Source organism: Xiphias gladius, chromosome 8 (assembly GCF_016859285.1).
Source record: "Xiphias gladius isolate SHS-SW01 ecotype Sanya breed wild chromosome 8, ASM1685928v1, whole genome shotgun sequence".
NCBI classification, from domain to species: domain Eukaryota; kingdom Metazoa; phylum Chordata; class Actinopteri; order Istiophoriformes; family Xiphiidae; genus Xiphias; species Xiphias gladius.
Window position 1 is genome coordinate 14,646,309 of NC_053407.1, and position 246,323 is coordinate 14,892,631.

Consider the following 246,323-nt stretch of genomic DNA (forward strand, 5'->3'; position numbering starts at 1 on the left):
ACTAACAAAAATTATTTTGTGAAACAGTTTTCAAATGACATTATTGTTACTTCAGTGTGTCACTGATAAAAATTAATGAACACCTCATATGTTATGCTGCTCACTTCTCAGATTCAGGTTGTAATGGAGAGATTCTGAACATTATTTACCATTCAAAATTAAAATTGTATTTCTGCTTTCTCATATAACAAAAACTGACAGATCCCAGGAGAGTGGGAGATACACCAAGAATTGCTTTAAAGTGAGCAGTAAAAGAAACACCCATTTTCCTATAACTTGACAAAATAAATAATCATTTATTTTTCAAAGTTGCTTGGTGTCTTGTCATATCAACAAGATTGTATAGAAATGTCCCAATCAATTGTTTTGGCCTTGATGCCAGCCCAAGTCCTTGCCTGTTACTGAGTTTTACAAGATACTTATATTTTGCTGTTAAATACAGCTGAACAGTGCACATGTAATCTAAGGAGTCAGTCCAGTTCTGACAAGAAACTGTACTGTAGGTTTGATAGCTGAGTATCTCTTCAATAAGAAAATATGCTTTGCATCACAGCTTTCCTTTAAGGGTTTCTTATAATATTTTGTAGTGTCACACAGTAATTTGGAAAAATGTTGGTGGATTAAGTTTCATTGTGGTACTGTTGTAGCAGGAGGGTTTAGACAGCATTTTGACAGCCTCCTTTCATCTCCAACTAGTTGATGAAATGGGTGACCTGACACGCAAAGCACGCAACTCTCCTGAGTTCAAATCTCAACAGAAAACCCCCTCACCCCATGTTTCTTGTCACTTCACTGTCAACTATTCAGTAAAGGCCAAATGCCAAAAACATCTTTTAAAAAAGTCCACTGAAATAGGAACAAGTAGCCATTGTTTTAAACTGTTGCGGCTCCACTTGCATCACTTGTTATCACTTGCTGTTAGCATGGATCTGCTGGTGGATATTTATTTGTTTGTGATGCTCCTTGGTTTACTTGCTATGCAATGCATTGCTGGTGTCTGGAATAGGTTCCAGTGTTTCAGCGGGGCGTTTCTGAGAGCTGTAATACCTGGAGCACCGTGGCACTGTTTGCCTTTGCTGCAACAAGGAAAGTATCATAAAGGAATGGGGCTTTGAACAGTTTAAAAAGGCCTTGACTGAACTAGTCAAGGCCTTTATTGTAAGGCCTGGTGTCTGAGACACCAGACTATATATGTTCACAAATTTTCAAAAATTTTCTCATTTTCTAAAACACACTCTGCAAAACATTTTGATGAGAAGTGTAAGTAAGAGGGTCACAACACTTCCTGTGGGCAGAGGACACTTTTTGGGAAAGAGGCCTCCCCCCAAACTGGTCATTGTGTTTGGATCAGCAAATATAAAAGCCTAAGAACATCACTGAGTCACTACTGTGAAGAATCCTTGGCAATAGAAAGTAGTAAATTGCACATTTATTTATGTGAAAAAGTTAGATAAAGTGCTCCAAAAAGACTGTGGTTGTTGCGTTAAACCATTAAATCATTAAATTAACGGGGGTTCAAAATGTCCCCGAAATTCCTTTAGAACAAGACATAACCATTTGTTTTCCTTTGGTTGCATGAGCACACTAAATTGTCTTTGTAGTAGGGACAGAATTAGTAAATCAACAGAATTAGCTGTTGAGGTGTTATTTATAGCCTGTGCAGCGTGTTGGGATGAGGCCAGATGGACAGCCATGATCCTATTACCTCTGTTACTTCTCACGCTCATGTGACTGCTTCCAGATCCTGCATTCCCACAGAAGACAGCACACATGGACAGCTTTGGTTCTTCTATTCGTTGACACTGAACGGACCTCTGAGTTCCCTGCCTATCCATTCAGAAAACTGGCCTGAACACGGTTCATGGTATGTGTCTCTAAAGAAGGATTTTGTTGATCTTGGGTGTTGTGATTACATGCTTGCATCAGTGTAGCCAGTGATGGAGAGCTCTTTGGATCATTATCAAAGCCCAGAGTAGTTATTTTGTATCTGTAAGGTTTGAAATGAAAAGAAAACAAGTGCACAAGAAGTGGTCAAACATATGAGACAGTGCTGATCAATGATCAGCTGTTGGTCACACTTGATGGCTCACGTGCAGCTCATTCTAGTTTTTAGACAGTGCAGTGCAGTTGAACATGGCACTTGTACTTTTAAAATACGCAGCATTTGTACTTCTTTACTTTATTAAGTGAACAGTAAGGTAAAGGGAATTGGTAAAATAGAGAGTGAGAGCATAAATGTAGTTCATCTCATAAAGTGAATCTGAATTGTTACTAGGCTTTTTATTTTGAAATTGAGAGACCAAATGAGTCTGCAAGGTTGCCATATTTATTGGAAAAGTCACAGAGTTGGCGGTAAAAAAAGAAAAATAGGATAACCAAGAAAAAAGCCTGAGGTAAATATCACTGTACTGTATATGAGTTAAGATTGTTATACACCAGATGTTCTGACAGTGTTTTTATATTGATTACAATAACATGGTTTCAAAACACAAACAGGCAACATAATATAGCAGCACCCCAGACTAAAGCCTCAAAAAATATGATTTAAACAAGACAATTTTGACAAAAACCTAAACATCATTTCCAGATGGTACCTATACATGTGCTAATATGAGATTTAAATTTTGCCTTAATGTCAGATCTACCCATCTGTAATGGAAAATGGCACAGAAAGAAGAGTTTAAAGATGATGAGGAAAGATGAAAACATTTAATTGTTGTTAACTCTTTAAATGGCTAACTACAAAATGGAAGTGATAGTTATCAGGATGCTTTCACATTTTAAACATCTTTATCATCTCTCTGTTAAATATGTATGATGACTTAATTTTCTTTTTGCCTAAATCTGTTTCATGTTGCTTATCTATTTTTGGTTGGTAGATAGGGGGACATGTCGAGATGGAGGATAAAAGATGTGCAGATCTTATCTTTATTTCCTTTACAGGCAGCCTGACTGGGATTAGGGAAATGGAGGGTCTTGCAAAATGTACAGAAAATATTGGAACATATTTGATATGGATTGGTTTTTCCAGCATTTGCTCACAAGTAAAATGGTGCATTCATGTTCATGGTGGTATACATTTCAGTAGAGACATATAATAGTCTTTTTTCTGTTTGTATCATTTAACATGAATGTAGCATTTATATTTTTTTCTAGTTTTATTTCAGTTTATTATGTGATAATTTCTGTGGTAGATTTGATTCAATAATCTAGAGGCCCTAGGAAGATGTTTACGTATAAAGTCAAAACAACTTGTATGCAGTGCACCTTTGGAGACATATACCTGCCGACACTGCTCCACTAGTATAGGATGGCAGTTTAGTTTGTTTAATCTTATATTTATGAAAATTCCTCCAAAAAAAATATAACTACGGACATGGTCAAGATCTTTCCTCAGATCTTTCCTCAAATTCAACCAACCACATAGACACACACACTTTTTTTGGGTCCCACTGAACCCTAACTGTCTCACATATTCTCCCATTTTTGGCACATTTTGCAGCCTATGAACCCAAGCCTAAAATTGGTCCAACACTTTCAGTGTAAAGTGACTGCCACACAACACCAGCTGTATTCTCTGTTCTGGTGTACTGACAGGCATTGCTGAATTAGTGAGGCAATGAGAAACAAGTGTTGTGTGTCTCTCAGCAAGTGTGCTTGTTCTGTATGCAACAACAAGTTTGTTGCTCTTTGTCACTTTGATCTTGAAAGTGTATAATCAACAGACATTAATGTGATAAGACATCTGTGACAGCAATAATTCAGCAATGGTGTCATGATGGTTTTGTAGGGGCGATTTTGAGCATACTGCTTGCCAAGACGTGTTCATTTAAATCAGCATGAAAGAATAGTGTCTTAGCTGATTAATTTATATTTTAAAGGAGAGTTTGAGTATCTTGACCTACTGATTTGGACTTAACATGTAAGCGAGCACAACCCTTTTTAGTCAGTTCTTAATAGCTAAAACATCTCTTTGCTCATTTTTTAGCAGCTAACAGTCCCAGTCCAGAGTATTCAGTATTGGCTTAATGGAGATCAGACCTAAAAGTGGGATATATGCTTGTTGATGAGGTGCATTACCTGAGGCAACACCACTTACCTCCTCCCAAGGCAGATAAAATGATGAAAATGAGGCGTGATGGGTCATTAACACAACTGAATACCACTCAGACCTTGAGAATGGAGAGGCATTTTACTGACTAAAGGCACACTTAGAGCGCATTAATCTGCATTGTCATGGGAAATAATAATTTACACACAATAACTATATCTCTATCCACTTGTCGCACAGCCTTGATTGAGTATTTGAAATTTTATGAATCACTTGCATAGTAAGTATGGTTAGAAATTGATTTCGAGCAGTAATTATTCTTTTCCCTTCAATTATGTTGGCTGTATTTCTGAAGCACATTTTAAATGTGCTTTTTTATATTATTAAATCAGAATTTAATTTAAGTTTTCAAACTCAAGCAAATATTAAAATATTTTAGAAAAATGTGTTTTGATTCATATTCATGATAATCATGAAATACTTATATTTGGATTTCAGGATCTTAAACAGAGAGAGGGCAAATGTTGAAACACATCAGCATGTACTGTGACAGCCATTGCCCCAAGGCATCAACCAGAACATTGTTAGCTTCATCAGACTCACCATCAGCTCTCTCAATGTTATTCAGCTTCCAACCATTGGCTGGCAGTTACACTCAGTAATTATGCAAACTCACTTCAGTTGTTGGATGCAGAGATGGAGGAGATGAGAGTGAGGAGATAGCAAGTGCAAGTACAGATAAGATTTAATGCAAAGTAGAGGCTCAGAGAGTGACAAAAAGAGAGGAAGGATAATAGCTGTTACGTATTTTAATGGACTGTTAACTAGTTATTTCATTTGTTGGTGTTCCAGGCTTAGTTTTAAGTTAAGAATTGCAGGGCTTAAATGTTTGTTTGCACACTTGTCTGTCCTTCTGCCTGCCTGCCTTTTATCATTTGCCTTAGTCACTATCTTCCAGAACATGCAAATTGAATCATAATTATGCAGATATCTTAGAAAGTAGTATGGAAGGGCTGTTTTCCATCTTGACTGGTTCACCATTTTCCAGCACCTCTGCTTAAGAGTCTGGCTGCTTCCCCAGATTCACAATCCCTTTTTGTGACTGGCCAGCTGGTTTCAAAGTAATGTGCTGAGGTTTGATGTTAAACAGCCACTTCTTTTCCCATGCTGGTGTAAAATCGCCATCTGTCTCGGTGTCTGCTCTGATTTGAATGGTCTCTCTTCCAGACTGGCCTGCAGATGCACCCCCATGAGTCCAGCATCACACACTGTTGGATGAACAAGTTCATACAACATACATTCAGTATAGGGATACGATATTTTTTTCTTATGCTATAGCTTCATCTTAAAATAGAAATACGTAGCTATTTAGCCAATACAATTCATGGCCATTTATGTTTGTTCCACTACACCCCATTTTGTGTGTAGTTATTGTCAGGCCTATATGTGTTTAGTAGTTTTTAATCCAACAGGACCAACTGGTTGTGGTAATTGTGTTGTCTTTGTATGGATATCACTACAATTCAGTGAATTAATCTTGAACTGTACCTTTAATGATTTTCTTTGTATCAAAGGCTGGCTTTATGCCCCACAGATCTTTACTTGCTTACAAAAAGAGGTCATCAACACATGGATACAACAAGTATTTTGAATAATTATGAAAAATCTGATTTAGAGCCCTTGCCTTGCAAGTTGTTCCAAAAGCAGTCTTTGAGAAAAGTGATTAGCACCATTTGCATTAGCATATCAGTAAAAGACAGGAAAGAGCTGCCTTTACACTGGTGGTTGATTGACTCAATTTCAAGTGCTTGTCTCTCTCTCTCTCTCTCTCTTTGCTCTCTCTCTCTCTCGCTCTCTCTTTCACTCTCTCTCTCTCTCTCCCTCCCTCCCTCCCTTTGTTTACCTCCCTTTCTCCACCTCCCTTTCTCCTTGTCATCCTCTGGGCTGAATTAATGAGAGATCAGTAAAAGGATGTTTACAAGATTAACAAACGCCTCGACACTTACAACACTTAGTCTGTGTATATGAGTGTCAGTGGGGGTCTGTGTTGTCCCAAAGGGGCTGTGAGGATTACACCAACGTAGCCCTGAATAGCACCAAACTAATCTTTAACTATTATACCTGTACAATCTGAAATGAAATGTATATTATGTAATGGAATTACTTTCCTGACTGCCAACAAAATAACACATAGTCCATGATGTAATATTTTTCCATTCTCTGTTTCTCTGGCCAGCAGACCTAATACTGGCCCTAAATTCCTTAATGTTCTGTGCTCAGGTGTAGCTTATTATCATTAAGTTTTGTGTTCTTTCTAAAACCACACCTTAATTACATTATATTGGGCAAACATATCCAGTTTTTGGGATATGCTGCTTGATTGATTTTTCTGCTTCTTTTTTTCCCTGTTTTTCATCACTGATTCTTCTCTCGCTCTTTCTCTCTATTTCTCCCTCTAAGGTTTTATAGGCATAGAAATGATTCTACTAAAGAACATTTTTATACAAAATCTGCTATCTCAATCTGAGACTATTCCTTGTATGTAAATGTGAGTTAACCTTATAGGAGATATTTTATTCTCTTTTCTAGGTTTTATGTATCATAATTAGGCTCATGGTTAAATATTCATATCTAAAAGAATGCCCATAAAGCCAAGAAAATGCAAATACAAAGCAATATGTTGATATGAAGCCCATTTCAGGAAGAACCGGATCTTGACCAACTTTCCATATCAGAACATTACCTGCTTCTGCTGCAATCAGCTGAGCAGTTTTGTGACTGAAGACGTGGACTGAAAAGATTCTCAAAACAAGATACTGGTCTTTTTTGTGAGTAATTGTAAAGGGGTTTAGGTTCAAGACAACAACAATTGAAGTTTCAATGCAACTACAATAAGTTGTTTTATTAAAGGGCTGTATGTGCATACTCACACAAAAATATTTACTCACACACAGTAAATGTCCCCTCAAGTTTAAGAGAGTGACAGGTAATTACCTTTTGCTAAGGGTAGTGACACCACCAAGGGATAGATGAGAGGAGATGCTCCACTGAATTATTCCCACTAATTACTTTCTCTCATACATCAATTGGAGCTGTGTGAGTGGCTCCAGTGTGGTTTACATGTGCATGTGTATTTGGCTGTAGAATTTGAATTTGTGTGTGTGTGTGAAGGAGAGATGCATGTGTTTTTTGCCTCCCATTGCCAAAGGTAAAGCTATTGCAGCTGCCTGTGTCTGGCAGAAAGGCATCTTCAAAAGCCTTTAGCAAAATGAAGGCACATATTTTTCCCCAACAGCTACACTATAAACCAATTTTAGCTTCTTTGAAACATTGAATGACTCCAATTATCCGTAAATCTGGCAAACATTTTTGTGACTGTACTATTTGTTTGGTTTAATTGTTTTTTTTTTTTTTCAGCTTTGGGACCAACTCTTGTATGAATCAGCATTTTGTTGGTGTTGGTATGATAACAGGTTTAGGTATGAATTAACTGAACCTACTTGATTTACTTGAACTTAGGTTCTTGATGTATCACTGCTTTGCAGACAGTACTGGATCCCAACATTTAACCATTATTGGTCCATCTGGAAAAAATTTTTAACATAGGATAAACTGCATATTAAACACGTGTGTGTGTCTGTCCATGGACCTTTCTGTTTCTACTTATGTCTGTGCTTCTGCATGTTCCTCTTCTCAGGGCCCAAGGAAGGTGACCCCATACTACAGGAGGTCTGTTAATTATCCCGAGAGAGGAATCAAACCTGCATGCATTATGATGTACTATATATAAGGTTAAACCCAAGACTGGCAAGGCCACTCGTTACACACTATTCATCCAAATAAACCTCTTAAGATAGTGGAGTCAAGCCCAACTGTGAAACAGAAGCTCTTAACCTCTGGGACTGTGTCTCCATAACAACCCCTCTGACTTGCATATTAATTTTCCAAAGACTATAGTGTGATGGAAAGTAGAATAAATGGTGTGTGTATGGTTATATGAGACAGTAGAGGAGACTGAAAAAACGGAGGAGAGAGGTATGCAGATGTAAAAGTGTGTGTATGTGGGAAGGATGGGCACTGGGTAATGATGCTGAGCACGCTCCAAAAAAATGTCAATGCTTCGGATCAAAAATGCAGGCACTATCCCATTAGCTCATACAAGCTTAGTGAGAGGCATTTTAGTGAACAACAAGCCAGTTAATTTAGGACATAAACAACTGTTCAAGTCTAAAATACAAATTACTTAAAATTTCAAGATCTCAAAGGCATACAAAGTAGAAATATCATACATTTAATATCAAACTTTAGGTATTTATGCTTGAGTAAAAGAAATAGAACTGTGAAACATAGTTAAGATAAAGAAAAAAGGATCTTTTAAGTACTCCCAGACACAGTCATCAGATTTTGCAAATATAACAATGATGTATGAATTCATGTAGATAGATTGATTATGTGGATGATATCTCTCCCATGCAAATCAGACTGGAACAATAAGCCACCAGCCTTCAATAAGCTACTTCAGAAAAACTAAACTAAGTGAAAATAAAATTAAAATTTCCAAATATATGAAGACTGCTCATAAAGTACAAGCCAAATCCAGTGCTGGGGCATTTTAACAGACAAATCAGTAAAGTGCAGGGACGGTAATATCTAAATGAATGCAATGAATATTGAAATTTATTTATTCAATGTTTATTTGGTACTTTTTGCAAGTCAAAATATATGTATAAGTTAATACATTTTTATACCACAATAAGTCTGCAGTTTTAAATGTTAAGAAGCAGTTTCTAAAAGGATTTTGGTCCAGATTTCCTGCAGCCCTTTTCCAGAAGATATGTGGTCAAACAGTCCACTGAAGAGGTCTCCTAATGAATTCAAAACCTTAACCTAAACCTAAAAAGATAAGAAAAGTGTTGTGCTGGAGGGGGATTTTCCACACCTTTCAACCCTAAAGTTTTTCTCTAATGACTTATAACTGATCTATAAAGACTTGGTGAATGATCTATTAACCATTAATAAAGCCATTAGTTACAGTTTATCAACCCTTTATAAATGGTGCCCTATCAGAAAATGGCACCAAATAAACATTGAAGATGATATATGTGGGTTTGGTATTGCTACACAGTCAAAGTTAGCATTAACAGCTGTTTACTGACCAGTCTAGAAGAAATCTTGCAAGTTCAGCATCAAACTTCATTCCTTTACCCGCCAAGAGTCTTCTCCCGCGGTGGAAAGCAACGCCAGTGTTAACCCTTGTTTTGCTTCTATTTCTCTCACTTCTTTTCTTGCCCCGAAGAAGTAGAACTAGTGATGCTCAGGGGGTGTATTATAACCTCTTAACCTGTTGTAAATGCAATGAGGGCTGAAGCTCTTGGGAAGCAACGGTCACCACCACCTGCTCCTGGCAAGAAGCCATGTTTGGCTGCAGAGACTTACATATAGCCCCTTTAATATGCACTACAAAATTTTATATTGTGTTTCTTTTTTTAATGCACTCATAAATTCATTGAATATTTTCTGTCATCAGTTATTTCTTTTTTTTCTGTCATCATTAACTTTCAGTATTCATTTAATAAATTTGCCCCTGCACTTTGCTAAAATGTCCCAGTGCTGGGTATGGCTTGTACTATTGAGCAGACTTTTTTCATATACTGTATAGAGGTGACCATTTCAGTTTCCTTTTACTTATACCTGTTTTACTGAAATAGCTTATCATAGGCTAAGATATTATGTGCTTTAAATGGCTGCTGTTTTTGCAAACATAAATAAAATGGACAGTCATAAAACAGACAGTTGCCAAAGAAGAAAACCATGCTTGTTTATTCATTAATTTCTACTTCAAAAAGAAAAAGATAAGATAAGATACTTCTACTTTTATATGCTTTTGATGCTGTAAGATTGTCAGCTACTTGTAGTTGTGATATTGAGGCTTATTTTTTAAATAATAGTAATTATTATCGTAGGATTTACATGGTAATTTTATCCAAAATTAGACAAGTTGTAGATGCTTTTCTACTTGGATATAGGCTTCATTATTTAATTAAATATTTAATTTACCAAAGAGAGAGTGCAGTTGGTGTAGGACTCCTTAACTGTTTGTTGCCTGCAGTAGTGTCTTTGGCCTTTGGTGTCGCTCTGGCCCAATGTGGCTCTCCGAAATGCCACGGAAAAAAATGGCATGATCCGGAAAAGGCACACAATGGCCATGGTCAATAAGCTTTCATAATATAAGAGATTCTTTACCAGACATGGGTGTCCTGACATTTTCCTTTAGCTAGCAAAAAATATCTGTCAATCATTTTTGCACTGTGTGGAGGAGAAGGTAACTGGCTAGCATGTTAGGTAACCACAGAGCGAGATTACCTGACGTGTTAATGTTATTATGTTTAAAGTTTAAGAGCTGTTTGTCTTCGAAATACATGCTGTTTCTGAACACACTCAGTAACGTGTCTTTCCGACAATTAATGCCGCAGTGACGGTGACTTTAAGTGCTTTGAAGGTTTTGGTTCGTCACAAATTAGTTAACAAAAACAACGGAAGATTGTGGACTTCTCAGTGTAAACTAGAATGGTACTCAGTGGAACGCATACCTCTGCGAAGGTCAGTGTCAAACAACATACACCAGATTTTAGAGAAAAATATTCAAATTCACAGTAAATAATTCTGATCCCACCCAAAATTTAATAGGAGTTCCCTGTGCCACGACCCATCCTTCCACCAAGTTTGGTGCAAATCAGTTCAGTACTTTTTGCGTAATCCTACTGAAAAATGAACCAACAAACAAACCTACAATCAGACACGGGTGAAAACATAACCTCCCTGGCAGAGGTAATAACTACATTTTTTGTGATCATGTGACTGGAAATTGATGTTTATAGTGAAGCGTGCACTCACAACATAAATAGAACCAACACTGTAGAAATGTCATATTTCTTGGCTACTCTGATATAGATTGGACACAGTATTCACCTCATCTACATTATATAGAATGTTGTAAGTGTTCAGTATGGAGTACACTGATGTCTCCATGGCTGATGTTCAGACTCATGTTTCAACCTGTTGGAATTCACTGCACGAGTACATGATCATAAATGCACGAAACTGCTAAATCTTTCCTGATATGTATGTTTATAATGTATGAGTGCATTTGTGCAAGCACACACACACACACACACACACACACACACACACACACACACACACACACAGAGGCACACTTTGCTGCCCTCATTACATCACCCCCAGAACATGCTTGGACGTTTTTGTGGGAAACCTAGGGTTCAGTGTAGGGGCCAACTACACAGCGAGGTCAGTGTTTTAATGTAGCCCTCAACCAAGTGATTTGGGTATGATAGTGCAGTGAGCTGTGCTTTGCTTTTTCTTGCACTACACATTCACTGTTTATCTACAATCATACCTTTCCATAGTTTTTTTCCTGTTCCAAGTGGTGGGTGTGCTTTGTGAAGCAGGAAAAGGCATTGCACGCAACAGCTCTTAATTCACTGCCCTTGAGAAAGAGGGGAATCATTTTTCTCTGCTGGCTATTGGGTTGAAGGACTGCAATTTCACATGCAGGTACACGCGCACACATACACATTCTGATACATTCAGAGGGACTCATACACTCATTATTGTAGCTTTAAAGAAGTGAACACTTCATCTCCAACCCCTCTCCAGAGGTTATTGATTAGTGTTAATTTTGTGAATGAAAACTTTGACTAAATATGGTCATCAACAGCCTTTTTTAAACACTAACACACTGTGACTATATCTACATGCAATATTGTTGACAAAAAAAGGCGAGACTAAAATGAAGTTTAAAAAATAAAACTTCACCAAAATCCCTAATTTTTCTTAAGAGGAGACACAATTAGTATTTTTTCAAACAATGACATAAACTAAATGTCCTTCTTTGAATGGCTGACTCAAAATGGGTTGAGATTTGGTCCCACTTCAAATATAATGCCACCGAGAGAAAGTGAGAGTGTAGTATTGCCCTGTGGCTACAAAATCACTGGGAAGAAAACCAGAAACCTCATGAGCAAGCTCACGGAGCATCACACAGAAACTGAGGTAACCTAACATAAAGATGTTAAATAATGTTACTTTACTTTTAAAGCCATATTAAGCCAACTACTAAAGGCAGTGGTGTAACTTTATCTATTATTCTCTCACAACAATGTGAAATTGCTACATTGCTTGCAGATGGGGATTTAGCCTCACTGAAAGTCAGTAGCCCAGTCAACTAAGTTGGCTAACCTTTCACTCAAGACAAGCTGCTCGTTTTGGTGTATTAAACATGCTTTCCATGTTAAAGCACAAACAACTTAATTACCAAACACATTTCAGGTTTCTGCGAATTTGAACGGGTCCGTGATAGCTAAATGTAGTCTGAGACCTCTGCTGGTTGTTAAAATGCACAGCATATAATGTAGAGGATTGTTTTGTGCTTGAATAAAGTCTGTTGGGCAGTAGTCTGCTGTCTAGTACTTAGCCTGCTTTGTGTGCAAAGAGGTTACAAATATTTTCTTTATAAATTGATTTAAATTGTTGTGTATAACCTATTATAAACGCTGACTGTCTAACACAATCTAGTACAACACTACCACTGAGGCCTACAAAATTACAGAATAAAATCGACTCTGGCACAGTCATGACAAAACATTATAAGGATTTATTGCAGAGCTGTCGTACAGGGTTCTTTTTATTGTGAAGGGTTTTCTTTTGTCTGGTTACTTTCTGATTGACTCATATTGCAAGAGTTAGATTGCATTGGGTTTGCTAATTCTGCAATTTTTCAAGACTTAATTGTGATAGCTGGATGAAATGTAATTTGAAAGCAGTTTACTGAAGTTTGACTAAAATGCTCATTCTTGGTCTTGACTAAAACTAGATTAAAATGTTTCGAGTTTTCGTCGACTAAAAATTTACTACAAATAAAAAGGGTGAGGTTGACTAAATATGTCTAAAACTAACATGGACTATTTTATCTGAGACTAAGAATAAATCTAAAAATAGCTGACAAAATTAACACTACTATTAATTAGTTTTCCCCCTATGGAGTTGTGTATGTGTTGTTTTTTCACTTTCAGGGCATAGTGCATCCTAGGGAAATGTCAGATATTAATGAAGAATGGGAATATGAGTCTTTACCCAGCCTCAATATTTTAATGTTGTTGCACCTACAGTCACTACATGTGTCTACCTCCCTTACCTTGATTTTTAACTTAGTACAGTCAGACCGCTTAAGTGTTTACAGCTTCAGAGAGTTGTAGTTGGTTGTGCATGATAAAATAATGCCCATTAGCAAAACCCTCTCATTCCTGCCCTTTTGTCAGCCACTGGCAAGGATCCCTGCCCAGTGATAACTCCCTTTGGTTATTCTGGCACTATGTAGCCACGGGGCAGCCAATGAAGGACCACCCATTTGTGAGTGACCATCAGAATAGCGAGTAAATGACCATCCTTCCTAATATTCATGAGAGACTTACTGCATTTTAAGGCTAGTCGGCAACAGTGGCAGACCTATAGTGTGTAGTACAATACTAAGATTAATGTACTTATATTGGATTATGTAGGTTTTCTTGTGGAACATTTCGGCATGATGCTGCAAAGAATGCAACCACCACTGTTACAATATAGTGTCCTCCTCTCAGTATTTTAGATGACATCTTTATTGTCGGTGTTTCCTCCCTTTAATTTTAGTGACAGTTACAGTTAAATGTCTGGCTAATCTGTGACTGTATTACGTTGTAACCCCTCCCACACCAGCCAACGCTGTCTGAGTATCTCTCTTTCATCTCTTGTCAGAGATTCTTCCCCCTTTGCCTACGTCACTATTGTCTCTGAGATGCATTCGATAATAAGGTTATTTTTAACCGCGCGTATTATTCCCAACATCATAAACTATCCACTGCTCTGGGACCTCTGCCAGTACATTCATAGCGGTGTAATCGGCAATACATCAACAACCGTGTGTGTATGTATGTGGGTGTGTGTATATTTGTGAGTGAGTTTGTCTGAGTCAATGTGTGAGATCTCAGCATTTTTAGACATAAAGTGGGCACATAGGTGTCTGAAATCACAAGGAGTCCCAAAGTACTCATCTTTTCATCAATTGACAGCATCTAATAGATGTGCATTGGGAAATGTGTGAAAGTGGGCTTGTCAGAGATTAAACCTGTAACTCATTTTATACAATATACAGTATGTATAACCACCAGTAGTATAACCACTTTCTATGACTGTATTCTATTACTAAACTAAGTAAATAGATAAGGAGAAAATGAAGATGGTAATTGTTGTTGGTCTGGTGCTTTGTGGCATGCAGCAGTTCATAGTTCTGAGAATGAGTTTTTACACTAGTTGCCCTGTGCAGTCATGTTTGATATGCAGCTTTTCTCTCTACTGTTCAGTTCCTACTGCTGTACTGTAATTACTGCACTTGGCAGACAGTCACGACGCATCGACATCAGACGAATTTGGGTTTAGGGAGGGGATGAGCAACAGAAAAGAGAGATGTGGTGGTGGGGATGCTTATGAGGGGAAAACAGTACAGAGTAACACAGATTTTTTTCCCCACAGACTTTTACTGAAAAATTATAGTATTATAAAAACTGTAGTTTGTGAGTAAGCGATGCAAGCAGAGGCAGGTGGGCATATGCTTGTAGCTGAGTGTGTCTGGGCTTGTCTGTGTGTCAGATGGGACATGGTACAGTGGGTTTTCTTTGTCATAATTAGGAAACCTAAGTGCAAGTGTTTACCATATATCTGATTAGTCCCTAAGACCTTCTACACATAATCACCAGCACAAGTGCTTTGTAAGGCCGTTGTTTTCCTATGGAGAGAGAGATGACACCAAACCTCAACACTGTGAGACCTTTGACTTGGGCGGTGAGACAAGCTCAAATTATTTAAACTAACTTATTTGCCATGTATTTTCAAAGAAAGGCCAATCAGCTCATAACTCACCAAGAAGCTCAAGCAACGTTTTGGAGTATTTAAGCACGTATATATCTCTGAATTAAAAATGATGTATTGGTTATCTTCAGTATATATTGTGTAATTTTTGTATACAACGCAGATGAATAATAATAATAATAAAAATCATAACAATAATAATAATATTATTGTGTGTATTATTGTGTGTGTATATATAATATATATATATATATATATATATATATATATATATATATATATATATATATATATATATATATATATATTTATATGTATATATATATATATGTATGTGTGTATATATGTATATGTATATATATATGTATGTGTGTATATATGTATATATATATGTATATGTATATATATATGTATGTGTATATATGTATATATATGTATATGTATATATATATATGTATGTGTGTATATATGTATATATATGTATATGTATATATATGTGTGTATATATGTATATATATGTATGTGTATATATGTATATATGTATGTATATGTATATATGTGTGTGTATATATATGTGTATATATATGTGTATATATGTATATGTATATGTATGTGTGTATATATGTATATGTATGTGTGTATATATGTATATGTATGTATATGTATATATATGTATATGTATATATATATGTTTATATATATGTATATGTATATGTATATGTATATATATATGTATATGTATATGTATATATACATATATACATATATGTATATATATATATATGTATATGTATATATACATATATACATATATGTATATGTGTATATATATGGAGGGCCCTCATATTTTTTTTGAGTTTATATACCTCAAAAGGAATATGATTGTTTTACCAGCATGGTATGAGTGGCTCATCTAAATATTCCTAACTCAAAATGTATTTTATAACTGTAATCGTAACCTTGCAAATTTTGTTGATGAGAAAGTAGTAAAATGGAAGCAAATTATTGTGGACATTTGAGTCTCAATAAAGAAATAATATGAAAGGCATAGAGAAGCACTGGAGAGCTAACAGATGTGAAAAGGCTCTGTGAGTTAACGTGCAGTTACGCCCTTTAATATACTCCCTGCACCAGGTAATAATGGTGTGCAATGGCATAAGAGGGAAATTGCTTTTCGGAATCAATGATGCCTCTCAGAACAGAGTTTTGCTAATGCATTAACTGGGAATGCGGGTTCAGGACACATTTTCTTAATGCTTGATGAAGCTGGAAATGGATAAAGACTTTTAACAGATCAACAAGGAGTTACAGGATGGAAGAACTGAATATAGTGGTCAAAAATATATATGCCTTGACATTATATGCCTCAAAAAATGAAAATATTGATTCTGGAGTCATTATAACAATGCAAAAACTGTGCTATAAAAAATTGCAGTTTGCAACTATAATACAACATACAGTACAGCAGGGACAAACCAAACTGATGTTTACTAGTAGTGATGCACAGTAGAGATGAGTAATATGCTTGTCAATCCCGAAAATTAATAGTGTGAGCTCTTGTACTATTCATTGTGAGCATGATAAACATTGGAAGCATTTAAGTGTACAAAAGACACTGAACAAAAGCATACACTGAAAATGTATTTGGCTAGTGCCCCTTCCTGTTCAAAGTATCTGGACAACAAATGCGAAGGCCAACATGAAGCAAGGGATTAGAATAAGTGACAGAAAATATCCTGTTGGTAAAGAATGAAAAAAATATGATAGAGGGACTTATTCAAGGCAGTATGTAATCTAAATTTATATAATGTAGGGATCCTTCAGTCAAGCTTTTTGGCCGAACCGCGACAGCGAGGTCAGCCTTGCAAACACAAATGTCTCTGGCTGACTGAGTGATGAATTTAGACCTTTGTTCGGCAGGCAGAGTGTTGGAGTTTCCCCATTGCCTGTAGCTCTTTCAAAATGAATTGGCACTAACAGTTTGTATTACATCATCAGGGGGGCACTTTGCAGGTGGTGTTGCCAACTTAGCACCTTTGTTGTTAGATTTGAAGACTTTTCAGACCCCTTTAGCAACTTTTTTTTTTTTTTTTTTTTTTTGGACAAACCTTAGCTACTTCCCATAGAAGAGAGTTGTTAGTGTTGCCCTGCGAGGGTGAGGTCGGGCTTTCACTCCACAGACACACCTCTTTATGCATCTCAATTGACCGCATGGCAGCTGACATAGACGTGAATGAGAATCTAACTTTCTCTTTGAGTGATTTTCATTTTACGAATAAATATAGCCAAAATCACAGCACAGTTCTTTAACTTATGTGTTTGGTGATTTTGTCAGACGACATTGTGGTTGTAAAATCAGGATTTTAGCAGTGCAGAGCAGCAGCGTGGAAATGGCTTGGCAGTGACTGATGGTTAGCATGTAGTCTTGATGGGCTGCGTTTCAGTCACAGCTTCATTGGGAATTCAGCTATATTGAATTACTATATATGTTAGAACAGACAGTAGGAGAGAAGCAAACAGATAAATTGCTGAAACCGGCAGACACTAGGCAGAATGCAAATACAACGCAATGAATGAATATGCTATTTAGTGTATTACGTCATCTAGTGTCTCAGGGTTTAGCTACGTTACATTGAAAGTAGTTGTTTACAGAAGGTCCACAACAGTTTTCAAATACGTCCTCAATTTCCCACATCGATCATATGCGGTCCAGCCATATACTAGGTTTTGAAATAGTCTCATTAAGACTGGTACCAGCCCCAGTTTTAATGTCATTATTCTGCTGAACAGGGTGCACGGAAATATTTAGATATCTTTGCTTCATGTTATCCAGCGAAATGCGTATTGGCAGCAAGCAGGCATATCAAACAGTGTTTACTGTATACTGGCAAGTCATTGACAAAAAAAGGCACATAATTAAAGAGAGACGGCAGCCCTATCCCTGAACAAACTCCAGATGCACTGAAGGGCTGTCACTTTCAAATGATGTCTCGATAACATCTGTGCAACATGTTTTGCCATCTCCTTTAATGAGGCCTTAAAATCTTGAGCATATAAATGCCACATCTTGTTTGTATAACTGTGAAAAGGCTCACATTGAATACTATTCCAGTTTTTCATACACCAATCAACACAGCATTGCACAGTGAATTTCACTTCCTTACGGTTTTGGTGATTCAATATTTTACAACCTTTTGATGTCAGTGGCATCTATTTGTATGCAAATTAATTGTGTTACAGCAGGCAACTGATGGAAACACTAGAAACATTGCAGGGTTTTAGGCATGTTGGGTTATGAATGTGAAGTTCATCATATTCATCACTCCAGTTGTGCATCTTTTTGGAAGGTATTCACCATGGGTAAATCCAGAGTTAAAATCAGATAAGAGAGATGCCACACACAAAAGAAGCAACATTTTAGGCAGGACTGCACAGCGATAACATCAAGCTCTACATGTTGCTCGTGCATGAGGCAGCACAGTGAAAATCAAATATGGATCAATCAACATGAGACTGGCGCACTGTCGTGTTAAGCAGTTCTCTTTGTCTGATATTGCTGTGCTAAAGCGACACTGTGGTTTTAGCATGTTGAGTTTTCAAAGTCAATATAGTCTTGTTTCCAATGATGGCACCAACTTGGCACCTACACGCCATCTCATACTATTGTTTTCTACAGTATCTCATAACAGGACGCAATCTAGCAAATCATTATGCTTCATTCACAAATATTTTGAAATGGTGGGAGTGGTAGAAATGATGGGGAAAAAAACTTTCTGAAGATGTCAAGTAAACTGTAAAATAACGTGGAGTTGCATAAATAATAATAATTGCATATCCTATATCAGTTCAATCAGGTTTTAGTGCAGAGCCACAGCTCACCTGATATTCGCCTCATGCTCTAGACATCTCTCCAGCCACGGTCTCATTGAAATTTTGCTTTTTTAGCTCCATGTCATTTCCTTTTTGGTTCAAATTGCAGATGAAGATTAAGATGTGTGTTTCTTTTTGATATAGTCCCAGACAAGATTTTGTGTTCTTGAGGGACTGAGGGGTTGCCTAGCGACACATTAATCATAGTATGTTGTTCTCTGTATTTACTCTGTCATTCAAAATGTGCTTCTTTTTAACTGCCAGGACTAAACAAATTGTTTATGTGGGTGGAAATAGTCATTATGTGTGGGCTATCTAGTATTTGTAGATTTCAATAACCTTAGTGTCTTTTCCCATCTTTGGTGTTTCAACACACACACACACACACACACACACACACACACACACACACACACACACACACACACACACACACACACACACACACACACACACACACACACACACACAGTGATGTTTCTATGCTTGACATCCCAGATCAGAGCTCCACTCTGATGTGTCAAACTGCCACAGGACTGGATTGTGACCTACATAGAGTATGTTTCTCTCACAAATAACACATGTAGATCAATAGTCATAAAAGCTCAGGAATAGATGGCTTAGTAATGGTTTGTATCCCTGGTTGAGAGGGATCAAATGGTTTTATCTTATGACTAGTGGCTTACCTACAGTCTGTTTATCATTCTTTTCCTATATGTACTCATAAATTAGAAGGACCTGGGGATGAAAAATTTAAACCTTAATTTCCTTGATCGATAGTCGGCCACATTAACAATCAATAGTTGGGTACTTAACAATTTATGAAATCAAATGTTTTCTTTCCATAATAAAACTGTTTTTTTTAACCACTTACATGACCTGTTTGCTACATAATAACAGTAAATTAAAATTTAAAGAACAAATTAAGTAAACACCAAGTTACTTGACTTAGAAATGAAATAACACAAAATAATGACTTAATTTAAAATTGTGGAGCCCATTCCCGCCTGTCTCTATACAACAATCGACCAAACAAAACTAAACTTTTAAACATGGCAAACAATGCTGCACAACTTCCAGGTTTTATCGGAGAACAAATATTAGATCAGACTAAACATGTTATATACTAAGTAAAAGCCTGACCCATTTTTCCTTTATCAAAAGAGCTGTGGCCTTCAAAAGCAGATAAAGATAATATGCATACCTTATCTACACAATGGGACTAAGTGCGTTTTTCACTGAAACATTAACATTGGTACAGCCGCTGGAAACACCTACTCAGCTGGGACAGATTTCCCAGGGATGCACAAATACTGAAAATTGCATTTATACGCAAAGCAAGGGGGTGTTGCTTATAGAGTTAATCACTTTTGTGGTGATTATGTTCGAAGCATGTTTAATTAGTACTGCTTGTCCTGAATGTTAGCACCGCAGCTACAGCGGTTCTCTCTGCTGTCTGAAACTCAGCTCCTGGCCTGCATTAACTGAACAGCTGCTTGCTGCTTCTGTTGAGGTGGTGCTAATTTTGTTAATGAAAACTGTGAGACATTGACGTGATGAAACTGATGTCATTAAACAATAACTGTCTAAATGTCATACAATGTCCTCGATGAAGAAGGATTGAATAAAATATAGTTTGAAAATGAAAAAGAAACGAAATCTCTATTTATTTTTGTTAATGAAAAAAGAGAGACAAAATTACACAGTCCGTGTGTTGTTGTTTTTTTTTAAATTCCAAACAATGACATAATCCAAACGACAATGAATGGCTGCGCTGGGCATTTCTCCTCCTGCATGCCTGCATCATTTTCCGGATGACTCTGTACACGAGCAGCGCACCGATGAACTCACTGCCAACAGTGCTAGCCTGGACCTAGCCTGGTTGGAAAAAACGGGTTGACATTTAGACGCCCAAATATAATTCCACCGAGAGAAAAAGTGAGTATGAAGTAGAAGAGAAGCCGTGCAGCTACAGAAATGCTGAGAAGAATACCACAAACCCGAACAGACATCTCAAGGCATATCACACAGAGAGTAACAAGGCAGCATATTTCTGTTAAAATGCACTGCATATTATGTAGAAGATTGCTTTTTGGTTTTGAATAAAATCTGTTGGGTAGCTTGTTTAGTAGTTAGCTTGTGTTGTATGCAAAGAGATTCCGAAAATGTTCTTTACAAATTTGCTTAGGTGGTAGAGTACAACCTACTATAAACACTTACTGTATGAGTATAACACAATCTAGAACAACAGTACGACTAAGGCCTACAAAATTACAGACTAAAATCAATACCTCTCTGGCACAGTTCTGACAGAACTGAACATTATAAGGGTAGGATTTATTGCAGTGCTGTCCACGGTTCTTTTCGTTTGTGTGTCGTTTTTTCTTTGGATACTCAGGTCTTTCTTGCTTAAATTATCAGAACAGACCCCCTCTCTCCAAAGCTGCATTCTTAAACATAAAACCTGTCTTTTTTTACCTTATTTTCATTTTGAATTTTCTTTTAGAAAATTAGTTCAGTTTAAAAAAAAACATGTGGTTGAACTCTACTTTGAAAGCAGTTTGCTGAATTTTGACTGAAATCTTCTGATGATGACTGGTTCAGTTGACTAGAAATTTACTAAAATCAAAAAGCATTACGTTGACTAAATATGACTAAAACTAACGTGGACTTTTGATCTCATGACTAAGACCAACAATGAGTCTAAAAATAACTTACAAAATTACCACTAGTTGAAGGTAGTTTGGCGTTAGCATGAGCCTTAGAAAGCTAGCTAAACTGGACAGCTGCCAGACATTTCCATGGTATTTTCACAACTTTATGCTGCAGTGTTCTTCAACACGACTGCCACAGTGAGCACAGAAAGTCATGGTGCAACTTACCTCTACCTTGGATGGCAAGGAGATGCGTTCATTTTATTATCTGTGCAGCCTTACGGGTGGTAAGGGCTGCACACGTGTGACTCCATCTCATTAAACAGTAAGAGGCACCACGTAATGGCACAACCGGATACTGCAGAAAACTACAGTGAATTTTCTGACAGTTACACCGCACAGCCTCATCTTCTGCACTGTTGGTTCATATATTTTGAATCGATTTAACTAATGACATTTAATCGATAAATGATAAATCACTGACATCCCCAGAAGGAACAGTTTTCTTGATTCCATCCATCTCATCACCATATTATAACCTCATTTAATTTCTTTCTCATTTTTGAATACAAGAACACACAAAGATAGAATGGTGGGGTTATAGGGCAGCAATGGAGTAAATGAGGTGAAATATTTATGACTGTAAGGAGGGCGGATGCCAGGCCATAGCTCCACATTGTAGTTTGAGGCAAATATTATGAGTTGCAAAATATTAACTGTCCTCCATTATTATTCCATCATGATTACTGCTGCTTCAGGAAGGATGTCTCACATGCAACTGATACAGTATATGCACTCCTTGTGCATTGGGTTATCCACCTGGTTGTGTAATTGTAGGCCATAATTTGATCTACTAGAAAAATGTATATCACTTCAGTTAGGTATTTCTTTTCCGACTCACTGGATTGCAGAGTTTCTGTTATGACTATGTCTCTTTACTGTATATTTTTATATCACAGTGACCACTGCATCACTTCAGGGACTCATTGGAATTTCCCCACAGTCCTCCTGTTGAATCAGAGGCAACATTCTCTGACATGGTGTATATGAAAATAACAGAAGGGAGAAAGCTTTGGGAGTTTTGATGAAATGTACTGGCAATACCCAGACATACATTCATAAACAGTGGTATTGCTTTTTACCTACATATTACACTTTCTCTGCGAGAATGGACATTTTATCTACACTATGTAACTTATAGAAAATCTATCTTTTGTAACAAAAATGTATCTCATTCCATGAGTAAAGAACAAGAAAAACAAAGGTTCAGGGAAGGTTTGTATTTATCATGATTGCTGCTCTACTTAAAACAGTGAACAATTTGTAGATTACCTACAATAGCTACCACTAACATGAGCTCATGAGCAGCAGAGCCATGCAATTTACTACAAGGCACCTTTAGCATTTTTGTATGATTGATTACTCTTTAATTTTCCCCCATATGTCCATCTTATTGTTTGCACATACACATCCCTGTTGTAGTGTGTTCATGGTCTCTTTATCTGTGACCCATAGAAGACATTTTGTTAGACAGTTTACTTACTCCATGGATTAGATGTCTCTTTGGTGACATAAACCAGACATCTGTTTGGTGGTGACTACTTGCCTCATGAATTTTTGTTTTTCAGTACTTGGATGCATACTGTGTGCATGCCATCTTAATTTAAGGTGAAAGCTCCTTACCAGATTGGGATGGTTCCCAGAATTGATAGAAAATGGCAGTTGTATCACATAATCAAAAATATGCGGCCACTGCCTGATTCCTTTTCAGCCACATGTACTGGTAGTTAGCCTAGCAAGAGGCTGCTGTGAGACAGCTTGTCTCATTTGCATTGGCCAAATGAGATGTTTGATTGGGAAATATGATAATGTCTATATGTACAGCATACAGCAGCCCTAGTCTAGATTATGCTCTCAATAATAATCCCAGTTTGATTGCTCATTTTATTGCATTTTTCATAACATTTTATATTATTTCATGTTTAAACTACACTTTAATAATGCCACAAAATGCTGACTGAGCAGTTCAGACTCTTGTTCTTCCAATTCCAGTAGTGTATACAAGTAAATATACACTAAAAATACTGAATGAATATCAATATATGAACATGTATAGCAAGGATAAATGCAAAAGGGTTTAATTTTTTGCACATTTTTACCCAGGGGTTTGCAGACCTAGGCATGTTTTAGCCCTGAGTATATGCATTAACATACTTGACACCTGGCTTGATCATACAAAATCGATAGCACAAAATTTTTGTCACCCTTTGTACATAGCCAAATGGAAAAATAAAACTGCCATGCCACTGCATGCAGAAGTATTGTGTGCTAATAGGCACAACCCCTGATTCCCCCAGTGTAGCAAATATTTGATAGTATTAATTTAAAGATGGCACAGTGACATTTGACCTCCCTAGCATCCCCAAACTGTCTCTTAAGAGCTGTGTTGTTGTGTGGAGAGGTAATGCAGTGCATGGTATGAAACAGGTCTTAATTGGCTGGCAGGCTTTATGATGTTCTCTCTGGGGAGCCCCATTGATTATTAATAGGCAGGCTGCATCAAAGAGCCAGCTGACATTCGAGCAGCAACACTGGAAAACACAGAGATCAGCAGATACTGTACATCCACAACTTTCTGTGGTCATAGAGAGAGAATTTATGAATCAACAGGCAGATAGTGAAAGAAAGAATAGTGTGTGAACAAGAGGAAGCAATAACAGCAAAGACAGTAGAAAAATCAGTGAGGATGCAGTGTGGAAATGGATTTTGGTACACAGAGTTTTGTTCTGTAGAAAGTGTTTGTGCCTTTTAGCCATATACCTTGTACACAACTTGATTAAAAAACCTGTCTTCTTTGACAGAAACACTTTTTGTCGAAAGTAATCTAGAATGTCCAGCAACATCGTTTACCTCAGAGTCACCTCACATAGATTTGTTTTTTCACCATTGTTTGCGTGTTAATAGCATTGTATGCACTGCATGTCTGTTGTTGTGTGTAAAAGAATGTGGTACCACAATCCAGTGTCACATCAGCTCCAGTGATGCATTGTCCAGACTCACTGCAACATCTTTTCTGACAGAGTGTAGAAATCGCCATGTCCTTAAATGTACCCTTTGCAGTATAGGCAAAAAAGAGATGCAATTCGGTTTTCCACAACATTAAAATGTTTCTCTTTCACATTTCCAGTTCTGTCGGCAGGGGTGACGGATTGAAAAGCAATAGTGAAGGAGCTTGCCAAGCAGGATTTCTACCCTGCCAACCAAATCAAGACAAATATTTATGAGTTATATTATAACTCATAAATGGCATAACATTCTGATTACCCTGCTGTAAGCCTAGGAATATCACTGTACTTTTCATGTATGTCAGCTGTGTGTGTCTATATGTGAGGGAGAAAGTAGGAGGGGCACATCTGTTTGCTGTGTCAGCCCATGCGAACTGGATAGAGACAGTGGCTTTGGGATGTGGTGCAGTTACTGTAGAGTATTGATTCCAAACGCTTTTAGCGCATGGCTAATTTTCCATATGGGACCTCTGCTTGTGGCCCCGGGGCTCTGGATGGGTCAGGCACTGTTTTGTTTACAGTGAGTGGTTAATCCGTGTGAGCTGGCTGTGTGTGCGTGTGCGTGTGCGTCTGTGTCTGTGTGTGTGTACGTGTCAGAGAGAGAGTTGAGAATGTGCATATGTGTCTGTTGACACTTTGATTTTGATGGAGGCTACTGTCATGAAGCATCTACTAATGTATGCACGCACACACAATCTTATTTGCAGTTCTATATGCTTTATATTTATAGAAAATAACTGTAATTTTAGACTCAGTCACAATGTTGGTGAACATATTTCCCAAATCACTCAGCATGCAGTATCCCCTTCAATCAATTCTTTTTGCCACCAGCATTCAGTAATGTACTTCAAGAACCTGAGTTTCTTGACTTAAAGTGATGCTATATGCTGGGCTTCTTCAAAAATCCTCTGCACAGCAGCATCAGCAAAGTTTCCCAGCATGGTAATGTCTACTCTCATAAATTCCTGCTTTTAGGGTGTCAAAACATTTCCACTTTTGATTAACAAACAAACATTATGTTCTATACAGTGTACACCGTAGTCCTTTCTAGAAGATGTTAATCCTGTTGATTTCCTTGTCAATCAATTTCAACCTGCCGGTGGGCTTGTAGAGGAGACCTACAGTCATCAGGCATTAATGTCCAGACCAAAGTGAATCCATCAGCTTCCTCTCAGTATCCATCAGAGCACTGTTAGGAGTTGTTAGCATAGCCAGGTGATGCCAAAGGCACTGAGCCATCTATTTAAAAATCAGCATCTGCCACTTCAGTTTTGACAACCTTGCTTCTAATACCTCAGCTACACCCTTGGAGTTCCTACAGAGTCATCCAACTCAACTCAGGTGTACCCTAAACAGTCCTTTCTGCTGTCCTTGGAGTCCACTCAGTTATTGTGGAAGGGAACCTTAGGCCAAGTCCCACACTGCAGTGCTTTCCCCTGATGGTTCATTGGTGGCCCAACCCAGTCCCTGGTAGCACTTTGAAAAGAGATGCTGCTTTTCAAAAGTCGTCACCTGATTCAGGGAAATGGCACCACTGCTCCTGCACATCCTGACAGAGAGTGAAAGTGGGGAGAAAGACATACACACAGAAACAAAAACAAAATTTAAAAATCAATACAAATTACAATTATAATTCTCACTCAGTAATATCATCTTCTTCATACTTACTCAAGTCTAGTATGGAGTGTACATCTGAAAAATTGATATTCATAATATTTATCTTAAAGTGAAAAATTGATATCTGCTCTCATCTGAGGTCAGCCCTATTGAAAGAAAAATCAGCCTATTATACCTGGTGGCCTAAAATAAAAATACTGCGGAACAGCAAAAACGACCTAAAATCACCTTCTCTCCCTTTGTTTGATGCTTCTCAGCCTTACCAATCAATTACCTTCATTCAAATCATTATGAGAGAGAGGAAGGTAGCAAGAGGATGTAAGATAGAATAAATAAAAATGTTTTCAGGGACAGAGAGAGGAAGTGTGTATGTGTATCTGAATGTTGAATAAATGTGGTCCTGCGTGACTTCAGTCCGTGAGTGGTCGTGACATTTCCTTTACTAGGTGTAGAGGAGCGTGAAGCAGACTCTGATGTGAACAGTTATCACATTTACTCCAGGCCACAGCCTATGTGGCTGGTTTGTCAAAACGGACTATGTAATGCTCTCCCTCCCTCTCTCCCACCCTCTTGCTTGCTCCACCACCTTCCTTTTCTGTCATCACGTTGCCACCCTCCCTTTTTCTTCCACGCTCCCTTTCTCTCTACTTTTTTCTTGGCCCACTGACTGTCTCTGCCACATCCTCTTTGACCCTCTCTCCTTCATGCTACCTCAGCCACCCTTCTTACCTTTTTTATTTCTCCCTCCCTCTGCTCCAGCCTCCTTTCTTCTGGTGTGGGTGTCTTAGAAGGGAGCAGGTAGGGCTGGCTGATGGCTTGCAGTGGATTTCAGTTGTGCTTGTGAAGGTCCTCATGTACAGTACAGCTCTATGGCAGGGACTTTAAAAGCCTAGCGAATGTTTCAGATACACGCATACATTGCACTGGATCCATGCACCCACTGCTATGTTCATGAATTATTCACTTTGTTTTTACTGGGCTGGAGCGCAAGAGATGGGGTGAGAGGGGGTGGGGTGAAAGAGATCTGAGCTGAAGAGAGAAGAAGCAGTAGCTGTTAGCTGAGGCATGAGAGATAGCCTCCTTATAATTTTAGTCCATTCTCTTAATGTTCCCAAGCCATGGGAGTTAAACAGAGAATCTGGAGTGAAATGTTAACCTATAGGTACACTCATAGATCCTATATGTTTTTAAGTGAGCCCTGTTGCAAACCAAGTCTCTTAAAAGGTATAAGATATGAGACATTACACTGTACGGATTTTGAGATGTGAAGTTGAATGTTGTCATTATACAATTATAGAGAAAGATGACAAATGACAATACTGAATCATCTACACCTGGGTGTGCTGATGTCACTTTTTTCCCCGTCAGATTTATGGTCCAGCTATTTCATTAAGTACTTGAACCATCCCCAAGTACTGCTCATTTATTCAATTTATGTAGTTTACAATGGCATAGCATGGAATTAAACATATATATGAAACTGGGTTTCTGTAAAGATTACTGTTACGTCCCCTAAAAATGTCCAGGGGATAAAGGTAGTTATTATTATATATAATAGTTACTTAGTTATAATTATGGTCGGTGTACACAGTGACCGATATGGAACCCACGTACACTTCAAAATGCTGCAAGGCGAGCACCATCGCCAGGGTGTCTTTCCCAATGGTTGAGTAGTTCAGCTTATGGCGATTGAAGTTAGCAGAGAAAAAACGCACCAGGTGAGGTACGCAGTCCGCATCATCCTGCAGTAACATGGCACCGGCTCCACAGGCACTGGCGTCAACCTCCAACTTAAAAGGAAGGGAATAGTTAGGGGTGGCTAGGACAGGGGCACTACAAAGGAAAGACTTGGCAGCTTCAAAAGAGTGCTGGCACTCAGCAGTCCACACAAAGGGAACCTTAGGGCCACACAAATTGGTGAGGGGTGCAGCTACCACTGAGAAGTTTTTGCAAAAACACCGATAGTAACCCATCATGCCCAGAAAACTGTGAAGTTCATGCCTAGTGGCAGGAACGGGGTAGGTCAACACAGCGGTGATTTTGGCCTCAGATGCACTGGACGGACTTGCCCATGACCAACTTGTTTACCCAAATAAGTAACAGTTGCCCTGCCAAACTCGCACTTGGTTAGATTAAGAGGCATGTTTGCACTGCAAGCTGCTGGAACACTGTCCTCAGACAAGAAACATGGTCTGACCAATCACTACAGTACACAGTTACATCATCAAGATATACACTGCTACATCATCAAGATATACACTGCAGTGGGGAACATCACCCAACACCTTGTGCATCAAACGCTGGAATGTAGCAGGAGCATTTTTCAAGCCAAGGGGCATCACTGTGTATTGCATGAAGTGATTGAGGGTCACAAGCACTGAAATGTCTGATGCTCTGGGGGTCAGTGGAACCTGACTTAGGCTCTTAGGAGATCTAGTTTTGTGATGAAGGTAGTAGGACCGATGCTATCCACACAGTCTTCAATATGGGGCAATGGGAAAGAATCGAATACTGTAACTATTTACTTTCCTGAGGTAGGTGCAGAAACAGGGTGTCCCATCAGCTTTACGAGCCAACAGACACAGGGAACTCCAGGGGCTGTGACTAGGCATAGGTAATCTGTTTTTCACCAGATAGTCAACTTCAGCTTTCATGACTTGACATTTCTAAACGGAGCAGCGGTAGGCATGCTGTTTGATAGGAGCAGCACAACCCGCATCAATGTCGTGCTGAAAGACATTAGTTTGTACTAATGTCTGGCACATCATCAAACAAAGTGGGAAACAAGTGAAGCAGATTGTTCGTTATCGAGGTACGACAGACAGCAGTCAACGTCCGACAGAAACTAACAGTTGGTTAACCTACCACTCTATTGGACACCAGAGGGCAAGTTGAGTCCATCATCAGCTGCACTATCTGCACACACCAAGGAAGCACACATCTCAAAACTTTTCTGTGTCACCAGAGACGTGTCTCTGGGGAAGTAAGGCTTAAGCATGTTAACATGACATAATTGTTTCTTCGTTCTACGCTCTGGATTGAGGATGATATAATCTGTATCAGAAACCTGCCGTTCCACCATATATGGGCCCAGAAATCAAGTTGTGAGGGCAGACCTAGGCACTGGCAACAACACAAGCACTTGATCACTGGGATGAAACTGATGCACCACTGCTTTACAATCAAACCACTTCATCATGCTCCCGTGGGAGGAGGAGAGAGCCTCCCTTACCAGGGAAGTTGCATTATGCAACTACGCTCTGCACTGTGAAACAAAGTCAACACATTAGTTTCAGAGGAGGCACCAGACATAAACTATTCCTGTAACATCTTCAACAGGCCAGTTCAGCTGCTTCCCCTTGACTCAGGACTGTAAGCAGTACTCACTGAGTGTCAAATGCCTAGGGGCTGCAGAGTCTGTTGAAAGGTTTTAGACAGGAAGTTTGTTCCCTGATCAGTTTGTACCACACATGGTAACCCAAAAGTAGTTAAGAACTTTATTATTGCTTTACCAACAACTGATGCAGTAACTTTCCTTATGGTATTGCCTCAGGAGACTGAGTTGAAACCTAACAGTCAGCAGTAACTGGTTACTAAACCTAGTTTTGGGCAGAGGACCGACACAGTCCACAATAACATGTTCAAATGGAGCACCGATAGTTGGAATGGGACACAGAGAGGCTGGGGGGACCTTTTGATTTGGCTTACCTGCAGTTTGGCAGGTGTGACATGGTTTGCAGAAACGTGCCATGTCGGCTTTCATTCCTAGCTAAAAGAAATGTTTTGAGATATTTTTTTTTGTTTTACCAACATGACCAGACCTTAAATGCTCATGTACCAATGCTAACACAAGCTGCCTACAACCAGCTGGAACAACTATGCAGTGAACTGACCTCCAGTCCTCACCTATGTCACTGACTGTAGCTCCCACTCGTGGAACCCACAATAAATCATTATCCAGTAAGTATTACTGCTTCCGACTACACTTATTAATGCCATCAACAACAGCAGCAAAGCATTTGGCCAGAGATGGGTCATTTTTTTGAGCCTGGATGATTGCATCATGAGTCATCAGCAGTGTCACATCATGAACAGCAACAGTCTCTTTGGAAGGACAATTCTCTGACTCACCAGTAGGGGGCAGCCTGTCCTTGGTCGAGGCTGACGCAAACAGGGAATCAGACATGTCGTTACCAATAATGAAGTCAATACCATCGATTGGAAAGGAAGAACGATCAGCTACGGACCCCTCCCCCCAAAAAAAAAAAAAACGAAAACTAGCTTTGACTGCACATGGACATGGTGAAGAGGTGCAGGTACAAAACTCAGTCCAATCCCCCTGACTACTGTGATCACATTACAGGCAGACTCCTTACCCAGAGACAAGGCACTAGAAAGAATGAATGACTGGGAACCACCAATATCTCACAATAGGGTGACTGGACACTGATCTTCGGTCCTCCCCGTAAGAGATACAAACCCTTGGGAAATGAAAGGTTTGAAGCATTCATCTGGCCCTTTTGTAACTGGAGGATGGGTAACTGGGGATGGAGACAGTTTCTATCAGTCCTTCCCCTTTTGGCCTGGTTTGAGACTGCTGCTTATGTTTTAATGTCTCAAAGTCAGCAACTAAATGACCAGGCTTGTGACAGAAGAAACACCATCTCCCCACCCTAGGACTTGACAAAGGTGTACTGACACGTAAAGCCTGTGTAACATGCCAGTCACTAGTCTTTGGAGAGGAATCTTGGAGGGAAAAAACATCACGATGCACAAAGATATTTTTATGAGTAAGAGCAAACTCATCTGCTAACACAGCAGCCTGCTGCAGAGTGGATACTGTTTGTTTGTTTGTTTAAATAAGTCACAAAATGATCAACCACACAGTTTTTAAATTCCTCCAAAAACAGTAGCTCCTGTATTGAAACCAAATCATTAGCCTTACTGGCAGAACACCAGTTATCAAAAAAAAAAAAAAAAAAAAGCATATGTCTGACTGGGGGTTTTCTTAAAACCCCTGAAACACTGTCGATATGCTTCTGGCACCAACTCATATCCTCGCAGAAAAGAACCCTTAAGTTTGTCATACACCATGCTATCAGCGGCTGAAAACGTAGTGCACGTTTCCTGAGCTTTACCAGTTCGTTTTCACTATAGCAAAATGGCCCACACATCCGGCGGCCAGCTTAACGCATTGGCTATGCGTTCAAACGCAGTGAAACAAATCTCAACCTCAGATTCGCGAAACACAGGGACTAAAGGAAGTTTTACTACCATCAAATGCAACTGCAGAGCCAGATGACGGCAAGTTACCAGCTCCAGCAAAACCTGAGTCCAACTGCAGCTCCAACTGTCGCATTTTAATTGCTGTCTCTGCCTCTAACCTCTTCAACTGTAACTTCCTGCGAAGCTGAAATTCCCTCTCCCGCTCCGCTTTTTCAAACTGGAGGCAAACAAGACGAACTTTCAACTGTGTATCCACCTTAGAACTAAGAGTGGACTCAACAGAAAAAGGATCAAACTGTGGCAGCATACTGGTTTTTCCCTCCGCCACCCCAGTTAAACCATGAGTGAAGCTAACCGGCAGTTGCTCAGCTGGCTCCTCCACCAGAGAAGCAGAGTGGCTCTCAGCCAAAGACATTACGGCCACACCACCAGCAGGTTCAGCAGACAGTGGTAAAATAAGAGCCCCTTCATTAACTAAGCCCTCCAGGAGAACAGCTTTCAGTTCCTTTTTAGGGATTGCGGGAAACAGGGACATCATAATAATGGGCGATTTCACACATATCAGCTTTTCTACACTTATCAAACTGAGTCACAGTGGGATTGACCACGAACTCAGCCAACACAAACTAAGCCATACCATCTATGAAGCAAACAAAAGAGCAACACCTGCAGCAGGCAGCGACGGCCCTAGGCCAGGCTAACGCAGTACCCCATTCACAAAAAAAAAAAAAAAGCGCCTACCAGTCTTCTGAGGCTTCTCGGGCTCGAGATGACTTGAAAAGCTGAACTTCAGTGGCCCGAGCCCTGAAATGCATACCTCCTCCAGGGAAATTTATCCCCGCCCAGGGTTAACCCCAAAAATAAAAAAGGCAAAATAATAAACGAGTGCCCGATGGAAAGGCCGATACAGCTCAGCTGGACACTCACCTGGATAGCTGAGGAAGCTGCTATGCAGCTAAACAGTGGACACCCCAACACCGGTACTCACCGCGACTGCCACCGGAGAGAACACACAAAAATCTCAGGTCTAATCAACAAAACAACCAATCTCCCTTCGAGATCCCAGATGAGCCCCCAATGTGTTATGTCCCCAAAACATGTCCAGGGGTTAAAGGGAGTAACAAATGTATAAATGAACCCGGGAAGAAGAAAGAACAGGGACATGGACGATTTCTTGGGAGCAAAAAAGATTTATTTACAGCATAACGCAACAATAAAAGACAGAAACTCAAATGAACCTCCTCGTCAACATGAAAAGAGAAAAGGGGGAATGGAGGACAGCACCGAGCTCGGTATCGAAACCGAAACCACAGCACCCAAACTGCTACATGGCCCGCTGGCCCAGACTGGTCTCCCTTTCTCCCCATTTATGCACCTGTGGATGAGTGATGGGAGTCAGCTGCGGGTGATTAACGTGCTCCACAGGACGAGGGGCGGTACTTGAGGCACAGGAGAGAGAGGAGGGCAACACAAAAACAAACAATCCACAGCAATAGGGCCATAACAATTACTCACACAGTTCACTGTGCCAAACAAAAAATGGTAAGATCAGCTGCAAGTTTTCATTACTGATTAATCTATTAATGTTTTTTTTTTTATTCATAGATTTATCAAATGGTGAAAAATAGTAATGGCAATTTCTGAGAGACCAAGTCGATGTTTTCAAATTGCTTTTTTAATATCACAAATGGTTCAAAACCTCAAACCATTCAATTTTCATTGATCATTAAGAAGAGATTGATTTAAAGATACAAACAAGGATGCGCTGGGACACATCCTCAATTATGTTCCTGAGGTCATCGGGTGTTTTGGATCTGCTAATATCATACAGCCTCACTCAGGCTATCCACCCAGGGTTGATCTGACCCTGGCTTGTGTACCAGCAGCAGTGGCTTACAGCCATACCGACCTGGATATATCCGATCTTGTCAGATCTTGTAAGCTAAGCAAAGTCGGGCCTGGTTAGTACTTGGATGGGAGACAGCCTGTGAATACCAGGTGTTGGGGAGGTAGAGCAGGTCGTCCACTAACCAGAAGGTTTGGGGTTCGATCCCCGACATGTCGAAGTGTCCTTGGACAAGATACTGAACCCCAAATTGCCTACGATGTATCATCGGTGTGTGAATGTGTGTGGGTGTGTGTGTGTACAGAAAAGCGCTGTTTGTATAGAAAAAGCACTGTATGAATGTGGTTATGAATAGGTGAATTTGGCAGTAGTGTAAAGTGCTTTGAGTGATCAATAAGACTAGAAAAGCACTCTATAAGTGCAGACCATTTGCCATTGGCCCATGGATCACTCCTAATCCAAAGCCATCTGGAGGCCCTCTTTGCAGCCTGCATGGTGGACTTGATGGCTTTCCTCCTTGCAGCCCCAGTGATACCAATTACAGTCACTCATTTGGCAAACGTTTTTATCCAAAGCGACTTACAAGTGAAGCAACTTAGGGTCATTGTCTTGCCCAAGGGCACTTCAGCACAGGGACGGAAGGAGACAGGGACCCTCAGTGCACAACCCACTGAGCAACACTATAGAAAAATGTAGACCTTGAACAGTGAGTGGCCAGGAAAGCCTCTACACTCCACTTCAGTGTGCTCACAGCACACCTCCCAGCCTCTCTTCTGGCTCTATAAGGAGCACCTGCTTGGAAGAGGCTGATGATAGCACCACATCTGGTCTCAACAAAGTTATCATGACATGGTCTGGGAAGTTGAGCTGCCTCTCCAAGTCGACTTGCAGCTCTCAGTGTGACACAGGGGTGAGCAGATTGGCTGCTGACCTGGGCTTTGGCTGAGACAGCTCACCAGCCCTGACAGAGGCGATGTTTCTCTGGCCGTGGACATGCTTGTTGTTGGCAACAGCGTTGGCCAAAACTGCAACTGCAGCTGTCTTCAGCACCTGGTCATGTCACCAGTGATAGCGGCCCTCCCCCAGGACTGTTGGGTAGCTGCTGAGGATTAGCTCAAGTGAATCTTTCCCGGGACACAGAAGAAATGCTTGAGAATTACTCTTGCTACAGATGTGGAGATTTTCTGGGCTAGGTAGGACTTCATACACAACTTGGACCATGAACTTAATCCCCTGGGGTTCTGCCTGCCAGATCAGCCCAGAATAAAAAAGAACAGATATGGATCCTCACATATGAGGAGCTGGAAAAAGTGGCTATTCAATATTTTTGCTTGATAATGACTGAAGCAATTAATTGATGATCAAACTTGTTAGATATATTTTCTGTCCCATTAATCCTTTTAGTTGGCCAATCATTTCAGCTCTAGTTGTAGAATTACACAGAACTACACACTTATACTCATCCATACCCCAGAGTTCTATCTCAGTCTGAAATATTGTAGATCTTTTAGAATAGACTGTAGAAGCCTGTGAACTACACTCATGAAAATTAAGGTGGATAAAAAAGTGTACTGCATATTAACCCCAAATCTTTGTTCACTGACTTATTTATTGCCATTTCTCTAGCCAGATAACTCATTCCCTGTATGTAGATCTCTTCAAATGCTGTTGCCCGCACAGTTTATCCTTGTATGATGCAAGTAGGATGAAATCTCTCCCTGGCCCTGCTCCAGCTATCTAGGGGAATCATTATTGCTTATTGGCAAGTCATCTTAGGTCCCTTTGATACATTCCCAGAACTTAATCCTTCCAATTGCGTAATCTGTTGTCATTTATCATGCACTTCATGTACTCAGATAATTCTAAATATCATCATTTTGAAAAATTAAAAGTGTTGCATTCTGGCTGCTGATATTAACTTGTACACAGCTTAAAATTGTTAATTAAACTAGTTACAAACACTGTAGTTTCATTGTAATCCATTGTGCCATTTTTAAAGTACACAGAGACCCATTTGGCCAGTACTGTAAGGGCACAGAATCACTCTATAAAATTTGAATATTGAGGTATAATACGAGGTTTTGGGGAAGAGTTTTCCTTGCTCTAAAGACCTGGCAAGCCAAACATACAGGTAGAGTGAACTGCTATCCTCTAATGTATTAGGGCTACCTGCCATGCTCTTTCTCCAATGCTAATGGGATTAGATACTGTAGAATGTCCAGTATTGGCAGGGCACTCACATGCAAGCCTCCGTAGTGCATCATTTTCAGTGAGAGTTGAAAATGTGTGACCCAGAGGGATTTAAGTCCATATATTCTTTTAACCTTGCGATGGGGTTATTTGGCCCAATACCTTTCAGAATAATTTGTGTTTACCTCAGCTGAAAGCAAAAGTGTGCCACCAAATTAGCGCTTTGGTATCTGCTCTGAGACTCTCCAGTCAGTTAAGTCTTTCCACAAGGTCGTTAGCATATAGGATAGCAGCAAGATTTGCTTTTAAAATCTTCTCTTGAAGAAGCTGTCTGCAGGAATCAGAGGCTTTTCTGATATAATGAGGTGACATTTTGGCTAAAGTAACTTCACAGGAAATCCAACGAGACACATGGAAACTGTACAAGAGAAAGGACCACTGGCAGAAACTCTACCCTCACACTTTTTCTCTGTCTCACTTGTTGCTCCCTTCAGTCACATTATACGATTTGTTAACTCATAGCATGTAACCAGAACAGCTATTCTTTGTTTGTGTTTCTGGTTCTTGATATCAGCAGCTTCCATGTCTTCTCTTGGCCAACTTCTCCAATACTATTCAGGTGTCTGATGTTTAGTGCTGTGCTCTCTTGTGTAACCTGATACTTAAGTTTATAAAATACAAATATGTATGTGAATCTTCATAAATCACCCATGCAGAGGACACAGAGCAGAAGAATGTCGAATGTTGATTAATGTGTGTAAATATTCCTGAAGCTTGTATTTTTGTGGATATCCCTTTGCATGTGCATTTGTGTGCATATATTGTATATCTGCATGTGTGTGTCAGCTCAGGTGCCCACATTATGTTGTGTAACAGCAGCGTCAGAGCTTTGATCTCTTGTGTCTCCTGAGGTGCATGCTTTAAATTCCACCCTATAAGAAAGTACTGTCTTGGTCAACTTGAACAGTGATGGCTCTGAGAACATAATGGAGCACAGCACTAACTTAAGCTCACAATTAATAATTAACAGACCTGCCACAAATGTTTCATTGTACATTTTCCTTGCATGAGAAGCTTGCTTGTTCAAATGGTGGGCTGTGTAACTGGCGATATTCAAGCCCTGGAGTATTTGTTTTACACACCACACAGAGGTCGTGTACTGAACTCCTCTGATAAGCATTTCTACTGTCATCTTGAGTTCTGAGTTCAATTGAATATGACAGCATGAACTGAATAGGCCAGTACATTAAGCATGTTGGTTTGTCAACATGAAAACTACACATCTCTTTTCATAAAACATGACAGTCACAGACTATGAAATTGTTTTTCGGATGCCTGATTTACAACACACTTAGATCGAAATCAAGGTCGGATTGACATTTTCTGCATAGCTGCTAACCACAGTACCAGTCTTAAGGTTTCACAGAGCACACAAACCTCTTGTTTATGGCAGTTTGCTCTCAGCTTACCATTTGATCAGTGACCCCTCGCCACCCCCACCAGATCCAGATAGATAAAGTGAAGCACGAAGGCCAAATCCTACCCAACATTGATCTGAACGAACAATGCCCCCCCCCTCCATGCTGTTCTGACGTCACCACACTGTCAGTAAACTACAGCAAAAGTGTGACAGCAGCAGTGTCACACTACAAACATTGTAACATCAACATGGGCAGAGTTCATTTTCATGTGTTACTGGGGAAGTTCCTTCACATTTGGTGAATTGAGCATCTTAAAAAATATGAATATCAAACCAGAGTGAAAATTTTGAAAGATTTATGTCAGCAGTTGCATTTATTAGTTAATTATGCTTCTATTAACACAACACAATTCAAACCCACAGTTAATACTAAGGATCAAAATATTGATCCTTACCTTACAAATGTTGATTAATCCTCTATCTCAATTCTGCTATTTGTCTCAAGTTTCTCTTTTATCTGTTTTGTTCTATTTAAAGACTGGTTGTGCCTCTTTTTTTGGTAATTGCATTAGGATGATCTTTTGTGCAAATCACAGATTAGAGTTAAATAATTCTACACCATTCTATGAATGCGACTCCTTCAATCTTGCTTTATCTCTGCATCTCTTCACAGTTTTAATTCCTAAGTTCCCTTGGTACTTATTTTCTCTTTGTGTTTTTGCCCCTCCATCTTTCTGTAATCTCCTGTTACCTCCTCCTCTCTGCCCATTCCCTCTCTGCCACCCTCCTTCCCTGCCTCCCTCTCCCTCCCTCTTCTCTCTCCCAGGCGAATAATTCACGCTGCAAGCTGTGTGTGCGTGTAGTTTGAGTGAGAGTCATCGGTGTGTGTGTGTGTGTGTATGCTTGTTTATGTGTGGAGAGAGAGAGAGCAACATAGACCGAGCCCCTAACACGGAGCATGCCTCTGCGTCCGGCAGCCGGCAAACATGAGCCACCCAGCCCTCCACGGCAGGACCAGCAGCAGCGGCAGCACACACACACACACTCATACACACTCACACATCCTTACACACACGCAGCAAACGGCAGCCAGGGGGCCAGCACTGACAGCGGCAGCTCCCGGGAAGAGGACAGCGGCGTTCCTGTTCCTGTCCGTGTTCCGGCTTTCTGTCCCGGTGCAGAGCGGAGCCAGAGTGCAAGAGCACCCATGGAGGAGCCGACAGGCAATACTGTGGTCATCCGCATTGGTATCCCAGACCTACAACAGACGGTAAGAGCTCAATCTGTAGTCACTGCTAGATAGAGGATAAAAGAGAGGGAAGCTGTGTCTCCCCCTGCCTCTGTGACTGGGTGCTTTCTACTGCTCTTCTGTCTGCTTTGTGAATTTTGTTTTATTTCTTTTGAACATATTCAGTTTTCCTCTCCTTTTTCTCCTTCTTTACCATCCCTTTTTTATCTCATCCATCATCTTTCTCTTTTCCCTCTTTTTTTTGTTGTTGTTATGCATACTTAGTGGCTGTATTTGCTTGCTGGCTTCTAGGGGTTCCACTCCCCTCCGCCTGTTCCACTGATGTCTCGCTAATAAATCTACCTCTTCATTAACTGGGCTTCAGCTGACTTTGACAACTGGCCACTTAGGGTGAGAGCAGGGGAAGGAGGGAGGGAGGGGAGAGGGAGAGAAAAGGCATCAGTGATAAAGAAGGCTATGAGAGGCATTGCAAATCCACAGGAAGATACAAAGTAGAGAATCAAGATAGTTATACCTGAACTGTGAAACTTTATCTCATCCTCTTTGTCTCTGTCTCTGCTGTTGCTCTGTGTCAAGACAAAGACCCAATCCTACATTTTTCTTAAAAAAAGAAGCTTTACAAAGCTGTCTCCCTGAAAATGTAGCCAGTGTCTTTTAGTATGGCATTCACTGAAAAAATGGTGAGCCATTAGACTGTGACATTGATCCTTTCTTCCTTTTATTTTCCCCACTCTTCAAAAAATCACTGTGACCACGCTGAAGTGTGTCTGCCTATATTTGTTAGCTGCAGAAGGTGGTATGCAACCGGGCAAAGGTCCATATCCTAAGCTTCATTTCATTCATTTTTCGGGTTCTGCTATTGTACTTCATATCGATTGAGCAACAGCTATCCTGTCGTGTTTCAGTAATTGTTTGGGGAATATAGCAGCAGCCATTCTTAATGAATGGCTCTAGTTCTGTTTATTTTCGCTATACCTGTTTTTTGAATCCTTCATTCTTTACTGTTAAGTAAGGACCGTATCGCCATTAAAATGACATTTCCAAGTCACAGGTTAAAATTATCTTACAGAAAGTGATGGCCTGGAACTGCACATAAACGCAGAGAGAAGAAACATTTTACCCATCACTGGCTGGAGAAAGAAATTAATTCAGCTCAATTCAACACATCTCTAACCCCATGTATGTTCTGTCTATTTATTCCTGCTATCACTCTCCCTGACAGTAGCACATATAAGATTACACTATTAGAGATACCATGTGACATTTTCTACATAAACACACTATTAAGCTTTTTTTTACTAATGTGCCTCTGTGTCACCTCACCCCTCCTCTTCTACTCTAACATTTCCACTAGAGACATCCTCTGCTAATAGTATAGCAAAATGCAGATCAAAACTTTACAGCCAGTCACTGTGGTAAGGTCCTCTGTTGGCTTTCTGTAGGTGGCTTAGTTTGAGTGTACTTTTGATTCTTTCTCCAGACTGATAATGAAGGCAGTAGGCTGTTCTTGTGTTTGTTATTGTTGATTACCTCACTGTTGGCTACTTGGCTGAAATGACCCATTGTATCTTAGTGAGGCTCCAGCACTGCATGCCAGGAATAAAGACAGGAAATAAAAGGAGAGCAGTTGAAAAGAAAGCACAGAATTCCCCAAAAGGTGCTGCACAATCACTGTCTGTGAACAATAATGGTTTTCAGTCAAACTTGCGCACACACACACACACACACACACACACACACACACACACACACACACACACACACACACACACACACACACACACAGACACATACACACAAACATTCAGACCTGCACATACAGTGCATTCAGAAAGTATTCAGACCCCTTCACTTTTTTCACATTTTTTTATGTTGCAGCCTTATGCCAAAATCATTTAAATTATTTTTTCCCCCCATGAATCTACAGTTACTACCTCATAATGACAAAGCTAAAATGATATTTTAGAAATTTTAAAAAAATTATTAAAGGAAAATATGACAGAAGTATTCAGACCCTTTGCTATGACACCAGAAATTTAGCTCAAGTGCCTCCCATTTCTCTTGATCATCTTTGAGATTTTTCTACACCTTAATTGGAGTCCATTTTTGGTAAATTCAATTGATTGGACATGATTTGGAAAGGAACACACCTGTCTATATAAGGTGTCAAAGCTGACTGCATATTAGAGCAAAAACCCAGCCAGGAACTGCTTGCAGAGCTCAGAGAAAGGATTGTGTCGAGGCACAGATATGGGGAAGGCTACAAAACAATTTTTGCTGCATTGAAGGTTCCAAAGAGAACAGTGCCCTCCATAATTCTTCAGTTGAAGAAGTCTAGAACAACCAGGACTCTTCCTAGAGCTGGCCGCCTGGCCAAACTGAACAATCGAGGGAGAAGGGCCTGGGTAAGAGAGGTGACTAAGAATCCCATGGTCACTCTGGCTGAGATCCAGAGATCCTGTGTGGAGCTGGGACAAACTCCCAGAAAGACAACCATCACTGCAGCCCTTCACCGTTCTGGGCGTTATGGCAGAGTGGCCAGATGGAAGCTTCTCCTTAGTGAAAGACACATGCAAGCCGTTTGGAGTGTGCATAAAAGCACCTAAAGGACTCACAGACTGTGGGAAAGGAAAATTCTCTAGTCTGAAGAAACCAAAATTGAACTGTTTGACCTCAATCCTAAGCGTCATGTCTAAGCGCCATCTTAAACACCAGGCACCACTAAGTACCTGCCCATTCCAATGATGAAGCATGGCAGGATCATTCTATGGGAGTGATTTTCCATGGCAGGGACTGAGAGAGACTGGTCAGGGTTTAGGGAAAGTTAAATGGACTAAAGTACAAAGAAAACCTTCATGAAAACCTAGTCCAGAACGCTCAGGACCTCAGGCTTTGCCAAACGTTCACCTTCCACCAGAGCAATGACCCTAAGCCGCAGCCAAGACAATGCAGTAACGGCTTAGGGACAAATCTGTGAATGTCCTTGAGTAGCCCAGCCGGAGCCCTGACTTGGACCCCGTCAAACAACTCTTGAGAGACCTTAAAATGGCTGTCCACCGACGGTCCCCATCCAAATGGACAGAGCTTGAGGGGATCTGCAGAGAAGAATGGCAGAAAATCTCCAACTCCAGGTTTGCAAAGCTTGTTGTGTCATACCCAAGATATTCAAGGGTGTAATCTCTGCCAAAGGTGCTTCAACTAAGTACTGAGTGAAGGGTCTGAATATTTATGTAAATGTGACATTTCAGTTTTTCCTTTTTAAGAAATTAGCAAAAATGTCTAAAATTTCAGTTTTTACTTTGTCATTTTGGGGTTTTGAATATAGATTGATGAAGGAAAAGTAAATTTAAACGAGGAAGAAGCGATCCAAAGCCTGGCTTCATTTCACGAAGAAAGATGACAAGAGTGCTAGTTGTAATGCAGCGTTTCCCATACATAGGCTCTACTCGGGTGGCCTGCCCAGGTAGATTAAGAGCTGTTCAGGAAGATAAAATCACTCACTTTAAGCCTAATTCCTTATTTCACTCTTTTCAGACAAATTTTTTGCGATACACTTGTCTAAGTTGCGTGTGCTGCAGTAACTGAGTAGGAACTAGAGGTTTCTCCATGCACTACTGCCTAGCTAGCGTCTACCGATAGCCTGCATGTGAGGCATTTAGGGGATATCTGCAAATTGTAGCTACAGAAAATCACATCGGTAACACTTTCCCCCTCTAAACTGCATGAGTCTCTGTATGCGCATTAATTACACATTGCTCCACCCACCACCACAAGTAAATTCTCAACCCATTGGAAACACTGTAATGTCTGTAAAATGGTAATTGCAAGCAACAGCGGAAACAGCAATATGATGAAACATCTTTCTGCAAAACATGCCATGTCATTGACACTACGCACAAGTGCAACTGCTCCCCAGCCGAGCAGTACGTCCGTTACCAAGGGTAAATAGCCTATGTTATAATAACATAAGCACTTTGCAGGCAGGCTTAGCAGGTTTTTTCTTTGACAGAAAAACCTAAATGAAACAAATGCTGTACATATATTTTCACATTTCATGCATTTTAGATGAAGACAGACAGGCTGTTGCTACAGTTAGCTCTCAGGCTACAATCTATGTTCAGACTCAGAGATAATAACAGTTGCATTGAAGCTGAAAACCTGCCTACGCCTGTTTTTATTTTTTTCCCACACAGAACATTGGTCAGGAATTGTTAAGGGATTCGATGAAGAATCGGACCGATAAGCAGAATCGATAATGGCATTGGTATAAATAAAATCAATTCGATTCACATCCCTACATATATATCATGTAGACACGCACAAAGTTGTACTGTATACTTGCGCACACAAGCAAACCTAATCATGCTCTTACATGCATGCACATTTGTCCATAAATCCGAATCCCATTACCACGGGACTTCCCTTAATGTGCTTATGTAATGTAAAGATGCTCAAGAGATCATTAGTTTCAATTTCAAGGAGTCACATTCAGTCCTATATACGGACAAACAGACAAGAACACATACAGTGTGTGGTAGTGATTGATGGAAAGACAAATAGAGAGAGAATGGCTTGAAAGTCTGACAGACAAACAGAAGCAGATGACAGATGGCCAGACTCTGACAGTTTGAATCTTTTATGGAGCAGTCAAAAGTGACTTGTGTGTACTCTGAGTGAGCAAGAGATTACACTAGAATAGTCTGCCTAAAGTAGGATTACACTCTCCTGCTGTGTTTCGAGCCTGGATAAGGAGAATGAAGCACCATGCAAAGATCACACCAGGCAACACTTTTCCTTTTCAGCAGGAGAGAAGGGAGGAGCGTTGGCTCATGTAGGGTAAAGCCAAAGTCTAAAATGGCTTAATCCTCACACTTTCTTTTTCAGTGCCTGGCTGGTTATGTTGAATTGCTGGTATTTTTGGCTAGCTAATTAGTCTGAAGTATTTGTGTTATATTTTTATACAGAATTTCTATTCTTGGAGATAACTTGATCTGCTAGATGTTTTTAGTAGAATTTTATGATATCAATGTAAAGGAGATCTCAAAGAAAAAAACCCAGCCTTTGTTAAACATATTCTTCTTAGTGTTTGGTGAGGTGGTGAAGTGGAATAAACCATGGTGGTTGAAAGGGACTTGGCATTGAGAAAGTTCTGACTTTTGGTCCGTTAAGCTTTGTCAATTCCACTTTGTTAAGAAGACCTCCTGTGAGTAGGCATATCCTAAATTCATAATGGGGAAATAGGATGGACTTGGTGGTGATTTTGCCTTTAGACTAAGCAAAGCCCAATATTACATAAAAGTGTTGCTCAGTCCTCGGTGCAACTTTAACTAAGCACTGTGTCTTGGGTGTTGGAGACAGTAAAGTTGCATTAACAGCTGATACTATAATTTGGTCAGTTAGACTGTTGGGCAGATTATTTGCAAAGATTATGGATATCATTTGTCATTTATTATATCCAAGTCCACCAAAACTCCTTTTCTATGACTGGAGCAAAAAGAGACAGCTTCCCAATACTGCTAGTGGGTGTCATTCATCTCTCAAGAGGAGAGGGAGACACTGACATCGATAGTCTGCCCCACTACTATCTACCTGCATTCATCCTTATTCTCCATTTGCTTCTCTTGTTCTCTCCTTCAGTTCATTCTCCCTTTATTCATTCATAGAAGATATTTTGTTGTGAGAACTATAACAGTGTGATGATGGTTATTCTACAAAATGAAAAAAAAACTAACAATGGAATCCCTATTCAGGTCAGTATGTGCCTTCTTCAAGTCTGGGTACTCTACCATAGACCTATGAGTTTGAGGGTTCTCTGATATTCTCTCAGCAGGTTACTTTCAGGAGCCACTTTACGAATGTACTCATGGAAGTTAAATGTTTCATTAAGGACGCTGGCCTTGACGCTTACTAAGCCCTTCTCTCTCTAGCTGGCAGAGAGTCTCTGGATGCTGGAATTTGGATAAAATTCTTTGTGTATTGTGATGAGTTGCCTGTAGTAATGAGAAGATTTTTAATGTTATTGATGTTTAATTGACCTTCATGTAATCAACTACCCAACTAGTCTTACTGTGATTTCAGAATTTTTTCTGGGCTTTCTGACTGAATGCACAGTTGCAGGGTGAGAGTGCGAGACCCTAAAAGCAAGAGAAACTAAACTTAAATTAAAACGTAACTTAATTTTGTACTGATTTCATTGTTAAAAAAAATAAATACTGCAGAAGCAGCCAGGTTGCAACATGAACAATGAGCCAACTACCATAGCCTTAGAACTTGTTTGAGAAGTTCTAAAACTACACAAGGCATTTTAGTTTAAATGACTGCTGTTTTAGATGGGGTCAAGGAAGACAATTGTGTTTAAGTAACTGGACGGTTAAAAATTTCCATACTTGGTTTCTTAGTCCTAATATTATCAACTTCCAGGTCCTGTCTTCTTCTGCCCACACTGTCAGTCTGAATAACATTACAATGCCATTGTTGTTGTTCCATGTAAGGTGGATCAGTTTGCCAGTTGTAGGCTTTCATGTAATCAATCCATGTTCAGCGTTTTTCCACCATAGCAAGTAGAGTGGTAGCTTGCTCTTATTAACTAGTTCATCTGTGCTGTTGGTAGGGGCTGACCCTGTTTGGTCAATAGATAGATTGGTTGGTTGATATGGATGTGCACAACCAAGAATTCAGTGTCTGAGAAAATTTATATTTCTAGGAACTACATGTTTGATTCTGCACCTTTTTACCTAAATGCATTGTATACAGGATTGCCACTGTAGAATGTTGAGGTGAGATAAGAAATTGTAAAATTAGCATGTTTTCTTTAAATGTTTAAAAGCAAAAGGCTTTGCATTTTGCGAAAGTGTGTGTCATATTAGCAATGTACTGTATACTGTATCACAATGGAATAAATTTTCTGGAAATTCAATTGAGAAGCTCTTTAGATAAAATAACAATATAAGAATGGAAATGTCTGTTCTTGGCTAATTTAATAAAATGAATATCTGAAAAACCTAGGAATGTTAATATTGTATTGTAATAAATATTGTAAATAGCCCCGCCCATCGCTTCACAACACTCCCCATGATGATCCAATTCAAACCGAGATACTAAAGGGGTAGGTTTCTCATTAGAAACAGTATAGCAAAATCTCTACCAGCAGACCAATTTCTATCATCACAGTATATACTGCCATATTGCCCATGGCTAGTTATTCCATTGAAAATGTAACCATGCGGGCACAGTGTAATGATCCAGCCATCAAAGAGCTGGAAGAAGTATTCTCATATTGTATTCTCATATAAGGCCTATTATCATGTAAGTATACAGTAAATATGATATTTATATTTTTGATTTGCTAATTACTTTTTTTCCTACCTTTCCCCATTTCTTGAGTGGTAACAGACACTGTGGCTGCCAGGTCCGTTCGTGGCAGCAGTCACTCATCTGTCACTAAATGGTTTTTATTATAGTGTAGGAAATTTTCGTAAGACTGACTAAAATACTTAGTTGAATCAATTTGGTCTATTTATTGCTTATTGACAATTAATCAAGGGTTTGGTTAATCAAATAAGCTAAAGTTTTTAAAGTTGACGTATGGACATAATAAACCTGCAATAACTTTTTTCGGTCAGTGGAGACAAGTTGTGAACATTGAGATATTGACAACTTTTTGGCAATGATTGCTTATTTATACATCCAGTAGTTATGGAGCTATATTATCATTAATTTGGAGTCATGTTTATGGCCACCTTGCATATGTAAGTCCAATATTCGCACTCTCTTAGCTCTGTTTTTGGTCTCTACCATCTCCTGAGGGAAATGTGTGACTCTTTAGTTGCTAAATGCTCCACTTTGTCCACCACCTGGTTGCCAAATGTGTCTGACTATGAACCAAAACAGTAACTGAGTGGCCGACAGCCAAACAATTATCAGAAATATGCTAAAGCTGCAGATTCAGATAATTCCCTGTAGGTTCATCACTGAAACCACCCCCTTTGACATTTTCACATTGTTATCACATTTCAATCAACAAATTATTAACAAATATCAAATATGTATTTTTTCAAATTAGACCTAAAACATGACAGAAACAAATAGCAATCAAACTTCGATAAAATGGGCTTTTAATCGAATGATCAGCTGTCTGAAATGTATTTATTTATTAATATCAAACTGCTATCTTGTATTTTATTGCATAGCTTTTAAACTGTGATGGATAATAATGAACGTATTTAGGAATTGTCATGGACTGGAAAAATTGAAATAGAATTGCACAGGAAAATCAAAATGTCACTGCTGTGTTAATTTATCAGGCAGACTGACTGGGGCTTCTTAGTTTAATTATGTATCCAGATATTTGATTTAATAATATTTTCCTTGGTAGAGGATAATCCTAGATAGTAGGCACTGTCCAGTGTTTTTAGTTTCTTTAAGGGCCAGGTGTGAATCTACTCAGTCCCTCATGGTATCAAATTCTTCACGTACCTGTTGAATGTCTGCTGCTGTGATGGTGACTGACTCCTGCTCTGGGAGATTGTAGTGGTCTGCTTTCAGATCTGTTACTCACTGAGCACTGGTGGTATGTGATGATTGTTTGTTCCATATGAGCCTCCAGTACTGTTCAGTTTCAGCTATTGCTGAGTCTTGCCATAGTACTGCACTGCAGCTGGTTTTGCACAGTAGATTGTTGTTTTGAGAGTAGAGCATTTATCGTTTATTGTTTTGGCTTGTGCTTTTTGGTGTGTTTCGTCAGTCACGCTGCCAGCATTGTGAAGCTTTGTTTAGCAGTCTCCAAGGGCCTCAATTATAGGCATCACATTGTATGTCTTCAGTAGCCAAGACCTGTTCTTGATTTTTACACCTTCAGTTTTCCAAGGAGGACACTGTTTATATCTAAGCTACCTGTGCTTGTTGCTGACAACCAAACTATTCTCATCTATAATGGTCGTGATGATTGTGACATCTCTTAACCCATCGTTTTTCACTTGTGATAGCACCTTTGTTATTCACATTTTAGAATATTCAGTCATTCATGTTGAGTTTGATAAGTACATAGATAATGATCTATCCATATCCCCTGTCACTGCGCTTTCTATCGTAGTAGCATATGAGAGGATTTTGGTTTTCTCCTGTTGTCTGTTTAATTTTTTTCTAGAAAATTCTTATATCAGACTGTCCTGGTTCCCTCACATCTGATAATGACCTTGAGTGTTTGTTAATAGGTCTGTCCATGGACCTTCTTTATTTTTTATCTGCGTGACTGTGAATGTTCCTATAAATGTATATGTACAGTATTTACTTTATGTTTGTATGTATGTTCTGTTATTTTCTCTTTACCCATTGTTTCATGTCTCATTATGTCTCACTTTGATTAATTTGATTACATTGCTTTCTTTTTGTCTTTCTGACTGCTTCCTCTGTTTTGCCTCCCTTTCCAGTGTCTTTCACACTTCATGTCTTTTTCCCTGCTTCTGACTTGAGTATTACATGTAACAGTCATTTGACAGTTCCTCCAAATACACTCAAACAAACAGACTGATATATTTACCGTTGTATCTGTGATTGGTGGACTGCTCTCTGGAAAGCCTCTCACGTCCCAGCCTTGCTATTTTTAACCTCATTCACAGTGGCACCATGGGCATGAGACGTGGCTAGCATATTCCCACCTCCATCTGCCCACAACACCCATCAAGGGAGAGAGAGAGAGAGATGGAGAGAAATTTGACGCGGTGTAACACTCCTTCCCTACTCTCATCACACCTCCCATTCATCCCTCTTTCTCCCTAGCTCTCCCTCCATCTGTCCATGAGGTCCTGCCCAAAGAGAGGTGAAGTAGAGAGGGGGGAAAGGGTGTAATCGAGCAGTGTAATTTTATGGCTTTTCTAAAAGCATGCCAGGCAAAGCAGGAGTGTGTCTTTATTCCTAACTCCACATGCTGGTACAAGCTTGTACTTTCTTTAGTACATGGATTAATAGTCTTATATTGGGGAACTGGGAAAATAGTCTTGATTGTGATGTAACAAGAAAATAAATGCTGTTTTTGGGACAGTGCATTTGGATACTAATCAATGAATGATAACAGTTAATGTTAGCTAGAGGATAGGCAATTCTCATTTAACTCTGTGATTGGTTTATTGATCCACTCACCTTTTGGGTTAACTCTATTGTATTGCTTCTACTTTTTTTCTTTTTTTCTTTTCCTCTCCATTATTTCCATCTTATCTGTTGTTTTTCTGTCTTTGTTTTTTTTTCCATGTCTTTCTCTCTGAGTCTAGTCTGAGAGAAGCCTAGGAATAGACGGACACATTAATATTAGCCAAGCGAGACTGAGCTTTTGTTACAAGTCTGGTCTAGATATTCATTGTGTTTGTGCAGGGGGAAGACCTCTCTCCATTGTAATATTATATCTATCAGCAGAAAGGGAAGGACACAAGATTTTAATTTGTGATTTCTTTTTTAAGCATTGGATGGCTTGTGTGGCCCCCACGAAGGGATGAAATCATCTAATTGAGCAATATTATTATGGACTGTGGCTGTTGCTCTGTGTCTATACAGTTGAACTGCATAGACCGCACTCTCGAAGAGCCTTTGAATACAATCCTTGCACTAACACTACACTCTCTACCTTGCTACCAATGGGGAAAGGAGACCCCCTGGCAATTTACACACTTCCAATTAACTGCACTACAAATGTGCTCTTCTACATTCTTGTTGACAACAGGGAAGATCAATCTCTATTGTTATATTCGTATTGAAAGGAGCCATTTATCAGTAGTTGAGAGGTAAGCTACAAAGGTAGAATGGCTTTGTTTTTCACTCCTGCTGTCTTATTATGGTGAAATATAAAAATAATTACAACTTAACTGCTTTTGGTTGCAGCTACAACCCTACAGCAAGCTTTACAAATAACCTAATTTCACCTGGTTGTCATCATTGGGTTTTAAATTAGGGTGATTCACATTTATGATCTTAAACTTATTCTTGTTCAGTCTTGAGAGTAATGTTCTCCTCCCTAAAGGTGGGTTGGGACATCAGTTTAGCCTACAATTTTCCTGAGATGATGTACATAATCTTTCATTCCCACTGGAGCTGCCTTTTTATCCATCCTAACTTGATTTGGTGACATGGATGCATATTGTGCACTCAGAGGTTGTAATTAGTCATGTGTAATGGAAAAGCATGGTAAACCACACTACGATTTTTTTTGGAAAATATAAGATACATTTTACTGTTACTTAATTTACATAATTTTTAATCGTGAAAGTATGACATTGTTCATTCTAAATATCTCACACTATTAATGCATTCCAAGATGTCAAAATAACTAGTTTTAGCTATGTTTTTTAAACTTCCTAAATTGTTGAAAAGTTGACTCTTAGCAGGAGTAATAATAAACATGCACTTTATTTCTTTGCAAATCTGTGTGTGTGTGTGTATGTGTGTGGTTATGTGTGTCTATATGTTGGTGTCTGTGTCTTTATGAGAATTCATATTTCCCTGGTGACTGGCATAACTGTAGATCTTGTTGGCATATTCAGTCTCGCCCGTCAACATTAATGGAGAGGAGGACTTTAATCGATATTTCTTGTGTGGGCTAGTGTGCATGTTTATGCATGCGTAAAAACACAGTGTCTGTGTGAGGCAGACTGTAAGCAGAGGAGAACTTGCCTTTTGACTTCTGACAAATGTTAAATATATTTAATCGAGCTGTGTGTATGTTTGTGTGTCACTACTGTATCTGCACACATTCATGTATGCCTCTTTGATATTGTAGCTTCTCTAGAATTTTCCTTGCGATTCCGACTCACAGCTGGAGTCACTCCTGTAGTAAATCCTTAGGAGCAGCAGGAGAGCAGCTTGCCGCTTACTGTCCTACCTCTTATTGTAGTTGACTCCAGTCTGTTTCCCCTTTTATCATGTTGTTGACAGTCAGCTTATAGGATATTGTATGTGTGTGCATATCTGCATGAAGAATCGTGTGTGCAATTGTTCAGTAATTATAGGTGAGATTGATTATTCAATTGGTTCCTGTGTGGGTAACAGCTGAGTAATCACACCTGTGTGTGTGTGATATGTGTGAATGTGTCATGATTTTGTACCGCATGGGTGAACATTTCATCGTAACTCAACAATGTGAGTTTGTGTGTTACACAGTGAGATGAATTTAAATGCATCCATCCATCCATCCATTAGCTATGCCGCTTATCCTTGAGGGTCAGCTGGAGCTAATCCCCGTTGACATTGGGCGAGAGGCGGGGTACACCCTGGACAGGTCGCGAGTCTATCACAGGAATTAAATTGAATGTTCGCTAAAATGCAAAATGCTTAGTAACAGCATAACCCAAGCTATACACTCAGTTGCCAGTTTATTAGATCCAGCTAAAGCTAAAGCAGTCTATTAAATGTACTGTGCAATAACTCCTGCCCTCCTGTTCAGTTTTTGTTGACACTGTTTCAAAGAGGTGGTGCTTCAACTTTACAATCATTTTGAAGCCTGTAGGTTGTGGTACTGTTCTCTTATACAGAAAAATGTTTGTAATGTTTGGTCAAGCCTAATTGATATAAACGGGGTGGACAAAATATGAATGTAGGATTTGTTACAAGGCTGCTGTATTGGTACATCATGTATTAGTTTTAGCTATGTTTACCTTATAAGCTGGCAACTGAGTGTACATAAGATATTACAGTCTTAGTACAAATGTAAATCTGTGTACGATGTTGTAAAATTTGTATATTGTGTGTAAAGCACTAACCAGGAGAGCTTTGACATGCAAAATAATGCAAAGATACCCATTCAATTGTACACATTGATGATACAGATCCATTATTAAGTACAGTTATGCTTCTCTTTTACTCTAGCAGTGATAGATTTTTGGCATGTTAAGCAGTTGTGTAAAACAAGCTTTCTGGTGTGCGTCAATAGCGCGTATGAAATATGTCAAACATGTGCATTAACAAATGCAAACAAATGCATTAACTATTTATACCGAATATGCAGATTTTTAGAAGTGCCAGGGTGAAGGGTCATTTAAATTAGTAACCCTTTTTCACTCCCATGAAATCATGTCCTTTCACTTTCTTGTTTTGCATTTGAATTTTGAATTCCATCTTATGTTATTACCAATACAATTTACAGTATGATGAGTTTGACCTTTGATTCTTTTATGGTTGTTTTACATCAGTGACACGCAATTATCCAATGTGGGCTAGACACATATATGTCTGACTCCTCCATGGTGTGGTCACATACCCTTTTCGTCTAATTCACTGTAAGACTGGGGAGATGCAATCTTGTCCGCCTCACACTGTGAAATCTGCCAGTTACTGTTTCATGATCATTTTGTTTATAACTGTGTACCAAAAGGAGGGATGCTCTGTGACTGGCAGTGAGTGCCAAAACAGGGTCAGAAGATAAAGAAAAAGTATGTAAAGAAAAAAAAAAAGAAAAAAGTGCTAATAATAGCTAGCTAATTACAGCACTTGATTGCTGTCCTTCTCATATGAAAATCAGTTCAGTAGTTTCACCTGTATCACCTGTTCAAAGCAAAACAAGAAAAACTGAGTTGAATTTTTCATTTTAAAGAAAAGAGAGACTATTACGAGCAGATTATAGTGGAAATGCTATGCAAAGACAACGCATACATCATCTGATGTACCTGATGTGTGGGAAAGACAGGTTGGCAGTGACATTTAAGAAAAAGCTTGAAGGTCCTATATTTAAGTCTTCTTTGGCGCCAAACAGGGATTCATGCTGGGAGTTGGTGGTGGTGGTGATAATGGACGGTTGCCAAGAGCTTCAGCCATTGTTGCTATCACGATCACAAGGTGGTATTACAAGACAGGATGGGCCAGGGCTAGCTGGTAATCATGCTAACTTAGGTAGAAGAAAACAAGTGATAGAAATAGAAGCAAAGCAAGAGTAAACATTGGCGTTGGTTTCCAGCGCTGGAGACAGCTCTTGATACAGTCTGAGCTTTTTCTGCCTCGTGACAGGACATCAAATTGTTAGTCAATGGCAATCTTCATGTACAAAAAAAAAAGAAGTTAAAATTGTAGAAAAAAATCTCGGTTTTAATCAGTCAATAATATACATTTTGAACATCAATCCAAATTAGATGAAAGATGAAACAGGAGGGGATAGAAACATGATGAAAAAAACCATAAACAAAAAAACTACACAGGAAATAATTAGTGTTAGACAATATATACAGGTTAAAGATGCTGTACCCTAGAGGCAAATGTGGCAAAGGAGAAAAGGCAAACAATAGTAGAAATTCGTAATAATTATTTGATGTCTTCCACTTTGCCTTAAATCCAGACCCTTTTTCAAACATTGTTTAAATGTCCTAAAGAAAAGAAAATCTGAATTCACAATTTTTTAGGCACTTATTTTGTATCTTATTTATTTACATCTGTTACCATTCCTCATTGTGTTTTGGAAGTATAGATTTTAATTGACTAATACGTTTAACTCAGAAAATGGAACGTTTGAACAAATAATGATTTTGCCTTTGAAAATTGAAGTGGCATTATCAGTCAAATGAACTGTGGCATTGCTACACAAACGGGCAGATATAGTGACAAGCGAGTTGTCATACTCAGTAGTGCTTGAAAAAATTGATATGCTCTAAAAGCTTTAATTTCAGTAAGTTTCCTTGGCAACCAGCTAAGGTGCACAACTCCTTGGCACACCCTGAGAGTAACTGGCCGATGATATGCAAATGTAAGGAGACAGAAACTAAAGGCTCAGAGGCAAGATAAACCTGTCCTGTGAAACAAAAATGTTTCTTTCTTGAAAGTCTGTATAAAATGTATATTGTAAGTTTACAGTGTGTTTACTGACTGCAGACAGTATTGTGCTGCACCTGTCTGATGTGGTTGTTTTAAAATGCAGGATAGTTCTGTTTCGTGCTGCTGTGGTCCTACACGGGAGGGTGCAGTGAAATAAAGTCTATGTTTAAAATGCAGTGTGTGTAAGATGCACTGAGGCAGACAGAAAGTTTGGCACAAAGAAAGCGGCAGACAGAGCTGCTGAAAAATATCTCTGTAGAAACACCTGTTTCTAAGTACTATACGTGTGTTGTTGTTTATGTTGTGTACTGTACAGTATGTGTGCATTTTGGTAGTCATGGAATTCTCTCATTCTTCACTTACTCTCCATTAGTGTCTCAAGTCCTATTTAAACAATTTCCATTAGGGGATAGAGCACTTTCTTACCAGTGCCACTGCAAGCACCCTTTTAGCTCCATGTATGGTTGTGGTTCTGTGTGTAACAAGTCAACAGATTTTAGTCGCAACACCACATTCACATGTAGAAATGCCAGATTCAGAAAGGAGAGTTCAAGAAACTTTTGTTTTCACCCTGTGATAGTGTGCAGTACAAAGGAGGCCAAATGCTGAATTTGAAGTGGCTGCCAGTGGCCACTGACTAGCGATTACTGCCTGCTAGCTCTTTACACATTCAGGTCCAGGGTTCTCTGCAGATGAAAGATAAGGTTCCTCTGAGTCTCAGCATTTAAAGTTGCTCAATTTGAAGCTGTTAGAATTACACATCTATAATCTCTCCCTCTCTCAAACTCTCACTAATACACTCCTTCTGCTCTTTCTGGTCTCCTATACACATACACACTGCCACTCTTTTACAGCAGTACTCTCTCTATCTCTCTCTATCTATCTATCTATCTCTCTCCCCCATCTCTTCTCCCCAATGAACCAGAGAAAGTCCATAAAATCTTTTCATTTTCTGTCACCACTTACAGCTGTTGAGTTGCACACCTGTAATTTTTGTATCTATAAAATTTGACACATTGCATTATGGGGTTGTTAGCAGAAAGTAGTGTACATGCCATAGACACGACGTTTTCAGTTCCATTGTGGAATTTTTGAGGACACTTTATAGTGGATAAATTCACACACAGAATTCAGACAAAAAAAATGGCAGACAATAAATATAGTACTCAGACACAACCATTTTTTTCCTGGAATCTTTACCATGATAACAGGACAGTTAACTTTGGTTTGAAGAAAATACTGTAAATTCTAGTCTGTAACTAGGTCTGACATAATGGCTGTCCCTTGGCCCTGGCTGGTGCCATGAGCCATCAGAAGAACTCCTGGTAAATTGTTTAGAACTGGAACTAACCTGCTTTATAATTATATGCAACATTTGCCAGCAGACAGAGAACATGAAGAGGTGCAACTCTTATACGGAATTTAAAACATGTCATTCACGATATTTGTCAATCAAATTTTTAATTATTATTGAAAATATCTGGTATCAGCAGGCTGCGAAATGGTACCAGGCTAACCTTGGCCATATGACCAACCTTGTCATACATTTTTGTGAAGTTACAGCAGTTTTTGCTGTCTTTGTAGACAGTAATTTCTTTTACAGTCATTGTGCACTATCTTGTAGCTTAAAATAGGCATTAACAACGCTTTTTTTAATTGAGATTTATGTTTTACTGCTGCTATAGCATCAAGCATAGATTACATACACACATTTTTGCTTTCTGCTCTGCTTTTTTTTAACAACATGCCACTCAACACAAAATTAAACTCAACTATTTGTATCAAATGGACAGCATGAATTATGCACCATTGTCCATAAGTAGGGAAAGTCCAGCCTCAGCATTTTCTGTTTGAATAGAGTGTGTAGTGTGTGTTCACACGGTGTCTTTCAAGGTGTCTGAATCTTGATGGTAGCCCATTAATCCGAGTTAATTAAATCAGTGCTGTTTTCCCCTCCTTGTCTCAGGGGTGTAGGATGGTAATAGTTCAGATGTAAACCCCTGGGTGGTGTGTTAATTTTATGGTATGGAATTTAGAGATGGACTAGAAGGTGCATCGTGTATAGACCCACATTTAGTTTCCTATAGCCAGTGGGGCTCAAGATTAAAGAGAGAAACTTGTTCATGGTATTTCATTGATAATACCCCATATCAAACAAATTGTGTTAAAAGTGAGCTCAGCTGTAGTATGTGATTACTAAAAGGGTTCACATTGTCTCATTCTTATCTGTGGATGTTGACTGTGATAGACACATATGGAAACATGCTGTGTTTATATTAGTTTGTCCATAGCCAGATGTGTCCTCATGAAATGTTCACTTGTAACAGCAGTGATTGATGGTTGGCTTGCTGCATGCAGTGATGGGAGGATGAAAAAAAGATGGCTGTTGTTTGTTAGCATCATAGGTGTTTGAATATATTTCAATGATGGAAGAAGGATGCTAATTGGGAAATTTTATTTTAAATTGATAAGTTGATTTCAAGATACTAAATTAAATGTTCTTTGACGTTAATGTTGGATTAATTTCAAAGTCTGAATGAAAGGTCATGCGTTAAATCTATATGACATATGTGACATATAGTCTACCTAAAAACTGCCAAAACTGTGTCTGAGAAAAAGTTATTCTTTCCTTTTCAGCACTTGGCTTCAAAAAATTAGATTGAAAGATTTGGCTATGAGCCATCGCTCAGCCTTGTATCATACAGCTAACAAGATTAAACAGAGAGGAAAGAACTTACGTAAGGTATTGGCACATTGCACTTGAGTGACTGTGTCTGCACTCTGCACACCAGTGAACACCTAACAAACTTGAGTTTGGGGCGGTGTAACTCTCAATTACACCGCCCCAAACTGTGACTGTTTTCCATTCCCCATTCTAATTTGTCACTTTATATGAGAAACTCAGTTTGTACGACGGTGACTTTTTTTCCCCACTTCACACACTTGTGACTAATTTAATCAGCATAATCTCAAGATTAAGGAAGTTGTTCTCTGCCCAACAAACTAATGGCCAAGTTGATTCCACTTAAACACTTATATTGTTGAAGAAAAAGGTAGTGCATCTACTTTAACAAGATTCAGCTGAAATTCTGTAAGTCATATTAAAAATGCCATTCACTTTGCGAATAAAAGTTTTAGTCACAGTACAAAATATTGTGAAACACTCCCCTGATGAGGCAGAATGATAGCTTGCACATTGATTACTGCTGTTACTGATGAATATGCTTCTCAATTCTTTGTTTTTGTGTGCATCGCAGTGACATATCTTTTTGATGTGAAGTTGTGTGCCGACCAGATCCCATATATTAGAGTGAATGTAATGTGTAGCTTGATGCCACTGATGTCATGTTTAATATCATATGGTGTTTGTCTTCTGCTACGCCATGGTACTCTTTTGACAAGACTAAGATGAGCTCTCTCTGGCTTAAAGTTTCTAAAATGTCATCAAATTGATTGCTGACAGCTAACATTGATTATAGCTGTAGCACAGGTAGTGTAGTTGGAAACAGGCCAGAGTTGTGGGTACAGAGGGTTATATTTGGATGCTTTTTGAAAATCCTGTTTATCTAACATCTTGTATAGTAGCATACTGAGATACAGTAAGCATACTGTAGGCAGAAAAAGACAGAGCAGCAGAGATAAACAGGCTCAGTAAGGGGGAGGTAAAAAGAGACAGAGAGCAAGTCATTCACGCGTCACACACTAACATGTGCTACCTCTTTCTGCTCATCTATTATAAATTGCTGCTTTAACTGTGCTACGAAATATGGAGGGCTGAAAGATGAAACAGTATTAGTTTATATCCCAGTGCTGAGTCTACTCCTACAGATCCTCAGATTGAGACAGACAAACATATGCATCTGTTATCACTCTGGAGTCCGGCCAAACAGAAGGATACCCAAAGAGCAGAAAAGCCAGAGGAGAAGACAGAGGCAGTTCATTTAGTCTGTCAAATAAACCCAAGCTTGTCCATAGTTGACTGCACGCACAATGAGCACATGCACTGTATACAGTAGATTTATCTTGTTAAACTTATCCAATTTATGATCCTGTTCACAAAGGAACAGACACATGTTAGCTATACTAGTGATCTGTCTTATCCCTTAGGGGCATTGGCTAGGACTCTTAGCTCTCCGTACGTCCAGTACTGAGGCTCAGTACTGTTAATTAGTGCATATGTCATCTGGGCAGCAACAGCCAGAGGTCTTGGGAGATGGAAGCAGGGCTGTGTGAGAGTCATTACACTCCATCATCTCAGCACTCCTCTCTTCTTTCACTTCACTTCACCACTACATTTCACTCTCCTTTCTCTTCTCTGTCGATGCATCACGTCTTGCTAAAAGGCAACAACAATGTCCTGTCTCTTTCTATTGTGACTGGATGCCATCTGTGCCTTTAGAGATACTATGGTGATGTCCTGCCCCATGCATCATCCTTGCTTGCATAATCGCGAACAAACACACACAAACAATACATCTTAATTAGTAAGGCACTTTTGGGACGTGTTTTGAATTTAGATGTGGAATGACGTAATGCGTGTTTGTTTCCACTTAGTCGACCTGTTTAACCTCCTTGAACTTGTGTTCGCACTGGCTTGTATTTTCATTTACCACTCAGACAAAACAACCCATAGCCTTTACCTCTTGGTCTAAAATTCTCTCTGAGTATAATGCTTTTTGCCCAATTTCTGTTGCATTACAAAACAGAATATTGCATACTAATTGTGTGCATTAATGTTCATGCGGAGCTTCAGGCCGGACTTGTTGATGAGTTAGTGCAATTAGTCAAGAACTAATAAATCTTAGCCCCATAATTTGCATTACTGTAGTTCACATTCCATTTAAAGTGCAGTTTTCTTGTTTTGACAAACTGTAGAATTGTAAGAACTGAAGAATGTATTTGTAAGAAGCATTGAGACAGACTAACATCTGGTTAACGTTACCATCTATATGCCCAGTGATCCATGTTTAGCTTTAAGTCGTCAAATCCAGTAATTAATTGGAATCGCGCTGCCTTTTCTGTCTCCCATCACGCATCCTCTGTTCATTGTCCTACCACGCTCCACAAGTGTGACCTACTGTTTTCTCTCATCTCCTCCCTCAAGCCCCTACTCTCCCATCCAATCATCCTTCACTTATGTATCTAATTTAAGCAGACAAAAGATCAAGGCTTGGCCTTTGATGTAAAAGTGTGAGACAGGAGTGAGACTGAAGAGAGGAATGTTATACCCCAGGGTGTCTGATCTAAGCCAGTGTGTGAATGATTTTGACATGGAGGGACATTGATAAACACACAACGCCACACTGGCTGCACATGTAAACAAACATGAACACAATCAGCACATGCACTTTGGCAGAAGAATGTGATTCAGCACTTCTCCTGAAAAGCTGCAGCTTAAATGTCGTGACCAGCCACGTCTCTGCAGGGTAATGAAACACCTCACACTAGTGTGTCTCCACTGAATCATACTATATGCCTGCTGCTGTATCTTATTCTTCTACTTTAATATACTCTTATCTCAAAGTAAAAAAGCCCTTCTAGCTTCATTATAATCTTCTCTGCATTAAAAACTGCTACATTTTCAAATGTAAAAAGTACATTTAACCATAGCAAAACACTAATGTACCTACTGTATATGGTCAGATTATTTATAATCTGTCCATAGTATGTGTACATACATGCTGTAATATGTGTAATTTTTCTTTTTTTTCTTGGGGCTTGTTACCATCTGTAAACCAATGGTCAAGATCATAGCTTTATAGTAGGAGAATGTAGTTACACATGGTTGAGCATGGCACGCTAGAGAGGACGATCATTCATTGGCCCTTTCAGTGGGGATTTACCCAGTTTGACACACGTGCACATGTACCTACTCACGTGCACTTTATGTCTTTTCAGGCAGCAAGCTGCTACCACTGCATCTGTCACCAAGCGATGTTCTGCAATTTGGCAGCAGAATGGAATTCACTCATCACATGTTTATATTTAGATAAATGATATCGTAAACATTGTTTATTGGTCCAAACCAGATAATCAAACACTGAAGCTCATTATTGATTACTGATTGATATTTTGCCATGGCAATATCTTTTTAACTTGATTTGTGCGTACACTGCTGGTGGATAGGTGTATACAGTAATTTCATTATGCTAGCTCCTGTGAAAAAGTTCAGCCATTGTTACCAAATAACCATGTGCATCACAAGAGCAGCTGCTGCTCGATCATTCTTTGATGCCTCTCCTGCCGCCTACCTCATCTGCTGTCGTGCTTACAATGGAAACAATGTAAGCAGTAAATGTTGACTGTCTGAAACTTAACTTAAACAACCTCTCAGGCAATGACATATAAACTCTTAATTCTTAGCGTTGCAAAATCTGAAACATGCAACTCTACAATGCATTGGTATTCTCTTGACCTTGAAATAGCCTTTGTCAGTTTGTTTGGTGTTTTGAAGTAGCCTGTGTATCTACTGTAGCACCAGACTACTTCAAGATTCAAGTGTTCTTAGTGGTTTCCCAGTTAATGTGTTCCAAAGCTTCAGGTGTAAGAGATGTTACACACACAGTTTGCACCGAACACACAGAAGTCTGGTCACTATAAAAACCTCTGTTTTTTTATCATTTAACATGCTCAGGACCAGTCTCAGGTCTGCCTAATCCTCATCATCACAGAACAACTGGAAATTGGGTTGGGTTTAGAGCTGCATAATCTATCTTCTTCTTTCCAGCAGGACTGGGAACAATTGCAGCAGTTAACAACAACTGACTGCTGTTTTAGTTATCTTTTAAAGGAAATGGTCACTTAAACACCCACATATCAAGATCTGGCTGATATGTATAAGAATGACGGGGAAAGTGAAAGCCTACTAGTGGCCCACACAGCTGTCCTGCTGTCATTCCTCATGGCATGCTGCATATGCCATGAGGAATGATGATATGCCATATCTGGTGGAGGTAGTATGGAAATTATTTAAATAAAAACCAACCTATACTAAGAGAAGCTATAAATGTTATGACTCTTGTTTTTTTAAGTTTAAGTCCCCAAAGGTTCTTAGAGCTAGAAGAGTGGTGTCTTATTTTGTGGAAATTTCAATCACAGTACATCTTATATTTGCTACAATCGAATTCTTTGCAAAGGTTTCTTGAGTGCTACAAAAACAGAGACGTTTGATCAACACACACACACACACACACACACACACACACACACACACACACACACACACACACACAAACACAAACACAAACACACACACACACACACACACACACACACACACACACACACACACACACACTCCTTCTCCCTCTCTCTGACTCAGTTAGTCCATTTGTTTGTCTTTCTTTCTGCTGAACTCAGACTCTCTTTCTCTGTCATGCTCTGAATGTTATATCCAGTCTGGCTGGCTCTGCATTGCAGTTCAAAGGCATGACTGGGGAGAAGGGGAGATTCATTCATAGCCTTTATTTAGACCTCTAGGACACTTTGAGGGAAGACCCTTGTTTTCAATAGCAATAAGGAACAACAACAAAACAGTAAAAGACTTGTCCATTTATTCAAAGAGAATGTGTGGAGCACAGCAGCAAAATAAAAGGAAAAGAAAGAGAGAAGCAGAGCAGAGACAAGAGACTTCAATTACCTTTGGCAGGTATTCCACAATAACAATCACTATAAAGCCTTAAAAACTTTAGTCTTAATTTTGGTTTCATTGGTTTATGAACGCAGTCGGTATGCCAGTCATACATAATGTTCAAATTTTGACGATATAGACTCATTTGACATTGAGATATAAGGAGAAAGGAGAAAGCAGTCAGCAACCACAACAGCTCACGTACTGCCGCTGTAAAGGGGGCTACAGTGTTTTTGAAATCATGCAAATCATTTCCAGAACCCTCCTCAACAACAAGCATACAGTTTACACATGGAAGCTCAAGTAAAATCATAGTATTATATCCTGGACTATTGTAAGTGGTATTTTCTGTTGGAGACAGGAATATTGTGGCATTTAACTGCCCGATTTTTTTCAGTCTATTTGGGAATTAGTATTGTCAAATTGCAGCCAGGAAAAACTGTATCGCTTTCTAACCTCATTTGTGTTGTTACATAAATACTAAATTATGTACTTGTCCTTAATGTTCTGAAATCTTTTAAATTAGTAAAGATTATGAGACACGATCTAGCAAATCTCCTCTAGCCATCTTATTTACTACACTGATGTGCATTCGATTTATTCCTTCCACTGTCTGTGGCCACTGGAGTGAGTTTCAGACTATATGCTGTGATTTCATGAAATGTTTTGTGTTTCTCTCCCAGCTTATAAATAATATAGTAATGCTGTTAGCATAAATCAGGTTAAAAGATGAGTCTGTGATAGAGTACATTGGTATCTGAACCTTTACTTCACAAATTATGTGTCAGTCACTACCATTACATGTTGTAAGAAATTGGTATAGTTGGATCCCATGACTTTGAGGTAATTTGTGAAGTAATGAAAAACCAGTATGGAGCAGCCTTACTGTTCATTCATGAGCTAAAGGAATTTTGTTTGAGTCCAGCTTGCACTGGCTTTTGTTGTGTGGAGTGACAACTTTAATCACATTTTTACTAAGATGACAATACAATGACTAGACGAAGTGTCCTAATTATGCGTAGAACTGGTTGTATTGGCTTGAAGATTTAATGACTCATGACTCCTCAAATGAGTCATGAGCATTTGTATTGAAAGTAAACTTTACTTAAGCACCGTTTTTGAACCAGAAATGAACAAAATAACAAAACAACAAAATAAGAGATTAGCAATATGAACACGGTGCGTGTGTACGTGTGTCTGTGAGTCTCCACAGCACACAATATGTCTCACAGTTGCAAAGAAACAAATAGTATTTGACGCTTCTGACCCCTTTTAGCCTCCACTTTGACTGCCGCGTCAAATTGACCCGAACAGTATCAATGTAATATAAACATGCAGGGGGGGATTGCAAATATGTGAAATGAACCATTTTCATTTTATATGTTTATTACACTTATTAAGCCAAGCAGAAAAAGTTTCATACCGAAAAAATACTTTTAACTATTCTTTTTTAGATTTTTTTAACTTTAAAATGGGTCAATTTTACCCGCAACATAACAGGAGGGTTAAACCCCATACAGACCAATCAAATATCTGATTTACTCTAAAGTAGGCCAAAGACAAAATTGGTGCAAATGTCATGTATAGTACAAATCAAACAATATTGACAGTAACAATACTGACACAACACAGAAAGAAGGTGCAAAAGAGATATTTATCATTTGTGTCTTACATCTCCACTGACAAATGGACCATTAACAATTACTCACTGAGTAAACTTGTGATATGTCAAGGTAATACTGCGATAGACTCACACAGAAAAAACATAGTAGTTGTAGACCTGAATCTCCTGAAACAGTCGGTTTAAGATAGGCAATATCTAAGAGGTGTGGGACAGGATAAATTGACAGTTACATGTTAATTATACAGCTGGCTTTTGTGTAAATGAAGGTCTGTGGGGATTTGTGGTCTGAAGAACAGTTGGTTTGATTGTGCCAGTGTGCCTGCTATGACGTTCAGCTGGTTAGCCTGACATTGTTTGTGCAGTTATAAATGTTCCAGTACAATGCAGCAATTACTCCTTTGGCCAGAGAGCCCTACGTGGCTTGGAACACGCAGCGTGAGAGGCTGTAGATTTATCAGTGGAAATCCAGACGGTGATTTTAAATGTACCCTTGGTCCAGTTTGGTCTTGAAAGGATAGGAAAGATGACAGGTTGTGGGCCTCTCATATCCCACAAATCAGTGAGCTTTGAACATGCTGACAAGCCTTGTCCCTCTGTTGTACTACATTCAGTGGTAGCAGAGTCTAGGGGTTCTGCTACTGTGTATTGAATGAATTAAATATATTAAGTAATTGCACAAATGTATTGATTTGAATTTTTATTGAACATTATTATGATATTATTATGACAATTTTATACATGGTTTTTTACTGTTGGAATGTTGCAGATGGTGACTGGTGATGGGGAGTGGGAAAGGCTACTTGTGTAAAAAGAATACTTAATACTTACAGAATAAGCACTTGTGTGTGCTGAAAATGAAATATAAAGTCTATCATTTGTTCTGCGCTTTCAGAAATACAGTGAACATAATTGTAGAGTAAGACGTAAAGTGGTTGTACAGACTCTTCCTTCCCATTGTGATCCCAGAAGGGTGTTGGGGCAAGCGTCCCTGCCAAAATACCCTGCACACCCACACAGGTGTTTTGACTTATTCTGGCTGATGACAGTTTGATTTAGTCGCCAAACTCCATATACGAATTATCAAGGTGTAAGATTTTCTCCCCCTACCAGGTGCAATAAATGCACAGTCAGGGAGATGTCAGTGATGTCCTGATAAGAGGTCAATCAGCCAAAATAAGTGAAAATGCCTGTGTATGGTCTTTAAGAGCTCCAAGAGCTAAGCATTTTAATGATGGAGGGGGGTTAGAGGGTGCAGAGATAACACTGATTTGTGTAATGACATTGGTTAGTGTGTGCTACTTAATTAAATGAGGTTCATTTAGATTATTTTTTTAATCGGATCACCCATGTTTGATGGTTGTCAGTCAGTCAATCTGCCTTTTAAACCTTTAAAGTATGAAAGGTGATAAATACCACAGTTGGTGAATTGTATTTTAACTCAGTTTTACACTAATTTAATATTAGATTTGAGAAGTACATGAAGAATTTCGGCACTGGATGACTTTATACCTTGTACCTTTTTTATCCAGATGAAGTAGTAACATACAAATTACAGTACATTTAATAACTAGGTGTTAAGAAGTCTAAGAAAATCTGGCACACATGTTGAATCAATCAGGTCTAAGTGTGCAATGTAACTCCCTACTCTTGATTTTAGAATTATAGATGAGCTGGTCCTAAATATGGTACTTACAGTCATCGGTTTTAGTATTAACCACCAAAGTAGTCCTGTGAATCAGTAATTAGGTTTATGTCCTTAAATGAAAGTTTTACTGTTGATGCTTCATTGAAACCATGTGTTGAAAATAGAGGCATGGCTCAGAGGCCGTAGGTCAAAGGTCCTCAGAAGGGGCCTTGCAGTTTGAAAAGGAAGGTAATGCTTTGTGACTGAAACCATATGTGAGTGACAGTTTTTAGGAAAACAACTGTCCTATTTGAGAGTCGGTGACCAAGGCTGATTTTCAGAGTGGTTCATCGGCTTCACACCCTCTCACAAGCAGATCCGCAGATGCTTGACTTGACACTGTACTTCTTTGTAATAAACCTTTATATGCAATCAAGGCGGTGTCAGCAGAGTCTCCTTCATCCTCTTCACATCATCATCACCATCTAATAAACTACACTGGCAGGAAAGGAGACGTGATTCAGTGCAGTCTTAAATTCATTAATGAAAACTATGACGAAAAATATTCGTTGACGTTGAAAAGAGAACTGTGATTGAAATGTATTACTTTTTTGTCAACGATTAAAAACTTAACAATAATGTGAAAGACGGAAAAACTGACGTTTTAATTCAAATTATTCAGCAACCTGCAATCGTGGGAGCACACGCTGTAGCTCCTGGTTAGCAAAACAATTTCCTCCACTGTTCAAAAGATGATTTAGCCGCTTGACCTGTTGCACCACTACTAATAAAAGTTATATGCTTGTCAGTAATGTTATCTGACATTACTGGTTCACCAACATCCATAAAAAGGTAGCAAATGTAACTATCAAGTGCTCTGGAACTGGAGGTAACGTTACCGTTACTTTCAGACGGCTATCTTTAGTGTTGAAAGACTTACTGTGACTGTACTAGATTAGATTAGAGAGAGTTGTTCTGTTCAAACAGACAGGGTTTGGAAATGCTAACTGGATTTACTGAGGTGAGTGAGTCTTAACTACTGCAGAGCAAAACGACCTGGACACCTTGCTAGAGACACCTGTTACCATGATAACTCTACAGCTGCAGCCTCAAAATGCATCGACAAGTGATGCACACAGACCCACAATAACAAAAACGTACATCTTGTCCTGCGACCTTGACAACTAAAATTAAAGTTATTTTGCACAATAGAGCAGCTACAAATAAGGCTGATAAGAAAAATGGAAAGTCACCACTTCCCCAGTTTTAGATGTGTGCTTGAAAATGCTGTGCACATGTGCGTTGTAGTTTATACAAGGAGAGAGGACAACAAGCACTCAATTTCTTGTATGATGTATTTGCACTGAAAGATGACAGTTAGAGGACCCCAAACTTAGACAACAGGAGATAAAAGCATATTTGAAAAACAACAATTAAATAAATAAACAACAAGAGGATCTCTCTCAAAGCCAAAATTAACAATCCAAGTCCCTTCTCTTTGCTTAAAAAATCTCTTTAATGTTCCTTCCTTGTTTTGAGTCATCCCCTATCCTGATAAATAATGAACACTGCCTAACTCTCTCTGTGTAACTTTACGGGTTCACCGTATTTTTATTAGAAGCTGTATGAAAAGCCCTGTGGTCTGACTCTGTCAGGCTGGTATAACAGCAGTGGCCCAAAAACGGCACTTGACACCTGCCCAAATTTTGTGAGTGTGATTTTAACCAAAATGAAACCTTTGCTGCAAACATGACTTCAAATGTCTTTTTTTTGCCCTCACATCAACAGTCAATACTTTATCAGATTCTGAAAAGGTTATGTTAACTTTTTTCATTTTTTAAAATAATAAATAAGTTTGCCCAGACTCTGACAAATCCTAGAGTTGATAAGTTTAGTTAAAATTCGATTTTAAATTGGAGATGATGTTCACCTCGAGGAGCTTTTTTTATTTGTCATAGCTAACTCTCCACAGTGGATCTGTATTATCTTTTGTATGTACAGTATGATATCACTTTCTGTAATTACTTAGTCACTCTTGAAAGTTACTTTCCTAGTTCTGACTGTTTTTGATTGAGTTTTAATCTCTCTCAAGTCCTACATGAGGCTAATAACATATAAGAACATTTTGCCATGATTGAGCTAGTTTTATGGGTACTGCCACAGCGTATATTTTTGAGGTGAGCTTTTTAAGGGTTGACTTTCAGCAGTTGGCTTGTGGCAAATGCAATAAGAAATTAGTTCAGGTTAAGGATAGAAGCCATGGTGTTAAAAAGCACATATGACCCAGATATTCAGAGAACATTTATCTTAAAGATGTCTTAGGCCTTAACAAAATCAAAACACTCAACATACATAAAACCAAAATATACATACACACTCAAAGACACACATGTACAATAGAAAAGACAATTCATTAGACTATGAAAGATGATCAAAAGTTCATCCCATTAAGTCTCATAATGACATTTGATACTATTTCTCTTTGAAGTTACAGGTTTTTGTGTGTGTCTGTTTCCGGCTGTGTTCATTTGTTGCTATTTTTTGCTTCCTGCTTAGCAAGACTGTCCCAAGTACCCTTCTTAACCCTAAACCTTCATTCTCTTCAAAACTCTATAGTCTCTTATTTTAATAAAAAAAGACAGCCTCTCAAAGTGAAGATGCAGCTTTTCAAAGCTACATTTGATTTTAGTTTTGTTACACTGGAGGACAAAACATCTTCAGTGACAGTACATTAGAAAAGTAGCCCGTGGAGTGTTGAAGTTTGGAGATGTTGCTACCCATGGCATCTTTATGTATAAACACAGATTTTAAACCCCTGTATTTTATGTGTATTATCCTGAGGGTTGCTGTTTTGGTGTATTGACCCTACTACTCAGATAGGAAATAATTGCTACCATCAATGGAATCCTCAAGAGATAACTAAAATGATAATGTTGAAAGGCAACCAGCAGGCTTTTATAATAAACTAGAATTACCACTCTGCGTTTATATGCCTCCATCAAGCAGTGAAGTTGCAGTTTACATCCGTGTCTATCCAGACTTATATAATTTATGTAGTGAAGACTTTGAAGGAATTTAATAAAAGGTATTAAGTGTATTTTATCCTAATTAGCGTATTGATTCTTGAGTTATGGCCAAAAATATGTTTTGTGAGGTAACATTGACCTTTGACCTTTGACCACCACCAATTCGAATCAGTTCAGTCCACAGGAATGTTAGTGCCAAATTTGAAGAAATTCCTTGGAGGTATTCTTGAGATATCCTCTTCACGAGAATCGTAACAACGGACGGACGGATGGACGGACAGACGAGAGGACAGACGGACAACCCATAAACATAATAACTCTGGCTGAGGCTGCAGCTGTAGAGTTATCATGGCAACTGTCACCGGCGCGGAGGCATAAAAACAGAAGGGGTCTGAGAAATGATCCTTGAGGAATACCACGTTTCATCTCAGCAGCTGATTAAGTAAAATAATCCAAAACACAAAGAATGTTCCGTTGGTCAAATAGAGGGAAATTCGGTCCAGGGCAGGTTCAGAATTACCGGTCTACCGTCTCAACCTATGGTTGCTTGTAAAACGCTTTTTGTAGTCAGCTAAGAGTCTTTCATTTCTTGTGTGAGGGATTTTTGCCCATTCTTCCTTGCAAAAGGCTTGTAGTTCTGTGAGATATTGGGCTGTCTTGCATGCACTGCTCTTTTGAGGTCTATGCCACAATTTTCAATGATGTTTAGGTTGTGGGACTGTGAAGGCCTGTGAAGGCCTGAAGTGTGTTTAGGATCATTATCCTGTTTTAGGAGCCATGCACTTTTCATCTTGAGGATAAAAAGAGGATGGCTATCTGAGTAAACTTTGCTATTTTCTTAAAGCTTTCTCTTTCTCTTTGCTTTGTGGGCATCAATTATTTTAATTTTCAGAGTGCTAGGCAGCTGTTTAGAGGAGCCCATGACTGCTGATTTTGGGACAAGGTTTGAGGAGTCAGAGTATTTGTAAAGATTGGAAATCTGCATCACCTGGCCTTTCCTAACCACGACTGTGAACAAGCCATAGCCCTAACAATCTAATTAAGCTCTGAGACCTTGGTAAAAGTTATCTGAGAGCTCAAATCTCTTGGGGTGCTCAAACTTTTCTATGGTGCTCTTTCCTTTTTTTTCACTCTAAAATTTTACAAAACCTAAATAATACACTAATCTTGCTTAAAATGTTGAAAAGAATGTTTCACTTTTAACTTTATGTTTTTTGGAGATCTGTTCATCTTATGCTCGCTTAATTATTTACAGTAACAGAAAGTTTGACCAGGGGTGCCCCAGACTTTTTCATGCCACTGAATGTAGATGATGCATAGATCCTCATTCAAACCCAATCGCTTCAACAGGCTGATTACACTGCATATCTACTTTCGTAAAGAAAAGACCTGATGTCATGAAACATTTGACCGTTCAACTCTGACAGAGAGCCTAATGATTCGAGCTGAACACTTCCACTATCAAATACATCCACTTCTTTGCTCCCTTACCCTTTTGACAAAGGTTTAAGCCTGGAGCAACATACAAATACATTTGTTCAGTCAGGTTTTTTTTCTTTATGAATATTTCAAAAGTCAGAATCCAATCTCTTAGTAATACTGTAGGAACTCTACATGCTTTCTATGTCACTGCATGTACAGCTACTGTAATGCTATTTTCTGTTTTTGAATGTACTGATGTGTCAGTCAGAGCTGTCTGTATCCATCTGAATCTTGGCATTTGCATGTGGCTGTTAGTTGCGCTGTATTACTTTGAGAAGATGTGATTTCTCAACAGTTGTGTCTGAGCGTCAGAAACATAGTGGTGCTCAACAGGATAGAGTTAAGGTTCCGAATCAATGTTGTAGGCAGCAGTGATTGATTTATTACTTATAGGTTTTGCACACTCCCTCTCACTCTGTCTCTGCTCTCTCTCTCTCTGCCCTCTGTAGCTCAGGCTCCACAATGTGGTAACTAGAGGGAAGTGCTCTGCCTACACACAATAACCATAGTCATTGACACACTAAAACAGCGTAGCAATTTATTTCAGTTGTTAAATTTAGCATTATATACCCAGTATGTTAGGTTCATTTAACAGTTAACCAAACTTTATCTAGTTTCCTAATATCTATAATATATGGAAAAGAGAGTACCACTATGGCTATATCCTAGAAGGGAATTTCATTCTATGTATTACATATATAGTTGTTTATTAGGGCCTAAAAGTTGAATGAGTGCATTCTGTTTTTCATGTTTTTCCCACACCATCCATACCTGTGAACTGTTTCATTTATGACTGGAGACAGAACTACTGAAGCTATTGGTTTAAAAGGTACATATTGCCCAGATTCATTTTCAAAGCATGAATAATGCACACAGACACGTAGACTCAACTTTATGTTGCTGTTTACTTTAGTATGGTAACTGGCACTGGATCTTAGGATGACCTTTTGTTAAAAGTAATGGAAAATGGTGAAATGCTACTGGACCAATGCTTATTGCTTATTATAATAAGAGGCCTAGCTTCTCCCCTGGGCATGACATTGGAAGTTCAGTGAATGCCTTTCTGATGACAGAGATCCTCTTTAATATTCTAGAGCTTTTTTCAGCACCTAAATGTTAGATTTATGTGAATCAATACAATATCATTCTTCAATCTTTTAGTTTTACTTAACTGAAGTGCAATATGTGATATTTAGAAATATGACATATGCTTAACCTCCTCCCATCTTTTGCTCTTCTGTCCACAGAAATGTATGAAATTCAATGTGGATGCTCCTATCTGGCTGTCCAAGCAGCGGATCCTGTGTACTCTCAACCAGAGCCTGAAGGATGTACTCAACTATGGCCTATTCCAGCCGGCTTACAATGGGAAGGCTGGCAAATTTCTGGATGAGGAGAGACAGCTAAGGGAATACCCCTTCCCATCCATCGCTCCTGTACCTTACCTGGAGGTAGGTATGGATCATGTGTATGAATGAGGCTTCATGGAGTGGGAACAAGAGAAAGTGAAAAGAGGTGGTACATGCCACCACACCATCCATAATCTCTCTGTATCATCCTAAAAATAATGATTATTGGGATGGGGGGAAAATGTATTTGCATAAGACTCCTTTTTCATCTTTTACAAGTCTTTATTGGTTCTTAGATTCAAGAACTCCAATTTTTCAGGCGAGGGCCCCTGGGATTTCGGGCCCAGGGAAATTTACTTGCTTTGCCCGGTTAATATCCTGTCTTGGAGAAAGACTGAACAGATATACAAATAATGTTAGAATCAACTTCCTTAAATCATGTCAAATTACTATATAACAACAAGGTCAGTGTATATGCAGCCCCACCAGCATTCAACTAAGCCATTTCAGATTGACCTTTATGGGCCACTGCAGTGGTGCCTCAGGTCATTTTCTTTTTTATAAACTAAACATACAGTGCTTGTTGTCATTTGTAAGTCATCTTCTAAGCAATCGTTATTGAAGAGTATCTACTCTAGTCTAGTTGAAGACACAGGCAGGCTCACACAGCATGTGGATGTGTGCATTACTGTGCATGCAGTGTGTTTTTTCTGAACAGATGTGTCAGTCAAACCTAGCAGCAATAATGCCGCGCTCAATGACAATATGTTGTCTGCAGTGGCTGTCATCTCTTGGAGATAATTGTAGTGCTTGTCCGTCACGGTTTGCGATCCGAGAGGATCTCAGTCGTATACAGATATGTAGCTTTACAGACAGTGGTGTAAAGATGTCAAGTGGTTGTCTGACTGGCCGTCTTTATTTTCTGTCGTTTCATGATGTGTGAAGAGATGGAGAGCATTAAAAAAAAAAGACTTTCGCCCTTGAGCCTCAGTTTATTATCAATCCCTGAGGTATTGGAAGAACCTGCTGTTATTATTAACTACATTATTACTTATGATATTCCCAGCTTGCTTTGGATATTGTAATATGTACATCTTTTTAATAAAAAGCCTTTCTCATGGTTTTTTTGGTGGTACAGTTTTGACTACATCAACAGTTATGAAAAGCATACACATATTACAGATTCATGGCAGGCCTCTTTTTGACTCTTCCTTTCTCTGTATCTCTCACCTTTTCAACATGGCTCTTATTATTTCAGATTTGATTTACAGTTCCATATTTGAGTTGGACTCTTAGTGGCAGTCAGTCTACAAAATTAAACCTTTGAAAACTTTCAGGCGGAAGGATCTTACCGGGATTTCACCGGCCTTGATGATTTGTGAGAAAATCAGAGATGTGTGTTTTAACAAATGCTAATATAGACTAGATTCATAAGTGCTGAGAACTAAAAGGTCATCTTTAGTAAACCATTGTTTGATATAACACACAAAAGGCCCAAGTGCAGTGAGTGAATCAGAATATCAACATCAGCCATTCACACTGTCATCTACTTTGGAGTAATACATCAAATGGGTTTATTTTAACATTCTCCTACATGCTTTTAACTGTTTAATTTATATAACAAACTAGACAATCACAAGACATTAAGATATTATCATATTTGTATAATAATGCGCAAAATCCAAGTCGAGCACACAGCTTTCTGCTAGAAAGCATCCAATCAGTATAACTCTTTATATTATACAGGAACACTTGGGGGCAATGTCATGTGTGGTACTCTGCATAGCCGTAAATCTGTTGAAAGATGGCAGATGAGTGGCAGATGGCAAAGATCAGGTTGTTGATAAGGGTCTTTAGCTGTGTGCCCCCCACTGTGTTCAGTAGGATCCTCAAATATTGCTGTTCATGGCTAAAGCTATTATTTAAGGAACTAAAGTAATTTGAATCCTTGCTTCAAACATGCCCTGTATTAAATATCTGAGCTGCAAGTAATGATGGAAGAAAGGGGTGGTGGGGAGAAGTGAGTAAAACCTTCAATGAAGTATAAAAGGTTTTTTTGAGCATTTCAGATTGAAAACGGCTACACTACATCCTGGGCTGCACATTTAACCTGAAAGGGCCTAATGTCTCTGCCTAAGGACCGATATCAGTGGAATGCCAATTTTAAATGGTGTCTGCCGGTCGGAAGTTATGCCATTTACAAGTGGCATAATGTTATGCCAGAAGAACAGCAATGACATATGCCAATACTTCAGGCATATGCATTTAAAACAACAATTAAAGTGTATATGTGACACACAAGGCATCACATCTTTTTGTATACCAGGAAAGAAGTTGATTCATGTTGTGATATGATTTTTGTTAATATAGAATTTTCATTGTTTACTTATGCTATTGTACATTTTTTTGTTTAATCTGAACTGTACTTATGTTATCTGTTTCATTTTTACTTTTGTGGTTGTACTTTTAAAAGCTTACATCTAACCTCAGTAGCTGTGGGCTCCCAACAATTTGTGTGTGTGTGTGTGTGTGTGTGTGTGTGTGTGTGTGTGTGTGTGTGTGTGTGTGTGTGTTTGTCTGCTATTACTCTCAGGAGCACTGTGTGTGTCATTGATTGACCAACAGTTATCCCCTGAGGCCTTTGGTCTGTAGAGATGATTGACAGGTTTGGATTAGCAGCTCAAAACCCTCTGTTCTGTCGTGGATTTACCCTGTTGGTGAACACTACATATTGGAGGAGAAACAGACGTGCACACACTAACACACACATGAATGCTTGCATGCAGGTGCGCAAACACACGCACAGAATTGAGATAAGTTGCAAGTCCTGGGCACTGAAAGTTACAAATTTTTAAAGCTATTACAGGCTGTCAGTTTTCAGTGAAACCCGTCAGTTAAATGAGCAGCTTGCAACAGACCAAGTGAATGATCTGGCTTTTGACAAGTCAGGAAATGGTAAGAGACCAGATCTATGAAGTACAAAAGAAAAGAAACCCAGATGGATCATTTTGCGGTAGTGAAAGCACAAATAGATCAAGAAATTAGGGGGTTATCTTAAGTGTAACTATCACTGTAAAAGTACAGAAGTCTTGTTAGTAACAGAAATATGTAAATATATCTCAAACCTTTTGTGTATTAATTGTTAACAGTGTTAATTACAGGCGCAACAATAAAAAAACTATACAATTTGGTTTGATTCACAATACCATTGAGTCTTATTGATTGTAGTCAAAACACACCTCTAGTGATCCAAGTACAGTTCACCTCACTTTGTATGTAAATGCAGCTTATTTGTTGTAGTGAAAGAACATCTACAGTTGTATGCAAAAGCTTTGGCACCCTTGGGCAAATTACATATTTTGTTGATTTTTGAAGTGAATAGAAGTAAATATAACCCCCTGCAGCAAACAGACATTATAAATGAGCCTTTTTATTTTATGAACTACAACCATGGGCTCCTCTAGGCAACTGACTGAGGATTTGAAAATGAAGCTAGTTGATTCCTACGAAGCAGGGCAGGCTATAAAAAGTTATCAAAGTTCTTCGAGCTTGATATTACAACTCTCAGAAATGTCATGAATTGCTTTCTAAAAGTAAGAAGGGGGTTTGAAGTTCAACGATTAAAGGGGAGGGTATTCCACAGTTAGGCCACTAAAAAAAAAGAAAAGCAGCCAAACCAGATGTCTTTTGGGAAACATCTAAAAGAAAGGCATTGGAAGATCCGGGAGATTCTAGTTGGAACTTAAAATGAAAGGCAGTCATTGATATAGGCAGGTGCTGGGCAATGTTAGGCTTTATATTCAAGTGAAAGGATGCAGATTGTGCCGTGTTGGGAGCAGCTTTTTCAGGTCAGACCTTTTAAAGAAAGATTTCCAGTACTCTAAATGACTCGTAATAAAACATGTATCAGCATTTCAGCATCCTTCTGTTTTTTATGTATTAGCATTTTTGCATTGTTCTGTTTTTTTGAGTTACCAAAAACAAAAAAATGTTGAATAGTACTGAGATGAAAATTACTTTTTTTTGTGACCTTGTCATTATTGCAAATAAAATTTAGGTCAGTGTCTAAAACCACTTTCTGGTCTTTAGCTTAATCTGTTTGAACAGACAACTAAACATCGACTGCAGTCTTCATCTCTCTACTTTAAATCCAACAAATAGGATCTGTGTTTTCTGCTAATTTACTGTACATATCAGTGAGATAGGTAATAAGAGCATTCAAAGGACTGCGAAAGAGAGAGCATCATGATTATGAAACACCATAATCAATATCAAATGTATGTAGCACAAAATTACCTAAATCTGTTTCAGTCTAGTAGCCTCCAATATATTATTGGTATTGAGATAATTGTGTAGGTAAAAAAAAATCTTCCTCACATGTTTGCCAAGAAGTAAATATTATATAACTAATTGTTAATTTCACCTTCGAAGAAAAAATCCAGGACACAGTGTTAAAATGCCGCGGCATACAGGCAGCTACAAACCAAGACAAGTCTTTTCTCGACTGTTGCAATAACCCAGTCAGAGATGATTAACATTATAATCATGTTACAGGGATATGAATAAGCAGTTTACTTGTTGTTCCATACAGTGCGTCCCAAGTATGATCAAAAACAGGAAAAAACTCATAACCGTGAAACTACCGTGCATATAAATGTAGTCATTGTCTGGACTAATTTCGTGTATGTGTGTGTGCATTCCTGATGGATATTATTGGAGATGATCTTGTTATCTGTGCTCAAACAGTTTAAGGGTTATTGATGGAGAAAAAGGGGCAAGGGTAACTGAGCACTAGGTGCCTTGCTCCCGGGATGGAAATGTAGGTATGTAGTACATTAGGTCCACAAATTTGGTCCAGACTAAAATAGCTCAACAACGGTTGAATGGTTTCCCACAAAAGTTAAAGTACAGACTTTCATGTTCCCCAGGGGATGAATCCTAAGACTTTATTGATCCCCTGAGTTTTCCTCTAGTGCTGTCAAAAGGTTGAGATTTGTGGTTTTTAGTGAACATGTTCTGTGGTACCTTATCACAGAAACTGTGTAGTACCACAGATTCTGTTTACTTGCAGTATAATCTTTCAGTAAATGCTCCAAAATACCACACAAGTTTAGTACCACAAAAATACCACTGGAAAATATCACAGAAAAGGTCCACCAACACAAAAAGTACCATAGGAAAACTATATTAGTTGCAGCCCTAGCAGAGATTCAACATACTGATCTAATTTAGAGGTAATGCATCAAAAAGTGTTTTCTTTTGGGTTTTTGAATTAGGAATTAAATGTGTCATGATTGTAGTGGCTTTTTCACACCACTGCCCCCCATTGCTAAAGAGTTTAATCTGTGACAGGTCTGTCAAGATTAGATTAGTTTAAAAAATAGTTCTGCATTGTATATAATACAAAAGCACAATACACCAAAACCTCAGGTCAATAACAAATGTTTTTATGTTTAATGTTTAAGAAAACAAAGAAAAACCACACAACAAACAAAAAAAACTTTTAATGGGGGGAAAAACGAAAAAAAACCTCAGGAAGAGCAACAGAAGAGGTAGCCCTCTTCCAATACGGACAGACATGCAGAACATGTCATGGGTACAGAATTGAGCAACACATTAAATCCATAGTATAGATAATATGACAGAATTATGAATAGATTGTAAACATATATGAAGAATATGATTCTGGAGGGCGTTGAGCATCTTCCAGGTGCCACCAAACAAATTCCTTTTACACAAAGTGTTGTGTTTCCTGTGTAGCAAGGCAAGAGTCCACAATCCTCATCAAAGGCAAGGGAGTGAGGTTCGGGTCATAAAGTGACCATGACCTGGATGACTGAGAATCTTCACAGACAACGCATAAAATGGCTTTTGCTAAGGTGCTCCATCATTACAGTTATATTGCCCCAAGCCTTGTCATCACCATTGAAACCCATTTTCTGCTGCCATTGTGTGGCTCAAGATCCTTCTCTTGCTTTTTTTTTTCCTGTGTGCTGCGTAATGGGCGCCATCTTGGAGGATGATTTCCAGTTTTCATAATGCATCTATGCCCAGGTGCCAGGATCCGACATAGAAGTGGTCCACGCTTTGTTGTGGCCCAAGCTGTGGTGTTTCAGTTAGTTCTGGTGTGTCTTGACTCTAATTTTATAATTATTAGCAGTCCAAGCTCCATTGTTAAAGCTGGCGGTGGCCCAATCTCTATGGGCATAGATTTGTCTCAATATTATTTGTGTGAACAGATAGACAATCCGTGCATAAGTGAAAAATAAAAATAAATAAAAACATCTTCCATGAATACAAAAAAGATCTGTAAACTCACAAAAATATCTTGCAATTATAAAACGGATCTTCAAATACACAAATTCCACAAATGAAAAAATATCGCAATACATTTAATACATATGAAATAAATGAAAAGCATTTGTAAATATCTTCCTAACATTTACAACTTTTAAACAGGCATTTGTGAATCAATTTTTTATTTTTTATTTGTGAATTGAAAAGACATTTATAGATCTCAACTCTATGCTTGTGGATTTGCATTTTGCACGCATTTTGAGACAAACTTTCTGCCAGTCAAAAAAAAAATCAATTTGTATCACTGATCACAAGGATGCTTGTGGGCAACCTTCAGGTCACTAAGGCAGTTGGCTAGCACTGCTTCCTCAGTTGGCAGTTATTTAGCCTCTGGGGGAATGTTGGGTCTCTGTAAATAATATCATAAAGAGTACGGTCTAAACCTGCTCTACACGAAAAGTATCCTGAGATAACTTCTGTTATGATTTTGCACTATATAAATAAAATTTACTTGACCTTACTTGACTGATGGCTGTGATGGTAAGCCTTGTGAGCTGCTGGAAGAATGTTTGAGAGATCAAGGATGGCTTAAGCAGAAACATTTATTGATGCTTGATGCCTTGAGGAGAAGAGAGATGAGCAATACAAGTTGACATCATGTAATGCCATCCAATTCTGAAGCTGTTCTGTGAAAAGGATTATATTTAAATCCACATATCCTCACATGGCATGGACTCTATCATGTTGTATATCCCAATTACTTCTGTCCCATTTAGGGAAGGTGTGTATAAATACTTGACATTGAGACACTGAGATGCTGGCTGTTTGTTACGGCTATGACCTCCTCCATTAGAGACTCTGGCTATCCTATCTCTACTACTACATGCGTAGAGTCTGTACTACAACCTTGGCTGCTATGGTTACTGCTCATGGGAGTGGAGCAGATGTGCCTAAAAAGCTATGCTTGAGACAAGCGATGAACTATTGTCTAAAGTGGGGGACGTGAGTGTTACCTGTGTGCAGACATTGCCTAAATAAGAGGAAACAGACTAAATGAAAGAGGACAGATTAAATGAACAAAAATTCCTTCACAAGGACCAACCAGTGCATCCTTTATATTTTTCATTTTTTCTTTCAGCTCGGTAAAAGTCACAAAACACTTCACATCGTACAAATGTAGTTGTAATGTCGATGTAGAACTGCACCATATTTAGTTAGGTTACATTGTTTCAGTTACGCTACATTAACTGTTGTAAGATATGACAAGTGACAGCACCCTGGTTCTGGTCTTTGTTATAGTGCCTTTTGGTGTTGATAAGATATGGTGTCTTGGTGTCTTGTTTAGAAATGTCGTATTGTAATTTGATTGTTAACTGCTATTACAGTATGTTAATTAAGCTAAGGTAACGTTAGCTACTAAAACGGCATTCTTTCTGAATAAATATCTTTTGTAAATTATGACACAACGTCTCGATTCGTGTGCATTATAACATACTCCTTACTATTACCACCTGTAAGACTCCTACAGATGATACTTTAGCATAACTGCCATTGGGAATTCCCAATGGCATGGGACATTACTGGGTGTGCGCCAGTCCATCGGAAGACACTTCTCCATACACAACTTTTATAGTAAATATCCAGTCTAAATTAATTTAGATAAATAATAACATTGTTAATGTTACACACATGAATAAATACATATCTTAAAAGCTGAGCTAAAATCGCCAAATAAAACCCTCTGTATACTGTAGTACTGCAGGATGTTGTGTAGACATGAAAACATTTCTACAGACTTGTTAGTCTGTTATACATATAACTCACAAAAACATTTCTTAAAGCTACTTTAATCAATATTTCAACATTAAGAATGATTGCCAAAAGGAAAGGTGAAGTTAAACTCCCATATGACTGCAAAGGAGCTGCAGGAAGGTTTAAGTGACAGAGGACCAGTGTTGCATCGGCCCACTGTGCAGCATTGATGCACAAGCAGGATCTACATGGAAGAGTCATCAGAGGGACCCGTTACCTGCAACCTCTTCACAAAAGTCCATATCTAAGGTATACAAAAAACATCCGGATAAGTTAAAACTGAGCTCTTCAGTCACAATCAATTTTCTCCAAATCACTGTATTTGGAGAAAAGAAAGGAGGATAATTAATATTGATTAAAAGAATACATTGATTTCACCTTGATTAAAATATTAACCATGGGGTGTGGAAAAATTTCTGCTATGGGCTTGTGTGGCAGCCAGTGGCACAGGAAACACTACATGAATAGAGGGAAGAATGGATTCCACTAAAAATCAGCAAATTCTGGATTCGGATGTCCTGAAGTCAATCAAGAAAGTTAAATTGAAAAGAGGCTGGACTCTACAACAGGACAATGATCCAAAATCTACTTCAAGAAACACAAGCTGAGGCTTTAGGAATGCCCCCCCCAGTCCCCCTGACCTGAAAATCATTGAGAAATCTGTGCGTAGATCTCAAACGTGCTGTGTGTGCAAAACAGCTGTTATATCTGCCAAAGCCGGGTTGGAGGTGTGGAGGTGTATGTTTGTTTGTTTTTTTTCTTTTTTTAAAGGTCATGAAATAAAAAGTGACAGTGCATTAACATTCGTAGAAGGTACGTTTTCCTGCAGGGGTTGTAGTTACTGTTTTTCACTTCAAAAATCAACCATATATGTAATTTTCCCAGGGATGCCCAGATTTTTTTGCATCCAACTGTAAGGTCCAACTTTGAATTAATCCATTACCAATTTGCAGTGCTCACTTACGTCATTAATAAGTGTTTTCAGCTCTACGATATGTATTGTCACAATTTTACGATGCATCATTTAATGTCACAGTAGTTCATGGTTAATACGTACAATTCCTGAGTCACTGACTGTCAAGTTGCCCAGACCTGATTTAGGTCACAAATGTAGATATTATATAGGTATCTGTTTTTTTCCCTATCTTCTCATTACATCTGTACTTCTTCTTATACAGTATGCTGTGTTGCGTATGATCCAATCAATGTCGGGTCATAAGAGTATTTTTTTCTCCTTTTTTTTTTTAAACTTCATTTAACTTCCACTAACAGTGGGGGAAAACTTTCTCTTCATATAATGAATCTACTGTTTTTTCCAGTTTTATTGAAAATGGAAACTATTGTTTTTCAATTTATTTTTATACTCAAGCTTCAATGAGCAGTAGGTAGGTTTTCAAGGAAGGTGTAATATGTGGAAAATATGACAAGCAGAAGCAATGGAAAAAGATGACAGCCGTATACACAGAGATATTTGGTTCCCCTAATGTCATTGCTTGGTTATTAAATGAGTCAAGTCTATGTTGTTGTCTCTTTGCTCTGTGGAGCAGTCTCTCTCATAGGACAGTATTTTATTAAAAAATGGTTTATGTAGTTTGGTCTGAGGAGTTGATACTGTGTGACAAGTAAATGTGGAATGACTTTGATAATTAACACTGTTATTATTTTTTTTTAAATGTAGGGTTTTTGTTTAGCAATCAAGACACAAACAAAAAGAAAGGGAAAATGAATAAACTGCCTTGCCTCTTATATTTGTTCTTGTTGTGTTTCAGTTCCGCTACAAAAGACGTGTCTACACCCAGACTCACCTGGACGAAAAGCAGCTGTCTAAGCTCCACACCAAGGTAAGACCAAACACCTGTTCCCTGTATCATCCTGACTTCTCCAGAGCTTTTTCTCTGTGCAACCCTCTACACAGAGTGAATTACACACATGAAGTACAATATATAAAACTTATTTATTTACTTATTTATAATTATTTAGGCCATGCAGATCCCTAAAAGCCTTGCATAAGGATTACATGTGCTCGTATACAAGGAAGCATGGTAAATGTCACAGACGTGAAACAGGTCTGTTTTGTGCAGCTATTAGTAATGACAGAGAAAGAGAGAGAGATTAAAGTCATAATGGTTTCACTTATTTCCGTCCATGTGTATCACCCCCATCCTACCTTTCAACAATCAAGTGTAATTGCTTCTGCCATAAGTACTCGGCAGGTAGCATTGTGTGTTTCTTCCCTGTTGGCTTAATATGTATAATCAGTCATCTGTCATTGGTGGGTAGGCAGGGTTATAGGCAGCACCAAACTGTCAAACCGAACCAAAGAGCTAATACTGGCAGACGGTGGTCACAAACGCAGATACAGAGAAGCAGAATAAGACAAACACTGGCACTCTAAGGCTGCTGAGCAACCTAGACAATCCGGCAGAGTGTGTGCTGGCTTCTGTATATACTATGACTCATAAAGTAATGGGGAACAGGTGTGTAAGCAGGTCACTGATCAAAGCACAAACTCAGTGGATGACCAGTAGATAGGTGTAGAATGGCAGCTGTGAAGTACCAGGAGATGTTAGTTAGGAGATGCAGATGAGACCATGACTGCCTGTGTGTGTGTGTGTGTGTGTGTGTGTGTGTGTGTGTGTGTGTGTGTGTGTGTGTGTGTGTGTGTGTGTGTGTGTGTGTGTGTGAGAAAAAGGAAACAAGAAGAACCAAGAAAACCAGCTGTCTATCTAAATGTGCTTCAGGCAATTTAATGAAGGTAAACACAGTGAATGGCCATGCTTAATGCCACTGTGGTCTGGCGTGGCACTTCTCAGAGGATGTCTCTATAACACATCGATAACTCGATATTCTGCTTTTTTATGAAGAAAATGTTACCAGGGCTCATCATAGGCTTTTTTCCAACTTCCTTTTTAGCAAATGTAGCGTCTCGTGTTTTATTCATGAGACACATTGCAATGCAAACACTGTTGTTTAACATTAATTACTATACTATTTGACCATGTACGAGGTGAGATACTAGTATTACTGCTAAAATAGCGTCGGTCTGATATAATCATACAAACAGTTTCAGCAAATGGTAATTATAGTGACTACCTGATTTAAAAAACCTTGATAGAAATTAAAATAAAGCTACATAAATGATGAAAACAGATAAAACAACAATAATGATTCATACTAGGCTATTAATGTGGTCCACATTTAGATAAACGGCTGGTTTTCTTGGTTCTTCTTGGTTGGAGAGTTTAGATGAAGCCTGACCATTAAGAGTCACGTTCGTGCAGTCGCATGTTGCGCACACGGATGTACATACATATCCACCACTGTGTGTTAGGAGTGACGCATGCACAAGCATGTGCGTGTGCATGGCTGAGTTGTACTAATCACACACAGATGCACATGCATACACATATATGGTACTTTTATTAAAAAATCACAGGAGCATATGTAGGTACGCCTCGTCCCCCGTGACCCTTTTCAGCCATAATATGTGTGTGTTTTGATCCACATGTTTGTGTGTATGTGTGGGTGAACTGAGTGGAACAGACAGCGGAGAGAATTGAATGCATTTGCATCAAACCCCATCAGAGGACAGGAGATTTGCACTGGAGAAAATGAACAGTGTCAGCTATGTGTGGTTGTGTGTTTTTTGTGTGTTAGAGAGAGAGAACAAAAGTGGGGAGCTGCTGTTGGGTATAAGTCATGGAACTGCAGTTTTGATCATTTATGGTCCTGCTTAAAATTATTGGCACTCCTGAATTTCAAGTACATAATTCATCCTCAGAAATAAATGCAAATGGACCAATTTTGTATAATCATAATATTTTTAATAAAATGTCCAAGGTTACTGAAGTAAACCATGTGCCTACTGAACTTTGGGTGCTTCAAAGTATTGATTAGCAAACAGTTGTTTTTGTTAAAGTATTCCAAAATTTGTCTTAAAAGATGTACATTTTGCATTACTGGTTAATTGATGTCAAGTGCCGCCTGTGCAATTATCCCAGTAGTAAATTTGATTGTCCGGTTCCATGTTAGCGACTTTTCCACCATAGTTATTTAGAGTAGTTGAACATTTGGAAAGAAGAAGCTGAAATGTGGCCTGCAAAGATTTGTCCTGAGGCTTCGGGAATTCATGGCTGTGTCCTGGATTTTACACCCAACCAGTCAAAAACTTCAACAGAACGGTAGTATGAGTCTGTGGGACATTTATAATGTCATTGAAAATGGTTTCTTAGAAAGATTGGGAACTTTTGAATTCATTGTTGGCTTGTCTGCTATTTATTCATGGACAGTGCGTTTTTTTCTGCTTTGTATGTCTGCTGAGAGTGTCAGGGAGAAAGAAAATGAGAAATAGTGAATGAGAGGGAGACGCAAAAAAGCAGTCAAAAGAAGGATGAGTCAAACTCTCAAATATTGCCTCTTTTCTAACCAGTCTGGCATGAGGTGCTGCCGTCTGCTACTGTGCGACATTGCTATGGCAAAGCACATGAGTGGTACTCAACTGACACACTCAGCCAAGATCAGTCTCTGCCCAGTTGCTATTTAAGTGGTCATTTCACAAAATAAATCACCTGTAAAGAGGGGATTTGTTGTGATTTCCCTGCCTTGCGGGCAAGTAGAAGTGGAAGTTGTAAAATTCTCAAATGGAAAAAAGCCACTAACACCATCTCCCTGAGTAGAGACCTGATTGTGTGAATGGCCTGTGAAGGCCACAATGTTGTTTACAGTAGTTCTTTTTTTCTTTTAAGCAATGAATAATCCAGAATAGCTGCGTTATTAGAGAGAATGAGGATGGTGATTTGGCTTTACAAGCTCCAGGTGCAGTCATTGTAAATTCTTGTTTTCCTCTTTTACTCAAAAGAGACACCAGTCATTATAAAAGGTATCACTGAAGATTAAGCCTGTCTGCCTGTCACAATGCATGTATTTATGAAATATTGGTGTTTATGGGTGTTTATAACATTTTTTCTACAGATTTACATTATGAATGATTGGAAAGGTCTAATTGCGGTTACTATACAACCTGGCTGCCATAATAGGCTATGGCAGCCACTGCTAAATTGATGTAGGAGGAATGCAGCTAATCTCATTAATATATTCAATTCCATGTTCACATCAAAAATAAATAGCGGTTTGCTCTGACTTAAACGTGTTTGCTGTACTTTAGAGGAACAGATATGCTATATGTAGAGATGTATAATGATTTTCATCTGTAAAATACTTTTTAAACTTTTTACTTTTGGTAAGTAGTGTATTAATTTTTCATAGCAGTGGTTGTAGTATCCTAATTATTCAGTCATGAATGTTAAAGGCTTTTAACAGGTCTCTGTCTAGGCAGTGGTAAGAAATACAAGATATTCTCTTGCGCTTGCATTAGCAACGATTATCTTTAAGCAAGTGATGTTACAAAGTAATGGATCACTGACCTTTCTCTTTCTCTTTTCTGAATGGTAAATTTGCTTGTGTTGCATAATGATGTCCACGGGTAAAGAGGGAAATCCTGTTATGGGTGACTCTTACACTCTTGGCAGTCACGATGATCACTATCCATTGTGCAGCAAGCTGCCCTGTTAGGCAGAGGTCAAGCATTAGCCTACTTTGCTAGTATGGAGCTCATTAGCCTCAGGCTAAAGTTTAAAATTAGGTCATAATTGATAGGATTTTCCCAATCTTTTTTTCCCTCTTCACCTGACCCAACCAGACCTCCTCACACCAAAACTGTCCTGGTTAACCGCACAGGGTGGCTGCAAGGAAAATTTACATAGTATACTTTCAGGGAAAAAAGAGTGCATGTATGTTGTAAGAGATCGGCCATGTTATAGACAGGCCTTCAGAATGGGTGTCTTTCTCGCAGTGTGACGAAGGGCTCCTACTAAAAGAAACTGTTCAGTCTCTTTTAATAAAATTAGTAGTCTTGTAAGCAGTTTACTCAAGCTTACTCAGTGACTGTATGACTTCTAAAACTTGATATTACCCTTAAATTTTCCCATAGAGAGAAACACTTTGTCTTCTCTGTATTACAATGGTGCAATTATATTCTACATATATTCCAGTACTTCAATCAAGACACTAATGTTCCAAACAAGCCACAGGATGCCTACAGTATATTGAGTTGTAATTTTAAGATCAGAATGTCGTATTTTATGGCTGCACATCACATCAAAGGGAGATATTCAGGGTGTATGTGTCATTCATCCACTTTTCACAGTGACATGTTTAGTCATTAGCAGGATCACTGCTAGAATTTACAATAAAGTTCTGCGGGCGTGAACTGATGAAATTTATGAGACCCGCATTCCAGCAAATGAATGAACTGTCACTCACGAGATCAGCTACCTCTTGCTGCCTTATTTATTAGGAACAGAGTACTAATGGTTTAGCCTGGCCCAGGGAGTCATCACTGCAAACGTACAGTATGTGACCTTGTAAGGAACTCTTTCCGCATGCTCTGGAGAACTGGAGACCTCATTCAGTTTAAAGTTTATGGGACTTTTATACCTTTGCAGCCAATAAACGATATATAGACAGTAAGCATGCAAGATCAGATGGTTGGATGGATAGAATGATGGAAAGAAAGATGGGTATGCTTTATATATAATTGTCAAATAAAACCCCCAAGGCATAGAGATGGCTAGTGAGGGGGTTAGTTGGAGGAAACTAGATGAGAGGCATTTACGGTAGTGGAGAGCGTTTAGTAACGCACTATTTGGTAATGTGTTCATGGATGCCACAGAGTGCACTGCCAGAACGAGGGCATTTCATATGTGCTGATATAATGAACCAGTTGAGAAATCGCACGCAAAATCGAAATATAAAAATGTGCCCGCTCTTTGGGTAAAACTGATTGGTCTTGTCTAGTACGATTCAAAAGCTAAACCAATGCTCACATTATGCCACATTTCTGTTAGTGTGCATGCTTGGGAAACCATAATTCACAAAAGGCTCCCCCATAAAACATATTGCAGAGTAATGCTATTCCTCCTACACCGAGGGTTTGTATTTATGAATGAGAATTCCTGCATTATTTTCAGTTTACAATGAAACTTGACAGAGGATGTAGCTCATTGTAGGTGTGATATTGTTCTGAGATGCCAGATCCCACAGAGCATTTGTACAGTGCCTAAATCCTCCTATCACTGCAGTGCTACTGCAGCTGCAGCCAACATTAAATTTGATGTGGGATTTCTGCATTATACACTCACATACACACCTGCACACACACAGACACACACAGCTGCATGGCACAGGATGAGAGGATATTTCCGATGGGGAATCCCTCACACACAAAGTTCCCCTTATGCATAAGCCCCTAAACGGAAGAGAGATGTTGTACTTTGAAGAAAGTAGAGACATATCTGGGTAAAACAACAACACGTACTCACTTGTGCGTGTGCACACAAACACGCACACACAAACAAATACAGACATGGAACTTTTGGATTTAAAAAAAATGCTTCTTAATTCTACACCCCACCCACTCTACCTCTCATTTTCTCTTTTGGTTTTCCCTCCCTCTATCTTAACACTTTTTCTCCTCCCTCTATTTTCCCTCCCTCTTCCCCAGCTCGCTCTCTCCCCACCCTCCCTCTGTTCTCGTCAGCATCCTGCAAAATCAACCCTTACCATCTCTCCGTCTGTCTGTGCATGCACAGGAGTCAATGTGTGCATCTGTGCTCGGGTGAGCGTTAGTTTGAGTGACCATGTGACGCCGCATGTGCTACTTTGACAAGAACAGAGATAGCGAAGGAGAAGGGGAGAGAGAACAAGAGCAGAGGAGACGAGAAGGAGGGGGACTGTATATGGCCATGTGGGGGATGTTTTGGCCCTGGGACTGCAGCTGACCTGCGGGAGTGCGTGTGTGACAGGGATTGTGTCCGTGTGTGTGTGTGTGTGTGTGTGTGAGATGGGATCGGCTCTGGGCAGACGACAAGCAGCCGAGAGAAGGGAAAGAAAAACTAAAGAAGCAAGGAAGGCCAGACTCAATAGTAAGGTACCCCAATTGCTCTCATTGTCTTTTAAATTTAATTTTACCATTATCTCTGGTTTAAATGCATCTTTTTGTTCCTCTGTCTCTCTGTTTTTCATGCTCTCTACCTCCAATTATTCACAAACACTCCCCAACCCATCCCCGTGTACCTGTCTGTCCTCTCTTGCTCTTTCCCTCTTTCTCTCTCTGGCTTTCGTTCTGTTGTTATGCTCTGCTGCGTGTTGGCTGTGTGAATAGCTGGTGCAGTCTTGTCTGAAACCCTGACAGAATGCTAATGTTTTTCTCTGCACAGGTTCTGTTACTAACTGTGGGCTTGGATCTTTGTGTCTATTCCTGTTCTGTGTGTATACGTGTGTGTGTCTATGTGTGTGTGTGTGTGTGTGTGTGTGTGTGTGTGTGTGTGTGTGTGTGTGTGTGGACTTGATATGTCAGAGGATGTGTGGATGTTTGTGTCTAACTGTGGCCATAGTCAGTGGTTGTGTTTTGCTTTCGGATCTCTGAATAAACAAGGAGAACATTTTGTGTGTGTGTGCATGCCGCTTTTATGTTGCAGAAATTCCTGAATGGTAGTGTGTGTGGGTGCATGCATATATGAAAATGTGTCTATGCATGCACATGACATTTTTGTGTGTAAGGACCTACCAGTGGGTCTCTCCAGGACAGAACTTGCCTTGTGGTCTTTACTGTCGGTTATCACAATGCTCTGCTTGTCTCGCATTGCTGTCATAACCTGCTATTGATGCTCTCGGACGGAGACAGCTTCAACGAGTGTGTGTTTGTATCAGAGAGAGACAAAGCTGCAAGTAGCTGAAAAAACAGCATACAATAATGGCCGGGGCACAGTGGGTAAAAGTGTTAAGCTAAGTAACATACAGTATTTTCTGTGAACCTCCACTGAGAGTCTCAGAGCTGTCACTCTTAGTCAGTGAGGGCTCAGCAGCTGGCGGCTGTCAACAGGACGCCCTGAGGGCAATTTGACCTGAGCTACTTCACAATTTAGCAGCCTGAGCTATATTGCAAGATATCCCACACAAATGTCTTCCAACTGCTCATTACGTCAATTATTGATTCAGTTTGTGTGGAATTTATGGTGTATAAAAACCCATTGTTTGGAGTTTAGCACCACGTCCTTTCTGTTGTTTTGTAACTTTGTTTTTCATTTGCTTACAAATTCAGCTAGTGTAAGTAACAGCCATTAAAACTACACACTGCGCTAAAGTTCAATTTGTATTATTTTGTTTTGGCCTTGCCTTGTAGAGTGACAGTCTTATTTAACATTACAGATTTCTAATTACACTCTATAGACTGGGCTACTGCTCACACCCTAATGTCTTTGTGTTTTATGTATGCTGCTACTTTTCTAGCATGTGTGTAAGTTCTTTGAGAAACTGGACCACTGCACTCAAAGTAACACTTTATATTATCTTTCGCGACAATGGTATGTCACCTCATTTTAATTTCTCACTTAAACTGATTAGGTTGTGTATGTATTTGTGTGAGAGAGAGAGAGAGGGACAGTAAATAGAATGATTAGAAAGAATGAATTGATTCTGTTTTGTTCAGTATGCTCTGAAACCAGGCCATGTAGAAACTATAGCCCCAGGCTGTTCATAATAATAGTAATCTCTGTGTGGGTCCCTGCCTGTAGGTACTGCTAATGTTAATTCTTTGGGCTATGTTTTTGAGATTCGAGTTAATGTTATATCAGTGCATTCGAAAATTGTGAGGAATACGTTGTCCTTAGCACTTTTTTACCTCAAATTTTAAACCTGTTTTGACATGTAAAAATGAGTGACGTCGATAAATTAGCAGCTGGGATCAGATAAAGATAAAGGAAGGCGATCACACATTTGGTTAAAATATACTGGTCTAGTTTTAGAAGAACGGTTGCTAATGCCGGAAAAGGTTCAGTGACAACAGACAACGAGACAAACAGCTTAGGTTAAATCAAACAATGTCCCAGTTTGGCTTCCACCAGTCAGTCTCTGACATCTAGAGTATAGAGCTCCACATTTCCTGCTCTGTACATCAAAGCTCATACTCTAGAGTCACTTCTGTGGTAGATGACAGTCATGCACACCACAGACCCATGAGTGCACCTTGAAAAATATGTCTTATTTTTCCTGTTTACAGATAATGTAAACCCAACAAAAATGCCATTTAGCTGGCACAAAGCTTCACATACTGTCTGCAGAAATGAAGTCTGTCCGTTTGTTTCTGTGTATGTGCGTGGTGGGGGCACTTTAGACACCACTGATACTATTGATTTAAAAAGTGCAGGTATCATGCATTTTTGCCATCCATCCATCCATTTAGCTAAACTGGAGCTGGACTTGCTGTTTGGTCTCGATGATGTTATGCTTCATTGCCCAAGATCATTTCACAATAAAAAAAAAAAAAAACCAGGATATAGCTCTTGCTCCATACTTTACAACACCCCGAAAGCATCAGACTCCATCATTCTAGGTCAGGCAGTATGAATAGATAGATAACTGTATAATAGGATGCCAGAGGCATAAAGTACAATAGAGTTCTAATAATCATCTGCCTGAATAAATACACTAACCACATACCCCCTTTCTCAGCCTGGAGCGTGCTGGCTGCCCGCTTCTGTTCTATCTCTGTAGCCCATAGGCCTGTTTGCAGCCCAGACTCAAATATAGGGGAGGATTGTTTTTGCTATATTCTCAGCTGTATTTGACAAAAGTTTTACTAGGCCGAGCTCCAGTTTACCTTCGGTCTATTTAGTTGTGATTCATCCTCTGGCTCTGCCCCCCTACTGCCTGTCTGCTTGTGTCATGGTGTCAGTTTGTGTGTCCGTCTGAAAGCACATGAGTGGACCTGATTCAGCTCTTTCTTTCTCTGGAACTCTTTGATTCTGATGACAACATGCATTCCCCTCATTCTCCCTGACAACCCTGCTTACAAACACAAACACACAAAAACACATAGTAATGCATACAAACAACAATAGAGCTCTGTTGTCATATTTCATCTGACACAATATATTGTAGCTTAGACCGCACACTGACCTATCAATCAACACTCAACCCAGAATCTCTCTGTGGAGAATCACCCCTGCAGACGTAAACAGTGGATGTGAAAATTTTAGTTTTCATCTGCACACAGTTAGCTCCTGTCAGGGATGGTTTCAATGGATTGTAAATAGTGATACAATGTAGTACTGTATGATAATGTCCAAAGTAACGGCTGTAGAATGATCAACTTCTCCACTGTCCAACTGTGCTCTGTGTGTTGCAAACAGTTGTAGTTGCATGAAAGTACGAGTAAATACATCTCTCCATCGCAGTCCTCACATGACGTTATCTACCTTACAGGCAGGTGTGCCTGATGGTTTTCATGTCATGGTGTCGCTTAATTGTAATCCATTCTAACCGCCAGTAATTCAAGCCACATTTCAAGCCTCCTTCCAGGAGTGGAATATCACTGTAACAACAATTATGAATGGTCTGCCTTTTGTAGAGATCTTGCTATTATGTGCTCCTGTTTATGCGTATGCCTTCTTGTTTTTGCATTAATGGGTTGGCAAGTAAGCCAGAGCTCAATTGTACTGATGGGAGAGACAATGCTGGACAAAGCCGTGCTGCCAGTGTAGCCAGGAGGGTGGGTGGAAATGGTTGAGTGTACAGCAGAATGTGTTTGGGGGTCCACATAGAATAAGCCTGTGCTCTGCATGTTTGTGAGTGTGTTGATGAGTGGGAAAGAGGCCGTGGCTTTTCCCTGCTTTGTTCGAGCCTTTAGCCAACCCTGTCAGAGCTAGCTCACACTGTCCCGCCTGCCCAAACTGTAGCTCATCAAGAGGAATACTAGATATTATACAAAGCTAAAACATATTATCCCAGAGCTTCTGAACAGGATTACTCAGGAGACACCATGCTGCTGCGTTCAGAGAGACTTACCAGGAGCCGGGCCGCAGAGGTTAGACACAGCACACTACTGCTAAAATGAGTCCATAGATGCGTAGTAAATGCAGGTTACTGTCACAGTGGGGTTATGCAGGTAGCCCTCTGACACTGTTCTCATTGAGATACCCGTAGTAAATTAGGTTTGTGGAGCAACGTTTAGTTTGTAGTGCAGCATTTGTTTGTTTGCCAGCTTTGAATTTTCTGGACTTCCTATTTAAAGTTTGTGGCCAGGCATGTACCTTAAGCTCTGTTTTAACACAGTAAATCATGTGTCATTTTACATGGAAATATAGTTCATACATCCATTTTGACATGTATATGTAATTCATTTGACACGAACACCATGATTGCTGTTACTGGTCAATGAATGACACAAATTACAGCAACAGAAAATGACTGATCGGGTTACATGAGTAGATAGTGAAGACTGATTTCACATGTTCTCTGTAAGAAGGATTGCATCACAATAATTTGTCCCACTGTGTCTTATTTCAATGGTTTAAATGTGGAAATAGCCTACATAATAGGGTAACCATACTGGTATGTGCGTGCCGTGTCAGCAGATGGCATGGGTCCAGGTAAAGGCTAGCTTTAGGCTAGAATGCAGAGAGGCACTTTTGTTTCTCTTTCTTTGTCTCTTTTTCTTGTTGGCCTTTATCTGCTCTCTATTACCCTTCAAAAAACATCAATAAAAAGTTCAGGTAGCCCCTACACAAACAAGACAAACAGAAACAAATGTCAGTTAAAGGACTCTCTGAAACAGGTTTTGAGTGTGTTAGCTACACAATGGACTCTCTAAAAAAATTAATGTCTACAAACCCCAAAAGACACTGGGAGGAGCAAGTTATTTAGAACATGCGTTATGATGATAATCAGAGAGGTGTAAAATTGAATAGCATGTTACACAGAAACATTTACAGTCACTGATGTGTTAAATGCTGTTGCTATAGTAACAGCACCCCCAGCACTGTCTTTGAATGTTTTTTTTTTTCTGTGCTCATGCATCATGAAAAACGTGTGTGTTTAGTGTGCTGCTAAATTATGAATCAGTGTTATTTTGTGTGTGTGTGTGCGTGTATGTGTGTGTGTGTGTGTGTGTGTTTGTGTGTGTTATGCTTGTGTAAGTATGTGTGTGAATGAGTCCAATAATTTCATCCTCAAGCCTCTAGCGCTTATTTATATGGTGTTAGTCTCCCCCTAAGCTTAAAAGTGTATCAAATTACTCAGAGATTTATTTTGCTGCTATACAGTAAAGGTTGAAGATTCCTCTCACTGAAAATCCTTTTCTATGGGATCACGTCCATACTCTGTCATACAGTGTATTGGTCTTTTTGTAGTTCAGAGCATTACACTTTAAGCCTGTTTGGTATGGATATTAAAGATTACTGAAGCTCTTGCTCTCTCAGACAAACATACTGTAGGCTGAGGTCCAAACATACATAGATAGAAGTAGAAGTGCTTATAGACACACAGACAAACTGCACAAAGAAAGAAAAAAAAAATCCGTATTAACAGGTGTGAAGCGGTACGCAGCAGCTCTGTGTCCTAGAGGGGAGTTTAAATACCCACATTAAACCAAGAACGTTAATTAATATGTTCTTTTGTTAGGTAGCTTTAATAAATTCACCAGCAAGATATACACCACATCTTTGTTGCCCATCCATATTATCGGTATGTTACAGTCATCATTGTGGCAAATATGCCAAAATATGGCGAAGTGGACAGCTTCTGTTTGTTGTCAGTGCAGTTAGCTGCTTACATTTGTCTCACAAAACCAACATAAGCAAATATAGTTGCATTCAGGGATATTTGTGGCAAGCTACACACATTTCAGAGCCATCTTTTAACTCTACAGTATTTGCTACTCAAAACATGCTGTAGATTTCAGGTCGAGCTGTGTCAACCTACCAAATCCCCTCAAGAACAGAACTGTGTTCTCATGTAACTGTACCAAAGCAGAAATAGACAACCTGGATGAGATGGATTGTAAAATAATATTCTCCTGCTCACTTCAGGCCACCTTTTTTAAATTATTATTTCTAAGTTTCAAATTGACAGAAAATGTGTATTTGTCCAGTTGGTTACTACATGAATGTACAGAGACTAGTGCGATGGGAGCGAATCGCATCTCAGTGGTGCCCACAAACACGCATACTCCATACAGTATTTATATACGTGCAGCTAACATGGACCTGGCATTGCAGTCAATTATTACGCTCCACAATGCAGAGTATAACATTTTTTTTATTTAAATATATCACAATACGTCAGTACCCCCCTACTGACCAGTAGTATGTAGTTGTATTTAGTATTGCCTGATATGTAATGTGTAGTTGTCTGGCATGTTGTGCCAGGTCGGCAGTAGATTGGCTCCTGTGCAACTGATGAAGGCAGAGCAGGCTCACAGAGCTAATGACTGCGCTTTTATCAGGCTGTCAATGGAGCCTGAAAACTGAGAGTTGACAATGCTAGCCCCCGTTAATGGTAAATAAGCACATTGTCTGTGATACACTGATGGAATACATGAATAGACACAGGTTCACCTGATATCTTCAGCACTTATTCAGTATAACACAATCCAAGACAACAGATACACAGATACTCAATGAAGGCGTTTCTGTTGTCAGAGAAGTGTTGGTTTACCTCCAAATAATACAGTTCAGTACAACACTACCCAAAAATTTTTCCACAGAGTGAAATTATTGAAGTGAAATGAACAAAACAAATGAATATTGTAAGTTTCAAAAAATAGAGTTTTCATAGCAGGGTTGTCGTATTATATTTCATTTTAGATTGATCGTAATAATAATAAATGTTTGCCCTGTATAGCATTGCCATTGAAAGCTCAATGTGAAATTTATAAACACATCATCATCATAGGTACTATAATGTTGCATAATGTTGAGACTCAAAATAAGTGAACTACAGTATGCACTACTAGGACAGTCAACATCCTAATGGATTGGTTCCCTAAGCTGCCTGGACACCTTTCTGGATTGAAGAAGCGATTTCTATGAAAAGTATCTGTTTTTTAAACCCACTAGCAACTGTAGAAATTTGAATGATTAAGCAGAAGATCCCAAGTGGCTGCCCAAGTGTTTGCTGATGTGTGCAAACTACAGGGATTTTACATTGTCATTTATTTGATGGTGACTTGTTAGACTAACATCTTGCTGATTTGCCAGAGGCTGGTATACTGTATTCATCTGCAAGTAACATTTTTATGCTTTTGTTACTGTTAGTTCATGGACAAAATGTTTATTAATTTAAGTCTCGCCCACTCATGTAAACAGTATAATAGATCACTGCTGTAATTTGTCATGGGATGAAAAAGAAATAAGGCTCTTTAAAGACTCAAACACTCACTCAAAAACACTGACTGACAGATACACACACACTGTTAAACTTATAGTTATAAATATTTATTCTAGATTAGCAGCCCATTAAGTCTAAGATGCTAGTGCATTGTCCAGTCAGGAGCCTGTTTTGACACATAGCTTTTATTTTGGCTATAATTAGATTGGCTCACAGTCAGTCTGGGAAAAGGGCAAGACCAAAACCATATGTACTGTAACAGAATTTAAAATCATCTAAAAATAGTTGTTGCATTTGGGCCCAAACAGAGTCAGACTGTCACCTTTGACTGTGTTACAATCAAGTAGATTTGACCTAATCTAACATCTACACTGGCAAATTACAATATTTACACAACTCCACAGTGTATAGTAGAATGTTTCTGTGGAAATAGTTACTCTGTGCCTTTTTTAAGGGGGGACCAATATTGCACAGAGTAAAAAAGACTAGACTGTAAATAGAATGCTGCTTCTCTCTTGTTTCTTGTCCATTTTCTCTCTCTCTCAGTTCATGTCTTTGCACTACTCTCCTCCATTCCTTCCCCTCACGTGTCCCCATTTTCTTGTGTTTCTGCCACACCACATTATTGTGTTGCATTTTTAATGGGAACATGCCTCATACTCTGCAATAAATCCATGAATTATAGAATAAACTGACAAATAAAACTAGCTAAGCCATTGGACTGTTTTTTTTTTTCTTCTGATGTGAATAGGTTTAAAAAGAGGAGCCTCAGTTTTGATCGTGAACCGTTAGACGAAAGGAAGATGCAGTCCACCAATGACAGCTTCACTATTCAGTCTCCACTCTCACTGTTTGCTTTGTGGTTTTGCCAAAGACTTGAAGTGCATCTTGTTACGCTTACACGATGCCTCTTGCTTTTATCTTCCTCAGCTAGGGAGCTTACAGAGTAGACTGCCTGCTTCCCTTTATTTTCAGTTGATGACTTCAAGTCAAGTCACATTTTAGTTATATAGCCCAGTGCCTCAAGGGGCTTAACAAGACTTAACTTGAGTCTGTGCCCCCGACTAAACGTCTATATGTATACATCATGATCAACAAAACCAATGTGAACGGCATTGCCTTTGCTTTGCGATTGTAGTTTATCATCCTATCCCATCATATCGTAGAGACTGTGTTTTATAGAGTCTATCATACCTTGTCCTTTCATACTCAACATGTGTCAGTTTTTTTTTTTTACCTCTCATGACTTGCCCTAGAGCTGCTTACCAGAGCAAAGCCTACATTTGTGGTGTCTGCCAAAGAATGTGTCTTTTATTTCACATTGAAAATAAAATCCTGTCTCACCCAGTACTTTTTTAGTCTCCATGTCAGCATGCACCACTCTGAGGCTAAATATTGAATGTGTGTTAACGTGTATTTGACTGAAATTTACTTTTGATAAAACAATAAGGAAATATGGCACACAAATGCAAACAAAATCTCTTAGTATTACAAATGCTGATGTTTGGTAGTACATTACGAAACAGAGGTTTAAATTGTTTTCTCACCGCTGTTAAAAGCTGTTGCCTGAGTGGGGATATGAAAATGTAACCTGATTCTGCATGTATCTAATAGGGAATTGGGTCTCTCTTGGTTTGTGTCAAATTAAAATGCAGTGCCCCTGCATCAGGACGGCCTCTGTACAAAGCAACTGGGAGACGGAGGTCAATGCCTGCCTGCTCTTGCTCCAGCCTTGATATAAGTGACCGTCAACAAAGTGCAGACAAACAGAGAATCGGGAACACTCTGTGCCAAATAAGGGTGTTTATGTTTGCTGACATATCCAGGTACCAAAAGGGGCAGTTGTCTCTTTACATGCGTGACTGATTGTTGTTGTCACAGTTTGCAGTAAGTGCACCGCTATTTAAAATAATGAAAATGCTTTTGGTAGGATTATATTAATGGACACTGCCTGAATCTCTGACACGTCCATGAAGATTGTAATTTGGAGTATTAAATTGTATATTCGCTGAATGTCCTGCATATTTATTGATTAACAGAGTGCTTACAAGTAATTAATTTTATCAAATTAACCACCAGCATTACTTCTGCGTCCGCTTGAGGCCCCTGCTCTTTCCCAACTGTTTAGGCTGTGCTCTCATCATCCTGATGTCTGACGGTCCCCAGAGCATCTCCGTAACCAATGCACTGGTTCACTGTGTTTATTGCCTAAGCAGCTGTGACAGTTCAGAGCATGTGTGTATTTTACGGGCCACCTCACATTAGGCCAGTATATGATCCTCCCAAATAAGCATTATGTTGGTTAGCACTTTAATTACTATTCATCCATGGCACACCGCACTGTAAGCCAGCTGTGAGGGACCAGGGGCTACATAGCCATGTGGTAATGAGTTTAAATATAGGGCAGTGTAAGTGTCTGACACACATATGTACTGCTGTATGGATCACACATGGCTGCACGTGAGCTATTGAGCTATTGAACAGGACACTAAGTGTGCACACCATCTTTCATGATTTTGTAAGAGGAGGAGAAAGACCAAGAGGGAAGAGCTATAGAACACAGACAGTGAGTAAAAGAGACATGGAGGACAGCATTGGAGGCAGGGGGAGTCGGGTTGTCTCTGTAATTTCTGGCCTCCTACCGATGCTTTTATCAGGTAGTGGCAGATAATCCCCCTTTAGTCCTGGAGGGGACGAGAGCCTCCGCAGCGTAGTGAACTAACAGAAGGAGCCTTTATTCTCTTTGTCCTGGTAGCTGGACTAGCTCTACCACTCATTTTCTGCCACTGATTGGTGAGCCTTCACAAGGTGCAACACAGTATTCAGGACACATACCCAAACTTGCCAATATTCCAAAAAATTGTGTAGGGGGCGGGCACGTTCCCGAGCTAGTCAGGGGTCTGAAGTCCTCCAGGTATTATTCTGATGATAGCTCCCTGCAAGTCTAAGCTCTATCATGCAGTGGGTTGAAGAGCAATAAGGCCCAGAGGTTCCCTAAACCCTGGCTGCTACCTAAATAGTCAGCTACCGATGTATGCTGTGGTGAAGGCACATCTTTGGGTAGGAGGGGTGTGTTTCACTGGTTAAATAAACGTGAAGTCAACATTAATATTATTATTTGAAGAGTCAATACATTACATTACAAATTTCAGATTTCTTTTATGAATAATCTGTCTTTATAAATTCTCTTTTATCAGATACTTTGTTGTAAATTTCTAGTTGTAGCAGAAACGTTTTGTAGCCATTCATATCAAAGACAGCACAAATCAAATGCTGTAGCTGAAGAGTAATTTCGAATCATATGGAGAGCAGGCGAGGACACCTCGTGCCGGGCATCAAACTGAATCCGCAGGCAATATGCCTGGTTTAACAAGTTGGTAAATTCCCATAGATTCTAGGAGTTGATTATTGATGCTGTTTCATGCCCCTCTGCACTGAGATGAGTAACTATGATTCGTTTCTCTCTTCCTCTCTCTCTTTATCTCTTTTTTTCCTTGTTTGTCTTACCTTTCCTTTTTCTTGATCCAGCACAGCAAGGTCACCCCATCCTGATGACAGTAGTGTATGTAAAGAAGCTGCATAGCTCTTTGGTGCCAAGACAAGGAGTGCTAATGAGTAAATATCTCTGTAAATCTGTGTACTCACTGTGATATGGGGTCTGTTTAACAAATCTTAATGATAAAGCCCGCCAACTGTGATATAGTTATAACATAGAAGAATACGCCTTGTTTTAAAGTCACAACGTAGCCTCAAAGTGATATATGACTGTTTAAAAAAAAAAAAGATTCTGAATAGCTTGGTCATGAGCTTGTGCACATCGCAGCAGTTTTAGTAAACCGTTTTGGCTGTGTGAACATACCATTTTCTGCTCTGTCGGTAGTATCTCTCTGAAAGTTTCGGTACCATAACTGTAACCACACCAGACCAAAACATTTTTCACTTGGAATAAAGTGTGAGATTCAAGGGGTAATTGAGGAGAGATATTGTACGACTGAGAACTTAAAGATGAGCTGCATGTTGTGACAACTGTTTCAAAGTGAAACATGAGTATTAGCTGCCTGAGAGTTTCCTGCTGTGTTGTTAATCATTATTGACTACTGAAAAGAGATAGGAACTGTCTGCTGCTTCATTGGCCAAAATTGGTATGGAAAGACTAAGAGCACATCTTTCCTTCTAAAGGAAAACAGGTGGTGTGTGCTGCTTCTTTCAGAACTCAATGCAGCAGTCCTGTAAGTCAGGATATGTGACTGAGGGGCTTTTTTTGTATCTGTGAGAAATTACATCTCCAGCTCTTTATCTAGGATGTGCTTCTCTCAGAGTCGCCCTCAACAGTTGGTGGTAAGGTAATGTAGATTTACCTTCTTGTTCACTTTTATTTCATCTGTTCCCCTGTCTCTACCTCTTTGTGATGGTTGCCCTTCTTCCATCTAGAGGACTGCTGTACTCTCACTGCTGTGATGTAGATCCCAACAGAGTCATAAGGACAACACATGGTACATTTGTGTGTGAACTTGAGTATCCGATGGTATTTTTCCAGTGAATTCATGTTATCTGTGGAGGTAACTGCAACAGATGTCCATATATGAAAGACTGTAATCAAACTGTAGAGATTTTAAGAATGTATACATGGGTGAGGTATAGTCTAGTCTGATGAAGAAGAGGTTAAAATTGTTTTAAATTGAAACTGCCTTATATGCTGTTGGTCGCATGCTGCCAAGCTCTGCCCCGCTGAAACCGACAAGAATGCTGAAATTGCCCTGTGGTATATTAGAATCAGATCCTGTAAGTCCTGTAAATTGCAATGTGGAGCCACCACGGATCAGACTCGTTCCAGTGCATCCCCCAACAAACTGTTTCTGGTTTGTGATTTTTCCCTCCTCGGATTACTGGTGGTAGGTACTCCCCACTGCTCAACGGGAGCACCCCAAGAATCTTGCATTTTCAGAGATAAACCGACCCAGTCCTCTGGCTATAATGATTTGGTCCTGGTCGCTCAGGTCTTTACACGTTGACTATGAGAACTGACAGTTCACTTATCTTCTATTATATCCCAGACCTAGACATGCGCCGTTGTCACAAGATAGTCAACATTATCCACTTCATCTGTAAGTGGTCATAATGTTTTGGCTCATCAGTGTACATGCTGGATCTTTAAGGCTATTAATCAAAAATGTATTGTACTCCAAAAAATTAGGGGCATGTATTGCACATTCACTGACTTTCCTTAAGCAATAATTGTGCTCTTTCCTGGAAATAGTCACCTACAATGTTGTTTCAGCAGTGCATATACATGTCCACTCCCTCAACACTGAGCTCAGTCACAGATTCCCAGCCATTTTTGTATTGGTGTGATCTATTGGCGTTTCTGTGTTAGTGGGTTATTACTTCCCACAGCAGTTTATTCAGTGGTTTCAGATAGGTTGTCATGCTGTTACAGACAGGGCCAGTTGCCAGGGAAGCCTACATGGATACAACGTTTTGTTCATTATTCACCTTGTAAAGTCTGTGTAATGTAGCAAGTCTATACTGTATGTCACAGTATAACAAAGCAGTTGTGTTTGTGCCTTTCGAGAGGTTGAGTAATTATTTTAGCTCCTAGATCTAATTTCAGGACCTTTGCTGTTTGTTATAATGCTCGTTATTTTGTTAGTCAATGAAATCTTGCATTGGAATATAAAGTACATACGCTATCAGTGAAGATATCACTTGTCCTACTGGTCTTTCCCACCACTGGAAATTACAGTTTTATAGAACAAGATTTTGTGATTTCCCTTGTGCTTGATCCTAACCAGTTTATCTTCCACTCCTAAGTTGTTAAGTCGTTTTTTTTTTTTACATTATTTCATGTTTTATTTTTGTTGACACAGTGGTTTTTATTGAACCTATGTTTTCACCAACTGCTGTGTGAAGGTTGCCACCTTAGTTTTCTGCTTCAGGCTACGTAACCTGTCGATATAAGATTTTTCTCTCTAGAAAATGATGGAAAGAACTCCAAATTCAGGCTACTATTAATATGCAGTATGATAACCCATAAGGGACAGGAGTCGCATTAATATGTAAATGAAACTTGCAAATGGATGAATGAAATGTGAACAATCTGAATTACTACAATTTTTTTTTTCTATTTAAATTTTTGCACTTTACTTTTTATTTCACAAGCATTTTATGAACCGTGGAGTAGGATTTTATCCCACTCGTGAATCATTGCCAGGCGCTTCCTCGTGTGCATGCACAAGCTTGCATGGATGAATGGGAATGAAAATGCAAAAGATAGACCTATCTGGTGTTAAGTGGTTGCTACAAAAAGTAATAGGTATGGTTGAAGATGGTTGAAATAAAATGATCCACACTCATCTCTCTGTATCAGTTGAGGGCTATTCTGCAATATTTTGTTGAGGCTGGGAACATGACAGGGAGTTTTTGATTAAGTCAGGAAGAAAGAGAATTGCAGTATCTAAAGGAGACATAAAAGGGGTGCAGAGATTCGAATTTTGTATGGTTTTTTCTATGTTGCCATCGGATAAAGTTGGGGAAATTTTGGAAATGTTTCTGAGCTTGAAATGTCTTACCGATATACTAAACCTTAGGTATGCTAAGGTATCGGTTAATTTACAAGTCACTTAATTTCTGCCTGTCACCTAATATTTATAGAGTTATAGACCACAAGTGACATTAATGCAGGTGGGTTTGTCTGCTTAAATCATTACAAAGTCTTTTTATCACCCCTAAAAAACCACACATCAGATCCAGCTGATCACTGGCAAATCATCCCCGAACCTCTTCAAAGCATAATCCTAGGCATTATGCAGGACACACAAACACACACGCACAGACTTACTCAAAATACACAACCTCAGTGCTCTTCCCACTCATGTGTACATTGGCTGCCAGGGCTTTCTTTGTATCCCATCACCATAACAACTGCCTCACAGAACATCTGAAAAAAAGGAAAAAGCCAAAGTGAATTTCTCTCACTCAGTCTGACTTGGAGATGGTGAGAGTAGCAGTGGGCGGCAACCCGCAGCATGTCAGTGTGGTGTGTGTGAACAAGAGGCAGGCTTGTAGAGGCAAGCGGGCTGCAGATGACTTAGTGTGAAAAGAGAGAGGGTGTGTGTAGTGAAATTCAGAAGATGTTGTAGAGTGTCACTTTTCAGAACGAGGGATATACCGTAGCCCATATGATGCCGCATATGGTGAGTGATGCTGAATTTTGTTCGCATTCTTGCACGTGAGGGTACATGTTTATAAGTATGCGTTTACGTTTGTTATATATGAGCCTTGTGCAAAGTAATGAAGTTGTGTAAAATACAGTGTGTGTATGGTTGTGTGGAGGCTTTTGAACATGTGGACGTTATGTAATGACTGAGGCTCAGAAACCTTGAGAGTGCAATAGTAATTAAAGTTCTCTGTGAAGCTCATGTGGGATACTGCAGATATAGTGTAATTACATCCTCAAGATACATTTTAAGCTATCATCATCATATTGATATTTTATATATTTGGTTTTAAACTACTGTATAGTAAATTTGTTTTAATAAGTTCTTTTTGTCTTCTATGAGTACAGTACACAGTCCTTAACAGGTTCTAGCTTATAATGTTATGTCTCAGATAGTCCAAGATAGATTGTTGCCCTGATTCTTCAGGCTATTATAATCTATTATGAAATTTTAGTGCTGGTACCTTGATCATACCTATTTTTCTCTCTATACTCTACAGACTTACACCCGTCAGCAGAGGTGATGAATAGTTTTAATCATGATTCACAGAGGAAATTAAGTGTATTTGTGTGTGTGTGTGTGTGTGTGTGTGTGTGTGTGTGTGTGTGTGTGTGTGTGTGTGTGTGTGTGTGTGTGTGTGTGTGTGTGTGTGTGTGTGTGTGTGTGTGTGTGTGATTGTTGGTATGTGTGTATTAGGATTTGCATGTGAGTGTTTGCTTGTTTTATGAAAATGGTTTTATCCAAGTATATTAGCTCTCTGGAACTGCACAATATTATAACCATTACATTTAAACTCAAACTGTGACATTGCCCTCAGTTTCTCATTTTTTGGGGGCTTTATATCTAAAGGAGAGGATTTCAGTGTGTTCCGCGTTGATAGGCGGAGTGTTTACCCCTTCGAAACTCCCGGCGTCATTGTACTAAATGGTGCCACTTTAGCTACAATGCTAATGAAATGAAAGAAATTGCTATGTTTCAGAGACTCCAACTGTGTTTTTGTAACAAACATGGTAAATCTAGCTGCATCTGCTTGTTGATATTTAGCTTAGCGTATATCTTTTTTGTCTGATCTACATATGAGGCCAGTTTGTTATTGCACAGTTCTGGAAATTCAGAAACACACATGGCCAGGGGCTCTCAAAACCTATTTTTCTGCGGTAATGTGAATACACCTTTACTTGACAGCCCTTTCCCTGTCTTTCCTAGTCCATCTTATAATAGCATACAGCATACAGTATCTACAGCACATGGTCCATTTGCGTGGCATGACGGAACAGAAATAAAACCTTCAAACACAGAAGGAGAGTAGACACTTAAGCTTTCATCTCTGAACTGCATTATTAAACATCACCCTCCACATGAGTCTGACATCACCCAATCACAGCTGTCTCTTCCTTTTACTTTCCCGTCTCCCTGTACCCTTGTCTCCCTCCATTAGGCAAACCTGAAGAAGTTTATGGAGTATGTGCAGCAGAGGAACATTGAAAAGGTCTCAAGATTCCTGGAAAAAGGCCTGGACCCCAACTTCCATGATCCAGACACAGGAGGTGAGGAAGTCTCTGCTATGAAATATCCTATCCCTACCCTAGTCTAGTTAATTCGTTGTTTTTGTTCAACCTTAATTTGTCTTTTCTCTCGTCCTTTTCTCTCTCTCTCTCTCTCGCTCTCTCTCTGTCTCTCTCTGTCTGTCTTCATCACAAAATGACCATATATGGATTTTCTGAAATAAGCCCTCTGCATGCTGGGTAAAGCTGGATTACTCGTTTTGCTAATCTCCTCATGTTTATGCAAATGTTTGTCCAGCCATAAAGGAGATTTCCCTGTTGGGTGACCTGTAGTCTGTCAGAGGAGCTGTGAAGCGAGGGGAACACGAGAATAGGTTGGTTTAACACCAACAGGAAGCAGCCACTTAGGCGCACCGGAGGGTGACAATCATGGCAGCCAAGGCAGTTATCCAAATGCAGAGTCGCTGCAAATATCAACCCAGAGTTCTAATAACTGTAGTGGGCAATTTTGTCATCAGTTATTGACAGCTTCAGTTGTGGGATATTCATTTCTTAGAAGAATGCACAATAATGTCACTGGCAGTACACTGTTATTTGATATTGTCTGCCTAATTATCCTCCGATTTTACAGAATGTCCTTTAACGCTGGCAGCACAGCTGGAGGGATGTGCAGAGCTCATCAAGGTGCTGAAGAGTGGAGGGGCGCATCTAGACTACAGAACAAAAGATGGCATTACTGCCCTACACAAGGCTGTGCGCGGCAAGAACCATACAGCGCTTATAGTGAGTATGAAACACAAAACACAATCATAGAAGAAATCTGACTCATCTCTTATATTTTATTTTGCCGCACCAATTACCTGCTTGCAAACATTCCCTATGGGGAAGAAGAGTTTGCAGGCAGGCAGTCTCTGGCAGCGGGTGCTTGAGCAATTGAGTACAGAGGGTGCTTGAGCAATTACTAAATATGTGGGGCTTAATATGGCCTCTTTGAATGAGCTGGCATATTCACTGGCCTTGTATGTGTCTGGTTTGAGGAGGCTTGTAACCTAAATGAAAAGGTTTATATGAGTCATGAAATTGATTTCACGTTGAGCCAGAACTGTTGAAATCGAAATTGGCTATTTCCTCTCAGACATTATCCTTATCTATATATTCAGTGTCTCTGGGCCATGTTAACATTAAAGCAGCTGTTGTTGCTGTTGGTATAGTAAGTGTAGGATAGGTCATCTTACAGTACAAGAACACTCATAACACTATATTTGCGAATGTGTGATTGAATTGATCAGTGCCACTGACTAAGTGGTAACTTTGCTGAGGTTTCTGGATTTTTTCTTGAGATAGCATTTACCTATTGTTAAGAACAGGTAAATAATACAGCCCCATGTACACGTGTCTTTGATCTTCACATTGCATGGTGATGATAGGTGATACATGATGATACAGTAGATGAGACTGGATGAAGACATTTAAGCATTATTTCCCCTCATCCACCTACTTTTGCCACCAGACGCTGTTGGACTTGGGGGCGTCACCTGACTATAAAGACAGTAGGGGGCTGACTCCTCTGTACCATAGCTCGATGGTAGGAGGAGACCCCTACTGCTGCGAGCTGCTGCTGCATGATCATGCACAGGTCGGCTGTGTGGATGAGAATGGCTGGCAGGAGATACACCAGGTAATACATACTGACACACATACACACACACACACACACACACACACACACACAGATAAAACAGTGATGGGTTGTGTGCAGAATACAAATGCAGGTGCCAGGTGAGTGGTCTTGCCTGGATTTCAGCGGAAGGCAGCAATTTTCTTTCAATGCTAAATGACTGGACATTCATCGTTAACGCAGAATGAAAAAACTTTTCAGTAATTTAATGTGGGTTGGCTGCTCAGATAAATGTTGTATTTGGTAAACCACTACTGATGCATGGCATTGTGCCATACATTTTGAATCAACCTCATTTATTCAGAGATATGCAGTACACTAGCACAAACACTAACAGCTACTCAGATGTCACTACCTATAGATGGAGGCCTATGTGTTTCTATACTTAATGAAGTAGTGGCCTGCGGAAATGAGGATTTCCTGGGACTTCAGAATTCGTTGATACCCACAAAGTTACTCATATGACTGTGGCTGCAGCCTGTATGTAAGGCAGTGTCTGGCAGTCCAAGTGGTGGTATGTTAATTATAGAAATAAGTCTTCCTTTGACTAATGAAGCACAAACACAGTATATTGTGTACATTATACACATACAGCCTCCAGGCATGCCCTGCTCTGTTAACATAATGGAGGCTAGTGCCTACATGCTGTTTTTGTTTGTGTGTGTTTTTAGCTCATATCTGAGTAGTGACAGAAACACACTGGAGGTCTTAATGTTCTTGTACAGTAAATGGAACCCAACAGACAGCTGTGGGATTCATCTCTTCTGTTGCTGAAACTGAGTATGAATAATTGCAGAGGAAATGTTGAATAGCAACATTTCACTTTAATGAGAGTAGGGAAATCAAGCTGATTCTAATGTTGGGTAAACACTCAAATGTGGTATAGTTGAATACAAACCTTCCTGACTCTTCTCTGGAAGAAACTTTTTATCATCACTATTTTATTACAAGAGGTGACATCATACTATTTTTATTACCCTCGCCAAGGAGGTCATGTCTTCACCCATGTCTGTTTGTCGGTTTGTTGGTTTGCATATTTATCGGCAGGATTACGCAAAAACTGAAACTGAACTGAACCAATTTGCACCAAACTCGGTGGAGGGATGGGGTATTGGTCAGAGAAAGAACACAGTACATTTTGGTGCGGCTCTCGTTGTGAGATAGGGCATTTTTCGCCTTTGCGGAGGTATGCGATCTACTGAGTGCCAGTCTAGTTTCATTTGTTTTTTATTCTAGTTTATCTGTTGCCACTGTAAATATAATAAGTAATTTGAGGTGAGAAGCAAAGAGAGTCACCATGTCAATAAATATTTGCCTGTCTCCTGCACTGACCTCTCATTACTCACGTTCCCACCAACTTCCCCCTTCATCTGTCTTTCTGTCATTCTCTTTTTTATTCTTTCATAGCTACTTATGCTACACTATCAGCCTGGTGTAGTTCATCTCAAGGTCTTGCTATGCAAGGTAATAATGAGCAAGAAAACAAACAGAGATTTGTTCCTACGCGGCACGTATGAGCAATTTAAGACTGTTCTTCTGTAGATTCAGGCTGTCGCACTTGCTTCAGTCTCGTCCTGTAATTCTGATGATGCCCGATGATGCTGAGATCAGGACTCTTTAGGGGCCAGACCATCTGTTGCAGGACTCCTTGTTCTTCTAGTCTCTAAAGATGGTTCTTTATGACTCGTGCTGTAGGTTTGGGGTCGTTGGCGTTCCGCAGAATGAATATGGGACCCATCAGTTGCGTGTTGGATAAGAATCGAAACATCTAAAGTGCCTGAAACTTCTTGGCGTATTTTGTCACGGCAGCTTATACATTTCAGTCATTGTTGAGAAAATTCTCTCACTCCGACAGCTGCCGCAAGATCTCTATGCAGGTTACCGACCAGTATCATTCTCTGCTGTACTCGACAGTGTAATATCACCATCACCGTATCCTATAATATTCTCTAGCCTAATATCTCAGTGACTTTTGTCCCCATCACCACCTCTCATATCAGCCATGGACCACTTTGCTTTAGAAAGATTTTTTTTAACATCTAACCTCAAATACTCTAAACCATTCCCTCCTCATTCCAGTCAATGTACATCTCTGCCCTGATGAAACATTGTTGCAGGTTGTACTATTAATATTTTGTAACTGTTTATTCTAAACAACAAAGTGCTCCTTTAATATGACTACTGACACTAAAAGTGGTATTTACTTTCTTTCTTTCTTTTTTGTTCTGTTTTTGTTTGCTGATTTCTGACAGCAGGACTTGAAACGCTGCAGTGTGAAATTTTTCTTTTTACTTTTGTCAGACATTTTTGTGAATGAAACTTTTCCACACATGGAACAGAACAGTCTTATATGGCAAGTTTAGGGGAGCAGATGATGCTAATGATAAAATATCACAAATGTGCAACTCCTTATGAAAAAGTGGCATTCATCAGTCTGAAACTAGCGAGTTGCGACATGATCGTCCAGTTAAGAGAGTCTGATGAATACTACTTGGTACACTTGTACGAGAAAAAAAACAGTGGCAGTAAACAGTAAGAGAATTTTGGGAGAAAAATATGTAAATGAGGCCCAATAATCGGTTTCTGGTATCTTGTCTGTGGGCCTTTTAGCACAGTGGTGCCATTCCCTTCGTACACTACATCTGTCCTCCATTCTGCTTTCCCCTAAAGCACGTTCAGGTGCTAACTTAGGAGGAATTAACTCTTAAACACAGGGAGAAAAGACTTTTTTAATGTGTGGATACGGTAAGGGATTTAAATAGAAGGACTTATAGTTCAACTTTGAATCAAATAATGTTTCTTTGTTAATAAATTCCAGATACTGTACAGAAAAGTCAGGGGTCCTTCAGCCCTACGGAATTTCTCCCCATTTAATTTATGTCATCTCCTCCTCCTTGTCTCTTGTTTTTTCTTTGTCCTTTCCGGCATTAGTATTCTAGTGGTATATATTGTGTACAATATAGGTTACGCTGTGGAAGGTCTGATAACCAACAACAATCCCAGCATCATTTGTGTGCTGTCTCAGTGCTGTCACACACTCTTAGTGAGACCGAACACGGGGTAGAGAACAATTGTTGGGGAGAGCTAGTGCATTTCTTTGTCAGTGACACAGGAAAAAACCAGGGAGTAGGAGGGAGAAAGGAGAGAGGAGATAAATAGAGATTAGATGAAAAGTTTATTGCTTTATTGCTTGAAACAAAGAAGTTGAAAAAGGCATCACTCTTGCCAGAATAACTTTAACTCGCAAATCTACATTTAGCCTCAGGTACTGTATGTGATACAAACAAGGTTTTCCCTTACTTTCAGACACTGTTAACAGCATGATAGAGGAGAATTTCACAAAGGAAGTAGCCCAAGGAAAAACACAAGAAAAAGGTTTAATCGGTTTACATGGTTTTATCGGTTTACATATTTTAGTCTTTGTAACGTTCAGGAGAACTGAACGTTACAGAGACAATTTTTTCTCTGATTTTGTATTTGAGCATATTCAGGCTATTCTACTATAATCACTGCTCCAGCTATATTTTGTGAAAAAGGTAAGAGGTTGGTTACATTAAAAAAAAAAAAAATAAATAAAAAAAAAAAAGGTAATTTTTTGACCATGTTGAAGAGAAGACTCCTTATGCTGGTTTAGGCCAAACAGGCAGAGTCTGAGGAGATGGCTGGAGCCAAACTCACGATTGTGTGTATGGCGTCAGTTTTAACCCTTTTTTCGTTGTGATTGGTCAGCTTACAAGTACATAATGTGCAGTTGACTCATTCGACAAAGTTGCACATATACATATTCTGTCCTGCTCATGTACATTCTTTTTCTCAGAGACACTTTGTGGTTGCTACCTTTTGAGCTGGTAAGTAAACATGGGGTAATTTTGTAAAAAGAGTAAATGTGTGTGTCCCATTAGGCATGCCGCTATGGCCACGTGCAACACCTGGAACACCTGCTGTTCTACGGAGCTGACATGAGCGCCCAGAACGCATCTGGAAATACCGCCCTGCATGTGTGTGCTCTCTACAACCAGGTAACACTTATTGAAGAAATTTATTACAGCATGCGTGCTTGGGGAGTGGAGGTGGGTCAGTCTTCTGTGGACCCCATTGTACATTCATAATGGACAGTTGTAAATTTAAGGATTTACATCTAATGCCACTGGTCAGTGCCAACGCAGGAGGAAGAGTCATATTTAAGTAGCAGGGTGACAAGCTGGAGGTCGGGAGGGTAAATTGCTGTGTGACGCATTTACCTTCCCAAACATTGCCATCAAAGTTATTCTGAAGAATCACACAGTATCAATGTTCTGTTTGTCGACTAGGCTAGTGTGGGTGGTGTCTGTATATGTGAACTATTGCATTTATCTATGGGCATTATGTAATTATGTAAGCGTGTAAGCTTTTATTTGTTTGCTTGTCCTCCAAGAGTAAGAGGCTGTCACTGTGCTGCAGCCTTGAACCTAGTGGTTCAATGTCTTGCTTGAGGACACTTATGCAATGCAGAGAATTGCCTATAGTATATGGGGTTTTCTGATTTGTAGGAGGGTCTTCACACCATGTTTCACCTCCTTGTGTGGGTTCGAGCACATGCATACTTATGTGTATATTTGAGCGGCGGTCTGAAGCAGAGATTTCCTTTACCAGATCATTTTCTCCACTGTATGTGTTGCCCGATGAGATAATGGACTGAAAGGGGAGATTGGAGAGAAGTGGTCCAAGTGGTAATGTGGCACTGTATGTCTGCCATGTGCACATTAATGCAGTTTGCGTGCTGCAATTTGGATGCAGCAAACTGTTTTTGTTACAGTTTGGTAATTTTTATGCTTTGAATTTTGAATGTGACTGATGACTTAGAGACTATACGTGCCAGACTGGGACTGTTTGCAGTATATTACAGGAAGATTATTGAGCTGTCCTCATAAGAACCAATGATCAGCTTCGAATCTTTGATTTCTGTGAAAACTTCAAGCTCTCATTCATGAGAACTTAGGCTGGCATTTTTCTGTATTTCTCTTTTTGTCAACAAATTCCATGAAAAGACAAAAACCAATGCTATAGTCAGCCTATACTTTCCCACATCCTTAACCTGTCTGCGGCTCTCAGCTTTGAGCCAATTTGCTCATATGGTAAATGTATGTGTTACAGAAAAAAGTGGTACAAATACATTGTTTTATTTTTGCAATTGGAGAAAGTTTGGTAGAACATCTGGGAACTAAAGTTTTTAGTAAATGTTACTCCAACAGGAGTAAGCAGTGCATTTGTTGGGGATTATTTTCAGCTATGAATTAACATACGTTTGGTGCACTAGAGTATTTACGTGGCACCGACACAAAATAAACTACAGTGCCCGTGCTCATGGTATTAATGTTACCTGTGGCAACAGTGATGATCAGTGATGTGTTTTTAATCATTTTAGGAAAACAATAAATATCTATGGTAGAGAGGAATATTTTATATATCAGGCTTTACTTATTTAAAGGATAAGTTCATGTTCAATTTGGTCTTGTTTGGGGATTTGTTGGCATTGCCAGCCTAATTCTTAAAGTAATTTTCTGTCATTCCCACAAAAAACACCATCAACTTGATCTCTCCTAGAGAAATCTCTCATGAATACCTGCCAACGTTTACAGTCCGAGATTCAGGGAATTTTTTACTGCCTAATGATGGTTGGAGTGGTGGTATTTATATTGCACTCTATGCAGTATACCAGAAAACCTAAATGGAAGTAGCATCTTTAATTAAAGAAGAATACAACGACAAATACATTTTTTATGGTCCTATGAGGTTGTGATAACAGGCATGAAATGCATACAATATTTATTTTAAAATCTGAATGAATGTGTTCTATATCAGGAGGGGTACAGAAAGACACTGGGAGATGAGGGCTGTGAAAACCAGCTTACTCCTGGGAAAACGATTACTGTTGTTAGGTACAGTATGCCCACGTGCTGTAGTCCTATTTGGTCAGAGGCTGCTTGAATAGAAACATGTAACTGGGGGTTCTGGAAGAGGCCTTTCTGCTGCTTTGCTGCTTCACTGGGAAACAGAGAATAGTGCTCAGTTCATGAACATTAAATGAGCACTTTACTCCTCTCTCCCTTTCGCATACAAACGAGTGAAAAACGTGTACATGCATGTGTGTGTTTCTGTGTTTATGTGTTTGCATGTCGTAATTTTCACTGTGTACTGTTTGGCATTATCCAGGCATGAGGAATGACCTGCTTCAACTCGACTGGAACACCATAGTCTCAGGAGAGTGACAGAGAGACAGAGAGAGAGAGTGAGAGAGAGAGAGAGAGAGAGTGTGTGTGTGTGTGTGTGTGTGTGTGTGTGTGTGTGTGTGTGTGTGTGTGTGTGTGTGTGTGTGTGTTTGTGTGTTTGTGTGTTTGTGTATGTGGGGATATGTTGTATGCAACATGTCCACGTGACTGAAGTCATTACATGTCCCAATTCTTAGTGGACGGCTAGGAGGGGACTGGTGGAGGGACTGGTCCAGGGGTTGTGTGTCTGTGGAGCAAGAGGGGATATAATCAAAGATAGAATGGATGTATAGTTTAATTTACAGTTGCTTGTACAACTTCTTGTAAGTCTACACTCTGGTATTGGACCTTGCTGCAGCTCTGGTGTGCTACCACTGCTGAGGATGGCTGTATCCTGCCAGGGGAAGATGAACACCATGTAGATCTGATTGATCCCAGAAACGGTGCTCCAGTGTTCCAGCAGGCTCGAAACAGGCTCGTGTTGGCTGATTATGTACACTCACAGAAAGAAAGGGGCCAGTAGAATTGACCATGAAACTAGTAGTCCAGTGACACAGATCAATAGATCCACATGGAGAGAGAAAAGAAAGGGTGACAGAAAAAGGGGCAGGCAGATGAATTCTGGAGAGAGTGGATGGATGACAAGATAACATAATCAGCAACAGAATAAGCTTGATCAGTGGGCTGAAAGTCCCATACCTGTGGTCTGGATGACCATTAACATTTACTAAGTGGGTTTTAGCTTGGCAGATGTGACCAGCAGCATTGCATGAAGGGCTGGTAGGGGTCTTTTACCTTGGGAGGTGGTTGGATAAATGAGTTAGAAAGGACACAGTAGGTAATGGCAGGTGGGGACAACTTTGATGAGTGAAATTAAAGAGAGGTGGTGTAAGACACACAAAATGTCCAAAGTCTGAAGTGTTTCAGCCTTAAATCATGCATTTTAGATGTTAGTCACAATCTAACGTAAAAACAAGTTCTACATTCAGTGGAGGATGTCAAATCTGCTCCTCCAATTCTAATGAGAGAAGGAATCCTCAAATGTATAAACATGGCTGTGAGAGGAACTATCAGTCACAATCTTTACACATGACTGACCCACATCATTACTGTAAAGTACTTGATTTAGCTCACTGTGTAATCCCGTGTAGCTAAAGTAATCACATTGAGCAGATATGTCGAATATGCTCGATGTAATACGGCTTGTTCTATGTGGTGAGGCAGTAAATGACTATATTGCGAACATCGAGTACAAATTGTCACATAATTTTTTAAGCTGCCAGCATGAGACTCGCCTTGGCGTTTCACTTCTTTCGGTCTCTCCTATGGCTCTTTAATTCATGGTGTTCTGAGATGTCTTCCTCAGATTTTCTTGTTGAATGCACTTTTTTGTTGCTTTGAGCTCTGTTTTTGTTAAGGGCCTTCGTTGAGCTTGACCGCTATAGAACTAGAAACTAGAACTATATAGGCCTACATTGTGCCATTATTAATTTTCATTTATGTGTGCAATTGCCTGGTTTGAATAAATACATTTTTGTTAAATTTAACTTGTTTTTTAATTCCCCCTTTTTGCATGCAACTTTAAAATTGTTTAAAAAAAAATCACTAATGAATATAAACAAGAATGTTTTAATGCAGACATATGTTGCAGGGACAACTAAAATCATCATACTGGTGTGATTATATGCATCAAAGGGTTAGATTGAGCATTTCTGAAGTGCTTTAGAGGAGATTTCAAATTATCGAGATATATATTGTTTATTACGATATAACCTAAAAATTTTTCAATATTATTTATAGTTCATATCGCCCAGCCCTTCTAGCAAACAATGGTGAGGATTCCAGGAATGGTTTTCTTATTGAATTCCTATAGGAAGCCTTGGAGAAAAGAGCAAGACAGATGGCCCAAACCGTAATTGGCCTCCATGTGAGGAATGTCTGTGTATGCTATGTGCCTCTCGGATGACTAAAGAAAGTCACTAAATAGCAAAAAATCAGCTGTTGAGGTTCTCAAACCTTCATTCATTTGATGATTTAAGAGGGTAACGCGTTTGCATCAACACAAGACACAGACATAACAAGGTTAAAATCTTGTAACATGCATGGAAATGGGGAGATTCAAGTGTGCCACATGGGCTCTGTAACTGTCACTGCGCTAAGTGTCTAACTGAAGTAACAGATAGTTATGTGGCATTTACCTTTACTTTCGCTATCATTTTCCCTTGCAACATGTCTCCTGTTACTCTTGTACATTCATTCAATACCTTTATCTAACCTTTCTCTAAACACGTGACTGCATGAAACTGCATAATGTATGGTTGATTAGCAATTAGTTAAGCTAACAGCCATAGGCTTTTATATATATGGTTTTTTAGCTGTTTTAGCCCCTAATGGTTTTATAGGCCATTAGCAGCAAGAGTATTCATGAATTATTCATAACACCCGCTCCATTTACAAACACCCCTATGTCTAATCCATCTATGTTTACATGGGCTTTGCAGGTTTATGCAGGTTTTCTGTGTCCCAGTTGAAGCCGCAGTCATAATGCACCCTGCCCAGTTCAGGGCAGTCAGACAACGCACCCGCATAGCTACCATCTGTGTGCTTTACCAGAAGAGGGTGCTTCATTGCATTAGTGTTAGCTTTATACAGTAATATGCGTGGGGTTCATCAGCTATACCCAGCTTGATGAGTAAAAACACATTGACATTATTAACTGAACCACATCTTCAATCAATCTTTGCGCTCGTGTCCCTGAATGTGTGACTCAGGGGTGACAATAGTCACCAGAGTCATTGTTCAGATTGTAGAGCAAGGCTAGTTGTGTTAATACTGCTCTCAGTGCTAAATTACATATCGACCCTCAGCCATCCAGCACATGGACGCATAACCATGTCTATCAATCTACGATTGACCTTTTTTGGCCAGAGGTGCCTGTGCTCATTTACACAAAAATATATGGCAATATTCTGACACACGAGAGAGAGATGTGTAGTTGTGAACTACTGAGGATGTCTGTTTCGGTTGTGATGTGTTTCTTGTATGAACTAATTTCAGCATAAGTTTTTATACCCACATGCTGCTTCTAGTTATAGTTTAGCCATGCTTTGCTAACAGAATCTGTGTTGAATACCTTTTATAATACCATTGTCCTACTACGCTCGCACACATTCCGGTCTCTTTGTATGGACTGTCCATCTCACTTTCTTTCATTTTTTCTTTTTTCCTACTCTTTTTTATGAGTCTGTGTGATGTATCTCTATAGAAACTAGAGCTGAATAGTATGAGCAAAATATTTATGGGGTTATAAATTGGAGAGTAACAGTGTATATCAGCGTTTATTTTATATAAAGTTAAATCATTGTTAAGAGTTTTACCTTACTGTGGTTGTGTTAATAGAGTTGCAATGTTGAAATGTAACATGTTGAAAGTTAAGAGATTATTTCTGCAGAGCTGATGCTGACAGAGACAGAGAGAGAGAGAGTGTGTGTGTGTGTGTGTGTGGGTGTGGGTGTGTGCGTGTGCATGTGTGGGTGATGTGTGTCTCCTTATTTTTTTTTTACAATGGCAGTACAACGTCAGGGTTGCTGTGCTTTTGGTGAATTGCTTGCAGATTGTATTACATACTGAATATATAGTTTTCATCAATGCTTTACAGCCTTTGTTCATTATATTTTGGATGGGAATCGTGTTTTTATCTAGATTCACAGTTGCAGTGGTTATAATCTTCTTCTACCACAGGCGTTTATTACCATAAAGACAGTGACTAGTAGTCAGTGACTCAAGCAAAGGTCTATGTTGTGATTTTTAGAAGCACTTCATTGAACTGGCTTGTCACAAATTCATGTTTTGGCTGACTGGTGATTTTCCACAAGAGGGAGATGTTAGCTATTAGGTAACTTTTCTTGGCATTCGTCTTTAGTGAAGACATCAGTTTGAATCCAGAGCACAAATGTATGTATGTCTGCAGTCATCTGTTGTTTGTACCAGTACACCAAAACGTGTTTTCTGCCAGGGTGGAACATTTAACCCTTGTTGACAAGGCAAGCGTTTTTCTCACTACCTTAATACATGAATGAACTTATTAACAGTCGCTCATATAGCGCAGTTTAAAGCAGGAGCATTTTCTTAGTTTCTTTCGGTATTTACTATACACTTTAATGTATCTGCTTGAATTATATTGTATGTATTCGCGTAATTCTGCATCCTTCAGCTTGATAGTATCATCCGTGGGAGCAAGGGAGTTATGTAAAAACAAATATTTTCCTAATTTCTTCACTCTAATTATAGCTGTGAAAACGTACCCAGCAGTCCCATCTAGTGCAACACTACTGTTAAAAATAGAGAAGTGTCCATATTTGAACAAGGATATCCTTTCAGTGACTCATCGTGAAATATCCAATTAATCACCCAAACATGCATAGCACAACGGTTTCTCAAAGGGGAACCCGTGTTCTTTTTACACTGCCACTGGAGTCATTCTCAAACAGACCTCATACATCTAGACATGTTTCCTTTGAAGGTCAGAGAAGTTGCTTGTAATGCTGCCTCTGGCAACAACTGTCGCACTGCTTAGCCTGCTAATTGTATTCCACTCGATATTTGACTTTTCAAAATCAAACCACGTTCAAATTGTCTAATGTTTCGTTTTCCAACAATTCTGTAATCAGTCTGTTCCTCCTCTGTGGCAATGTGGGATGTCCATTTCTCCACCTTTCTTTTTTAGCATTCAAACGTGCATTTGTTTTAGCAAAATAGGTAAATGTCAGCAGGTATTGTGGTCTGTCAGTGATACTGCAATTATTAGCTGCACTGGTTAACACACAGTGAGTTAATTTGATGCTTTAGAGAGGTCCTCCTCTGATGTGACATTTAAAATCCCCTCTATACTGATACAAACAGTATAGCTAAATCCATTTCATGGCACATGACTTATACTTTGCATACCACCGACCTTTAATAGAGAGACCAATTAGAACCTTGAAAATGGCACCCTTGGGAGCTCCATACATTATTGTGTGTGTGCGAGTGTGCGTGTGTGTGTGTGTGTGTGCGAGGGAGAATGTATTTGTGAACGCATTATTTTGTTCGGTTGCGTGTATATTTTGTTGTGTATGCTAAAATCAAATAAAATGACATTTAAAGAGCCAAACACATAAATCTCTCTCTGTTGTCATTCAGGATAGCTGTGCACGAGTTCTCCTCTTCCGGGGGGCCAATAAGGAGATAAAGAACTACAACAGCCAGACTGCCTTTCAGGTATGTGCGGTATCCAAGAACCACTGGTGGTTCCTGTGTATATTATCATACCTTACATCTTTGACATGTCAGAACTTAATGGATTGAATGACTAGACCTAATGTTGCTTCACGGTATATGTTGATCGCTATTAAAAACTGTAGGGGCATAACAGCTCCCACCCTCTCTGGCTCGCCAATGTGGTCTCTGTCTGAATAACAGCCTTTCTGGTTGATGGAGTTTGTCGGAAATTGACACTGACACAGATCTGTGCAGATCAAAGTTAATTTGTTTGCACATTTGTTTGTGTGGTCCACACAGTGCCCAGGGCATGGCCACACATACAGATTTTACACATCTGCTACAAAAAGTTCTAAATGTGTAAAATAGTTATGAGGAGACTGAGAGAGAGAGAAAGAAATGGAAAATTAAATGTTTTTATAGTCACTTATTTGAATGAGTTGTTTGTTTTTTCTTTTCCATAGAATAAAATTTTACTGTCTCCTTGCCTGTGCTCCTGTCTTTTCCCCACCTCCAGGTGGCTATTATAGCAGGAAACTTTGATCTGGCTGAAATCATAAAGGTCCACAAAGCATCAGATGTTGGTAAGTTGACAGCAGTGGTAGCATATCTCCAGGCTTCCTCAGTGTTTTATTGGTTTAAATGTGAGTGTGGTGTCAGGGAGACATCAGATTGAAGAATGGCTGGACATGGACAGTGGAGTGATTACAGGTTGAATACAGAGGTCTGGGAGTATGAGCGGAAGGAGATGGAAATGCAAGGGATGTGGAGAACATTTCAGGTTTTTATTGGAGTCCAGCTGAATTGAGCTGTTTCTTTGTGACATGAACATACAGGAAAACTCTGCCATCTAGTGTGGACAGAATGTAATACCCCTCTTTTTACGTTGTGAAATAATAATGTTCAAATATTTTATTCTTTTTAACTATAAACAAGTAAAAATAGGAATCACATGTAATGTGTGTAATTTATAGTTCATTCATTCTAAATTTTGCCATTCCACTATAGATACACGTTACTTTACCCAGCAAATGTGCAGGTAATGTGTGTTTGAACTTGAACACACACAGTAAATTCTTTTTTGTAAGTTTAAATGTTTCATGATAAGAATATTTAATTCACAGCTACAATAAAAATCCAGTAATTTCATTATCAGAGATCTTAAACAGCTTTTCTTACTCTCTTTTTGGTTCTTCATCCTTCAGTGGTCGATATTAAAATAAGATAACTGATAAAGCACTGCTGTGGTTTAATAATCTCATCATCTCCAAGGCTTTGTTGTAGAACCATCGGTACCAGTTCCATTGTGTCATTTGATCCTTTGTTTAAAAGTCTGCATGTACAGTAGTTTATATCTGCGTAAAGATATGACAAAGGGAATCACAGCCTACTGTTAGATTGGTGCGACCTAGTAACTAGCTTCAACAAGCAAATTTCAGTGACCTTGAGATGTGTGCAGTTGCAGTTATTTCCCTATCAAAGCACTTTGTTCATTATGCTTGCTACAGTTGCTTCATGAGTCTGTTAAGAGGTGCTCTAGGCCTGCATATGTATGTCTTTCCTCCCTTTAGTGCCTTTTAGGGAGACTCCCTCCTACACCAACCGTCGACGTGTGATGCCTGGCCCCTTGCCCTCGCCACGTTCCTTGCTCCGCTCTGCAAGTGACAACAACCTGAATGGGGACCATGATCACATCCACAGTCAGGCCCCCCGAGAAATTCGTGGCCGTCAGGGTCACTCCCCTGTACCATCACTGCGCAGTCTCCCAGCTCTGGGGCAGCAGCACAGCAGCCTTGGAGAGGTAAATTGGAGCCATTGAATTTCTAAAGGTGTGTGCACATTTTAGCATGAAACTGTAAGTAGAGGAAACAAGTGATGGAAAAAATGTGAACAATCATTTGGCATAATCCCATTGATGTAGTCCCATTGTATATCTGGTCCATATGTTACACAAAGACAATTGTGATGTCATACACATGTATATGATACTCGCCTCCTCTTCTGCTATATGTCAGAGCCGTCATGGTGAGATGCCCGACAGCAGTCTCCAGAGTACCGGCAGCTCCAGATCCTCCCATTCCCGCTCGCCTTCACTACATCACATGCATGAAGAGGACAAGCCGATTCCCAGGAGGTCCCACAGCCATGGCTACCCTCACGGACACGGCCCTCGTGGAAGACTCAGGTCTGTAAGATTTACTTTGACCTCTGCTCAGCTTCATATGTTCTAGTGATTACTCAACTAAACAAGTTTTAGAGAGAGGTTTATAAACAAGCAAATCGTTTTCCTCCCACTCCTAATTCATGTCTCACACTTGCCAGTCTTGGCAGCTATTCACTTTAAATAGATAATCTGTGGTTGGCTTTTTTTTATTATGCACCTACTTTGATATTTAAAACTATTATTTAAAAATTTCAAAAGCAAAAAGCTCCACGTGATGTGTTTGAGTCACTTATGAGTCACCAGGCAGAATTCTGCGTCTTATTCCATCTGCCACCGTCTGCCACTGGTGATAAACATGACATAACATCAGTCAGTGCAGAAGCTTGTTTATTTATTCATACAGGCACATATGAAAGGCGTTTTCATGTTGAAACTGTACTTGCCACCAACCCAAAGAAGTAATCTATAAAACCCATAAACTGGGAGGTGAACATGAAAATGTATGTGAACAGACTGGGATCAGATTTATAGTGGCAGATTAAAACACTGATCAGTAAGAGGTGTGTATATAATTGCGCTGGGTGAAGCTGTTGTGTGGGCTATGCTGTTGTCAGAGGGGAAAATACATGCTTCAAATCTGTGTGTGTGTGTGTGTGTGTGTGTGTCTGTTTGTACACGTTTAAGTGTATTCACATGTGCATGGGTGCCTTCACAGTTCAGAGATACACAGATGGAAAGGGGCTAATAATGATCACCATGGGGACCAATTGAAGACTGCCAAGCTGTGAGTGTGTGTGTGTGTGTGTGTGTGTGTGTGTGTGTGTGTGTGTGTGTGTGTGTGTGTGTGTGTGTGTGTGTGTGTGTGTGTGTGTGTGTGAGAGAGAGATTGAGAGACATTGGATACGTTCTGAAATTAGAGCAATGAGTAATGTCATTGGACGGGCCATTCAGTTCAAAACAGCTTGTCACTGGATTGATAAATAAATCCACAGATGTAAGTTGTGCTGGTGGGTGCTGGGACAAATCTCCCCCCTTGTACACTGAACCATTAGACAAACTGCACAGTAAACTAGGGCTCTGATCACATCTTGGAGCAAAAGATTTAAGTGGTTTACTGACACTTAGTTTGTTATTCTTTTTAGTGTGATCATATGTCAGAACAAGATCACCTACGTACAGCGCACATGTAATGTGATTCTCGGATGCAACACACTGTGTATGAATGTGTGTGTGTTTGTGTGAAACAGTCTGATGTCTGACAGGGGAATTGCATTACAGACATAACTCCAGCAATACTCCCCTCACCTCTAATACCCTCCTGTCCCTTTACTCCATCCATCAAAGACTCTCTCTCTCTTGCTCTCGCTTTCTACCTCTCATTCCGTCATTCATACACGCACACATAAACATGTACACACAGTGCCATTAATCTAAAGGTTTGCAGCCAGAGAGCAGTCAACATCCTTTATTACATCATGTAACATGCACATATCACACCGCATAGAAACGAAAGCTTTGAAGTGTTCAATCTGAAATTGAATTATATGAAGGGATTTTGGTTCGATAAAAAATTCACACTGCATTGTTAAACCACCCTCCTCTCTTCCTATCGTGTGTACCTTTACAGTTAGTGCATCTTCCTCTGTTAAATCTGGCACTATATTGGCATTAACCTTTACTGACAGAGATATCTGTTAGTATGCTCATTTTGTACAAGGTCGATTAGACTGCGAAGAAAGGAGAAAAGGATAGAGGTGAGAAAGAAAAAGGAGGATGGCAGGTTTAGTATGTCCGCTGTGTCCTGGCCTAAATGGCTTTCTGTACACAGGGAGTTGAGACCTTGTTCTTCTGTGCACATTACCCTTACACCAAGTATTAAAGTGAGGTGAATGTATAAAAAGCCCCAAATGAGCAGCTGGTCTCCATGGCCAGAAACTGCACCCAAGTGAGACTGATGCTGTCCTTGAATATTTTCTCTCTAATTTTTCTCCCTGCCTTTCTCTGTTTCTCTGTCTGACCTTCTGTTTATGCCCATGGTAGCTCTAGAGGCATCATGGGTACCAAGGGAGTGTGAAATTAGCTTGGCCGGTCAGCAGTCTGCCCAACGGCAGACTCCAGCAAGTTCCTGTGGAACTTACCATCACTTCCTCTTCCTTGGATGTGTGCAGGGCTGTCAGGGCTCAATAGCTTGGCCAGGCTTCAGCAGAAAGTTTAGATGGAGACAACAGAGAGGATACAAATAGGTCAGAGTGGCTTATTAAGACTAAATCAAGAAAGAATAATGGAGTTCACTAAGGCAGATTAAAGCACAGAAGTGTGGGTAACAATCCATCTAGCTGATGCACTTGAGAATATAATAAGACACGACGCTGGGTGATAATATGATAATATGGCAGAATTTCATTTAGAATAAAGCAAATTTGCCTTGGTCATACAAGGTTAACTGTCTACAAACCATGATGTGCAGTCAGTACAAAGGGATGATTGATCATCGAAAGGACACTGTCTTGACGGTTACAGTTTGATATTGTGCTGTGCACCTTAATACCTAGTCATCACTATTGGTTTGGAAGAAAAGCTCTCAAGCAAGATAGAAATTATGTTACTGAGCAGAACAGACTTTGAACCTTTCCATGTCAAGTGTGTCGCTCTTGTTTTAGTTTCCTACAATAGCACAGAAAGACATTTTACATTTACAACCAACTTCGTTTTCAGTTGCCGTGGTGACATGAGTGTTTCATTAATATTTATTAGGTAAAAACAATTATTACATTCCTTCTGACTGGTTTAGAACAGAGATGGATCCGTGTGGTATTTTTAAGAGTTGAGTTATCTAACCATTGCCCGCAGAGGTTCTGTTAAGTCCGTACCCAGGTCATTGGTTTGACAAAATGTTTGAAAACTCAACGTGGGGGCGTCCCATTCTCTTAGCATTTCAATTCTTTGTTTGTTGCTGTTCTCCTCACCTCTTTTTCACCTCGTATTCCTCCCTCTTTCTTTACATTAGTCACACCAGTGGCTGTTGGTGTGTGGATTATCCTTGGCGTCTCAACACAGCCAAAGGGCTAAGGTACACTGAGAAAAAAGGAGGACAGGGATAGGGTGGAAGAGGAGGGAGAGTCGCAGAGTTGAGGGTGATGCTGATAGGCTAACAGTGATCCGTTTGGCTTTTTATCCTCCATCTTTTTTTAAAACACTGATTTTGTCTGCACGGGCCTGGCCACACACAATAAATCAACAATACAGTCATGTCATGCAGTATAGAGCCTTTTACTGCAATTTACATTATGTACAACTGTGGTTTACAAATAGCAGAGCCCCCTCCAAATATGGTGATACTAGCCATCAGGCCAGTAACTGCAGGCATAGAACTGTAACATGCCAGTACCACAGGTAACTTATTTACTCTTCAGCATCTTCTGCTCATTGCAGTCCAGGTCATGGTAGCAGTTGGATAACCATTGTTAGCCCTGATGTCCTTCTTTCCAGTCAAATCCTCCGGCTCTTCCTTGGGGATTGTATCCCCTCCAGCCTGTTCTGAGTTTGCCCTGGGGTCTCCTCTAGTTGGATGTGCCTGTAAAGTTTTACTTCACCTCATCCTGGAGGGTTAGCCCAAAAACCTTGTGAGGGGAACTAATTTTGCCCCCTTGTATCCATGATCTCGTTCTTTCTGTCGGTTCCCAGAGCTCATGACCATAGGTAAAGGTTGGAATGATGATCGGCTGAGGGCCTCGCCGTCAGGCTCAGCTCCCTTTTTACCATGATAGTCTACTACTCACATCAGTGCAGGTGCCGCATGGGTATCTCTCATGCTGTCTTACCTGCACTTATGAACGAGACCGCAAGATATTTAAGATTCCTTAATTTCAGTTCGGAGTGATTTGTTTATGTGTCTCTTACAGCCGCATTCAATGACGGATGGTTCAGGTCTAGGCGCTGTCTCCCCATATTTTCTCCACACACCCACAACACACGCTGAAAAAAATGCATACAAGCATTGTCCATTTGAGCTAAGCGGTTTGCTTATCCGAGCCTCCTCCCCCCCCTTTAGATTGAGGTGGAGATTAGAGTTATGTGTTTATCACACCAATTGACCCTTTCCACTAATTTCGCTTAATGGTAAAGTCTCTGCGAGGCTATGTACAAACAGATTTGCTGTTCAAGACCTCAACACATTCTACCCAATGAGCAGAGTCCACACTCTACTTCCTCCTTGATAGCTGTAAACACTCCCACATTGAGCAAGAAAGAAATGAGAGAGCAAATATTCATTCAAGTGCAGCAAAGCAAGGACAAATTGATGATCATTAGGATGCAAAATATGATGCTGATTATGTGTGTTTATAATGGGCTCATCTCAACTTAGAGACCTGGGCTATTCAAGGAAAAAGCCATTTACCTGAGAAAGCAAGGCAGTCATGTGAGAAAAGGCTACACTGAAACTGCTTAGTTTGATAGCATCTGTGAAAATGGCATTTAATGACATTTGCAGTTGCATCTTCAGAGTTATGTAGGAAGTCCATAGATTTTGACATCTAAACTGAGGCAACTAGACTCCTTATTGAGCTGTTCAAATGTTAACCTGTCTGGCACATTGATCCTAATTAAGTGTCTGATAGTTGACATGCCCAAATTAATGGCTTTCAGACTCCTGATAAGGGCCACTTATCTGGAATAATCTTAAATTTGGGCTGATCTTAATGAATCGGGTGGTGAAAGGTACAAAATAATATAATAAAATAACACACAAATGTTTGTTCTTGATTTTGCACAAAATGCATCTGATTTCTTTGTGCAACCCAAAATTTAAAGTAAAGTTAGATATTTGTATAGATGTATGTAGATTTCAATTTAAACATTAAAGTTGAAACCCACACATACAGTATACCGATTAATGTAGCATTTATTTTTGCATCGTTTTATCTGATATCGCTTTATTTATGTGAAAAATAAAACAATCATGGGAGTGAAGGTCACTATGATATGTGTAAGGTGAATTGCTACTACCACATTCAACAGCTGTAGTGCACAGTTTTGTTTTTTTCAACGAGATTATTCACTCAAATGAATGAAATGAGAATAGAGAAAGAAAATAGTCAATTAGGGAAATAAACCATGTATTTTAAGGCAAATGATTTCTTGCAATTCACTGTTAGAAATCCCGGTTCATAGTATTGACTTATCAGTGCATTTGTTGGCTATATTTTCTTTCCTTTTATTGACGGTTGCCATCGTTACAGAGACATGGCTGGTGTCCTAGGAAACAACAGAGCTTTTGTAATAGACTGCATTGGAACTTTGTGTATGTGTGTATTTGTGTATTTGTGTGTGCATGTAATGGATCCTACATCTGTACCTTGTGGAAGCCAATCTTGATGAGGCACAGTGAAAGAGAAGGGAAGAGAAAAAGATACAACGGAAAAAAATTTGCAAAAAAAATAAGCTTTTGTGTCAAACGCAGCGTGAGTTTGAAAATGTAAACGGTGAATCATATCATCACGCTAAATGAATCTATGTACAAAGAGAGGGGTCTTTGGAGGTGGAGGTCTTTTCCCCTACAGACTCCCCTGAAGTAGACATTGGTGTGGTGGACCATGACGGTCCCGAGCCGTATCAGTTTGAGCCATTGGCTCCAGCCCCAGTAATGCCCGAAGCCGGACCTCTTTCGAGCCGAGCGTTTAGTTAGAATTGGAATCTTGTGAAAAATGCCCAATGCAAATGTACATAGCAGGGGTGTTGCTATCGAGGCACCTGCTGCCATCTGCAACCACGGCCGAGTGATATGAAGGTCTGAAGGGAAAGAATGAAGGCCAGTGGGGCTTCTACGGCCATCAAAAGCACAAGTCTGAACCATTGCACCAAAACTTAGAAACACATTTTATGACATAGATAGGCCCCAAACTGTTGACTCTATGTAAGCCTTGGCCTTGCAAGGTTCAGGGTAATTTAAAACAGTAGATGGCGTGTAGAGCCATATTCAGTACATGAAATGCCGATTTTTATAATTTTGGAAATGTCAATATCATAACCAGCACTAATGTGTTTCATCACACTACAGTCATATCATTTAGTTTACAGCTAAAAAAAACATGTTTAGGTGTTCAGTACCTCTTTAAAGACAAGAAAAGAGCAGTAACCAGTTCAGCCCCCTCCCTTCTGTCTGACACATAGATAACATTTGTCTACCTAACCATCATCAGCTCGGCTGCAGGGAGCAGCTGGGGTCAGGCTGTGTACATAACCATAACAGTAAGTGTATTGGGTGGCAAAGGTGTGTGGGTAGAGGATGCGGGTTTGACTAATTGAAATAGATATCCTCAAGAGATCACATTTTTTGGCTGTCTGTGTCACTTTGACATAGCCTCATCTCCCTACTTCTCCAGCCCTCCATTCCCTCCGCTCTGTGTGCTGCTGATGTTCAGTGCCGGGGCTCAGACATTAAAATGCGGCAGCCATCCGGCCCCTCCGTCCCTGCGGTAATTGGAAACCCGTCAGCAATCCATTGTTTCGATAGAGAGGGGGACAGAGAAAGAGAGGGCTGGGTGAGTTGGGGAGAGCAAGAAAAGCAATAGAGTTGGGGAGAGAAAGAGACATACAAGGCTTGAAATGAGGAACGGGAAAGATAGAAGGATGGAAAAAGAAGGTGAAAGGGCACAGGAGGCTGGATCAGGTGAATGAAATAATGAAGGCTATAAAGGGCCTGATACAAAGTGCCGAGGGAGGAATGGTAAGAGGCTGAAAGAGGTTGAAAGGTAGATTGACAGGCATTTAGTTTAGTTGGGAGATTTCTAGTCTTTCAAGGAACTGCTACTGACAATAGCACCAATGTCTCAATTCAATGCATAATCAAGTCACTCATTAGAGTGAATGACCAGTGAACTTGTCTAATCTGTGTTACACACAAAACCTACTCTCAAGCAAATTCTACATCAGGTAAACATGAGAATCTGATTGTATTAAATATATACAGTATTTAATTTATATATATATATATGCATTAAATGTGTTTTTGAGGTATGCTTGAGAGAAAGCTTTGAAAACACAAGCAGCAGAATGGTGCTGAATGTAACTTACATAGCGCTGGCAAAGTAGTGATGAATGAAGACTAGGCGGAGCTCTGCCGCTGCTGTATTAGAATTCCCCAGAGAGAAAGAGAGAGAGTAAAGATGCAATGCGAAGAAATGTTGAGAAGGAGAGGGATAAGAGGGTGAAATGGAAGCAAGAGAATGAGAGAGAGAGGGGAGGGGATTTAAGGCAAAGGGAAAGTGGGAGGAGCGACAATTAAACCAAATGGGCTGGAGCTTTTTGCCCCCCGCCCCACTGCACAGAAGCATGCACACTCACGCACACACACACACACAGACATGCACACACACATACTCTCACAGCCTGTTTCAGCGAGCCATGGCGCATGCACGCTTGCAGGCAGGCAGGACGAGATCAATCGTGCTCTGGGACTAGTGTGTGTATGTGTATGTCAGCGATGTGTTAGCGACATGCTGGTAGTGGCGTATGCCATGCTAGCGGAGGTGCAATGTTAGCAGGAGTGGGGGGGAGCTGTCTGTGTATGTGCCTGTGCGCACGGCTAGAATGCACATAGAGGGCTCGTGGTGTGTGAGTGTGAGCGAGCTGTCAAAGGGGAGGGGAGCCTCGGAGCACAGCAGCAGCAGTAGCAGCAGCATTGCCAGAGCGTGTGTGAGCGAGTGTGTGTGTGTGAGGGGTGGAGGGGAGAGGAGAGGCAGACACGGCGGGACTCCCGGGAGAAGGAGCGGGAGTCGGGGAGCAGACCCAGCCTCTCTCCTCCACAGGAGAACCAGGACCCAAGGACAGGGCAGGATCTGTAGCTCAGCCTGGAGCAGCTGGAACTGGGGACACACGGGGGATCTCTGTCCCTCTCTGGACGGGGCTGCTGCTTGAGCCCCAACTCAGGATGTGTTTGACTAAGGGTGGCTTCCAGACGGATCTGACAGACCCACACAGAGAAGGAAACAGTGGAGTCCCTCTTACCGTTAAATATTCCTACTTCTACCTCGGTTTGGATGCGGGGGAGAGGGGAGAGGTAGAAGAGAGAGAGGGTAAAAGGGAGCAAGAAGGATATAGTGTGTGCTATTAAGGAAGGAAGCGAGGGAATAATAAGAGGTGGGGGGGAGTGGTTGGGAGGAGTGTTCTTTCCTCTCATGACTCTCCCATGGAACACTGATTGTTGACTGTTGAGCAGCAGTCACAGGGACTTGTTTATGAATCCCTCCCTGGCCACCGTAACATCCAGGGGGAGCCACCAGGTTGCTGTCCCGCTGACAACCATGTCGGTGACCACGGGCTTCAGCTACCAGCTCCCTGGAATCACCACAGTAACATATGTGTTTGTTTACAGCCCCGGCTCAGTGCAGCGAGACCCAAGCCCCCCTCATCACACCCCTCCAGCGCTGACGGGACCCCGCGGGCCCAAACGGAAACTCTACAGTGCTGTCCCAGGACGTACCTTCATCGTGGTCAAGCCCTACACACCACAGGGGGAAGGAGAGATCCAACTCAACCGTGGAGAGAGGGTCAAAGGTAGGTTGTATTCTTTCATTTGTGTTACTACGGATTTTATCCCCTTGCTTAACCTACTTCTATAACTACCACTTTTTGATACTACTGCCACTATTCTGAATTCCATACATGTCAGCAACTCTCTGTCATCACCACTAGTGATGTTTAAGATCTCCTGTGAAGTCCATGGCTACATGTAGCTTGCATGACTGTCAGAGATGGGTTTGTTGCAGAATAAAAAAGCAGACTATGCTCTCATATTTCTCAGATACAAAGCACACTATTAATTCACTATGTTTTTCGCTGCAAAGCAGTTATGTAATCTCTCAACCTGGAAGTCATTTCAGTGTCGTCTGAGCTTGACATTGTGAATTATCACTTCATTCACATTGTAAATGAGCTGTTTTCTGCTTTACACAGAGGTGCTGTGGCTTCGCTTTCATGTGTTTGTGTGTGTGCTTTTGTCTCCATCCATGCTTCACTCAAGACTATGACTGTAATGACGTAGAAGGTAAACTACATAATATTCTTCTCACCCTTTAGCTCTCCCATATATTTCAGTGTGTTAACCCTACACCTGCAGTGGAGCAGTTAGTTCTTGGCTCTGTTTGAATCCACTTGAGATTTGTTTACAATCCCAGTATAAATCTGTGATTACTTGAAGGAGAAGGCATGCAAATTCAAACAGGTCCCGTGTGCTTTTCGTCGTTGGTATGCATACCACTGTCCTTCTTCCTCTGTGAGAGTGCTTCTCCCTGAACGTACAACTGCTTTTCTCCCTCCTTTTATCACCTGTCCACAGACACCCAGCTCCAAATTGACCCCACACCCTACATCCTGCCACTTCACATACATCACCATGGATCAAACCCACATCAGCTTAATGGAAACAGTTCCCTCATGTCCTCAGAAAGGCTTGAGACAGAGGGAGACCGCACTCATGCTGAGACCTCTTGTGTTCCTTTCAGATCCACGGAAGCACAGGAAGTACAGATTAAGAGTCAATTTGGAATTTCAAACACACGCATGGACTCTCTTATCTCTTTGTCCTGACAAGACCCCTACTCTCTGCCTGGATACATACTGAAGTATTTCCACTTCTTCCTAAATGTTTTCTGTCTTTCAGCTTACCAGTCCTTAAACAGCTTTACCAGCGGAGCTCCTCCTGTATGCTTTGATGACTCTTCTTTTATAGTATTGTCTGTTTTACGGGAACTCTGCTGTCATTTGCACAGGAATTACTGAAACAAGTGATAAACAATTCAGACTCGTGTTTTTGCTGAACAAAACTGAATGACACGACATTGTCTGAAACTGTGATGCATACTGATGTTGACACAAATGTTATCAGAAATGTGATGACTCAACAACAGCCAGTGTGCCTCCATCTACTAAATGGATCTGCTGTCACTAGCTTTTCTGTTGGTGCAGCCGATCCATAACCCTGCCACTAATGTGAACACAGTGTTTTACCGTTCTTTCATGTTGGCCATGCAGGAAACAAGCTTACAGTCGCATGGCTGCCAGCACCATGGCCAAGCCAAGTAAACCATCTGGCTCTGTTATGCAACACTGACCATCATAACCATTACTGTATTGCATTCACTATGCTTCTGTAGTCCCGGGACATAAACTGAGAAATACATTGCTGATGTCATCTGGTTGTTGAACTGCTTGAACTGCATGGACAGTTCCGTATAAAGGATTTGTTTTGGTAACCAAATTGTTTTATTGCATTTTATGTAGTCCTAGCAGGAAATGACCAGTCCTCCTGGTGCATAGAGAGGCTGGGCTTGAGAAGCCACTTCCTTTAGGGATGGATGACCCTTGGTTTGATACATAATGCATTTCATCTAATCTGCATTCATAAATGGATGAGTTGCTAATAGTAATAGGGGTCATTTGCAATGGAGTACAGGAGGAGGTAAGGCAAGTGAAAGAAAGGGAAAATGATTTATTTCTTTATCTCTTCTCATCTTCCCCTCCTTATTAAAGTGAGAAACATCTACACCTTCAGGGATGTTGATTGAGGTCAAGAGTAGTTTACGTGTGTGCATGTGCATGTATCTGAAGTAAAAATCAACAGCACTGTTTGTGCGCCAAAGCTAACTCTGATACTGCTTCGGATGTTGATGATCCAGTTATAGTGAGATAATTAGTTTCTTTACCCCCCCAGAACACACCCACACACACTCACACATGTACTGTACATGTAGTCACTCATAAACTCATCTCTGTCTTCCTGTTGACCTCACACCTTCGTTAATCACCAGCCATACCAGAGGAGCATCTTTATGATGAGATCAGCCTAGGTAAATCTTACTAAATCATCTTTCTGTCTGTGAGTGTTTGTTTGTGTTACGTGTGTTAGCATCCATACTTACATATGTAAGCAAGGGCATAACTGTTTATTAGCTTGACTGTTAGTAGGGCCAACCGGTTGCCTGTTGAGGCAGGGAATATTGTATGCCATACAGGGAAAGATATGTCATGCTGTGTAATTTAATGAAGACCATTCATTTTGTTCTAATGGGAGACATACTGTAATTCTCAGCAGTAGACTGTAGCGCGTTACTGTTCAAGTGTGTTTGTGTGTGTATGTGTAGCTAAGCCTTTATGAATATAAGATTCTTTAAAACTTAAACATGACTGGACTGACTATCTGGATTCAGAGGGTAAACACAGCAGAGCGTTACAGCAACACTCCCATAGCAATTTGTTCCTATGAAAAACCCACAGCTGAACTAACTGGTTCTAGACCGTATCATGTCAGTTAACTAATTAAAAAATTAACATTAATTAACATGGATATCTTGACATTGTGATCATCAGTTGGTTTTTGTTCACTGCAAGATGTTTATCACACTTTTAGTAAAAATTTAATCAGAGTAAGCAGTTCAACCAGCCTCATTTTGAAAATGAAGAGTACTTTCAACTTCCACATCCCATTTTAGGTAAACTGACCGGTCTTCCTCAATTATTTATTGTTTTTTACACAGCATGACAGTTTTTTGCAGTGTACAATAACCAACAAAAATTCAAAACTGTTATTATTTTTCCTGTTAAGATTTCTGTATAAAAGGTATAAGAAATCTATGTACTCCATTCTGTGCCAGCAACATACAGCAGTGTATGCTGTGTTGGTATAGTGCTAGTAACTTAAATCTGGACAGCCAATACGTGCAGTGCCTAAGTGTTTAAATAAAGAAAAAAATTGGATTACATTTTTTTAAAAATCAGTTATTTATTAATTCCTGTAATGCCGTATAGCTGACATCCCATGCAATGAGGACGATGAGGATTACGCTAATGACATTAATGATGACGATGATGAACATGAAGGTAAAATGAATACCTTTTTTATGTAATTTTGAAAGAAGGATGACAAAGTGGTTAAAACTCTGAATCTTTAAGGAGACACAATCATTTATTACTCTGCTACCAGAAGTAAATGATGTGAATGTTGCAGTTTCGTGTTCCATCTAGTGACCTCAACGAATGAGAATATTCGGGCTTGTTTTTAAGCTCACAATGTTGATCTGCAGTGTGAGCAAATGAAAAAAAAGAATCTGTCAGGTTGAGATAATGTGCAAATTGAAGGAAGATTCCTAGGTTTCTTAAAAATGGCATGATTCTACTTTTTCATCCTTCATATTCCCTTAGACTAGCACTGATAGATGTACATACAGTATAATCCCAATGTACAACAGTAGATGACCCTATAATGTATGCTTAGTTAAGTGACTGAATCAAATGCTAGAGTCCCCAAAAACACACGTTTTATCCAACCATTTTCGTATCTATTATGAAGAATTGCTTGGAAGAACTTCCAGTTCTTCACTCAGTGATTGCCAGTCCATTGGTCTGCTGTCTTAGATCAATGTCTCTAGACAGCCGTTGTCTAGACAAACAGCCCTGCTGTTCGCCATTTAGCAGGGTCATTCACAACCAGCTCTCCAAGCGCACCGTTAGTTTCAGGTAATGAGATCTGTTTGTCTTTCCTCACTCGCTAACTGCCACTTGACCGCACAACTAGCAGAAACTTGGTATCATGGGGTGTTTGTGTGTGTGTGTGTATTATCGCCATTCAAAAAATGTATCTACTCATGTTTACCTGTGTGTGTGTGTGTGTGTGTGTGTGTGTGTGTGTGTGTGTGTGTGTGTGTGTGTGTGTGTGTGTGTGTGTGTGTGTCTGTGTCTGTGTGTGTGTCTGTGTGCTGCTCACCCCTGTGTTTGTTGTAATCTGATCTCATCGTTTGGATGGACATCTCTTGAAAAGGCCACTTTCTGTCACCATGGTAACGAACAAGGACACATGTCACCGTAACCTGGTCAAGCTTTTTGCACACTTGCATGCACATACAGAGCCACACACAGATAAAAACACATGTACAGAATTGCTCAAACTCAGAACACAGTTGCAGGTACAAACACAAAACACAAAAACACATTGAAAGGAACAGATGTGTGTATCAACATGCTGCAGCCCTCCCAGGAGCTTTAACTGCACATTCAGTACATTCTTCTTCTCAACCAGGTGACACATTTAAGAGCAGGCTTCCGTAACAGTACATTACATTTCACACTATCACACACACAGACACACACACAGACACACACACACACACACACACACACACACACACACACACACACACACACACACACACACACACACACATGCACACATCACATACAACTTCTCCAAACGCCATTATAAATCTTACAGACAGCCATGAAAATGAAACCAGCGCAAGTAACGTTGAGATTAAACATTCACAAACATGATTAATGTGGTTTGGCCAAACCTAGGGTGTACAGAATATTAACACTGCTATGGGCAGTGGAGGATACCTGGACCAGCTATACCAACACAAACGCACATACATATACAAGCTTTTAACAGATTTTTCCAGATCTAGCTTCACACAGGCTGAGAAAGCAGCTATTACTGCTGTTATGATCTCTGAGAACACAAACAGTATAGCTCAGACATTTACTTCCACTGGCATACTGAACGCCTGCCATACAACTGCAAAAGCTTTCTGTTGAACCCACTGTCTGAAAGTTTGATTCACTTCTTGTGTACTTAATTCTCTCCAACAATAGCTACACATACTGTATATGTACATTGATGTGTACGTGTGTTTTGGAGGCCAAGAGCCAGTAGATTAAAGAAATTAAGCAATGTGCAATGCATTATGTTTCAACCACACAGCTTGCTATGGTTAAGACTAAAATGCATATGCATCTGTCCGTTACCAAGCAACAGGTTTTAAGTGCATTACATCTCTGACATGAGACACAAGACCGAAATCAAAAATGATCAAATTATGCCTTTAGTGAGTTTCAAAAAATCAATTTATTTCTGAGAAACAATATTCTTTTACCTACATATTTTTTGCTTGATTTTTAGAAATATTCCTATATTTTTTCAGGTTGGATAAGAGCCTGTGTGTTAAGTGTTGAATTTAGGCTAAACATCACTGTTAGCTTCCCACAGTGAGCTTAGAGTGAATTAATTAGACTTCCTTTCTGTCTGGTAGTAGCATGAAGTATACCGTGTATGTGTGTGTGTGTGTGTGTGTGTGTGTGTGTGTGTGTGTGTGTGTGTGTGTGTGTGTGTGTGTGTGTGTGTGTGTGTGTGTGCATGTTTGTTTCTTTGTATGTGCAAGCACTGTACGAGCTTCTCTCCATTGTTGTTTGCATTATGAAGTGTGTGTGTGGTGCGTGCATGTGTGTAAGTGTGAAGGTTTATATTTGCCTGTGCGCTTGCCTTTGTGTGTGTTGTCTTTGTGCAGCATAGTGTAAGTAATTGCCTCCCACAAGTTAGATAAACAGCATCCTTCAAGTATTCAGCAACCAGCTGTCCTAATATCCGAGGCACATATGGAAGAAATGTCTTTCTCTCTGTCTTTCTCTCTGCCCTCACTCTCTCTGTCTGCCTGTCTCTGTATTTCTTTCTCTTATATACTTATGCACACATACACACACATACACAACATACATTTACCTTTTCTATGAGTAGCATGTACGCTATGCTTATGCAAATTTGGTATGTTTTGATCATTTATTTTGTAGTGAAAGTTCAGCAATGTGTCGTCCACTTATTTACTTGCACTTCATTAACTCAGTGAGAGACTTCAATGACATTACTTATACAGCATTTTATTTGTGTCAGTGTATTGAATGTATTTAAAGTTACTGTGCAGTATGACAGCAATTACAAGCGTAGCTATCAAATGTTTGTGGTAATTTTGATTTATGTGTGTGTCTAAAGAGAAACCCTGCTGACCTTTCAACATGAGCTCTTTTGAATGTCGAAACCAGATTGTCACTGGGCAGGACACTGTAGCACACATGGCCTCTTAAATATGTTTTTAATGATGGCACTATTTAGCCCTTAAAATGGTGAGATGGCCATTCAAACTAATAACGTTTACTGATTAACTGAGTAGGACAGAATCCATATAAGATAGAGGTGTACAAAGTACTCTATGCCAAGGGGAAAAAAATGTGATTGTGAAAATGGTCACATCCATTTATAAGTATTAGTTGTCTGTCAGATAATCACTTTCTCAGGTGCCAGATAGTAAAGAAAAATATATTTATTCCAATACTGTGTTTCTATCATTACTTGAGATAATAAAAGATTAAGAGAGCTCAAGAGCCACTAGGGGTTCCTGTGATTACCAGGGTTTTTACTCTCAGAGACTGGATAGGACACATTCCAGAAAAAGTGCAGCCACATGCACTGTTAAATTTATTATTCCCCCTTTTTTTCCCAAGGTTAAAAACCTGTGTGCTGTGTTCCTAAAAGAATCTTTCTTCAGGCTACAACGCTGATGGAAAACTTTTTACACATGTTCGTACATTTGAGAGGTACAGTATTTCCCCAAAGCAGCCTTGCTTAATTTGCTCAGAGAAGTTCTCACTGATTTCAGGTACTTCTTACGAGCTAGCTACAACCCACAAGGCAAATGTTTAGCTCTTCTTAGAAATGAACTGTAGATGTAAATATAGCTACGAGAGAGTCGAATGTAAATGCATTATACTTCAAAACCACACTTCAAACACATGTTGATAGTATGTTCTCATGCACCTCACCAGCCCACACTAGGAAAGCCTGAGAGACCACCTTTAATAGCATAATGCAGTGTGCATGGGACTTTGAGGAAGGAGTGTGTTGGGTGTGAGGGCTTTAAAGTGTGTGTCCCATGTTACCCAGGAGAAATTAACGTTATCACAGTATGGACCTGAGGCTAGTCAGTTTGTGGGCTCTGTATTTCACTCGTTGGTCATTCATAATGTTCCAAGCTTTGTGTGTATGTGTACGCGTTTTTGTTATCTTTTTGGGACCTTTTCCAGTATAAACATTGACCTTGTCAGGTCCTAATGAGGCAAAATGTCATTCCTGAGGTCCTGGTTAAGTTTTGGTTATGGTCAAGGTTAGGGTAAGGGTTGGGTTTAGGCATGTATTTGTGATGGTTAAGGTTAGGATATGCATTATGTCAATGAGTGTCCTCACAATTAATGTTAGACTTGGTGTGTGTGTGTGTGTGTGTGTGTGTGTGTGTGTGTGTGTGTGTGTGTGTGTGTGTGTGTGTGTGTGTGTGTGTGTGTGTGTGTGTGTGTGTGTGTGTGTGTGTGTGTGTGTGTGTGTGTGTGTTATTGATATTGGACAGGGTCAAAAGCCTAAGGCAAGGACATAGATGTCACAGCTAACCTTCTAGCTGTCCAATCAGAGTAGCAGTGGGGTGTAAAGTCCCACCCACACACCTATCTGCTCCCTGCTGAACACACCACCTGCTCTCCTATTACACTTTCATCCAATTTGTTTTTTTTATTTTTGGTTTTTGTTTTTTGTATTCCAAACATGCCCATATGGTGCAGGATCACCCAACACTTAACCTCTCATTGTAATTAAAAGCCATGCTTGCCTAACACACAGATGGTTGACAAATTAAAGGAAAATCAACATAAAGTTCATTAGTAAGGTGTTGAGCCACAACGTGCCACCAGAACAGCTTCAATTTGCATTGGCATTGACTCTCCAAGTGTCTGGACTCTACTGGAGGGATGAACTCCATTCTTCCAAAAGATATTCCCTCATTTGGTGTTTTGATGATGGTGGTGGAGAGCGCTGTCTAACGTGGTGGTCCAAAATCTCCCATAGGGGTTCAACTGTGTTGAGATCTGGTGACTGTGAAGGCCATAGCATATGATTCACATCATTTTAATACTCATCAAACCATTCAGTGACCCCTTGTGCCCTATGGGTGGGGGCATTGCCATTCTGGAAGACACCACTCCCATCAGGATAGAAACATTTCATTATAGGATAAAGGTGATCAATCAGAACAACCTTGTATTGATTAGTATAATCCCTTCCCTGTAAGGGGACAAGTGGACACAAACCATGCCAACAAAATGCCCCCCACAGCATAACAGAGCCACCAGATCCCCTCACTGTAGGGGTCGAGCAGTCAGACCTGTGCCGTTCTCTTGGTGTATGCCACACATGTACTCGCCCACTTGTCGAGAATATGGTGAAGAATGACTCATCTGACCATATCCCTTTTTTCCACATCTCTGTAAACCAGTACTTGTGGTTTTTGCACTATTGAACTCTCAAATGTGCCTTCCTCTTTGTAATGAGTGGTTTATGCACTGCAACCCTACTATAATATCCCTCTCTGTGTAACTGTTGACGGACTGTTCTTGCTGACACAGTGATCACGTCCTGCATTGACATTCTCAGTCACCTGAGGAAGAGCAGCTCTTCTGTTTTTCCTTACATATCGCCCTAATGCACAAGCATCACGGTCATCAAATGTATGTTGTTGACCACTATTGCCGACCCTATTTACCCAACTTACTGATGTAGATCTAAATGCAGATGTCACTCGGTCAGTGTTCCAGTTGAAACACGAGCCAGTTGAGCAGTCTTTGTGACTGAAGCTCCTGCCATTTGTACCCCAAAAAATGAACCCACTTAGATCTTTTCCTCTTGTCACCTTGAAACAAAACCAGAATCAAATGGGCCTGCTCAGCATTTTTTTTACATGCCACAGAGCATGATGGGATGTTAATTACTTAATTGTACCATGCAGTGCACCTGTGTGGAAGTATCTGCATCCATTATATTTCACCATTCGTTTATTCAGGTTTTTCCTTTAATTCGTCCCTTGTCTGTACATGTAATTTACTGAGATGTAGCCTCACACAAAACGTAAATTAGAAACACATCAGAGACAGTAGTTGCAGAGTTAATCAGTATATGAATAAACACAAACAGGAACACTGCTGCATCAACAGGAGTCATTGAATGACGCAGATATATATTCGACAGAAACACTGATATGCTTACAATCACTCTACCATGTACAATGCGACACACACTGTTTGAGTTTGACACAGTGAGGACAGGGCTGAGCAGACTGAATGACTCCAGATGGTTGTTAGCAACAGGTGCTTTCTGTCCTGCACAGTGACAACCTACTTTGCAGATGTAGCTTTGAAAAGGTTTTGAAAAACCTTGTGTCTTCACCTCGTTTGAATGCAAACAAGAATGGACTGTGTCCTTTGAGATTATCCTTGTTATTAATGTTCTTGAAGTCCATGACCACTCACTAACCCAACTCTCCCATGTTGCCATGTGCAATGTCAGTCAGCAGCAGGTATTTTTGTCATGTAATAATATGAAGTGGGGGCTTGTGCATGAGTGCTGGTCAGGTCATTACAGCATGTTCATTCATCACAGCATAAACACCATCATTTATATGATGCCCTGACTGGCCATTTAAATGATTAGGTGTGTGATTAACGACTCAACAAAGAACTTTCCATCACTGATCTATTAACGATCAACAGACAATCGATGGTTGGTCTACAGGTAATCTTTCACTGGTATGCTCAGATGGAGGACTACACTATTTTTTTTTTCATTTTTTTTGGTCAGTTATTGCTATTGTTTTTATAGGGATAGTGTACCAGGTGATATCATCTGGATATGATTTTGTTATATCAGTGTATGTCCATGATTTGACGTAGATTTTCTTGTTTGCTCATGCATACATGTTAATGATAATTCACCATTATATTTAATAATTTTGCTCCTATTTCTGTGCTAGGCTTTTATGTGATATTGCCCTGGAGTAAGAACAAAAAGAGGCCAAGACATAGGGTAACTGTTAGGTAGCGTGTTCTATTTTTGTCTCCACCTCAGGGTCGATACAGAAGGAGAGAAAGAATGAGAGATGGAGTAAAAAACAAGTGAGAATGAAAGAAGAGGAATGTCATGTAGTTCCCCTCAAGCCTGGGAGGGAGGGATAAGATGAGAAGAGAAGAGGGATCCCTCTGAGTCAGCCTAGGAGTTTTCCTCCCTCCTCTCTTCCTCCTCCCCCTCCGACTATAATTTACAAGACTCCGGCCCTCCTTGCTTTTTTTTTCTGTAGCCTTTTTTCTCTGCTCCACTGCTTCTACTGTCATTCACAAAAACGCAGTTTCTCATTGTTTCCATATTTTTTTTATTTCTTCTTAAACTGGTCAAGTCTTAATTTCTCTCAGGCTCTCTGTCACCCTCTAACTCTCTCTCTCTCTCTCTCTCAGTTGAATACTGGTGAGCCGGAGACTGCACCACTCCCTCGTCCTCTTCTAAGCAAAACAAGTCCTATGAGGCTAAACACACAGCAAACCACAGCACACATTTGACTCAGAGCAGTGTGACAATCCTTCATCCATCTCATTTATTGGCTTCATTCAGTATCCACTCTGGGGTCCACTCGCCCTTTTCCACTTCACCTTCTTAACTGCCGGTCACCTCTACTTCTCCTATTCCATGTCCACCTCCATCCTTTTCATTAAATTCAATTTTTATACCTCTTCATCTTTTTTTTAACTACTTTTATAACCTGTACACTATTCAAGCTGTATTGTTCCATGTATCCTCTGTTTGTCCTCCAGAACATTTGCATATATTCTCTCACTTATATATTACAGCTAATCATGACCATCCCTTCTGCACAGCTGTTGAGAGTCATCCCCCTTTCTCTCCTTTGTTGTGTGTGTTATGTGGGTGTAGGTGTGTGTTAGCGTGTCTCTGGTTGTGTACCACGTGTTTCATAAAGATGCAACTGTGCTCTCTCTATAACACTGAATTGAACTGAGGTTTAATAAAGAGGGCAGGGATCCAAATCTAATAACAACTCCACTCTGGTTATTGGAATGCTCTCCACACTCACCCTCACGCACTTTGTTGGACACACCCACATGCACATACACTCACACAGCTACAGTATGCGGGCTGAGTTATATACTAACCTTATTAAGGAAGTCCCTCTTTCACATTATATTTCACTTACTGTACATGGCATGCAAACACACAGAATAGTGCTGTGATTTGTTTTCAGTAAAACATAGTAACAATGTTTCTTAATTGAGAATAGTAGAATCCCTACATGGGAGCTGATCCAGAGTTCAGGATCGCAGGGGTGGGTTCACATTAGTATTTAGGTTAAAAATAACCTAAATACTGTTAAGACTTCAAAATCTTTATCTCCTTTAACTTAAAGACACATTTTTGAAACTGTTGGTCAAACTCACTTGAGGTTGAGGTTTTTGTCTAAGTCTCACATGCTTACACCTCTCAACACTGGAGAGTGTTTGTTACTCATTACGCTTAAGAGACGTGGAGGGAAATTGAGAAGTTGAGCACTGGGTGTCGAGTGAACAGCAGAGAGCAGCAATAGCTGCAATAGCCTGTGTTTTCATCAGACAGCTCCTGCTTACAACTCTTTAAATGTGTGTGTGAGTGGATGCTATGTAGAGTAGAACAAGTTACCAGGTGTATGTACCAGGTAGATTTCTAATCGCTCTCATCTCTTCACTCTGTTTCACAGTTTCCCTGTACTATAATGTCTGCATTATGCAACTAGGGAATATGGCTGCAGAGAATGTACAGTCCATAACTGTAAGTGTGATTCTTTTGGATATAAAACTGTACAAGTTTATGTGTGCCTTAAAAAGTGGAGATGGAAAAAATGAAAAGGCGAGTGACAGATAGTTTTTGTTGAGCTGCATTAAGAATTCTATGCAGCACCCAGAGATACAAAGTGAAGAGGCAGGTTATCTGAACATAATGTTTCCATGCAGCAGCACACTTACTTTCATTCAGCTGTTAAGAATTATATAGTTGCACGAACTAGTTAATCATCCCCCCCAGTATAATATTTGCTAATAGTGACATCAGAGCTGCGTAGTTTTCCCGTGTTGCTTATAGCAAATGTGCAGAAATCCTACCGTGGCATTTTGTGGAAATCAAGCCGTATTTTGGTTTTGGCAACTCTTCCATGGCATTTCTGTCTGAATCAGTGTGAGTGCATCATTGGCAGAAAGCCATCAGCCTCTCTCAGCACAGCTGCATCCTTTATTGTCTGTTTCTGCAGAAAATAAAGTGTTTGTGTATGTGAGTATGTTTTGAAAAGTCTCCTCCTTTCCTCACCAGCTATCACTCATTTTTTCATGACAGTTGCCCTCCCTCTGTAAGAGTATGTGTGCCTGTGTTTGTGTGGTTGCTGGGTGTACACAGAAACAAAGACAATGAGAGGAGGAGAAAGAAAATGAATGACTCAGCTCAAAGCAATAGAGCAAAGCAAAGCAAGTATTAAAATGAGCTCAATCGGTCGTCACGTACACACACACACACACACACACACACACGCACGTACACACACGCAGACACACGCACGCACACACACGCAGACACACACACATACACATACGTTTGTACTTCTATCGTTGTGAGGATGCTCAGGCCCTAACACTAACATTAACACTCACAACTAAATCCCCAACTCTAGCCCTAACCTAGACCTCAATCTAACCTGAACCCTAAAACCAAGTCTTATCCCTCAAACAGCCCTTTGAAGTTATGAGGACCGGTCAAAACGTCCTCACTCAAGTGGTCTAAAACTCAAACTGGTCCTCACAGTGTATAGCCATACAAGTACACACACACACACACACACATAGAGAGAGAGAGCAATACAGTACCAGACTTTTCACCAGACAGCAGTCTTCTTGGACAGTCATAATAATAACTAGGCGCTTGTCGAAACATAGCTCTTTCCGAGCGCCTGCTTGTGTCTGTCATTTGCTGGCTTTCATCTCTTTGTCATTACTGAATGCAAGCCGCTTTCTTTCACACTCTTTCCCTTTTTTTCATTCTCTAGGGCTCTCTATCATGCTATTCTCCTTTCTGCTCACATTTCATGCTTCGTTTGTATTTTATTTCTATATAAGCTTAGAATTTTCCATTAATGGCCCAGTAAGATGATGTATAATCCACTGTGGGAACACGCTGTGAATTTCTATGAGGCCTTGCAATACAGTATGTTGGACAGAGTGAGAGAACAACGATAATAACGATAATGTAGCAGTAAGTATTCCTTACTTGATTACTTGATTTGTTTATCCCTATTCATACAATATGCCCTCATATAGATTCTGGAGTTCTGGACTGGAGTTTGGGCTGATTAAAGGTGGATTGGTAAGAGATTCAGACCGTTTGTAATTGAATACATTTGGTTTATTACCGAACTGTATGCGCTGAGGTTGTCAGATAAGATAATGTTGGCAGTAGGAATAGGAACATCAAAACCGGACCATTGAGGAGAGTACAAAAGTTGCCAACAAATTCATGTCCTTTTTGCATTTTAATGATTAAAGAATCAGAATGTGGCACAAGGAACATCTTAACACTGTTGATTACCAAGTTCAGTCCCTCATGGCTACAGTTTATACACACCACCAGTATGATGATGCACCGCGTAACAGGGCTCCCGCTGTCATCAAATGATTTGAGGAACATGACAGTGGGTTTTCATTGCTTCAGTGAACTACACAGTTACTGGACCTCAACCCTGCTGAGCATCTTCACGATGACCAGGGCAGGTTTCCAACGAGACTGTGCAGCTTTTGATATTGCATATGTAGGATAGGTAGCACAACATGCTACTGTGTGTGACTGTGTGTATGAATGCATGTCAACATATGCTTTGTCTTTGGTCCCACTCCTTTACCTGTGGAGGTGATTATGAATCGGTGTGGCAGGTCTCTGCTTGTAGTGATACAATCAAGATAGGCCTGACCTCTTGCTGTGGAGAGAAAAGCTGGTGTCCTGCTGAGGTGTTGATTGCCTTATGTAGTGAACTGCTGTTTAGTTAAGCCCCAATTGACCTCCATAGAGAGCAGAACAGATTGGAGAAACTGGGATTTATTGTTTTGCACTGAAGCAACTCTTCTTAAAAACGATCTTCGGTATCCATTGTATTTATGAAGCTGAATCCCAACTACAGTAACTTAGTGTCTTTCTTGTAGCAGTTGTCACTCATACGTCTCTTCAATATAATTATTTGTACAGCAGACATCCATTAAAGAAATAAGTGCGTTCTTCCTTTCGACCCAGGTAACCAGTTCTTGAGCTGCTCTCCTATTACCCAAAAACTCAGAAATGTAGTGAAAAAGAAGATGACCATTCAGTATGCACATCAGGTACTTGCTGCCCCGATTTTTACTGCCTGTGCCCATCCTTCTGAATCAAGATTCTACTTCTCGGTCGTTTCTTTAGGTTGTTTCTCATTATAGAACACCCTCATCATAATATCGTTGGGCCATTAAATCCCTTCCAGTGTCCAACTAGACAAAACCGCTGCACCAAGTGTGTGGTCTCACCTTTCCTGACAGACTGTGATTTAGCTGTCAGAGATTGAGCAGTGCTTCCTGCAGCTTAGTCGTGAACCACAGAAAACTATACTGTATGATCCGTTGTCCCTGACAGTGTTTGGGAGGGGACTTTTTCTCACATGGCAGCTGCAGAGTTGAAAAATATTGCCATCAGCAAAAATTCTTGTAAGAGCATCCAAAGAGCTAATCATCAAATATCTCCTTGGTTTATTGGACCTTATCTCTCTGCTCCTCCATACAAGGAGAGCAGTGATCTTTCTACCACTCAGCTAGAAATACTTCTTAAATATTTCAAAAATCCACTGTGAGTGGATGAGTGAACGTAGTTGTTTGTTTCAGACTGCTACCAAGTGGGCACAGCCTGTATTTTCTCAAAGGCAGTTTCGCCAAAATATAAAGCTCCGGAGTAACTGCTCTGCAGTGTTTTTGCACACTGTTTGTTTTGGGATTTGATCAGTTTACAAATAGAACCCTTAACTCTGAGAAATTCAAAACGTCTGTTGTCACACTCTGATAGCAGCCTTTCTCATTGTGTTAAAATGCTCCAATAGGGTGATCAATTGGATCAATAATACAAAAGAGGATATAGTCTTTTTGTAACTTAATTTGTCTTGGAACAGTTGTGACATATTGTAGAGTGTGACTGCTTGCTGCCAAAAACCCTTTGCTCCTTTTGACAACTTGACAGGCCCTTTAACCACTGCTATCTACGACTGTAGCTCTCCGCATGGCAGCGGTCCCAAAGTGGTCTGGTTGGACAAAAACATCAACATGGCACACATATTGTAAATCCTCCTGCACAGACATGCACTGTTTGAGTTCCTTCCTGCCATTTGGCTCCTGTGAGTCCACATCTGATTCATCACATGGACAGTTGTCATGCCAACACAGTGCTGCCAAGAACCAAAACAGAGTAGCAGTGTAAGATAGAGGCAATCCACGAAGCAGGGGACTCTGCATGGGCGTACTGTACATGCATGCCTTTTTGCTCTGTGGACATATATTGGGGTATATATGTATGTGGTTGTTCTGTGTGTTCGTGCCAGATATAAAATAAAGCCAATAGCTGTGAGAAGTATAGTATTTGATCTGTAGAAACAGATTTACTATAGATACTGTACATGGTATCACTTAACACTGTAATTTAGCCAAAATAATAACCCAAGCTATTTTGATTAAGGACTTCTCAAGAGTGTTACAGTGGTAGTGAGATTTTGTTCATTTTTTCTCTCTGTGTTTATGCAGAATCTTTGCTCTCAAACACTGAGGGCATTGTGAGGATTATTAAGCATGTGGTGTATTAAAATATTTATTTGTGTGTGTGTGTGTGTGTGTGTGTGTGTGTGTGTGTGGGGTTGTGTGTGTGCATGTGCATGTCTGTCTCACTGACCTTTTTCTGACTTGACTGAGAAGCAAGTAATGGGCTTGATTTCAGCTTTCAGAGTGCCTGCAGTGTATCTAAAGTGAACTGAAGTGGATGTTTGTATGTACATTACATATATGTGGGATAAAAATGGCTGCATAATGAACAGGTGTACATAGATATATTTTAGATTGTAAAATTGTGGATTTCATTGCATTATTAGCAAGCGGCGCCTAGAAGCTCAATCAGAGGTCTCACCCCTTCTTTCATTTCTGTCAATGGGGAACAGAGATCCCAGCGAGCACCTGTCTACTGTAGGGACACCACTACAGTATAGATGGACACACTGATAGAGACAAAGGGGGGGTGGAGACGATGACCGGGAAATCATTCAGAAACACAGAGAAGGAGACTGGAGGAGAAAGACCTGTATAGTAAAGAGAGGGCGAGAGAGAGAATAAAGGGGAAAAAAGAGAGAGAGGGAGTCTGTTCTCAGGAGACAAGCGGCGTAAAGTTGTGTTAAGCTGAGATCAGAGAGGGGGATCAGTCCATGTATCCTCTGTGGCCTGAGTGTCATGGTTTTTTACAGCGGGGAGTCGATTAACAGCCACTCTCCCCTCCTAGGTAGTGTACTACGGTATATGTTAAGCCTCGCAGAGGCGAGTTGTGGTATTGTTAGCTAGGTTTGCGAGTGAATATAAAGATTTAACAATATTGAGCATGCTAACTTTTATTTTTTAGCAATGATATTAAATGGTCTTACTTCAGCAGCGAGGTAGGGTAACAATTTGTAGGGATAACATATTTACTTGGGATAGTCACTGAGAGGAAATTCTTTAATTTTTAGTCATTAAATAACATTAAATGTTCTATTTAGGCTCAGCATTTAAGCATTAATTATATAATATGCCAGGAGAGGAGACAACAGTCAGCCAGGACAAAATCTGGAGAATGCAAGATTTGAGATTAATACTATATTCTTAATGCTTCTAACAGTGTGGACTTGAACATGACTGATCACACAGTGTACTGAAGCACACTCTGCTGCTCTGGCCTGCTTCTATGTCCATCCACATCCTGTTCAGAGACAGGATGCGGATGGACTTGACTTTTAGGTCTAGTAAGATGTGGGGCACAGTGCAGCAGTAAATCCTCGAGAAAATAATGTATTCGTTGCAGGATGCAGGAAGGAATCCTGTGAATGGACGATATTTGAATTTTTACTACCATGTCACTTAAGGTGAAGTCCATTTGGCTGCTTCTTGTAGTGCCCCGGGTTACATCACTTTGACATGTCCCCTCTCCAGAGTAGAATATAGTTTGGAGGAAGTGGACTACATCATTTAGCAGGCTGTCTGCTGGCTGCAACATCATACTGCCGTATCCTAGCAACCAGTTAAGAAGAAGGGCTCGCTCAGGCAAAGCTTCACTTCCAGCTGGTGATCTCTGAGGTGTGTGTGTGTGTGTGTGTGTGTGTGTGTGTGTGTGTGTGTGTGTGTGTGTGTGTGTGTGTGTGTGTGTGTGTGTGTGTGTGTGTGTCTGTTAGCATGCTGGGATAATGGATGAGTGTTGTAGATATGAGCATGCTGGCTCAGTCCTGCAGGGAAGATCAATATCAATATACATTCATTTCTAATTACCACAGCAGATCTCAGAAGGAATCTCTCTCTTTTTCCCTTCCGCCCTCTTGCTATCGTTCACCATCTCTTCCTCCTCTTTTTTCTTTCTTTCATGACCTCCTCCAGTCTTTCTCCCACTACTGCCTTCCCTCTACTTTTAAATCTCTGTCTCTTTTTCTGTACTTTTCAAATTTAAAAATCGTTTATTGGTGTGAAAGAATGAAACGTATGTTGCCCAAGCACCTCAGTATGGTACATTTGTTACAGACCAATATTTTCACATTACGGTTTCTCTTGCTTTGTATCAGTGTACTTTATGTTTGTATATTTGTAAAACTAGAATCTTTCTCTCTCCCTCTTTCTTGTCCCACCTTCCCTCTCCTTCTCTGCACACTCCACTATAAATTATGAACCTAGAACATAAAACCCTGAGGACCTCACTCTGCTATATGGCCGTTTGTCCTTTTTTGTCTCTGTTCCAACACTCCGAAGGCTCCACAACCTTACAATGATGACAACTGGGTTTGTTTTATGACAACATTTGACTGATTTAATCCCCCCCTATTCTTTTTTCTCTCTCTCAGTGCTGAGTATAGGAGAAGGAGGTTTCTGGGAAGGCACGGTCAAAGGGAGGACTGGCTGGTTCCCAGCAGACTGTGTGGAAGAAGTTCAGATGAGACAATATGACCCACGGCTAGGTAAGACGTCAGCACGCACTGACACATACTGTACATGTAGATGCTGTAAACTCATAATGTCATACTCCAAAAAGTGTCCATCTTGCTGTAGTGTGTTGCACTGGCCTGCAAGGCTCTGTCCATGGTGCTGAAAAGCCGAGTTCTCAGTCGTATAGCCCCTGTTATGGTGTCAGAACAGCTGTTCACATGAGAGACAACGCACTGACAACAATCTGTTATCCTCAGAGTATTAGAAGCTAGTCTTTCCTCCTTCATTAGTTAACCTTTGCCTCCCATGCTGACTGCCAACTCTCTTTTGAGTTTTTCACCAAACATTGTAAAGCTTTTAAGGGACACTTAATTAGGGCCTAATTAAATGTGGGTGCAGTGGAAAGGTCAAACTGTTTTTCTTTTTCTATAAACATGTAGAAAGGGACAGTATCACGGCACATTTTTCAGGGAATGCATTAGCAAACTGCCAATAATATGTCATGTTAACATTTTATAATTCACACATTCTTTGCATATATTTTCTTAATTTACTTTTTTTTTTGTGCTTCAAATTGGAGTATTTTTAAATTTCTTATGCGATTAAAAACTTATGGCACTATACAAGTTTGTGTGTGGAAAGCTCCCACACACACATACAGATTACTAGTGACAAGCATGGTTAAGTATATCGCACTGTAGGAATATTGCATGTTTAACTATTATGTTTTTTAAACTGATTAAGCCATGGTTTGAAACAAAACTCAAATCTAGTCACATGTTTCTATTCAGTATCATCAATCTGTGATGTTCAGTGCAATCCAGGAATTATTTTGTGATATTTTGTAAATTACCTTTTGATGTAACACCCTTATGCAGAACCTGCCTCATCAACTTCTACATCAGTTTGTTGTTTCCCACAATGTCTGTCAACAGCCACTTGAGAATGGGCCTGTACTTGAGTGTCAGATATTTCATTTAGGTGCAGAAAGCAGTCGTGCTTGAGATTATATAGTATGGGCAAGGGAGCATTTTGCCAGATGATAGACAGAGATTAATGACCAAAATGCAACACACCTCATTATACTTGATTTTGTTTTGTTTTTTTGTTTGTTTGCTTTTTTAATTGAGGAATCAATGCTTTTGTCATTTCAGCAATAGATTTATTGATCTGTTTAGATTTTTTTTAACCTTAAGTCAAAATAATAAGTCTGGGAAAAGATTTTCTTGACATTAACTGCTGATGTTGAAAATGAAAGCTGATAATTACTTTGCCAACAAAGTCAACTGTTGCCGTGTTAAAATGATTCAGTGTGATGTCATCTATCATTGGGTAGTTATACACAGAAAAAACACAACCAGGAATAAAAAAATACATACACCACCCAACAACAAGACAGGTCTAACCTTGCAGTTACTAATAAAATGGTATTTACACTGTAAATCTGCTTAAAGGTCAGCATTTTTTAAGGAACTATTTTATGCAGATTATCCTCCTTCTTAAACACTGTAAATATATGCCGACCATGATGAATCTTCCATCCATGCTACCGTGACAGATTTGAATGGAACCCTTTCTAAACAACTGGGAGTACATGAGAATAATGTGACCACATCCCCGTTTAGACTGTCATTTAATTAGCAGATGGCACATTTTGTGTGCTGTGGTCTCAGGAGCTTCTACATGTGCAGCACTGACACTGGATGTAAATTATGTGCAGCATCAAAAACAGCCACCATGAAAAACATCTGGTCATTGTGTGAAAAAGTTTAGTGAGATTGGAAATGCTGCAGCAAGTACATACAGCATGTTGGAAACAGGACAAGGACAAGTTTGTCATATATATCTCCCTCTTTCTTTTGTGTTTGTCATGCATCTCTTGAGACCTATTTCTGGAGCAGTTGGGGCATTTTTCCTTTTCAAATGGTTGTTGAGGGATTGTGGTTACCTCAGAGTAGGTGTGAAGAGATGAGAAAGGCCGGAATCTCTAAATACCCCATTTAAATGCATTGTGAGAAAGAGATATGGGAAGGTTGGGAAGAAAGGGCCAGATAGCAAGGGAGACGGATGGTGGAGCATACTCTAAAGGACAGCAAAGTGGAGATGGCAGAGCGTGTCTTTAAGAGAGGGAGAGAGAAAAAGAGCAGGTGGAGTGAGAGAGGGAGATGGGCCTGATATTGAGCCCCACTCACTCATAAATCCTAAAAAAACTCAGAACCCTCAGATATCTATTTCTCAGGCATATGTCTCCTCTGTCCTTCTTCTCTGGCGCTATGGATTGTACTTCCACTTTAATATTAAACAGGGCTGCTTTAATCTCCAGCAAGCATGTATTACTGGCGAAAAAAATAGTTTACATTGACAAAGAATGTGGTTGAGGTTTATTTTTTCATTTCTCGCTCATCCTACTCGTCCACATCTGACAACACATGTGGGAGAGGTGTGTGTGGAAGCCAGCGGGTCCTGTACAGCTCCATGTTGCTCTGTTTTCACTTAGCCCTACCCACTTTCACTGATCCAATCAAATCATGACGTATTTCGTCACATTACTTCTGTATTGTGATGAAATATGTCACATTACAGTAGATAAACACTCTGTCATTTTGTAAGACAAACGGAATACTTCTTGTATAAAGCGCTGACTGGTTAAATGTTTTGAAGTGGTCAAAATCTATTACTTTTAGAAAAAGGTGATTTGGTTTTTTTAATAATTGTGTGTCATGATCAAAATTAAAGTGTATTTTACAGTACAATATATCTGATATATCATTTGATAACATATTAATTTCTGAATCTACTGAAGCATTTCAAAGCTAATCTCACCCTCATCCCTAGATTCATCAACAGTGATACAACTATGATTATACAAGTGATGATGGTAAAAATAACACAGGATGACACAGTAACACACACACCAGGAACACACTAAAACACACACAGTTGTTTATCTGAAGGCAAGCACTGAGGCGTCACTGACAGTTAGGGCAATATGTCTCGGCCTAGTGAAGCAGGAAAGACAGCCCTGTCAACAATTAAGTAACTCAAATACTACTGCTGCCACTGTATATCACCCAAAAATCATGACTCTGAAAGTGTTATCCCTCTTTATCTATCTCTGCTTCCATCTCTTTTCTCTCCCCTCTGCCAGGTGTGAAAGAGTAATGACAGAGAAGGGGAAAGACAAAAAAATGGGATGATGGAAAGAGCAGTTTCAGTTTGGGAGAGCAGAGGGGATGGGAGAAGGCAGCTAGCAAGCAATAGAGAGACTGACAGTGAGAGAGGGAGAAAGAGAAAGGACGCAGGTGACCGTGTGAAAGAGGCACAGTTAAAATCATCACTGACTTTCCGAGCTGTTATCTGTCACCACACCGCTCTTCTCTCGCTCCCTCAGCACGGCCAGGGCTACCTGCAGCAAACAGTTCATCTTCAACCGGGGCTCAAGGGGACAGAGAGAGAGAAGAAAGACAAAGCTGAAGTGTAGATGTCAAAGGTAGAAAAAACATAGGAAAGAATAGGGCATGAGCGATTGATGGAGAAAATGAGGGCTATTGATTGAATTCATTAAGAGTACAGTGAGTGATGTAGTTGTGAAACACTGCCGGCCGTGGGCAAATGGCTGATATGTGCTTATGTTGGGGAGGTGTTATTATATGTGTAATTATAAGTCATTGTGCTGTTTAAGGTAAAATTAAAAAAAAAAAAAAAATATATATATATATATATATATACACATACACATATGGAATATGGAAATGGAATATGTGTGTAAATATCTTCACCCACTAACACCCCACTCCCTCTCTCTCACACACACAGCACACATGCTGCTGGCCTGTATGTGGCGCTTAATGATAGATGTTTACCCGTGGTAATGGAGGGGATAATTATGTGCGTATGAACTGCTCTTCCCTCTCTAATGATGCTACCAAATTGCCAGGGGCCACTCATTTTCAGCAGTAGTACTGTTAATCTACAATCTGTTGGGATCATACAGCCCTCCAGGTGAAAGACCCCACCCCCCATCCTGCTATCCTCCAATAAGAAATTGGCATGCTACAGAAACAGAGAGACAAATTCTGCCAGATGTTATATGAAACAGCGATACATTTTTACCAGCCCTAATTTCCATTACACAGTATTAGTCCTAATTTTTTCTTAGTGTGCCCTGGAGCCTCAGATGTCCTTAAGGACCTCAACACACACACACACACACCCACAGCATAATAATGCGCATTTTCTCTGCGATGGGATAAGCAATGCTTCATTTCTCAATGGTTTGATATCTTAACAAGCATGCAAACTTCTATTTCTTTCATCTCTGTGCTCGTTTACTCCATTCCCTTGCTCTCCTCACACCGCGGCACAGTTGAATGACTCACAGCCGCATGAATCAGCCCAGTCAAATTCAGACTGAGCTATTTTTAGCCTGCCCATTAAGAAGTTTTGGAGTGTGTCTGCACTCCCCTAGAATGCTTAAACACCAGCATTGCTGCGGCAGCTGAGACTGACATGGGCAAAGCAAGTTGGAGGGTAGGGTAGAGGAGAGACAGGTAAGGAGCGATAGAGGGATGGTGCAATGGATTGGTGAGGGATCATACAGGAAGTCATCTGAACAAAAGTGTGAAGCTATCAGCATAGTTTCTGTGTGGGCCTTTTGTAGTTCTGTTCTTCCTCACTCACGTCCGAGGTGCAAGGTTAATAGTTTTGCTGTTACAATGATGGATATCAGTCATTATCTGAGCCCGGTTATCGGCTGTTGTAGAATTTTTCTGACTGTTTCACAATGGGTTGAACTATAATTTTTTTGAACATCTTTACGGACATGTCCCCTAAAAAAACGGATACTGAGGGCTATATTTTTATTGAGCAATTGCAAATAGGATTTCAGCATTCATTCATCATCAGTCAGATATTCTTTACATGGGGAGAGAAAGCATTACATTAGTATTATTAAAGTATGTTTTGCAATTACAGATAACTGTTGTAATAGCTACGTTCAGGGTGGCTTCCTAATTAGAAAACCATACTGTTTCAGGCTCAGTAAAGCAAAACCTCAAGACAAGTGACAAGTGTACACATCCGGCCACATACTACATGGCTGAGACACAAATACAGAGGCTTGATGAAATATAGATATATTAATGCAAATAATTAATGAGTCATGTCAATCAGGGAGAAGGGTGTTCTTGGAGCATCAGGACAAAGGTATGGATAAAAGACCAGAATATATTCTCAGAGTCCATGGGGACAGGGAGCCAAATGTGGATGCTAGAAAGAGAAAAGAGTAATTGTTAAATAATGCCTCTTACGTATATTGCAAGTTATTCTTTGATTTCTGTAGTGGTGGATGGTGCATTTTTCCTTTAATGGTGGTGGTCAGTGAACAGCAGTTATATGTATGAAGCCAGTTGTTTAAATTCATCCCTCAGCTATGAAAATAGATAGTTAGAGCTCACAGACATCAGCCACTGATCAGCATGACTTCAACTGTCTTAGATTTTCTTTTGATTATGAAAGGTATCCAGGCATCTTTTTTGCTGCTGTCATCTCTGGTTTTTATTTTAATTTTTAAAGCAGTTAGGAACTGCTTAAATTGATTTTTAAAATGTTAACAATGTTAAATGTATTTCTCTGGAAAAGCCTTATATAAAATGCAGATGTGTAAGACAAAATGTAGTGCATTCATACATACCATGCTCTCTTATTAGAGTAATTTGTTATAATAGTTACAGGTAAATTTAAGCTACATGTTATTCTGCTAACAGAGCGTTTGCCTACTTGACAGCAGCCTGGCAACTTCTTTCTCTCTCTTCCATCACCCGCTTCCTTACCACCATCTTTTTACCTTTCTTTCTTTCCTTTCTGGTTATTCTGTCTCCCCTTTCCACTGCCTTTTTTTTTTCAGTTTGCCATTTTATCAGCCTTCATATCAGGTCCAATCTTCACCCTTCACACCTAGAATGAATGTTTTTGTGTTAACAAGGCCAGTCACACTAAAGACATGTTGGTAACACCAGCTTCTTTGTTATCACACCTTTTCCCTTCACTTGCTGTGGAGAGGACTGGATATCACTGTTATTTCTCCCCCTTTTAATCTATATCTCGTAAGAACCTGCATGCTTAAACGTGCTATAAGTTTTAGCTATTGCTACATAGCCAACATTAGCACTGAAAGCTGTTTACTTACCAGTCTAGGGGAAAACGTTGCAAGTTCAGCTTCAAACGTCATTCCTTTACTTGCCAAGACCCGTTTCCGTTGGTGGAAAGGAGCACCAATGTTAACTCTTGTTTTGCTTCTATTTCTTTTCTTCTTCTGAAGTTAGCATGCTAACCAGCTAGCCCCGGCCTGTCCCGTCTCATAATACCACTTTGTGATAGTGAGTCACTTTAGTGTACGCTCTGCCCTCAGTCCAACATGAGAGGATGAAGAAGTAGCTCTGCCCAGAGGACATATTCTAACCTCTTGTCTTGTAAATGCAACGATAGCTGAAGCTCTTGGGAAGTGAACGGCTGTTAATGCTTACGTTGGCTATGTAGCGATAGCCAAAACTTAGATATAGCATCTTTAAAGCTCAAGAGAATTGCCTAGTTGCACTTCTAAAGCTGCATGCTTTAGAATGCAATATTTGCCTACCAGGTTTAACACGATTATTAAAATTATAATTTTTCAATATTATGTATTTTTAAAAGAATTACATTTTCAAGAGCATTACTGTCATTTAAAAAGGAGTTTGCCCTACTTAGTTGATATATGTAATTTCTCTTATTCATTACTTTCAGATCATGAAAACCAGAAAGCTTAAAACCAAATCTGTGATGTGGCAAAATGAAAAATTTAGAGCTGCTCCAAACAAACAGAATACTCATTTCATAAAAATCACAAATATGGCTTTGATCCTCCAGTGTGTCTTCATTCCTCATCAAACCATCTTGTGCTCTTGGGCACGGTCACCTTGTTCATCTTTTGCCGTGATTTATTTCCAGCAGCAATTCTGCGTTTTATGTCTTAATGTTCAGATTTATTCAGTCTGTAGTTTTACTATTCTCAAAGGTTAAACTGAGCAAGCTCATAAAAATAACAGAAAAGTATTTACCTTTCAATGACAAACTACTCTCAGGGAAGTTCTCTCATGGTGCCATAAATTTGTCTGTACAGGCCCAGACTACAAATCACATAGATAGTGAGTCCAGTCAGTAACTCTCTAGTGCCGAGCAAGTATGCATATCTGACACCACTGAGCAGTGTATGTGCACGTGCATGCAAAAGGTTAGGTTGTTTTACACGTGTATGCTTATGCACACGCACACAGTTATTGTCTATATTCTGTGTGGAGTCAGCAGATAGATTAGCATAGCCCACTAATCCATTTTATTAGAAAAGAGAGAGAGTATAAACCACAGGCTGAAAGACATGTCTTTGGTATTAAGGTTTAGCTGAGTCAGTGTTATAGACTGGCAGTTCAAGAGGAGGCCTGCCATTTAACCATCCAAAAAAAATCCACATGAAGTGTCCTACAGTGACGTAGTCTCTCAAGGTGTTAGTGTGTGTGTGCCTTTGTGTGTGAGTGTGTGTTTGTGGTTGTTGTGTTTGTTTGTTCGCAGCAGAGTGATGGCCACTATCTGTACTTTTCATCAGAAGTCAGTCAAGTGTGTTGAGCGATCTCTCTCTCTCTCTCCGGAGGACAAAGCCATATCAAATCATAATAGATGGCGATGCTATTTGAACAATGAATCAAAGCTGAATCAGGTCTCATATTGGAGCAGAGACAAATCACTTTTGACAGTGGCCGCATTGGAAGACAGCAGGTCACACACACACACACACACACACACACACACACACACACACGGGCAGGTTACTGTATTTCTCTCTGAATGTCAAGTCTATTTCACAGTGTCATGGCTGCTCTTACACACAATATTCACCTGTAGTAGTCTCCTTACAAGTGTTCTATAGGCAGAGTTAGTTGAATAATTTTTTTACATAAACCCAACGTGCCAACACACACAACAGAGCACCCTACCTGGCAGAGCTGTAAAAGCATCCTCCTGACTAATCACACGCCTACCATTACACCAGGACACCCCTGTTTTTCTCCTTGTCCCTGTTTCACTCTCCTTCTCTATATCACTCTGTCAGCATCATTTTCCCACTCTCCCGTAGAAATGGAAGGTGGAAATTACAAATCTCTTTTGATTTGAGTCATTTTGCTCATTTCAAAGATTCATGGTTACTGACTGTGTAGTTCTTTCGTATTTAAGCCAAGCGATCATCATTCTCTGAGGCACATCGGTAAGCGCCTCAGTAAGTGATCACATCACAGAGAGAGGGAGGAGGGATGGTATGAACCACTAGGACCGCCACAATGCTTGCTTTTGCCGTCTTCTAGTAAGCTTCTAAACACGAAGTAACATACCGTAAACCATGCGGCTGAGCTGAGAGTGCGACTTTCAATCAACAGTGAAGGAAGTTCCAATACCTACAGCCTATTATTCAACCACTGACATTGACAATTCAGTACGCTCATTTCAGCTTGAGGATTCAGTGTTAATGATACATTTGTTCCTCTACACTCCTACTCTCTTGCTTTCCTTCTCTTTCCTAGAATATGTGTTGTGTGTGTCTGTGTTTGTCTGAGTACATCTCGGCTTGTCTTGACCTTGACTCAAAGGCATGTCGTGATGAGCCGTCACAGTGTTTGAGCTTGTACAGTAGTTGCTTCTTGTTGTCTGAATTTGACTGAATTATTCAAGGCTTCTTCCACTTTGACAGAGCTGAGGTATTTATAGGCGTTGGTCTCTGCCTCCGACACTTACACGGTAACAACGAGCTCTCTGAAGGCTCTTCAGCAAACCAACCTCTTCTGAGGGAGAGCAAGAGAAAGAGAGACAGCAGAGAAGCAGAGATGTGAAATATACCCTGGAGGCTGAAACAGAATGGGACAGTTTTCGGTACTACTCGTCCAGGAAGTCTTATTTCACTCTCATAACAAAGAAAACTGGGAGTCCTCTAAGGAATATGGTGCTGAGATATTTTAAAAGCCGACTGCACAAAATGGACGTTTTGCTTTTAGTTGTCTCTAGGCGAGGATGAGAGGGAGGCCAGGCCCAGCTCCTCTCAGTGATTCAAGCTGGGAGAAGGACCAGTAGCAGGCTGGGGAGACGACCTCCCGGTCAGAGTTTTAGAAAGGGACTCGTAAAGATAGAGTTGAAAAAATGGACTGTTGTCCAGTCATGGTGTCAGATCTGCCAGTGATGTGTAGCAGGATAGACGGGGTGGTAACTGTCGTGAAGGCAGAGCAACCAAACTCCACATGTCATGACCTGCACTGGGGTAAGTCACTCTCTGCCCACAACTCTTTGCACTATTCTTACATCAGAACACAGACTAGACGGCTCACTTGTAGTTATACTGCATGTAAAATGGTACCTTGTGGAAGAAGCTAACAATACCGCCTTTTGTAAATGTGCGAAACTTGCAATATGACTCAGCCAAAGTAGTAAAGACAGAAGAGTAGTGAACTGTCTGCAAGCGTACAAACATTTCCATTTTTAGCAGAGGGGGGTGTGTAATACAACAAATTTAAGTGGGACCGACAGCTTGATTCAGTGCAGAAAAAACAACACATTAGAATTGGAGAGACTATTTGACTGCTTGTCAAAGACATTTTTTACAACAAAGAAATCATTGAAGGTCTTCTCAATCATTTGTTTACTTTTCCCTTTGTTCGTGGTATCATTTACCTCCTCTTCATCTCAGCCCCACCCTGCTCCACAAATGGAGAGCTTTCTTGTTTTATTCTCGAACATTTTAATGTTTGTAATTGAAGGTTCTTACCGATGTGTCCCTTTTTAATATATATATATGTCATGGTTATCAAATAAATCCCATTACTCAAGCGACCTTCTGTTGCGCATAATGAAATAAGAGTGGGCAGATCTGCAATTTTAACTTGTAGTGAAAACGTTCAACTCTCACACTTGATAGCTTTGATGAACTCTCTTCCTTTAGTGCTGGCATTAGAAGATCTCATCTCCTATACTATTCTATTAAAAGCCTGTCTTCCTAACAGACCGTTAGTACTTGCAGTGTCGTTGTCTTAATCTGTACTCTGATCAAAGCGCCTTGTTAGAATGTGACTGCTCATTCTAAAAGGAGGGTGTTAAGTTTATAGCCTCTGCCCTCCCTCGCTCCCTCTTTCTTTCTCTTCCCTTCTTGGCTGTTAGACAGTCAGTCTTGGTGAATAAAAGGCTCAATAGGGAAAACAAGTCAGCTGACTAATAAGGTAAGACTGTCTTTACCAGAAAAATGACAGCATTGGCCCTTTGTTCAAACACATTAAACAACTTATGTTTCTGTTTATCTGACATGCAACCTCTTGGAATTGTGTTATAATGTTGTTTGGGCAACAGAGACTTCAGTTCGCTTCATGTCTTGGTTTTAATGATGACAGTGAGCCTTCCCTAACCTTAGTCGAGCCCCTGATGTATCCCTTTAAATTGTAATCCTTAAGATTTGAGTCCTGGTTGATTTGGCTCCACCCACGCTTACTGTTGTAACACCAAACAGAAGAGCAAATGATTGTTTTGTTCTGTTTTCAATACAGCCCAATAAACCCACGTTGTTTTAATAAAGAAGTCGGTCAAAAATAATTGCAACACTCTGATTTCATGCTTCGCATGGCAAATAGTTTTCCACACAACAGCAGGTCACAGTTAAAACTGGTAGATGAGGAGTTGGGCATGTGCAGCCTGTTGCCTGCAGTTGTTCATCTAACAGCTCCCTATGGCTTCTCTTTCCATCACTCCCTGCAATATTTTAAACTGATTTGCTTTTAAGCGCTGGATATGCACTAATCCCGGCGACAAATACACTATTATACACTGTATACACCGTTTTCATTAAGGTCGGGTTATGCTTGAAAAGAACTGGTTTGTACAACATGTTGTCTAACCCGTCAGAAGGCGGAAGTGTTTATAGCGTTTCAACACTCAAAGGCAGGGTAAAAAAGCCTGCTGTCATAGAAAGGGGGGAGACGTGGTAATCGATTGAATTTGGACATAATGGTGCACATTTTCAGTCTCTCCTGGAAGGCATTTACAGTGTTGTACTCGGTTGAACACATGAAAAGTGACAGAAATAGATGTGTTACAATTTTTTTTTTTTTTTTTTTTAAAGCTGGAGAGAAGTTCAAACCTGGGCTCCTGGCTCTCATGTCCACACAGCTGGTCAATCATGCTGTGAAGTGGATTTGAGTGTCCAGTTGTCAGTTTCAGAAAGTTACAGAAATCGATGGACACAGCCTGTGCATGTATAGGCAACTTGAATCCAGTGCGGGAATGTTGGACTAAGCCATTAACAATTAAAACTACTATATAGAGAGGTAATTGCTGAATGTACTGTAAATGCGTGAAAAAAATCTTGAAAAATATGAAGGATTATAACTTTAACCAAACCTGGACTCTCTGGCAGATCAGACAATTAGAGTTTCTGAAGACACTGATCAGGACTGATTAGCAGGATACAGGCTTATTAAGGTTTATGGCTATTTTCACTGTCAGTCTGTTGCCATCTATGACCCTCTTCCCTCCGGTTTGCTCCATTTCAGTCTTGTATTTAATCTGTTCTCCCTGTCTTCCCATTCTAACATTCTGTATTTTCCTTCTCATCTTTCTCTTTTTGTTCTGACACTTCCCAGTTAATTAGGTTACCTTACATTGGCTTAATCATGTCCACGTATGCAGAGAAATGGCTTGATGAAAAGAGGTAGTGGTGCTTCACACCCATATCAAAGGTATTTGCTCATACACTTTAAGTTTTCTCACCTTTGATGTTGAGTTTTATCCTGTAGCTCCAAACCATGTACATGGTTTATTTGAGTTCCCTATATGCACAGAACAGATAAAGATTAAATTGATACAGAGCCTGCTTACAGTCTTTCTTTTGTACTGACTTTCTTTTCCTTCTGCGTCCTCTCTGTCACTCGGTCCTATTGTGAGCATGACTAATGTTATCCAGGAGTGGAAAAATAAATCACCTTTCCTTTAAAGTCTTATTCAAGAACTTTTTGGTAGAGGAATAGCAAATCAGGGATAGACAAAGGAAGATAAGGAGAAAAAAGAAAATGAAGACGCTGCTCTATCCCCTGTGCCGTGTGGAAGTGGGTTGGCCCTGTAGCCACCTGCACAGTCCAGCGGCTCCCTGATGGATCTGTGGAACGACAGGCCCATTCTGTGGCAGCACAAAAGAGAAAGAAAGAGAGGATGATTCTGTCTTCATTTTTTTTTCCACAAGCAACTCCTCACATGCTGTGTGGCTTTCGGGAAGTTGTTACACCAGAGAGTCAGGCATTGTTCTGATTAATTTAAACAGTGTTTTAGTATTCAAGGTGTTGGGAGCCCCCAGAGTTTACTACACCCCCTGCTTAGTCTTCTATCCACCTGGTTTACGAGGTTAACATGCACAACATCAATGGGGAGGCAGAGGGAAAGAATGAGAAAAGGAAAGGAGGGATGTTGGGGTATGGAATGAAAGAATTAAAAAGTCAATGGGGCTCACTTGATGAGTGTGTGTGTTTGTATGAGTGTGTGTGCATGTTTGTCTGCAGCTCTTATCAGTGGTAAAACAGCACAGGTTAATTCTCATTCATCAGGGTTCAGAGACGGGGCGTGTGTCTGCGTTCATTGGTGTTTCCGTGCATCTGTGTGTATGTGATGTCGCGCTTGCAACCTTCAGACAAGGAGAGTGAATCTGTCCAGAATGTACTGTCGGTTAAAACACAGATATATACAGCAGAACTCTCAGAGATATTGCATGTTTACAGAGTGGCAGAAAGAGGTGCGATATTACAGCACGACATAAACACTGTGTTCACAGCTACCGTATCACCACTGAGAATAGACAAACAGCTTATTCTCACGTTTTTATGGACGAGTTATCGCTCATAACAAATAGAAACAAAACCTTTTAATCTACACCACATTAAGTTTTTAGATCAGACGTATGCACAGCGTTTATCTCTGGAGGTTAGTGAGATATCAGTGCTGTGTGTAAAATCCTGGGTAGTACAAAGGAACAACAACCTTTTTTTAAGTTCAGCTATGATTTTGGCTCATGATTTTTTTATGATTTCTTTATGATTTTTTTATGATTATTTCACTCAAAAAGACAACTGAAAGTCAGATTTCTAGTCATGTGGTGCTGAGAAGAACAATACGACCATGCATTCGGGATAGAAAGTGCTTTTTAGTGGCACCATAACCAACTGTTACCATGGTTAGCAAAATTTTAAAAAAAAAGTGATCTCATGGGCCTTTATATTCATGGAAGAAATATGGATATGGAAATATGGAAAAGGTTTTAATAAGTCTTACTAAAATGAATTGCTTTTGCAAAATATGGTCTCCTTGCTAGGGTGTTTTATAACTGCACCTCCCAGAAATGAACTGTCAGTCAAACTCTGTGGCCAGTAGAGTGATATCATTGTCCTTGGAAGTTATGAGGTTTAAGTTTCTCTTCGTAGTGCTGCAGCTGTAAGGTACACATTAAGACATACAAGGCGGTTTTGGCGCTTCATCAGGGCTTTTATTGTTTTAAGATATCGACATAATCACTGTGTTCAAATCCTATTTACGTTCAACATGATTTGTGCAGTTCTCTACTTTTCACCAAAAATATGAAGCATCAGAACCCCTCTCGGCATTTAGCTTTGTGGCATAGGGCACTGTCTTTCACAACACCTTATTATCATCTTGAATTCAAGTTTTTAACACTTTCTTCAAATCTCCAGCACTGTTATTTCTAAAACTGCAACAGTGTTAAACACCTTGATCACAAAGCTGACCAGAGTTCAGGCCGGGAGCAAAATTTCTGTCCCAACTTAGTCGTCTTTTTAAATATATTAGGCTACCAACACTTGGTATTCATTTATTTATAGTTATTTCGGTCATAAGCGGTTTAATTCGGTGGTCCTTAGCAACTATTGAACACATACCAACAAAGTCTTTGTGTACATAACTAACCTGTATGATGCTATTAAAAGGAACTCTGGTGCATTTGGCCATTGAAGTGTAGTTTTGTGTAGGTGGTAAGACGCTTCCAGTTGAGGCCTGGTTTGGATCAATTAAGTGTACCAAGAAATCCTGATGAGCAATTATGGGCGCATGTTGCTCTACAGGACATGTTGTCTCCTTAATCTGATTCTATCTTTGCCTTGTTATTTAAAATGAAATAAGTCTGCACTGTTTAAAATTATTCTCATATCCTGGTATTTCTCTGTGATTTTCATGAGCTGTTCACGGCCACCAGAAAAGATACTATAACTAAAGTTTTCCAGAGGAGGGAATAGTGGCTTCAGTTGCTGTCATTCAAAAGAAATTTGTTGATTTTACCTTTAAGTCCAGATAGTAACTCTAATGATGCAGGATAGGAGTTATTATCTCTCAGACTGTATGGCCTTATGTTTGAAACCCTTGGTTTTGTCTGTCATAAGTAAGCATGAACCCTAAATGGATGAAAACTGAGAGGCAACAATGTATCTGTTTTAAACTTCTTTGGTCCGGACAACGGGAACCAGCAACCTGCAGTTGTGAACACAGCCCCTGCGTACAGTGCTCTTGTCTGCTGTAAATAGTTTTGACCAGCAGGTGCCCGTAGTGCATTCCTGAAGCCTTGACTACTCAACACGAGTGGCTGGAAAAACCTCAGTGCTTGAGAGTAAAGCGCCTTTTCCCTTCTTTTCTCCCTCAGTTCTGTAGGCAGTCGTTTCGTCGCCTGTTTAGCTATTGTGGCTATCCCCTACTCATGCTAACAACACAGGCTTTTTTCCTTTTCATATAACCTGCTTTTGCTGTCATTGGAAATGTGAAAGGCATTAACACCTTTGCAGCAGAGGACTCCTCCCAGCTAAGTGCCGGGTGTTTGAACATAGACAATGTTAAAGTTTTAATCAGCTATGTAGAAGGAATTAGTGCTGCTGTGTCATATTAGTCCATGATAGAGATGAGGTGACTCAAGAAATTCCAATTCTGTCTTTCATACCCTTCGTACCTATAGTATCTGTCTGTCCTGCAGCAACAAAAAAAAATGTCACTTTGACCAAATTTTACTATTCAGTTTTTCATGTACTATACATGCCATTCTCTCCAGATCTCTCTTGTTAAAACACATTCAGAGGCCACCTCCTAATGTGCACTCACAGGCAATTGTACCTCATATTGTGCTCAGAGGGAATTGACTTTCCTCTCCTCTTTCTCCCTCTGTGTTTTTACTAAACACTATGGTGTTATACTTTGCTATTTCTTAATATATACAGAGGGTTACACTTTTCCATTCACTTGAATAGGAAAGTGGTCTCAGACTTCTGGACCCCATTGTATATGTGTATACATATAACTAATGTTATGTATTTTCCTTTTTTCACTGTTTATTTATTTTTACTTTTCTGTGACTCAGAAAACTGTAGCTATTTCAGTCTTGTATTAGCGGTTTGGAAGACAATAGGAACTGAATGTTTCATCAATACTATCTCCAAACATTGACGGCACATCTAAAGCCAACCAAATGCCATTTTTGACATGGTACCCAAATTATAGTAATCCTTTCGTATGCTTTATTTTAACATGACTGTATAAAAAATAATTTACTATATAACATCCAGTGATTTCCATATTGTCTTTGTTTACTGAAATTTCTGTGTGTTTATCTGCCCCTCTGACAGCCCAGATGCTGTAGCTCTGGTGCAGATTGGAAGATATGTCTCTTTGTTTTATTCCCATCTGGTGCTAAACCCCGTCCCCTTGTACTGCAAAGCAAGCCAAAAAAAAAAACAACAAAAATAAACAGAACAATAAATCCTCCTATCCCAATTAAGGATTTAGAGAAACTTAAAGATGTTACGATGTACGTTAACTTAAACAACAGCATTTACTTACAGTGGACACTCTTTGTCATGTCTCTTGTTCCCTGCCTGTGGAAGAAGAGTTGAGGTTATCAGTGCTATCAGGGCCCTGCCTTTAGATGCTCCTGGGCTGTACAAAATAGATGACAGTTGTGATGAATGAGCTGCATTTCACACTCTTAGACTGCGTCTGGTATCACATGGTGTGCAGACACACAAACACACATACTGTACATACACAAATGCACATACCACTGAGACACACAAAACACATTCATACCCACCAACTCACAAAATAATTCAGCATTTTACTGATTCTCTTTTTCTTCTCTTTTTAATGATGTGAAGATGAATGAACGTGTGTGTGAAAGCTGAGCGAGGGCTGCTAAGGCAGACTGTAAATCTGCAGGAAAAGACAGGTGCTGACTCATCTACAAGTTTCTCCCGAAATATCGCTTCTTCTTCCATCACTACTTCCCTCTTACATCTCCTGCTAACAAAATGCCACATCTTTTCTCCCGCGACTTGATGTAGATTAACCTTCTAATACAGACAAAACACCAACCAGCTCTCCTCTCATCTCTCTTTCCCCCCTTACCTCCTCTGATAACAAATAATTCATTCTTAATTACACATCTCATTCTGTGATACCCACACACTCTTGATCAATCTACGATTCACTTTTTGTTTTTGTTTTTTTTCATTTTTTTATGAGGACTGTATTTCATTTGAATGTATCCATTTTCCCTCAACCTGCCCTTTCTACTTCTAATTTAGTTTGTGATTTTGCACATTTCTTTTCTGTGTACGGTCATTTTAGTCATCCAGGTTGTAAAATGTCAGAGCAAATTAAAAAACGATCCACACAGAGAAAGCTCAAGAAACCCTGTCTGATTGGAGGGAAGGGATGGCGACACCACTTATCTTCTGCTTACAAAGTTGTCATAATATCATTACCTTGGCAGTTTGCCAACAACACCTGTAAACCCAGTCCCAGTTGCCAAAAGGAAGATGCCCTTTGCACAGGTGTTCCCAACTACATCCTCATCCACTTTAAAGGATTATTTATCTGTCATTTATCCACTGGGGTAAATACTGATGATTTCTCACCTGAACAAAAAAAAGAAAAAACAGATGACAGACTAAACAATTTCTACACAATACAATTCTAGTGGATTTCGTCATTTGTTCTGACATACATTTCCCAGAAGTGGTTTTGTCCAGCCTAAGAGAACACGCATTGACTTGTGGTGCATTCAGTAGCAGGTTATCGGTTTAGGTGGAGAGGGCGGTAATTGATAGCAGGAGCAAGACAATGAGAAATATCTCAGAATAAGAAACACAGAAAACATCCCTTCCTAAATGTAGAAACTGGTTTCTTGTTTGCTTTTTTAGGCTGATTTTTTTTTCTATATTGTTGAACATAATTATGACTTTAGAAAGAATCACTTGCTTTCTTCTTCTTCTGATGAACTTACAACAAAACTTTTTTTTTTTTTGACGTTGACGTTATTCTATAGCTAGTTTGCAGATATCTTGACATGTCTGTCTGTATGCAGCTGATAATACATGGAAATAACAAAATACACCACCTAACAATAAAACAGAAAGGGAAGTTGCATCACCAACAGTTATTTATTAACCGTGAAATATGTTTTGGGAGCGATTTTTCGCTCATATCTTCACAGCCAGTGACTCACTTACCAGTTGACTGATATTCTTGCTCTGGGAAAACAAATGCCTGGTAATCAGATACACAGAGCATGGTCTGTGCATCAGGTTTTGTTATGTAGGTCACTTTGATTAAAACAGCCTCCTTCCTATGAGTGGGGTATGTGTAATGAGGGAGGAGGAAAGCTACGCGACTGCAGTCAAGCTGAAACAAATGAATGTGTAAGAATCAGAGAGATTGTGAATCACACAACGGTGATCTTGGAGAACGAAGAAAACAGCACAAGCAAACAGGTTTTAATAGAAAGGCACATGAAGAAAATGAGGCAGGTGAGACAGGAAGAGCTGAGAGAATTGGGAAAAATTGGGAATGTGTAGCAGATTGCTAAATCCTTTTTTTTTTTCTTCTGTTGTGTCATCAAGTGACAGTGGATGCAGTTATCAGAGCTGTCACTCACACACAGTCAGATGGACAGGTTAAAGTGGATCTGAGGATCCCAGCCACTTCAAGTCTGCTCACTTACTTTTATCTGCTTCCCTTTACACTCTTTACATGTCTCTTTTTTTGTCACATATAAAGAATATCTCAAACAGCTTGATGAAATGCCTTTTTCTTTAGATAGCAGACAGTAAAAAGTGACAGAAAACAGTGAAACAGGGGGACATGTGACCAGGGTTACAAGCAAGACCCATGGCAACATGCAGTGGGTCTCACATCATCACCAGGACACACCTCACTCTCACAGCTCCGCCCAATGAAACGTTTCCATGTGTGAATGTAAATGTATTTATATATGAATACATACTGTATATAGATATGATGTGTGTGTGTGTGTGTGTGTGTGTGTGTGTGTGTGTGTGTGTGTGTGTGTGTGTGTGTCATTACTATCAGTACAATTGCTGGTGTGAGTTAGGCATCTACTTACACTCCATCATTATTATTATTATAATTATCATTATTGATAATAATATTAAAATTGATGCTCTTATTGTTGTCATTATCAACATTTCCATCATCATTAACTTGATCGCTATATATTATACTATTACCATCAAATACTTTAGACTTTCTACTGAGAAATCCTGGGTGTGGAGGTGTGCCGGCCCCTGGAAGAAGGAAGGGAAGGAAGAAAAGGGGGGAGCGGAAATAACACCAGAGGGCCAAATTATGTTTGTCGTAGTCTTTGGGTGTACCTTCTGTTGTGACACCCACTTCATTATGTCCCGTGTTGGCTCACGTCTTGATATGTTGCACTAAGAAAAAAAGAGTTTCTGTGTGACCTGAAAGGGTCTTAGTATGTCATCTGCAGATTGCATTACTGGGATGGGGAGTGGGCATCAGTCTTTATCAGCACTCCCATAGGATAAATCCACCCACATGCTGACAGGAACCACACACACACACACACACACACACACACACACACACACACACACACACACACACACACACACACACACACACACACACACACACACACACTATATTAATTGAGCTCATCATGGTTCCCATTCTAGAGCATTTGCTGTTTTAAAAGAAAAACTTTAAAGGCATAATTATGCAAATATTTTACTGTTTCTAAATAAAAAAAATTACCATGAAACAATTATACTCTGGTAGGTTGTGACAAATGAAGCATGTTAATGATAATTACTTCTCTGTGGTAACTGGATTAGATTTCTGATGACATTTTTATACTGACATGCTCAGAGCTGGGGCAAAAACAGCCTTGATATTTTTAGATTTTTGTGGATTTGTAATTAATTATGATAGTCATTAGCAAAACCGAAACTAATTCAAAAATAAACCGTGTCCCTCCTAAAGCATACATAAGCGGTGCATTCCTGGGAAGTTTCTTGGCCCAGCTATTTTGCTCAATTCTTCAAATGATGCAAGAACACCACACACTGGCAAATGTGGCTAACCCTGCTTTCAAGACACTGCACTGCACTAGCAACTTAAGCCTTGGATGATGTGTGGGTGATTGCAAGATTGCCTCTAATATGAAATCATAAGAATAATTTCATTAAATATTGATGGTACTACTATTCAACATTCTGTGAGTGTAAGACATTGTTATAGGTTAATCAAAGCCAGTAGTGTTCAATTTTTTTTCACAACTTTTATATACCAGATGAGTTATTGACTTAAAAACTTAAATAAACTATTTTAACCAAGTGTGAAAACATTTATTCTTTGCTTTTTTTTTTTTTTTTAGCCTTTCGAGATGTTTTCAGTCTTTGATGTCTGGAGACAATATAATGGGCAAATACTAATGTAGAACAATTGGAGGTACTGTATTGTCTGATTGGAGTAAAAAGGCATCCAATGTGTTTTTGCAGAGACTCGGGAGGACCGCACCAAGAGACTGTTCAGACACTACACTGTGGGATCCTACGACAACTTCACCTCATACAGGTACAGCCTCTTTCTCCGAGCGATCATGTTACTGCATTGTGCAGGCCATGTGTATGAATGTGTACTGTACTGCACAAAAATTATCGGTCACATCACAGAATGCTTCCTTACCTTAAGAGGGGTAATGAAGAGCATGTCAAGAACCATTTGAGTGCTTTGGAGCTGCTGCCATCTAAAGGCATCATGCAGCCAGTGCATCCAGTTCTAATTTTATTGCTTAACTGTGTTGAACAGTATATTTTTGTCTCTATGTGCTGGTATCTGTGCACTTTGCATACACAGGCATAATATATTGTACGCTCTACATGCATGTTTGTGGGGACATGCACGGTTTTGTGCTTTATATGTCTAGAATTTTCTGCCAGGATATTCTTATTCAATTCCACCCCTGTCTCAAGCTGACATTTAGTGTGAGTACACCCTCTCTTCTAAATTAGATTTGTTAGCTGAGAGTGGAATAGCAAGCTATGTGAGGTTTTGTTATGATGCAAATTCCGCTTTTAATGCCATAGTATTGTCAGACAAAGAGACACAGAGCTAGTCTGAGTGAGCATTGTTCCCATCCACTTTCTCAGCCTTTTATGAAATGTCATATTCTTGCTTTCTAGGTTTAAGTTGGATTAAATGTCACTTCTGTTACCAGAGCTCCAGGTTTTTCTGAAATAGCATTACTACAGGCACTAGCCTGTGATAGTCACAGACGTTATGTGGTATTCGCTGTGTATATTTTTGTTTGGCTGGTAGTTCATGTAATAATATACATTTTATCGTACATTTCGTGTTGCTTTGCAGAGCTGCCACAGTAAAAATTAACACTGTGTGGAATCACAGCAGGTTAGAGCTATGAGGTTTTAAGAGCCAAGTGCAACATATGAATGTCTGAATGAAATACCAGTTGCCAGCATGAGGCCCGGATAGGACAGAAACCTGGTGAGATACATTGTACAGTTTATTAGATGGATATCTGAACTGCAGTGTGAGGAATATTAGAATCACAAATGTCAAAGGACAGATTTATTTTTTAAGAAACATTCACAATTTTGAAATGTGAGTCTATCAGAGTTTTTACTTTGAGTTATGTAGGCGGATAGAGATTCTGAACAAGGACAGTGAGCATATTACATTAATGCAGCATTTTGGGGCATAGAGCAGAGATGAAAGCATAGTGGATAAAAGGGTTTGGACTGAAACAAAGCATCTTAGGGGTGCTTAACCAACACAGTTTACTGTGCATAATAATTGATGCAAAAGTGGATAGATACCTTTTTATGAAACCAAACCTTTGACCTCCCTCCTGCAGAGAGGTTTGTTACGGGTCTCCTGTCTCCAGCAGCAGGAGCTTTGTGTTCCCTTGGTAAGTCTGAGAGAGTGGAGTGTAACTAAGCTAATGGACACTGCAGCCGCCCACTGAGTTGCAACCTGAACACTAGCCCTCTAAATCTGCCTTAGCTGTTGACGAAGGATGACTGACAATGCTGAAAATCACAAAATATTACTAAACTCATAGCTTTTGTGATGGTGTTTAGGCCGTAAACTGGCAGCAGTCCCCTCAGTCAAGGTGTGTTGTGAAGAGATTTAGAAACGCCGCAATTTATTTCTCATCTGTATTCACCAAGTTTAAGTTAGAAATATTGGGTTATAGTCATCTACACTTGAGGTCTGACATATTCATTTCCTTTATAATATTTTATTTTACATTTAAAATTAAATTTTAATTAACTGCTCTGCTGTAGGCTTTTTTCATTTTCCTCCCTCCATCTGCCTTTTTATCTATCATAAATGTAGATTTAAACACTATTACATCTCACATTTACTCTTCACCCAAATGTTCCCAGTCAGTCCATTTGTTGAAGGACAGGTAGTCTGAATATTTTTTGCACAAAATGCCGGCCATCATGCTGACTAAAGTCAGCTCTGTTCTGGTTTTTGCTCACAGGCTTTGGACAAAGATGCATAGCTTGAAAACATACATACAAGTTTGTGCAGAGCAGCTCAGGTGAACACCATCCAACGGCCTTCAGCTCTCAACACTCAGGAAAATCAGGCAGTGATGAACTGCTCACTTATTTTTGCCTCCTATTCCCTCTTTCTTTAGTCAGGGGAAAATATGCCATCTGTACCATCTCTGTCAGTTTCTTTAGCAGAAGCCCTCAACACCCTCCTCAGCTGCAGTCTCATCTGAAAGATCAGCCAGAAGATTGATTAACTCTTAGGCTTTATCCCAAAGATACTTCAATCACGAGGACTCTCTCTTTCACCTGCTTGCCCTCTCTCATTCTCTGTCTCTACCTCTGTGTGAGTGTGTGTGTGTGTGTGTGTGTGTGTGTGTGTGTGTGTGTGTGTGTGTGTGTGTGTGTGTGTCTCTCTCTCTCTCTCTCTCTCTCTCTCTCTCTCTCTCTCTCTCTCTCTCTAAACACTAGTACAACCTCTGGGAACACTGAGCTGTGGTGTCTTGCTTGGCTTTTAAGGTCATTGGTTAACAGGAAAGGAAATACATGTGTGTGTGTGTGTGTGTGTGTGTGTGTGTGTGTGTGTGTGTGTGTGTGTGTGTGTGTGTGTGTGTGTGTGTGTGTGTGTGTGCGCCTCCATCTCTTCCCACTTCTCAAGCCCCAATGACCAACCATCTTTTTGACTCTCCTGCCCTCCCTCTTCCCCCACTCTCTTTGAGTGTGTGTGTGTGTGTGTGTGTGTGTGTGTGTGTTTGAGGATTGTGTTGGATTCATACCTGCTCTCCCTCTGCTCTCTCCTTCACAGTGATTATATCATAGAGGAGAAGAATGCTGTTTTACAGAAAAAAGAAAATGAGGGGTTTGGTTTTGTCCTGCGGGGAGCCAAAGGTGAGATAAACATATGCACCTTTACCAAGACATTCACATTCACTACCTACCTGTTTTCAATATGTGTTAGAGTTTTGATGTAAGAAGTAGTTTGTTGATCTGAGTCACTGAGTACGGCTCAGTTTCGATTGTTACTGTGTGAGTCAACAACACGACCAGCTTTGGTCAACACTCAGTTTGTATACTCAGATGCACCCAGGCTTCTGTGTGTGTATCTGCACCTATGTGCGTGTGTGTGTGTGTGTGTGTGTGTGTGTGTGTGTGTGTGTGTGTGTGTGTGTGTGTGTGTGTGTGTGTGTGTGTGTGTGTGTGTGTGTGCGTGAGTGAGCGCATGTAGCCCTTTGGTGGCGTCATCCTTGGCTGAGCTGTCAGCTAGCTGTCCCATCTGTTCCCCACACATGGCGTAGAGCTTTAGTAGAGGCACACTCCTCTTTCCCCTCCTCTCCTATTTCATTGTTCCTCTGTCCGTCCTTGTTTTCATTCCTCTCTGCTCTCCTTCACCTCCTTCATATCCTTCCTGTCCATTATCCTCTCAAAATATTTTAACACAGTCACTTTCATACCTCCCGCATTTTAATCAAAATCGACTCTCTACTCATCTCCATCACTACAAATTCATTTTACTCATGCACGTGCCAGCTCCCTGATCAGGCTGGTTACCATGGAAACCCCTCTCAGGCACCTTGCTGGGAGTCTGTTACTGCTCCATCACTCACTACCATGGATCTTGGCTCACCCTGCTCTCTTTTACTCACTCTGTCTTTTACTCCCCAGTACCCTTAAACACACACGTACACAAACACACACATACACACTGCAGTTCACTTAGTGGTCCTCTGAGAACTCTCATGTGTCAGTGATTTTGTTGGATTCGCTCCAAGATTAAATGGAGTTTGCAGAAGCGCATTCACTTAACAAAGTGTGCTTGTGTACTGTATGTGTGCATCTGTCTATTTTTTGTGTTTGTGTGCACCTACATGTATCAGTGATATGATTAAGGGTGCAGCAGGCAACAGCAGTACATCCACTCAGGGCTACTACTGTTCCTGTTTAATCGACTTAGACATCCTAAGTCAAGGAATAGAACGATTCACTACAAATTTATTAATAGAATCATTTTGGTAAAGCTGAAGAAAAGTTTTGAAAAATTCATCATTGCCTCAAAGGAAATGACAATAGATCAGATTTATACCGCCAGCCAACAATTTCCAAATATTTTTTGCAGCATGTAATACATTTTCTGCTTGTGAACTTATTATGGTCATTGGCAATCTCATTTAGTGTAGGAATGAAAATGACTCAAAGGAAGCTATAGATTTTCCTTGACTGTTCTGGGCGGGGTTTCTCGGTGTGTTTCGTCTCAGCTGAGACGCCCATTGAAGAATTCACCCCGACCCCAGCATTCCCTGCCCTGCAGTACCTGGAGTCTGTGGATGTGGAGGGAGTGGCCTGGAGGGCTGGTCTGAGGACAGGAGACTTCCTGATTGAAGTAATTAAGAACAGCTCTTCACTTGCATGTACATCTCATGACTGAACACAATGATAATCGCCTTAAACGCAGAAGAAAAGCTAACAAGTGCAGGATTCTACACAAGTCCTATGGTACTTCTGTAGATGTAACGTGTTGTCGATCCTATGGCTGCAAAGAGGGTTTGTTATAATGTATGAATATTTGCAGCTAATATATAAAACTGAAATTAAAGAAAAAAAAACAGAGCTTTTGTTTTTGTTAATTAATGAGATACTGCTTGATAAAGAATAGACATGATTTGCAGAAAATAATTTGAGTATGAAGTTTGATCATGTGACGTATCCCACCCTGACTGACCAGAATATGTTAACTATGGTGCTTTAATGTCAGCAGCACTCTAGAAAACAAGGTTACACTTGTATCAGCACGTCTCATTCTATGTGTTTTCTGTTAGGTAAACGGGGTGAACGTAGTGAAGGTGGGCCATAAGCAGGTGGTTTCCTTGATCCGGCAAGGTGGCAACAGGCTGCTGATGAAGGTGGTGTCTGTCACACGCAAGCCTGAGTCTGAGGAAGTCGTTCGCAAGAAAGGTAAAGACCAGGGGGATGAAATAAGCTCATCTGTGTCCTCCCTCTAAAAAAAAAAAAATGACTTGCTAAATTCATTATTCCAAATGTTTCCAAACTATTACATTTGAAATATAATACATGTAATATTCATGATTCATAATCTGTCAGATGTCTCAAAAACACGTGCCCATATTGTGAAATGTGAAATCACGTGAAATGCTGCTTCAGGGGATATTCATGTGTGCTTTTTGTAAGGACCAGCTCAACTATTACTAAACTCATTCATTAGTATGAACAATAATTTAAATTGATCATGATCCACTAATTAGATAGCAATGGCTTAATTAAGGATTGTTTAGTGCTTATAGGGATTTTAGCATTGGGAACATGTTATTTCTCACAGGTTGTCTTAGTTATTTGATAATGACTTCTATAACTGTAATGTAATGGCAACATGTATGGTGGTTTTATGTACAGAGGATTTAGGAAAATATGTGTGTTTCCGTTGTCAAGGTGATTTCTACCACGTTTCCCTGCTGTAAATTCATCTGGTTTCCATGTCAACCACAGCTCACCATTACCCAGCTCCCACACAGTTCTGGCACTATGACCTCAGGACTGTGTACACTGCAAGTGTTCGTTTGTGTTTGTAAGTGTGGTAGAGTGGTGTGTATAGCTCCTTTTCGATTATTGTGATACAGAGACAGCGATAAATGGGTTTGACCTAGTTTCAGTGGGACAGTACTGTATCAACTCAGTCCTGCTACTTAGGGCCTTATTGTCTCACTTAATCTCTCTTTCTCCATCTTTGTCTCTCTCTTCACCACCTGTCTGTCTCTCACCTCTATTGTCTCTGTATCTTTCCATATGCTTGTCTCCTATAAATAAACCTAGTCTCTTGGTTCTATCATTTCCCGATATGGCTGATGCCAGTACATACAATTTAACATATTGCAACAAAAAAAAAATCTTAACTGAAGGTTCCATTACTAACTTTCTTTTGGAGCTTTGAACAACATTTCACAGTCCTCCCACCGGATTGAGTTTGCTCAGTTTTCAGGATTTAATTGAAGTAAAACTTTACCATTTTTCGATACAACGCTTGTCCGCTTTCTGGAAGAAAGTTAGAAGAGAAGATTAATACCCCTCACATTTCTGTCTGTTAAATATGAGGCTACAGCCAAGAGCTGGCTAGCTAAGCTTAGCACAGAGCCCTTTAACAGGGAAACAGCTAGACTGGGTCTTTCCAAAGGTAAAACAATCCACCTACAAGCTCCTCTAAAGCTCACTGATCAACACGTTATATCTCGTTTATTTACCCTGTATAGAAACAGAAATATAAAAATGATAAATCACCGGTTTATGGGGGGTTATGCGCTGGACTATTTCTTGGTTCTGACCAGTTGCCAGGCAACCAGCAGAGACTCTGGGTCTCCACTCTCAGTTACTGGTTCCAACCAAGAAATAGTTTGCCATATAAGCCCGTGATAGAGGGAGAACTGTCATTTTTACCCTTCAGTTTTTGTATAGATTAAATAAATGAGATAAAACATGTAAGTTAGTGATCTTTAGAGTCACTGGTAGGTGGATTTTGTTACCTTTTGCTATGAATCTGTTGGCTGTAGCCCCGTATTTAACGGACAGACATGAGAGTAGTATCGATCTTCTCATCCAACTCTCAGCAAGAAAGTCAATAAGCATATACACTCACCATGCACTGCATGAAGAACACGTCTATACCTGCTTATTCCTACAATTATTTAATCAGCCAATCATGTGGCAGCAATGCAATTCATAAAATCCTGCAGATATAGGTCGGAAGCTGTTAATGTTCACATCAAACATCAGAAAAAGGAAAAAGTATGATCTCAGTAACTCCCTATCTCCCGGTATTTTCACACACATCAGTCTCCAGACTTGGTGGGGGAAAAAAAAAACATCCAGTGAGTGGCAATTCTGTGGATGGAAATGCCTTGTTGATGAGAGAGATCAGATGAGAATGGCCAGACTGGTTGGAGCTGACAGAACGACTACGGTAGCCCAGATAACCATTCTTTATGACTGGTGAGAAGAGAAGCATCTAAGAATGAACAACACGTCGAACCTGGAGGTGGATGGACCAAAACAGCAGAAGACCACGTCAGGTTCCACTCCTGTCAGCCAAGAAGAGAAATGTGAGGCTGCAATGGACACAGGCTCACCAAAACTGGACAGTTGAATACTAGAAAAACTTAGCCTGCTCTCAAGAATCTGGATTTCTGCTGAGGCACACAGATGGTAGCGTCAGAATTTGGCGTCAACAGCATGAATCAATGGAGCCAACTTGCCTTGTGTCAACAGTCCCGACTGGTGGTGGTGGTGGTGTAATGGTGTGGGGAATGTTTTCTTGGCACGCCTTTAGCCCCCTAATACCAATCAATCATGGTTTGAATGCCAGTCTATCTGAGTATTGTTGTTGACCATGTGAATGCTTTTATGGACCCAATTTACCATCTTCTAATGGCTACTTCCAACATGATTATGTACCATGTAACACAGCAAAAGCTGGCTCAAACTGGTTTCATGAGCATGACTATGAATTCAGTGTACTTCAATGGCCTCCCCAGTCACCAGAAGTGAATCCAGCAAAACACCTTTGGGATGTAGTAGAGCAGGAGATCGGCGGCGTGAATTTGCAGGTGACGGATATGAAGAAATTAAGTAATGCAGTCATGTCAACATGGACCAGAATCTCAAAGGAATGCTTCCAACATCAGAAAATGGAGGCCCTACCCAGTATTAATATGGTGTTCCTAATAAAGTGCTCAGTGAGTGTTTACCCAAAATGTTGATCAGTTCCTTTAACATGTTTTTTTTTGCACTTGCCTTCAGTATATTAAGGCATTTGTGCAATGTAACGCCCTCATGGTATATGTTTTTGAACTATATGAAAATCTGTATGTATAAGTGCATTTATCTAGAGTGCCTTTACCTTTAATTAGTGGTTCAAGTTCATTTCTTCTTGTCTTGTATTCTGAAGTCATTTCCTTGTTGCTTCTATGAAAGCTTGCCTATTTCTGCTTCTGTCTAAGCTGCTGAGACCACAGATATTTGGTATGAGGAAGAAAGGACTGAGGTGGATTGAAAAGACAACTAGTGTTTCTAGTGTGTCAAAGCCGAGGGAGTACGGGATTCTTCACTCCTGTCTCAAACTTCTCATAAATGTCTCTTTTTTTAACATCCCAAAATGTGTAGAACACCCTCACCCCCTGCACTGCTCCTCCAGTAGGACATACTCTGCATATTGTGCCGCACCTTTGCACAAATGCACAGACGCATACTCACACATATACACTAACACGCTCACTCGCAAGCAAACACACATTCTCTGCACCATGCGAGGCCTCACTACTGCCACCGTTGCCATGGTGACTACACTGCCTGTTTGAATTAAGCATTACATTACAGCAAAAGCATCTCTCTCTCCCTCTGACTCTGTCTCTGTTCCTCTCTCTTTCTCCATCCTCCTCCATCTACTCTGCTCCCTGCTACTATACCAGAATGTGCAGACTGGTGAGGAAATGAAGATGTTTGATATGGACTGTAACCAGGATGGCGTATGTACACTAGATCTGCAGCTGCTGACAACAGCAGGATAGTTGGGCTCCAGTAAGGCACTGGGGCAGCTGTGGGATTTAGAGATCTATTGCTGTACATTGGTGCATTGAGTGTTAGTGGGTCGATCTCAGAGTTAGCTGATCTAGTTGTATTGAGGGGTATCGTTAGGAAACTTGGGTTTGTTAAAAATGCATGTAGAGACTGCTGCTGTCTGTGGCTTTATGATCACCGTTTGACTGCATGGTATTACATGTTACTGCAGCCTTTACATGCTTAAACACATGACTGCATTATTTTTAATTTGGTCAATTACAGTGTTTATTGTGACCTAATTTAGACCTGTAACTTCGTAGTTTGCATTTGGAACTAACATTTGGTCGATGTGTTATGCTGCTTTGAGTGGGATGAAAACAGCCCAGTTGCCTTGTGTGTATAGTAGGATTGGGAGGCTCCCATGAGCTTTGGGGTATAAAGTCTGTCGCGCATCATTTTCCTTAGCTGTTGAATTTACTGTCATCTCTTCGTCTGTCAGCCCACATGTCATTATGTCCTCCCTCGGGGAGTCTTCTCTGTGTATCTGCATTGGGTCCTGCATGTAGAGGATATGCATATGTGTGTAAGCCGGTGTGTCGGTGTGTGTCTGTCTGATGCACACCTGCTAAATTCCAGTTAGGCAGCATATTAAAAGTAAGATGGACGACTTTTTCCCTCTCCTTGCCACACTCATTTTACTCATTCTGCCTGGTGTGGCAGACAAATTCTGTTGTTCTGCATGTAATAGGAGGATTCAGAAAGCTAGGGATATTACAGGGAGGACGGAGCTGTACATTTACTGCCTCTGGGCTCCTCAAAAGAGAAGTATTCTTGCAGCACAGAAACTAAAAAACTGAAAGTCTTGGAGACAGACCAACAAATTTAAAGCCACTGGACCGACAGAGAACAAAACATGAAGAAGTTGAGTTCCAACCATAGCCTGAACAAGGTCCTGGCTAAGTGCGAGGCGTCCAGTTCATCTGAATTTGACCAGATCAAAGCAGTGAAGACGGGATGGGCTGGCCGTCTGGGGGATGCCAAGAGGGCACTGAGCCGCAAAGCCAAAGGATTGTCATCCCCCTCAACTTCATCCTCAACACCATGCCTTTTCTCCACAGCTCCCCCACCACCTAAGAGAGCTCCGAGCACCACCCTGACGCTGCGCTCTAAGTCCATGACCGCTGAGCTTGAAGAACTGGGTGAGTGCCAGAGAGCTGGCATGCAAACTCCACACTCTCGTCCTCCTTTTCTGTCATATTTCTGTTTTCCCTTTGTCATTAAAACTTGGTGTGTCTCCTAACTTTTAGAATAGTCACTTCTGTTGGCTTGTTCTTGTCATTTTCCCTCCTCTGCTGACGCTATCTTTTTCCCACCAAGCTTCTGCTCGGAGGAGAAGAGGAGGTGAGTCTGAGGCAAGAAATTGACACCTCTGTGAACGTCATAAAGATATTTAATCACTGCTGTGTCAATTTAAGCAGTGTTGATTAGAACAAAAGAGCCAAACACTTGAAACACGTGCACTCTCTCTTCCGCCACTCTTTGTCTTTTTTCTCTCTCTGTCTCTTTCGATTCTCAGCACTCACTCCCTAGCGGTCATCGAGGAAACACAGTGAACTTGTATTGAGATAGTGCAATGATATTGTACGATACCAAAGAGCATGATCTCACACTGTAGTGTATAGTTACATTTTGGAGATGCATTTTAAATCACAGTTTGTTTTCTTTTCTGTTTTATTAGTGTCAGAAATGATGGCACAACGTTGCCCTGGACTTATGTCTCGGTATTTATTTCTGGCTCATTTTCTTCTCAACAGAGAGACTAGATGAGATGTTGGCATCTCAGGAGTCTATGTTGCGTTCTCAGCCCTCGGAGGCAGATTACAGAGCAGCCACTGTCAAACAACGGCCTACCAGCAGGAGAATAACACCAGCAGAGATCAGTGTGAGTGCACCTACACGCAGCACACTGGCAGACAGCATATGCCACTGTGCTGGCACACATACAAACTCAAGCTGACACGTAATGTACTCAAGAACACCTGGGCTACATGACATGCAACGCTGCACACACGTATACACTCACTGCTTTGTGTTACTTTGTTTTTGGTATTCTGTACACAGTTTTTGGAGTGTCTTTTATGACACTGTAAATTCTTGGTTTTGTTGTGCTGCAGTCACTGTTTGAGAGACAAGGGATGACTCTACATGGAGGTCTTCACCCAGGCATTGAGAGAGGTCACATGCCACTACCAAAGGGGATGTCCAGGACCAAGTCTTTTGGTAAAACAATCACCCATCCTGTAAATATTCAAATAAGGTGAATGATAGTGTATCTTATGTACAGTATGCTTATAGGTAATACATCAACACGTAGAGAATATAAGATAAGGAAGTTTCGTTCTTTTTGCATAAATTACCTCACTACACTCCCAAAGAAATATCCCGTAGACAGCAGTAAAACAAATGGAAATTACTGAGGATGAAGATGCATCCTAATGAATCAAATTTAAGGTGCCTATTGACAAGGCATAATTTCCCCTGTCAGACTTTGACAGATTAGCAACTGTTAACAGTTGACGTAGTTACAAATACATACTTTCATTGCTTTACAAGTTCAGAATGTGCAAATGTGCTAACTGAATATTCACAGAAACAGATTTTGCCGAACAGATATTAAAGCACAGAGCCTGTTTCAAAAGTAGATATACACATTCATTATTAATAGTCTCTGTATTATTAAACGTTTTTCCTGTTTTCAAGTACATTCATTAAATGAATGTTGAATTAATTGTTAAATAAGTCAAAAATTTAGAATTACATGTTTTACTGAAGTCTTGTATGGCTGGGTTTGAGACACCTGATTCATTATTAACTGTTTGAATTAACAGATTTACGAATGGATGCATTCCAGTGTACTTTTCAGGAAGCTATGGACCTGCTGGGTCATAATAAAATGGTCCTTTTTCATGAGCTTACTCCCCATCACCAGATGATCTGTGCTTTTCCCCACTCATCAGGTGCCACTGAGGAGGATCGGCTGTCTGCCCTTGCAGGCGAGCACCGTTTTCCCCGTAGTTCTTCTATGACAGACAGCCTCCGAGACCACTCACAGCCCCATCCCATCCCTCCACCTCCACAAACAGCACCTCCTCCTCCTCCTTACTACCTAGACACTGGTCCTCCCCCAGCCTTTTGTCCTCCTCCTCCCCCATCTAGGACCCACAGTCAGGGGCATGAGCCTGGAGGACGCTCCAGCTTCAAGCCCTCCTCCTTGGACCTGCCTTACGAGGCTGCTCAGCGACAGGCCACACACATCGAAAGACAGAAGAAAGCTCGCTCCATGATCATCCTTCAAGACTCTTCCCATCTACCTGTAGAGCCAACAGAAATTCCACGACCCTCTGCTGCTACTCCACCTGAGCGAATCAAAAGGAAGGGTCGGGTTATTGACAACCCTTATGCTAATGTGGGTCAATTTAGCATTGGACTGTACACACCCACCAAGCCGCAGAGGAAGAAAAGTCCCCTGGTGAAACAACTACAGGTAGGTTGATAGGGATGATTTCTGATTTTTACCTTTAGTGCCAAAGACCCTATAACCTTGAAGTGTTTGGTTTTTTTTTTGTCTAACTGCAGGTGGAAGATGCACAAGAGAAAGCTAGTTTGGCCTTAGCTGCTGCCCACTCCCGAGAGAGCTCACCCTCAGGACGACACCCACATACCCATGGGCACACACACACCAGCCGTGCAGACTACTACCAGCAGCAGCTGATGGCAGAGCGAGAGCGTATGCGTGCCCAGGGAGAGATGATGTTTCAGGGTAAGGGCCCCTTTGCCGCTGCGATTGCTGGAGCAGTGAAAGATCGTGAGCGTCGCCTAGAAGAACGGAGGAAATCCACAGTCTTCCTTTCTGTTGGGACCATGGAGGGCGCGTCTACCACCAGCTCTGACGCCCCGTCTCTGACTCAGTCTCACTCCATCGATGAACGGATGCTCACCCGAGAGCTGGGACAGCTGCCTCCCCCTGCCTTGGCCCTGAGCCCCTCACCTAGTGGAACCACCTTCATCCATCCGCTCACAGGAAAGCCCCTGGACCCCAACTCACCACTGGCTCTTGCGCTGGCCGCAAGGGAGAGGGCACTGACCTCCCAGAGCCAGTCCCCAACTAGCAGCCCAGAGCCTAGGACTAAACAGGAGCGGGCAGGCCAGGGCATAATATTCATTGACACTCAGACCAAAGAGTCTCCACATGAAGGGGCACTGACATCTCCCCCCTTCTCGCCTAAAAGCGCAAAGGCAGCAGGATATGGAGTTGGATCCTCCCAGGCATCAGTTTTGGTTCCCCAACCCACCAAACCACAGTGGGCCCCATCACCGTCACCTGTATCATTCCGGCAGGAGATGGAGGCCAGAGTAGAGGAGAGGAAGGAGGAGAAGAGACTAGAGGATAAAAAAAGTATGTTGATCAGTATTATGGATACGTCGCAGCAGAAGACAGCAGGGCTGATCATGGTCCATGCTACCAGTAATGGCCAGACTGTTGGGTTAGCTTCAGAGCTAGAACAGACACCTGCCACAGCATCCATGGAGCGCAGCAAATCTCCAAGTCCACGGGCTAAATCCCCCAGTCCCATAGTCTCTCAGCCCCAGGCCCAGCTCCAGGCCCAGCCTCAAACTCAGCGTCCTGCCAGTCCAGCCCAAGAGAAGAGTCTGGCCCAGGGAAGCTCCGAGGAGGATGTGGATCCATACACAGTGACCCTGCCCCCTGTAATGTTGTCCTCCAGTGATGAGGAAACAAGAGAGGAGTTACGTAAGATTGGAGTCGTCCCGCCACCAGATGAGTTTGCTAATGGGCTGCAGGCACAGGCACAGGAGACGCCAGTGTCCCCAACTAAACCTGCCACCTCTCCCACAGCACCTACAACACCAACACCCCAAACTCCCTCAACGCCAACAACCCCAATTGTGACCCCCACCCAGCCTCAGCCTCCCCAGCCCCCACCTCCACCCAGTGCAGCAGCTGTCTCAGGGAAGCCCTCTGACCCTCTGGAGCCCCCACCGGTGGGCGAGTCTGGCTCTGCGGCTGACTCAGGTGTGGAGGAGGCTGACACACGCAGCTCCAGTGAGAGAGAGCGAGACCACCATCTCGAGACCACCAGCACCGTCTCCACAGTTTCCAGCATGTCCACATTGTCCTCAGAAAGCGGCGAGCCTGCTGACACACACACCACGCACACCTCCTATGCCGACGGGCAGACTTTTGTGCTCGACAAGCCGCCAGTGCCTCCTAAGCCCCGACTCAAGTCCCAGATAGGAGGCAGTAAAGGCCCCGTCACCTTCAGGGACCCTCTGCTGAAGCAGAGCTCTGACAGCGAGCTGCTATCACAGCAGCAGGCTGCTGCCCTGGCTGCTGCGGCTGGAGGAGCTGGGCTCCCCTCAGGTGGTTCAGCCTCAGTGACTGGGCTAGCCCCCACCAAGCCGCGCTACCTCTTCCAGCGGAGGTCCAAGTTGTGGGGGGACCCAGTGGAGCCCCGTGGGCCAGGAGTTGGGCTAGGTATTGGGAGTTTGGGAAATCTTGGTGGGCTGGGACTGGGGCTGGGTGCAGATGAGGGAGCAAAACCATCTGTTATGGGTGAGCTCAGTTCACGACTACAGCAGCTAAATAAAGACACAAGGTCACTGGGAGAGGAACCACTGGGGGCATCACTTGACCCAGGGAGGAAGTCACCTGTGGCAGGTGCCAGGTAAGAGAAAATGTAGTAAAAATGAACCGTAAAACTGTATTTAACACTGAGTGATAGAACAAATGGTTACATTAAATGTGCTTATTTCAGACGGTGGCAGTTTCATCAATTAGCAAACAAAAGCAATTCCAGTGCCCAGCCTCAGAGATAATGATCTTAAATTGATGAAAATTGGATATTTGTCAGACACTATGAGTTTAATTCTTTCTTATTCATTATAATTTTAATTTTAATTCATTTTTTATTACTTACTTATTTAAATCAATGTCTCTTGACTCTATAACAAGCCCATTGGACGAGACACTGTAAACACAGAGGCTTTCATTTATTATTTAAAGCAAACAAGTTTTATTACAATGATCTAAAGTCTATTTTAGTCTGAAATCTTGTAGCATTTCCCTGGAAAGGGGCTATAAGATATATTTCTGTTCGTGATGTGGTTTTACTCACATTCTAAAATATGCAAATTAATCTTTATTGTAGCCAGTCTTCTGTGATGGTTAGTGATAATGAGATCATAGGTCACCAACATTGCCGGCATTCGCTTCCCTGACAATATTATTGTAGGTACATTACATACAGTATGTTGCCCCATCAGTAAGAAGAAAGCACATTTGAGGCAAAGAAAAGAGGCAAAGACAATCTTGCTGACATAGCAACACCAGGGTTATCTGAAGCATCTGAGGAACAGTGCTGTTTTATGTCTGTTTTCTGTGGGTTGCTTTTTCCACACCATACATGAAAGTACAATGAAGCCATTTATATTTCTGCAGATGTGAGGACACCGAAGAGAGTAAACCTTAAAGCTATAGCCCCTAGGGTAAACCAAGTTTTTTAAATATATTTTTTCCTAACAAGCCTATCAACTAATCCCACTGAAAAAGAACAACCCTTTTATACATGTTGTTTCTTGTATTTTCTATTAAATATTTGTTACCTTGTTTGCATCACCTGATTTCTTCACTGCTACTTCAGAATCTTTCAGAATAAAATTAGTTTAAAAAAAAAATGAAGATAAAGTATTTGGCTATTACTGGTTTCAGAGGTGTAGAGTAGTACTACAATTGATGACCTGCTCCCTGTTTCCATAGTTACAGCTATACTTCTTGGCCTACTGTTGAGTGATGTGTGTTGTAGAGTACATACAGTAGACAGTAGTAGTCAATAAGTTAGTGCTATGCTGTGTGTGTGTGTGTGTGTGTGTGTGTGTGTGTGTGTGTGTGTGTGTGTGTGTGTGTGTGTGTGTGTGTGTGTGTGTGTGTGTGTGTGTGTGTGTGTGTGTGTGTGTGTGTTTCTAGTAGATTATATGTTGGTGCAAACAAGGTAACAGGGCTTGGAGGCATGCACTTCCTAATAGCCTCTCCTCATCTCACACACACTCTCACTATTTGGTTCTAACCTACGATCCTGCTAGTAGCTACCCTTCCAGCTCGTCCTTGAGTTTTCCCCAGAGTCCTTGTTCAAATCACACATAATACATCCTTTTATCAACAGCTCTTTGTAGCCGTCGCTGATATAAATTTCATAAAATCGCAACTGTAGTTTCCTTCTTATCACCGTCCCCCATCCCACAGTGATATCAGTGATAACCTCAAAGATTTAAGGATGTATTTTCAGAAGTATTTGAACATTACTGAACTATCATGATGTGTCATGTTAAAACCATCCACACATGAGCCTGGCCTTAATAGCCATGTTAATGAAGAGACGACCAGACAAAGTCCTGACCTCGTCAGAAGTCCTGAGGTGCCATGTGGAGTAACTGTCAAATAAATGGTTGAGCTGTCTGTTTTGATCTACTCATGATTTGGCTTAGGATGTTTCTCAGGTGTACAATCGCCTGCCGCCACCCAGTTGTGTTTTTATGGCTTGGCAGATTGGAAGCTAAAATCTGATGTTTATTTTAATGTGCTGTTTAGAAGAGTTGTTCAGGTACCGTGATTTATCAATCTCAATCTTGGAATGTAGCTATTAAAGAGCTCAGGAGTTTGTAGGCACTGTTCAGACGCAGTTCATTTTGATTTTTTTGGTTTTGTCCTCATTTCTGTGAATAATGAGGGTGGAAAATTTTGCATTCACTATATGGCACTGCTGATTAAGAGGAAGCTGAAAGGTATGAAGAGACAATCTAAGATTGAGAAGATTTTAGAATAGACTCTTTCGCACTTATTTCATCATATCGACTTCTGCAGGTGGAGCTGACCGACTTCACACAACTGAAACCAAATTTGCCTGACGTTTTTGTGTTTCCATCCAGCTCTCAACAAAATCAGTGACATAGCCATCTCAGAAAAAGAATGAAAAGTCTTTCTAGAACTGATCACTACAGGGCTATTAGTTAATGGCCTTTCATATTAACAGTGGCACTTGTCAATATTTTGTAACCACAACTGTCCTTTTCATGGGTGTAGCAGACGTCTGCTGCTACTTCATGTTGTTGCTTCTGGACATCTTGGAGGCAAGATTTACCTCCCGGTCCTCCATAAATGTAGCAATGTCATGTATTTAGGGCACCAGCTCTTTAAAAACAGAACAAATTGCATAAGCTTAAACTCTTTTGTATTCTAAAAGCCCTATAAGCATGTTTTGAAGTCCTATCTTTTTACCACTATCGTACTGTTATTAGTAACAGTGATTTGTTATCACAAGAGTTTGGGTAGAAAAGCTCACTCATTCCTATTGCTCAAGACAAGGCATTGCTTGGGTGACCACAAATTAAATATGTATTCTAGTCACTATGTGACATTGAGCCAAATTCAGCCATAAATCATTGATTTGTACGACAACAACAACATGATCCCTGGGGGGAAAGGTGGCCATGATATCAAGTACAACATAACATGTAAGACGCAGTTCTGATCGGGCTCGCCCTTTCCAGAGATTATGCAATCAGTTCATCCCCACCATCTCCTTTCTGACACTTGATTGCCCTTGGCTGTGACAGAGATGATCACGCACACCATTATTTCTCACCCGCTCTGCCGATGTATTTTTGTTTTTTCACCTACTGGAACATTTCACATGTAACACAGGCATCCCAGCACTCTTAATTGTAATGGTCTTCCACCACTTACTCCGTGCATTGTGTGCCCCATTTAAACCCCCTCACAACCCACATATGCCGCTGTATTTTGTCTCTCTTGTATCCACCTCGTTCACATGCTGAGTTTCATAGCTTTGGATGTTTTAGAAACCTGTGGTTCTCATTTTATTTCGGTCGTGCTCTTTGGTTTTCTGTTCTTCTCTGTTTATGTAATTTGCATAACTTTGTTTTGTTTTTCAGTGAATGTGTTGAGGATGGCCATGGTCCCTGACTGTCTTGCTTATTGGATACTGTAGGTTTCTTAAACCATGCTAAAACAGAACAGAATATGTTGCAATTTGTATTTCTTTATAAGCCAATACACATACACACATCCCATATATATAGTGCAGCACATACAAATGGGAATTAAACTAGTACTTTTCCAGCAAGAATAGTAGATTTTTAAGTCTGCATCATTTAAGAATAAGTGTTAAAGCAACCAAAAAAGTCAAGGGACATGTGCCCTCCTTTTATTGGTGTATTTATTTGTTTGTTTGTTTTTCTTTGTGCAGTGTTTGATATGTGAATAGTGTGCTCATTTCTCTCTCATGTAGCCCGCTGGTCAGACCTTCCAGCGCTGAAGCGTACTCTGCTGTTTTTGTCATGCTACCACATCAGCAACGCCAGCACACGCACACTCGCACATGCACATAAGTATATATGTATATATGTGCACAGTAACACTCATACGGTCACATACTCACACCCGTGCACACACATGAGGCATGTCAAAGACAGCAGAGTTGGCTGAAGCAGACTATAAGTCTGGTTGGCAGGCTGCGTCTCATGGAGTGATGCTAACATTCTCTCCCATTGCTCTCTCTCTGCTCACCTTGCATGCTCCGCCCTGCTGCTCTGATCTGATTGGTCTAGAACTGACTGTGCGCCCAGGAGGGCAGGACGACTGTGTAAGTGCGCATGGAGCTCATCTCACATCCGTCGGCTCCCTGTAGTCTGAACATTCTTCCAACCTGTGCGCTGCCTAGCTAACTTTGCTCCATTTCACTCTTTAGTCCAAATCTCACCCATGTCAAAAGTTCCAAACACAGCTAGAGGAACAACATGTGCCACACTTGTTAACATGCATGAATAAAACAGACACCATTGCACCAACTCTTTAGGTCTCTCCTTTTCCGCTTCTCCCTGCTTGCACCGAGCTACACAAAACCCTCATGTTAGCCTAGATCTGTAATCCATCCCTCTTCTCCACTCCGACCTTCCTTTCCGCCATTAGATCAGTAGCATACTAACGGCTAATCAGCCACTCTGTTTCACGAATTCATTGCTCCATTATTTTTCCAAAAGAGGGTGAGATGTAAAACGACAGATAACCAGCATTTGTTGTACCTGTGAAAGAAACTGCTAAAGAATTATTGCGGGATTGTATTAGTACCGCTCTTCCTCTACATGTTGCAGGTGGTACGATTAGGTTGGTTGATCAGTGAGACTCCCTAAATGTTAGACTTCAAGTGTTAGCTGCACTGAAGCCAGGCTCTGGAAAAACATTCTGTTTTCTGTGCCTCCACATGTCCTTTAGCGGCAGTTTAAAAACATGATGAATGTAAAGCAAATGTAATGCAAAGCTGAAAACTAAATATGAAATTCTACTCTTAGATCTGCTCACTGTGTGTCTAAATGTCGGTGAATGTGTGTGCTGTATGTGTGTGTGTGTGTGTGTGTGTGTGTGTGTGTGTGTGTGTGTGTGTGTGTGTGTGTGTGTGCATGTTTATGCTGTATTTGTCACATATTAAAATGTTCACGGTAATCACTGCAGGGAAGCATAGCGTATGCCATAACAGGCAGTAAGTTTTCACCAAAGTCATGAGAGGAAGAAGAGGCTAGCTGTCAGTGATTATATTACTATATTTCCTTGTATAGTTAATGTATAAGTATGAAATAATGACGTGAGACCTAAAAGATGTTTCATGACTGAAAAGGAAAAAGATTTTTGTCCAAAGCTGTAAATAATGTCAAAAATTCCTACTGTTACCACCAGTGAATGTAGCTTGCTGCTTTGACGTTGCTGTGATGTGAGTCTAGCTTGGCCTTTCTAACAGTCATTAACGTCAAGCCTACACTAACTTAAACTTTAGAAGAACTGACAACACTCTATACGTACTGAATTACGCAAAGCTCTCTCTCCTTTTCTTCTTCTTTTTCAACTTTGTGCACCTCCAGCTCCTCGGTTAACGCTCCCGTAACCTTCTCTCTGTCTCTGTCTCCACCAGACTTTTCAGCAGCCTAGGCGAGCTCCACACCATTTCTCAGAGAAGTTATGGCACCACATACACCATCCGCCCCGGCAGCCGTTACCCCATCACCCGACGCACCCCCAGCCCAGGTTCAGGCTCACCTGATCGGGGCGACCCTCTCGGACGATTCTCAGGCTACGGCCTACCGCCCTCACCGACTACACCACCGCAAACCATCCTCAAATCCTCTAGCCTCAGCCTGCCCCAGGAGCCGAAAGAAGTCCGCTTTGTAATGAGGAGCTCCAGCGCCCGTTCCCGGTCTCGCTCCCCTTCCCCGTCACCATCCCATTCCCCTGGGCTGGGGTCACCACTTTTAGCGCTCCGGCCCTTCCACCAAAAGCCCCTCCACCTCTGGAACAAGTACGACGTCGGAGACTGGCTGGAGAGCATCAATCTGGGGGAGCACAGAGCAGGGTTTCAGGACCATGAGATCGAAGGCTCTCACCTCCCAGCTCTAACCAAGGATGACTTTGCAGAACTGGGAGTGACACGAGTTGGACATCGTATGAATATTGAACGAGCACTAAAACAGCTGCTAGAGAGCTGACCCCTGCCCTGAGACACAGCAACAGTAGGAGAGAAAGATGAGGATAGAACGGGGAAGATATAGAGTTGATGAAAATAAAGAGAAAAGATAGGGGCCGCTCCTCTTTTACTCTGGCTGCTTTTATGCTCTGCATCACAAATGTTTACTTGTGGTCCTTAGCGACACTTTACGTTCCCATTCTGCATTAGTACCCTGCACTTGGCACCGCACTGAAGAGGAGGAGTCAATACATTAGTCCCCCTCTACTCGGCCCTCAGTGTCTGTCAGCCTCCTTGCCTGCAGCCAATTAGATCAGACCTCAAAATGGGCTCTGGTCTCTCTTTGCCAAGAAGATTCGCATGAGCTCCAATTAAAACCTTTGATTTGTGAAAGCTTCAGTTGTTCCCTTAGTAACACCCACACTTTCTCTCTCACTATTCCCTCCTCTCCTCTCTACCTCTGTCCCTCCATCTATTAGGCCTCTGAAAGCCTTTTGCAGTTTGAGTAAAAGAGGAGGAGGAAGAATTTTAGTTCCAAACAGAAAGCTCAGTTGCCTTTCAAAATATTTATACAGAGATCAACAATGATGAACACAGAACTATGGACATAGTGCTGACACAGCTCTGAAAAGGTGTGTCTTCTCTATACCTGCTGTTGTTTTTAAACCGAAGACTTTAGAGCCCAGAGTTGAAGCTCCACAAAATAAACCATGGGAGAAAACCTCTCCGCCTTGGTACCCAGACTGTGCTATCTATTATATTTGGAGAATGTTTAACCAACACTCGTGGCTTTTTTCATAATCAATTTTTTGGTTTTCCAAAGGGAATATTATATATAGGTATTATATAATATGATATATATGTATCTAAATATAGCTTTCAGAAGACAATGTTGCAAAGAGGAAATGTAATAAATTAATATACACCTGTTTATGGTTTTTAGTATAGAAGACAGAGAGAAATCTTTAAATTTATTCCACCAATAGTTTACTCATTTCTACCAATTATATACACATATATATATATATTTATATATATATGTATTTAAATATATATTTATATATGTGTATATATATATATATATATATATATATATATATATATATATATATATATATATATATATGTATTTAAATATATATATTTATATATGTGTATATATATATAAATATATATATTTGAAAGAAAAAAGTATATAGATATGGAAATGAAATTTTTGTCATAGGTATACAACTTTCCTTATGGTCACCCTTTGTTGAACCGTAGCATGACAAGTTGCATCATGGTCTTGAACAGAGAGTTTGTTGTTTGTTTTTATTTTCTTACAGTCTTCCTTCATACTAAAGGGCATCCCGTAATGTGAGGCTGAGACCCCAGTTGACACCCATCCCTACTGCTGCAGCTACAGATCTTACCGCCGTAGCTCTGTCTCTGATTTATCCACCTAATGAGACGGCTGGTCGGTAACAGGGGCTCTTCATCTTATGCCTGCTAATCACTCAGGGATGGAGGTTTGGGGCACTAGCGTGGAGAGTTTGACGGCTGTTGCTTTGATACTATCCATTTAAATTCTCACCAGTAAGGACATTTTAACACCACCACCAGTCTGAAAAATGATAGAAGGCTAGTAACAATTTCCATCCCTGCAGCCCCTGAGGATGCTTCTCAGACCAGGCTGCACAAGGTCTGGTATAGCGAAAGAAGGTCAGGAAAAGGAAACACTGGGATGTTTCTCTTCACCAGTAGAGAAGAAATGACCATGAAAGTGCCGGACTGCAGAAATCTTTTTAAGATTTCATTTTTCCTACAGAAGGAAACCAAAGTTAATTTCCAAGTGTGTTAACCAGGCCAAATTAAGCTAAAACTACTCAAATAAAGCAAATGGTTTTTTTCCTTAAAATCTACTTTTACCTGGAGTATAACCATCAAAAACTTGTCACACAAGGGCTTCAACAAGCTAAACATACAGTATATGCCCTTCTGAAATGCCACTGTAGGAATTGTGTCTGTAGTTTATCAGGCAGTGGGGATGGGAAAGCCTCTGTAAGGTCTTAAAGAAAATTCAGTATTTTACAACCTGGCAGTGTCTTGCAACATCGCTGCTTCCCTGTATCTCTACAATTTACTTAGTGAGTAAAACATTATCATAAACAGTGGCAGCCAGAACTCTACAGATAAGACCCAGGTTGTAAAAGAAAAAAAAAAAAAAAAAGAAAAAAAACTGAATTTTCCTTTAACAATATAAAATCTATAATTGTACTCATGAGTAGCTTCTGCTGGCAGTGAGAAACAGTGGGTTTTATTCGCGCAACAAAAAAAGCATTTTATCCATAGCTTTTCTCTGACAGGCAAGGTAATCTCTATTACCACAAAAGAAAGCCACCATACATCAGCAGCATCCGGTCAGAAACGCCAAGGCAGTTTCACTTGGCGAGACGTTGTGTAAATCTTTTTTTCTTTTCTTTTTTTGCTAGCAGTTTGTAAAAGCGGGTGGTGAATATGACGCTGTATCTGGGTTGTAGGAATAGCACTCACTGCCTCACTGTGACCTCACTGATTACTTTACTTCTGACTCCAGTTTTATGTCCTCAAACTCATTTGGACTTTTTGTGTTAATGGTTCTTTTTTAATTCTTTTTTTTTTTTTTTTTTTCCTCTTCTGTTGTTGATTTGTTACCCTCGGACACTGTGGGTAGATTTTGTAGCGTGTGGAACATGATACTTAAATCTTTCACTCATTTGAATTTTAGAGTGACAGAAAAAAACTAATATCCTGTCCGTTCTAAACGTACTTACACTTGTAAAAATGAACAAACTACAAATATTTGCTTTTTTTAAAACTCACAAGCAATGTATATATGATAGATTTCATATAAATTTTTGAAAAACAAAAAGTATATAGATCTATATATGAATGTTTGGCATATATGCATAGTTAACCACCTGTGGAAAAGGTGAGCAGATTTTATTCTTTCTATGAACTCTTGAACTTTTGAACTCTGAACTATGAACTAGGGGATGATTTGCACAAAACAAGGTGACAAGGTGCTAACATAAAAGCCACCCATCGTTCAAGCGCACGCGTGCATCTGGGTTCCCTGAATCTCTGTGTGGTCGTTCCTCTTCAGCGTGTGTTTACAACTGTGTGTGCATGTGTGCAGATGTTTGTTTCCATATTGTGTGTATTTGTTCGAGAGATAGAGAGATACGATGAGAATGCACACGTGACAGTGAGAGAGTGTACGGCTGATTGTCAGGGTTCACATCGTTTGCGTTAGTCTACTATAGCCTTACTGTATTACCATCAGAGATTCCCGGCAGTGGCTGTGTCACACAAACAAACACAGACACACAATACATACACACACAAACAGAGAAATGCACACGTACATCTTCAATTCCAGACTGAACATAATTGTTTTGCATTTTCACGTTGTACCGAATGACGTCTTCAAAAAGTGGACTGCCCTGCCCAAGAGGGAGGTAGAGACAGAGAGAGAGAGAGAGAGATCACCATGGGATACTGAATGAAACCATTGTAACATTTTATGCTGCAGCTGCGACTCACCTTGTAAATGTGTGGGTACAGCTTAAGCAGTGTCTGTTTTGTACACCCATTCCCATATGGCATTTGTGCTCCTTACCCTCCACTCTGTCTGGCAGCACTCCTTTTTCCTTTTTCAGACCTTCAGTTTCTGAGTTTTGGATATGCTATATGAGGTGATCCAGTGAGGAACAAACAATACAAAGGAAAAATGTGCCAAAAAATAACTTAACTTTTAACTGTATATTTGTCTTTGCTTTAGGAGTATCTTAGTTACAGCATTCTTGAGCTGTTAGACTCAATAATATGGTGCCATCTCCTGGAAATCTTGAGAACTACAGACATTTGTTAGATCCTTCAGTATTTCCTACGGGTGGAAATACAGTCATTGTTTTTATTTTGTAAAGAAGCAGGCTATATATATACACATATATATATATATACACACGCACACACACACACATACATATATATATATATAAAATATACAGAATATACAGTGGGGTCCAAAAGTCTAAGACTGTCCCATTCACTTTAATGGGAAAGTGGTCTCAGACCTCTGGACCCCACTATGTGTATACTATATATATATAAAACATAATATACAGCCTGTGTATGTCTACCTGTGAGCTTTGCATCAATATTTCCATTTAAATTTTGAGACAAAGTATCACATTTGCTTGATTTTACTGTGATGAACGTTATTATCCAGCTTGGCTTACTGTTCCCCTATAAATACAAACAACAGATGAAACACAAACACTTGAGAGGTGAGCGTGTACAGTCTGGACTCACACAGGCTGGCCTGGTTAGGCGAAACAATGCTGTAGTGAATACTTGGTTGGATTGTTGTGTAAGTTTACCACAAATACAGATGCAAAACGAGCAACGTGTAACAGACTTACACATCATTAGGTCAAATAAGTTCACTGAAGGGTTATCTTTGTCTTACTTTCTAATCAACAAAGCACAATCTACATAGTGTAGGGGGAGCAGTGTAACCTTTTTAAAAACCCACTGGGGTCCATTCATCCACTGGAACCAGTGATCTTATCATGAAAGGGGTTTTTTCTTTCATTGTTGGTTTTCTCCTTGTTTGCACTGTGAAGTTTAGAATGGTGGATGTATGACTGCAACGCCTCAGCCTTGTCTCACAGGTGAACTTCCCCTTCTCAGCATCTGATGACTAGGAAAATCATCTACAACTATTCTCCCAGCGACCTCTGGACGCTAATACCATTACAACCCCCCCCCCCTTCATTTTAATACACTAAAGCCCAAGGTGAAACACAACTTAAGCAGAAGCTACCTAGTATTCCTCATACAGCAGAGTAAGGGTGACAGTGAAGGTTGAGGCAAGATCTGAGATGTTGCCCAGGATATCTCCACCACAGAGATATATGTTTGTTATATTATGTAATAAATTTATAATTAAAACATGAACTGCGTCAAATTATTGTTCCTGCTGATTTAGTGTGTCCCAGTATTAAAATGATGTTCCAGTGTGATTTATTGTGAGTAAATGCATCACAAAACAGTCAAATATAAATAGAAAATATACACATGGTTTCTGTATACATCGTAATCATATAGAAATAACTGAATTACGTGTATCATTTTGTTCTACACTGAGGCCTCTGCCAGAAAACAGGTTTCAACAAGTTCTAGAAATAACAACGTTCCTGCTAATATGAATGAATGTGCAGAGAACCACCTCGAATGCATAATGGAGGACACAGTTGGTTGAGACCTTCACAAGATTACAATACAGCTGATGTCCACTCATATGTGACGGGCAGTTGTATCTTCTAAAATACTGAAGTTTACTACTTAGCCCTCCTGTGCCTGCTGCTGGATCTCACAGCAAGCTGGAAAGATACATATGATATTTGGTTACATGGTACATTAAGTTTTCATTTGAGGAGCGCTGAATAACAGACTTTTCATCGTAAAATTAATGCAACAAAAGCACCTTACAGATACAGCTCACTGCTGGCATTGCACACAACACTACAAACAAACATCAACAACAGCAGCAAATACGGTTCATAATCACACCTTCTCTTTGCTTTATGTGAGTTAGTTTTCAATGCTTCACATTCTGATTCTGTGACGCAAAGGAATTGGTTTTCACGCTTAAGCAAACATTCAGCCTCACTGTGGGATTTCCTGCCATTGGAACAGTAGATATTGTTAGACCAGGAATGAGTGACAGTGCTAAAATAGCAGCTAAAAGAACCCGGTAAACAACACAATTCTTAGGTATCCCACTAGGTTTATTTCCCTGCCAATGTCAATTAAAACCTGATGAAAAGACTGTCGGCCATCCTCCAATATTAGAGTTACAATCCGACGGCAATAAAAGCAGACCACCAAAATTACATAAGGACAACATGCCTGTTGATGGTGTCCGTTACAGAGACTCAGAGATCTCTGACATTTTGACTAAAAGCATAATCTATGGGTAGCATCAACCCCAAAGGAGGATAAATAATCCGTGAGAGGACAAAAGGGTTTGGGGGATCTGTAATAATCTGTCAGACTAACTCAGGACTCTCTGCTTTCAGTCCATCCTCATCTGCTTCCGAATTATCTTCCTTCTTCTCCAGGTCAAAGTTCTATAAGAGGATTGAGACAAAACAACATCAGTACAAACATGTTTTCACTCAAAATCTTTTAGACAACTCTTTTCAGCAGCAAAGAAAGTAGATTAGCACACGCATTTTCCACATGAACAAAAAAGTCATTAGAAAAGTAAATTGTGTGGGAGTTCATGAATACACTAACTCAAATAATGAAGGTTTTGAGTGAGCATCTGAAAAATTCTATTAAGAAGACAACAATGGCAGATTATAAACCAATTATGGAGTTTCTTAGAGCAAGTACTGCATAACACAACACTTTTCATTCTTTGCAATAGACATCATTTAGTTAAGGTTGCATTCAATTACACCATCTTAAAAGATGAGCACATCAGTGATCAGACTGTGCTTTAGTATTCAGAGAGATATACCTCTAATTCTTGCATTACTTCATCCATGAAGTCGCTGGGGTTTTGCTTGTAGTCCACTGCTCTCTTGATCATCTCTCTGAACATCTGTTGTGACAGTTAGTCAAAACTATCAAAACACAGGGACTTCAAGTGGTCTACAAAAATGTATGATCTTACACTGATTTACATACTGAATCAACTAATTAATTAATGACTCTTTGTCTTATAAAAGGAGCACTGTCAATCCTGTTTTAACCACATGTTATGAATGACAGTCTTGTAAAATTACTACTAATAAGCTTGAAATGCATGGACTTATGGATCACTAATATTAATAGTGCAGCAGAATAAAGTTCAAACCTTAACTACATTAGTCCCATCAGCCGCAGATACAAAGTAAAATGGGAGTCCTTGCTTCTTCCCAAAGTTAAAGCTTCTCTGTGTCACCTTCAAATCAGCTGCGGACAAGAAAAAAAAAAAAAAAAACCACATATGTTCATATTTGTAATTCTAGAGTCAACTTGTTGGTCAGACAGTGACTCAAAAAATAAAGCAAATGAACAATGTGCACAAACCAAAAAACATGTTTACTCATCCTATTGTAACAATTAAAGCGCATAAAATCACTGTAAGAACTGAATATTTATTGTCATGTGCAGTGTCACAGCCAGACCCACCATCGATTTTGTTGGCAACCACACAACAGGGTATCTCTGGTCTGTACTCTCTCAGCTCCTTATACCAGTTGGCCAGATTCTTATATGTGATCTTCCTTTGAACATCAAAAACCTTAAATACAAAAGTAGAGTACAAAAGAGTTCAGCCTGCTTTACCGGGTTCAACTGGTGCAATCAAACAATCACCTGACAAGCCCTCGTTGACCTTGTCCCTGTGAGAGAATCACCATCTTCATCTTAAATTCCATTATGTGACTACATTGAGGGTTAAACCCTTCAAGGCCAAGCGAGCAAACAAACAACAAAGTGTACACTTGAGGGGCTAATCTTAACCGGAATGCATTTAGAAATTTTATGCATAACGGATGACCAAGTGATATGTAAGGAATCATTAAAAAAAAACAATATTTAGACCATCAATATTAAACCATCTGAAAAACTCTACTACTTGCTGCTGTGAGTACTAGAATTTACTGTTCTTAGTTTACATCTTTGAAAGTTCCTGGCAGGAAGTGAGAAAGGGCAGGCTAAGTGATTACTGAAAGACACCTGTCTTGAAACCAAGTGTGTCTTACCATGATGCATGCATGTGCTTTGTGGTAGTATGAGGGATGCATGCTCTGAAACCTCTCCTGACCAGCTGTGTCCCAGAAATCTGTGGATCAAAAACAAAAGCCATCCCTGCAGAAGCAACGTGAACGCTGATCCTGGCTGATGCTGCTGATTTCAGCTGGGTGAAATTATTTCCTGTGGTCAGTGTGAGCAGAACAAAAGCAAATGCACCATACGTACCGACCGCGACTGTCTTGTTTCCTACGGTGGCTGTGTGTTTGTAGAGAGTCAGGGCATAGGTTGACAACTGCTGGGGACGGCTGCACAAAGAGTTAAGGATCTTAAGCTCTCAGGTCAAACTGTCTGCTTAACCTCAAACAGCATGATCGTGTACAGACAGTGGCTGTAATGGCTATGACAGGATACAATGTGAACTATAAAAAAATAACTGATACAGACACTGCTTCATTTTAAATTTTCTAATGCTGCTGAAGGATACTATTCATCCATGAGAAACCTCTCCATCAGCCTAGAGAGAGAGAGCAACAATAATGTCATGTTATACAGGACAACAGATAATCTCCTGAGGGAACGTAAAAATATCATGAAACACAACACAGCTGCAAGGAGGCGAAGATTATGACCACTGATACTCACTTCGATTTACCAACTGCGCTGTCGCCCAGACAGATGATCTTCACTTGTTCGTCTGCATCGTATTTCTTCTGGTCCAGTTCAGGGATGCTGCCAACGTCGCCAGCCATTTTCCTCTTCTTTTTTTTTTTGCTTTGACTGCGATTTTTGTTTTAGCAGAGGCTTGCTTAGCTGAATTTATAATTTAAATACCTGAAAAATTACGTGAGCTGCTAGAAGAGCTAGCATCCGACGGCTTTTGGAAACAGCGAGCGTTAGCTACTTTGCCATCGGTTAGCTGAGGTTGACATCGCGCGGTTCGGCTTGATATACCTCATTTCACTGGCTCACTGGCACATCAACAAAACTGATTCCAGCTGAATCTGAGGATAGTACAGAGGTGGTCACTGATTATATTTGTCTTTTTAAAGTCCCCTGTAAGCAGTGTACTGTTACCTTCACGTGCGATCCGAGACACTGAAGGAGGTAATGAGTGCTAACAGTTCACATCGGGCTAGCGCTGCTAACTGATTTAGAGCTGACAGCATTTATAAACCAAGCGTACTTATTCAAATGTCGCCGGCTGTCTTGTGTATATTACTCTTCTATAACACAATGACAATTAGAACTATTTTCTTCACTCATCTAGGAATCCAGATATTAAAAGTTTGTAGATGTTGCATGAAGTCGCCGATGCTTTTCGTTTCCATGCAACGGGGACGCCCAAAGGACCCCTTAGTTCTCAATCCCGCTGTCCTGAGAGGTGCCTGTCAAAAATCCTAAATTTAGAGGCAAAACTTTCTCCTAAAAAGCTTTCATTCGATATCTTTTTGACACATAAAATTGTTACACAACATTATTTTAGAAACATTTCACTAAGAATAACTGTATCGTTAAGGTAAATATCCTTCATAATGGTCCAAGAAGCCAATTTTTTTTTATCATTTTCTTATCCAAATCAACACAAAAATTGTGTACTCTGCTGTGTTGAAACTTAGATAAAGCATTAAGGGCTTCGCATGACATTAAATTCAAAGCCAGATTATGCATGTATTTACAGTAAACAGTTTTCAGTTGCTCTGAACGGCAGTGAGATATGGGGTTTGCAGAAGTGCTCTCGGAAAGATCCCCCTGCATGGGACACAGGGCCAGAAAGCTACATTTATGAATATTCAGAAAATTCCACAAAATTGACACGTATTCATGAAGTAATAATCACAAAAGTTTTACCCTGGAAGCTACCGTAAGCACTTCTTTCCTGATTTTATTTATCCCCATTAAAGTTTCTCTGATAGCATACAAGAATAACTCACAGTGGATGTAAATGGACTTTCATTGACAGTGATGAACATAAAAACGCTAAATGTCAAAATGAAACCAAGTTTCTGCAAATTTATTTCATGAATTTGGTCCCCCTCAGGTTGACATGTAGTAGAGAACATCTTTGGCAGCATTTATAGCCTTGAGTCTAGACAGATAGGCCCTTATCGGATTTACACATCTGAATACTTCAGGGTTTCCCCCATAAACTACTCAAGCTCTCTGCATTTGCATGAGGGGTGTGCATGAACAACAATGTTCAGGTCCTGACACAAATTCATGATTGGACTGTTTAGCCACTCCAAGACAATAACATTGTTCTTCCTCCCATGTGGCTTCATATTTGAGATCATTGTCTTGCTAGAAAAGAATTTTTTTACTTTACATCATCAGATCAACAGCCTTTTCTTGACAAACACAGGTGTATCTAATAATATTAACAGTGACTGCATTTCACTTAGGACTGAGCCCTGCTCCTGTGCGTGCCGGCTCACTTAAATGGAAAGGAACCCAAAGAAATGTTACTAGTGACACCTGTGCTTTTGCTGCTATGACATGTCCAATTATAAATTGTGTTTAATGCTGTAAGTAACTAATTAGTTTATTACAATTACCCACTAAGTATGTGAATTAACCAATCAAAATAGTTATCCGTTTTCTAAACCAACAAGAAATAGATTAACAGAAAAATAAAACTGGTTTGAAAATACTTTCTTTAAAATGTCAGACATGTGCCACTTATGAAACATTTTTGAATTTCAGTGTAATTTACTTCAAATACTGATAGTGATCATAACCCTGACAAAGTGACAAGTACCAATACAACAAGGTCTATAACTATGGCAATAAAACATGATCTTAGTAATCCTGAGCAGTTTGCTTTGTGTGCTTTATTCGAACTGCTGTGTGAATTTCTCAGTTAAAATAAGAGATCATATGTGAAATAATTCAGCCACATTTACAATGAGGGGTGTGATGTAATCTGAGTGACGCAGTCCAAAGGAGAAGCTTGGAGCTTTTGCTCTTGTGACGGCCACCTTGGAAGAAAAAAAATTCAGTAAATGAGCAAAATGCAAAATGTTTTGGGACTTCATGATGATTAAAGTAGGCATAATGAGGTTTCTTACCTGCTCAAGATAGTGCGCACCAGGTCCTGGTTTCTCTGTGGTTTCACCAGGAGGAAAGTTGCGGCCTGTCATGCTGTACTGGGGAGGTTTCTGACTGTAGACACAAGGGTCCACAACTTTGTAGGAAGCAGGGCCAGGAGTCTGGAGGGGATAGAAAAGTATAGTGAACAAGAGTAAATCACAAGATTTCTAGGTTTTTTTAAGGAAATTGTTTTCGTGTGCCTTCTTCAGGTCCTCATGGAAGCTTCCACTTTGGCTGCGGCGACAGAGGGAGTAGGCGGGAGCTGCAGATGTGGTCACAGTTTTGCACCCTAGCACAGGGGGCAGAGTGTATGAGGCTGGACCTGAAGAATGAGCCATAGGTGAAGTTTATATTCTTTGTGCAATGAAACTTTGTAAATCACAGCTCAATGAAAGTTGACACAAAATACAATATGTTACCTGGTGTTTGGTTAGTAGTGATGTCTTTGCTCCTCCCAGACAGAGAATAAGCAGGAGCGGAGTGGAAGATCGACTTTCCTGAATGCTCCGGGGAATACTGACCTGAAACACGGAGGAAAGTTAGATAAAGAGACTGCTGACAGCCACACTCAAACGACAATATTCTGCATCGTATCGAAAACGGCAAATTGTTAGCTTTGGGTGGGTAGTTTGCATGTATCTGAGATCAGCAGTATTTCATTTCCATGTGCCTTTACAAAATGTATTTTAACGTGTTAAGGGTTTTGCTGACCGGGCCCAGGGGTCTGGAACAATTTTGGCTCCCTTGGACGGCTGTGGATTGAAAATGCAGGAGTACCATCTCGGCCAGCACTGGTGATGTTGGAGGGGATGAGGTATCTTGGTCCAGGGGAGCAATAAGAACTGGCCTGTTCATGACGTTTCCCAAAGCTGAACATTGGTGCTTTGTATTTAGTGGGGTCGTGTTTATTAAAACCTTTATGAGAGGAAACAAGGACAGACAATGTCAATTATAATAGTAATAGCATTGGTGGTGAAAAAAGGCTTGATGGACATTTTGACTATACCTGTGAGTCCAGGCAGTGCATACTTCGGTCCTGGGCTACCATAGAGGGCCGCTATGGGCCCTTTTGGCTTGTGGGGTCTCCAGGTCCCAACCCAAGGTTCAGCATTTGCCATTACCTTCAGAGAAAGAGACAGATTGTGACTGAAAGCAAATTGGTAAAATTGGCTTTTAAGTCATGAAGAAAAAGAACGATAACAGTCGTGCTTCTGCTGTCCCTTACACCCACCAGTGCTCTTGTAGGGGGAAAGCAGTCATTTAAAAAAGTTTTAAAAGATGCCCTCATCCATGGGTAGTTTGTGGCATTAAAAAAAATCAAAATCCAGGCACTCAAGTGGATTGTTAAAATGCATAGCCTTTAATAAATGTTGGTTACATTATGAAATGCTGTAACAGTATTAGAACTGCTAACAGGATTGGCTGTCCCAGCTCTGTGAATACTCCTGCTGATTCTGTGCTGCAAACACCTGGGACCCTTTACAACAAGTTCTTAAAGAGAGGGTATTATGGAAAAGAGTTGGGGGCGGATTTTGTTGTTAGAAATGTTATTCAGGTGCTGTTAAAGTCTGAAGCTAGTACTCCTCACTGTTTCTGATGTGATGGAAGTGGCACCATTTAAACATTCTGCACCATTCTGAGCTGCTCCTCAGTCTGATGTCACTAGGAACAGCAAAGCTGACATCCAATCAAAGTAGTAGTATTTGAATAATAATAATAATAATAATAATAAACAGCCTGTATTTATTGGAGGTGGACCCCTAGAAATTTTTGGAAGTTTTGGTAAAATTGAATGAACTTTGATGGAAGAATGTCACTAGTGTTCATAAACTCAAACCAATTTGTCACAAAAATAAGAAAACACTCCCCTTTTAACTCAACACTGACTGTGTTTAAAAGAAAAAGATTAAAAATAGTCTGATTTGTCTACAGTGGCTGTTTTTTAATTCCACATTCTTTGTTTTAATCGCTCTTTTTAATGCTCTTAAGTTTTTGCAGATTTAACAGATTTACCATGAAAATATATAGTTAATAGAAATATACAGGGTATAAGTACAAACAAAACATAGAGACAAAAACATGAAAACAACTGAAGTTTATATTAAATTTGTAATGTTAATCTCTGTCTCTCTCTCTGTCTGTTTCTGTTCAAAGCAGCAGGCTAAGTTACTGGATCATAAATCATTCCACTGGCCAATTTACTGTCAGCGATTTCTGTCACTTGCACCGACACAGCAGTGAGATTTACGACAGCAGTCACTGCAATTTGATTTAGGTCATTTAATGAAATAGTGACATTATAGGCAAGTTGTCTACAAAGGGCATACACACTTATGAAATCAGTGACTGCTTTCAGTTTAGTTCATTTAGACTTAAAATAAATAGATAAATGATTTTACCTTATATCCCGATCCGGCCGTGAGTGTCCCTCTATGTCAAGTTTAATTCCCCGGAACTCAGCATGTGCACTGAACCCAAACACAGATTGTTTAGTGGTTGTCAGCTTCACTATGACGACGTTACCATGGAGATGACTCTTTGACAGGCATGCTTGATATGTGTTGTGATATGTGATGAATGTGTATGAATGTGTGTGTGTGTGTGCGTGTGTGTGTTTGTGTGTGTTTGTGTGTGTGTTTGTGTGTGTGTGTGTGTGTGTGTGTGTTGGTGTGCGTGTGTGTGTGTGTGTGTGTGTGTGTGTGAGAACATTGCAGGAATTCCCAACATGTGAATACATAAAGCACAGTGTGCAGATGGTGTAAATGATTTATTAGGTATAAAAGCCTGTAACAGGCCACAGACACACTGGTTAGATTCAATCTGGTTGTACTAAGTATCTTGCATACTATTGAAAGTAGACATGAAACAAAATGTATTACAGTAATCACGGTATCGGTGTGATTTTAACTTGTTATACTAGGAAGAGCACAGCTGTTTCTCGTAACACGGAGGCTGCCTCTGTTCTGTTCAAGCGTCGCCGTAGGTCACTTGAACAGCAAGTCAGCATGAATATCAGCAGCCTGACACTGAAGCAGCTAAATGAAATTCACCTTTACACCTGTGCTTTTCCTGGTGTGACACGTCAAAATGTCGACCGTGACAATTACACCTCTTGAATTTGTCCACAATCAGGTGCCCATGATGTAATACTGACGATTTTTTTTAAAAATGAGACTGCTCTTTTCGTTGTTGTTCTGATGTGGATTATGCTCTTCAAAGTGTAGCATTTGTGCTGCAGGCCCTCATTAGGTAACTGTAGTTGTGGAAGGTTTCTCTCAAACTGGCCTTCAGGACCTTCATCAACGTTGCAAGGTTTCCAATTTCCTCTTGGGGGCGCTATTGATTAAAAAGAGAAAAAGGCAATTACTGAACTAGCTATTACACCCTCATATTTAAGTTTTCAGCAGCACACCCACACTTTAACATACTATAATTCCTCATTTGTCTTACCCTTGTAAGTGCCCGAATCAGCCGTTGCAGCACTGCATCCTCTCTGTGTGGACACAGGCTGGTCACCGTACTCACACAGCTCAGCAGACAATAGATGGTGTGTCTCTGTGACTGTAATAATATTGCATTAACTTTTGAAATCCTTGCCAAAGAGCGCAATGGTTTCTTGGGAATATTCAAGAGACAAAGACTTTTGCACATGCTTCTTTACCTTCTTGAGCACACTGAGAGGCTTCCTGTTGTTTACTCCAATACACAGCCTGTCTACATCCTCTGGACTCAGAAGAGGCTCCTGGATTAGGATGGAGGAAACACAAAGATAGGCCTGAGAAGGAGATGTTTAACACAGTAGGGGAAGTGTAGACCGAAATTCAGAATATCAAGGTGTCTTGTTTTACTTTACAGCTCCAGCAAAAATTGAGATCAATGGCATTATTGGCCTCTTGTTTGATGCCACTGACCCTTAACTTTTCCAGCCAGGTCCACAACAGACAACTGAGAACATGAGGATCTGACTCAGTCACCAGCAGAGCCCATCCATAGTCACTACTGTTCAGCTCCTCCTGTTGAAAAGATGATAGTATTTTAGTGGCGTTAGAGGTCAAAATCAAGGTGACATGTTCTGCTGTAAAAACAGCTTCACTCCAGTGTTTTTTCTTTTTTACCTGCAGCAGAGCCGACCTTTGTAGTATGGTCTCTCCCGGAGGACCTTGTTCTGCCATTGCCTTAGCAAAAGCGCGGGCCAATGAGGTCGGGCCTGGAGTATGTGGATTTCTGCACAACTTTATATGACACAGATCAGAATGATTTAAAGCATTCACATTTTCTTTATCATCAGCTTTTTTTCACAGCAGGAATCATAGTTACCTCAATGTTGGAGCTGTATTTAGGGAGCGCCTTTTTAGCTTTGCACTTCAAACTCTTAGCGCAGTTGTTGCTTGTTTTCATGCTGGATATTGGGATGTTGAGTGTATGAGACTCCTTTTTGGAGGTCTGGTGACCAGGTGAAAGTGTGGCAAGGACTGGACTCACTGGCCTCAGATCAGGTCGTATCAGATCCTGTACGCACCAGTGTCTCTCATTTCCCAGTCTTGGTGTGCAGTACGGACTCAGCTCCTGATCCTTCAGGGCAGAATGCAACAAAGTGAGAAAAGCCTCAACATCCGGTAATTCATGTAAGTAATTCTGGATGCGTAATGTGGAATTTGACCTCATTTACAGTGATCTTGCTGAGGTCAGAGTCGCTGTAGCTGCGTTTGTCCAGCAGGACCCCTCTCTTCCTCTCCAAGAATCCCAGCGGCTCGTCCCAGGAGGACACTGAGCCCAACCGTGAGCCCTTATGACCCTCTCTCAGCAAGGGCAAGTACTGTGTGGCCACCAGGGTCTCCCTCACAGTCCTGATCAGGGTCCTCAGTGCTGACCTCTTTTCCAGCTCAGCATGGACCTCTGGAGAAGCAGGGAGACCCAGAACTAAGCAGGAGATACGCACACACAGGAGGTACACCACCTAATGAGATGGTCAGGAGGCGATCGGAAAGGAGGAGGAGTTAAACAGTATAGTCAGGTATGTTCGCGACACAGGATTAACGTAGTATAATGATCAAGTCCTCACCTTTGGTGTTTGTCTGAGGGTGCGTGCCTCCTGGCCATGCAGCAGCAGCGCCTGTCGGTTTAGGTAGTGCTGCAGGGTGAAAGGGGCTCCGTGCCGCAGGCTGAGGTCTGGGTATTGGACCAGCTGTGTACCAAGCAAGCGAGCAAAGTCAAAAACCTGGCTGATCTGCGCCCGGGTTTGGATAGAGCGAGGCCGTTTAATCCGCACATAGTGGACGGCCTCACTTGGGCTAATGCGCAGGGTGTAGATCAAGTAACAGGCTATCAGAACACCTGTTGAGCAGCAAGAACACAGCAGAGACACACGGGCAAACACAGTGAATATACATGAGAGCATAACATGTGCACAAGCTGACAAACACAGTGTTTCCACGAACAGTAGATACAGTATGTCTGTTTATTCCTACCTGTCCTGCCCAAGCCTGCATGGCAGTGCACGGCAACTCTTCCTTCCCTCACTGCAAAGGCCAAAACCTTCACCCCATCAATTATGCCAACGAGAGAGGACACACCGAAATCCGGCATCCCAAAGTTGTAAAAGTAAACTGCAAATAAACAAATATATGCACACATGAATGTGTTAATAAAAATAATGTAAATTCATATAGATTAACTGTATTTGTGGAAACACAGTACACAGTAAATATAATGTAACTCATTAGTAAGTGCCAAAAAACCACATCTCAGCTGTCTCTGATAATATTCGTTTAAACCTTAATTGTTCCTCTTTATTCACATCTCCCAAGGGCAGTCAGCGCAGTCTTAATAGTTTTGACCTGGAACTGTCTCATCAGGGAAATGTAAAAAAATACCTGTAATTGTAACTTTTATGTTGTGTATTTAGTGTATCAGGATCTCACTGTCATTGTCCATGAAGATCTGTGGTGAGTAAGTAAAACCACTTTCAAGATCTAGGGGAGGTCCACAGTGAGCGTGCTCTCCTGGGAACTGCATGTTGATGATCGATCTGACGTTCAACCTGGGCAAAAGTCAAAATAGTGTAAACAACAAGTAACTACTGCTGTGATTGTCTTAAAGGTAATATTGCTTGTTACTTAAATAGGCAACATCCAGGCTGATAAGTCCTACGACTACTCGTGTATCATGCATATTCACACACTGCACAGACACACAGGAGAACAACACAAATATTGCAGGAATATTAATGAACAGTGATTACCTTCGAAACTGTTCTATGATGTTGTACTTCTCAATTAAACGATTGGATGGTCGTGCCATGGCAATTATGTCATCTGTCACCCTGGGATGGAAAGACGTTCATGGTCAGTAAACTACCACGTACTGTTTTTGCTACATGACATAACATGGGGACATTTACGAGACTGCAGTAAAATAGTCTCACCAGGAGGAGAAAATGCCTCGAATGACCTGTTGGTTTAATTTCCAGCACTCTGGTCCTTCATAGCGACAGTCTATTCCTCCACAGGCCAGCAGACAGAGGAGTCTGGGTGGGATAGCCCTCACCAGGTTCTCCCTGGCCTGGGAGTAGGAGGGCAGCGGTACTGGTATGTGAGGGGTCAAGGTTGGCATCATCCTGCACCAGGTGAAACCCCCAAGATCAGCCTGAACTATCACACTCTAGGTATTAAAAGATTATGCCCCACCTGGGATACTTGGCAGCCACATATCACCTTCTTTTCATGTTGAAATTGCAGGGCACATTATGAGGTTCTTTGACAAAGATACAGCTTATCAAACTGACAATTTTGGTACTTGTGTGCTAGTGGTTGTGTCAGGAAACAATATTGAAAATAAACAAAAAACAATAAAATGATGATTTAAAAAAATTTCCAATAAAATCAAAAACTTACCTTTCTGATTATGTCGGACAGTGAAGTTGTAAATCCCATGAATGTATTTTCATAAACCAAGAGCGCAGGAACGAGAAGGAAAAGGGCGTTTAAAGCAGCAGAACACACGTTTTCCTCTATGCTGACCCACCCTGCTGCTTACAGATACACGCACTAACAAAACTGTGCGCTGACCCAGCTTCGCTAAGCCTGATTAGCTGTCATAAATACATTAGAACAGACATTCACACATGATAGCAAGCCAATTATATAATGCTTATACCTTCATCTATAAACACTGTGTATGAATGCCCTAATTACCTGCTACCGGCTAAAGCTTCATACATGTTTTCACTTGTGGTGCAGAGAAAATACAAAGAGTTGATCTCATCACTGTTAATAAACACCAATAGGGTTTGTGTACTCTGAAAGAACAATGTATTGTTGTTCATATTTCCTGGTCTCTACCTCCCTACTATCTAAACAGATTTAAACATACTATGGATGAGTGGAATGACAACTTTCAAAGAAGCAGTTGTTGAAAAACAGTTAATAAACCTGACTTCTAAGAATTCTATTCCGGTAGAAAGTCGTCATCTTGATGACCAAGCATGACAGAAAATTGACACCTATCATAGGCTATGGTTTTGTGCCATCTTGAAACGTTGTAGATTCCCTCATGCCTGTGGGCGTGGCTCATATCGCCCCCTAACGAGCAGTGATGGGAACCACCTGATAATGGTAGGGATGAAAGGAGTGAGTCAACTACACCTACTAACCCTCTCTTTCAGTTACTCCTCTATCTCAGGGTGAAATGATGTTATTTCAATAAACACGAGTCTTGTTTCTTACCATTTGCTACAGAAAAAAGTTTATACTTCTACACGTTAGGGCAGGTAGAATACAGATCCCTGGTGAGCATCCCATGGTGTGACCTACATAATATTGTCCATCCAAAGAACGAAAAGACAAATTCCAGGCTCTGTGGTAAAGGCAGAATTCTTATCAGATGCTGTTTTATGCAGTCCTACTGAACAAAACTGGGTGTGTCACATTATGAGACTAATTCAGACGTTATTGGAACATGAAATTATATCAATGTTAAATAAACCGGTTTTGACACAGCTAACAGTGTGCTGTATATGAAAACATTCTAAACCTGGTGCTGCTAATTCATGACTCTATCAGGACAGAAAGGACCAATCAAATCCTGTGACATAATGCCACGACCTGGTAATCATCACAGTGAGTTTTGGCCGCAGACGGAGTGAGTGCGTATATTCATAGTAAAAATCGGCAGACTTTTTGCATCCATTCATCAAAGGGTTTTCTCCCTCCATAAAATGTTTTATTGTGACTGTAACTTATTCATACATGGCTGGCACCCCATCAGCTTCTTGCACTTTGATACTGTCTTCCAGATCATTTTCAGAATACTGTTTATTTCATATATAGCAGTGTTACGTTATGAAACTTTTTCTCCTATGGTTAAAGTTACATCTTCCTTATAGCTTTATACAATATTAATGTCTTTCATAATTTTGTTCTCCACTTTATCGCACCTCATCTACATCGACATCCATGCAGAGGCCATGAAGACGCACTTCTGAATGTCTAGATGCATGTGTGAGCCTGGTTCTTAACTTTGATGTTGGTGCACTGCTTGCTGTCTTAAAAAGCCAACAGACTCTCATTCAGTAAACAACCATTTCGATTAAGATGCTGTCATGTTCTCTCTGCATTTCTCTCCTACGGTAGGTGTCATTCAGTGTCATTAATGGTCAGAACAAAGGTCATCTGCAGTGCAGCTCATAAAGACTCAGTGTCTTGCTCTATCAGAGCACTGACGTGCATTTCTAATGTAGTGCTTTTAACTCTCCACTTGTTACTTTACAGCTCTAAGAGAGCCACACTTAAGCTTATTAACACCTATAACCATTTAGTTATTATTCAAAATAAGCTTGCTTGTCCTGGGGCTGTTTTCAGCATGATCGCAGAAGCAGTGTAGTTTGCTGTACAGATAACCTTAGACCATCTGGCAGCTAAGACAAAGATGGACAGTGTTAGTGATGTGATAGGAAGTGTAGCGGTTTGAAAGTGAGTGGTACTCATCCAAAAACAAACCAGGAACGGGATCTGTTTGCAAAGACCTATGGTTAAAGTCACAAGCCTAAACGGAATTGATGGAAAAAACACCCCACTTCCTTTTATCAGCCACAGTTCCTAGTAGAAGGTGCAAATCGAGTGTTTTACTTAGTTATTAAGAAACATAATCTGAAAATTAAGAAAGCATGACCTATGTTTACCTTCAGTGAATATAGTATTCAAAAAATGCTTTTCATTATTTTGAAGCTAATGAAAAACTAACTGGACTTGGCAAAAGCTTCAAGTCCAGTTAAGATGACAACTTCTTATCCGCAACAATGAGTGGAGTCCAAAACAAGTATTTTTTAAACACTGGCTTTATTCAGACCTTTTTTTGTAAAATATTTTTAGCGATTAATTTTAAGAGTGGTGGCTCCAGCATCTGCAAGCAAAGGTTGGAATGTACACCCAAATAAATCGATGGGCAGGTATGTTTTTGGGTTTCTAGAAGGGGAGAATATAATACAGTATTTGCCAGCAGTCAGTACAATAAACTCAGCACTAAGCACAGCCAAAAAAAAAAAAAAAAAAAAAACATTAACAACAGCAGAAAACATACTTTACTGAGTCACGCTGACACCGGCCTTGTGTCATAATTGAAAACACGCTTCCTTCCTAGTTTTTGCTTTAAAAAGATTTACTGTTCAAGAGGATAGAAGAACTGAAATTTGAATTAAATCTTTTATCATGGTGGTTGTTAAAAAAGGGAAGGAAGAGGACTGAGGACAAATTCACAAGTTCTAATAGGATAAAATCCTGGACAATGGTGAAGTCAAGTTGAAAGGAAGCAATTTACACCTGCACTACTGTTGTTCTGCTGCACCAAAGCATACATTGCAGAACAAAAGGAAGTGTCTTATTGCATTATTTTGTCTTTCACAAGCAAAAAAAGTCACAAAAGCATCTTAGGAGGGAGCATGACCTAAGAATGAGATAAGGAAAGGATTACTCAGATTTGTGTAAATAGGGACCAGAAGGCACAATGTTCCTTTTTGGATCCATTTACTGGGAGGCCATGTAGTTCCACACTACTAACAATATCTACTTGTGATATCACTGCAATCCTCATTGTTCTCGTTCTATGAGCTATGGACCTTTAGAGAAATGAGTTGGCATGAGATTGAGGTCATAGCAGTAAAGAGCAAAGAGTCAGTTCTGAAAGGGAGTCAAATATCCACGAGGGGTTGTAGAGACAAACAACCTGTGGCAGCCTACAAGTTGTCCTTCCCCAAAACTCTAGGGTTATATTATCATATCCCCCAACCTAGGCTTGACAATGACTATAAGTAAGTCCAAAAAATATACAAGTGGTTGATTACTGCAAACGCTGCCTAAACAGGAGCCAAGGTGTCAAGTGGAAAAACAACTCCCTTTATGCTATTCATTTATTAATTTCCATTCAATTTCCCTAATAGGCCATTTGCTCATCATGCAAGTGATTACAACTTGTTACCATGTAAGAGTTTGGGAACAAAGGAAGAAAAGTAGAGACTATGTCAAGAGATAATACGGTAATAGTATTGAAAACAAAATAAGAAATGAGATAGTAAGATTTCCCAAAGATGATTATATTGTCCACCAGCCTTGTCCTTTTTTGACCATTGGTGCTGGAAGACCAAATGTGTCTTGATTGAATTTCTGTGCCTTCTCTCCTGTCCTGTGGTGTTCAGTCTCTCTCTCTCTCTCTCATCTGTCCAGCCAATCCTTCATTAGTTCTTGGAAAGCTCTTTGGATAGCCAGTCAAGTCCTTCATACAGCCCAGTGCCCTGGGTGGCGCAGGTTGACTCAATGTGCCACTGTGGGGTCAGAGGTCATGTGGTTTAAGTGAGGAGAATATGAATGCAGCTCTGTGCGTAGTTACAGATTAGAATTTTAGTGCAGGTGTAGGGATCGTGTTTAGATTTAGATTACTTACAGTTTTGTTGCGGAGGGCGTGTAGGCCGAGTTTATCTGTGAGTTCGCTGACTGATAAGGCATTGGGGAGGTCCTGTTTGTTAGCAAACACCAGCAAAACAGCGTCTTTCAATTCATCCTCCAGCAACTGGAGGGGCAGAAAACAGAGATTAGACCATCAGCCCTTAGAGTTCATGTTAGGGCCAAAACACTAAAAACAACATCAGTTAGAAATACACTTAGCAATATGTACTGCAAAAATTCAAACAATTATTTGCTACATTTGTTTGTTAAACTAGTTGTGGTTCATATCCCGGAGCAATAATGCAAAAATTGCAATTTTGGGGTGTTCTGGTGGCTTAGGTGTCTAAGAAGCTAACTTGCCAAATAAAGGCAAAATGCCCCCAAAATACGCCTTTTAACTTTAAAAAAAAAAAAAATGTTCCGATGTTCATCCCTCCTGCTGGCCTACGGCACCTCAAAAAAAATCAATTTTTATTTTTATTTGGTGTCATAAAATGACAAGTCAAAATAATGGCACTAGCCAACGTGAAATGATTATTCAGTGTCAAATATTTAAAGGTAAAAAAATTAAAATAAATAAATAAATCTAAAAATGCAATGTTTTGCATAGTCACAGACTTTGAGTCCCGGTGAAGAGGCATTTCATCGAGTGGATACTTTTTCTTCACTCTCACCTAAAACTATTTTGGTCAGTCACCAAAGGGCTGACTGCACCAACTATAAGTGAGAATAGAGGTACAAGGCAGACTGATGTGAAGAGTAAGGGGATTGGTCACTTGTATGGTTGACGTGCTCAGAAAAAGACAACATGGTTACTCAACGCCTTCAACATTCGTGAGTTAACCAAGCAATCCACATATGAACAAATCCTCTTCACAAGATTACTGGGTCTTTATATTTCCTCAAGATATAAACAAACAGATACAGGTTTCAGTTAAACTATATAACAATCCTTGCAGTTTGAAGGATTGTCCAATACAGAGCTACGTTCACTACGTTGCAGGGGAAGAAGAGTTGAGGTGAAATACCTCTTGCGAATATTAAGTTTCAGTCTACAACTGAAGACAAAACGTGACTCTGCTCTTGTGATTGGTGTGGGAGAGTGAGTCATTTGAGGAGCCAGGAGGGATAAACAATAATATTGTGTGTTCCGATTTAACCACGTCACAGTATGAGACAACTCTAAGGCAGAGACACCTTATCTTCATGTCATCACAATAATTCAAAATTATGAAAGTCTCTGCCATTCAAAATTGCATAGTGCACACTACTAATGCATTGCTATCCCTACTGAGCTAAACATATTAAATACCCACCATCTTTGAGAGCTCTTCCGCAGACTCTGCCACTCTTTCTCTGTCATTACTGTCCACTACAAAGATGAGACCCTAGATGGGAAAAACAGTGAAGTGGTTTGATTTTCTGAAATTAATTTTAGTAAACACTAAAACACTGTTGATATGTATATTACAAAGATTTTGAGAAATTGTCAATTATTGTATATTATCCAAGATCTAACAACTCAAAATTAAGAATTAATTACAAAATGTTGAAGAAGTGCAACTTTCATTAATATGATCAAACTACACTCATCTTAAAAACAATTATATATATATATATATATATATATATATATATATAAAAAACCACACAAACACACACACAACATTCACCCACTTTAACCAACAGCAGTAATGCATTCAGATAGAAAGAACCCTCGTAACCCTCGTTGACACACACATACTGCACTTTACTTGAATGTGGAAAGTGGAATCTGTTGCTGCTCTGGCAATATCCCAGTCTCCTGTGAGCAGCTGTTTCAGTAAAATACCTAGATGATTGACTTCTGATTCACCAAAGTATTGTATGGGAACAGCTTTACTTGTCTGAGCAGAAGTATTTGAGAGCTGCGTACTACTACTGCTCCTCATTGATACTGCCATCACTAAGCTAAACATTGGCTTAGGTTTGCTGTTACATGGCACATGGACAGTCACACTCATACCTGTGTGTTCTGGAAGTAATGTCTCCAGAGGGGTCTGATCTTGTCCTGGCCACCCACGTCCCATACAGTGAAACTGATATTTTTATATTCTACAGTCTCCACATTGAAACCTTTACAGGGGAAAGGGAAGGGAGAGATATTTCATGTATTATTAACGTGAGGCACAAATTAAACAATCAAAAGTTAGAAAAATAAACTTAAAGATGACTGTATCTCTTACCAATGGTTGGGATGGTGGTTACAATTTCACCCAGCTTCAGTTTGTACAAGATAGTCGTCTTTCCGGCAGCATCAAGCCCAACTACAGGACAATGAAGTGTGATTAAATCAACATTTATATCAGGAGAGGACACGACTATTGATAACAACGTGCTCTACATTACCTAACAGGCGTTTTCCTATAGACCTAATCGTAAACAGACACCGGAGGAAATGCAATAACAGAGTAAATGTGACTGCACAAAACGAATCGTCTGCACTCAGCCATTTTCATTAATTGTTATGAAGGGAAAAACAACACGCAATTATTGAAACTGGTCTTAATATAAATGTGTATTTACTTCGAGAGCATCCCCATCTAACGTCATGTGCACTTAGTTGCCAAATGACTAGTTAACCAAAGTAGAACACAGCCAGCGCCATAACGAGTTACTGTCCGCCGGGTTAAGTTAACTAATAAAAGCTAGCGTTACATGCGTCTAATAGATTATCAGTGAACGGTTATTTATCCTCAACCAAGTTAGTTTTAATCTTAGGAAGTAACCATTCGGTAAAAGACACCGCACGGAAGCCAAACCTTGTTTTAATACAATCTTTTGTAATGTAAAAACATAACATTTGAATTTAAGCCGTTTTAGGGATAAAGTTGTCCTTTGAAGACATCATTGCCAAACTTAAAAAGTGTGAGAAATGCACTCCCATTGAAAGCTTATCGAGAACTAGCTAACCACTCGTCAAGCTACGGCTAAAGCTTAAAACCGTGGCGCTGACTTAACGTTCGCCAAACAAAGCTTTCACTCACCCATCAAAATCCTCATCTGTTTTTTGCCAAACAGCCGGCCGAAGATTGACGAGATGGTGAGCCCCATAACTAGCCGAGGGTGTTTGAATCTATAGAACTAGCACTGATATTAGCCAGAGGAGGAGGTAAAGTGGGATAAATGCTACACTGGTCCTGTAGCTCTGATTCACAACTACTGCCACGTCCGGGCCAACGTGGAATCCACGACGTCATCAGTTTGAACCAACTTTATTAACACACATCGCCCTCGCAACATGGTGACTTTTCGAGTACACTTTGTTGTCTTTTCCTCGCACATTTAGGCTCTTCTCTTTGTAACAGCATACCCTGTGCGATCATTTTTGCAAAAGCCATACTTCAACACAATGGAAAAGGCTTCGATTACATTTCGCAAAAATGCGTGTTTGCGTCACACGTTGTTAAATGCAGAGCCGATTCCGACCACTAGGGTGGCGCTGTCATACAGACGTCCCACCACATGAGCCTGTGCTGTGAACCTACAACCTGACTTGAAGAAGGGAAGTTAGGAGTCACTGCACTCCACCGTCCTCCTGTATGACAACGGGTCAAATCTGGGCATCTGCATCTGTTATTTTGGTGTGAAATTTGGCTCTAACAACTGAGAGAGGGCAATAATCCAAACAGTACAGGGGGAAGTCCGTTTCACTGTTTTCTTTTCTCCCTTAATCATCTTCATTTCTTGAAAGACTGGAGGGCAAGGCAAGGAATGATCCCCCTTCTACCTGGGGATTCCCATTTAAAAGCACCGCAGTCACACTAACCCACCTGCAGTACAGAGGCAGACACACAAGCACACACTCAAAAGCAGGTGGAGTTAGAACAGCAGCACGTGACAAGGTGCAGACTTTTAAAGAGGTGTGCTTTGATAGGAAAACACACTTTCACAAAGGCTTGTTATAGAGATGTGTTATTTAGCTTTGTGCAGACAGAGTGAATTTTGGATAGACTGATTATCAAATATTCACCATGGAGTTGAATGGTACACTGAGTGGGGATCAGGTAGGCATTACACCTAACACGTTCCTGTACATTAAAGATGTAATGAGAACAGCTTTTTCAGGGAAATCATTTCCCTCCTAATGATTTTCATGCATACATTTCTGGAAACCTGTTTGCATTTTGTTTTTCAGATTGATGTTCTATCTACGGTGTACTTACTGTCACTCACCCCCAGGTAATTTCTTCCTCATACTTTTTCAGTTACATACTTGAATTACCTTACCAGCTACATATTTACACGATTGGGTTATTTCGTAACATGTGCCAAACCAACATTTAACCAGAGGCAGGCTAATGTTTTCGTTTCTGAATTCACCCTGTGTTGCTACATGTTTTTGTTGTATTAATGGTGTTGCCACCTCTGTTTTGTCCTTAAATGCTAATATTCTGTGCTGAATTGTGGCTAACTGGATAGTTGCAGCTACTGCAGACTTAAAACATCCTTCTGTGAACATAATCCCCTTGCTGCTGCATCTCTGCCTATGAGTCCTTCGCTTTCGTTCTTTAACTTGTGACAATGGAAGCAAAAAAAAAAACAAAAACAGACAGGACAAACTTGTGAATGAGAATATGCGTGTAAAAATGCATGTCCTCTGTGCCTTCAGTTAGTTTCTATAGAGCCAAGAGGAGGGTTAGGATTTACCATGTGTGTCATTTTATGAGAGTTTTTTATGCAGGGTTCACGTGCATCTGAGATAACTTGTCTTTCAGACATAGAAGTCCGTCTCATCTTCAGACCCTGACCTGTCCAATAAACCTATCCTCGGCTCAGGTTTAGGGTTGATTTGGTGTCAAACTACCACCAGTTCGCAACTAAATGCTCCTCATTCATTTTAAACTTTATACACATGGTTAAGAATCCGACCACACTTCATGCTGTGCTTATATTATTTAGCTATTTTTTAATAGTTCACATATTTCTGATTAACTGCAGCGTGATTGGGAGTTTTTCTGTCCTGGTGGTTTCCATAGTGAAGCGGAAGCATCTGAAAGACCAGGTGAGTCAGGTTACCTGTATTTGTTTATGTGCGTGCCTGTATTCTTGTGTCTGATTTTGGTGGAATGTGCCTTTGTGTTACCGATTTTGTGACTAGTTAAAGGGTGAATAAATATTTTATATTTTTGATAGTTTGTTGATTCGTTTGTTGCTCTGCAGACCATCACTGCTACACCGCGGAAAATGAACAGATTTTTGTGTGTTTGTGTGCAGGTGAACCTCCTGGTGCAGCTCACACTGGCAGACTTCCTGGCTGCTCTGATCCTGATGTCCACCAGTGCCATGAACAAAGTTAGAAACGACAACAGTGTAGCCATCTGCCGATACACCCTGCCACTGTCACTGGTGAGGAAGTTAATTTCGCTCTGTTAGACCGAACTCTTACCTCTGCACATAAATCATTTACAAGATTTGTTTTCTGGTGGGGCAAAGGGATCACATTAGATGTTTAATTTTCTCAAACAGTGACAAGGAAGTTGAGAGAGGTGCAGAGAAGAAGAGAGGCTTGGGTAAAAACATTCCCCTTGGTTATGGCACTTTCCAGCTGAAGTGTCTGAAGTTTCAGGGGTTGAAGATCAGGTCTCAGGACTTTTCCTGAGTCACGTGTGACTGTGACTGAGAGGTGTCACGGTGTGACACCTCTCAGTCAAAGTGGTGAGCAAAGTGGTGAGCAGTTTTGCTACATCTTGTCTTGTCTTCAGTAATGCAAATGTTATTGTTCCCTTAGCCCGAGAGGTGAAGCTGTGTGTTTCATGTTGTAATAATTGTTTCAAGTATTAACATTTTAAAAGTGTTTTCTCTATTGTGAACTGCATTAACTTAAAGCTAAAGTTTTCTGAATTCACATTATATTTTACAGTGATAAGAGTTAAGGGCAGAGTAGATATTACATAAAACAAACAGAGAAAAGAATGTAATGTAGGAACAAAAATGGTGTTAAGCAATATCATTTCGTTCAGGTTGTGGATTTGTTTCAAAATGCAGATATGGAAAATGTTTAGCCTTTTAAAAGTTCAATATTTAAAATTAACTGGGTCAGTTTACATTTCTGCATTGTCTGAAATAAAGTCAGTTCAAGCCTGAGATTAATAATTTCCTCCACCTTTATCATGTTATTGCATTATATGGATGCAGAATGTTTGGGCTCCAACAAGCATTGCAATGAAGTTGTTATTCATTTGAACCAACAACAAAGTCACACAAGTTATAAAAAATATATAAAATGATATTAGCCCATAGTAAGCTACTTCAGGAATGTTGTATTAGAGAATCATTACTATCCTACTCTAGAGGAGATACTAAGTTTAAGCACAACCAAGTTGGAACGGAAAACAAACGGTGACTGCACAAAATCTGACTGTAAATCATGTTTTCAAATAAAACCATTTATACTTTTGAAAATTGTTATTTTTTTTAAAGGTTTGGAGCAAAAAACAAGCAAAAGAATGATCTAACTAAAGTAAAGCAGCTTTTTTACCAGCAGGTCTTTATTTACTTAACTGAATAATAAAAAATGTCCTTACAAAGAATCATAAAGAATGACCCCATAAAGACAAAGAGCAACTGTCTGAACTTGGTAGGAGTAATGTTCTCCAACCTCAGTTGGCCACAAATCATGAATGAAATCTCTTCACACAAAGGGATTTTAGATTTATGAAGTAGGACAAGGACACTTTTTGAACCAGTCAACAATCGCAGCTGTTGACATTTAATGTAGCTCTTTTGCATTAAATGTATGCAAACAAATATTAGCATTTTTGTGGAGATGTATTTAAGTGATCGTTGTTTCAGCTTTACGATACATATTGTCACATTTGGCGTCACTATAAATCTTTTCTGTGTTTGTCTGTTCTGTTCCAGACATTTTACTTTATTTCATTTCTGCTGGTGGTGGTTTATGCACGGAAGTCGAAGAATGCAATCCAAGGATGGAGAGCAAGACCAGCAGAGGACGAGGGTGGACAGGTGAGCGGTCAACTGCGTTTGCAGATTATTATTTGTCCAAAGACAGTCGCGATGGATTCAGCTATTTCCTTCTCGCTATCTGTCTTGGATTACAGAGTTGGTGTAGAAGGAAAATAGCAGCTGTACCTGTATATGCTATGGTGTGGTGAGTTTTTGTTTCTTATTTTAAATACTGTAATTCACCCATTAAACTACCTTTCCAGACTTGAAGGATATCATCCCTGGCAAACGCAGTTTAATTCTGTCTCTCTCTCTCTCTCTGTCCAATATCACAGGTTGATCCCGATTGCAATATACTTTGCCTATGTGCTCACTAACTCCTTAAAAACTACTTTGCTGATTCCAGTCACTGACAGATCACTGAGCGGGATCCTCCGTAATGACAGCAAGTACTGCACGAGGTGAGATGATGATTAACTTCTTCCAACGAAGATACAGAAGTGAAATAAATACAGTAGGCCGTTTCCCCCGTGTTTTTGACCTTTCTGATTTTTCTTTTGTCTCAGTTGTATTTTGTTCTTGCATGTCTGGATGGACCCCTGCCCAGATTCTGTGAGTATTTTATCATTGAAAGAAATGCAATAAGCCTCTATTAATGAGCAATGTGTGTTTGTGCTAACACGGTTTCTTTCTTCTTACCAGGAGATTATCCATGACACTTTCATCAAAATTTTTCTCTTCCTTGTGGTGATACCAGTGATGCTATCTTGCTCTGTAAGCCATAAGCAATTACACTATTTTAAGAGGAATTTGGACATGTCTATTTACAATTTTGCAGTTGTAGCAATTTTACAGTACTATCTAAAAAGGCTTAGGTAATATATTTACACGTGTGCAAGCACAATGTAAACATTATTTTTTAAATTTTGCTTCAGGTCATTTATTATGAGGTTGGTAAATGGTATGAAAGACATCAGCATCAGGGTCTTTTTCCAGTGGAAGGAGACGGACGTTCAAGAAAGAGATTCAAAAGACTGTTTTCTACAGCAAGAAATATGGTGATGGTCATCTTCTTCTGTTGGGCACCAGGTACACGCACACACATTTGAAGATAATGTAACTCATTTCATTGACTTTAACTCAACATCATATTGACCTTCTGTGTTTCTTCCTCCTGCAGCTCTTGTCCTCATTCTGCTGTCTACCCTGATGATATGGACAAACATTGAACAGCGCAGCCTATTTGGCCTTTATATGATGCAGGTACAGTTGTGATTGAGAAGATTTCAAATGACAGGAGAAAATAAGAATTTTATCTGATGTCTGATATGCAAGTCAGAGCATGATTTTTGTTTATTTCAGGCTGCCAGTGTGTCCCTGCAAGGTTTCCTGAACAGCATGGTTTACGCCTGGAGACGGCCAAACTTCACAGAGGCCGTTCTTGGGGAGAACACACCTCTGGTGGCATACAACCGCCGTGCCTTCTTTGATGAATCGCTGAGGAGCTCATCTTGATTGTTGACTCTGAACACAATAAGAGTAATCGTCGACACAATATACTGGCCTGAGGTAGACTGACTGAGGGCCTGCACACGTCATGACTTTGTGACAATTGAGACTGGGGCATAAAATGCCCTAATTTGCGGAGTGAAGATGAAAAGAAATAGATCAAAAAGATGAAGGAGACAAGGACTCTAAACAAGCCACGACTGATGCAGGGTTTTTCATAGCAACTGCTGAATTTGTCATGTAATAAACAAAGTCATAGTAGTGTATAGTAGCACATTTTTTAGTATAAACAGGAACAAAAGGGACTTCTAGAAAAATTGTAGAATTGTGTTGTCTTTATATGTGCTATTAATGTATTGTTTTATCAAAGATTCAAAAGAGAATTATGGAATTATTATATTATATTTCTTTGTATTATTCAACAAGGTGACCTGTTATTGAACAGTCCCTCAGTACTACGTTGTTCAAGCATGATGAAAAACCTGTCGGAGCTGCATACCTTGCAGCCACCTTTCTGTCATTTCAGAGGCACATGTCACTGGTGGTAATATAGAGTTCAGTCTCCGGAGCATGGAGCATGACAAGAGAAGGAATACGGTGTCTGCTTTGTCATGACCTCTCCTGCAACCACAACTGTTAACTTATCTCATAAAAAAAAAAAAAAAACGTGTGGTTGTGTAACTGAGGTCTCACACAAGACACTTCTGATATATGGTCGCGCACACGACATGGGCACAGGCACAAAGATCAACATGCTGTCATGTTATAGTATCTCAAATTCCATGCCCATGTTTTAGCTTGTGGGCCTTTCCCTGAGTTTAACTCGCTGTAATGTGTGGACAGACTACAGGCCAACCTGTTTTAGCTTATGTAAGTGATCACCTGACCCACTCAAATATCTGCTTTACTTTAAAGTAAACTTGATGTTCAGTTAAGATTGTGTGCAGTTCATTTGCTGAATGCCATATAGTCACCTACATGGGTTTGATGCGCATCTAATAAAACACAAGGGTTATAGACAATACAAGGTTTGTCACAATCTTACAACTGCATCACTGATCAGACAGGAACAACAGACCTAGAGATAGATCTGAGATATGTCTGTCAGAAACATTTTTATTTTTTATTTTGAATGTGTTCAATATGAATTCAGTCGAGGTAAGTTGAGCTATTGTCGGAGTCATTTTGCTGTAATAAAAACCCATGCAGGCGGCACGGTGGTGCAGTGGTTAGCACTGTCGCCTCACAGCAAGAAGGTTCTGTGCCCAAACACCGGTTCGACCAGGGCCTCTCTGTGGAGAATTTCAGTTTCCTTGGATTCATTATCTGATTCGCCTGAGATATGATGCCTAGTCATAGATATTGTGACAATAATAATGACTGTGCACCACAGTGTTCCTAAAAAGCAGCTATAACCAGCAAATATACAGTCCCTGCAAAAGACAGATTTGAAAAATCTTGTTCCTTCTCATATAACGGCCACCTTATGCAAGCATTTTTTCAACCCAGTGCAAGTCATTATGAGTGACCTATTGACAGTATTCATCGACTGATCGATCATATTTTTATTTTTTTTGGTCATTGGTAGAAAGTAGCCATCCAGAGCAAACCTTTTATTATTATATTGTTCAATCTTGAACATACAGTATCAGACTATACTTCAAACATCAAGTGCATGACAGGGTTCACTGGCGTAAACAGCACCCATCCTGTAGCAACAGGACTGCATGTTCATGTGATTTTAATGTGTATGCATAGTTGCTCCATTAATTATCTGCCCAGTGAATTTTCTGAATCAGACGAATCAACCCTGCAGATTTGCTGACTAAACTGCGAGGCTGTGGCCTAGAGATGACTCTGGACTTCTAAATGTGTCCTGTCCTCCTGCTTCAAGGTTATCGAAGCAGTTTGGCACACTGACCACAAACCTGTGCCTGTGCGAGAAAAGGCAAAGTAATACATAGGTTTGCGGCAATTTCTGAGACACTTCCCAGTTGTCTAATCCCAGTTTTCATTTTCTGATCTTCAACGACATCGTCAGTGGGATACAACATATTAAAAACTCTTTATTATAGCCCCCTGTCAAAGGTGCACACATTAATTTTATGGTCATATATTATTATGGCAAAAAAAAAAAAACTTACAAGGAAACACTGCAATCTAACCTCTAACTTAATTAATTCAACCCTTTTTCAAGGTTATTACTGGCACTCACTCTGTTCCATTTTCTGATTTCCTCTTCTAAACTTTGGGCTTGCTAATCAAGAATAAAGTATACTCCAAAGTTTGATGAGTCCTCTACATTAGGAAAGTTAATCTGCTAACCCATCGGTTATTCAATTTGTCTAAAGTCAATGAAACAGTGTCTTCTAGTGTTTGATAAGGATAGAAGTGCCAGTGGAGAGTTGTTTTGGTGGTAAGATAATTGGATTTTACAAAGATCATACTTTGGCAGTCAAAATTCCTGATCAACACACAATATCCTCCGGGGAAGAAGCACTAGAGACTGATCAGCCTCTGGTGTTAAAAGTGACTCTACATCAAATGCAAAATGAGACTTTTCCTAAAGCAATGGTGTGGAAATGTGGACATTTATTCTTTAACACGGGTAATAATGAATTTTTCCATTGTTTGCTCAAAATGTAATCACGGTTCCTCTTAAAACATTCTTATATAACATAAACATTGATTTAAAACATCTTAAAACACAAAATCTATGTGCTTTACAGTCAAAAGTATTAAACTAACTGTATCAATCACAACAACTATACACAGCATTATCATCTGCGAGATGTAAGTGTGACACATCCTCTCTGCAGTGAAATGGCTATTGAAATATCTCTTTTCTTCTTCATCTTTCTTGTAAATGTGAGTTCTCTCAAATTTTGGGACTGATTGAAAGGTTGTCGCTGTAGTATTAACCGTGCCACTCTTGTCTTTTCTTTTCAGAAGTCCATGGACAAGGATCTTTGCTGGGCCATTTCATAGTTCCCTCTTCGGCTTCCTGCTCTGCGCACATACATATCATACCTTCCATCCTCCTCCTCCTCTTCATCCTCCTCCATCACTCTATCCTGCCGCCCCAGTGGTCTATCCCCCACACTGTGATGGCCCTGCGTTCGACCCGGTTTCATACTAGGCCAGCTCTTCTTACGCAGACCGCTGTTCAATTCTCTGAAGGGAGGTAAGGTGCTCTGGGAGTCCCCTCTGAATGGGGGAAGCTCCATGGATCCCACGGCCAGGCCATGTGCACCCTGACTGGCTTTGATGGAGTTGACAGAGGCGTGTGAGCCACAGTGGTGTTCGTGTATGCAACGTGAACCTGACGAGGATCTCCTGAGCGCCTGCAGGGACTGGAGCTCCTCCGATAACTCCCCGAGGTCTCCAGACATCTCCTAAAAAGAATAATGTTGTCAAATTTGAAGTTTTAAAAGAACATCACCATATTGAGGTAATGATTTATCAAAGTAATCAAACTAACCTTGTCTCTGAGAGTAAAGAGTTCATAATGCGGAGGGTCAAACACCTCCTGGAAGTCGCCCCGGTGAAACAGATTATTCTTACGTACCAACACCTTAAAATATGATTAAACACACTTAGTATTTACAGTAGCTATTTCTACACCAATATTTTGTGGCATGATTGTTACTTGTCTGTTACCTTTTTTCGTGGCTGTTTGACTTGCACAAGGATGGAGACAATGAGGAGCAGCAGCACGACTCCCGTAGAGACACAGATTATTGTACCGTGGGTCTTTGTGATCTGGTGAAAAACACCTTTGTTCTTCTTCTCTGGATGATGGAGATGAAAAGAGTGACGAAGAGAGAAAAAGTACAAGGGACTGAGAGTACATGAGTCATTCACTCGTTGCCATTCCCGTCAGGACGGTCTGTATCTAATTTAAGCACAGCATAAACAGCCATCCCAATCAATTCAGGTGCTTAAGAGCCACTTATCAGCCAAAAGGCTGGAAAGGCATCGAAGATGATATGATCCTGCCTTCCCTGCCAAGAGGATATTTTGCAGGAATATTCCGTAGTGTCCAACACTGACCAGCATTCACTGCACTTTGGGATCAGGGTGAAAAACTACATAGAAGACTTGCTTGGATATTTGAGAAAAAGGATCAGGGTCAATGAGTCACAACAGAGGAGAACACGACACAGCTCATGGTAATAAAGCACGGCAGAATTTCAAAGGAAGGATTACAAAGTGCTTGGGCACTAATAGAGTACCTTTGCAGTTGCTTTCGTCCCAAGGAAAGACACAGTTTTGTACACCGTTGCACACCAGAGAAGTGTTGATGCACATGTTACTGTGGCAGAAGAACGCACTGCCCACACAGGGTGCTGAAACACAAACATAGGTGTATCAGCATGTGATGCAAGCAAGCTGACAAAGCAGCCACAGACATTCAACTATTTCTTTTACTCCTTGGCCAGGTTTGTGTAAGTAAGTAGTAAGCCTTTATTGAATTACAAATATGCTGTTTCTCTCTTTTCAAAAAGATACATGGAAAACCAGCACTTGTGTAATATTTTTAATACATTACATAGTTTAATTGCATTTTCTACAACTGCTACTTCACTCTTAAAAACATGCATTATTGAATAGAAACCACAAGAGAGTGCTATTACAAATCAGTCTGTAGTCCTACATCCAAGCTACATACTGCACTTGCCCTCTCACAGCAGCAGAAGAGACATTGGTAAAAATATAAAATGACAGAGGTTAAGAATAATTGAAGGAGAAACTCACGGTCAGCAAAAGACGTGAACAGCATCCGGAAACGGCTGAGACGGCTTGTCTCATCAGCCCACATCCTCACTACTCCCACACCAGTGTCCAGCATGACGTCATTAGCTACTGTACTACAAAACTTGGCCTGCAACGAACCACACATCATTTCCCCTCGTACTTATGGATAAGTAGTCTCATTGAGGCCAAGGTCGGTAGAGCACTTGCTATATACTTCTGATTCAAATGTGATATTAAAAAGGAGCATACATGACAAGGAAAGACAGACAAATCCTGTCGTGTAGCAGAAAGAGAGAGAAACTCAGAACTGAGAGAATCACAGAATACAATGTCCAACTAATAAAGTACATCAAATCACGTGGCTTTAATTTTGCAGTACATATCATAACATCAATTATGATATATTACCTTTAGGTCCTCAATGGCATTACTTCCATCATAAACAGCCACAAAGTTCTTCTTACATTCATTTGAGTTTTCCATCTGGTATTCCAAGAATCGCAGGTAAATCTGGAATAAGCAATAAGGAAGGGATATACTGTACATTTTGTTCATTTTTTCAAGCAGTTTAGTGTGTTTTGCGTTTTTATAAGAAGACAAGTCCCATTTGAGGGCATTTCTGCATTAAAGGGACGACTGGATTAGCTATGCCTTTGTTTGCTCTATACTTCATGTGCACATAATGTCAAGCTGTGGATGGACTGTTTGATGAATGTTTGATAATAAAATACGTGGAACGAATTTATCTAGGGGTTTCGTGATATGAAGTTAAAATCCACATGCTTTGTCATTATGATTAAGTAAAGGATATGGAGCAAACACACACCACAACAGATGTGGAGGGGATGAAGAGTTATGGAGGAGGGAAAATGCACTGCAGGCTGGAGACTCATCTTCCCAACCACTGTACTGTCATTTTGCCCCCAACGAATCATATCCCCTCTCCTCAACTTAACTTTGTGGAGAGGTATTTTTTTTTATATGTCCCCTCGATTTTTACCATACTTTTAATTTCCTCAGCCCTTCTCCCGTGTGTAATCATCCTGTTATCTCTCAGTCCTTTGCACTACATTCTGTGTGCTGCTTGTATTACTGATAATGTAGGAAATGAGACTCATTGCTGTTTTGCTTCAGCTAAGTGGAAAAAAATGTTACGATATTAGGGCTGAAATCTGCCAGTTGTTTTCTTGATAAATTGATTAATTGTTTGGTCTATAGAATGTAAGAAAATAGTGAAAGATGTCATTTACAGTTTGCTAAGCCCAAAGGTGATGTTTCCAACCTTTTTTTTTTTTCCGACTTCTTGTCTAAAATCCATCCTAAAACATTCAATTTATTATCAAATAAAACAAAGAAAAGCTGAAAATCACTGCATCTGATTGGTTGGAAAATCGGGAATATTTGGCATTTTCTCTCCAAAACTGACTTTAACAATTACTCTATTATCAAAATAGTTGCTTGTCAACCATTAAATCAATGAATAGACTTATTAAGCTCTAAACAATATACTATATCAAACACCATACCCTGTTGTTTGTTGGGGCCCGTATAGTCCAGATGCAGTCCACTGCCTGGTCTGGCCTCACTTTGTACTCCTCCTCCACCTGACTGGAACGGATCATGCCGTCAGCCCCAGAGAGCTCAAACTGACAATCTGACGTGCGGACAGTGACAAAGGGTAGTAACAAAGAGGCAGAGAAAGTGGAAACACACAGGAGAGAAAAAGCAGATTAGGGGTGGTGGTTTGGGGAAACCGCCATGACTTTGGATCACAGGTTAGACTAAAGATAAACAACTGAAATTATTTGAGTGAGGATGTGGATGCACTACCTGGGATAGGGTTTAAAAGTCCTCCCACATGGAGATGAAATTCAGGGTCTTTGAGGGGAAAATCACAGAGATGGAGAGATATCACACTGTGAAGGCCATCATCAGTCAGGGTGCAGATATTTGCTTGTCCAATAACAGCAGAGATGTTTGATTGAAGCGTTATTTGAGCAGACCAGATGAACATCGAGTGAGTATCAGGATTGAGCAGTGAGAACATGGCCATACAGGGATCAATAAACCCGACAACTGTTTGCGAATCACCTGCAGTAAAGCTGTACTGGACCTGGAAGCCGATCCCCTCCAGCTCTTCATCACTAAAGAAGCGGATCCACATGAAGCGTCCGCTGGAGAGGACGAGTCCGGGATTGGCTGAGCCACAGAAGCGATTGATGAGTGGCGAGAAGCTGAAGGGACCGTCCCGCACCTCGATGTGGTCAAAACGGCACTCAAATGATGCCTCGATGTAGAAGGTGTCATCAAAGAGCAGCTCTATTCTCTGGCGGGGCAGGGCTGAGAGAAGCATGGCGGTGTGTCACTTCTACTGCCAAAGAGGTCATTCAGGCATATAATACTACCACAGAATAGTGAAAAAATATTTGCTCCTCTCAAATTTCCCTCTGTGCGGCTGATTTTTCATATAGTATTAGGAGATCAGACCCTTATTTTGTGGGCTTGAGTACCAATTACAGGGAAACTGATGCACGAAATGACAGCTAAGTTTGATATATATTGGTTGTTGTGCAAGATAATGAGGAATGCACTGTGAAAAAGTTATCGCCTGACAGCTTGTTTGTACTTTAACAACCACAGAGGGAAAACTTTAGCATTGCACATAATAAGTTGGTAAGAAGTTGTTACCAAGAGAGATATTATTAAAACCTTAAATATAATCCAAACATAACTTGTGACCAATTTATTATGAACAGCGTTGATGCCGTTGTCGACGGAAGGAGGCAATGGCAACAGCATTTTGAGTTCTTGGTAATCTCGCACACCAGACAAACGAAACAGTGCCGGTGGTGATGTTTGCTCGCCACCAGATTCCCTTTAATTGACCCCAGATCTCACAAGAGTCCCACCTAATTTAATGCAACATTCACAGAAATTGGATTAGGAGCTAAACTTTCTTCACAGGAGTGAAGCGATCGGGCACAGGCACATATTGTCGGTTACCTTCCAGTATGTAAAGGCACTCCTTGTTCGGAGGGTAGGTATTTGGGTAATTGGGGGAGCTGAAGGTGCCCCCATCAGTGTTTCGTACCCAGTTTCCACAGTGATGTGAATGCTGTGGCTGTTGAGAAGGTTTAACTCCTTTTGATCCCGCTCCTCCATCTGCATGTGAAATCACATCCAAATGAGACATGACATCCTTACAGTTAATCAAAATCTAAAAAACCAAAAATGTACAGTTAATAGTACCACACAAAGGCATCTAAGATGCATTAGAACTAAGTACCTACTTGTGGAAAAACTTCACTAATCTATGATTAAATTCGAACATGTGCCTCGATTTAATGTAGTCCTTCTATCAAAGGAGGGCAGTGAAGGTATCAATCCTACCTTTAGTCTTTTGTGCCACCGCAAATCCCTCCTCAATGAATAGGAGAAATATCCAGACTGTAAAAGAAGTACAGATTGTGTGATGGGGTACAAGCAAGGTATAAAGGGAAGAGGGAGAGGGAGCCAGATCTGAGTGTCTGTGCTTGTTCTCTCCTCTGATTCCCTGAATGTATATAACAGGCCAGGGGTGTGGAGTTCAAACGCCTGACAGGGAGAGAACAAGGACATGCTCCTTCCAACATCACCTTCAAAAAAAATCTTACTCCTATTTTTGCATCCTACTTTTTTGTTTTTTAAAAGGTTTATAGGTAACTCAGTGGATGAGAGCTGGGACTGCTCTGCTGACTGTCATGTTGCTGTGCAAGGATGTCCCATGGCAAAGAAAAAAATTGGCCTCGGTGTCATGATATCATACCTTGTGCCACATTTGCGCCCATTACATAAAATATGACCTAAAAAGAGCATCTAGCCTGAGGGTGCCGGACCACTGAAATTTGGTTTGAGTTTTCACCAAAGTGGCAAGTGGACATTCGTACAGCATTTACTGTCTTTTGATGTGACAGCTAATTACCTAAGAAAAGACCAGTTTAAAACCTTTTTTCCAAGCAGTGCTAAACACTGTGTGCTGATTTCTCATCCGCATTTTATATTTCTCAATGATGATTTATTCACATGGGCCTCTTAATGTTTTTTTATGTTATTCCATGTTGCCATGTGTGATCTTAAAGTTCATGTAAAAAGGTCCAAAGATTACCCTCCATCCCCACTGATCTCGAGAAAAACCTCGAAGGAGAATCTGCAGCCACACTGTCACAAACACGCAACTTCTGACAATGAGCCGATGGCAAGCGGAGCAAAGTGTAGAGACCTTTACCGACAGTGTCAATGTTTCCAGCTAACACTTCGTGGAAAAATGAATGGTTCTGGTTCAATGAATTCCTCTGCACAGAACCATGTCAACAGAGACCATATTCAGTGTCTGTGTGTGTGTGTGTGTGTGTGTGTGTGTGTGTGTGTGTGTGTGTGTGTGTGGAGGAGGAGGAACTGAGGCAGCTGCAGCCCAAATCCTCCTCCTGTTCAGTCACTGGCCCACTGCACGCTGCTATTAGGGAGAAAGAGATGTCTCCCTTTTGGAAACAAATAAATAAATAAACAGAGATAGATGGATAGATAGATAGAGAGAGAGCGAGAGAGAGAGAGAGAGAGAGAGAGAGAAGAGAGAGAGAGAGAGAGGACAGCGCCAGTCGGGAGCTGTCACTTCAGCACCGTGAATGGTTACACCAGACAAACTTTCAAAACACAGAGATTAGTTCAGCGTTTTCCTGTCCTTTAAAAATCTCTATAAGCAGTGTGGATGTCGGAATCACTTTTTTTTGTGTATCTTTTTATCAATATTATTATTATTAACATATATTATTGTTATTATTATTTAATTATTTTGTGCGCGGATCAAAAACAACGTAAACGAAGGTGTCATTTCGGAAAAAAAAAAAAAAAAAAAGATGATCACAGATTAGAAACTCGCGTCCCCCTCTCACATCTCTCACTCATACACAGACCAAGGGCACAGTTTCATGAAACAACGCTACACCACGCAAACGTGGATAATCACCTGCTCACCTGCATGCATCCTCTCAGCTGAAGTCGGTTTCAGGCGTGACCAGCTGTGTGCCCCTCACATCCCCCTGCCCGTTTAAATCAATGGTCCGGATTAGCGCGTGGCTGGACCAGTGATTTACAAAATCCAACTTTCACCTTTTCATCCTGATCCCACTGGTCAAGATGAGAGAGAGGCTTTGGGGGGAAAAAAGAACTGACGAAACTTGTGATTTGTCATCGGTCTTCGCTTATGGGGAAAAAAACAAAAACAAAAAACAAAACAGCTGTCAGATGAGCGCCGTTTTCCTGCGCAAAGAATCTGTTCCTACAGAGCTCAAGTCTGTCTCAGTGTGACACCTCTCCCCTCAGATAAACAAATGAACTGTCTGCGGCTGCTCGCGGTTCTAAGATTGAGCTCAATTGGCGCGAGAAGGGGGGGGGGGGGCTGATTGCGCATGTGCACAATCATACACGAGTAAGAGGTGATAGCCTATGATAATTCTCACCTGTTTGGCGTGATGAAGAATTACACTAGGAATTCACTTGATTTTTACATTTGAAATTTAATTAGCTGATACAGGGCAATTGTCCAGGAGGCAAATGCCCACACGCATTCAAACCCAGGAAGACACTCACACACACACACACACACACACACACACACACACACACACACACACACACACACACACACACACACACAGGGAACCTGTGCCAAAAAGCTCAGTGGGGATGCAGTAAATCAGTCACACGTTGCATTCCGGTGCATTTTTATGCAGAGCAGAGAGCAGGGCACATTCACCGCTGTCTTTTCTCATGCTCATTCTCAAAGGACACACGGCGCCTGGAGCTGGAAGAAAAAAAAAATCTGGCAAGAACTGCAGAAAGACAAAATTGGAAGCCGAGAGTTGGTGGGATGGAGATTTTCCTCCGATGTGTTGCCTTTCACCGACAGGACCCCTTGCCATGTCCAGTGGCAGATTTGTGCCTCACCAGCTGATTGTAAATGCTTCGAATCAGAGGCTTTGATATGGACAATGTAAGGGTGCCCCTGGCAGCCAAAGGCAATCCCCCTTTGACAGATGCCTGAATGAAAAACGAGTCATACCTTAAGATATCCTCCCCTCCCGGCCTTTCACACAGACACTTGGATGGTCTTTTGCGTCTAGAGCCTACTTCAAAACAGTTTTTGTTATTTCTTTTAAACAGACTGCCATTCTTCATATGAGTAGCACAATCCTAACTACCAGTTTAATTCCTAATATGACTTGATTTGTAAGAGCAAGACTGAGTTATCAATTCTCTCTGCAGTTACATATCATTGCTTTAAGTAAAAGTACACAAGTACAATTAGCAAAATATAATTGAAGTATTCATTATACAGCAGAGTGGCTCCTGAAGTGTTTTATTATCACATATTTTATTGTGGGATTGATGTTACTGATGCATTAAATGTGTAAGCAGCACTATATAGTTTTCCTTCCCCGCTTCACCGAATTCCTGTTTCTCACATGAAACAAATTTAAGTGAGACAGAAGAAAAACAGCAGGCACCAAAACTTCACAAACAACCAGCAAACCACAAAGCAACAGATCCTCTCAGAGCCAGCCCAGGGGTCTTGTTTTCAAAATCTCCAAGGCCATCATTATTCAATAAGGTGGGAGCAATTCTTCTTCTGCAGTAACAACCTCGGGGTAAATTAATTTAGCAGGAGATGAACAAATTCACCAACACAATATATGCACCATCATAAAGTTCTATCATCTGAGCCTATGTTTAAAAATGACACTATTCCCCTGTGATTGATTATAAAGTGAAAGTGCTGTCTCAGGTGCACATGAATCATTTATTTTCCAGGGGGGGGGGGTGCGTTTGGTTTGGGAGGACTGCTGCGACAGCGCCTAATCCTGAGCTGTGTTACATTTGAACTACAGCGAGAAAGTGCGAGTGACTGGTCGTCGACAAAGCATCTATGAATACCAGCTGCTACTCTCGTGACCGGATGCCACAGTTGGCTGCTATCGCTGTTTGTTAATCTCACTCCGTGCGCCGCGCAGTCCCTCGTAGACCCGCATGCAACCTGATGAACCGATACACACACACACACTTTTGTTTACCCCGCTTCAAAGGTATTAAAATCTGCATCTGTTGCCATGGCAACCGGGCTGGTGTCTTGCCTACTTCTTCTTAGGCAAAGAGGGATCTAGGAAGCAGAGGTTTTAAAGGGTTTAGGGGAGACAGGGATCAAAGTGGCACAAAAGACAAAATCTCCCCCGACTGTCTACCTGCACCGCCGCTGCAACTGGAGGGGAAAGCTTTTTGGTGTAGTAACCTGAAGCCCGTGGAAATACTGTCTTTTCTGTGAGCTACTGTAATGTTGGAGAACCTTGTGTAACACTGAGGTGTCCTTGAATCTCTAATTTGCCTCGCTCGTGCACATTACTGCAGCCCTGTAATTTTTCTGAATAAAATGTTGAATGAAATCAGCTTTCAATGCCTTGCGCGCGCATGTGGGTTCTCTCTGTAAGAACTATTCAACAAGCTGCCGAAAAAGAGTATTCTATGATGTGAATGCAATGTTCCCAAAATAAATGATTTGCTTAATTGTATATGTACTGAATAAAAACAAGTTTGTTGTTTTGTACTTTGTACGTTTTACTAAAATGCAACTGAAGCTTTGTAGAAAACTACTACCAATTATTTTGGCAAAACAATCTATCTCAACTTCATCTTGGTCAAAAGCTGCGGAACAGCTACTAATGGACCTTATGGTGAGGTTATTTTGCCAACGGCAGTTTCCAAGGTCAAGAATAAACTTTCAGTCTAAAACTTTGAGACCACGGAAAGGACGACTTGGAAATTTGAACATTTCCAATTTCATGACCACTGGGCAAACTTCATCTGCTGAGGAAGATCATGTAATACAATTAAAAGCGCCACAAAAGCCTCTCATGAAGCGTTTGTGAAGAGGCCCACTTTCAATTTTAACATAATTTGTGAATATAAAAAGTTAAACAAAACCCACTAAAGAACATTTTGTCTCGTTTTGAAGTATTGGTGTGTCCTGTTTTACGGCACATGAAAAAATTTGCATACATACATGTCACCATGCCTGTTCTTTTCTTTTATTATTTCTGGATATTATGACACTATTTTTGCCTTTGTAGCAATAGTAAACAAAGCATGGTGACTGGCATGCTTGCACCAAAGTGAAGCTTATAACAAAGAGAAACTGCTCGGCAGAACATCATTTCAAAGCCACATACCAATATCTCCCCCATAACCCAGTCCTCAAAAGCACTAACATTCCTCCAGCAGCTGTAGATAAGACTCGTACATTACATGTAAGAAAGGAGGCAAACTGCAATGTGAAGATAATCAGACATCTTTTTTCAATGTCACAACCTTTTTTGGTTATTGGACGCGTAACCACCAAAAAGAAAGGCATATATAGCAGAGAGGAACTGAAGGAAGATAATGAATCATAAACTGTTCCTTTGCAGGGCCAGGATTGTAATTAGCATTTTGATTGGAGTCTCAACCAGACAAGTGATTGCTCTTATTAGCGTGTGCTTAAGGATGAAAATAACATCTTTAATTTGGCATAGTCTGCGGTCGAGTGAATCAGGTGACACTTCTGTGCCTAATCAATTTTCACTCCCTTCATTCATTCTTTCTTTTTTTTTTTTTTTCCTTATTGTGAAAGAACACATGCATGTACCGTCTGCATGAGGTCATGTTTGTCCCTGTGTTGAAAAATAATTTTGTTTGTCTGAAAAGAACAATGAGCTTTCAAGGACAGGGTCGGGCTTAAGGTCAGGGATTACCGATGTTTCATGCCGTTCAACGCAAACATGTAAAATGGGGTCAAAAGGTCCCAGAAGCTCTTTAACTATTTCCAAGCACATAGTAATACACTATCTGGCCTTAAAATCCCCGCCACTGTTGCTCGATCTGCTCGTCGCGGTAAAACACAACAGATTGACGAATTTAGAAGAAAAGCACTTTTATAAGCTTCCGAGGAAAAGTCATTAAGATGCCACGGCGAGCCTGTGATTGGCAGGAAATCCCTGTGGATTTGGCCTATTACTGTTGATGAGGAAGCACAGTAGCCTGCAAGTCCCGACTTTAATAGGGTGGAACAGATTACTGCGTCCCAGTGACTTCTCGTTTATCATCACATTGATTTGCTTTTGGTTTTTTTTTTTAGACCTCATAAATATATTTTAGCACGACAGATTTTATTGCCTCTGCTCGCGCCCTGGGCATTTTTATGTTACAACTGTAGATTATGTCACAACAAATCGCCCTCATGCACGGTCCCCTGTGTTAAATGCGACACTCAGCTGGGGGGAGACAAACACAGCTCATATAGTATCTAGAAACATACCTTTTACACTTTCTTTTCTTCAGCATACCTAAAGAAAAATTTACTTTTTCCTTTTCTTTTTTTTTAAGGTACGTAAAGGCTGTTCATCAAAAAAAAAAACGTTATCTATACATACCTTTTACTTAAAAGTCAATTTTTACTTGACATTTAATTCTCCACACAGATGAGTCCCTATATAGAGTAGTCAGCTTCAGGTTCGAGGCCAGACTGTCCCACCAGACCCAGCCACTCCAGAGTAAAAGCAAATATCCTGTTGACTTATCCCAGAATCATTTAGATAGATGCTAAACTGAGGGGAAGGGAACAAGGTATTTCGTTATTTGGGATATGTCCGGGGGGGGGGCGGGTCTGTTCCTTGGGGCAGCTTCCTCACACTGTCACTGACACATTTATGGCAAAGCACCCTATAGGCGAGGAGAGGGGATCTGCGGGGCGTTGGCGAGCGGATTTTTTTGGGCACCTTGCCTCCCGGTGGAGCTTGTCCGCCCGTTGGCTCAGCAAACTGAAGTACGCGACACCCTCTAATTATCAGGTCGAATACAACAGATGATGCCTTGCGCTGCATTTCCCCCGCGATTATTTAACAACAGAAACAGCCCGAGATATTACTCCCCCCGTCTCTGACGGTCACATTTTCGGCCTGTTTCGCTTCTCTGTTGCCACCTGACATGGAGATCAGCTGATGACTCGACCCCTAATCGATTTTTTTTTTTTCATTTTCAAGTGGTGTGCATTGCAGGCGTGTACCAGTACCAAAACATAAGTAAAACAGAGCTATCACCTGTTAAAGTAAGTGACTAGTTCACAGAAACATCGTGTACAGCAAATTCTACTCGAGCGACTTTAAGTGCCCGACGTTGTTTTTTGAACATAATTTTATGCCGTGAATAATTGGCTCTCGTGTTTTTTTTTTATTTTATTTTGCAAAGCCAAACGGTTGCTAAAAGACTCCTTGAAAATTAAAAACCTCCCCTTTTCCTGAGGTGTTGGACACACAGAGGAAAGATTTCACTTTAAGCCATACCCAGGTCCGTATCCGCTTACGCGCGCTCGTAGACGCGCGCACGCGCACTAACATGACCCTGCATGAAAGATACTGCGTCTCTGACCAACCGATAACAACCCCCCCCCCCTTCATGACCAGTGGAAAGTCTTCACGGACTTTAAACTTTCGGCTCTTCCCTAAATCTTGCTCTCTGACAACTTGTGGCCAATCACAGGCTTCTGGGACCGATAGCCAATGGTAATGGCCCCTTGCGCAAAGTAGGGTTAAGCCCAGTTACACGACTAGAAGATCAGTTTGCCTCTCAGCAATAAGGGCCCCCCAGGGGTAAGAACAGCGGAGAGGAGGGTGTGGAAAAGTAGGGGAGCTATAGATTAGACCAGGTGAAAATTACTCCACTGAACTTTCTTGATCAGTTCATTTATGTCAAGTTCAACTAAGGTCACTTACATTTTTCTGCATGACAGCTTCTCATCCGGCCTATTAGAATTAAATACAGGCACCTAAGTATGTTTTCCAATTCTAAATATCATTTCAAAAATGGGTTCGTCACAATGTTCATAGCAGAGAGCAGAGAAAAGGAAGATTCTTCATCCCCACATTAACACAAAACACGTGTTAAACAAAACCACAGGGCAAGATGCTCTCGTGTTACTAAGTTTATCAGACATTTCGGCCATGTCCGCCCCACAAATTCAGCAGCAGCTTTACTCCAGTGGCAACCAGAAATCTTCTTAGCATGGCCTGATCTGTGGATGTGGCATCACGCCCAGAGGAGGGGGGAGTCCGATGCCACTCTAGGCTCCTAGAAGATCTTTTTTCAATGTTTAGATCATCGTTATAATGAGTGGAATTATTTTAGCAACAATGGTAACGAGTTAATAACGACGGCGAGTTATAAATACTGCATAATTCTTTCCATTCGGTTTCCAGTGACGAACAAACAACAGTGCTATTGGTGCATTTAGGAAGAGATGGATAGGGTCCAGTTTTGCAGGAGAGCTGTCTGGGACCCTCAAGTTATACACGGAGGTGTGTCTTTCACGGGAAACCAGTTAATTTATATTTAATTAGTAATTAAGTATCTCCTGTGCTTGCTAGAATTCGTATGCAGTGGCATTAAAAGAAATGAGCTGTAAGAATGACAAAATGTAGATCAGTAATACGGTCAATTTTTAAAAAGTGCCTCTGTTGAGAACCATATGCTGTAAATAATAATAATAATAATAATAATATTAATAATAAAAAATGATTATTATTATGATACGGTGGGGAATTCTGAGGATTTCTTTCATGTGACACCAGTTCAGCCCCCTGATTACTTGTCATTCCTGAACCAGAATGCTTTAGGGAAAAGGACAGTGTGCGTGCATCTGGCTGTTAACATGCTCTTTGCCTTGAGATTTTTTTTTTTCTCCCTATTTCCCCCACTTTTTAATTTAGTCAAATATACAAAGCTGGTCTTTGCAATCAAGGCCTAAGCACTTGTAGGAAGGGGCTTTAGAGACATAATTAAAAGGCCTGAGTGAGAGAAGGCAGCTTTCGGTACAAAATGACAGAAAGTGAGAGTCTGACACAAGGTCGTTTTGAATATCACAGATTGAAAACCGGTTGATGAAGGAAGGGAGAGAGGAGAAAAGAGGGAAAAGTGAGAAAAAATGTGTCATGCGACTAGACTAGCATGGATTATCTACTGTAGACTAGTAAAAACAAGGGGCATGGGGTCAGAAGCCATTAGTGCTTCTCTATGTCCTCACATGCCTAGAACACATTTCAGCAGTTAAGAAAAGACATCAAACAACATTTAGTATCTGACTGTATGTTGAAAAATGGGAATAAAAAAAAATACAAAAAGTGATGTTGATTAATAAACTGATTTGAATGGAATTTTTTTTTATTTTTTTAAATGTTGCCTTATGTTAGTGTCAAAAGACTCAACATACCGATCCACATTTGTGAGGGAGAGGAAGAAGTAGTAGAATACTCAAAAAAAAAAAAAAAAAAAAAATTAAACTAAAAGAAGAAGATGAGCTCAGACAACAGAAAGTCCAGGGTGAGAGATGTGACTCTGGATGGTGAGACTTTGCAACACAGTTTTAATTACAGACCAGACTACTGCAACACGGATTAATTCCAACAAAATTCAATTGTGTGTGTGTGTGTGTGTGTTTATGTAAGTGTACTGGTACATTTGTAAGAGACGGAAGTGAGGGAGGCTAGCGAGAGACAGACATTTGAAAATCATGGCTGGACTTTGTGAATGAGATATCTATATATACACGTATAATTATGATTTGGGCATGTGCCACCATTCCAGTCAAAACACAGAACAAACCTGTGATTTTAGTCCTAGTGGCACATTTTTTCTGACACACACCTGTAGAGCCATTCAAAGTCCCTTCAATGACATAGCCTATATTTGATGAGGTTTCTATGCTGTTTCCATTAAAGACAGTTGGGTGTAGCTTTATAACAGCAGGTGGCCAAACACTACTCCACTACATTTAAGCAGTCATTATTGCACAGTTCACACCCCCTTCACACACGTGTGTTCTTTAGTTGCTAGTTTTCAGATTCAGTTACATACAAAACATATTATCAATAATAACGAAAACTACCTGTCATTAGGTAAAAAGTTGTGTAAAAAGTTTTTAAGGGTGGACAACTGAAGAGTTTTAATGCCACAGGTTGAAATAATGCGACACAATCTAGATACAGTCACTAAATGAATGAATAGGAATTATTACTTTTTTTTTTTTTGCAAGTTATATTTTGAGGGTAGGCTGTTCTGCTCTTGCGGCGCATTAAGCAGTTTGTCCGCTAAGTGGCGCTAAAGACCCAAGCGTCCAATGTGGTCACGTGACTTCACCTAGGCGCAAGCCCTCTCGTTTCTTTTGCGTGTGTGTGTGTGTGTGTGTGTGTGTGTGTGCGCGCGCTCGCTCAAGGGTGGATGACACGACCTCACCGCGGATGTACACATGACGGTAGAGTTTAGGCGAAGCCAGCATGTCGGAGAGACACCGGGCGCTGCCGCCCTGGATGGCGGAGGCGAGAGCGGAAGAAAAGGAGCCGCTGGGGAGCAGGAGAAAACGGAAAGCCGCACGGTAATCGACCGAAATGACAAAATAGAGTCCGGCTTTGACGCTTTAGTCTGTGAAGTCGTTTTAACAACAATGCGCTGTTGTGCTTTCAGAGCTGCTTTCTACTGCATGAACGAGAAAGAGCTGGTAGAAGCAGCTGTTTCGTATCTTACCACCGGTGCCTGCCAGGATGTGGCTCTTCTCACTGACCACAAGGTGGCGCTGTCTGTTTTCTTTCTTTTTTTAAAGCTTTAAAATGTTTCCATATTTGAAAAAAACAAAACAAAAACAGTGCTCTGAAAGACCTTTATTAAAACATATGAATGAATACAATTTTAATTATTGTGTCATGCATATAACTAAAACTGGCCGGACACCAATCACCAAAAAATGAAGAAGCAACTTTAGCATCTTTTATAATAAAATCTTCAGACCATCATTGTCTACAACTGAATTCATGAATCACTGACAAAAGCACATATTATATAGTACTGGAGACATCAGAATAAACGCTAATTGAATAATCCATCTTGCTGTCTTTTCCAGGTTTTAGAAACAAAGTTAGCAAACTTCAACCCATCGAAATTAGACAACCATTCCAGTTTTCGATTATCTCTACACCAGAATATTTTGATTTTTTTTTTTGTCAAGTCATTTCAAAGAAAATCAACTCTATTAAATCGTCATAATTTGTACTTTCCAAAAGAACATTACTTTCCACTTCACTGGGATCATGCAGCTCACGCAATCGCTTTTGCTCCTGAATATTTCTGAATCGGCCAACCTCAGCAGCCAGAGGGAGAATACCAGCTCTCAACCATGCAGCTAAAGATTTATGGCATAATTGTTTCTTCAAACTTCAATAAAAGTTTTATGAATGAAATACAAAAATGAGGACATGCCAAAATGGTTCAGAATCTAAAAAATGTAAATGTATCACATATGTGAAAATCCAACATAGTTGGATCATAATACATTACAGGCTTTTTCCTTTTACAATTATATAAAGAACATTTTGTCCGCTTGTAATTTACTTGCATGTAGCCCCAATTTGTGCTTAACAGGTAGTTTACATGTTAAAAGAAAAAACAGTTTTAAATCATATCTCTCAACATTTTTTCGCAGAGGATAATCAAACGCAGGTTATTCCCTGAACCGTTGTCTAAAACGTGAATGACCGTCCTGCCCACACAGGTTGAAGACGAGGCGGGAGGCACCACTGTGAAGAAACCAGCCTCCTCGAAGACAAAAGCAAAGCCAGTGACAGAGGCTTTAGAGGAGGAGTCTTCAGACTGCAGTGATGCCCAGGAGACCACATATGTTTCAGAAACAGACTTGGACATTACTGAGGCGGAAACGGTGCCATACGCCGAGAAGCAGCAGCGTCAGGGACCTGAGGGTCAGAGGTCAGGACCCACTGAACTGGAGGCTGAGAAAAGAGAGGAGTGCTCACAGACGCTGTCAGATGCAGCGGAGGATGACGCCTTGCGGCTTGTGCGGGAAATTTTTTTCACCTGATGATGAACTTCATTGAATGCCACACAAATGTGTTCACTTAGTACCTTGTAAAATGTTTGCAACAACGGAAACAGACCCTCTTATAGGGGAACGTTACCTAAATTACAAACAAATTAATTAACAAATTAATTAAGTTACTCAGTCTTAATTGAGTGAAAAAAACTCAATTTGAGTCTTTAAGCAGCCAGGACACTTGTGTCACTGAGATAAATCATAGTGCTGATCCTTTCATGGTCAAATGTGAAACACATGGCGGCTGTGGTAACGTTACAGTATATCACCACAGCTGTTGTAAAGTCTACGTGTATGTAAACCCCATCCTTTCTGAAGTTTCCACCAACAAAGTACTAAACACGTTACGCTTTAGTTTCAATGATTTTAGTGGGTGCTGTAGCTGTGGTCTCTTTGTAGGAGGGCAAACAAAAAGGATCATTTCCATGCAGCAATCAGTGTCAGTGAAGCAGCGCCAGTTTTTCTCTGGATGACCCCACAGATTAAAGTCTAATATTCAGACTGAGCCGGAAGATCATAGAACATACGCTTACATTTATTTGTGTGTAAAATACTGTGTGTACCGAGACATTATAGTTAACGGTATGTTCCAGTCGATTTAACAAAGGCAAGGTGAACTGAAGCACAATGTATCATTAAATCTGTCAGGTCTTAGCTCTGTTTTTTGGTTTTCATTAGCATATGCCACAAAACAAAAATGTAACCACTGTTTACCGAAAACATATCAAAAACATGTAACAAAATAATTTATTTACAATGTAATTATAGATAAAAAACCAACAAAAAAAACCCCAAAACCGTTTGGTTATCAAGCCCTTTGGTGTCATGATTCAAGGCTCCGTTCTGTTAAAAAGGTGAGAATGACTTTTTCCTTTTTGGGACACCCCGGGCTCTTTGGTAAAGCTGAGGCAGGGACAGTTTGGAGCCGTCTATCTCCAGTCAGACGTTAGCCTCCTCCCTGACACACACACACACACACACACACAGGTCAGCACAGCTGTGATAACCAGCTCAACCTGCACGCCCACTACCAGAGGGTGATGTCTTCCCAGGTCGCATACGACCGATGGAGTAGTAAAAAAAAAAAAAAAAACCCCAATAATGCCAGTCAGGATGAGCAGGCTTGATGCTAAACCACAGCACTGCTCTGTCTTCGGCGAAGGCTAAACGCGATAACGGAAGCCCGGTGAGGCCCTGTGGCCTCTGACCTGTCGATTTAATATTCATAGGGACAGTTATCAATACAAACAATCATTTGACAAGATAGTCATAAGAACGGTGCTTGTTTAGTACATACAAAAAAAACCAAACAGCATTTAACTGACAACATTTCCTGTAGATTCCATATTTCTGCATGAACATTTTGGTCTGAGTGACCTTCGGGAACGAGCCCCGACTGCGATGCTCGTCGACTCCGCAGACTAGCGCACCTGTGCTACAGCGGGACGTGTGTCGGGGGTTCAACGGTCTACCTGTGGCAGGTCAGCTGATCAGCGGGTTCAGGCTGCCTGCCCATCGGGGTCGCATTGCGTTGAAACGAAATCAACATGTTAATCAACCGTCTCCCGATAAAACACAACTGTCAGTTCAAAAAAAAAACAAAAAAAAAAACAGATCTAGCGGCGATCATTTTGAAACGCGACAAAGTCGCAGCTGGTCTTGTCGCGTGCTCACGTTTGCCAAGCGACGACGTCGGCGCCGTGCACGCGCGCGGGCGCGCGCGCGGTGCGCGGCGGCGTCCGCCGAGGTCCGCCGCCGGCGCGCGCCGCGGCAGCCAGTTTGACGTGCGGACTTGCCCGAGTCGAGAGGGAGCGCTCATCTGCACCGTCTTCTCTGCTTCTACTGCGACGCGAAAAAGGCTCGAAAGGTTGGTCACGTACCAATTACGGTTTCTTTTTTTTTATTTTTAACTGCAAATTATAAGCGGAGTTGTCCTCACTCCTCTGCACTTAGGGCAGTTTTAACAGTTTGTTCGGCACTGGAGGGAGGCGGGGTCGTCTTGCGAGAGCTTCTTTGTTCGTTTGGCCCGGACCAGAATCGGTGGCAATTAGCTCGGGTATATTGTTTGCGTTGATAATATCTATAATGGGGATATTCGCCCTGTCATTATGTTAAATAGTAACTGTGTTGGAACCGCCTGTGGGGAAGCGAATTCGTGGCTCTTGACAGGCAGCGCAGTTGGAACAAGGTGTGGTTGTTTTTTAGAGTAATCACAAAATTCAAACAGAAAAAAAAAAAAAAAATCCTTTTAATAAGGGGCAAACGTTTCCAGAGCTCGTCGGAACTTGTCCCGGACTTTTATTTTTTTTTTTCTCACGGAAACAAGACCTGCGAGGTGACCTGCCGTGCAAATCAAGCAAGCGAGCAAGAATCAAACAAAACAGATATTTTGAATGTTCCTTGGGCACTCCAGAAACATTCACCACACACACACACACACACACACACACACACACAGACACACACACCCATCTCCCGGCACTGTTTAGCACATGCAGTGCCGGGAGATGAGCTGTACATGCAGTCCTGGAAGGGTTCAAGAGAACAAAATGTCCCAGGACACACGGACCGGAATATTCTTGCTCGTCTAGTTAAGTCCGTTCAGACAGCTTTAAGAAAGTTTCTCCCCTTCACTGTTTCTTTTAACTGTGAACAATTGCGTATTCAGGAATTTGGAAGTAAAGCGACAGCTTCATCTTAACATACGTTGCCTGGTTATAGATCCTAAATCTATATAAATATATAGATTTATAAATCTATATAAATATATATTTAGTTTTTGCAGCCACTTAAAGAACAGAACTTGACTTTTAATTATTTAAAAATAATCTAATTTTCATTTTGAACTTCTGTACAGGTTCATCATGGGAAACAGGTTCAGCAGGAGGCGAGACATTACAGCCAGCAGTGGTGAAACCAATGCCGCTGAGCAGAAGGCTGCGGAGGAGCCCGCGGCTCCTCAGCCAGCAGAGGAGTCTGGGATAGCACCGACTCAGGAGGCCGTGGAGACAGAGAATCTAGATGATGTGGTGGTGGTGGGGGAGCCAGAGACAGTGGAGCCGCGTTTACCCTCTGAAGAGTGTACATCAGAGTGTAAAGAGGTAGAGGCTCCTGCTGCCTCAGCCGCACTGAATGATGCTGACCCAGAGCCTGTGGCAAAGGAGACCCCGGCTCCAGTCGGCGAACCGTCGCCTCCAGAGTCGGAACCTGTAGCGGAACCGGAACCTGTCGCTGAAGCTCAGCTTGCCCCAGAACCGGCCCCGGAACCTGTTCCTGACCCAGGGCCTACCTCATTTCCAGAGGCAGGAGTTGAGGCTCTCCCTGAGCCCACCTCAGAGTTGGTCCCAGCCCCAGCTGAGGCCGTAGAGCAGCAGACAGACATGCTTACCCTCGATTCTCTCTCTGAGCCATCCCCTCCTTCACCCCCTTTGGTCGACCTGTGTGTCCCTGATGTCACTCCCCAGCCTGTTAACACTACTCCCTCCCCAGCTCCCATCCCTGACCCAGTCGATGCAGATGAGCCCTCAGACATCCCAGTGACTGAGGAACGCCAAGACGGTGCTGAGGCTGCTCGGAGCTCCACGCTTGAGCCGGAAAGGCCCGAGGGAACGTCAGAATCTCTGGAAAAGCTGATGGAGGAGGAGGCTGCAGAGAATTTGGAGCAGCTTGTGAGCGATGTCAATGAGGAAAGCATAAGTGGACTTCTACAGAACTTAGAGCTGAAAGGAAATGACCTTGTCACCGACCTCATTCCCAGTGATGTCAAGATCCCTGACGACACTCCCATCACAGACGTCTACTGAGCTGATTCGAGTCCACCGAGGAGAATTCATGAAATAAGTGAATGGATATTTTTCTGTGAAACCCTCTTAAGCTTTTACATGACTTCTGAAATAATCACAGGTACAATGGGTTTTTTTTCCCCTCACTTTTGTGGCCTAATAAAGGCAAACAGTTTTGTTTTGTTTTTTTCTCTTTCAAAATGAACCAAATGTGTCAAATGAACTCTGGAACAAACTGATGTCTTGTCAGTTTTAACTCCAAAACTAAATATTGATACATTTATGTTTTTTTAAAACATGTATACAGCCATATATTGTGTGTGGGGGGTTGAGTTAAGGAGCTGAAATAGGACAGGGAATATAGGAATAGACAACAGAGATCTTCCTCTATGCAAATTCAACAAGCAAGAATTTAAGCATATTTCTTGAAGGGACTTTAAGAAAAAGGTGCGATTGCTATATAACGACCTGATGGATTAAAAGATGTAAGGGGGTGCAAAAAAAAAGAATATCATGCTGATTGATTCCAAAGGGAAAACTAAGAGCTTTTTGAAGTGGGTAAGTCATAAGTAAATGCAAAAAGACAGGCAAGGGACACTGGCAATGCAACCAAAGATGGAGACTATATATGCATATGACTAAATAGAAGGATACAAGTATCCAATAAACATTTATGCCTTAACATACTTATGTTTGGACTTTGCAATATTCCTCTAACAGGAGTGATCATCTCCTTATTGTATTAACAGTATAATAAGGTTTTTGTTTTTTTGTTTTTTAAGTAGCGGCTTGCTTGTGAAAATAAAAACATTACTCCATTTGTGTCATGGTCATGCACCGTTTTTTTTAAAGTAGGGGAAATATTGTTATTCTGTGTCAAAGATTTAGAGAATGGAAAAACTAGAAGTTCAAGATAAAAGCGAGTTGGTGTGATACTTAATATGAATTAACTGCTGTATATGACCGCATGGCTCCAGATGTACAGTAGCTGTAGGCCTGTTCTAATGTTTTGAGTGTGGAATATGACCTAGCTGGCCCAAAGCAGAAGTGGTGAGTGCCAGGGATCTGTTCGATGAACATATTGGAGCAATCGGATCCTCTCCATTACAGAGCATGTTAATACACATATGTATGGGACACAGTGTACACATGGAAATCGAATCCTAGCCAACACAGCACAGATCATGTAAGAGAGACGGCGCCTTCTCACAGTCTCATGGGACAGAGGATGAGGGGGAAGGGAGGAGGAGGGGGAGAGATGAGGCCACATTCTTTCCAGAGGAAGGAGGTTTTCGGGGGGCCTGGGTCAAAAGTCTTCAGTGTGACTACGTTTCAGTCCATGAGAAATCTGCTCCTCACATGCTTCTCCCACCACACCCCCCCCCCTTGCCCTCACTGCATTGCTATTGCAACATCTTGACAAAGTAGTTAGGACGGTTGGTATGTGAGGCCACTTCTTCCTGCCTTAAAATGAAACTTAGTAAAATTACTACCGACTTCGCCAATTTGGAAGAAGGACTACCGAACGATTCTGCAATGTCGTCATGACGTACAACGTGGAGCTGCCCACCATATGGACAATATTTAATCTATATGAGAAGGTCATTATGTCCTCTTCGGTTCCACAATCATATTAAGTCCTACTCCCCATAAACATTTCGCCTTGTCCAGTCACACCTAATTTTAACAGCCTACACCTCAGGGCATTGCACAGGTAAGTCCCATGGTTCTGACAACACACCAGTGAGTCCCCACGGAAAGGGAGAGGCACTCTGTAGACTGATCTCAGTCAAGCTTGCCCAAAGTAAAGCATACAGTTGGCTACTTCTTGACGCACACTGACAATAGACAAGCAGCATGATTTGCAGTATTTGTGATTCCTGTCGTACCAGACGCTTTCAGCTCAATAAACTAAAATGCTGGACTTGATTCCCCCTCTCTCCTCGATTTCCTGTCTCCCTGTGGACTCTCATGGGCAAAGCACAAAAACAAAGAAAACAGAATCTGGTATTTGCTTCCGTGACATTGTTTTGTGAAGGAAGTAACATAAATATGATTTTTATGGGTTTTTTTAAGAGCCCAAGCAGAAGTGCAAGTCTTTGGATTATTCTTCTGTTTTTGCCCTAAAAGTATTTTCTTGTTAAAAATTAAAAGCAAAAGTTATCAAACTCAAATACAAATACACAACTGACTTAATAGTATGTTCTGGTTCATAACTGCTGAAATGGACAACACTTTTTCATGGATTCTTAAGGTAAAATCACCTGACCATACTGTATCTATTTCTACTGGAATATAATTTCTGGCATTTTGACTATAAAAAACAAAACAACAACAACAACAACAACAACAACAAAACAAAAAACAAAAAAAACTTAAACTTTTAGAGTTAATTTATTTTACTTAATTTATTTATTTACTTTGAAAATTTTGTTTCAAGATTATCTAAACCGATGTATAAATCTGACCAGGCCTAAAAAACAGTTATGAGTCAGGATTTGGTATAAAGGGTTGCCAGAATGTTTAGGGCTGGGCGTTTTTACTGGCACAACTCATGTTAACACTGTGCAATCGCAATCAAATCTGGCAGATGTACATGTGACAACACCGTGGTCCTGCACAGTGTGGTGGTGATTCATCAAGAGGTGGTGCTACGGAAATACAAGGGCTTTACTAAAATGGCCTATACTCGAAAGTTATACATCTACTTCACTTAGAATCTGGTACAATTCATACTTACAAAAAGTCCCAATGGTTTCTGATTTAATCTCAAGTGACAAACATCTGTTTTAAAGTTTTAATATACAACAAAAAGAAACAATTACTAATATCTTTCAAAACACTAAACACTGCTGCTGAAACAGTGTAAGACAGTGCAAGCCATATACAAAGTACAACATCAAATAAATACTAAAAGTACAATGTATTAGAAGTATATGGAGTGTGTATTGCTTTGGATAATTTTACAATCAACACAGTGTTTCGAACTGGATAGAATGAAAGCCTTTTAGATATTTCAAAGCTGTTGATTTCCAGAGGGCCATTATTATTTGATCTGCCCCAGGTTGTCAGGACTAGGATTATGCACATCCAGCGTCCTGGGTTCCACCTCTCTGAGTGCGAAAACAAGAGAAAGTAAGGCAGTTAATCTCAATGCATTTTGACAGTTATCTTGAAACAACAACTACCTTATTTCAAGATTTTCTTTTGTTACCATTAGCCGCATGTATTTCTTGGCCAGGTCAACATTGGTGCGTCCAGGTTGGAAGGGATATGACCACAAGATGGAGTTCCAAGAGAAGCCAAATCTCTTTACTCCGCTCAGTAGGTTGCGCACCTCCTCAAGGCTGAAGTTCTTCCTCTTCCTTCTCTATGAATAATAATAATGAATGACAGAAGAGACAAAACCTCGAGTAAAGATTACACAGTCTGTCAAATGGACCGGAGAGTATAAATTATGGGACAAATCACATCTGTAGCTCTTGTGTGTAGTTCAACCTTTCACAAGCTATCTGATTGCCAAACTACGCCTGTGCAGAGTAAAACTGTAACTGTTTCAGCTGTTAATGCCTTCTCCACTGACATATGGCCTAATTACTAAAGCTCTGCTGAATAGAATAATATAATTGAAATTATATGAAATAGGAGGAAACGTGCATGCAAAACATCTGTTTTTCATTCAGTTATTCTTATTGAAAACAATGTACCCAAGCTGCCTGTGTTAGAAATTTTAACAATCTACTGGTGGTTCTGCACATTTCAGCCCATTAACTACAAATTGTATAAATTACTCCCAACCATCCTGCAAAGAATTACGCCAAGTTTTTATTTAATTTCCCACCCTTCAGGCCACAACTCGTTTCAACTTACTTCAGTATGCTATGAAAATCAATTGGCTGACACTTGACAACTGATGTTGTGTAATCTTTATTTGTGTCAAAATGACATTATTATTACATGGTAGTGCACTGCAAGGACCATTTTGAAAGTCCTTCTGCTGGTATGTTCAAGGATGTTCTCACATCTGTATGTCAGGCTGCTGCTGAAAATCAACTTTTTACACTTGAAGACATTAATATTATCATTTTCAGTTTCTACATAAATTAATAAATGCAGCCAGTTCTTTACTGTGCATCTCAAGGAAAGTTTTGGTTGATTTTCATATTGTTCTGAATTTAGAAGAAACCTTTGCCAGGCTTGGAAAGTAGAGGGACCTAATCTTAACTACTGACAGTAAACTACACAAATCTTTTAGTTAATTGGTTAAACTTAACTTGCATTTAACAAATTAATTAAAAAATCTAATACAGCATTACTTTTTTTTTTTTTTTTTTTGCCAGTTTGGTAAAATACATGCATACATTTAAACATCTTTCTCCTTTGTACCGTGGAGTAGATTTCACCTTAAATCTATTTTGCATCTCAGTATTATTGTTTGCGGTGTGCAGGCACTAATACAACAAAGCAGTGTTGAAGCTAAATTTAATGCACTGTAGCATACAGTCACTAAAATAGAAAAAATGCGGGAAAAACCTGGCAGGCCATATAAATATCAAGACACATTTTTTTTGACAGAAAATACTCTTTCAAACTCTTACAGTGGAGCAGTGATCTGTGCTAGTCTTCGGTTCATCATCAAGAACATGATGTCCACTATTATTCCTTCTTCTTCTCTCTGTATTTGAGACATAAAACAGTGTGCATTTGTGTGTGTGTATGAGCGAAAAAGACTGAGAGGAGGCCAGTTTTTGCAGCTCATTCTGTTACTCAACACATCAATTGGCCCCAGACTTAATATACAAAGAGACAATTTATCTTTTCACCTCTGCCCCACTCCTCATTAGAGTGATATTAAATCACCTATTATGGGTAATACAGCTGTCGTACAAACAATAAAGAGAAGAATGGCTGATGAATGAAGAGGAGGCAAGAGAACAGAAGAAAGCGTACAGAATTAAGACAGAAAAAAGTATATTAGGGTGGAAGAGAAGGATGGAAAAAACAGATGAACTGGTCATAGGAGGAAAGAAAATGTGGACTGTGCAGTGGAATAAAAACTATTGAACTATTGGACTACTGGAAGTGTGGACTCACACAAAGTGAGCAGTGGAAAATGCATTTGGCTGAGGGGTATAAAGATACGGTAAATCTCAGCCTGACAGCACAGAAACACTGCACTCCACACCAGCGCCTCTGCATTCATATTGCAACACTATAGTAACATTTAGACCGCAGAAAGTCTGACTGAGATCGTGTGAATTGGCAAAATTTGAAAACAGGAGGGGAGAAAAGAGATGGGTGGCAATTATAACCACAAAATATATAAATATATACTTTATAGTATAGTGATTATAATGCAAGTACAGAACATGCAAAATCATAAGGTGCAACACATTAAAACTCATCTCCTTTCAATGCTATGTCAAGGGCACATAACACAAAAGCATCAGAACACACCCTTTCAATCTCTCTCTCTCTTTCTCTCACACACACACACACACACACACACACACACACACACACACACACACACACACACACACACACACACACACACACACACACACACACACGGTGTTATACAGAGTGTGAAACAGTTTAATACAGCTGTGCTGCTCTGAACCAGCTCTGGCCTGCACTGTGAGAATACTGGCTGCAGTTCAACATTCCTTCTGCTCTTTGGTTTGTCTGCTGCCAAGAACACACTGCAGAGGACTTCTCCCACAACAGGCTCTCAATCATAACATTCACACACACTTTAAAGTAATCTACTGTAAACACCCATATCTGATATCACATATTTATCTTCAGGGAGATGCTAACTTTTTAGAAATGACAAATACAAAGGACAACAGTAAAATGCTGCTGTGATAATATCACATACTTACCGGTCTTGTTATGAGAAGTGAATGTCTCCTTTTTAGATCCTCTGTGCAGAGGAGTCAAAGTGATGCCTATGATTTGTGGAAGAAGATGGCACCCAATTAACACAATTGCAAGTATTCATTTGTTTGATCATTTGTTTAGCTTTCAAGGAAAACTTTTTGCAACAGACAAACTGCTTTCTGCACTCACATGTTATGTCTTCATTTTGTTACTTTAATTATATCATGTAGACTTGGCTTGCATGGTTAAAAAGACATTTTCTCTTTCTTGTCCTTTGAGACACCCTTGTTTTAAAGGGCTATATAAAAATTTCTTGCTTTTTACCATTGTGCTTCTTCCGGTGTTGTCCTGGTAGGGAGCTTTTGCCTTTCCATGCTCCTTTATGTATGGGAGTCAGGCAGGTCTCTTTTAAATTGGAGTAGAAATTAAACATTTTATAGCAGTAGTTAAAGACAAAAATGTGTGTTTCTTAATGAGATTATTAAAATAACAGTTATGAAATAATGGACAAGGACAATAAAACGGATTGTTCCTTTTAACAGTTGGGAACAACAGCTACACTCGTGACGCAGGTTTCTCTCATATATAATCAACTCTACACCCGATTTCATATACTCAGTGGTAAAGTTTTTACATTTATCTTGACTGAGGTAATGCAATAAGATAAAGTTCATAGGAGATGTTACTGGTCCCCATATTTTACAAATACAACCTTTTAATATTGTGAAGAAATGAAAGCATGGGTTAAGCACAATAACCATATTTCAGTGTACCTATGACATAGTGCATACAAGGAGCAAAGTCTGTAATGTAGCCAACACCAATGTTTTAATATCTGTATATTATATTTTCCTGCGAAAAGCAGTAATATTCAGCAGTAGCAGGTTAGCTAATGCTACCCTTATAAGGTTATTATGAGTAGGTTAACAAAATGTAGAACTTGAACATGCAGAACCAAAAGAAAAACACAAACTGTAGCGACTTGCAGTGACGAGTCAAGTGACACCTCAATTGACAACCGTTGTGAGTAAGCCTCATAGCAGCTGTGGGTCTTTTCTATGATATTCATTTTTGTTAATTAGTTATCTGTCCTCGTTTGGTGATAAAGTGGTTGCTTTAAATGATAAATTGATTGACCTAATATTATATTGTAATGTGAGAAAAATCATCTGCAATAAACCAAAATATAAAGTACATAACCCCTACAACATTTATACAAACTTTAGGAATCACTCCACAGTTCTTAAAAATAAATGAATACAAAATAATACTGCTCTCCTTAGCACTGCAATCAATTTCATAATCCTGTTGTGGTTTACAGGAACTATTAGTGTGGCTGGAATGTAGTCTTTGACCAATCAGATTGTGAGAATAGAACTACACCGTCTGATAAGGTGGTTTTACTGTGTAAATATAAAAGTTGAAGCCTCTTACCGCTCCAGTATTCTTGGCTTCTTTCTTGCTCTGCTGCTGACATCGCCTCAGAGTTGCGGTCTGTCAGCTCCCCAGTATCTTCCTGGTACTCTCTCCTAAACAGCAGGCTGCAGTGATGAGTCCTGAATTGCTCTGTGGCCGCTTGGAGGGCCTTGTGCATGTCACAGCTGTGACGGCAGGAGCTTTGAAGAGATGCAAAGGTGCGACTGGTAACTTTCTCAAAAGGCAAAATACAGCCTGAGTGAGAGAGAGAAGAGATGCGGGGAATTAACATAAGACCCATTGCTTACATTGATTAGCTGTGTGTCCCCTTAAAGATTAGAAGTATGAATACAATTATGATTGTTTGTGTGGCCTAAGCTTGGCCAGTCCCAAGCTTCTCCAGTAAGCAGCGGCATGTAAAGGACAAAAAGAAACATAAAATGTGCTTAAAATGTCTGGACCTACTTTGTTTTAACTCTGAAGACGGGTGTTAAGGTGTAAAGACTTAAGTACAGGGGATTCCAATAATTTATTACTAAGTTCACCTTGTAAAAATAAGCAAAAGAGTTGACCAAGATTCTCGGGACCCAAACTATCCCTGCACCCTAAATCTATTAAAAACAATTTCAGCAGAAAGTTTTTGTTAATTCTTCACATTAATTTCAAATAGGATTGTAAAAAAGACTATTTGTCAAAATACAGTATAGTAAAGATTGACCAATACACAATGTCTGTTTGAACTCTCAACAGCCATTTCATAATACAAGATGGAAAGCATTTCACTGAGGGGTTGCTTCACGTTCTCCTACCTGCACACCGGGAATGAGAGAAAGACTGTTCCTCTGCTGTGATTTTCCCCACCTTACTTATCTCCCGGCCATGTAAATCTAAACATAAAAACATATTGCTTGACAAAACATGGTATAAACCACACGTCTACCAAAAAAACAAAATTAAAGCAAATAAATAAGTTATTATAACTCATTGTGTTAATGTCGCCTTCCTTCTTACCTTCTTCATCAGTATATTTGATTTCTTTTGGTACACTGTGCCTCACTGGTGCTGGGGGCTTAAACAACTGACTAAACAAAAAACAAACAAAAACAGAAGAAAAAATGGCAAATGGTGAAAGCCAGTATTTCATTTGAATTTCTATCGAGTAGTACTGACTCT

The 246,323-nt window shown here is 40.3% G+C and overlaps 10 protein-coding genes and 1 long non-coding RNA gene across 15 annotated transcripts in view; 4 read left to right on the top strand and 7 right to left on the bottom strand.

Moving 5' to 3' along the window:
• Positions 1-27,561: 27,561 nt before the first annotated feature.
• On the bottom strand, positions 27,562-32,196 carry LOC120792967. The gene is made up of 2 exons (XR_005707915.1): positions 32,145-32,196; positions 27,562-27,967 (listed from the first exon to the last, which is right to left on the bottom strand). It is a non-coding gene; the product is annotated as an uncharacterized LOC120792967 (long non-coding RNA).
• Positions 32,197-32,883: 687 nt separating this feature from the next.
• shank3a (SH3 and multiple ankyrin repeat domains 3a) lies at positions 32,884-185,044 on the top strand. The gene is made up of 24 exons (XM_040132424.1): positions 32,884-32,945; positions 37,686-38,129; positions 69,523-69,726; positions 79,503-79,574; positions 101,614-101,722; positions 102,312-102,463; positions 103,191-103,358; positions 107,261-107,377; positions 114,788-114,865; positions 115,383-115,449; positions 116,437-116,666; positions 116,881-117,050; positions 125,404-125,585; positions 143,876-143,989; positions 163,871-163,946; positions 166,701-166,783; positions 168,148-168,272; positions 168,709-168,844; positions 173,572-173,652; positions 174,268-174,395; positions 174,628-174,733; positions 175,471-175,997; positions 176,090-178,197; positions 183,511-185,044. The coding sequence occupies exons 2-24, from the start codon at positions 37,818-37,820 to the stop codon at positions 184,079-184,081; spliced, it is 5,916 nt and encodes a 1,971-aa protein (XP_039988358.1). The 5' UTR covers positions 32,884-32,945; positions 37,686-37,817; the 3' UTR covers positions 184,082-185,044.
• A 4,044-nt stretch (positions 185,045-189,088) lies between these two features.
• Positions 189,089-193,211, bottom strand: rabl2 (RAB, member of RAS oncogene family-like 2). Its single transcript, XM_040134115.1, has 8 exons — positions 192,481-193,211; positions 192,323-192,352; positions 192,064-192,143; positions 191,847-191,926; positions 191,272-191,383; positions 190,955-191,052; positions 190,616-190,699; positions 189,089-190,220 (listed from the first exon to the last, which is right to left on the bottom strand). The coding sequence occupies exons 1-8, from the start codon at positions 192,585-192,587 to the stop codon at positions 190,140-190,142; spliced, it is 672 nt and encodes a 223-aa protein (XP_039990049.1). The 5' UTR covers positions 192,588-193,211; the 3' UTR covers positions 189,089-190,139.
• Positions 193,212-194,557: 1,346 nt separating this feature from the next.
• Positions 194,558-197,495, bottom strand: odf3b (outer dense fiber of sperm tails 3B). Of its 2 annotated transcripts, none has more exons than XM_040133521.1 (7): positions 197,325-197,495; positions 195,932-196,046; positions 195,703-195,840; positions 195,345-195,446; positions 195,126-195,247; positions 194,904-195,044; positions 194,558-194,813 (listed from the first exon to the last, which is right to left on the bottom strand). In XM_040133521.1, the coding sequence occupies exons 2-7, from the start codon at positions 196,041-196,043 to the stop codon at positions 194,709-194,711; spliced, it is 720 nt and encodes a 239-aa protein (XP_039989455.1). In that variant the 5' UTR covers positions 196,044-196,046; positions 197,325-197,495; the 3' UTR covers positions 194,558-194,708. The 2 variants fall into 2 exon arrangements, with proteins under 2 accessions (XP_039989455.1, XP_039989454.1); XM_040133520.1 differs by having other exon boundaries at positions 195,637-195,840.
• A 180-nt stretch (positions 197,496-197,675) lies between these two features.
• Positions 197,676-202,492, bottom strand: zgc:77752 (uncharacterized protein LOC393862 homolog). 3 transcript variants are annotated; one of them, XM_040132078.1, is made up of 14 exons: positions 202,361-202,487; positions 201,819-201,822; positions 201,350-201,541; positions 201,167-201,247; positions 200,847-200,965; positions 200,394-200,531; positions 199,988-200,259; positions 199,595-199,882; positions 199,243-199,497; positions 199,041-199,157; positions 198,837-198,938; positions 198,587-198,667; positions 198,376-198,486; positions 197,676-198,261 (listed from the first exon to the last, which is right to left on the bottom strand). In XM_040132078.1, exons 1-14 carry the CDS (start codon positions 202,431-202,433, stop codon positions 198,139-198,141), a joined length of 1,956 nt encoding a protein of 651 aa, XP_039988012.1. In that variant the 5' UTR covers positions 202,434-202,487; the 3' UTR covers positions 197,676-198,138. The 3 variants fall into 3 exon arrangements, with proteins under 3 accessions (XP_039988012.1, XP_039988014.1, XP_039988013.1); XM_040132080.1 differs by having other exon boundaries at positions 202,356-202,474; XM_040132079.1 differs by lacking the exon at positions 201,819-201,822 and having other exon boundaries at positions 202,361-202,492.
• Positions 202,493-204,243: 1,751 nt separating this feature from the next.
• Positions 204,244-209,306, bottom strand: LOC120793164 (ADP-ribosylation factor 4-like). The gene is made up of 6 exons (XM_040132956.1): positions 208,886-209,306; positions 208,085-208,165; positions 207,865-207,974; positions 207,176-207,247; positions 205,858-205,983; positions 204,244-205,738 (listed from the first exon to the last, which is right to left on the bottom strand). Exons 1-6 carry the CDS (start codon positions 208,950-208,952, stop codon positions 205,652-205,654), a joined length of 543 nt encoding a protein of 180 aa, XP_039988890.1. The 5' UTR covers positions 208,953-209,306; the 3' UTR covers positions 204,244-205,651.
• On the top strand, positions 209,054-214,577 carry si:dkey-30c15.2 (uncharacterized protein LOC558938 homolog). 2 transcript variants are annotated; one of them, XM_040132955.1, is made up of 12 exons: positions 209,054-209,142; positions 210,037-210,080; positions 210,840-210,903; positions 211,116-211,247; positions 212,763-212,867; positions 212,963-213,012; positions 213,143-213,268; positions 213,374-213,419; positions 213,510-213,581; positions 213,743-213,896; positions 213,988-214,070; positions 214,170-214,577. In XM_040132955.1, exons 1-12 carry the CDS (start codon positions 209,140-209,142, stop codon positions 214,320-214,322), a joined length of 1,032 nt encoding a protein of 343 aa, XP_039988889.1. In that variant the 5' UTR covers positions 209,054-209,139; the 3' UTR covers positions 214,323-214,577. The 2 variants fall into 2 exon arrangements, with proteins under 2 accessions (XP_039988889.1, XP_039988888.1); XM_040132954.1 differs by having other exon boundaries at positions 209,106-209,905.
• A 2,684-nt stretch (positions 214,578-217,261) lies between these two features.
• Positions 217,262-224,094, bottom strand: neto2b (neuropilin (NRP) and tolloid (TLL)-like 2b). Its single transcript, XM_040132246.1, has 12 exons — positions 224,085-224,094; positions 222,465-222,521; positions 222,078-222,236; positions 221,166-221,414; positions 220,905-220,952; positions 220,601-220,728; positions 219,483-219,584; positions 219,075-219,201; positions 218,552-218,665; positions 217,977-218,107; positions 217,798-217,890; positions 217,262-217,711 (listed from the first exon to the last, which is right to left on the bottom strand). Exons 1-12 carry the CDS (start codon positions 224,092-224,094, stop codon positions 217,262-217,264), a joined length of 1,668 nt encoding a protein of 555 aa, XP_039988180.1.
• An 8,266-nt stretch (positions 224,095-232,360) lies between these two features.
• si:ch211-127m7.2 lies at positions 232,361-234,792 on the top strand. The gene is made up of 3 exons (XM_040133287.1): positions 232,361-232,560; positions 232,650-232,752; positions 233,731-234,792. The coding sequence occupies exons 1-3, from the start codon at positions 232,463-232,465 to the stop codon at positions 234,052-234,054; spliced, it is 525 nt and encodes a 174-aa protein (XP_039989221.1). The 5' UTR covers positions 232,361-232,462; the 3' UTR covers positions 234,055-234,792.
• A 1,041-nt stretch (positions 234,793-235,833) lies between these two features.
• On the top strand, positions 235,834-238,670 carry LOC120792763 (cell surface glycoprotein 1-like). Its single transcript, XM_040132085.1, has 2 exons — positions 235,834-235,933; positions 236,924-238,670. The coding sequence occupies exon 2, from the start codon at positions 236,931-236,933 to the stop codon at positions 237,867-237,869; it is 939 nt and encodes a 312-aa protein (XP_039988019.1). The 5' UTR covers positions 235,834-235,933; positions 236,924-236,930; the 3' UTR covers positions 237,870-238,670.
• Positions 238,671-240,314: 1,644 nt separating this feature from the next.
• terb1 (telomere repeat binding bouquet formation protein 1) overlaps positions 240,315-246,323 on the bottom strand; it is a 15,498-nt gene continuing 9,489 nt past the window's right edge. Inside the window, exons 13-20 of the mRNA XM_040133835.1 lie at positions 246,162-246,232; positions 245,960-246,037; positions 245,169-245,405; positions 244,059-244,139; positions 243,737-243,802; positions 242,447-242,523; positions 241,063-241,218; positions 240,315-240,961 (exon numbers count right to left, since the gene is read on the bottom strand). Of these exons, the coding sequence (XP_039989769.1) occupies positions 240,929-240,961; positions 241,063-241,218; positions 242,447-242,523; positions 243,737-243,802; positions 244,059-244,139; positions 245,169-245,405; positions 245,960-246,037; positions 246,162-246,232 (799 nt within the window). The 3' untranslated portion in view covers positions 240,315-240,928. The remainder of the gene's footprint in view (positions 240,962-241,062; positions 241,219-242,446; positions 242,524-243,736; positions 243,803-244,058; positions 244,140-245,168; positions 245,406-245,959; positions 246,038-246,161; positions 246,233-246,323) is intronic.

What these genes read in the sequence shown, in the direction of transcription:
- zgc:77752 (XM_040132078.1), bottom strand. Translation starts at nt 202,433, where the DNA reads ATGATAGGTGTCAATTTTCTGTCATGCTTGGTCATCAAGATGACGACT. An exon ending in GATCTTCATGGACAATGACA is followed by an intron (nt 200,532 to 200,846) that starts GTGAGATCCTGA and finishes GTTTATTTGCAG; the next exon opens with TTTACTTTTACAACTTTGGG. An exon ending in AAAGGTCGGCTCTGCTGCAG is followed by an intron (nt 198,939 to 199,040) that starts GTAAAAAAGAAA and finishes TCTTTTCAACAG; the next exon opens with GAGGAGCTGAACAGTAGTGA.
- si:ch211-127m7.2 (XM_040133287.1), top strand. Translation starts at nt 232,463, where the DNA reads ATGTCGGAGAGACACCGGGCGCTGCCGCCCTGGATGGCGGAGGCGAGA. An exon ending in AGAAAACGGAAAGCCGCACG is followed by an intron (nt 232,561 to 232,649) that starts GTAATCGACCGA and finishes TTGTGCTTTCAG; the next exon opens with AGCTGCTTTCTACTGCATGA. An exon ending in CTCTTCTCACTGACCACAAG is followed by an intron (nt 232,753 to 233,730) that starts GTGGCGCTGTCT and finishes CTGCCCACACAG; the next exon opens with GTTGAAGACGAGGCGGGAGG.
- odf3b (XM_040133520.1), bottom strand. Translation starts at nt 196,043, where the DNA reads ATGGCAAATGCTGAACCTTGGGTTGGGACCTGGAGACCCCACAAGCCA. An exon ending in CACTACTAACCAAACACCAG is followed by an intron (nt 195,248 to 195,344) that starts GTAACATATTGT and finishes CTCATTCTTCAG; the next exon opens with GTCCAGCCTCATACACTCTG. An exon ending in TCCATGAGGACCTGAAGAAG is followed by an intron (nt 195,045 to 195,125) that starts GCACACGAAAAC and finishes TATCCCCTCCAG; the next exon opens with ACTCCTGGCCCTGCTTCCTA.
- LOC120792763 (XM_040132085.1), top strand. Translation starts at nt 236,931, where the DNA reads ATGGGAAACAGGTTCAGCAGGAGGCGAGACATTACAGCCAGCAGTGGT.
- neto2b (XM_040132246.1), bottom strand. An exon ending in GTTCACGTCTTTTGCTGACC is followed by an intron (nt 218,666 to 219,074) that starts GTGAGTTTCTCC and finishes TTTGTGTTTCAG; the next exon opens with CACCCTGTGTGGGCAGTGCG. An exon ending in TCAAACAGCCACGAAAAAAG is followed by an intron (nt 217,891 to 217,976) that starts GTAACAGACAAG and finishes TCATATTTTAAG; the next exon opens with GTGTTGGTACGTAAGAATAA.
- shank3a (XM_040132424.1), top strand. Translation starts at nt 37,818, where the DNA reads ATGCCTCTGCGTCCGGCAGCCGGCAAACATGAGCCACCCAGCCCTCCA. An exon ending in AGAACCATACAGCGCTTATA is followed by an intron (nt 102,464 to 103,190) that starts GTGAGTATGAAA and finishes TTTTGCCACCAG; the next exon opens with ACGCTGTTGGACTTGGGGGC. An exon ending in GGAAGTCGTTCGCAAGAAAG is followed by an intron (nt 168,845 to 173,571) that starts GTAAAGACCAGG and finishes TTTTCTCCACAG; the next exon opens with CTCCCCCACCACCTAAGAGA.
- rabl2 (XM_040134115.1), bottom strand. Translation starts at nt 192,587, where the DNA reads ATGGCTGGCGACGTTGGCAGCATCCCTGAACTGGACCAGAAGAAATAC. An exon ending in AGGTTTCTCATGGATGAATA is followed by an intron (nt 192,144 to 192,322) that starts GTATCCTTCAGC and finishes CTCTTTGTGCAG; the next exon opens with CCGTCCCCAGCAGTTGTCAA. An exon ending in ATGGGACTAATGTAGTTAAG is followed by an intron (nt 190,700 to 190,954) that starts GTTTGAACTTTA and finishes CTGTCACAACAG; the next exon opens with ATGTTCAGAGAGATGATCAA.
- LOC120793164 (XM_040132956.1), bottom strand. Translation starts at nt 208,952, where the DNA reads ATGGGGCTCACCATCTCGTCAATCTTCGGCCGGCTGTTTGGCAAAAAA. An exon ending in ACAGATGAGGATTTTGATGG is followed by an intron (nt 208,166 to 208,885) that starts GTGAGTGAAAGC and finishes ATTGTCCTGTAG; the next exon opens with TTGGGCTTGATGCTGCCGGA. An exon ending in ACGCCCTCCGCAACAAAACT is followed by an intron (nt 205,739 to 205,857) that starts GTAAGTAATCTA and finishes CTGACCCCACAG; the next exon opens with TGGCACATTGAGTCAACCTG.
- si:dkey-30c15.2 (XM_040132954.1), top strand. Translation starts at nt 209,873, where the DNA reads ATGGAGTTGAATGGTACACTGAGTGGGGATCAG. An exon ending in GACAGCAAGTACTGCACGAG is followed by an intron (nt 213,269 to 213,373) that starts GTGAGATGATGA and finishes CTTTTGTCTCAG; the next exon opens with TTGTATTTTGTTCTTGCATG. An exon ending in CAGTGATGCTATCTTGCTCT is followed by an intron (nt 213,582 to 213,742) that starts GTAAGCCATAAG and finishes ATTTTGCTTCAG; the next exon opens with GTCATTTATTATGAGGTTGG.